The following is a 282,135-nucleotide window of genomic DNA, read 5'->3' as shown; positions in this document are numbered from 1 at the left end:
AGGAGTGATGGAGCCTCTGACGTTGCCACAGGCAACCCATGAGGTCTGATACAGCTCCAGATTAAACTGGACTAAGACTAATGGAAACTGCTCTGGCCTAGAAACAGGACACTTAAGGACCTGCCGGATGTCTGGACCTCCCGGAGGCCGGTCCATTTTGGTGGCTGTGCTCCCTCAGGTCCATGGCAGGATTCCCAGAGAATCCCAGTGCAGCCCGTGGGAGCCACCCTGTGCTGCCTCTGTCTGCAGCATCACTGTATTAGGCCATCTTGCACAAAGAAACACCACAGCTGCTCCGGAGTCAAAGACCAATGCAAAACAGCCTCAGGGATGCTGGGAGCTGAGGCTGACTATAGGCCACATCCATGGCCTAATCAAGGTTGGCTTCTGTGTGTTAGGCCTAGCCACCAGAAAGGAAGTAAAGACAGCCACTGTGAAAGGGTTCCTCGTGGTCAGTCAGCCTTGCCTAGGCCATGGCCACAGGTAGCTCCCAGCCACCCTTAAATTTCCCTCCAGGTCCCTGCTTCCCTGGCTGCCTTCAGTGTCACCCCTGCAGAAGCCAGCTTCACTTGGAACCTACTTTCCAAAGCAGAAGTGATGTAGGATAATGCTCTTGTGCACTGTAAAGATTTGTTACTCATATTGGTTTAATAAAATGCTGATTGGCCAAGTAGCCAGGCAGGAAGTATAAGTGGGGCTACCGGACTAGGAGAATTCTAGGAAAAGGAAAGGCAGAGACACAGTCACCAGCCAGACACAGAGGAAGCAAGATGAGAATGCCTTACTGAGAAAAGGTACCTGCCACATGGCTAAACATAGGTAAGAATTATGGGTTAATTTAAGTTGTAAGAGTGTTAGTAATAAGCCTGAGCAATAGGCCAAACAGTTTATAATTAATATAAGCCTTTGTGTGTTTATTTGGAACTGAACTGCAGGACCGGGCAGGACAGAAACTTCCACCTACACAGAAGTGTCACAGGCCAGCCCAGACCTCAGTCCCCAAGTTTCCAGAAGGCACTCTCACAGGGTCACAGGAGAAGGCACCCCCTGCTATGCACACCTGCTCTGTTGGCTCTTGGCCAATGCCATTAAGACCACAACAGTAAAGCCTTGTGTACCTGGGAGTAGGAGGGCAGTCAGGCACTCCTCTGGTAAGCAGCCTGAGAAGACAGCAGGGAGGCCAAAGAGCACTAGTCCCTGTAGTCCCAACCCCATCTTCATTGCGGAGATCAGAGCCTTAATGTGGCCCAGTATAGTGAGAGATGCTGTGGGACCATCATGGAGACCTGAAGCTGGGAGCTGCACCAGCTTAGATAACTCTGCAGAGTAAAGAATGGCATCAACATAGCCACAGATCTGTGCCTTCATGCATTTATCACACACACACACACACACACACACACACACACACACACACACACACCAGTCTCTCTTGCTCTCTGCATGGTGCCTTCAAGGCCACTGCAGACTGGCTGTTTTCTAGAGATGGTGTCTCTGGCCAGAGTGGGAAGCATCCACTGTCATGCTCATCACAGTACTATGGGGCAGAGCTGGTGGCTCATGGCCCTTGTAGAACCTCCCAACACCCAAGAAGCCTCACTTCTCCAATATCTGGGACCCAGGCCCTGATGCTGGCTCCTGTCATTTCCCCATTGTGGCCATCTCCTCCTGCCCTAGTAGAGCTGAGTGTCCTTGCTAACATCCACCATGTGGTCAATTTAGCTCAGCAAACAGATCGATATCAAATTATCCCAGTTCACCTTCATAACTCTTAAGGCAGCAAGAGTGGAAGGGGAGACAGGGTCACTGGGAATAAATAGCCATGACGGCCCTTTGTGATCTATCACCTGAAGACAGTGGCAGCGTCCAGCGCCAGCTGCCGACAGGGTCATTAATAAAGCCCAGGAAAGCGCTGTCAGCTACAGTGAAGGATAGCCACAGGTCAGGCACGGGACCCGGCTCATAATGGCAGGGTACACGACGCACCACCTGTGACCTGAGCCCTTCTCAGAGGCGGGCAGTGAGTACTATGCAAGCAGACTTGCTAGATGCCCTGTGTGGGGGCGCTTTTACACACTGGCAGGAGCACCTCCAGCCTCTTCTGCGAGTGAAACATCTGAAAGTTGGAGAGTGATTGTCATAGCCTGGGAGAGAGGACTACGGTGTAGACTGCTCAGGTCCAGAGCTCTTGGTCATCTGCCTTCATGTATCTGGCCACCTCCCTGGAGCCCCCACACTTTCCTGCCTGCCTAGGGCATTGGTGTATGTGCAGAGGTCACAGGTGAACACATCTGGATCTGGTGTGTGCATATGTGGTCCACATGGACACCATCCCTGTAAAACCGAGCGTGTGTAGGTGAGGCTGGTGCCTCTGCACACTCACAAGTAACCATGTTTGTGTTCGGGCTTCTAACAGGAGCTGAGGACTGTGGGTGTCACATGGGGCGCTCAGGTATAGGCCCAGATCATACTCACCTGGGTCAGGCACATCTGCATGTCACATCTTTGGTGGCCCTACCCCTGCTTGCCGGATCCGCTCTGAAGCACAAAGACGTCATTGACTTGCACGGTGTAGCCCCAGCAGCCCCTTACAGGCTGATCGTCTGTAAGGATGATAGACCATTAAGCCCTAGTCTGTCAGGACTCTCCTCCACCCCCAGTTAAAAAAAATAAAAACAAAGAATAGCCAGCAGCTACATGTCGGAGCCTCAACCGTGTTCCCACAGCACCTGCTTTAATAGGAAAGAGATACATGTTAGAAAAGGACAGTGAGCCAGGCAGCAGTGGCACACGCCTTTAATCCCAGCACTCGAGAGGCAGAGGCAGGCAGATCTCTGTGAGTTCGAGACCAGCCTGGTCTACAGAGTGAGTTCCAGGACAGCCTCCAAAGCCACAGAGAAACCCTGTCTCAAAAAAAAAAAACCAAAAAAACAAAAACAAATAGAAATGAAAGGACAGTGCTCCACCAGACTGGCTGGATTATACACACATGCCAACAGGCACAGATGTACACTGAATATACATAAAACGTGTACACATGGGTGTCCACAGCAATGTCCTGATCTCAACAATGTCTCCCTGAATGAAACAGCTGCTTCAAAACCTGCAGCTGCCAATGTCAGCCAGCAAGAACAGGGCCAGAAGATGTCTGGAAGAAGGACAGGTCATGGGGTCCACGGGCATCACCAGTTCTGCACTGACCCTGCATGTAGACACCTGCTCCTGGCCCAGGACAGCAAATCCAACCAAACAGAGGAAATTCACTCTTTAAAAGGCATTTTAAACATCGTGGAAGGACAGGAGAAAAGAATGGCTGACTTCGCCGGGTGTTGGTGGTGCACATCCTTTAGTCCCAGTACTCAGGAGGCAGAGGCAGGCGGATCTCTGTGAGTTTGAAGCCAGCCTGGTCTACAGAGTGAGTTCCAGGAATGGCTGACCTCGAATGTCACACACACACACACACACACATAGCAGTTTATTGAGTAGGAGGTTCATGCTGTGTTTCCTTTGATCATCTTCAAGAGGTGAAACCCCTAAAACTGGAGAGGTAGATGGCTCAGTGGTTGAGAGCACTGGCGGCTTTCCAGAGAATCCAGGTTCAATTCCCAGTACCCATATGACAGCTCACAACTGTTTGTAATTCCAATTCTAGAGGATATAGTGCCCTCTTCAGACTTCTTTGGGCACCAGGCATGCACATATGTTGTGCACAGACATACATGCAGTTTAAACACTCATTAAAAATATGTAAAATGGCCGGGCGTTGGTGGTGCACGCCTTTAATCCCAGCACTTGGGAGGCAGAGGCAGGCGGATCTCTGTGAGTTTGAGGCCAGCCTGGTCTACAAAGTGAGTTCCAGGACAGCCTCCAAAGGCACAGAGAAACCCTGTCTCGAAAAACCAAAAAAAAAAAAAATATGTAAAATGAAGGTGAAACCAGACTTCACTGGTGATATGGAGGCCCAGCTGGGTCTGTGGCTGGAGCATTCTTGAATTCAGTTTCCCCCTGCCTGGGAAAAGATGTCTTTAGTGCTCACAGAATGTGATCCCACTACTGAGCACTCTCTACTGTTCCTGAGATGAGTCTGGTGCACCCGAGAAGGAGTTCATTCATACATGATGGGTCCAGCATGTCTTTGTAAAAGCAGGGATTTTCTGTGGCCTCCAGGAGAAAGTAGAGGAATTAGTGGACCAAAATGATGTCTAACTGAAAATATTGGATATAGAACACTTAAATATGAAAGACAATGGCATTCAATGTCTTATTAACTAGCCTTAAAGGGTTTGGGGAATGTTGTAGGAAAGATCACTGGAGTATTTGTGCAGATGAAAGCTCATGAAAAAGGCTGAGAGTGTAGCTGAGTTGGCGGAATACATGTCTATCATGCAAAAGTCTTTGGTTTGATCCACTGTGGCACAGCATAAAATAGACAGGCCTGGTGGCATATGCGTGTCTGTAGTTCCAACACTTGGGAGGTGGAGGCAGGAGCATTGCCCTGAGTTCAAGGCCAGCAAACACTATCTCAAATAAAGGAGGGGGAAGCAAGAAAGAGAAAAATAGTCCTAACTGATTGTAGCAGGTCGTTCTTTGGATAGCCAGCTCCCAAATAATGACATGGAAACCTCTTACTATGAAAGCTTGTCCTTAGCTTAGTCTTGTTCCCAACTAGCTCTTAAAACTTAAATTAACCCATTTATGTTAATCTATGTTTTGCCACATGGCTTGCTACCTCTCCTCAATACTGTCTGACTGACTTGCTCTCAGCCTTGCTGGTAAATCCCACCTCTCTTCTTCCCAGCATTCTTATCTCTTCCCGGAAGTACCACCTATCCTCTCCTACCTAGCTATTGGCTGTTCAGCTCTCTGTTAAACCAATCAGAAGATACCTTGGCAGAGACACATCTTCACAGTATACAAAAACAATTATCCCACAACAACTGATTTTTTATTAATTTATCTTTTTTCCTTTCAATCCCAGTTCCCCCCTTTCCTCCTAATAACTGATTTTATTGTACCTTAAAATTAAAAATATGAAAACAAAGCTGGGTAGTGTGACACTCACCTTTAATCCCAGCACTCCAGAAACAGAAGCAAGCAGATCTCTAAGTTCAAGTTCTACAGAGCAAGTTCTAGCTGAGCCATCTCCATGGCCTCTCCAGTATATTCTTCATGTATTAAGTTGGTATTTAAAAACCCTGTCTCAGCCGGGCGGTGATGGCGCACGCCTTTAATCCCAGCACTCGGGAGGCAGAGGCAGGTGGATCTCTGTGAGTTCGAGGCCAGCCTGGTCTACAGAGCGAGTTCCAGGACAGCCTCCAAAACAATACAGAGAAATCCTGTCTCGAAAGACCAAAAAAAACAAAACAAAAACAAAAACAAAAAAAACCCTGTCTCAAAAAATTAAAAAGATACAACTGTAACTGTCTCTCTCCTGTTTTTAAATACCAACTTAATACATGAAGAATATACTGAAGAGGCCATGGAGATGACTCAGCAGGTAAAGGTCCTCCATCCAGCCAGAGAACCTGAGTTCAACCCCAGAGTCTTTATGGTGGATGGAGAGAAATTACTTCCTCTTATCACACATGGCCCATTTCATATGCACATACACACATTCACATACACAATAAATAAATATTTGAACTGTTTTAAAATATACATGATGAAAGACTGGAACAGTGACACACGCCTTTAAACCCAGCACTTGGGGGGCAGAGGAAGGTGAATCTCTGTGAGTTCAAGGCCATCCTGGTCTATAAAACTACACAGAGAAACCCTATCTCAAACAAAAAAAAGTGTCTTTCAGCCATATGAGTTTCCTCTGTTGAGAGTTCCCTGTTTAGAGCTGTACTCCATTTTTTATTGGATAAATTGGTCTTCTGATATTTAGTTTCTTGAGTTCTTTGTATATTTTTGAGGTCAATCCTCTGTCGGATGTGTGATTGGTAAATATCTTTTCCCATTCTGTAGGCTACCGTTTTGTCTTGTTGACTATGTTCTTGGCTTTACAGAAGCTTCTCAGTTTCAGGAGGTCCCATTTATTAATTGTTGTTCTCAGTGTCTGTGCTACTGGTGTTGTATTTAGGAAGTGGTCCCCTGTGCCAATGTGTTCAAGGCTATGGCAATTAAAATAGAAATTAGAAGTACTACTTCTACTTTCCCACTTTCTCTTCTATGAGGCTCAGTGTGGATGGATTTATATTGAGGTCTTTGATCCATTTGGACTTGAGTTTTGTGCATGGTGACAGATATGAATCTATTTGAATTCTTCTACATGTTGACAGCCACTTATACCAGCACTATTTATTGAAGATGATTTCTTTTTTCCATTTTATAATTTCTTTGTCAAAAATGAGGTGTTCATAGGTGTGTGGATTTACATCAGGATCTTTGATTCAATTCCATTGATCCACCTGTCTGTTTGTATTACTGTAGCTTTATAGTAGAGCTTGAAGTTAGGTATGGTGATGCCTCCAGGAGTTCCTTTATTATACAGGATTGTTTTGACTATCCTGGGTTTTTTGTTTTTTCTATATGAAGTTGAGCATTGTATTTTCAAGGTCTGTGAAAATTTTGGGTATTGCATTGAATCTGTAGATTGTTTTAGTAAGATTGGCATTTCACTATGTTAATCCCATCTATCCAAAAGCATGGGAGATCTTTCAATTTTCTAATGTCTTCGTCAACTTCTTTCTTTAAGGACTTAAAGTTCTTGTCATACAGGTCTTTCACTTGTTCAGTTAGAGTTGGCTATTATAAAGGAAATTGTTTCTCTGATTTCTTTCTCAGCCTGTTTATCATCTGTATATAGGAGGGCTACTGATTTTTTTTAGTTAATCTTGTATCCTGCAACATTACTGAAGGTGTTTGTCAGTTGTAGTAGTTCCCTGGTAGAATTTTTGGGGTCACTTATGTCTACTATCATATCATCAGCAAAAAGCAAACATTTGACTTCTTTTTTTCCAATTTGAATCCCCTTGATCTCCTTTTGTTGTCTTATTGCTATAGCTAGAACTTCAAGTACTATATTGAATAGATTTGAAAAGAGTGGATAGCCACCTCTTATTCATGTTTTCAGTGGGATTGCTTTGAGTTTCTCTCCATTTAGTTTAATGTTGGCTGCTGGCTTGCTGTATATTATCTTTATTGTTTAGGTATGTTCCTTGTATCCCTGATCTCTTCAAGACCTTTATCATGAAGGGGTGTTGAATTTTGTCAAAGGATTTTCAGCATTTTTTTTCTTTCAGTTTGCTTATATGGTAGATTACATTGACATATTTTTGTATGTTGAACCATTCCTGCATCTCTGGGATGAAGCCTACTTGGTCATGATAGATGATTTTTTTATGTGTTCTTGGATTTGCATCATTGTTCATTAGGGAGATTGATATGTAATTCTCTTTCTTAGTTGTGTCTTGGTGTGGTTTGCATATCAGGGTAACTGTAGCCTAGTAAAAAGAGTTTGTCAATGTTCCATTTGTTTCTATTGTGTAGAACAGTTTGAGGAGTATTGATATTATCTCCTCTTTGAAGTTCTGTTAGAATTCTGTGCTGAAACCATCTGGTTCTGGACCTTGTTTTGGTTGGTAAACTTTTGATAACTGTTTCTATTTCCATAGGGGTTACAGGTCTATTTAATATGCTTACCTGGTCTTGATTTAATTTTGGTATGTGGTACTTATTCAGAATATTGTTCATTACCTTTAGATTTTTCAATTTTGTGGAGTACAGGTTTTTGAAATATGACCTGATGATTCTCTGAATTTTCTCTGTGTCTGTTGTTATGTCCCCCTTTTCATTTTTGATTTTGTTAATTTGGATATTTTCTCAGTCTTTTGGTTAGTTTGGATAAAGGTTTGTCTATCTTGTTGATTTTCTCGAAGAACCAACTCTTTGTCTCGTTGATTCTTTGAATTATTTTCTTTGTTTCTACTTTATTGATTTCAGCCCTCAGTTTGATTATTTCCAGTCATGTACTCCTCCTGGGTGAGTTTGCTTCTTTTTGTTCCAGAGCTTTCAGTTGTTCTGTTAATTCACTAGTGTGGGATTTCTCTAGCTTCTTCATGTAGGCACTTAGTGCCATGAACTTTCCTCTTATCACTGCTTTCATTGTGTCCCATTAGTTTGGGTATGTTGTGATGTCATTCTCATTGACTTTAAATCTTTAAGTCTTTAAATTCATTCTTTTCTTCCTTGACCCAGTGGTGATTCAGTTAAGCATTGTTCAATTTCAATGAGTTTTATAGGCTTCCTGTAATTAGTGTTGTTACATTCTAGTTTTAAGCATGGTGATCCAGTAAGATACAGGGGATTATATCAAATTTTTGTATCTATTGAGGTTTGCTTTGTTACCAAGTATGTGGTCAATTTTTTAAGATGGTTCCATGGGGTGCTGAGAAGAAAGTATGTTCTTTTGTGTTTGGGTGGAATGTTCTATAGATGTCTGTTAGGCCTATTTTAGTCATAACACCTGTTAGTTTCTTTATTTCTGTTAAGTTTCTGTCTGGCAGACCTGTGCAGTGGTAAGAATAGGGTGTTGAAGTCTCCCACTATCAGTGTGTGGGACTTGATGTGTGATCTAAGCTTTAGTAATGTTTCTTTTACAAATGTTGGTGCCCTTGTATTTGGGGCATAGATGTTTAGGATTGAGACCTCATCTTAAAGGACTTTTCCTGTGACAATATGTCTTTCTTCATCTCTTTTGACTAATTTTAGTTTGAAATCTGTTTTTGTTAGATATTAGGATAGCTACACCAACTTGCTTCTTAGGTCAGTTTCATTGGAAAATCTATTCCCAACCCTTTACTCTGAGGTAATGTTCATCTTTGTAGTTGAGGTGTGTTTCTTGTATGCAGCAAAAGGACAGATTCTATTTTTGTATCCATTTGTTAGCCTGTGTCTTCTTTTGGGCAAATTGAGTCCATTGATATTAAAGGATAATAGTGACCAGTGATTGCTAGTTCCTGTTATTTTTGTTTTTGTTGTTAGTGGTGACATTTTGTGTGTGTGTGTGTGTGTGTGTGTGTGTGTGTGTGTGTGTGTGTGTGTGTTCCTCTTCTTAAGGATTTGCTGGTATGGGATTATCTATTGCTTGTTTTTGTGGATGTAGCTAACTTCATTGGGTTGAAGTTTTCCTTCTAATATTTTCTGTAAGACTGGATTTGTGGATAGGTATTATTTAAATCTTGTTTTGTCTTGGAATATTGTGTTATCTCCATCCACAGTTATTGAAAGCTTTGCTGGGTATAGAGGTCTGGACTGGCATCTGTGGTCTCTTAGTGTCTGCATAATGCCTGACCAGGACCTTATGGCTTTCATTGTTTCTATTGAGAAGTCAGGTGTAATTCTGATAGGTTTGCCTTTATATGTTACTTGGCCTTTTTCCTTTGCAGCTCTTAATATTCTTTCTTTATTCTGTACGTTTAGTGTTTTGACTATTATGTGGAGAGGGAAACTTTTCTTTTGGTCCAGTCTATTTGGTGTTCTGTAAGCTTCTTGTACCTTCATAGATATGTCTTTCTTTAGGCTGTGAAAGATTTCTTCTATGATGTTGTTGAATATATTTTCTGTACCTTTGAGTTGGACTTCTTCTATCCCTCTTATTCTCAGGTTTGGTCTTTTCATGGTTTCCCAGATTTCCTGGATATTTTATGTTAAGAATTTGTTGGATTTAACATTTTCTTTGACCCATGAATCTATTTCCTCTATTGTATCTTCAATGCCTGATATTCTCTCTTCCATCTCGTGTATTCTGTTGTTTATGCTTGCATCTGTAGTTCCTGATTGTTTATCCAGATTTTCCTTTTCCAGTGTTCCCTCTGTTTATGTTGTCTTCATTGCTCTATTTCAGTTTTCAGGTCTTGAACGGTTCCCTTCATCTGTTTGATTTCCTCTTCTTGATTCTCTTCAAAGGATTTGTTGATCTCTTCCAATTTTTTGTTTGTCTGTTCCTCCACTTCTTTAAGGGAATTTTTCATTTCCTCTTTAAGGGCCTCAATCATCTTCATAAAGTTATTTTATCGTTGTTTTCCTCTGCTTCGTCTGTGTTGGGATATTCAGGTCTTGCTGTTGTGACACCACTGGTTTCTGATGGTGCTGTATATGCTCTTTGTGTTGTTGGTGTCTTCTTGTTGTCTGCCCATCTCTTCTTCCAGTCATCAGTACAGGTGGTACCTGTGCTGCCTATGGTCCCTCTTCCTCCAGCTGGTGAGGCTGGGGGCTGTGGTTCCTTTGAATGCTCCTTCAGGTGCAGTCTGGCTGAGACTCTGGTGATCGTTCCTCCAGGTGTAGATGGACCCAAGGCTCAGATAGTCATTCCTTTCACTGCAGGCAAATCCAAGGCTCCGGTGTTCACTTCTCTAGGTGTTGGTGGTGGTGCTGCTCTGGTGATTGCTCTTCTAGGTACAGTCATAATGAGGGTAGGGTTCAGTTCCGGTAGTTGGATAGCTGTCTCCACTGTCTCCCAGTGTGGGTGGGCATCTAGGGCCTGTGGCATGGCTGGCTTCTGCTGTCTCCCGGCGCATGTGAACATCTCTTGTTCCTATTTATAATTGTAGGTTCTTATAGTATGAATATGGTTGAATTTGTTCCAATTAGAAACTTCACCGATTTATTGTTTAAATAAATATGGCAGTGAAAATGGCCTTATATAACCCCGTATCAGTAATTTTTAAAAGTTCCCTTATGGAAACCCACTGCTTTGTAAGCTAGTGTAAATACATGATTTGGGGCTGGAGAGATGACTCCACAGTTAAGCACTTGTTCTTGCAGAGGACCCAGCTTCAGTTCCTAGCACCCACATGGTGGCTCACAACCTTCCATAACTAGTTCCAGGATACTGGATGCCCTCTTCCGACCTCTGTGGGCACCAGACATGTAATACACATATCTACATGCAGGCAAAAAAAACCCATACACATAAAAATAATAAAATGGTTCTTTTAATTAAGACTAGCCAGTTGAATAAGCCTGTGAGGTCAGACCCCAGCCAATGTGGAAACGACATGGTCAGTTCCTGTCCTAACATTCACCCTTTCTAGCATGTCCTCTTGATGAAGAGTAAAGTTTGCTCTGTCGAAACAATCCATTGGGTAGTGGTCTCTTTTCTTTGTGGCCCTTGACTTATTTCTAACAAAGCTTCTCCAAACAAGAAAAAAAACCTCCCCTAGGCTTCTGATTGGAGTTGCAGAATCTGACCCTGAAAGACCACACCTTGGAACTCACACCTTCCCACTCTCCTCTGGGTAGTCCTGCCTTCAGAGTGGCCTGGGGTGTCAGCAGCCTTCGGTGGCCCAGGGTGAGGTGGTTTGTCTTTCATTTTTAAATTGGTTGCTGTGCTCTGGGATGGTTTGTGTTGCCATCCAGCCTGGGTCCTTGGCTGGCTTCTTCTCCGAGCTGTCCAGGGTCTTCTTCTCCCTTTTCACTTTCTTTCCTCATCTCACGGCACTGCTGAAATAAAGCCCAAGGCTCCTTCCTCCTCCTGCTCACCTTCCTCCTCAGGGCAGCACCACAGGACCCTGGTGCCAGCTAATGCATGGCTGCTCTCAGAGCTGCTGTGTTCACTGAGCAAGCAGTAAATTCTCTTCAGGTTGAAACCATTAAGGTGATTGGACCTAGAGGTCCAGTCTCTTCTGGGGACTTCCTGTTGCAGATCCTCCTTCTCCTGGAACAACCATACACGGTCGCAGGTATGTGGGTGTATGAGGGCAGAACTACCCTGTTGGATCCGATTGTGACTCTGCAGGATCCCATTTCTAATTCTGAGACCCAGAAGGCCCTGAAAAGCATCATTGTTTGGGTTTTGTTTTAGTGTTTTTGTTTCCTGCAAACTCATTTCCAAAGAAAGCTGAGCTGAACGCCTGAGGCTCCATCTGGTCCTGGACCTCACTTGGTGAGAATCTTTGCAAGTCATGCTGGGAGCTACAGTATGTTGGCTCTGGAAGCCACCCCAGACCCTGCTGGGTGTCACATACCAGGTGGCAAATGTGCCTCTGAGACACCCGAAAGTTTAGAATCTGACACATACTTCTTGCCGTGGGGTTTGGATGCAGGATGTAGGATGCAGGACTACTTTTAATCTGAAGTTTTGCAGAGTAGTTAGCTGGCCTCTGAAACTTCATGGCCTCTGTTTGAGCTTGGAGGAAGGATGGGGTGTCTGACCCCAGATTCCATTTCCTAAGGGCTAATGACTCAATTAGAATTCCACAAGAGCATGTTTGGGTTTCATGCAAGTTCCCGAATTGTGGGCCTCTGTGTCTGTCTGTATGTCCTGTGTACCTTCCTCAGTCTTGCAGGAAGTGTTCTGGTTGCTAATCTGTGGGCCATCTTCCTGGACATGCTCAGTGGTCCTCCTGAGAGCCCAAGATGAGCTTGTATTAGCCTCAGTTCCCAAGAGCATGCTCCAGACCTCAGGCACCACCCATTGTCACCGAGTCTCTCTCTCTCCTCTCTGTCTCTCTCTCTGTCTCTGTCTCTGTCTCTCTCTCTCTCTCACACACACACACACACACTGTTGTGAGTTGTTTGGGAACACACTTTCCTTCTTAGCATTATAAATTTATCTCTGGATTCCAGGTCTTTGAGAGAAACTCTTCTGCCCTAAGAGAGCATGTTCTGTCTGGTTGGCAGTGGATCTACAGGACCAGCAGTGCCAATATCTGATCTGACCCCACATAGTGGCCACCGTAGAGTCGCCAGACTTTTTCTCGGCTGTTTGGCAGCACTGAGTTCCTGGCCTTCTTGTCAATCGCTGCATGTCTGAGCAGATGTTACTAACTTCTCCAACCATCGCATTGCTGGTCTACCATCCAGGTTGGCACTTAAATAGTCCATCTTTGTGATTCTCTCCACCATCTCCTGCAAGGCATTGTTCAATGGGTAACAGTATTTGTGGTTTTAATCTGATCTGCTAAACTGTGTCTTAGTAAGATTAACCCATTTGCTGTGATTGCCAATGAATTTAGATCACCTGCTCTGGCTGTCACATTACAGCTTCCTTGTTCCTTCCCTTGTATTAACCTCTGCATTTTTTTCTCTCCACTTATTTGGAAACTATAAATTAAACTTGTGTTCTTTTAGCAAGAGCCTTTATTTTCCAAATACAGGCCATGATTTCTCTTCTCCGAGCTGTTCACTGGATGGACCCTCATGGTCATGATGAGGCCTGACCTCTATGGGCTGCCCCTCTGCCTTCTTGGGGCATTTCTTAAAGTGTCAGTTTTGTATTTGTCTTTTTATTTGCTTGTTTCTTGAGACGGGTTCTCACTCTGTAGCCCAGGCCGGATTTGAACTCTGAGTCCTCTTGCCTCTGCCTCCCAAGTGTCCATTTGTTTTGTTTGACACAAAAGTAAAGGTGTCATTTTCAAGTCCACAGTTAGGAACACAGTGTTTCGCTACCTCCTGGCTCAAGGGTCACACTTGTACGCTTACCTCAGTCTCCCACTAAGCATCAATTGGTGCATGACCTACACCCGAATCTATGCCTTTGTTCCCCTCGATCTTGAGTAGCAATGTGAGGCGTGGAGCGCCAGCTTCTGCCATCTGCGACTGTCACTGCCTTTGGCCCTTTCAACACCCAAGTGTGACAAACTTTTTTTCCAGTGGTGCATTTAAGACACCCTTGTCCTTGTTACAGCAGTGACCCAGACACAAGTGGAGACCATCCCCCAGTGTCTGCCCTTCCCCCACGGCTGAACAGTCCTGAGGATGTCTCTGTCACCCCTGCACTCTTGTAGAGTTAGAGACTGAAGCTCGGGCCCTCTGTGACCAGTCTGGGAGGCCATCTTTCCCTCCAATTGTGACTTTGTGGAATAGGCCCAACAAGACCCCACCACGACCATTTTAATGAAGGCCTTCATTTTGCACACTCAGATTGCATCATCAGGACAGGGAGGAGCTCTGGGAAGAATTTTGACCTGTAGAGCCCCGACCACCTTCTGTGACTTTTCCACATACTATGGGAACACAGACCACCAAGTCAGGCCCCACTAGTTCCTGTCACCAAGCTGCAGCTGCCAGCAAGACCATTCCAACCAAAGGTCCCCCTACCTTGTAGGCCTGAAGGACTGTGGAAGATGGCAGATGCCTGCCTGAAACCCTAACTGGTGTGCTTGTGGGAAGACCCTGTGTGGAGCACAGCTATGAGCCAATCCTACACAAAACCACTCCTTGGAGTCTTCCCCAAGATCCTCAGGGCAGGCTCCCTTTCTGTGTGAGAGTCCCCTTCTTGAGACCCCCGACTCTGCAGCCCATCCCCTTGGGACCCCCACACTGCAGCCCATCCCTTTGGGACCCCCACACTCTGCAGCACATCCACCCACTTACCTGGAGCACAAGTCCACCGGATGCTGACAACCATCAGACAAGTTGCCGTGAAGTCTGACGTGATGACACAAGGAACTGACATAGAGATTAGGGAGGTGATAACAGGGCCAAGGCACAGGCACTTGGGAGAGGGTGTGGCCACAGAAGATGGAGGTGTTCAGCCCAGCAGTGGTGGCACACACCTTTAATCCTGGCACTCAGGAGGCAGAGTGAGTTTGAGGCCAGCAAAGGCTACACAGTAAGTTCCAGCACAGCCAGAGCTACACAGAGAAACCCTGTCTCAACAAACAAACAAGCAGACAAACAAAAAACCAGAAGAGAGAGGTGTCAAGGCTGGGGCCTGTATGGGTACACACCCTACTAATGAGCCAATGCCCCACCCTTGTCCCCAGGATGACTTTGGCTAACACTGAGCGAGTCTTGTGGTGAGACTGTGGTCTGGCGCTATTCATAGCAGCAATGAGAGGCAGGAATGGGAGGACCCTGCAGTGACGTAGCCAGTGTCCCCTTGGGAAAGGAGAGACAAGTGCTTTGGGAAATTAGATGAACACAGCCAGGTATGGTAAAGCCAACTCCACAGGAGCGCAAGAGGCAGACAATGACCAAGGAGAGGAGCTTGGCGGTGGTAGCCAAAGGGCAGGTTCCCAAGGTGTATAGGGGGAGTCTAGAACATTCTATCTGTATGGAGGATCTGGATACAGGGCCACTGAAGGAAAGTGAGCCGATGGCGGGAAGTGACCTGCAGGTGGGTGCTGTGTGTCTAACAGCCTGGGCAAGGCGGCATAGCGAGGGGTGTGCAGCCCAGGTGGGTGAACAAGCCCAGGTGGGTGAGCATACCCGGGATAGCAGCCGAGGAGCAGTACAGGCCCAGATGAGGTCCAGAAACCAGCTCCAGCCCCATCCTTACCCTGTCTCTGTGACCTCATGGCCACACCCATCTCAGCCTGGACTCTGCACCTGGCAGGAGGCTCCCACATTGCCCTGCATGCTCCTTCCTTCCTGGCTTCTGTCAGTCCAGGTCTGTGTGGAAAGTTGGGAAGGGGCATGGCCCTTGAGGACCAGTTTACCCCATCTTCCTCGTGGATTCAGTCTTCCTCCTGGACTCTGAGGCTAAAAGGGACACACAGGTGGGTCACATTTGTGAGGCAATCCTATGAATCCTCAGAGAAGGGCAGCTGGAAAGCATCCAGATAGGGCGGGGTGCCACAGCAGTGTGTCAGCTAAATGGGTTCTAGTCCAGGGGCCGAGTCTATCTGGGTGGTCATTAATATGACTTACGTGGCTGTTCCAGATTCCTTGCTCCCAGATTTGTCACCAGTCCTCTTGGTATTGACTGAAAGACAACAGTGCCAGTTCCGAGTGGAGAAGGTTGGGAACAGGGCTGCCTAGCTTAGTTCAGTCCCCCCTCATACCTAGCCCTTGCTCGTTGCTCTCAGAGCAGCAGGGCTGGAAAAGGCGGTGAGACAGAAAGGGATGCAGGGATAGTGCCCAGCCTCTGGCCTTTCTACCCCACTCCTGCTTTGGCAGATGAGTTCCCTCCTTCCTCAACCCCAATGGTGCCCTGCTCTCCCCAGGGGAGGCCTGTGTGAGATGACCTCAGCCAACACTGGGCTTTCCTAACAACAAGAACAATTCCTGTGGCCATTGGTGGTCATTCCAACGTCCTGGCTTTAGAGACTCAGGATGCCAAGTTTTCAGCTGGTGTTCCAGTGCCAAGCCCGCCTGCCTAGTGCCACACTCCCTGCCATGATGGTGATGGACTCCTATCCCTCGTGAACCATAAGCCCCAAGTGAATCCTTCTATAGGAGAAGGGGGAGGGGAAGAGGGAGAGGGTGAAGAAGGAGGAGGAGGAGGAGATGATGACGACGACTGTGACACCTTTAATCCCAGCACTTGGGAGACAGAAGCAGGTGGATCTCTGAGTTCTGAGTTTGGGATCAGCTTGGTCTACAGAGAATGTCCAGGACACAGAGAAACCCTGTCTTTAAAAAACAAAACAAAACAGACAAGCACTCAGGCTACTGGCTGCCAGCATTTGCAGCAGCTCCCCAGCCAGGGTCTAGCTGCCTCCGGCTCTCGACCATGCAGCTCTCTTACCACACAGATCCAACAGCCATAGCCCGTGGCCTGTGCTCACAGCCCTTGGTCTGGTCAACAGGCTAGATTGGGAGGTAATGCCACGAGAGCAATAGCCCAGCCATTGAGCTCCCCATGGTGTCCCCAGCTCTTGGTTACTCTTGCTTCTCTTTGACCACTTACCTCATCAGGACTGACTCAAGGTCCACTGCACCCTGTCTTCTCCCTGGAAGTCAGCAGAAGCAATTCCAGCTGAGATAGGGGCGTGGGTAAGTACCTGCCCTCTGCACCCTGCCCTCTGCACCCTCACCCTCTGTACCCCTGCCTTCTGCACCCTCATCCTCTGCACCTCTGCACCCCTGCCCTCTGCACCCTCACCCTCTGTACCCCTGCCTTCTGCACCCTCATCCTCTGCACCTCTGCACCCCTGCCCTCTGCACCCTCACCCTCTGTACCCCTGCCTTCTGCACCCTCACCCTCTGCACCTCTGCACCCCTGCCCTCTGCACCCTGCCCTCTGCACCCTCACCATCTGTACCCCTGCCCTCTGCACCCTCACCCTCTGCACCCCTGCCTCTGCACCCCTGCCCTCTGCACCCCTGCCTCTGCACCCCTGCCCTCCGCACCTCTGCCTCTGCACCCTCACTCTCTGCACCCCTGCCCTCTGCACCCCTGCCCTCTGCACCCTCACCTTCTGCACCCCTGCCCTCTGCACCCTCACCCCCTGCACTCTCACCCTCTGCACCCTCGCCCTCTGCACCTCTGCACCCCTGCCCTCTGCACCCCTGCCCTCTGCACCCTGCCATCTGCACCCTCACCCTCTGCACCCCTGCCCTCTGAACCCTCACCTTCTGCACCCCTGCCCTCTGCACCCCTGCCCTCTGCACCCTCACCCTCTGCACCCCTGCCCTCTGCACCCCTGCTGGCAGGCACCCCAAGCTGAGTAGAAATGGCCCCACCACTACACATAGCTGTGTATCATCAAGACCTGCAGCTTGTGAGGAGGGGTCTTCAGTGAGCAAGGCAGACCCATTCTGCCATGGGCTAGACTCCAGCCCCCGAGTCTACCTGCTGGAAGAAGCCACCCAACTCCCACCTGCCTTTCTGGATTTGGCCAAACATGACCCACCTGTCCCCAGGGAGGGCAGCCTGGTTTCGCCCATGCCCAGCTCCCATGGGCCACAGATGGAAGGGGTTTAGGGGAATGAAGAGGCAGTGGCCTTTCTTGATGGTCACTTTTGCTGGAGTGGGTTTTCCCATCAAGCACAGCCTGGAGGCAGCTAGCTGGTCCAGTGTTTTTTAAAACTGTTCCTTTGGAAACCATCCCCACCCAGTGGACACCTCTGACCTGAAATACTGTTCGCTTGCTTCGACTGGCTTCCCGGTCCCCATCCACACACACATCCCCTGTTGCCACATCACATTTAAGTCATAGTAAGACGGGGACCTGACCTACATGCCAGGTTACCTGTGGTGGGAGAAAACACTCTGACCCGAGCTGGTGGAGCACAAACACCAATTTGGACAGGTCCATATGCAGGGCCACAGAGCAGATGTGGGACCTCCACGCCTGAGAGTTAGAGGGGACAGGTGTGACCCAGGTGGAGACAGCAGCATTAAAGAGCCCATCCCCAACCCCCACCCTTGTCTAAAGACTGGGAAGCTACAGGACCAGGTCCTTCCCTTCCTCTGCTGCGTCTCTAGAGCCACACTGCCCCCTGCTGCTGCTGAGTGGGCATGGCAGGACTCTCTAAGCTGGATCTGTTGCCTGACTCGTTCTGATGGAACACAGCCCCCAAGTACTTCAGCAAATTCTGAGTGTAGGAGCCAGTTGTAATTTGTAGACATTTCTGGTCTGGGCCAGGGCACTCAGGAAGCCAAGTGAGCTCAAGGCTGAGCCTCTGCCTGCATAGGTATCCTGCCAAGTACCTAAAATGCTCCATGCTTTTTTTTCCTTCCTGTTGGTGAAAATTGAATCCAGGGTGTCACGCATGCTGGGCAAGCCTTCCTTCTACTGCTGACACGGCCCCAGCCCTTTGTTACTTGAATGTGACACAGTCTCACTAGGTTGCCCAGGCTGGTCTTAAACCCGCAATCCACCTGTCTCCGCCTCTTGAGTAGCTTCATAGGCCCCACTTCAGGCCCCGTGCCTTTTTCACTGATTGATTGATTGATTGATTATACTGGGGAGGGGGTCTGTAGCTCAGGCTGACCTCCTCCAGGAGGGCCCTTGTGGCTATCCTGTTCTCCACCCGCCCCCTTCCCATGCTTGTCCCAGTACCTCCCTGCTTTTGCAGGGACATGGAATTATATAGATTTAAAAAGAAGTAACTCAAATGAGATCTGTTTGTGGTACAGGTCATACGGAATGTAAAATTGGACCAGGTTGATAGGGACAATGAGTCAGAAGCCATCCGGGGGGACCTCACACTGATGCTGGCCACCCACAGCTGTCAGTGTTCCTGAAAGCAGATGCTGGACTCATCACTCTGAAAACCCGCCTTGGAGGCCAAAGGAAAAATGAGGAGGAGCCAGAAGACGGAGGCTCTTGTGAGTCCATCAAGAAATTTGGTTTGGACATTTTTCAAGTATTCTCTGTTCTGGCTTCTCCTGGTTCCCTGCCTGGGACTTGTAATGCTAATAACCTTTGCCTTTACTTCCCTTTACATATCTTTCCCGGTGACTTCCTGACTCTCTACACCTGGCTGTTATACAGTGGAGCAGCTGGTGCACTTTGGGGGTCTTTTAAAGAAGTTCACTGGGGGCTGGAGAGACGGCTCATAGTGTTTTCCCAGAAGACCCAGGTTTAATTCTCAGACCCACAACCATCTGAAGTTCCGGTCTCAGGGGACCTAACCGTCTTCTGATTTCCATGCATACCAGGCAGGCACAAGGTGCACATGCAGACAAAATACTCACATGCATACAATAAATAAATAGAATTTTAAAGTTTATATTGTCCCACTGCAAGGGGTACTCCAACTGCTGTACCTGATGCTCCCATTCAGCTGGAAGAAACCAGAGTGTTTGTTCCCCAATGCTATCTGGCAGTTCTGACTACCTCCATAGAGGTAGGGGGTGGCGAAAGCAGGAGGTAAGATTTAGATAGGCAGTCTAGGGTTAAAAGACTCCAAAGGAAAATAACCAGCTTACCTCTTAGCCAGAAATATCCTTGGGCCTCTTGACAGCCTCATTCTTGCCAGAAGCAGAGTTGCCAAAAGCATTTGAAGGGCTCTGATCTGGTTCCTAAATGGCTCTACAATTGCCTCTTTAGAGGGAGTAAATACTAATACAGCAGTGGGAGCCTATAGAGAGAGGATTTTCTGGTCAAGAGAATAGAATTTCTGGCCTGGATGGAGACATAACATTCCAGTTGGGCCAGGTCAGCCAGCTGGTCCAGCCTCATGATGCACACTTTTTATAAAAAGAAATTATCTTGTCAGGTTTTAAAAAAACATAAACACAAAATTGTGTCCCTCTGCTTTTTCATGAAACAATAGCACTTTGAGTTAGGGCATCAATATTGTCAAACAGCAAAAACCAATCAATCCAAAGAACAACAGGATGAAAATAGTCTCATGCATCTGGCAAGACATTTCTGTGGAAGGAATCTTATATTTGTCGTAGCCAATACGAAATCTACAAGTCATGCACATACTTGAAGTGTGGCTGAATTGAGGGTATGAATTTTTCATAACCAAAGCAGTCATGCATGGCTATTGGCTACTAAGCCAAGAGATTACCTGGGATATTGCCCTAATACTTGTCAAGAAGTTAAAGATTGGCTAGGGGAAGAGGGACACTTTCAGTAAATAGATCTGAAACTTCTAGCTGGTTTTGGAGATGGGTTTGGCACACCTACTGTGGGCAGGACTCCTAGGGGAGAATTCATATGCTCTTCCAGCTTTCGGAGTAAAGGCCTGGATGTTGGTCACTCTGGAAGATGCCTATAGTCACAAAAAGAGCTTGAGGTTGGGGCACCATCTGTGTGCTGATGTCACTGTTGAGGGTTACTTGTTTTAGATCAGGTTTCCAGAACCAGAGTGGGGCTTGGACAGTTGAAAGCCTGGGCCCCTTCTGGCCATCTGCATGTTGCACCAGGCTTTTCCTTTGTAGAGGTTTAAGAATGTGTTCTTGCTCTCAAACCCTTTGCCAGGATCCAGCCTGTTCACAAAGGACTGGTCTCCTCTGTGAGCAGACTTGTGTTGTAGGTAATGATGGTTTACAATACTAAACCATTGCTTGCCCTGTGGTTTAATGCCTTAGCTGGTCTAGTGCCAGAGGGTTGAGCCCAGGTGAGTGATGAGCGGGCGAAAATAGGCAATACGGTGTCTGTGAGAAAATGCCAGTATAACACTGTCCAGGAACCAGATCTCAGTTTCATGAACTAATCCCGATTTCCTGTTTTTGTAAACGAAGGTAACATTCCCACACTCAGTGCACAGATTCAGCTCAAATATCCCAAGCTTCAAAGTAATGCTGGTCCTCATTGGTTTCATGCGCTGAGAAATGGGGCATCTTTGTCAAGCTAACACCAACCAGAGTCATCTGGGAGGAGGGAACCTTGCCTGAGGAACTGCTTCCATCAGAGTTGCCAGTGGACATGCCTGTAAGCCATTTTCTTAATTCTCATTGATGTAGGAGGGCCCAGTCCACTGTGGGCAGAGCCATCCCTAGCCCAGGTGGGCTTGGGCTATGTAAGAAAAGTGGCTGCGTAAGCAGAGGGAGCGAGAGCCGGTACACAATGCTCTTCTGTGCTTCAGTTCCTGGCTCCAAGTTCCTGACTTTAGCTCCTACCCTGGCATCTCTCAATGACAGACCGTAACTGGTAAGATAAATAAATCCTTTCCTCCCCAAGTCTCACTGTTGTTTATAAGGTAACATGGAGAAAACTACTACGCTGAGTGAGTTTTGAGGTGCTGTTGAATCAGTGCTTCCCAATAGACAAGATCTGTGTCATTAGGTGTCTTTTGTCCCCACTCAGCACACAGCAGCCACAGTGCGAGGCAACTCCATCTTTTAACTATACTTCGTAAATGACTGTTCTTTTTGTGTGGTTTACAAGAGCTTGTAAACAAAGGTCTCCCACTAGGATCCAGAAGGTTCTGGGGGCATCCTGTGTGTACTACATCCTGTGGCCAACAGAGGGCAGAGACCTGGATGCTGGACAGGGCTTCCCAGTCCAGCTGTGGATAGATCCCTTTTCTCCTTCCTCCCTTAAAGGGCAGGAAAACCCTGTACAAGTCCCACTCCTCCAGGCCACTGTGCCAAGCCAGGCTCATAGGCCTTCCTGATCGGCCCCCTGTACTCATTTCCATCTTGGGTCTAGCCCTATTGTGTGACAAGACTTTTCTTATACTACACACGTCCACTCACCCCAGATAGGGAACCTATGACAGACCAAAGTGCAGATACCACCAGAGTCCAATTTGGTGAACCAATGAGTTTTATTGGGGTTGCCTACAGGAGAAGAAATATGTCAAAGAAAGCTGCATCACCAAAGCCCACCCCAGCACGGGTGACAACTCACAAAGACTGGACACCTGGAGCGCACTGCACAGCCTGCAGCAGCTCAGCAGTTGGGAGAGTATCCTTTCCAAGTGACTCGGTTGATCTAAACCTCTTCTAGGCAGCGGTTCTGTTTTTAGAGTCTCCATTGCAGCTTGGCTTCCATCTGAAGGGACTCTGGGCTTTTCCTGCTTACTCTGGCAGAAAGGGGCCTGGTGAAGTGTGGGGACACCAGACCTTGTTCAGAAACCCACCCCTCCATCAGCCTGGGAGCAGGCAGCTGCAAGATAATGTTTACTGAAAACAATTCAGTGCCATAAAGCTCTTGATAGGGCTCCGATAAGGGCTCGCATCACTGAAACACCATGACTTTGATCCCCCCTACAGCTAGCTGTTTCTTCCTGCTCCCTGCTGTTTCTCCCGGATTCTGGTGCCAGAGATTTAACCACCAGCCAGGAGGGCGAGAAGTCTGGGAGAGCTGGGAGAGGTGTGTGAGAGCTCGGTTGGAGAATTGTGTGTGTATGGATGGCAGAAGTCTTTAAAAAGGGAAGCGTTTTTTCTTGGGGAGTTCTCCTAAACCGACTTGGGGAGCATAAAGTTTTCTTAACGCAACCGACCGGTCCCTGTGTCATCAATCCTCGCCACATTCTTGGATACAGGCTGCTCAGCAGGTGCGACAGTGAAGCTGGTCAATTTCCGGAACTTCCTGAAGCTCTTTTGAGTATCTACCTCCCTGTTTAAAGAGCTTCCCTGCAAGATGGAATGTTTTAACCTGGGAGGAAACTGTTATACAACACTCCCTCCCTCGGACTAACTTCCCATCTACCACACACCTACAAATGAACCCCAGGGCCACAGTGTACTGGGAACCACAGCACTGATCCTTTAAGGGGCCACCATCAGCTCACCTTGCCAACACAGGATCAAGGGATAGCACTTGGCCATTCGTGGGTGCTGATGTGTGTTTGTTTGTGCCACTTTCTGTAAACCCACGTTGACTTAACCATCACACCAGTGTCACCCTGACATAGTGGCATTGCCTCTCTGAAAGCCTCATTTGATCTTGAGAAAGCTGAAAATTATTCCTTTCAATTTTTTGTTTTTTTTGGTTCTCCGAGACAGGGTTTCCCTGTACTGTTTTGGAAGCTATCCTGGAACTCGCTCTATAGACCAGGCTGGCCTTGAACTCACAGAGATCCGCCTGCATCTGCCTCCCGAGTGCTGGGACTTAAAGGTGTGCACCACCAACGCCCAGCTCCTTTCAATGTTTTGGAGACAGTCTCACTGTGTAGCCTTGGCTGGCCTGAAACTTACTATGTAGACCAGGCTGTCCTCAAACTTACAGAGATCTGCCTGTCTTTGCCTCCCGAGTACTGGGATTAAAGGTCTGTTTCACAATGCCTGGCCTTCAAAATTCTTTAAACAAAGATAATCCCCAGGCTGCTATCAACTACCTTCCAAGGGACAAGCCGGGCTTCTCCTACCAGCTTCCCTCCTCATGAATGGATGCGAAGCATGAATTATAATTGGTTTTAATAATAAAAACCCGGAGTCAGATATAGGGGTTAATGCTGAAAGATCAGGGAAGCAGAGCAGCCGGCCACTAGTTCTTATCTCTCCTGAATCCTCAGACCAAAGGGGAAATCCTGTAAGAATCCTCAGACTGAGCCGGGCGTTGGTGGTGCACGCCTTTAATCCCAGCACTTTGGAGGCAGAGGCAGGCAGATCTTTGTAAGTTCAAGGCCAGCTTGGTCTACAAGAGCTAGTTCCAGGACAGCCTCCAAAGCCACAGAGAAATCCTGTCTCGAAAAAACAAACAAACAAAAAAGAATCCTCAGACTGAATGCACTGAGCTCCTGTCTCCTCCCATTTTATATTCCTCTCTCTGCCTAGCCATATCCCTTCCTGTCTCCACCTCCTTAGTGCTAGGATTAAAGGTGTGAGCCACCACCACTAAGCTCTGTTTCTCTTTGAGGCTGGATCAATCTAGTGTAGCCAAGGTGGCCTTTAACTCACACAGATCCATCTGCCTCTGCCTCCCAAGTGCTGGGATTAAAGGTGTGCGCCACCACTGCCTGGCCTCTATGGCTAACTAGTGACTTAACTCCATACTCTGATCTTCAGGCAAGCTTTATTTGTTAGATCACAAACTAAATATCATCAAATGGATGCATCTCTTTATTGTTATTGTCAGGGGTTTGTTTGTTGAGACAGGGTTTCTCCATGTAGTCCTGGCTGTCCCGAAACTCTCTCTGTTGACCAGGCTGATCTTGAACTCACTCTGTAGACCGGGCTGGCTTCCTGTATGCTTGGATGCATCTGTTAACAGTGAATAGAGGCCTCATTGGCCTCATGTGGCCTTTGGGGGAGACAGAGGCAGGAGAAGAGACACCCAGGTGAGCCTGAGAGGGCTAGACTCTCATCAGGATTTGGGACACACTGGGTGCTGGTAGGTGTGCTCAGTCTGGGAACATCTGAGGAGGAGTCAGGGCTTGCCCTCATGGGCCTTAGAGACCTCAAAGAAGGGTTTGGCCTGTGTCTGAGTATGAGGCAATGTGATGTGGGATGCCCCTCTGCATGCTGTGAATATGTTTTATTACCATTGGTTAATAAAGAAGCTGATTTGGCCAATAGCCAGACAGAATATAGGTAGGTGGGAAATCCAAAGATACAGAGAGAAAGATGCCATGTAGTTGCCAGAGGAATAAGATGCCAGAGCATTATCTGTAAGTCATGGCCATGTGGTAATACGCAGATTAATAAAAATGGGTTAATTTAAATGTGAGAGCTAGTTAGTAATATGCCTGAGTCATTGGCCCAACAATTATAATATTAAGTCTCATGGTGATTGTTTTATAAGCAGCTATGGGACCAGACCGGACACATAAAAGCTTCCAGCTACAGCAAGGCTGGGAAGCAGAGGCAGGTCTCCCCAAGTGTCTTCCCAGGTAGGGGGTAGGCCAGAAGCATGAGGCAGAAGCCCACAGCATCCAGAGAACTTTGCTCTCGGAGCCCACAAGGGCTGCCTTCCTGAAGGGCCCCTTCCCTCATCCCCTCACCCTTCCATCTCCATGTGTGGGAGAGATGAATACCAGGACTGCTGGGTCTCATCCCCAGGCAGTCTGGACACCCTCCAGGCAGTCCAGGCACAGATGATGTCACACCTGCTCCCCTAGTTACTGTTCTCATCACCGTGACAAAACACCTGACAACAACTTAGGGAAAAAAGAGTTTGTTTGTCTCACAGTCTGAGTCCATCCTAATGAAGAGGTCATTTTGCATCTGCAGTCAAACGGCAGAGTGCTGGATGCTAGTGATAGGCTGGTCCAGGAAGCTAGCGGTGACCTTGGCTTTGTGCTGCTATTGTTTTATCAAGCTATAGTCATCTGGGAGAAGGGAGCCTCAAATGAGAAAATGCCTCTAGATCAGGTGGCAGCCAAGATGTAGGATGTTTCCTTATTAGTGACTGAAGGGGGAGAGCCCAGCCCAAGGTGGGTGGGGCCATCCCTGGGTTGGTGATCTTGGGTTCTATAAGAAAACAATCTGAGCAAGTGTGAACAAGCCAGTAAGCAGCTCACTTCCATGGCCTCTGCATCAGCTCCTGCCTCCAGGTTCCTGCCCTGTTTGAGTTCCTGCCCTGACTTCCCTCAGTGATGGACTGGAGTGTGAGCTGAAATACGCTCTTTCCTCCTGCAAGATGCTTAATCATGGAGTTTCCTCACAGCCATAGTAACCCCAACTAGGACAACTGCTCAGCTTCTTTCTCATTTTTACTCAGCCCAGAACTCCAGTCCATGGGATGGGTCTTCTCTGGGCTATCAGAGCTTTCTGGAAATGCTCAGTACATCAGAGGTGTGTTCTCATTGGGCTGAGAACAGCATTTCGCTGGTGTGCAGGATCCTGTGTGGGAACCCCTCCCCCTCCCTTCCTGTCCTTCTCCCAGGTCCAAAGGACAGCATATAGCAGAAAGAAGATGTGTCCCAGGCAGTGCAGATCAGGGAACAAAGTGACACTGGAGGGAGCGGGTGAACCAGGGGCACGCGGGGGCTGGACCAACAGTTGTATGTGAGAGAGGCTGGTGGGACAGAACGGTGGGAGGGGTATTGCGTGGATCAAGAGCCACCTGGACTGAGAATGTGGGCATAGATCTGTGTGGACTGGATGGCCATAGGGTCAGATGGTGAGCGCTGGGAGTCTTTAGCTTGTGAGCTGTGTTTAAAGCTGTGGGACCAAGAGGCAGACGGATCTCTGTGAGTTTGAGACCAGCCTGGTCTACAAGAGCTAGTTCCAGGACAGCCTCCAAAGCCACAGAGAAACCCTGTCTCGAAAAAGCAAGAAAAAAAAGCTGTGGGACCATTGGGAGAGCCCTAGGGAAGAGAACTGAGCAGGCTGAAGTCTCTGGCCACTGGAGCACTCCCCAGGGATGGGGCTCAGAACCCTGGCTGAGCAGATGGGTTTCAGGTAGTACATAGATATCCTGGGCACACAGCTGGAGCTCCTTTAGCCTGGTTCAGCCCTCATTCCTTCTATCCAGGGTCTGGGACGTCAATAATGTATGAACATCAACCAAGTACCTCCCGATCCACCCTGGGTCCGCCTGGCCCAGTACAGCGGAGTAAAGTGGCTGGCAGGGACCAGACACCCTCCCTTCCTGCCCCTCTTGAGCCATGGATCCAATAGCTTCTCCTGCTTCCTTCATTGCAAGCTACCTTAGTCTGCCTGGCAACACTGGATTGCTCTACCCCTTTCCCTCAAGGCCTGGAGACCCCATCATGGCTACAAGGATTACAACCAGGCCCAACGGAGGTTAGAGAGGACCATTGGGAAGTGATGCTATCATCAGAGAAGGTATCCCACAAGGTCACCGTGACTGCCACATCACTTGGTATGCAGGCAGATTGAGGGAGTGGGAGAGGAGCTCTGGCCAGAACCTAGGGCAGTGACCAATCAGGTGAGACCTGGGCCTGAACCTCCCAATAATGAACCACACTCCAGGCCTGCTCCTGTCTTCTTTCGCCCAAACCTCCCATGGGCCAGTGACATTCCACAGCTATGACAGAACTCCTTTCAGGTGGTAGCACAAAGGTCACCTTCCAAGGGTGCCCCAGTGGTGGTGGGGTGCTATCATACAGAACCCTACAGGCAGGCAAAAAGCAAGCCCTGAGCACTGTCAGGGAAGACCTCTCCTGTGCAAAGAAAGACCTTGAGGCAGGAGCCACTGGTGAGTTCTGGAAGAGCAAACCGAATGGATGATCCAAACTTGGTCCCGAGCCCTACTGCCCCTTCCCTCCCAACAGCTGTCTTCTCCCTTCACTTCTTTTAGTTTTGCTTGTGTTCTGGTTTTTGAGACAGAGTTCTTCTATGTAGTCTTTTTTGTTTGGTTGGTTTTGTTTTTCGAGACAGAGTTTGTCTGTAGCTTTGAAGCCTGTCCTGGAACTAGCTCTGTAGACCAGGCTGGCCTCGAACTCACAGAGATCCTCCTGTTTTTGCCTCTGCTGGGATTAAAGGCGTGTGCCACCACTGCCCAGCTCTATGTAGTCTTGACTGGGGACTGGAACTCACTATGTAGACCAATCTGGCCTTGAACTCAGAGATCTTCCCCCCTCTGGCTCCCAGGTGCTAGGATTAAAGGAATGGGCTACAATGCCTGGTTCCCTCCATTCTTGACTTCTACAACCCCAGGCCCCTCTGGACAGCTGCCAGAGCCCCAGCCCCAACAGCCTACCGCATGTCGAGTACTGACCCCTGTGTCCACTCTGAGTTCTACCACATGCTGTCACTCAGTCCAGGACCACCCCAGTACACACATGCTGACCTCAACACTTACAGGCACTGACCACATACGCTGTCACTTAGACCCTCAGCCTTGTACTGCTGCACATGTGCTGCTGTCTGTCGCTTTGCTCTGACTCTGCCCTAGCACCTTCGTATCATTCTCTAGCTGCTATCCAGGCCCACCTACGTGTTCTGCCATTCATCTCTAGCCACGCCCACAAGTCAGCCCCCCCATGCTGTCACTCAGCCCTAGCCCTGCCCTGACCCCGCCCTGGCCCCGCCCCACCACACGTGCAGTTTCCCGGACCGCTGCCTCCAAACACTTGTGCTGTCACTCAGCCCAGTGGCTCTCTGCATGGGGGTAGAGGCACAGTCCTACTGGCCGCCCAGTCACCACTTGCCCTCAGCTCTTCGACCGCTGTCCCAATGGGTTCTGCTCTGCTCTTCACCCTCGGGCTGCTCGCCCAGGTAAGCTTCTGAGCCCTGTGGCATCCCTGCCTCTAGTTTTAGAATAGCTGTCCCCGGGCCCACTGGCCTGGAGTGTCTCTGGGGGAACTGAGAACTGCGGCCTGCAGTGTCCCTGGGTGGGCCACGCTCTCTGGTGCATTGTGGGAAGCGGTGTCCTGTGCTTAGGGGCTTCTAGAGAGAGGGTCACCCACCTCTCCTGTGCACAAGTAAGCAAAATGGTTTCAGACTGGGAGCACTGCTGAGGCACAGAGAACACCCATTGAGCTGTCCTTCAGTTTGGAAGTATACCACAAGTGCCTCCCGGAACCCCCCAGAGCCCGGCAGAACCTCCAAGAGTCTCTCAGAACCTCCCTAAGGCTCCCCCGAGCCTCCCAGAGTCTGGGGTGGTCAATTTTGCTAGATTGTTGTATTCCAGAGCATGGGGCAGGAAGCCCACAGTATCTGTGAAACTCCCAGCTGTGACATGAGGGGTCTCTGTCCCTGGTTGGTCTTGGTGGTATCTGTTGCTGCCCCAACTCTGCCCTCCAGGACCTAGGGTTCTGAAGAAAGTAAGTCCAGGCCAGAGTAGCCCAACACTGTAGTTTACACTGGCTGTGGCCTAACCAGGACAGCCATTGTGTCTCTGTGTCTCCCTGGAGATGTAGTGGCCTGTGGTCCCCCGATCTTCCCATCCCTAATACTCTGTCTTCCTAGCATGACACAGGGAAGGGTGGAAAAAACCCAGGTCCCCAATACCTCCTGCTGTTGGCACTCCCCAGACAAGTTGCCAGGACAGGGGTATGTGGATTCTGTGTTCCCCTGCCAGGGTCCACTGCCACAGAGATAGCAATATGGTTGTGGACCGCCCTGCAACTCAGAGGCAACAGGTGGTGAGCACAGAGAATTGCTGTGGCTCAAGAGTGGGCAGCCAGAACTGCACTGTGTGTCTGGGGGGGCATCCATCCCCTCCAGGAACCCTCTTCAGGACTTTTGTGGTCCCCTCAAATTCCCAGAAGTCTTGCGCGTCTGCTCAGGTTTCAGTCCCTGGCAGCTGATGGGCGCCTGGCCAGAAAGACCCTCTAGCAGCTGGCCCGGGGGCATCAGCCCTGCATCTCCCACCACCTCCACCCCTGGCCTTGGGGCCCTCATTCCCTCCCTTGGGCACAGCTGCTAGGCTGCCCTCCTAGACCCTACCTAGAAGCCCGCCAGAGGCTCCCCACAGGCTATGGCAACAACATTCTTTTCCAGCACCCCCAATGCTGGGAGCTGGCTAAGATCCCCCTGCAAGCCCCAGAGTTTCTTGCCCACCACTGCAGGCTGGGTAGTGTTGGATAGCTTTCTTCTTCCCCTCCCTCCCAAGCCCCCCTCTCTCTGTTGCACAAGGGCAGCTGCAGAGCACCCCTGCTCCAGGCATCTGGAGTCCCCAGGAATCAGGTGGGGGCAGGGACCAGCCCCTGAGGCCTGGCCTCCTGAACTTGCTTCAGGACAGCACTCAAATTACCTCCTGTGCAAGAGGAACTTGTCCTGCCCACCCCCATAGATGTGCCCTCCCCTACACTGCTCAGTGTCCACACTTTTGTCCACTCTTACCCACATGCACAGGTCCTGGGTCTGCTGTCTGTTCATTCCTGCTCCCCTATTCCTGGGGTTTTCCTTGGTAGCTTGGCCCAGTAGCTCTGTCTTGGGCTCCTCAGGTTGGGGGTGGGTAGCTGGGTTCTACATGGATTCGCACCTTGCTCCATGCATTGCCTCCCCACCCAGGCTCTCCCCCAAACCTGAACTTCCTGAACTGCAGGGCAGCACCAGGGGGTTGGACTGTGTTGAGAACTGGTCCCCACCAGGCCTGTAATTCTGGCTGCTCAGGAAGCTGAAGCAGGAAGATTCACAAATTCACAGCCAGCCTGGGCCATGCATTGATTCCTTGCCTCAAAAGGAAAACAAACGCATCCTGGGATGTAACCACTGGTAGAATATCGGCCTAGCGTGCTTGAAACCTGGGGTCTAATCCCGGTATCTCACATACACAGTTCTCCTCCTCATAAAGTTGACCCCCACAGTCCCGCACTTGGGGTTCAATCCCTCTAGTTGCTAGTCCTGAGCTGAATTGAGAAGGAGTATGGATGGTCCAGAGGCCTCCATCCATTGAGTGGGCCTATCCACCTTTGTCTAGGAACCAAGGAAGCCACATAGCTTTTGGAGGAAAGATGGGCTTCAGCAGCCCTTCTGGGAACCGTTCACTGGGGCTGGGAAAGGGCCCCATCTCCAGCGGCTCCAGCCGCAGCCTGCAGTGATTTAGGCTAGAGGGAGGCTGCTTGTGGTTCTGAGTACTGTACCTAGTCTGTGCTGTCAGACACACAGGCTAGCCTGATGGGAGGGAACAGCTGCCTGTCTGCCCCCTCCTCATTCTCTGATGGCTGCAGCAGCTGGACAGGGTGGTCCCACAGCGGGAATGTGGGGCCACCCTAGGCCACGCCAACAGCTGGGTCATTCCTGGCATGCTGGTTGTCCAGGAATGAAGTGGCCATGGATTCCAGCCTGAGGGAGGTGTACAGGCCTGAGAAGCCCATGGAGAATCAGGGTAGGGGTTTTCTGTGCCCCCACCCGTATCCCAGGCCACTAGCTCTGCCAAGATGGAGCAGATACCTTGTTCTCATGGATAGGGCACTTGGGACTTTCCAGTCAATCCCGTCTCTGTCACCAGAACCTCTGCCCAGGATCAGTGCAGGAGAATGCAGGAGGGTTGGACACTGGCAATGGCTGATGCTGTTCCCAGTGGTAGTGTTGGTAAGCCTCTTGTCTGGCCATGTATGGCAAGACCCTTGCCACCCTGCAGCTCCTTGGGGTTAGGATTAGGAAAGACCCCAGAGGGTAGTTGACCTAGGAGTGTAGGTTCAGAATAGTGGCCCCAGATGGCTCAAGGAGTTTCTAGACTGTTGTCTGGGTTGGTTCTTAGTCAAGAGCAGGGCTGGGATGAGGTGGGGCACATTGGATATCTACTGTGAGAAAGGATTCTGTTTCCTATCTGTGTGTGGGGGTGGGGTACAGAGGAGTGTAGGTGAGAGTGTAGGAGCACCTGTCTACAGAGTCACTGCCCAGGTGCCCCTGTTCTTGTCCTCTGTCCTGGAAGTGGGTAGCCTGTGAGCCAGCTGGGACCATGTGACTTTGTCCAAGCACTGGATGTCCTAGCTTCCCAAGGCAGCCCCCCACCGACCCCCCCCCCCCCCCGCCTCCATCCTGCCACATCTTCTGGGAAGGGAGTAGAGTGAGAGGACACAGGATGGATGGGCCACACAAATGCTTCACCAGAGCCGGAAGTTGGCTGTGGCCTGCCCATTGGTCGCCCACTCATACCATTGCAGCCTCTGATCTGGGCACAGGGCCCTGCCAAGGCATTGTGGTTCTGTGACCTCATGAACTTGGGCTGTGGACCGGCCAGGAACCCAAGGTTCCCAGGCTCTGCCTTGACTACACCCAGTCAGTGCCAAGCCCATGGATGCCTGCTGGAGCAGCTGGTGGAGGGAGCAGGACTAGGAGGAGCGTGTAAATCTTTCCCAGGCCACAGGGGCTTCAGAGGGCCTGGGAACTCCCATTCTCAACAGCCCTGCCCAAGGCAGGGCAGGCACTACAGATGGCATTTGCCTGGCATGCCCTATGGTGCCAACTCTGCCTGTGTGACTTTGGGCAAATGACTCAGCCTCTCTGACCCTGAGCTATGGATTAAGGTGCTTCTACTCTCCCATCCTTGGGTGTCATGAAGAGTCCCCCCCATCCCAACCCACACACCATCCTGAGGGGAGGAATATGGAGACAGGCTTCCCCAAGGCAGCCCACAGGCACATTTCAGGGTCTGCCATCAAGCTCTGGCTAAAAGCCCCTGTGTCCATAAAGGCTGTAGCCCCAGGTTCCCCTGCCAAGCAGGCAGGTGCGTGCCTGGTAGGAACACCGCTCTGACCTAGAAGTGGCTATGTGTGCTGCAGGTTCTAAGGCCAAGTCGCCATCTGTGAGAGCAGAGCTGCCCAGGCAGGACTCTGGCCCCTCCAGACTCATCCTCCCATCTTGAGCAGGGTCCTCTGCTCTCTTGACTCTAAGTGGATGATGGGACTTTATGTAGGCAGCCTCCACTGCAGTTAGGGGCTGTGGAGTAGGTAGCTGGGGCCCCACTGGTAGGATGGAAGCCAGTGCTTCCAGCATGGCTGGCAAACAGGACAAGAGAGCAGAAACTGAGCCAGAGCCTTTTGTCTCAAAGCAGGCCATGGGGGACTGGAAAGATGGCTCAGAGGTTAAGAGCACTGACTGTTCTTCCAGGGGTCCTGAATTCAATTCCCAGCACCCACATGGTGACTCACAACCATCTGTAATGAGATCTGGTACCCTCTTCTGCATACAGGCAGAACACTGTATATTAAAAAAAGAGTAAGTAAGCTCAAAGCAGGCTATGTGCAGGAGCCCACAGAGCAGCACCTTTCAGGGTCTTGGACATCCTTGTGTGCTGCAGGAAGAGACGTGGAGAGGCTGGAATTCAAGTGGCCTCCTAGTTAGCTGGCTGCTCCGTCCCTGCTGCCCTCAGAGCACCCCCACCACCAGCCAGCCACAGTTTTTTTTAAATCTCCACTAACCATGGATACAGCTGAAGGGAGACTAAGCTTAGAAGCTGGGTGGGGTGGTTGGGGCTGCACAGAGTGGTCAGGCAGCCATGGGAGCTGCTGGACTCTGAGGGAGGAGGTGGTCCCGGTACGGCCCCGCCCTGCCAGCAGGACTCTCTGTGAGTGAGTGCTGTTCATAAAACCTTCTTATAACTTTTTAACTGTATTTTTGTGTGATTTGCCTGCTGTATGTGTGTACCACATGCAGTGTCTGAGGAGGCCAGAAGAACACATCAGACCCCCCTCCCCACACTGGGCCCGGAGTTCCAGATGGCTGTTAGCCACCATGTGAGTTCTAGAAATTGAACCCTGGTCCTCTATAAAAGCAGTAAGTGCTTTTAAACATTGAGCCATCTCTCCAGCCTCCACGTGACCTTCTTACAGAGAGAAACTGGCTTCCTGCTTTCTGTTCCCTACCAGGGTCTCTCAACTCCCTTGCTCAAGCTCCTTGCAAGTGAAGCTTCCCTAGGTGTGGGTATAAGAGTAAAAGCTGTGAGTTAGATAGCCTTGGAGCACCTGATACCAGTCCACCTGTCGTTCCGAGGGAGAGAGGGAGGGGGGAGGGGGGAGGGGGAGGGAAGGGAAGGGACGGAGGGGCCAGGAAAGGAGCTCTGACTATGTGGGATCCATGCTGAGGACGGGGCCAGCATGGTCAATGGAGCATCTGTGTGTGGTGGCCCTGCCCTCCACACTGCCAGCCTGTCCTGAGGACCATCCACACCCTACTTACACAGGGGAAGTCCCAGGATCTGTCCCAGGTACGGATGGGGTGGCCCCAAAGAGGGAGGCCTTTATGTAGACAGTACACATATACTCAGGCACACACTCAGTTGGGAAATGGAGGCCGGAATGCGTTTGAGGCCAGCCTGGGCTATATAAGACAAAACCAAATAACAAAATAGAGCAGACTGAGCTGAGGGCAGTTGGGAGTCTGAGCCTCTCCACTCAGCAACCCTTGCTGACTGTGAGCTCTCATACAGGGACCCTTGGGTCTCACCCTTGCTAAAGCTGGGCGTAGTTCTAATGGCTGGCATCTGGTACTGAATACAGCAAAGGCAGTTGCTGGCCCTAATCAGTTACTTACATTAACTAGAATGAGACAGAATGGAAAGCACAGCTCTACTTTTGCATTGTATCCTCTGAGACTGCACCTGTGGACAGGACAGATTCAGAACATGACAGTGTCTGTCAGGAGGGAAGTCACCCAAGAGAAGGCATGTCACGGGCAGCAAGACAGCTCAGCGGGTTAAGGATTTGCCATCTAAAATCCAAGTGTGTCCCCAGAACCTGTGGTGGAAGGAGAGAACTGACTCCTGGAGGTTGTCCTCTGACCTCCACATATGTACCATGGCATGTGTCCCTCTGCTCCCAAAATAAATGTAAAGAGAAGGCATGTGACCCGCCTTGAGGTGGAGACTGAAATCTCCCAAGCGCTGGCTCAAGAAGGCCGGCTAGCAAGGAGTCTGAAGGATTGGGCCCTGCTGGCCCTGGGCCTCCTGTGGACCTGGGGGAGGGCAGCCATGGACAAGTATAAATACTGAGAACGTTTCTAGACCCTGCAGTCCCCGTGTGCCAGAGCACCCTGCATCCATCACTCCCACAAATCCCGTCAGGCTGTGGTCCACCCAGCGTTGGCCTGACAGCCTTGCAGCACCCGAAAGCACGAGGTTGCTCTAGGCTTTGTTCCTAGCCAACCCATGCTGTGGAAGGTGAGGCCAGCATGTAGCCAACATCCACACCCAACATGGCAGCCCCTAGTGGGCTGTGCTTTGGGGTGAGGGGGTCTTTCAGAAATACCAGTGGAGCCAATGTTCACAAGGGTGTTTCCAAAGTCCTCAGATGACTGGTTCTCATCATCCCTCCAAATTAAGGAGTGGAACAAGCAGCAGTTGGAGGACAGGGCACTCAGGGTCAGATCCATCTAGAAACCAGGGATGGAAACTGCTGGTGAGAACCGGGTTAGGGAGCTGCTGTGCATTCTGTCATGTGTTTGATAGATGAGTCTTCTATGCAGTCTGTTGTCCCGTACCCCCCCGCCCCCGCTCCCCCCCACGCTCCGGGGGCGGGGCTCTCTGTGGTGCTCTCTCTGTGCCTGGTGACTTGACTTCACCTCCTGTCTGCAGCCCCACAATCCCAGACACTGCCCTTTTCCTTTAAATTACATTTACTTTTTGTGGTGGGAACATACACATACCATGTGACAGCTAGAGTACAACTTGTGGAAGCCCGTTTCTCTTTTTACCACGTGACTTCCAAAGATCAAACTCAGGTTATCAAACTTGGCCCTGCACCATATCCCTCATCCTTGTCACAGACTGGTCTGGCCAGCAGACGAAGCCCACAGACATTAGGATTCCACTTACAACACAGTTTAAATAAGCTCCTTGTCGCCCTCGATGTTGGGGGTTGGTATTGTGGACATTGCTTCTGCAAAGCAATATTGAGAAGTTAGATGAGGTGTCCTGAGCAGGGTCCCTCTCTGTTCACATTGCAGACCATAGAAGACCACTCTCCAGCTCCCTGACCCGACTTCTGGAAGTGTCTGAAATCAAGTCCCAGGCCTGGTGGCAGAGAAAGGTTTCAGACACTGGGTCTGGCTGCCCTGGGTGGCTAGGATAAGCTGTTTGGGGGAGGGTTGGACACAGATTCTTAGGAGCCCCTCCCTCCCCTCACTTGGCCTCTTCTAATAAAAGCAGGCACTGTTACCGTTAACTTGTGACATTTAAGCTGTGAGGCTGAGGAAGGACGAATGTCATCTCTCACCCTAAGTCAGTGGCCCTACTTCTGACTGAGTCCCTGGCCCCACCAGCTGCTGTTCATCCTCCCAGCCCTCACTCCGAAGAAGCAAGAGTTGCCCCTGGGGGTACTTCTTGGGATGTTGTCACCTGACCTCTCAGGGACCTCTAGAAAAGTGCAGACCCTCACATTACCTCCAACCAGCCAATAAACTCTCTCTACTTAAATGGTCTCTGATGACCCTGTGGACACAGCCTATTTTCTGGGCTCTAGTCAAGAAGGAGACAGGTATAGAACACCCATATGGGAACTCAGAGAGTTAAACACCCCAGGATGTGGCTGCAAAGGCCACATAGCCTGTACTGTCTGTGGTGACACCACCTGGTGGTGTAGGACCCAACCACAGCCCTAAAAATGATGTCATCCTGATGCTCCTGTGTCCTATATAACTGTGTCCCATCTGTGTTTCAGAGTCTTGACCTGCCACGGGCGGTCCCTGAGCCAGAGCCCAGCACCCTGTACCTCTGGCGCCGGGCACCAGCCCGAGGTCGTGTGCGGAGAGCATGGGTCATCCCACCTATCAGTGTGTCTGAAAACCACAAACGCCTCCCCTACCCACTGGTACAGGTGAGAGAAGGCTGGGAGGAGGGAATGGGGTATCTCTATAGATTCTCTCACTTCTTAAAAATCCTCTTGAATCTGGAGGAGGCCCATCTGCTAACGGGAGCTAGGCGTACAGCCTAGAAAGGACTCTCCCACTTTGTCACTCTGAGTTTCTGGAACAAAAGCAGGGCTCCTATAGCCCTGGTCCACATGAACCCTGAGCTGCTCCAGTGGATATGCTCCAGGCTATATGGCCCTGGAAGACATATGCTTTGTTTATTCACCAGTACAAGTCGACCTGTGGCATGGACAGTCAACCTCTACATACTCAGAATGTAACTGGCTACCAGGTCCCAAGGAACCCTGGAGCAGAGCTTCAGTTTAGGAGGAAGCATGTTGGGCTTCAGAGCCTTGGACCTTTGCGCACCTACCTGGGGAAGAGCATGAAGATGTCGGAGTGCCCTCTGGCCCTCACTAAGCCCTATTCCTGCTCCACAGATCAAGTCTGATAAGCAACAGCTGGGCAGTGTCATCTACAGCATCCAAGGGCCCGGTGTGGATGAGGAACCCCGAAATGTCTTCTCCATTGACAAGTTCACTGGGAGGGTGTACCTCAATGCCACACTGGACCGTGAGAAGACGGACCGCTTCAGGGTAGGGCCTGGTCCTTCCTCCTGCTCAGACCTCTGCTCCCCACCTGACAGGCTCTAGGTCAGATGCTTCTGAAGCAAGATCTGGTTCCCATAGGACTCACACCTGAGGATTCCACGTTAGGGATCATGTTCCCACTTAACATAGAGGCATCTTGAGGCCATGAAGTAGGCCTCATTTGGAGGAGAGAGCATCTTTGCAATTGCTGAGCTGACATGAAAGCCAGTTCTCCCTGGATCCAGGTTCTGATGGTGAAAATTCCCAGACAGTGTTATCATTGCAGCAGGTAATGGTCTCTGAGGTAGCCAACAAGGGGCCCTCACTACCATTCCAGTGTTGGGATTCAGAAGGGAGCTAGGAGTCACACCTCAGTCCATTCCAGTGTTGGGATTCAGAAGGGAGCTAGGAGTCACACTGAGGTGTGCACAGGGTCTAGAGATGAGCACAGGACCTCCTTTGGGTTCTCTGCAAATAGCCATCTGCCAGGCTGACATGTAGTGTGCTTGCCTAACATGTAAAGGCCCTGGATCCCATCCCCAACATGACTAAATACATAAATAATAAATAGAGCTTTGCATAGTGTCACAGGCCTATGATCCTTAAGAGGCTAAGGTAGGAAGGTCATGAGTTTGAAGCCAGCCTGGGCTACACAGCAGAAACCTGTTACAAAATAAAACCACTAGGAACCCACGTACCATAGCCAGGATCCTGTGGACTGTGTCCTATCTGGCTAGAGGCAGGGTAGCTCTCTACCTCCATTTTTCCAGAAATCATGATTTCTTTTTTCTTTTCTCTTGTGTAGCCTTGGCTATCCTGGAACTCACTCTGTAGACCAGGCTGGCCTCAGATTCACAGAGATCCTTCTGCCTTTGCCTCTCCAAGTGCTGGGATTAAAGGTGTGCACCACCACACCTGGCTCCAAGATTTCTTTGACATCCTTGAGAGATTCTGCCTGTCTCTGCCTCCTGAGTGTTAGGAAATTATGTCATACCATTCTCCAAAAAGAAACAGCTTAAAATATTGTAAACTCGTGCTGGATGGTGGTAGTGCCCATGGGTACTTGCTGTTCCTTCTGCAAGGCTTTAGGAGTCATGAGCCTGCCCTTGCCCTCTGTTTGGACAGCTTAGGGCCTTTGCCCTGGACTTGGGTGGCTCTACCCTAGAGGAGCCCACGGACCTGGAGATCGTTGTGGTGGATCAAAATGACAACCGGCCAGTCTTCCTACAGGATGTTTTCCGAGGTCACATCCTGGAGGGTGCCATCCCAGGTGAGGTGGGAGCCCAGACCCTACCCAGGGGGTGAGATTTCAGAAGGTCCAAGTCCAGAACTCCCCACAACCAAGGGTTTAAGGACTAAGTCACCCCTTTGCCCCCTTGGCCAGCATGTCGGATTCATCCCTAGCACTGTAGAATTGGCAATATAAAGGGCATCCAAAAGGCTGAGTGTAAGGAAGCAGTCTCCTTCATACTTCCCATGTCAATATGAATTTGACCTTCAAATCCTGTCTTGGAACCCACCACCACAAAAAGGAAAACTGACCTGCAAAGAAAGGCTTCTGGGTGGCCATGTTCCAGTCGTTTCTCCCCCTTTCGCGGTGGTGGATTTTGCATAACAGGAAGCTGAGCATTTCAGTGAGCTGTGCAGTCCTATTTAGTGAATCCTCAGAGCCCGAGCTCCCCCAAGTGCGCTTTTTATCCTCCAGAGGAAAGCCCTCAACCTGGAGTAGCGCCTCCTCTGGCTGATTCTTCGGGTGCAGTTTGGCCTCATGTGGTAGCACATGTCTAGCACTGGGAAATGGAGCCTGAGTTTAGGATCGTTCTCAATTATCTAACCAATCTGAGGCCAGCCTTGGCTACATGAGACTCTGCCCTTGCCCCAAATACCCCTTCAAAATCATATCGCAGTCCGGTCCTTCCTCAGGCAGTCTGGCTGGCCAGGGCCAGGCGGAGCACTGTACCCCTACCCCGCCTCCCACTGACTGTTCCCAGTGTGCTCAAACTGGGGCTGGGCAAGGGTTTTAGGGATCTCAGAGCACACGAGCAGCCAAGTTGCCCCTCTTTGCCACTCAGGTTCATTCTCCTCCATCTCACTTGCTCATTCTGCAAGATTTAAAGTAACAGTGTCCATTTACTTATAATCTTTATTCTGACCTGATTACAGAAAAGCCTAAAACAAGTCCTGAGTGCCCATTTGCAGGGACCTGGTTATCAGTTTATTTTATTTATTTTTTTGTCTTCTCACTCAGCTGTTTGGCTGTGGACTGGATACTGAACATTCTTACGTCAGTGTGTTCGGACAGCTCTCTGTAATTACCAAAGTCAGGAAATACGTGTGCACATCACCCCAGTGTGGTGTCTACGGACCTTATCCAGTTGTGGTTTCTGTAATAATGAATTCGTAAGGAAAGAGAACAGCTGGGTCAGGTGTTCTAATTCCGCAGTCTTTACTTCTCTTTCCCAGGCTCCTTTCTTTCTGTCTCTCTTATGATTTTGCCATCACTCCCTGTGTGCCTTCTCCCTCCACCAAGTCCAAACAGTATTTAGCCATTGCAGTCCCCTGGAGCGGAGTGGCCTGCCTGCCCTGGGGCTTGGCCCCTGTGGCAGGGAGGGACTGGTGTCTTCAAGAGCAAGCCTGCTGGGAAGAGCAGGAAGGCAGAAAACCTGTGGGCATGCTGGCCAGGCAAAGAGAGATGGAAACACCACCCATAAAAAAGCCACTTGCGGCTAACCATGACTGGGATGGAACTGGGGTCAGCCCAGCCCCACCGGAAGTGGCCTTGGCTCTGCTCCAGCCCTTTTTGGAGAGCAGGAGAGGCCTGGCACCAGGGCACAGATAGTCTCTCACAGTCCCAGTCCAGACTGCACGTCTCTCATTATGCCTCAAGCTTCCCCTGCCAGCTTCAACTCCTTACAGGGTCCTTGTGACACTTGTTAGGGCCACAGTAATGAGCTAAAATTGTTTGCCCACTCCCCAGGCAGCTTTTCAATGTCCTTTGTGGCCTTTCCCCCCAGTGCGTACGTGAAATGCTTCGTCTCTTCTGGGTAGACTTGTAGTGTTCATTTCTTTCTTTTTACTATTATATGTGTATGAGTGTTTTGTCTGTATGCCATGTGTGTTCAGGGTGCATAGATACCAGAAGAAGGCATTAGATTTCTTGGGATTGAAGTTATGATGGTTATAAATTGCCAGGTAGGTGCTAGAGATTAAACCTGGGTCCTCTGGAAGAATAGCTAGTGTTCTTAATCTCTGAGCCATTGCTCTAGGCTCTGAAGTTATGATTCTTGCTGTCATAGTCTGATGCTTCATGCATCTGGGAAATGTGTTTATATCTGAATATACACATATCCAGACATGTGCACATGTGAACACTACATGTAAACGCAGTTATAACTACATGAGTCACAGCACATTGGTTCTAGCTCCCAGTGATACTTCTGCTTCCAAGTCAGCTCAGGGTCCCTTCCTCCTAGCACACTCAGCCCCTTCTCTGATGGGAGAACTGGCCCCTCGAGCCTATATTTCCTTTCCTGCTTGCCAGAGAACACTCCCAGAGCATGGTAACTCGGTTACCAATCCCATGATTAAGATGCCTGCTGGAAGCATTGTCCTTGGCCTCAGCCTGGGGCCAGTACTGTGTAGAAATCACCCAGCCAGTAGCTCCTGTGCAAGGTAGGCCTGAAGCAGTAGCTGTAGTACATTCAATAAATGATATCACAGGTGAGCAAGCCAAACTTGAGACACAGGGTGTCCAGAAGCTTGTCTTCCCACCCCGACCCAATCCATTGCCTCAACTTTCTTACATCTGTTCTGGAGGGAGGGTCAGAGGGAGAAGTGGGTGACGTCCTTGTGCTGGGACCTCAACCTGTAGCACCTTCCCAATAGCCACAGCTTCCCCACAGGCTGCACCTTGGAGGATGCTGGGTCCCTCGCTCTGTACCCATGTATGTATATCCTTTACCTGGGCGGGCGCCATCACTTTATAGCAGAGCTCAAGGCTGTCAGAGGATCCCAGTGGCCTTACCACTCTGACCCAGTACATTAGCTCCACTTGCTGCCCTGGCATCTGGTAGAAGATACATTGGCTCTCCACTGAAATGTCCCTGCAGTGGGCAGAGGGAGAGCCCTGGACTTGAGACTGCTATACACTGTCAGCCCCAGTGACACAAACAGTAGCAGAAGCAGGCTACCATTCTGTGCTTAGTGTCAGACCTAGGGAGTCTGTGCGCACTGGGAGCACTCCACACCAGCTGGGTGCCCCACCACACCTGCCCCCATGGGTTGACTACATTTTCCCATCGTCCCCAGGCACCTTCGTAACAAGGGCTGAGGCCACAGATGCCGATGATCCAGAGACAGACAATGCAGCCCTCAGGTTCTCCATCCTGGAGCAGGGCAGCCCTGAGTTCTTCAGCATTGATGAGCATACTGGAGAGATCCGCACAGTGCAAGTGGGCCTGGACCGTGAGGTGAGGCGGGCCCATGGGCAGCTGAGGGCCCAGTTCTCCACATCTGGCCTCCTCCTCCTCAGGGCTCCTCACAGGGCAGGGCCTCCCCACCTCTCACCTACACCATGACCCTCACTCGCACCCTGGTCCTCCCTTTGCTCATGCTGTAGCCCCTGAGCCAGTCACGCCTGAAGATACCTCTGCGGTTCGCCTGTGCGGCTGCCACTAATGTTACTCCCTCAGCCAGCAATCTCCTTACTGCTGCCCCTAACATCTGACATTCCTGGTACCACAACTGACCTCTTGACCTCTTGCTCACTCACAGGCTGAGGCAGGCCGACCCTGTAAGAGGTGAAGCTGTAGGTGGCTCTGCTGCCTTCCTAAAATGGTTGTCTCTAGGTGTCACATCTGAGTTCATGTCACATTGTCCCCAGGTGGTTGCTGTGTATAACCTGACCCTGCAGGTGGCTGACATGTCGGGAGATGGTCTCACTGCCACAGCCTCGGCCATCATCTCCATAGATGACATCAACGACAATGCCCCTGAGTTCACCAAGGATGAGGTACTGCCTCTGCCCACCCCCACACTTAGAGTTGGCTTCCCCTTGTAGGTTCCAGTCGGGGACTCCGTGAAAATGGGTGGTCTCAAGGCTTGGGGAGGAGCAGTGCATGAGTAGGGAGCCTGAAATAGAGGGGCCCCAGGAACACAGATTGCATGTAAGGTTCCTTAGAGAGAAGCAGCTACACATTACCCTCAGTATCCTGAACCTAGAGTAAGTCTCTTGGATGCTTGCTGTGTGAGGAGCATAGTTGGTCCAGTATCCAGGAACAGCTGCAGCAGGTGGGATCAGTAGCTCAGGAAAAGACAAACCTGTGAAATATCTGCTGTGGTGAGCAGCATAGTTAGGCCAGAAGCAAGAAAGGCACCCTGGGTCATAGGACCAGGCGTTCAGACGATTCCCACTCCCACCCTGCCAATCTGGTGAGTAACGGGGGCGGGGTCTCCCAGTTCTTCATGGAGGCTGCAGAGGCTGTCGGTGGAGTAGACGTGGGACGCCTGGAGGTGGAGGACAGAGACATGCCTGGTTCCCCTAACTGGGTGGCCAGGTTCACCATCCTGGAAGGTGATCCTGATGGGCAGTTCAAGATCTACACAGACCCCAAGACCAACGAAGGTGTGCTGGCTGTGGTCAAGGTGAGGTGTGTCCCTGTCACATGCATGCCCTCAGCTAGAATCTGCCATGGGCATCGTCCTGCAGATTAAGTTGTCCTGCGTTTCTTACTGATAGAGCTGTGCTAGGTGCCCTTCTGGAGTAGGGGCACAGGATGCCCTGGGTGTGGACTATGGTCTTCAGCAGAACTGGGCAGGAGACACCCACAGAATGCCGTTACTACAGTCTTCTCCTTCCTTATTACTGCAGTCCGCATTTTCTTTTCCTTTTCTTTTCTTTTCTTTTGTGTTTCCAGACAGGGTTTCTCTGTGGCTTTGGAGGCTGTCCTGGAACTCACTCTGTAGACCAGGCTGGCCTCAAACTCACAGAAATCCACCTGACTCTGCCTCCCAAGTGCTGGGATTAAAGGTGTGGGCCACCAATGCCTGGCGCAGTCCACATTTTCAAGTAAAACTGCACCAGCACGAGTCCCAGTCCTACCAGAGAAGCAGGCATAATACAAGTGTAGGCAACCACATACACAGACCTAGATGCATTTGGATATTGGTGCATTTAAAGACTTATTGCAAGAAACTGATCAGACGATTTGAGACAGACCGGAACTCTCGAGGCAGAATTTCTTGCACACTGCTCTCAAATCCTGCATAGTGGAGGACCACTGTGAACTTGGATGGCCCCTCTGCTTAGCATCAACAAACACATCCACCAGCCAACTACATACAAAAACTGTAGTCATTGAATGACACATGAAACTGCCATATTACACTCAACACATTCATTTGGAGTGACAGAAATTCATCTTGTTGCCTATTACTATTTGAGCCTTGCATACTTTTTATTGTGCTAAGGTTTAAAGGGGGAAGAAAGAAACGTGGGTTCTCCGAACAGGCCCGGGAAAAAGCTCTCCAGGTAAGACATCTTAGTACTTGGATTTCAGCTGTCTCTGCTATCCTCCTACAGCCCCTGGATTATGAAAGCCGTGAGCAATATGAGCTCAAGGTGTCTGTGCAGAATGAGGCCCCACTGCAGGCAGCTGCCCCCCGGGCCCGGCGGGGTCAGACCAGGGTCAGTGTATGGGTTCAGGACATCAACGAGGCTCCAGTGTTTCCAGAGAACCCACTAAGGACAAGCATAGCCGAAGGAGCTCCCCCGGGCACCTCCGTGGCCACCTTCTCTGCCAGAGACCCTGATACACAACAGCTACAGAGAATCAGGTGGGGTGTCCTGGAGTCTTGAGGATCAGGCAGAGGGATCAGTGGCCCCATTTCTATGAAGAGTATCTCTGGATTGAGGATGAAAGAGAAAGGCCATCGGTGTACATCTCTGGAGGATGGTCTATGGGGCACTGAGTGCCTTGGATACCTATGTTTGTATGTGGATTGACTACACCACACAGGGAAGTTCAAGACTGTTCTTCTTAGCCAGCCTCTGACTGTGGACCTGTCCATTTTCATGAGCCCTTGTTTCTGTGGAGAGCTACTAACGCCTTAAGCTCACCACCTGTCTCAAGCCTGGCACAGTGTTCCCATCTGTCCCATGTTGCCAGCTCTGAGCAAGGTGGAATGCAGACTGCCAGTTGCCGAGGGGCACCGGACAGCAGCATGTCTCCTCTCCAGTTGGGCCAGATAACCAGTTTTGGGGATGGTGACTGGCAAGATGGCTCAGTGGTTTAAGGTGCTTGCTACCAAGCCTGGCCATGGAAGTTCATTCCCTAGAACCTACCTGGTCAGAAGAGAGAACCAGTCCCTTTTACCTCTTGCAGGTCATGGTGCTCGTGCATGTGTACACACATGCAAATAAATAAATGTAAAAGTATTTAAAATATGAAATAAAAAGGAAAATAGTTAAGTTGGGTCTGGGAGGCCTTAAAGGGTGAATGCTGGGTAACCACAGCTCTTGTCAGACATGTTTGGGTGTATATGTGATAATGTGTCTGTACATATATGTGACTCTGTGTCTGGGTGTGGTGGGCCAGCCTCATCCCACTTCTCCCCTCCCCACCGACAGCTACTCCAAGGACTACGACCCAGAAGACTGGCTGCAAGTGGACGGGGCCACAGGCAGGATTCAGACCCAGCGAGTGCTGAGCCCTGCTTCACCCTTTTTGAAGGATGGCTGGTACAGGGCCATCATCTTGGCCCTGGACAATGGTGAGGGGAAACGCCTGCCCTTGGTGGAGTCCTTGTCCCACAGTCCAGCACTTTTCTAAGTAGACTGACAGGGTAGACGGTGGGTTGGTCTTGAGCTTATCAGCGTTTCCCTGCTTCCAGCCATGCCACCCAGCACAGCCACAGGCACCCTGTCCATTGAGATCTTAGAAGTCAATGACCATGCCCCTGCGCTGGCCCCTCCTCCATCTGGCAGCCTCTGCAGTGAACCAGACCAGGGCCCTGGCCTCCTCTTGGGTGCCACGGATGAGGACCTGCCTCCGCACGGGGCTCCCTTCCACTTCCAGCTGAACCCCAGGGTCCCAGATCTTGGCCGGAACTGGAGTCTCAGCCAGATTAACGGTATGCTGCCCCCACAACCCTGGGTCCTAGGAGATAGGCCAACAGAATGTATAGCCATGACTTCATCCTTGGGCAGGGCCGGGGTTACTTTCCGCAGTACAGTGGGTAGTGGGGAAACTGGCACCCAGTGGCTCTGGTACCCTCTGGGCGAGAGCGGGGTTATCCTGGAGCTTCTGCTGACTGTGTGCCTTCTGCAGTGAGTCATGCACGCCTGAGGCTCCGGCACCAGGTCACCGAGGGCCTGCATCATCTGAGCCTGCTGCTCCAGGACTCTGGGGAGCCACCCCAGCAGCGAGAGCAAATGCTGAATGTTACTGTGTGTCGCTGTGGGACTGATGGCACTTGCCTGCCTGGGGCTGCTGCACTGCGATCAGGAGGTGTGGGTGTCAGCCTGGGCGCACTGGTCATTGTGCTGGCCAGCACTGTGGTCCTGCTCGGTGAGTGCGGGTCCTCCGTCCAGCCCTCTGTCTTGGATCCCTTCCCTACCCTATGTGCTTCGAGTGCCCACGCTTCAGCCAGTCTCTTGTGCTTCCACAGTACTTGTCCTGCTTGCTGCGCTCCGCACACGGTTCCGGGGGCAGCCACGGGACAAGAGTCTGTTGCATGGGCTACAAGATGACCTTCGGGACAACATCCTTAACTACGATGAGCAGGGAGGTGGGGAGGAGGACCAGGTAAGGAGACAGGAGTGATGGCTTAGACACACTGAGCCTGGGAAGGGGTCCCTAGGATGCCCACCAGCCTAGAAGGCCTGACAACCAAGTGATTTCTGCTCTCAACTGCTTATTTGGCTCACAGGATGCTTATGACATAAACCAGCTGCGCCACCCAGTGGAACCAAGGGCCACCAGCCGCTCTCTGGGCAGGCCACCCCTGCGCCGGGATGCACCCTTCAGCTATGTGCCACAGCCACATCGAGCGCTTCCCACCAGCCCATCTGACATTGCCAACTTCATCAGTGATGTAGGTGCCCTGGGGTTGATTACAGAATGGGCACATGTATGCCTGTATGCATACATGGGCACAAACACACCCATGTCCAGACCTTGCTTCCAGTCCTCATGCTACAGGATATCAGGGGGTAAGCTCACCAGCAGGAGCCTTAGGGGAACACCAGAGGGTGAGTGAACAGGTTGGCCAGGCCCTTTTCAAACACTGTGGGTTGGAGTGGACCATAAGCAGCTACCTGGCCACAGAAGGCCAGGCAGCACGGGTCTTCACAGTTGTTTTCTGTCCCTCTGTGACGCATGCCCTTGCATGTTTCTGAGTTCTTTCTTTGTGTTTACTATGATGATGTGTGGGCAGCACATGCACTGGACAAAGCATCAGTTTGAACAGTGCATGAATGATTACTTTCTACACAAAAGATGATCAGAATGTGGGGTGGATGGCTAGGTTGGGTCATGCAGGGAATGTCCTATTAACAGCTGGCCCACATAGCCCAGAGAAGGTTCTCATCAAATCAGGGTATCCTTGGAAGTGCTAAGCCTAGTGCAGGTACTGGTTACAAGAAGGCAGGGTGGCAGGGGATACTGCCTCTGGAGGAGGCCAGGTACTTATGGAAGGGTTCCTGAGAGGTGGGGGCAGGGATGGAGGAGCACCCGTGACAATGAGACACCTTCTCTCCACGCTGATGGGAAAAGGCTGGAGGTAGCAGAACCTTCTTCGCTAGCCCATTATGTACTAGGAGATGTTCTGCACCCCATTCCTCTTAAGAGATGTTCCCCTATGGTGCTATGCCCAAGGCAAACTTAGCCTTGGCTGAGCAAAGAAGGCTCCTGGCTTGTCTCTGAGTGGTCCTGAGGTCTATGGGACTTTTCAACAGGGCTTGGAGGCTGCAGACAGTGACCCCAGCGTGCCTCCCTACGACACAGCTCTCATCTATGACTACGAGGGAGATGGCTCTGTGGCAGGGACACTGAGCTCCATCCTGTCCAGCCTGGGAGATGAGGACCAGGACTATGACTACCTTCGGGACTGGGGCCCCCGCTTTGCCCGGCTGGCAGACATGTATGGGCATCAATGAGAAGCAGAGCCAGGCGCAGATGTGCTGTCTGGACATGGCCACTTGGCCCAGCCAAAGGGGCTTTCTCCTGGGGATACACATTCAGGAATACTATGAGGCTCAACAGGACATCCCATCCTTGGCTCCATGACAGATAATCTCACTGAGGCTGTCTCTGTGAGCTTCAGGGGAGGACTGAGTCGGGGGGTGGTGGTAGGAGAACCTGGATCACGGAGTGGACAGCCAGAGGGAACACTCTCTTGCTGGGGTGGGGTAACCAGCTTCAGCTGTCCTGCTAGGGATGCACATCCCATTTCTGTCTCCCATTTATGACTCTCCTCTGTATAAAAGCAGAAGTCCAAGGAGTGGGTTGTAATTAAAAACACTATTCGGTGATCATAGATGACCAGTGCTACTCTCACCACAGAGCGTGCAGTGTCCCTTGCCTCAAGCCTAGCCTCGGAAGGGACCTCGGGCTTTCTCAGCACAGTTGGTCGGAGTGGAGGGCAGTAGGCACAGGACGCTGAGTTCAGAGTGAGTGTATATGTGTAGACACATGGGGGGGCAGAGGGGCATGAGCAAGGTACCCTTCAACCCCCAGATTCCAACAAAAAGAAGATGAGTTCCACAGCTGTCCTTATCCTACTGGGTCTGGCCATGGTGGAGACCAAGCACTGCTCACTTTCCCTGGGGTGTGTGTGTGTGTGTGTGTGTGTGTGTGTGTGTGTGTGTGTGTGTGTGTGTGTGTGTGTGAGAGAGAGAGTGATGTCTTCCCTGTTGTTAGTTACTCCTGCTCTAGGCATTTGAAGTACTCAGCCATGTCCTTTGTCCGAGTTTATAGGGGCTGCTGGGTGGGATTGTGCTACTGGGAATGTGGCCAGATAGGGGAGTGATGGAAGAAGTGGGTGTCCTTCAGCAACTGGGGTGGGCCCTAGCTGTGACTCTGCAGCCGCAGGAGGATTCAGTGAAGGAGGATAGCCAGGGAAGCAAAGACCATGTGTTTTTGTGAGAGGTATCCCCTTGGGAAAGGGCACTAGAGTACAGCTGGTGGGTTAGATGACACACTACAATCTGAATGTCACTGGGTAATCCCAGGGACAGGACCTCAACAGACCCCACAGCAGTATTGAAGGAAAACAAGTGAAAAAATTGGGGTACGTGTACCTCCTGTCCTAGAAAACATTCTGCTCTTTTCACCAGAGCCCTGCCATCCGTGGGCCTCCCGTACACCGTCAGTCTCCTGTGCTGCTTTCCTGGGTCCCAAGCCTTCTGTCCAGGTGTTCCTGAGGGCTGTCTCTGCTCACACAGCAGGGCAGTGCTGATGACCAGTTGGGGGGGGGGAGGAACGGAAGAACCACAGACTTTGAGTGAGGGAAGGGACAGTATCCTGCTTGCTCCAGACTGCTAGGCAGTCTGTGACGACTCTTTAGCCACAAGAGGTCACTGAGCATAGATACAGACTGGAAAGCCAGGAGCTGGGCAGTGTGGTCCAGCCCAGCATGCCTAGGAACAAAGGAGATTCCAGACTCTTGCCAAACATTTCACCCTGGTTATTCAGAGCCCTCTCACCCTGGGGTAGTCACCCCTATCTGGGTACATTCCTTCCAAGCCCCCACCATTTCCATGTGAGTCTAGCATGAGGATACTCTGTAGCCTGATGCCAGCTCAGTATAGACTCTAGAGTGCTTCCTATCTCAAGCTATGACAATATCCATTTCTCACTGTGCTCCACTGATTTCCCTTGTGCCATTCTACAGCAAGTCCCACCCCTATGAAAAGATGCAGCTTCTGTCTACTCCAGTCTCTGCTAACCTCTGACCCTTCATCTCTGCACTACACCTGTGCCTAGGAGCAAGCATTCTAGGCCTAAACTAGATCCTTATATTCAACACTGTCACAGAAGACCCTCTGGACCCTCAACTCTCTGGGCCTCAGTTTACATGTGTTAGTTACTGTGCAAATTACTGTGAGGAGACACATGACCAAGGAAGCTTATTAAAAAAAAACCAAATAAGCAAACGTGTCTTAATTGGGTGCTTTCTTGGCTGGGTAGTAGTGGCACACACCTTTAATCTCAGCCCTTGGGAAGCAGAGGCAAGCAGATCTCTGTGAGTTTGAGACCAGCCTGGTCTACAGAGCTAATTCTAGGATAGCCAGGATTACACAGAGAAACCCCATCTTGAAGGAAAACAAAACAAAAAACCCTCAAAGCCCACCCCACTGACACACCTTCAACAAAGTCAGACCTCTTTTTTTATTTTGTTTTTTTTTTTTTTTTTGGAGACAGGGTTTCTCTGTGGCTTTGGAGGTTATCCTGGAACTAACTCTTGGAGACTAGGGTAGTCTCGAACTCCTCTGCCTCCTGAGTACTGGGATTAAAGGCGTGCACCACCAACGCCCAACTAAAGCCACACCTCTTAATCCTTTCTAAATAACCCACCATCTGGGCATCAAACATAATGAGCTATGGCGGTCACCCGCATTCAAACCAGCGCATTCCCAGCAGTATATAAATTGTATGTGGGAGTGTTTGCTTGTTTTTCGAGACAGGGTTTCTCTGTGTAACAGTTCTGGTTGTCCTGGAACTCTCTGTAGACCAGGCTGGCCTCGAACTCACAGGTGCTGGGATTACAGGCGTGCTCCACCACCACTTGGGTCTGTTTTTTAAAACTTGTGTGCTATAGTTTTGGTTGTGAGCCTAGCCTTTAAAGGCTGAGCCATCTCTCCAGGCTGATACTTATATACTATTTCAAGAGCAACCCCAGAAGCCAGATGGGGCTGGACTCAGAGCTTTTCTGTTCTGAATGCCAAGGCCCTTGAGCTGGGTTTTCTGTCTCTCTGGGGGTCACTGCTTCTTCCAGCCTAAAATACTGTTTGGGTAATGTTAGGCCAGTGTTTACTCCAATGCCATCATTTGTGAAGGCAGACAGTGCATGAATGATTCTGTACAGAAGGGTAGGGCCAACTAGGGGCAGGTTTCAGCACCCTCTGTCAGGTCTTAGAGATGTGGCCACTTCCCAATTTCCACTTACCCAAGGGAAGGGCATGGCTGAGAGATCAAGCCTGCAAAGGGGACAATAGGTGGTGATGCAGGTAGGTATTAGCCCAAGGGTAGGAAGGAATGAGGGTGGCTTGAAAGGCCAAGCTATCTCTTCCCATTCTCTCACCCGGACCACTGAGCCTGTCTCTGGAACACTGCTTACAGCCCAGGGCCTGTATAACCTCATGGACAAGAGCCTTCTGGTTTGCCCCTTCACCTGAACTGACCAGGTCATTCCATCAGTCAAAGCCATCTCCCGTCATGGAATTCTAGTTTTAGCAGCACCAGCCCAAAATACAGATTGTCCAAAAACTGCACACAGTATGGCGTCCAGTGCCTTACTAATCTCACCTACCTGCTGTCAACACGTGGTTTAAATCTTCCTTTCCAGGCCCACCAACCTGCCATCCCTAGGCCTGATGGGAGAGCCAGTCTGTCACTGAGTACCCAGGGGCAGCATGAACAAAAGAGGGCCCCATGAGAAGCCTAGCATGACACCCCAGCAGACAGAGGGCTGAGATCCAGAGGGACTATGGGGAAGATAGCAGGCCGGCTGACTGTTCTAGGACAGGTGTCCTGGGTTGATCAAGTTGTGCAACAGGGCAGGGTGGCACCGGGGGGGGAAGGCAACAGAGGCTCAGCTTTCCGCCAGTCCCAGAGCGATCATCAGAAGCTCCACAAGGCTGAAGCCAGAAGAGTCAACTCGCAAAAGATGTCAAATTCCTGCGCACAATGCCTAACAGTGGGCGGGCCCCACAAAGAGTAAACCTGTTGAGGGTGGGGCTAGTATCCAGGAAGCTCAGAGGTCACAAAGGGCGGGGCCCGTCCTGGCGAACATATCCAGGTGTCTGCGGGTTAAACTCCCTCGTGATCCTTGCTGGGCTTGAGTCTAGATGTGACTGCCAGGCCAGAACGTCTTGCCAAGGAGATCCAGCAGCTGAGCACGTGCGGCTCTGGGTAGACGGTACTGTCCTGCAGGTCTTGAGGTCTTCAGGCCTCTGACGCTGCTGGCAGCGTCACTGTGCTGGGGCGGCGCCAGGTTTGCTCTGCGTGGTACACACTGGCAGGTAGGTGGCTTCAGTCTTAAGCTCCTGCTCTTCGCTTGCAGCACTTCCGAGGTTAGCATTCTATGAGTTTCCCATTGACGTGTTATTTTTGCGCTACGGATGGGCTTTGCGTTTTCATAAACATATTTGACAACTTTGTATCAAAAATTTATTTTTTGTTTAGCCCTTGCTGTCTTGGAACTCACTGTGCAGACCAGACTGACCTCAAACTCAGAGATCCGCCTGCCTCTGCTTCCCGAGTGCTGGGATCAAAGGCATGGGCCACCGCCTCACGGCCTTTAATTTTGAAGTAGGATCACAACTCTAAGCTGTAGCTCAGTGCTGGGAGGCTTTGCCTAATGTGAGTTATAACCTAACCCTAGATCCCCAGCCTTTTGACAAAGGAAAAAACGAGGGTGTACATTCGCAATGGATACGACTGTTATAAAAGTCCAACATAAACCTTGTCCCAGGTAGCTTCAATACCTGCCTCCTTGCGCCAGCAACCAGCTGTTTCTGATTTGGATGCTCCAAACAAGGGACTCTTAGATTTTTCAGGGCTTGTGCATTAGGAGTCTTTTACATAAAAACTACGTCAACTTCGCTTTAACGCTGTTAGCACGGCATGTCTGTAGGACTGAGCAATGTTCATGGTCTCCTGCGGGTGGACATTTGGGTCGTTCCCACCTAGTAGGTTGTAACCAGCTGTGATGGTTAGTGCTAATTATCAACTTGAGAACCTAGAATCACCAGGAAGGCTAACCTCTGAATAAGCCTGTGGGAGATTATCTTGATTATGTTAAGCGAGGTGGAAAGCTCCCATTGGGAGTGGCACTATTCTCCAGGCAGGGGATCCTAGACTGCATTAAGAGTGGAGGAAGTCTGCATGTAGCATTTATCCATTGCTCATTGCTGTCTTGGATGTATTGCTTCAAGTTCATTCCTGTCACTGTGATGTCCCTGCCATCATAACCTGGAAGCTAGAACTGTGGACCAAAAAAGCACACTTTCCCTTAAGTTGCTCTTACCAGTCTATGTTACTACAACAGAAAAACCTAAGAAACCCCCAGGCGGTGGTGGCACACGCCCTTAATCCCCAGCACTTGGGAGGCAGACTGATCTCTGTGAGTTCAAGGCCAGCCTGGTCTACAGAGTCCAGGACAGTCAGTATTGTTTCACAGAGAAACCCTGTCTTGAAAAATAAAGAAAGGAGGTGGGGAAAGGGAGAGAGGAGAAGAGAGCGAGCAGAAAGAGGAGAGAGAGAAAGACCTAAGAAACCAGCTTTGCCATGAACCTCTGAGTACAGGTATTTGAGGCAGTGGTTTCCATTTATTCTGGGTATCATCTGAGTAGCTGCTGCAAATATGCGATTGTGTTCAGGTCTTTATGAAACATTTTCCTTTTGGTGGGAGCAGAATCTCTGTAGCCCAGGCTGCCCTGTGGAGTCAAGGATAACCTTGACCTTCTGATCCCTCTGCTTTCATCCACAACCCCCAAGATAGTGCTGGGATTTCAGGTGTGTATTACCACACCCTGTTTGTGCACACTGGTTCTACCGACTGAACTATATTCCCAGTCCCCCCCCTCTTTTTTTTTGAGTAACTTTGGTCTCTTTAAACTGATGACTTTTTTGGGGGGGTTTCGAGACAAGGTTTCTCTGTATTGTTTTGGAGGCTATCCTGGAACTAGCTCTGTAGACCAGGCTGGCCTCGAACTCACAGAGATCCACCTGTCTCTGCCTCCCGAGTGCTGGGATTAAAGGCGTGTGCCACCAACGCCCAGCTTTAAACTGATGACTAAGTATGTGTTCCATAAAACTATCATTTTAAACTAGCTTTTCTGTGTCACTTGTTGAATTTATCTACTTTGTATGGGAAGGTATGTGCGTGTGCCTCGGCACAGATGTAGGGGTCAGAGGGCAACTTGCAGGAATTGGCTATGTCCTTCTAAGATAGTGAGTTCCGAGGAATTAAATTCAGATCTTTGGGCTTGGTCGCAAGCACCTATACTGGCTGAGCTGTCTTCCATCTAGTTCTTGTTTGTGTCCTGTCTCCGTCTCTCCGCCTCTCTCTCTCCGCCTCTCTCTCTCCGCCTCTCTCTCTCCGCCTCTCCGCCTCTGTCTCTCTCTGTCTCTGTCTGTCTCTGTCTCTCTGTCTCTTTGTCTCTCTATGTGTGTCTGTCTCTGTCTCTGTCTCTGTCTCTCTCTCTGTAGCCCTGACTATGCCCACCTTCTTTCTTGATTCCTATGGACTCCCTCTCTTGCCCCTCTCTGAATTTGTCCCATCTTTGTTACCTTGAGTTTTCTGATGGAAAGAGTCATTTGGAGACTTCTAGCTCAACACATTCCAGTCCTTGTCTTTGAATGGAGAGTTTAATCTTCTTAGTTACTGCTAAGAAAGGATTTCTGTCATTATGCTATTTTCTGTACAGTATGTTTTGTTGTTTCATTTCCTGAATTAGTCTTTTTGCTACACATTTTTTGTCATCAAACAAGAAACATTTGCATTCTTTTTTCATTTCTTTCTGTGTACAACCTATCACACTCTTCTTTAAGGTTACCATGAAGAGCCAGGCGGTGGTGGCGCACACCTTTAATCCCAGCACTCGGGAGGCAGAGGCAGGCGGATCTCTGTGAGTTCGAGGCCAGCCTGGTCTACAAAGTGAGTTCCAGGACAGCCTCCAAAGCTACAGATAAACCCTGTCTCGAAAAACCAAAAAAAAAAAAAGGTTACCATGAAGATTGTTTTCTTTCCTTTTTTCTTTGAGACAGTGTCTGTTCACATGATGCCAGGCTGGCATCTAACAGATCCTCCGCTTCTTGAGTGCTGGGATTACAGGTGTGTCTGTGTGGGGGCTGGAGTTTAGGGTTAATTAAAATAAAACACTCTAATTTGGATATAAACCAGTTGGACTTCACTAACATGGAAACTTCTGCTCCAAAGAGCTTCTTCCCCATCTGTTTTAGTTACTGAGATCACAAAATTATATCTTTATCCATTGTGTGCTCCCAAATATAAATCAACTAAGTGCATTAGTCTCTTGAGTTATGTAGGAAACAAAATTTGGAGTAACAAAATAAGTTACATTGTGACTAGCTTTAAATGAATACTTGTTTTTGTTTTGAAAAGTATTATTTTCCTAAATCGCGAGAGTAACATAACATGGGACCACCAGCCTTCTCTTGAGCCTTGCAAGCTATAGGTAGATGGGGAACCCCTCAGATTCAGTTGTCTACTTGGGGAAATGGATTCTTGGAGTCTTCCACTCTGCCATTTCCAAGAACCCCTCTTCCTTTATTTAGGTGGTTACCATGATGGACTTGGTATCTGTCTCCAGCTTATCAGTTTGCTCAAGGATTGGACCATGGTGCTGTAGCTACAAGTCATTGTCAAATCCAGGGTCAGGTCATCTGTAGGTTATCCTGGGTTATCATCTGTGCGATATGTTTTGGTTTATTTATAAATTTTATTTTACTAGTTTTTCAAGGTTTTTTTTAAAAACATTCCTTTTAGATTTTATGGGCATGAATGTTTGCCTGCATGTATGTCTATGTACCATACAAGTGCCTGGTATCCAGGGAGGTCTGAAAAATTCATTAGATCCCCTGGCTGCACACACCTTTAGTCCCAGCACTCAGGAGGCAGAGGCAGGTGGATCTCTGTGAGTTCAAGGCCATCCTGGTCTAACAGAGCAAGTTCTAGGACAGTCAGGGCCACACAGGAAGGAAGGAAGGAAGGAAGGGAGGGAGGGAGGGAGGGAGGGAGGGAGGGAGGGAGGAGGGAGGGAGGGAGGGAGGGAGGGAGGGAGGGAGGGAGGGAGGGAGGGAGGGAGGGAGGGAAAGAAAGAAGGAAAGAGAATGAAAGAAAGAAGGAAGGAAGGAAGGAAAAGAAAGAGAGAGAAAGAAAGAAAAGCCAGGCCGTTGGTGGTGCACACCTTTAGTTCCAGTGCTGGGGAGGTAGAAGCAAGCTAATATGAGTTCAAGACCATCCTGGTCTACAGAGTGAGTGAGGTCTAGGACAACCAGGGCTACACAGAAACATCCTGTCTTGAAAAAAACAAACAAAAAACTCAGCTCATAATTTATTGTTTTATATTTATATCTGTGACATTGAGTTCATTTTTAGGATAGATGTGTCTATATTATTCATTTTCCCAGGTTTTTTGAAAAGACCGTCTTCTCCATTGACCTGCCTTAGATCTTTTGGCAAAGATCGGCTGCCTATATTTATGTGGGTCTATTTCTGTGCTATGAATTCTATTTTACAGATCCTATTTGTCTATTCTCTCACCAACACCAAGATGTCTAGATGATTACATGTTAATCTTCTGACTTTGTTCTTTAAAACTGTGTTGGCTACTTTTGGTTTTTCATTTCTCTATAGTGTGTGTGTGTGTGTGTGTATATGTATGTGTGTGGGGGTACTCATTGTATAGCTCTCGCTGGCCTGGAACTATGCAGACCAGACTGGCCTTGAACTACAAAAATCCATTTTCCTCTGCCTATAGGATTAAGCCTTATCAATTGGTTTTTTGGGGGGTAGGCGACAGTTTCATGTAGACTGAGATGGCCTTGACCTTGACTCCTGTCTCTACTTCCTGTGTGCTGGGATTATGCAGGTGAGTACCGCCATACCTGGCTTTGTGTGGTGCTGGGGACCAAACCCAGAGCTTCATGCATGCCAGGCAAATTCTGTCAACTGAGCCATACCCCCATAATCAATTTCAAAATTTCAGAATCTTGATCTTCACATCAGATTGGAAAGATGACATAGTGACAATATTGGATTTGACTCTCTCCTTCTTACCTCTCCACATATTTACTTCTGATTTATTTATTGGTTGACTGAATTTTTTGAGACAGATCCTCACTTTGTAACCCAGTCTGGCATTGAGCTTTGGTTTCTCATCTCTTGCCTCTGTCATGTTTTGCTTTATTTTGTGTATATGGATTCTTTTGCCTGCATGTGTGTCTGGGTAGTGTATGCATGCCTGGTGCCTAAGGAAGGGGGTGTCAAATCACCCTGGAACTGTTGTAAGCTTCTGTGTGGGTGCTGGAAATGAAATCCCAGTCCCCTAGAAGAGGAGCCATCTCTCTAGATATCATTATTCTTTTTAAAAATTAGTCTTGTAGTTTTTCCTTCTTTCTTTTTCCAGACAGGGTTTTTCTGTGTAGCTCTGGTTGTCTTGGACTAGCTCTATAGACCAGGCTGGCCTTGAACTCACAGAGATCTGCCTGTCTCTGCCTCCCAAGTGCTGGGAGTGAAGATGTACGCCACCACCACCTGGCTCTCTCTTATTCCTAAATCTTGTCTCAATTCTCCTATATAAGCCAATGAATGGTTTTTAGAAAAAGTACGCTTGAGTTGTCTTTTCAAAGAGCCAGGTTTGGTTCTGATGTTTTTTTCCCACTGATAACCTGTGTAGTTTCGCTGATTTCTGGTCCAGCCTTTAATACAGTCTTTTCTGCTGACTTTGGGTCAGTTCACTCTTCTTTTCCTAGTTTCCTAGGTTGGAAAGTCAGGTGATTGATTTATATTCATTTGCTCTGCATATTTGAGGCTATAAATTCCCCTCTTGGCATGACTTTTGCTGCATCCTGCAAATTCTGATGTTTTTACAAACAGATTGACTATTTTTAAATATTTATTTTATTACACATTATTTATTTTTGTTTTTTGAGACAGGGTGTCTCTATGTAGCTTTGGAGCCTATCTTGGTACTTGCTCTGGAGACCAGGCTAAACTCAAAGTCACAGAGATTCACCTGCCTCGCCTCTGCCTCCCAAATGATGGGATTAAAAGCATATGCAACTACCGCCTAGTTTATTATTTTTATTTACAAATACAGAGCTGAAGTTACAGGTGGTTATGAGATATCTGATATGGGTGCTAGATTCCAAACTCAGGTCATCTAGTCTACAAGGAAATCAAGCTTCCTTAACTGTCTAGCCCTTGACAATTGTGGGTTTTTTTGTTTGTTTGTTTGTTTGTTTTTCTTTGGTTTTTGAGACAGGGTTTCTCTATTGTTTTGGAGGTTGTCCTGGAACTCACTCTGTAGACCAGGCTGGCCTCGAACTCACAGAGATCGCCTGCCTCTGCCTCCCGAGTGCTGGGATTAAAGGCGTGCGCCACCAACGCCCGGCGATAATTGTTTTTTTAAAAAATCTTTTTAAATTAGAAACAAGCTTGCTTCACATGTCAATCCCAGCTCCTTCTCCCTCCCCTCCTTCCCTGCCCCCCCATATGCCCCATCCCCCTATCCCCCCTCTGCTCCCTAGGGAGGATGAAGCCCTCCATGGGAGTTCTCCAAAATCTGTCATATCATCAGGGCAGGGCCTAGGCCCTCCCCCATGTGTCCAAACTGAGAGCATCCCTCCATGTGGAATGGGCTCCCTAAGTCCATTCGTATGCCAGGGATACATATTGATCTAGACCTGAGGCCCTTATAGATTGACAATTGTTTCATTCTCAATAAATTAACATTATTTAGAGGGTTGGTGAGATGACTCAGCAGGTAAAGATGCTTGCCACTAAGACTGATGACCTGAGTTTTGATCCCCAGGGCACATATGGTAGAAGGAGAGAAGTGACCCTCAAAAGCTGTCTTCTGCTCTCCATATATGAGCTGTGACACACACACACACACAAATGAATAAAAATACATGTAATTTAAAAAAGTTTTAACTTAAATCTTTTAAGCCTGGCAGTGATGGTGTACACCTTTAATCTCAGCACTCAGGAGGCAGAGGCAGGTGGATCTCTGTGAGTTTCAGGCCAGCCTGGTCTACAGAGCGAGCTCCAGGACAGCCAGAGCTACACAGAGAAACTCTGAAGAAACAAAACAAAACTTTTAGGGGCTGGAGAGATGGCTCAGTGTTTAAGAGTACTGGCTGTTCTTCCAGAGGGCTTGGGTTCAATTCCCAGCACCACAACTGTCTGTCACTCCAGTGTCAGGTGTTCTAACACTGTCACAGAAATATGCAGACAAAACACCAATGCATATAAGTTAAAAAATAAATTAAAAATCTCTTAGCTAGTGTGGTAGCATACATCTTTTAATCCCAGCATGAGAGAGGCAGGTAGATCTCTGTGAATGTATAGCCAGATCAACCTGGTATGCATAGTGAGTTTCAGGCTAGCCAGGGCTATTTCAGAAGATCCTGCCTCAAAAAAAAAAAAAAATCAAATGTTTCATCTTTGACCCTTGTGTTATTTAGAGTTTTGGGACTTTTCATCTATCTTTCTGTTATTTCTACTTTAATCCCATTGGAGTATAAGAACAGACCTGGTATGATTTCCTTGAAATTTGTTACAGTCAGAATATGCTTTTCTCTATGTTCCATGTACGCCTGAGAAGTTGTGTTCTGCTGTTGAAGCCATCTGTAAAGTCAACTGCATCCAGATGTGGGTGCTACTCACATCCTGATGTCATTACTGTGTCATTCCTCCCCCTTTTTCTCCTCTCTAGCTTCAGATTCACTATGTAGCTGAGGATCACCTGAATTCCTGATCTTTCTGCTTCTACCTACCTCCAAAAGACTGGGATTACAAAGGAGCACCACCACACCCAGTGGGACTATTTCTGATGGTGCTGAAGTCTCTGTGATGCTAGGCCTGTCTGTTCCTTCTCTAGTGTCCTTTTAGTCAGAGGTTTCTGTCTCTCCTGGTCCCACAGCCATTTTGTCCCAAATAAACACACAGAGACTTATAGTAATTATAAATTGTTTGGCTGATGGCTCAGGCTTCTTATTGGCTAGTTCTCTCTTTAACTCATTTCTTTTAAACTGTGCATGAGGCTGTGGCTTACCCTTAATGCTTCTGCATGTTACTCCTTTGGCGGCTATCTGGCATCTTCCTATAGATTCTTTCTGTTTCTCTTCCCAGAATCATCCTAGTCTGGTAGCCCTCCCTATACTTCCTGTCTGGCCACTGGCTAATCAGCATTTATTCATCAACCAATAAGAGAAACATATTCACAGCATACAGCACAGTATATTCACACCCCCCATCAGTGCGCGCTCTCTCTCAATATTGGTATATTTTATTTATCTTCAGACAGTGTCTGATACTATAGCCTAGGTTGCCTCAAAGTTGTAGCAGTCCTACTGCCTCTGCCTTCAGTGTTGAGATTACAGATGTGAGCCACCATTCTTGGATTTATTTAGATAATGACTAGACTGATCCTAAACTTGAAGCAATCCCCAGCCTCCTGAGTACTAGGATTACAGGCTGTACCACAAAGCCTAGATCAGTTGCAGTTTTATGGCATTTATGTGCTTGGTGTCCTTTATGCCTCCCTATGTCTGGTTCAGTATCTTAATCTGACTGCAAAGGAAAGGCAATAACTTCCAAGCAAGGAGGCCTGACTAGCAGTTGTGACCTCCATGCTCCAAAAAAAGTCCCTAGTAACCAGGTACCTGACCCCAAGAACTCCATGAAATATGCCAAGACTCATGTCCTTATAATGGGACTCTACCAAAGTCTACCAGGCATTAACCAGCGTGCTGTGTGCATGCCTTTGAGGTGGAGGGCACAGGGAAAAAAGAGAATGGGAGAAGACTGGAGAATAAGAACACAAGGCTAAACAAAAACTTTGCTATATTCTTTTTAATGTTTTTCTTGGAGTGGGGGTTGAGACAGAATCTTGCTATGAAGCCCTGGCTGGCCTTAGAATTCACAAGCAATCCCCTGCTTCAGTCTCCTGCATGCTGGGACTGTGTGTGTTCTTCCTTCATGTACACCTGTGCTGCTTTTTTCCTAAACCTTAAAAATTTCTTTATCTTTTGTCTGTTTGTTTTGAGACAGGGATTCATGGTGTAGCCCTGACTGTCATGGAACTATGTAGACAAGGCTGGCCTTGAACTCAAGAGATCTGCCTTAACACACACATACAAATGATTAAACACAAAATAAATCCTAAAAATAAACAAGGTATATGATTCCTCAGATAGAACATCTAAGGTCTAAACACACATACACACCCACCATGCTTAGGTATAATTTTACTTCTTTATTTTTTCCCTTAAGGTGGTAGTTGAATTTCACTCTGTAGCTCAGGCTGACCTCTGTAGCTCAGGCTGACCTCAGACATGTGATTACAAGTGTGAGCAACCATTCCTGGCACTTGTCCTCCTCAGTGTCCTCTGTGTTTCAGCAGTTTGGTGTCTGATGTGAATTGGAGTCATTACTCCTTTTAGATACCTCCAGTGTTGGCTCCTTGTCCTGGGCATTCTGTCTGTTCAGTTTGTTTGTCTGGAGGTTTCTCTGTGTTCTCAGTTCAAGTTTCCTCCCTTAGTGGAGCTCAGTCTGCCAGTCAGTTCTGCAGGGAAGCAGCAGCCTCCATTTCCCCAGGTTGGTCATCTCTAGCCCATCTCTGTCTTTTTTCTCTCTCCTGTGCAGGAGACAGTTTTATGTCAACTTGATACAGCTAGTCATCTGAGAGGAGGAACCTCAATTGAGAAAATGCCTCTTTAAGATCCAGCTGTAAGGCATTTTTTAAATTAGTGATTAATGGGGAAGGGCCCAGCCCACTGAGTGGTGCCATCCTGGTTCCTGTGTTCTCTAAGAAAGCAGGTTGAGCAAACCATGGGGATCAAGCCAGTAAGCAGTGCCCTTCCATGGCCTCTGCATCAGCTCCTGCCTCTAGATCCACGACCTGCCTGAGTCCTGCCCTCCCTGCTTCTGATGATGCTATATGGAACTGTCAGTGAAATAAATCCTTTCTTTCCCAGTTTGGTCATGGTTTTCATCAGGACAACAGTATAATCTTAAGATGACACCTTACCTCTTTTGAGACAGGGTCTCATTGTGTTGCACCAGCTGGCCTCAAGCAAAGTGGTCCTCCTGCCTCAGTCTCCCCAGTGTTAGGATGTCAGATGTGCAGTACCACTCCTGTCTTTCTAGCATCTTTCTGGTTTTTCTTATGAGCTCCATTCTCCCCCTTCCTCAGCCGTCCTTACATGCTAGCTGCTTTGCTCCTTAGAACCCTTAACAATGTTAGCTACATTTAGTTTAGGTGTTGGCTTCTTGCCCTTTCACCAGAGCAGCAGAAGGGAGATGAGGAGATGTGTCCTGTATGTAGCCTCACCTGTCTACATTGTTATCACTGTCACCCCATGAGCCTCTCTGCTGTCAAAATTACATGATGTAATTTATTTGTCTACTTCCTCCAACTTTCTCCAAGGTTACTTCTCCTACATCCTTCTCTAGGGCCTTTGGCTCTGCATGGTTCCATCCTTAGTTGCGGGATCTGGAGTTTCATAAGATGTGGTGTGATGTTCCACTTCTGCAGCTTCCACTCCCAGATTTGTAGATGCTGCTCACCAAGGCCCAGTCAATGGCATGCCTGCTGGCCTTGGCATCTGGTATTTGAGTAATGGTCTACATCTTGATGGCAGGTGAATGGATGAAACGGGGCTAGCTGTCTTAGTGTCCTTTGTATCTCCTACTTGGAGGTGGCTCACATCTCCCCTCTTCCCACAAGGGTAGAATCCCAGGCAGACTGAAGGATGGTGAGTATGGTATCCTCCTCCAGAGCTCCACACTGAAGGTCCCTAGCCCGACCCCACCCTGCTGGCACTGAGGGACTAGAATGCAGAGATTCCCTGGCCTCAGGGAAACCAAATGTGGCTTGGTTGTACTTCCATTATCACCTCGCTTTGTACTTCAGATAAAAATTCTGTTCGCCATCTGACACAGCCAACTCTGCCTGTCTGCAAGTCTAGGCAGGTGCGTGCGTGCATGCGTGCGTGCGTGTAGTCCTCTGCTTGCATGCCAGCGGAGGGCACCAGATCTCATTCAAGGTGGTTGTGAGCCACCATGTGGTTGCAGGGAATTGAACTCAGGACCTCTGGAAGAACAGTCAGTGCTCTTAACCACTGATGGTTGTACTTTGCATTTTAAAAATCTCATTTGTATTTTAGACATGTAGACAGAACTGGCCTCAAACTGACTCAAACCTCCCAAATGTTGGTTGGCATTACAGGTGCACCACTCTGCCTGGTGCCTGTGGTGCCAAAGATTGAACCCAGGGCCTGCAGCACTCTACCAACTGGGCTACATTCCCAGCCTGGCCCATTTTTTGAGACAGGGTCTTGCTCCTTTGAACTCACTACAAAGCCCAGGGTGGCCTCAAACTTGTAGCCATCTTCTGGCCTCAGTCTCCCAAGTGTAGAGATCACATCTGTGAACTACACTCCCGACACACACACACACACACACACACACACACACACACACACACACACACACACACACACACACACTCACTCACTCACTCAGCTATTTGGGTATTATTTATTTCTTCTATTTCTTTCACTAGATGTACATTTCAAATGGCCTAAAGAATGTTAGATTGTGGGGCTGGAGAGATGGCTCAGAGGTTAAGAGCACTGACTGTTCTTCCAGAGGTCCTGAGTTCAATTCCCAGCAACCACATGGTGGCTCACAACCACCTTGAATGAGATCTGGTGCCCTCTGCTGGCATGCAGGCAGAAGACTGTATACACAATACATAAAAAGAATGTTAGATTGCTTCTGTGGATGTTTGTAAATGGCTACTTCAATATACTGTTATTGAGGCACAGGCATCTGTAGGGTCTTCCCAGGTAAATGAACGTTTGTATGCTTAGTAACTTACTTATATCCAGGATTATAAGACTCTAGGTCTTGCTTAAAAGCTGTGAAGACTGTTACTTTGCTTCATCAGGACTAGTTAGAATCAGGCTATGGTCTCGCCAGTTCCCATTGTCCTTTGCCCTCTTTCCTCCACCCACAGTGTCAAGGTCAGTTTGGCTTTCAGACTATTGTTTTTGTTCTTGCTTGGCAGTGGGGATGGAAACCAGGGTCTCAAGCATACCAGGCAAGTGGTACACTGCCAAGCCACATTTCCAGACTTCAGTTTAGTTCTCATACTCATGCTCAGTCTGGATTAGAGGCCATAACTGGTTATTTTCATGGTGCTGGTGCAGGTTGGGTCCTCTTAAAGCTCAAGTGAGCTGTGACAACTTTGACTCTTCTTATCCTCTCCTGGGACTCCCTTTTTGGTCCTCTAGGTGGAACACAGGTCTGTAATGTTGTATGGGGTTGTGAATGCTGCTGATACCTGTCTTTTAGACCCCAGAGCAAAATGCATGGTGGAGTTATCTTGGATCTTGGTCTTGAGTACTTCTGAAGGGCCATTCTCCCTCAGAATGTTCCCTTGTGATTTCCTTGCTAAGCTACTGGGCTGCTTAGGAGGATGGTACATATTCATGTTCCTAAAACACCTAGATTCCCTTCATTCCAGAGTCACTGGAGTACAGTATTTTGTCATTTCAATCCTTTTACACTTGGCTGAGACTGACTTTTAGCCTAGTATCTATTCTTGAATAACCCACACACAATGAACAGTAGGCAGTTTGCTACTGCTGGATGTACACTGTATGGATACCAAAGAGATATATACATGATTGATCTGTGATGGCTTCCTGCCTGTCTGATCCATTATGGAGGGTGTGGATGCTAACATCTCCCCAAAGAGAACCGATCTTTTAGCAGTTAAGGCGGTTTTTTAATTTCTCAATTTCAGGGGGATCGTTTTCTAGTTGTGCTTCCCACACTTTGGGAGGCCAGCCAGCTTCATGGCTCTGCTGTGTGGTTCTGGCAGATCTGGAGGTCCTCATTGGCTGCAGTGGTCTCTTCTGCTGCTCTTTATGCTTTGACACTGTACCTATTTAAATGCATTTTAATTTTTTTTAAATCAAATCTGGGCAACTTCTGACCACTCTTTATTATTTCTCCCTCCTTCCAGAACCCCCCTCAGGCATTGCACACTGGCTTGGTAGCTGCATAATCGAGGCTTAATTTTCCTTCAGTCTTTTTTCTCTTTCAAATTTGATTGTTATCAACAAGCTACTTCTCAGTGCACTGACTTCCAACTCAAAGTCAACCACCTCACTGTTTATCAGAATGTCCATTTGGTTCTTTAAAACAACTTCTTGTGGCTAGTGAAACACAATTTTGTATCACCAGCCATGTTATAATTTAGACATGTTTTCTTTTGTTCTTTAACACACACTTCTAAGTTGGTTTTTAGTCTTTGTCTGGTAAGATCAGTTTCTCATCCCCAGGGCTTTTTTTTTTGTTTTGTTTTTTGTTTTTTGTTTTTTTCGAGACAGGGTTTCTCTGTATTGTTTTGGAGGCTGTCTGTCGGTCCAGCCTGGCCTCAAACTCACAGGGATCCGCCTGCCTCTGCCTCCCGAGTGCTGGGATCAAAGGCGTGTGCCACCACCGCCCGGCCGGGCTTTTCTTCTGTGGCTCTGAAAGGTCACAACACTTCTTTAGACATCCTTTGCTATTTGTGTAAGCACTTTGCATAAGATCCATCTCAGCTGGAGCTAAGAAAATGTTCTCAGATGCTTCCTGGGTATGTACCTATTGCAGCTTTCTCTCCCTCAGGAATGTGTGTGTTAAAGCTTTCAGGATGCCAATGGCAGACTTTTTGATGTTATTGGCTCATGTATCCTCAGGTCACTGTGGTGTTTCTGACCAATGCTGTGGGAAGAAGAGGGAATTCCTTTTTAAGTACAGGCCAACTCATGTAATGACAAACTGGTAACAGTTGCTTTTCCAGGGAGCTGTCAGGTAGGCCAGAGGGTTAGAGGCTCCATGCAGGGACCCCTCCTGGCTGGCTGCAGGCTGACAAAATAGATGACACAGACCTCATTATTCTCACTTCATAGTTGCTTTCTTGTGTGAACAGACCATGGATTTCATAAGCCTGTGTAGTAACTTTTGAAGTATTAGAATGGTAAATCTCAACAGTTTGTTTTTGTTGACTATCTGAAGGAATAGAATTTTGGAGGTACTTTGCTGCTTTCAAATCTTACCACTTTCTATCAAAGTAATATTTCCTATGTTATCTCCTCAGAGGTTATGATCTATAAACTACTGCTTTGTTCTTTCATGTCTTGGAACTTTGGAAAGTAAATTGCATTGACAGTTATTTTGGTAGGGTGTTTGTGACTGTCATCTTTGGTGCCTTGTGAAAATGGAGAAATGTCTCCTATTTACAATTTCCCCCCAATTTTATTTGAAATTAGAGGTGCCTAAAACATGATCATGGCACAGAGACCCAGTCAATCCCAGTCTGAAGACCAGAACATCACCAGCCCCGGGGCACAAAGCTCACTTCTGCTTTGAATTTCACACAAATCCAATACAGTTTTTTTGGATGCAAGTGTTGTTTTGTAGTCTTCAACTGTTCTATTATCAAAAGTTGCCAACTGGAGTCAGATGAGACCTTGCTGATTGTAATGCTGTGTGTGGAGGGACAAGTGGCATTTCCCACATGTGGGCCAAGCATTAGTTGGCAGTTAAGTACTCAGGCCTGCCTCCACCAAATCAGAACCTTCGGCAGCACTGAGGTTGGGGAACCCTGCTGTGTGACAGCTCTGAGGTAGGGAACTCCCAATATCTGGAGTAAGATATAGTTACTATGCCTGTTGCTGTCCATCTGCAACTGTCAACTCCTACTATCCCTCTGGTTTAAGATTTTCATTCTCCCCTCCATTCTGCTTTGTGCCTTCCCTATTTCCAGGACAAGACAGCAATTAGCTTCTTTATGGAAAATGGAAATCACTTATAGGGAGGGAGCTACTCTGATTCTCCAGGGTAAACCCCTCACCAGGCTCTAGGTGCTACCTGGATAGGAAACCCCTAGATGAAGCTCTGTCCTTAGGCCAGCCTAGGACCTAGCAGACCTAACCCTCCTTCGAGACCTGCTCCTGAGTTTTCTCTGAAAACTGGCACCTATTTACAGGTTGAAGAAGAGTCACCATCTGTGTTCCACCTCTTCTTTCCCATCCTGGTACTCCTTTTATCCTAAATGGCACCCTTAGCTAGCCATCAGTCCTGTGTGTGCACTGGGGGTTAGAGGGGTGTTGAAAAATGCTAACTCTGTGTCTACAGGCCTGAACATGTTCTCCAGGCACCTATGTTTCAGATGTGGCTTTAATGTGCATGAGGTTTGTGGCTTTCTGGTAGCAGATATCTGGAAGTTCAGCTAAACAAAGCCTGTCAGGTTGACAGGCCACTGATATATGGGTAGTCTTGTGTTTCAGAGATACTAGGTTTACAGAAAGTTCATATGGATTCAGATCTCACTGATAGGTAAGATATGTGTCTGTAAATATTCTCTATGCATTTATATCAACTATTTATGGCAGGCCCTGGCAGCAATACACCAGACTCTCTCTGCGGAGTTGTGAGGAAGCCTTATGCACAGGGTTATAGAGTTGTAATTTGTCACCGTGGGCTGAAACTGATGGTTCCTGGGATGCTTGGAGAAAATGGGATAATGCAATTTATTTTTTAAGACTTACAAAGATGGCATTGCAAGGTGTTGCACGATGAAGTCCTGTGGTTTAGGGATAAACAGTGAACTAAGGGCCAAAAAAGTACAGGAGAACTTTGTTTATAAAGCAGGTTCGCCTAGCTACAGCACCACTAGAATACTGCCAGGCCATGCCCAAGGTCAAGGGTCTTCAGCAAAAACAAATGTTGATAGATCTGTTGGTGGTAGAAGTTCAGTATCCATAGCCAGTTGGACAAGGGAGGTGTGTCTTCAAAGATGATTCTGGGTGTCTATCCTTTTCTCACGGGCTAACATTAGCAAAGTTGGCCTTGTCCCTCTACCTAGAATACAGGATGAACTATGTAGTTGCAGCACAGGATCCTACTTTCAAACTGTGCTGCAACCCAAGTACTTTCATATGTTAATTAACATTCTGGCACCTCCTAGAAAGGAACCTACTACCTGAAGAGACATTGCATGTACAAAGAGCATTTTAATTAATTTATTTATTTCTTTACACATAACTGAAAGTGATGTTACAGTACATAAGTTATTTACAACTGTGCAGTAATGTGTTGCAAAATAAATTATCTAGAAGGCAGCAAAAGTACATTGTGAATGTATATAAAACTGTACAGGTTTGCGGATACACTCTATAGGATTATTGGCTCTGTAGTGTTTCAAGTTACGTTCTCAGAAAGAGAAACAAAATGCCCAAGATTAAAGGAAAAATATACAAACCACGTGGATTTGACTCCATTAAAAACACTATTGGAGAGTCCTGGCTGTGTCCCTGTGTCCAGGCAGGCGGCAGCCGGACCCTTGCCGGCACCAGTGTCCAAGCCTGTCCCGGGGACCATAGCGGGACAGCACTTTCCTGCCTCTTTGACCTGAAGGTCACTGCTTATGCGAGGTGGACGCCTTAGTCTATTTTCCATTAGTTGATCAGAATGGAACGAGGAATTAAAAAACACACTCTGTTCTGCGACTCCTCAAGTGCCCTGTCGTTGGCTGGAAGAAAACCCAGAGGGCATGGCTAAGACAGAGCTACCCTATCTGCGGTCATGGTCTCCTTGTCTCAAGACTGGCAAAGCTCTGCAGTGTCTGGGCCTCGTGCTCCCCACAGCAACTGGTAAAAAGAGATGCATTCTGCCTCACTGGCAGGAGACGAGTGGCCAGGTGCAGTCTCTGGGCTCCTCCCACTTGATGGACGCGGTGCTCCCTCCTCCGCTGCCAGGACTCATCAGCAGCACTGGGCGACCCATGTGGCCCTTGTTTGTGTCCTGTGGCCTTCCTCTGAATGTCATGCTGGCAAGAGTACGAAGTCGTCATTGACATCAACCATGGGCACGTAGAAGGATGGCACCTCATTTACACACAAGGACTTGTGCCCAGCGGGGTCCAGTTCCTGGGCCTTCAGCTGCCACTCCATCCTTTGCACAGCATTGAGGGCTGCAGCCTCATGCTGCTGCCGCATCAGCAAACATGTCTGTGGGACACACAAGATGAGAGGAATGGCCAGGCCCTAGTTTTCACCATTGCCTCTAGGTTAGCACAGAAGTGCAAGCCCACCCTAGTTTTAGCAACAGAACCTAGATTATCTTCTGGTGAGGCCCAGGTCCTCTTGGAGTCAGACGCATCAGGCAGACAGTCCCCAATTCTGTACATTAGACCCTTAACTGCTCTGCGCACTACACCATCTCTACCAGCAGTTGTTAGCACAACCAACTCAACTGACCTCTAGGAGTTACAGCATTTTACCAGAACCTTAACAGCTGTCCTTTCATTTTTTGTTTTGTATACTCTGTGAGTGTGTGGGTGTGAGAGAGAGAGAGAAGGGGGGAGAGAGTTTGTGTTTACAGTACATTTAAAGGTAATAAGGGACCTGGATGGAGTAGGACATGTTTTTTGGGGGGGGGGGGGGGACAAAATAAGTAATTGTAAACATGGCCCAGGGAGTTTCACCCCTGCTCAGACAGCTTGACACTGTTATGTGGCTGACTGGTTAATGAAGGACAGCTTTTGGTGTCCCGTTGACTGGATTATCTCAAAGTCATTTAAGTTTTGAGTTTAGGTGCATGACTTACTCAATAAAAACTAGCAGCTGGCATGTCTCCAACACTACAGGGAACAGACAGCCTCTAAACCATCCTTGCACAATCTTACAAATGAAGAATCCCATTCACCTTTTGGTTCTAAAAGAAATTAGCACCAAGATTTGGCCATTACCTCCTTTCATGATTGTCCCTTCAAAAAATCTTTTAGAACTGTTTTTGTTATTATCAATTAAGAAACGAAAATGTGGTATTTTAAATGTATGTGGTCAAATTTTAAAGTGTTATGTTAAAAGCCCATTACTCTTCTCATAGTCCCTCCTGGGTCTTCTGGGCAATCTTACACATTATCTCACCTGGGATGAGGTGTCTAGGGAACTAAAAGTGACTCTAGAGAGAGATGGGAGAAGATGTTCATGGGCAAAATGCCTCAGACCCACACTCTATAAACCCATGTGCCTGATACTCTCAGGATCTCCTCAGCACCTCTGAATGAACTACTATGATATGTTAACTGTCCACCGTCCACCACCCAGCTAACCCCGACTCTGAACTGCTCTTCTTTTCTGCATAAGAGCAGCATTTATGGGGAAACCACATCAGAGAGAGGTATCAACTTCTTTTCTTATTTTGTGACTGGTATGCTGAAGTCTCATAGTACCCTATGTTTTTTTCCAGCAGCTACAGGTGGGATTTGATTCTTCTTCGATGATCTACCCTTTACCCATTCTCTTGTCTACTGCACTACCCAGTACAAGTGTAGAAGGCTATGTTATGACCCCTTAGGGAGGGTTCAGATTAGATCCTGTCACACTGAGGAGATCCTTGCTCCCTGAAGGCAGCAACAGTTCTAGAACACGCAAAAACATCACTTGTGATCACGCCTGATAGTGGTATGGCCTCCCTTGCTTAGAGCAATCTGATACTAGAAGAACTCACCTTCATGCGGTCATACTTGTCATCTACATCCTGCAGCCATGAGATGAACTGTCGGGCATTGAAGCGATCTCGCACAGACTTGTTTTCATCACCCTGTAGAAACCAAACAGGGATGTTCATAATAGCTCTTAGAGGTCATGAGTGGGTAAAATCTTTGATGGTTCAGTTCTTTTTCCATCAGAGAACATGTTTAACCATTTGCTCTTGCCCTGAGGCACTGGTGGTCACAGACTCAGCCTTTGATCCACTGAGTGATAGGTAGTCAACACTTGGCAGGTTTGGATAGGGTAGGGCTGAGTAGAACCAGTTTCCTATGCAGGAGCCTAGTATTCTATTAGGAGAGACAGGTGAAGGCTTCATATAAACTGTGTCCTCCTTTATTTGGGTCACATAAAGCTAGCAATGGCATATTTTAACTTATTCCTTTTTTAGAAGCTGAAAGTAATTTTTCTGCTTTGAAAAGGATAGCTGAGAAGCCTGAGGTAGGAACTGAGGGTCTTCTGTATACTGGAATCAGCTTCCTTACAGGCTTTCCCTTTGTAGATTCTTACGTTTTCATTACATATGAACTCTGCAAACAAGAACAACGTTTTATGTTGCCTCACAAAGGGAAGAGAACCTGGAGATTGAATGAGTGCAGCAAAACACACTGCTCTGATGTAGTTGGCGTATATTCCTGAATGTCAGGGGGCAAGGCAAGTTAAAAAGTTCTGAAACATTTAGCCCATGACCTCCTGTGGCCCAAGTGTTGTCAATATCCAATATGCATCAGCAAGAGAAATCAGGTAGAGATTGTCTCTTGCCTTTCACCTTCAAAAGCATGCTTGAAAAGTACATAAATTTTGTATTTAAACAAAATTCTCAGTTATCTGGATCAGTTTACTGACTATTGAAGAATATGTTTTCTGTTAGGCATGGTGGCACACACCTATAATCCCAGCACTTAGGACCTAGAGGCAGGACAGGAGTTCAAAGTCCAGGCTACAGGAGACTCTTGTCTCTAAAAAGAATATCTGCTGTTAATCTGTGCAAAATGGGGAAAGTGTGTGTGTTGCTTTTTCTCCAAGTATAAGAATGTTAATGGAGTGAAAAAAGATCTTCAAGTTCACTCAATCATGCTAAACATGGCAAGAAGCCTCACTCAATCATGCTAAACATGGCAAGAAGCCTCTAGAGCACCTGTTTTTAAAAGGACAGACACATCACCAAGGTCTCAACAGCAAGGAAGGAGCAGGGTATAGGCAGCTGCATGATGAGCAAGGGGACACAGCCAGGAATAAGTCTGCTATGAAACTGCCCACAGAGGACAGAGAGAACAGCCTGGCAGACTGAGCTTAGGACAGTTACCCATAGGAAACTTAGGGTCTGAAACGATGTGCAGCAGGAAGAGGTGACAGAAGAGCGAAAGAGCATGGGAGATCTGCTGAATCTGAGCCACAAACACAGATCATCAAAGGATCCCAGAGAGCCACTGAAATGGGTTAGTGGGTACAGGTGCTGCTATCAAGGTGGACAGCTGAGTTTAATCCCAACTTTTAAATGTTGTCTTCTGAACTCCATAATATGTACCCCCACACATACTCCCAACACAAAATACAAGACACTAAATAAATTTTAAAAAGTTAAGAATAAGTAAACAAAAATAAGGCCTGTGCTCAGTAACAGGTTAGGGCAGGAATGCACTTAAGGCACTGGAATGCTGCTCTGGTAGGTAGTGTTTCCAGGCCCTGTGGCTCCAAACTATCCCAGAAAATAACAGCTAAGAAGCTTACAGGAACTGCTGGCTGGAAGCCCCAATGTCTTGCTGCTGCAATTATCATTGAACCATCATGACCACTAACATAGTAGCTCTAGTCACCCCTTAGCTGTAGATGGGGCTGCAAATTTAAACAGACTGACATCCAACCCCCTGCAGCTTGTGAGAGGGAGGAGGGTGTTACTCAGCCGACTTGTGTACACAGGTGCCCCAGAGGAACTTAGAAACTCCCCTCACTCCCCTGTCTTCTGAGGCCACCTGGGGTTAGAAGCTTGGGTTCTAAAGCATGCCATGAGCAGGAAAGCTGTAGTCCAGATGCAGGGCACAGGCTTGGGTATGCAGAATGAGTCTGGATGTGGTGGTGGTGGTGAAAGCTGGCACCTACACCAGGTAGTGTTACTGACCTGGCTTTCCAGAGGCATGTTATAGACCTCAGAGTCTAGCAGCATTGTGCATGCACTGAATGGCACTGCCTGGTTGGCAATGGTCCTGGCTGCCCGGCAGTGAACTCGAAGGATCTCTTGCTCACAGGACACAATCAGCTTCTCCTGAGGAAAGAGAGGAACAGGTGAGCTTAAAGTCATTGTCATCAGGTCCCTTGCCCAATACTCCACTTACCCTTTCTATGCTGTGCTGCAGGCGCAGCTTACCCCGCACAGCCTCTTGCTGCTTGAACAGCTCCTTCAGGGGCTCTGCCAGGGAGGGAGGGGGTGCAATCTGCAGGTGTAAGTAGAGAGGAGTAAGCTACAAAGAGCATACTTAAAATTTGGACATGTTCTAATTCAGCACACAAACCAAGACTGCTTAGAGGTACTAGATGCTTACCTGGAAGCAACACCAAAGAGGTGGATTGTGAACCCTGTCCTATAAACAGTTACTGAAAAGGCAGGGCAGACAGTACCTAAGGTCTGTGGGTTCTTTGTACAAGGAAGAAGTCAGGTGTAACCACCCATGCTAAAGGAGCACAGTGGGAATGTGGGAGTTTTGAGAGTGAATAGAAGACTCAGCAGGGTGCATGAAATTGAGGTGCATATAAAATCCTGAACTGTCCCAGGGGTAGGGGTTGGCACTAGATAACCACACTAAAGCAGTGAGTTACAACTTGAGTAGAATCCACCATTATCCCTATGGCCCTATGGAAGAGGCTCTTGGGCTGTAAGCACTGTATCTCACAGGGTGAGCAAATAAACAACACCACAGATGATGAGGAGTACTGAGTAGAAGTTAGGTTAGTGTGGACCATCTGAGATTTGAGATTTGAATGTAGTCTCAGAGCCTTTCCACTAAGATAAGATGAGCTACAAAAGACAGGCAACAACTTCACAGTAGGGAGGACAACCTAGCAGTCTCTTGTGTCTCAGGCTCATCCCCATTGACTAAGGACATGACACAGACTCACGCCTATGTAGTAGGAATCTCACCAAATCATGCCAGGCAATGTGATCATGCCTTGTGAGTTCTCTTGGTAAGGGCCAGAGGCACCATCAAAGACCCACCCATGAATAAATCTGTGACTGGCTATATAATTTGTCTAGATTCTGTGCCCCTTTGAAGTTTAGACTTTTAGTTATAAACTAAATCTTAGGGGCCACCAAGATGGCTCAGAAGGTAATGGGACTTGGTGCCAACCCCAATAAATTGGGTTCAATCCCTGGGACCCACAGGGTAGAAAGGGAAAAACTCCTAGTAGCTGTTCTGACTTCCATGTGTGGTAGTGTGCACACACAAATACACAACAAAATTGGAGCAGGGAGTAACCTTAAAATTTCAGCTAAATTTCTGTAGGCCTCTCTTTTCATACCTCTCAAATAAGCCTAACCTCCAGTATTAGGTTCCCAATGGGGCAGAGATTACAAGTCATCTTCAAGGTGGACCAGGTAAGAAGCTTATTTAGCACAAGAAGGAATATTTAATTTCCCTCTGACCCTGTTCATTAGGAAAAGTACTATGGGGCAATGGTGGAACACGCCTTTAATCCCAGCACTAAGGAGGCAGAGGAAGGCGGGTCTCTGTGAGTTTGAGGCCAGCCTGGTCTACAGAGTAAGTTCCAGGATGGTGAGTACTACAGAGAAATTCTGCCTTGAAGAAAGGGGGGAAAATGTACTCTGCTGTGGGGCCAGCATGGTCCTTCCCTTAGGACTACAATTCCTTCCAGGCCTTGTGTTCATTTAGACAAATATTTATGTTGTAACACAATGGTGAGTGTGTCCAAGTTAGGGAGTCGCAAACGAGTGAAGAAAACTGTTTTTAGGGAAGTAGTGAAAAGGAGCCTTCCTTTGGCTTTTTATGAAGACAGCCCTAAAGTTAGGAAATCAGCATCTGCTGCTTGGGGCATGTGTGTAAAAGGTCAGTTCTGAGGTGCTGAGGTCAGACAAAGCTATATACATGGACAAGGGAAGACCCCTGAAAGGACACATGGAATGAGTTAGGATCAGGACAAAGATGGCCCTTTCAGGCAGAACAGCAGTCACAGATATGCCAATGAATAAAGGAGAGGCTTCAGTAAGCCCCAAGAAGCATGACAGGTGAAGGTGGGAATAGAGGGAGGTAAGTCTGCTGAGGTCTCTCATTGTGAAAGGGGTATAGAAAGGAGCCAGCAGGAAAAAGGAAGGCACCACTGACAGCACCGACACCAGGGCCTTGATCTCTGATCTGTTCAGTCATTGTACAGCTGGGTTGGAGGTGGATACGTATTATGCAGGGCTAGTGAGATAGAGGCACTGACACTCACAAATGACAACTACGAACGCCAGTGCTTCTCCTGGCTACAAACGTGCCAACACAGCCCCAAAGGCCTCTGCTTGTCAGTATCTTGCTGCCCTACTTACTGCCTGGTACACATACAGACCCGATGGCACTCACCACAGGGATGTGCAGCTTGCTGAGTGGCTTGCCATCCAAGAGGTAGGACCCCGTGTAGGTGACATACTCAGCATAACACTGGGGCGCCTGCGGAGTGATGCAGCAGAGGATCTTCCGTTTCTCTTCTATCTTCTTTCTGATCTGAAGGTACTCAAAGTATGGGTTGGACCTGTCACTGTGGTAGGGCTCAATGGCATCAAGTTTTATGGCATCCACAATGGCGGCCAGTGTCTGCTGAATGACCTCCCGAGTCTGCTGCGTGGATGTGTTCAGCTGCTGCTGCAGCTGCTGACTAGAACGTTGGAAGCGGCGCTTGCGGGGGTGTTGGGCCTGGGCATCTTCCTCCTCAGAGGCACGGCCCTTGGCTCTAGAGGTCGGGGCAGGCATTGGATCCTTCTCTGTTGGGGGTATGCTCTGCTTGCTCTGGCTTGCCAGCATCTGGGCACGGTTCCTGGTCATGCGCTGAGGAACTTCTTCTACCTTCGGGGCCTTGGGAACTTCAGCTGTAGGTTTGGACTCTGTGTCTGTAGCCTCTGGCTGAATGTTGCCTGGGGGCCCCTCAGCTGCAGCCACAGCACAGGTAGCTTCTGTACTGTTGTGTACCTGTGTCACGCTATCTGTGGTGGGGCCATCAGGTACACAGCAGGGAGCAGCAGAAGAGTCTTCAACTTCAGTCTCATCATCACCACCTCCCAGGGGATGCTGTTCAGGGGGACTTGGTGCTGGCACCAAATTGGAGACTGAAGCCTCAGGGGCACTGTCATCTGCCAGGACTTCTGCTTCTACTGTAGCTTCTAGAACTACATCCAGCTTTGGCTCCTCTGAGGGCTCAGGCTCACTGGAGCACTGAGGTGATGCTTCCTCAAGAGGTGGGGCTGGTTGTTCCTCTGTGGCTGAGGCAGTTACCTCCCCACTGCTGAGGACCCCAGTGGGGCCTGGAGAGCTCTCTACTGGAGGAACAGGACTGACCTCCACAGCTTCTGCCTCAACATCTGAAGTATCTTTGGCCTGGAGAGGGAGCTCTGGCAGTGAGAAAGGCCCCAGGTCAAGGTCATCCTCAGGGCTGGTAAAGGCTTCGTGCCATGACACTGGTTCTACCTGGCCGAGGGCAGATATACTATGATTGCTGTCTAGGAAGCTGCTCTCTAACGGTCCCAGAGCCTCAACCTGAGCCACAGTAGTAACACATGTAGGCTCAGGGGCTGTGTCCAGGGGTGCGTCTGGGAGTGATTTACAGTTGCTGAAGTAGGACTCCAGCCTGGTGGGAGCAGTATAAGGAGCAGCCCCATCTGCAGTAGAAATGGCCACTGGGACTGCTCCTGTCCCACCATCTTTGACTTCCTCTAAGCCTGACTCAGGGGCTGGCAAGGGGTAAGAGACTGGAGACACAGGATATGTGGGCTCTGCAGCACTGAAGGGCCCAGGGGTGGTGGAGTGGAGGGACTCTCCAGGACAGAAATGTTTTGGGGACTCTGCAAACCTCTGCGGGGACTTTAGCAGAAGTTCAGAGCCCACAGGCCAGCTGACAGGGTTTTCAGAGGCACTAGCAATGAGGGTAGAAGAAAGGGCCTGCTCAGCAGCAGTGTGTGTCCACTCAACAGGCTCCTCGGTAATGACTGTGTTGAAGGGGCCCTCATCCAGGGGCTCCAGATAGCTGGGCTCTGGAGGAAGGATGGCAGCTGTAGCTTGCTGGTCCTCTGTGGCATCCAGAGGTAGGCCTAGATCTGGGGGCAAGGTTCCTTCAATTGCTGGGGTTAACAGTTCACCTCTTGGGGAAGGGGAAGACTTTGCTGGTAGACTGGAGAAGACGCTGTCTGGAGGTGGTGTGGCACTGACCACAGCTGTTGGTGGACAGTGCAAAGTGTCCACCTTGGGCGAGGGGATACCATAGTCTGGGGAGTAGTAACCAGGTGACAGGCAGGCAAACTTCTCTGCAGGAACGGGTGGCAGAGGAGTCTTTTCTTCCAGTAAGTGCTGTACTGGGGAATCAAAACTAGAGGCTGCAGGAACACTCTGTTGCCTGAACAGCTTGTCCCCAACACTGAATTCCTCTTCAGGTGTCCTTCTGATATCCACAGAGATTGAGCGATACAGGTTTGTGGAGACAAGCCTTGTAGGTGTCTGGCCTGGGTTTTCTGAAACCACACTGGAAGCCACAGAGAATCTGTCAAAAAACGGTGGAGAGCAGGCGCTAGTGGATGTGGTAGAGACAGGCATTGAATGTTGGGAGTCAGTGCAGTCGAACACCAGGTCAGGGTAATCATCAGCACTGCAGGATGGGGTCCTAGGCGTGTGCATCACCTCCTCATAGCTGGGGCATGACACCACTGAGGTGGGGGTAGGCACTCCAGTGGGTCGGCCCTGTTCAGTCCTGGGTGAAGCAGATAGAACCTCCTTCAAGGGTTGCCCAGCTAGCCAGTCTTTGGACTCTGTACCCGGTCCAGAGTGTGGCTTGCTTTCACCAGTGGGTAGCGTGGGAGCTGACTCCTTGAGCTTTTTATCTTTAAAAGGAGGGTCTAAGCCCAGAGCTTTCTTAGAAGGAAGGTCCAGGCTCTTTTTGCGTCCATCATCAGTGGGCTTCTTCTCTTTGAGCTTAGGATCTCCAGACCTATGCCGCATCTTCTCCATCTGTTTCATGCGTTCCTTGTGCCGCTTGTGCCGCTCCTCAATCTCAAGATCTTTTTGGGACAGCATCCTTTCAAAACTTGTCATCATGAGATCACCATCTCCCAGGAGCTTCTCACGGGGCCTGATGTCTTTCTTGTTTGAGTCTCTGGATGGCAAGAGCTTGTCATTCCCATTGCTCATCTTCACGGGGTCACTCTTTTCTCGCTCTGTGTTCTCCTTGAATTTCTCCTTCAGCTTAGTCTCGCTGAGCTTCAGGCTTTCATCCCTGGACTTCTCCTTAAAGGAGTTGGGAGGGTTGTCCTTATCTTTGGCGGAAGGCTTTGGATCATCCTTGTGATGTCTTAGGAACCCGTCTGCATGCTTATCCCTGTGCTTCTCCTTCTCATCTCTCCACTTTTCCCTATGCTTCTCTCTTTTCTTCTTCTCTTTAAGGATGCTGATGGTACTTGACCCATATGGCTTTAGTTCCTTTTCTATTTTCTTTGTAGGTTCTCTTTCAGAATCATTTCTGTCTTTCTTTTCTGAAGAAAACAATTCAATAGCCTTATCTAGTTCCTCTTCAATGTCAGCTTTTGTGGTATAAGAAACCCCGTAAGCTTCTGTATCCAAAAAGTCCTTTTCATATTGGCTGGAGTCCTTCCTGATGCCACTGCTATTGTCCTTGTAGTCTTCATTCTTTTCTTTCTTCTCTGCCTTTTCCTTTTTGGCTCTTTCACGCTCATGGCTTTTCTTAGAGGATGATGAGGAATGCCTGTGCCTCTCCTTCTCCCTCAGTTTCTCTGAGAGGCAGGTGTTCTCCCTGGTCTTGTCCTCTGGTGGTGGCTCAGAAAAGGATACCTCCAGAAGTGTGCTCAGGCTGGGTTCCTGGCCATGGTCAGCAAAACTGTCAGAGGAGACTTCACTGATCTTGTCGTTTGAGTCTTCACGGTAGTCATGCAGAGCCTCCTCCTCCAGCTTCTCCAGGAGGCTCTTCTCCACTTCAGGGCCTCGGGAAGACTTTCTTTCTCGGGAGTGCTCCTTCTCTGGCTTCTCTTTGTGCTTACTCTTGGTCTTATCTTCAGCAAAGTGCTTCTTCTCCACCTTTTCAGGAACTTTCTGTTTATTTTTCTTTTCTTGGGCAGAGTCAATAGAAGTTCTATCTTTCCTGTCTTTGTATTTTTCTACACACTCTTTATCTTTCTTCTCTTTGTGCTTCTCAAAGATCTTTTCCTTCTTGTCCTTCCCTCCTTCTGCAACTCCTCTGTCTTTCTTTTTTTCTTTGGGCTCTTTGTCTCTTGGCTTCTCTGTGTGCTGCCTGTCAGAAGAGGACTTCCTATGTCTATCTGAGGGATGCTCTCTTCCATCTTCCTTCTCCTGGAGGCTATCCACTCTCTGTGTGTCGCTGGCCTCTCCAACCTTGAAGCTGCTGGCCATGTAATCATCTTTCTCGTCTTCACTTTCATCTGTGAATATGTCTGCGATATACCAGCTCTTCTCCTTTCCCTTTTTGTCATCTTTTTTTTCTGAGAAGTCTTCTGAGATGATGCTAGGGAACATCTTCTCCTTCTTTTCTCTCATTTGGTCAAGGGATGCTTTTCTGTCTTTGCTGTGTATGTCTTTATGCTTTTCTTTCCCATCTTTCTTCTCTTTAAAACATTTTTCAAATTCTTTGTCTTTCTGACACTTCTCGAGTATATACTTCTCGCTTCTGTCTCTCTCACTGGACTTGTCTTTGTACTTTTCTGCCCTGCCCTTCTCCTTCCTCTCCTTTTCTAGGACATCCTTTCTCTCTTTTTCCCTTGCTGCATGGGGCCGTTCCCAGGGCTCCAGGTTCTTAGTGAAGTCACAGTCTGACTTGTCCTTGAAGGTGCTCTCACAGCCACACTCCTTTAGATCATCCCTGTGTACCTCTTCAGATCGCATACGGCCATCCCTCCGCTCCCGAGAGCCCTCTAGGGTATCCCTCCTGTCCCGGACCAGGTCAGCAGACTCTCGCCTCTTCTTGTCTTTCTCAGAGAGATAGCTGGGGATGCTCTTATGCTTTTCTGTTTGGTCTCTCCTCTTCTCAGAGTTCTTGTCTAGATAGTCCCTGTCTTTCTTTCGGAAGAAAGAGTCTCTAAAGTCTCTCTTTTCCCGGGTTTTGTTGTCACGCTTCTTTTCCTTATTGTCTTCTTTAACTGTTTCCAGGATAAGTTTAGCCACCGAGTCACTCTTGATATCCCTATAGTCTGTCACTGGAGAGTCCCAGCTGTCCTCTCCTTTGAAATCAAAAGAGGAATCAGACAGGTCAGAAAACCACCTCTCTTGTTGGTCATCAGAAAGGCTGAACTTAGTGTCCTCATGCTCCAGAAACTGACTTTTGTTACAATATTCATCAAAGGTAGCATCTTCCCTATATACTTTTTCCTTTTTCAGTTTTTCTTTATCTTCTTTGAAGGCCTTGTCCTTCTCCTTGGAAACCTTGTCCTCTTTCATGTCACTTTTCTTCTCTAACTTGGAAGGTCGGTCTTTGGACCTTTTCTTCCTTTCCTCTTTGTACAGTCTCAGTTTTTCCTCCTTGGGAGACTTTTCCTTTGTTGACTTCTCCCTTTCTACCTTACTGGGACGGTCTTTTTCTTCCCGGAAAGATCTGTTGATTTCTTTGTTCATATCCTTTATTCTCTTTAGTGCCTTCTCATCCTTAAAGAGCCATTCTTTATCCTCCGATTTTATCTTACCAAGTTTATCTTCTTTCTTAAAATGGTCTCTGTCGTGTTTCAATACTTTCAACTTATTTTCAGTGGAAATGTCATTATCTAAGAGGATGGCCTTATCTGACTTTTGCTTGGAGTCCTCATATTCATATGTAAAGCTTTTCAATTTAAGTTCTTGGCTGACTGAACTCTGTCCTTTCTCCTTGTTTTTGTGTTTGTGTTTTGTTTTGTGTTTTTTGACTACTTTCCCTTCCTTGTCCAGCTTGGATACTGCTCCGTCTGTACAGGGGTGGAAGGTGCTTCTCTTGTCAGGTGGCATGCTCTGCAAGCCACCCCTTTTACGATGGTCCTGCTTCCTCCTTGTAGGCTTCAGAGATTCCACACTGGAGCCCTCAGAGGAGCAGTCAGACTCGCTGGTCAGTCCCGTCCTTGAGGAGTCTGACAAAGAGCTGACCTCAGACCAGGCTGGGGAAGAAATGGCTTTCCAATTGTCAGTGCGCCAGTGCTTAGTGTGCTGCTCCGTGTGGCCAGAGCTATGTTTCTGGGCCGCAGCACTACCATGAGACGAGGTGGAGGAGGCAGACAGTGAGCTGAACAGGGAAGGGTCCTTGAGCACCAGCGGGGACCCCTTGAGGCAGCTTGAGCTCCCCACAGAGTCTCCATCATCCTCATCACTCTCTGAGGACTCACTTTCTGACCCAGAAGAACAGAATTTGTCATTCCTCTTTCCAAACCGAACTTCTTTGCCTTTTGTTTCTTTCTTACGCTTCTTTTTCAATTTATTTTTTTCTTTCTGCTGCCTAGAACTAGAAGATTCTCGTGCTTTACTACTAGGAAGCATTGTGTGTGCTGACAACCTCAGTTTCTCTCCAGCCCCCATGGCAACACTCACATCCTCTTCATCTGATGTGTCTGACAAGATGCGATGGGCTGCCTTCTTTGGTGCAAGTGTGTTATTTTTTGAGTAACTCTTAACTTCCATTTTGGGTATTGAAATGAAACTGTTTGACTTAGTTTCTTTCCTATAATCTTTCTTCAGCAAGTGCTTGTCATCCACTGGAGGAACCCTGTCCTGTTCATCATCCTCATCAAACTCATACTCATCCTTGACAGGGGTCACAGTTTTCTGGGGCTCTGGATTCTTAGCCTTAAGCTTGAGGCCTTTCTCAAACTCAGAGTCTGTGTTATTACCATCGACGGAGCTAGAAGGTGCAAATGATGGGGCGTCCTCCTCTTCAGAGCTCTCTGTTGGAAACAGGAAGGGAGACATCAGGCAGGTCAGATCATTTTCCTAGCATCAGTTAAGAATGCTCTGTAGCTATGGAGGGAACAGGCCTCCCCAACGCATGGCTGGACAGAAGGGCAGGCTGGTTGGCTTTGCTTCTGAAGAAGCACTTTACTTTAGTCACATCTGAGGCCAACCTCAGGCAGAAGGAACCCACTGGGCTTTGTGAGAGACAAGGCTGGCATCTCAGCAGACAGAGTGCAGGCATCTTGGCAGTGAGGCACCCTGGCAGAACTCCTGTATCTGGAAGTTTCTGAAGGCACCAGCCACCTGAAGAGGCTTGTAGACCCTGTGTGACAATCTGCAGGGGAATACCATATGTAGACACCGCAAGGCATTTGCTGATTAGGGAGTACAGTGTCTCACCCACCCACTCACGTGATCTGTCTGCCTGGCTTACCAGTGGAGCTCTCCTCACTGGAAGTGTATGTGCCTTTGCCTAACAGGAGATTCACCATCGTTGGGGAATTGGCTACTTTCAACGGTGTCTCGCCTTTCCTGTTGCTTTGTTGAGGATTTCCACCATAGCGTAACAACAACTTCACCACCTACAAAACATTAATAATAGTATTAGCAGACTATCTGAAAAAAGTTACTCTATAGCCCATTCTAAACCCTGCTGTGGGAGTGCTATGTGCAGAGCCATTATGGCAAGGTCTCTAAAGGGCCCAGCAAGGCTTTCCTCTTTTGTCAGAGACTGCACAGGGTTCCCCTCCAAAAGCAGGTCACTTCCTCCGTGTTTTCTCCATCTCTCCTTGATGTGCTATCTTTTCCCCAAAATCTTCTCACATGCTCCCTTCCCACCAAGAGAGAGCTGGTCAGCAGTGCAGATCCGAAGGGTAGGTACATAGAGGAAGTTATCTTTGGAGGACTGGGGTGTGGAAAATAGAGAAAACAAAGACCACATTTCTGTAAGCTGGTTTATTTATTTTCATTTACATTAGAAAATAAGATAACTCCTCCTTGCTTGATTTTACATGCATAAAGATGGTTACATGGGTGACAGAAGCATTCAAGGTGACATTTCAATAGCTCTATTCAACCATTTATAATCAGCAACTCGGTGTTTCATATGCCTGAGACAGAAACCCACTTCAATGCAAACATCAAATTTCAATCTACCCTCAACTTCAGTTCAGGCTTTAATACATCCTCTTGTCACTCACAGTGTTTCAAGGTAATATTTTGCATTGGATCATCAGAATGGAGAGTTCTCAGTGCATAAGTTTTCTACTGCTGTTTTAACAAATCACCACAACCCGTCTTAGTCTGAAGGAATCAGTTTCAGTTGCTTGGCTTACATCAAGGTACCGATAAAGCTGGACCCTTCCTTCACTGTATAGGTTGTTGTCAGAAATTAGCCCTTGCCTCCAGTTTTATCACCTGCTAGCTCACAGCCAGCTTTACTCAAACTGCCCACTTCTCAGACATCTGATAAACTTTTCCAGCACATTTTTCTACAAGGGTCCTTAAAAACCAACAAGCAAATAAACCATCATGACATTATCTTACCTAAAATTTTAATAGATCCTTACATCAAATCAGTGTCAATTTTTCTGACTGTCTCACTGAACTGATCATTTCATTCAGAAGCCCCAACCCACAATGATTCACTGTGTACCACTGGGTTTACTTTTCTGGTACCTCTCAAAATAGCCACACAGGGGCTGCTTTTTAGTACTATTAACTTGAGCAGATGTTCACATCCTCACCATTCTTATTGTCCTGTCCCCTCAAAGGGAGTCTGGCTGGTAATGAAGTCACTTCTGCAACCCATTCTCTTGCAGGAAGGAGTATGTCCAACAGATTTTAGGTGTTTCCTGCTATAACCCTGCAGGAAGCCCTGTTCCTAAAACACGAGGTACTGACCATCCACAGTAATCTAATTTTGACTATATTCCCATGTGCTGACTCAAACTCTCAAGTGTTACTCTACCCAAGACCTCAGGATTGACCTTCTGGATGGGATCAGTATCCGTGGTAACAGGGATGCAACAGTAACTCATACTGTTATCTAGCCAGACCAACAGAGCCAATACTGTACATTTAATATAGTCCTATTAGTCATCAAAACTGAGAGCTAGGCCTTAGGGCTGGAAAGGGGATTGAGGGCAACAGGGGAAACTAGCTAAAACATGAAGCTGTAGAATGGTCCGGAAGTTAAGAATAGAGAAGCCACTGGAAGGCCACAGGGAGATGCCAACCTTGTAGTGTCCGTTGTTGGCAGCATCATGCAAAGGCGTGTCATCATCCAGGCCCTTAGTGTTCACTTCTGCACCAGCGGCCAATAGCTGCTTGGCAATGTCATAATAGCCCCGGTTACACGCCTCATGAAGTGCAGTCCAGCCTGAAAACAGAAATTTGGGGTATTTGTTATTAAATCCCTGAAAACTTAGCTCCTGCCTAAATTGTAGTGAATGACAAAAGGTAGGGCAGAGGTAGGATGCTGCTCTTCCCTAAGAAAGCCGATTATACCCAGAGAAGGTGTCTTTTTTTTTTTTTTGGCTTGTGGTGCTTTGCATAATGAATGTCTAGCCTACTAATACTCCAGATTTATAAGCTGTAGAAGTGACTGTACATGGACAGAAAATTTGTGCAGCATCAGCTGCAGTCACTCAGGAGGCCCCTGGGCTCTGGAGAGGGGTCTAAGGGCAGTGCTTACAGGCAGCTTCCACGTTCCCTAAGGGACACTTTTAAAATAACACACTAAATTAGGCATAATCAGACAATCATCAACTAGGCAGCAGAGAAATCCAAGGTTCCACACAAAGTTGATTTTGCCTCAACCCTCTACCACTGTCTTTTCTGAGATAGCCTTTTAAGAAAATCCTTCGAGAATTTCATACATGTATACCAGATCAGCCAGCTCAATTACCTCTAGCTATCACTGCATTGTGAACACATAGTTCTCTTACAGTGTTGTATCATGGTGTGGGGTAGGTAGCACATCTCAAAAAGGCAGCCCAGTGCTCTAATCACAAACACACACACACAAAGCCTTGGATTAGCACATCTGGGGAGGTGCCTCGATTTATGTCTAGTCCAACCTCTGTTGGAAACATCTTGAGTGCTCAATCTATAGCAGAGTGGCCTCTGTTAAACAACAGATCAAGACCCTCCAGGAACGCCTCTTGTAGTAGACCCATAGAAGGTAAATATTTAAAGTCCCTTGCTTGCTTAAAAATAGCAAAAATAAAATCTTGGAATACTTTTCTAGAGACTCAGCAGCAAATCATATTGTGTGGGCGTGAGGTCAGGCACAGAAACCAACCACATTCCACAAAAACACTTCCTTCCCATGTTCTGGTAACAAGGGCAGGAGGCCCACCCTCCAGGAAACAAGCTGCCCAAAAGCAGCAAGTACTGACCTGCAAAGTCCTTGACATTGACATCTGCGCCCTCGCTGATAAGCTCCTTGATGCGCCGGGCATCACCCCGGATAGCTGCTCTGTGCAGACGTGTCTCTCCTCGTTCGTTTCTCTTGTTTACCTTATCTTTGGTTTTTGAGGCAGAGTTGGGGGTCCCCTTCTGACACACTGTAGACTGGGAGGGATGCTTTGGTGTTGTATCTACTGCAGGCCAAGGAGGAAACAAGTAGGGCATTATAGAAGGCGGCTTTGTTTCATGGTTCCCAAGAACCAATCATTTTCACGAGGGAAAGGCGATTCACACAGGACCCATTGCCAAGTACAGCCACTCCCTCCCTATCCAAAGAACCACTCAGGTGCCTGGGGCTCACCTGGGCTATTTGCAGACTCCTCAGCAGTCATCTGCATGAGCAGAGCCACCTGCTGACGCTCAGAGAGAGGGTATCCAGCTCGGATCCCAGACAGCCCCATGCCGAATAGTAGCCCGGACTTTCGGGCAACAGGCTCCTTCTTGATCCTCTTCCGCTCAGGACCCTGCTTCTCTGTGTGGCAGGCGAGGGAGAAAGGGAGGGGAGACTTCATGCTCAATCCTCAGAGCTGGAATTTTTAAGTAATGTTACAGAGCCCCTTCATTCCACCCGATAGCTTACAGAGCAACAAGGAAGGTCTATTGGGGAAGTGACAGTGCTGAAGTACTGACATCACCCCACTCTGTGAGCAGTAGCTGTGAAAGACACAGTATAAATGCCCTGTTGTCAGCCCATCGGATCTAAGTCTCAGTCTCCACCAACCATTTGCTCCCTACAGGCGCTATACACGGAAGGCAGTAGAATGGTTCAACACCACTAACCTGGCCCACAGGGGACAGGTCTCTATTATTAACACGTGTCTGCAATTAAACTTCCCAGCCCTCCTCCAAACAAACAGTGCAGATATAAAACGGCAGACACAGTTTAATATATGTAAATAAATCAAGGCCAACTTGTCAGTACTGTACCTTTCTTCTTGCTTCTAGGAACCTCCATTTCATGCCATGGTGCTTCGAGGACCGTACCAGCCTTGCAGTACCACAACATGGACTGAGCTGGAGGCATCTAAAGGCATCAACACAGAGCACTAACAAGAACGATGTAACAGCTCAGCTGTTCCATCTTAACCGCCTCCTAACAAGCAGATCCTGGGTGCCTCTGACCAGTGACAAAATGCCCTGCCAACCTCTACTGGAAAGACTGCTGCTGCTCTTAAAAGAGGTGGGATGCAGAGAAAAGACACTCCGGAGTCCATGACTTGGGAACACAAAGGCTCTTGCTATGCTTCTTGCCTAGCAGCACTCCTCTTGTGGTGGTGGAGATCGGGGTAAGGCCTGATCAGAGCCAAACCAGTTCAGGGTTCTCTAGGTCACAGGGTACAAGCTACATAGCCTGGATTTGCCAAAAACCTCTGGCAAGGGGAGAATGCGGATGAGACTCTTACTGGCAGTAATCTTCTTCCCTTCCTATCCAGAAGACCCTCTGCTGGAATAAACTAGCTTCTGAACTAGCCTGACTTTAGAGGTAGGTGACAGCCTTTAAGAAAGTAAGCTCAGTAGATAACATGACTACCTGTCACTGAAGACTCATTCTGGTCTTCAGCTGGTTTGTAAGTATTTCAGACTGCCTTAAAAACTAAATTTGTGGCTTGCTGACTTAGAAGATTTTTAATGTGACAAGCCTGTAGGCAGTGGCATTCGCCTGATTAACAACTCATGGCAAAACTAACCTAAATACTTCAGGCCACTAGCTAATTTTATAAACAAGCCATGATATACAAATGTGAGAAAGGGAAAAAAATACATTAAGAATATGGCAAGAACAAAATGTCAGAAAACCATGCTGCTCTAAAAGGCTACACATACTCCCAGCTGTGGGTGACACTTGCTAATTACATTAAGAACTCCAAGTGGTCAACTCTGCTTTTATGCAGTATCTGATATAGTGCAGGTTAGTGTGTCTTCAGATCATAAAGCACACTTTTATGTTTGTTTTTTAAAGTTTGGCAACCCTATCAACTAAGTTATAGGTGGTATTTTGCTTTGTGTGTTTAAAATGGTCTCATATAGCCCAAGCTGCTCTCCACTCCCATAAGGGCTAGACTTATAGGCATGCACAGCCATACCTATAGAGTTTGTTTTGTTTGAGATAGGGTCTTACTATGTAGCCCTGACTGACCTTAAATTTACTATGTAGACCAAGCTGGCTTCGAATTCAAGAGATCAATCAGCCTGCCTCTACCTCCTTGGACTAAAGGTGGCCACATACCTGTTTATTGTAAAGATAAATGTACTAGGCTAGCAGCCTAAGACACATGTACTCTTTAGCAGGTCATTCATTCAAAGGCTCAGGCTGGGATCCCACCCTGGGCCTTTTCCTTGCAGGGAAGCTATGAACAAAAGACCCGTCTATCCTCTAAAACAGCTGCTGCCAACCAGGCAACACACAGACTGGGAAGGCTATCAGTCTTGGCTTTTAGGCAGCTCAGTGACTACCAGCTCTCATTCAGCAGGGGTGTTTCACTGTTCTTAAAGATGCTCAGGGACATGCATTACCACTGCTCTGCTCCCCTTCCCCTGAAGAACTTGGTTCCTGAGCATAGCTACTTCTCACATAGCCAAACATCTTAGAACTTCACCACTGATTTGTACAAATGGGAGTGGAAATGGTTCTGAAATGTGTTTTCCTCAAAGTCTGAACCACTTCACTGTAAATGCAGCTTTCTCTAAGCACATGCAACAACTGGTACCCGCAACTGTCCAGTTTCACTCCCCAGTCTCAAAGGCCAGCAAACCTGAGTGCCTGCCGATTAAACTGTATCAGACTTATGGGGTAAAAAGATGGACACCAAAGAAGCCCCTCAAAGGACACCGAAAGTTCTGTCATGTGCCTTGGTTCAGAGCGCACCCAGGCTTAGTGTGTCCAAAAAACGGCAGAGTTACCTGACAGGGACATGGGCTGTGTTGCAGATGCAGGGTATGCTACCTGTACTGACCACCACCACCAGATGCTGAATAGCCTGACAGTCTGTAGAGCTGACCTAAACTGTGGGCTCAGGTGACCCCAGCTCCACAGCCACTGTCACAGTTACTGGAGGTGAACAGAGCAGGAAGCAGGAGAAACTACTAGTTCCTGCAGACAACCAGAGTTCCTCTGGCATTTTACACTGATTTTTGTTTCTATTATTCAAATGGAAGCAAAGTAGACTTCATACGAATTCCAAATGGTGTCTAGTAAGTTGCTAAGTAGAACACTTGAATGAGTGGCAGGTAGGAGGATCACACGTATACCTGAGCCTACAGAAGGGCAGCAGGGGAGGACTGTATAATGGATCCAAGAGTCCCCTTTAAAACCGTGTTCCTTAGACTTTGCTTTGAGTAGAGCTCTAGGATAGAGGGTCTGAGAAACAGAGAATGGGAAATGGATGGACTCACAGACTGCCAACCCTCAAGAAGAGATCTTAGCTGTGGCAGTTCTCTTAGGCAGACAAGGAATGTGATAGTGCTCTGCTTTTCTGCAGTACCTTTCTTTGTACCCACGTCTCATGTCAGACCTTGGAGGTAAGATAGTTGTGTTTTATCACTCAGATGGAAAACGTAAGACACCAATAACCACTTCCTAGCTTGGAGTTGGATCACCCATTGACCCTTTCTCATTCGCAGCACTTGGCACTGCTGGTGTGGCTTTCAGGGAGACTAGATAAATGCACTGGCAGCCTGTTCTGAATGACTCCTTTTTGCCATTATGTCTATCAGAGGAAAGGCCTTCTAGATGCACAGTGGCTTTTCGCATCAAGGACAGAATGTGCTTTCTCGGGAACATTCCTTGAGTGAAAGGGCTCCTGGCTGCTGGGGTAGAAGAGGCCTATGACTCTGTCAGTGCTGTTCAACAATGTCTTCTCTGCTCTCAGGCCTAAGGAACCTAATCCTTATATTTATACTTACTCTCTTCTTGCTTATAGTTCATTATACTTTCTGAATGATTCTCCTTCACTATCCTTTAGAGAGGAATGCCTGCCTCCTCTCCCCTGTAGCTCTAACCAGATCCATTAACCCTTAGTCTTTTTTTCTCATGTCTTTCATATTTCCTATTTTAATCTGTCTCATTCAGGAAATTTCTTAAGCTACAATTAATTCACTGGTTATTCTGTGGGTGTTTGTGTGTGTGTATGTATATATGCAGGTCAGAGGGTTAACCTTGGGTTTCTTTTCACAGACATAGTACATCTATATCTTCTGTCTGTCTGTCTATTTATTGCAGTAGGGTCTCTTAATGGTCTGAAGTAGGCTAGGCTGGCTGGTCAGCAAGTTCCAGACACTTAATCTGTCTATATCTTTCCAGCTCTGGGATTACAAACACATGCCACTAAAACATAGCTTTTGTACATCTTCAATCTTGTACATTTTACTCCCACTAATTCTTTTTAATGTCATATCTAATAAATTAAAAATTCAGTGGCCAGACTATATAATTTTAGAGATAATTTTCATTTCCAGATGATTGTTTGATGCTTAGGGTAATTTATTTATTTATTTTTGGTTTGTTTGTTTGTTTTGGTATGAGCGCTCTATCTGCATGTATGCCTGCATGCCAGAGAAGGGCATCAGATCCCATTATAGATGGTTGTGAGCCACCATGTGGTTGCTGGGAATTGAACTCAGGACCTCTGGAGGAGCAGTCAGTGCTCTTAACCACTGAGCCATCTCTCCGGTCCCGGATACTTAATTTTTTTATTTCTTGCTCCCAGTCTTACATTATACTGGTTTTCATTTTGTCTATTCCAGGGTATTCTTCTAAAGCCAGCCCTTGCTGAGTTTTTTTGAAACAGCTTTCTTCCCTGTGGTCTGTAATTCTGCCAGGGAGTTCTGGCATCCAGGAACTTCCATGATGACTTTTTAAACCTATGGTCCTGCCAGTATGAATGGAAGCACAAATCCAACCCTTCTAGAGGAGAGACAGGTTTCAGAACAGAAGCTACTGGCCCTCTTCAGAACATACCAGCAGAGCCTGGGATCTTTAAATGGAGACTGCCTTCCTTTGACAGACATTCTGTGGTGTCTGAAGACTAATGTCAGGGTAGAGGCCCAATTCTAGGGCATGGAACTCTAATGAGGTATTATACTTAAGTTCATTTCAAAGTGTGGGAGTTGCTTTTGGCATTTCTAATTTTAGACCTTTACAATGAGATCATTTTTTAGGGTACATTTCATTACTGAACTATTATTTGTCACTTCAGAATTTGCCAGTATAGTCTTGATTGTACTCTGTAGGGGAAATTTTCATGGTGATATTTTGAAACAGCATTAAATTCCTCACAGGTGCCAATGAAACGCTTTCCATGGAAGAGTTTCCCACCATTACTAGATATGGGTAAGGTAGAGTGAACAGACATGTGGACAATATTGTAGGCTCACCCCTACACTGACATTCCTAACAACTCCTTTGTTTTTACATATTTTAAATATTTGGCCTGGTCTTAGAATCTACAGTAATTAAGTACAAAGTCCCAATTGTGGGCAAGACAAATACTAGGTCATCAGTTGCAAAAAGGACCTCCATCTACCTTACCTAAGCCCTAGGCTACAATTCTAGCGTAATCATGGGGGGGGAAGAAAGAAGAAAACTTGTGTTGTAATAAGTGACTCCTCTTACCTATATGCTGTGACACCCTCCATCCCCCCCCAGCAGACTCTTCTAGTCCTTGTTCCTCCTTCCGAGAAATGGACTAACCATCTGTAGCATGGTATTAAGGCCAGACACAAGTCAGATACTGTCTTTTCTTCTATGACCTCTGCAGATTGTTTCCCAAATTCTACACTGGCCCTCACTGCACACTATTCTCTCCCAGATTACCCAAGGCATATGACTGCAGGATACATGCTTGCTGTTGCACAGTTCAGCAGCAGACTGTTAGGAGACCCACAAACAAACAAGCAGGACAAGTTCACAACCAACCCCTTACTTTCACTACACAACCCATGTTGAAAATAAATAAAATGACAACTCCAGACATGTATTAAGGCCTGAATCACATCTGTCAATCTTGTCTGGATGAACCCTAGACATTGGCAGCTGTTACCAGTCAGATGGGAGCAGTAGCCCCTCCCAGTATTGAGGGGGGTTTGCATTTCACAAGTCAAGAGCCTAACAGATGGGAAGGCTTTGAGGCAGAGCAGCAAAGGCAATGCTCAAGGTCCCACAGTGCACAGCCAGGACTAAACTGCTTGGCTCCTGTACTTGCCTGCCACTTCTCCTTTTATCTACCCTAGCTGTGTTCTAACCCCAAATATATTTTACCTTGGCTTTCTTAGCTGTCTCATTGCTATAAATGCCAAACAAAAGTCCTGAGCCCCGGTATCAAGTGGATGCATTACATTATAGGTTTTCCCATCAGAACAACTGCCTCTGAATTTTGGAAAACTCAGAATTAGAACCAGAAAGAACTTTCTTTGCTACTCCATGATCTCCTTTGATGAAGGAAAAAATGGCTTCGGTCTGGGCAGGAAAAATAGCTGAGAAATACAGCAGACCAACCACAGACGTCCCAATTATGTGAAATACTTTTATTTGCATCTGTTTCTTCACAAGTAGCCACATGGCATGCTGGGCTGAGGCTGCTGATCTATAGGTCATAGTTGGGGTATATCAGCTATCACTAAGTTCTCACAGCATTTCCTCTGCCACAACCCCAGCCAGTGGCCTGACAGACAGGATGTTTGCCATGATCCAGCATCTGCCTATATGCAGCCCACGGTGATGCCCATCTAGTGAGCAAGGTGGTGGAGATGCCTGCTCATTAGCCCATACTCACTATCCAAACATCCTGAGTTTCATGAATTCCTGCACAGCCAATGACAAGAGATCTGGAAAACTAAGGTATCAAGACCTGAGGAATGAACACCTAACTGAATGTCTAAGAATTTATGAGTCAACATGCTGCACAAACCTTGAGGAGAATTTTCCTCAAAGGTGTAAGCAATATAAGAAAGCCTTAATCCCCTCCCTTGTTCCAAAAAAGCATTTGATATTGGGAACAGGAAATTGTTGGATCCAATATTTGAAATATGCACCGAGGCAGGTGGTTTCTGTGTAAAGCCTAGACAGGTTAGGTACGGGGTTAGTTACAGATTTCTAAATTAATGACAATTTTTCCAACATAAAATGGGGACAGAGTAGCATCATCAGAAGTAAATTCTAGACATTATATAACTCCATAATGAAAGCTTCTCTTTTTTCCCCCCAAGACACTATGTAGCCTTAGGTGGCCTGGAACTCACAGAATCCACCTACCTCCCAAGTACCAGGATCAATGTGCCTGTCACCACACCAAGCCATCATAAGTAATTTTAGTGCTGGAACTCTAAACTGAGACCAGACCAAGATGGTATATGTGGTCAATCCCAGTGATCTGGTTTAGAAAAGGCCCCAAAGAAGTGAGTATAGTCTTATATTCTAAGAAGACAGGGGCACTAACACTGGGCTGCCTTGTTTTCCAGATCTCTTTCCAGCCTTGCCAGTATGTCACAAGGGTCACTTGTCCCACTGCTAGCTGTCAGAAATGTACTTTCCCGGGATCTTCCCCACCAACCCTAACAGAGATACAACCTCTAGATACATGCTCATGTCCACAGCTTTCCGGGCATTGTGATGGCAAGTGTATTGTACCACCAAACTGATGCACAACCTTGGGAGTGCATGCTTTTGACCAGGCTGAGTCACAACAGACAAAATTGTATTGTTCTTGGCAGACTGCCCTCAGTCCTGACTAAGCACTGAAAGACCGCACCTCCAGTGGGCTGGGTTACATCCAGCAGGGTCTGGGAAACCGGAAACCAATTTGTATGGTTTGGTGGTTCTGACACTAGCCAGCATTTTGCCACTTGAGGGCACAGTAGAGGAAGCTCCTGATTGGGGTGGGGTGGGGGTGGGGAGTACTAAACTGAACATTATCAGCAGAGGGCGCTGGAGGGATAATGTAGGGTCAGGATTGGCTAAGCTGGTGGTCTGGGACTTGCTCACAACCTTTCAGAGTTAGAATGTGTTTAGTATGACTAAGTCACACACTTTGAGGAAGGTCTGAAAACCCTATCAAGATGACCAGAGAGGTCCTATCTCAGTCACTATTTTATCAAGTTAAAAATCTTGCAGATGCCAGCACTTTTCCAGCTTCCAGAATTCTGACTGGGGGGAAAATATCCACTATACAATTCTCACCTCACCCATTCTGTGTCTTCTCCATCCTGATGGGTGCCACTGTAGAGCACCCTGCAGATGAGAAGTGTGCCTCTTACTCCATCATACCCCATTTCTAAGCCAGCCCTGCTCCTTAGGTATCCAACTCACCACAAAATACAGAAAAGAAAGGTAGTTTAAAAAGAAAGCGGTGAGAGAGAGAGAGAGCAAGTGAACAGAACTCAACGGAGGAAGGCAAAGATTTGCTAACCTTCTAAAGCTGTACTGCACATCTGTAATTCTAGTGCTTAGGAGACTGAAGGCAGAAGGATCAGGAGTTTGATACCAGCCTGGGTAACATCCTCTCAAAATTTGGAGATGTCTAAGGCTGGGGGTGCAGATCAGTAGTAGAGTATTTACATACACACAAAGGCTCTAGGTTCTATTTCCAGTGCTACAAAAATGAGTGGAGGAATAAACTAGTAAAGGAGTTCAACCTTGCACACTAACATCAGCATTGTCTCACAGGAATGACTAGTGATATTTCACAACAAAGCAGATTTACAAATGTTATACTAAAGAATTAGCCCCCAAAATAATAGTAAACCTAGGGCAGAGCATGCACACATTTTGTATGTATGGCTATAGCTCAGTCTGGATTGAAAGTATGATTTCCAAAATGCCGGCCTCAGAAGGTTCTGGTGTGAACATGCACAGTTGGATAGTAGACCTCCAGCTCAGGTTAAAGAATAGATAATCTAGAGATCCACAGAGTGCAATGGAGGCAGAGCCTCACAGAGGATGATACACACAGTTCCAAGAGGCTTCCCTTAGTCCCTGAGGAAAATTTTCTCAATCATGACAACATGAATCACCTTCCACAAGTCACAGGGCTCTCCTAGGTAGCACAAGGACTTTTTAAATACTTTATCAATAATTTATTGCAAGACTTCCAGAGTGGCCATTTCAGAGGCTGTATTTCAAAGAACCCACTGGTAATACCACACTTTACAACAACCAAATCAAGAGAGAATACCCACATACAAAAAAAGACATACAGGTTTGATCTGGTTTTCTCTAGGCACATCCCTATGAGCTCCAGGGAACTATGATGTCCCCTCTACCCAACCCAGCCTCTTCATTATGGCAGAACAGAGGTGGAGGAAAGCTTGCCATCTGCATATGTATGTCCACCATAAATACCAGTATTTTTCCTTGGAAACATTTGTCAAAGAGAATGGAACATCCATCCCTGCCTCTTCTTCATCTAAGAGTCTCTACCAACCTACCACTCCCCAAAACACCAACAAATTGCAGGAGTCATGTGCACCAACCCACAGCACTTCCTTAAATCCTAGGCAAAAATAAGTCACTTAGCTAATATCATCATCTCTGTATAGTTCCTGTGGGCATGTTCAAATGTGTACTGTGCCTAAAAGGTAGCCTCATCTCAATGTCTTCAGAACCCTTGCCTCATGCCCAGGACATTACTGGAGTCTGAGATACCAGAGATGGAACTCAATGCTCTCAGATGGTTCACCCCAGGATTCTGCCATTTTGGTGTTCTGCTTGCCCTGTAAGCCATTAAAAAAAAAAAAAAAAGCTGAAGAAAAGTCAGATGACCAGTCGAGTGTAGTGCTGTCTGGGTGCAAGGATCATCAAATGCAGGAGGATACACAAGCCAGCAGCAGAGACTAGGGTTCTCCTTCCTTGAGCAGCCCAAGACAGAATCAGACTGGGAATATACACAATAAGGAGTAATAACCCCAACCTCTATACCTGCCCATGTATACTCCTGTTCTGAGTCTTAGACCTAGCCATTCTCAGGAACACTATGCCTCACTTTCAGGGTTCTCTCTGGGTTTTGCTACAAATAATAAAACTTAACCCATGTGCCCTGGTAGCCCTGTGGGAAACCATCTTTGCTCTGTATGAACTTCTAGGACCCTTACAAGTTTAACATCTTAAGATGAGGCTTTCATTGGAGGAGGCATCACTGCATAGGCCGGTGTTGCAGCTACAGGAAGACTGCTCCATGGACAATGTTAAACCCGGAGGGGCAAGGGATGGGAAGAGTGGCCTCTGTCTGGTACCTGTGTCCGAGTCTTTCTGCTCTCCATTGGCCCCCACGGTGAAGGGCAGCTTCCTCTTGGTGGCTCGTTCTCTCACCTCCTTCCCTCCATCACTGCGGTCCAGCTTTGGAGTCTTGGTTAGAGAAACTTTATCTTTATCCTAGAAAAAAAGAAAAGTGATGCTTTCACATTTTATTCCTAATTTAATTCCTTAAATCAGCTATGGCTTTACTTCATGTGCCCAGGAAAGCAAATCTCTTACTAGGGGTATTAACAGCCCCTCCTGTTCTAAGCCACACATGCAAAGCTAGGCAGGCCATGTTCACAGACTCACAGTAAATGCTGCTCGGCTCTCAGTAAATAACTACTGTATAACTGAAGGAGCAGGTTGTGATCTGCCCCAGAACTCTCCCTACAATGAGGAACCCAACTTTGTAGCATAACTCTCATAAGAAAGTGTTGGCAGGGGCAGCCCTAAGGCGAGTCCAACAACCTTGAAACCCTTTCTGTGCCCACCTAACAGCTTTGCTGTTCTGCTCCAGATTATGGGCCAATAGGCTGTTCCTGGGGTGACAGGTAGCAAATATTCAAGTCTACCTACCTAACTATAGCTACTATGCAAGGAGCTGGAAGGATGGTCCCTCTTACAAAGTAATAACCCAGGAGCTATACAATTCTGGACACTGATCCCTAATGCACACATGCATGTGCCATCATCTGGTTGTTCATGAGCATGTCTGGAATTTGTTTAGGTCAAAAACATCAGTATGAGCCTGGCCATGATGGTGTACACCTTTAAACCCAGCACTTGAGAGCAGAGGCAGGCAGCCAAGGCTACCCAGAGAAACCCTGTCTTTAATAGCAACAACAACAACAACAAAGCAAAAACAATCCAGCATATGGATTAGATACAATGTACCCCTCTAGAGGTAGGACCTAGACATACTGTACATGCACACCTAGGATATAGTTTCTGAAAATGTGCCATACAAGAGCAAGTCTCTATTTGAGGCTTAGGTCACATGATGTTTATACAAAAACAGAACACGGAGCCATAAAGGCAGGGCAAAGGAGAAGAACAGATAGACATCAAAAACCAGGTGGACACAGAACATGATGGTGGGAACAAGAGATCCCTTCACCAATGTTATAGGAGGTGCTATCCAACTACAAAGGGAAACTTGTCTGGCAGAGCAACAGTTAGCACTGTGACCACAAACCCAGGAAGAACTCTTAGCATCAGGCTGACCGGAGGGGTTCCATGAGTGAGGTTATCAATTCCCATCACCCCTTTGTACTGGACAAACAACCAGTTCTGATTCTTTGGACTCTCCAGCACTCATCACAGACAAGAGGCTCTGGCCCTGACTTCCCTCACAGATGATGCTATCTTTTACAGCAGCCAAGAACAGGGCCCCTCAGAAAAGATACCAACATATCAAGAGTATATGAACACTGAGATATGATAGAACCTGGAGACCATTCTGGAAACACTACACACTTAAGTCTGAATGGTAAATGCCATTCATATTTAAAGTGAAAGAGATAGCTCAGCAGTTAAGTATACTTATTGCTCTTGTAGAAGACTGGAGTTTGATTTCTAGCACAAATACCTATAACTCCAATTCCAGGATTCTGGTGCCCCTTTCTGACCGTTGCAGGCAGCAAGCATACACATGGTGCACAGACATACACGTAAGCAAAACACTCATTGATAAAATGAATAAATCTAATTTAAAATTAAAAACTAATTTTTTCAAAAGAAATAGAAGCTGTATTTGAATGTCACTAAAAAGTTTCACATTTAAAAAACAAATATAAAAACTCCCAACTCCTGTTCTCTGGGTTAAGTCTCCAGGAGCCTGAAACAATCACTGTCCATACCCACTTAACATTGGCAGGACAACACAAGTACAGTGTTACATTTGGATAAAATGTGTGAAAAGGCCCAGTTCCCAGCTGGTGGTGCTAGTGACAGGTGACTGGATCAAGACAGCACTAATCTGATCACCGATGAGTCCATAGTTGATAGATAAGTGGGAAATGGGACCTATTAGAAGAAATTAGTCAGTACACTTCTTGTCTTTCCTGCCTCCCTCTCCTTTCTTCCCACCAAGAGGTGAGCATTATGCCCTCTTGCCATCACGCTGTCTCTGCTTCATCCATGCCAACAGAGGCAAGGCAGAAGGGCTAGAGATTAAACCCTGTGAAAGTTTGAGCCTCTTCCATTACCCCAACACAAGCCACACAGACACACACACACAAAACCTTTCTTTAAAAAAACGGGAATGGGTCAAACTAACACACCTGGCACATTACCTAGAACACATTCAGAGCTCAACACAGAGTTGGATGAATGCTTTAAAAGGAGGTTCTTGAGAGTGAATCTGGACAGCATGGCCCAAACCCCTTTTAGCATTCCCCACTAAAAATGTTAAGTTTAGTCAAGTAGTTTTTCGACATCAGTTGATGCCATAAGCTTAGGAAATGAGCACGAGGAAAAGAGTTGTTTAATCATGAAGACTTGAGTTCCGATTCCTAGCACCTATGTAAATAGCTAGGTATAGTGGCGGCAGGGTGCATACCTTTAATCCCAGCATTGAGGAGGCAGGGGCAGAGGGAGTTACAGAACAGCCAAAGCTACACAAAGAAACTGTCACAAAAAACAAACAAAAAGCCAGGAATAGCAGTATGTATTTGTAATCCCAGCACTGGAGACTGTGAGACAGACACCACAGGCTTGTTGGCCATAAAGTCTAACAAATGAGTTCCAGGGTCAGTAAGAGATCCTTTCTCGAAAAATATAGATGAGATGGCTCAGTACCTGTTGACAAACCCAATGATCCAGGAACCCCCATGGTGGGAGAGAAGTGACTCTTAAAATTGTCCTTTGAACTCAACATACTTGAGGAGTAATGTATGTGGGCATGTCACTGAATCTATCAACATAAAGTGGAAAGCAATAGAGAAAGATACTTGACAGTATGTTTTGGACGGACACACAAATAAACTAATTTCAAAAAACAACTTACCCAATAGTTAAAGGAAACTTGAATATCCCAGTGTGATACCACAGTGAAGTTGTAGGACTCAACCTAACAGGAAGGCTTAGCATGTAGGGGCTCTCAGAGCCATTTTCTAAGTAGGAATATAGGGAATAAAAGCCAAATGGACTTATGTGCAGCATTCCTTTAGTTATGGCACATGTTGGAGAACTGGGGACTGAACAGGACAGGGTAGTTTCCTCAGAGCTAACTCTGTGAGGTTAAGAATGGACATCTAAGACAGTGCTTTCAGACACTGCTTGATGTGAATGGGATAAAAGGGATGAAGGTGGACTTCAATCACAGCAAACAGCTGTCACATTTATGCCAGGTTTGAGTTTTTGTTTGTTACAGAGCAATAGTGGGGCTCCACAAGGATACACTGATATTGCAAAGAACCACTGGATCTTATGGCATTCACGGTACTTACATCCATATATATATTTCTTAAGGGATGTACTACCCTTGAGGGGCCTAAGTAAGTAGAGATAGGTCCACATCCTTAGAGCCTCCTTATGTTCAAGTCTGCATAGGATAGATTCTCAGCTGAGAAGCTGGTCTGGAATACCCTTTGAGAGTCCCAGAAGAGGATACTATAGCAGAGTTCTAATAGGTCTTAATAATAAAATCTCAGAGTCAGATATAAGGGGAAATGCTGAAAGATAGAGGTGAAGGAACAAGCCACAGCCACCTTTACCTTGATAACTTCCAAGCTGAAAAGAGAGTGAGCTCCTGTCTTCTCCCACCTTATCACTTCTACCGCACAGTCATATCACTTCCTGTCTGTACAGACCTCACCTCTATGGTTAACTAGCGGCTAAATCTGCCCTCTGATCTTCAGGCAACCTTTATCTGTTAGAGCATACACAAGATATCACTACAGGCTGCTTTTGCATTCTCTTATCTGAGGGATTTTCTTGAGATTCAGATTACCATTTGTCACAGGAAATGAGACATTTTTGCTGAGTTGCCTTGGATAAAACAGCAGCCCTTTTGCTCTCAACATATAGCATAATCAACAGGGCAGGGAATTTTCTTGTTCCTATTTCAGCTTTGATGTTGCAAAAGTGTTTATCACCGTCTTCTCCACATGCCAGCCTGTGTCACTAATAGGTGTGTAGCAAAATATGTGACAGAACCACATGCTCTTTCCTTTCACTTGGGGGTAAAAATCAAAATAGGTTGCTTTTGATATGCAACTGTATCTGAGGAAATGAGTTCGTAGGGTAATAGCTGAAGCCAGTACAATGTCCTGTCACCAGCAGACCCTCCTTCATGATCCCAAGATTTGCCACCTGAGATCCTATGTACTCCCAGAGAAACAGACTCTATCATGGATTACTCTTACTAGATTCTATGGAGTGACCAGATAAGCTAGGAAAGGCCCACTAATGCAAACACCGCCAGCAGCAATACACAGCAATTTTAGTTACCATCAATCTCCAGAAAAGGTCTGGCTTTTTGCAGTATAGTATAAGCAAGCAATCAAACAAAAACAAGGTAAGGCATGGCTATCTCGTTGGGGGGGAGGGGGCACCTTAAATCAAATCCATGTACACTGCCCACAGTCAATGGAACTAACTCAGCTCAGCTCAATTCAACTTGTGTCTTCTTCTCAGTTAACAACAACCCAAGCCAACCTGAAACATCCTGGACCTCAAACAGCAAGAACAGACATTAGGCATTGGAGGCTGTGATAGCCTAATTTCTATAGCTTTCATAGAAGAGCACTGCAAGTTACTATTCTCTAGAGTAGCCTACTATTCTCCCTGATTAGCCTTCCTACACTTTTACACCTTCATGTCAAGCCATGCACATACACTTCTTTCATGACAACTTCTAAAAACCCACAATTATTCCAAGCAGAGCTTTTTCATCTTTGTCACTCTGGCCACTGACAGGGTCCAGCAGAGGTTTAATCTTTTGTTTGCCCCCATCTACACCTTTAATCTAACATTGGTCCCAGTCTCTTACAGACATCATGGGGGTTCTGTCACTCCTACTTACATCGTTTATGTGGGCAAAACATACTGCCAAGCAACACACCGATCACACAGACACAGCACACGTATGTACATGAGCGCACCAAGTGTACTCTCTAGGAGGCAGTAGGAGCTCTCTAAGAGAATTCTTTACCAGACAAAAGCATCAGTCAGACAAGATACAGGGCATCTAAACTGTAGCCTCTAGAGGCAGTAATGGAAAAACAGGGAAGTGGGAAAGACTTGGGATGTAACAGGTTTTGGTAGGTAAGTGCAAGGTGCTCCACACCATCACATAGTTGAGCTGTTATGTCCCTGGGGATGCAAGCTGGTTCAGAGGTCCAAGATGCCCCCAATGAAGTGAAGAGGAGGCCAAGGCAGTATCCAGTACTAAGACAGAAGGATAGGAAGTGTTTGAGTAAGAGGTCCATGCCTCCAAGGCTCAAATGCAGCCTATGGAAATATGGGATTGCTCTGATTTGAATGGTCAGAGATTTTGAGATGTATGTGTTGTTTCTGAAGCCAGCTAATGAGAAAGTTATTCAAAGAGAAGGCTATGAAAGGACAGTAAAACCGTTTCCCTGATTTCATCACATGGGAACTTCCAGGCATACACCTGAAAACCATGTCTTTGCATTCAGTGTGACTTTCTCAAAAGTAAGTTCACGCTACACAGATATTCAAGGGTCCCAGAGGCACATATACCTTTTCTGTCTCAACAACACCTAAATATGTCCTTGTTTACAAACCACTTCATGCTCAAACAAAATTCAAAGAGCAGACTATCCAGTTCACTAGTTTCTACATGTAGAATGCCTGCATGGAGAGTATTATCAAAGTCCAGAAAGAATCAATATGGGAGGAACGCTGAAAGACTGAAGGCACAGCAGAGTTGGGACCCTCTCACAGCCACGGGCTCTCAGGAGGAGCAAACAGGAACTGCATTAAGGTGAATTAGGACTAGAAAATCATGACCTGAATTCTGGGGGTGTGTCAGGATGTCTTCATCTCACTGGCTGGGAGAAGAAACACAGTCCCAGGACAGCTCATGTACTATGAAATATAAACAAGCAACTAAACACACAAAATATATATCTACATGGCAATTCTAACTTCTTGTTCATGGAGGAGTCTTCCTCTGATGCCAGGAAGTATGCACCCTGGAACCTGGTGCCAACAACACAATGACTAAAGCATGGCAATTTGGAGTTACATTCTAATTTCCTATTCTTGGATTTGTTTGTTTGAGATACGGTTTCTCTTTTTAGCCCTAGAACTCACTATATAGACTAGGTTGGCTTAGAACTCACAGAGATCTGCCTGTCTCTATCTCCTGAGTGCTAGGATTAAAGGTGTACACTATTACGACCTGGCTCTATTCTTGTTTTGAATTAACAAAATTTGAAAGCAAATGTCTCAGCAGAGTTTATAGCCAGTATAGCTGAGACACAATTAACTGTCTCACTGAAAACACAAGATATCGTAGGGTTCTGGAGACACAGATGGGCAATTTTTATATAAAAGTCTGTTAAGGACTTGACTATGATAAGCTTAAGCAGGGCCTCTTCAGTGAGTGAATGGATCCTTACAAGGCCTCACAAAACAGGCCAAAAACAGAAAATGGGCTGGCCTTGTCTGGGTCTTGATGATCCAGGAAGGGGGAGGGGAGGGCAAGCCAAGTGATACCTTTTTCCCAGTTTGTTTCTCCACCATGTCGTTGTTGAGAGAAAAGTCTTCTTGCTGTGGTGTTTTAGAACACCCACCCTTGGGCATCGTTCTCCTCCCCTTACTTGATCTTCATTTATGCTGCCATTGCTTCATCATCAACTGTCTGCTTAAAAAAAAAAAAGACACAGCACGTTAAAAAAAAAATCACTGAACCCAAAGCATAAAACCTGGCCAACTTCATAGGGGTAACAAACAGACTGCTCAAACAACATGTGCAATTGCCTTGACATGAGTAGCCAGTAGGCTCACTCTGGGTAGGGAGCTGAGCAGGGAGCACTATTTCTAGGGACAGCTCCCTGGACCATCATCAACAGGAACACTGACTATGCTGCATAATGGGGAGCAAAGTAGGTAAGGAACTCATGACAGGAGAAAGGAATGAACTGTTAGGATCCTGAAGTCTATTCTGGGGAGCAGTCATGAGTACCTGATACCTGGACCCCTTTAAAAGCCACTAGGATGGAGCCTAGTGATCCTAGGGACTCTGTGCTTACATGCATACTGTCTTTCGCACAAGCAAAGGTGAATAGACAGAGCAGTGAGTGCCCTGACTTTCAATTCCAACAGATTGTATCCCCCAGCTCAACTTTCAACATCTACTCATCAACTTCAAAGCTTTCTTGCTCTTCACACCCCTATGTAGAAGTTAGGAAGACAAATACTCTACTTTTCATAAAGCATCAAGGATACTTTTCTGTTATCTTGGCATCCTAAAAAAGCTTGTTGGCCATGAACCAAATTTTAGAGATAGCCAAAATCATATGCAAGCCAACTACCCTCCTCGTTCAACGGTCATGCACAAACCAACGGGGGAGGGAGGGAGGGAGGGAGGGAGGGAGGGAGGGAGGGAGGGAGGGAGAGAGGGAGAGAGGAGGGAGGGAGAGAGAGAGAGAGAGAGAGAGAGAGAGAGAGAGAGAGAGAGGAGATCAAAATAGAAACCTCATCAGTCAGCCAAGCCACATGCACTGTTTTGGACTATCTTCCCTTAGGAAAGCACTAAGTGCCATGCTAGACAAAGCACTTTCTGACTGATTCACCTGGGTCTACAGACAGCAGCCTCACTCCCTAACTCTTCCTGTCCTATTAAAGGATTGTTTCTAAATCTCAAGACCTTTGGGGCTGGAAAGATGGTTTAGTGGGTAAGAGCACTTGCCCTGCAAGTATGAAAGCCTGAGTTAGAATCCCCAGCACCCATGTAAAAAGTCAGGCATGGCTGTACATGCCTGTAACCCAGCATTAATGGAAGGAGAGGATGGAGGCATGAGACAGGTAGGCAGAGATCTCTCTGCCTACAAAAAGCCTAGCTAAAAATATTGAGCTTTCAGTTCAATGAATGACCCTGTCTAAAGGCTACAGGAAGATACTGGATGTCCTTCTCTAGCTTTCACACGGGTGCACAAGCATGCATCATGTACATCTGCACACTCATGCATGCAATACACACTCTCACACAAACACACACACAACATACACACAAAGACCCTTTTGTTACGATCTAAAGATCTTATTGTATTTTTCTGTGGTAACTGATAAAACGTCTGAAGTAGTTTCCTGATGTTTCATTGGTCTAAGAGCATTATCTATGGTTATTTGGGGCAGTCAGGTGAACATCATGGTACATGCCTAATATGCCAACACTTTGAAGGCTGAGGCAGGTAGAGGATCACTGGCCTAAGGCCAGCTCTGGCTACATAGCAAGGAGCCTGGGCTGAAGAAACTATTGTAGTTTGGTTTTTGTTGCTATGATAAAACACTCTAATCAAAAGCAGCCTGGGGAGGAAAGGAGCTTATTTCATCTCATTCTTTACAGTCCATCATCAAGGGCTGCTAAGGCAGGAACCAAAGAGTAGAAACCATGAAGGAACACTTCTTACTGGCTTCCTCCATTGCTTACTCAGCTTGATTTCTTATATAACCCAAGCATGCCTGTGCAGGGGTGGCACTACTCAAAGTGAGGTGAGCCCTTCCACATTAAGCATTAAGAACTGCCCCCACAGACAGGCCCACAAGCCAATCTGATGGAGGCAATTCCTCAATTAAGGGTCCCTCCCTCTTCCCAGATAACTAGTTTGTGTCAAGCTGGTAAAATTACCAACCAGCCCAGAAACTGTCTCAAACAACTTTGAAGTAAGGGACAAAGCTGGCCAGGACATCCATTGCATGACCCCTCCATCAGCAGAAGCAAGGTGCTCCCATCTATGGCATTTAAGTGGCTGGGGCCAGACATGCCATCTCTTTTTAAACATGTAGCTGTGATTTCTCCAATCTGCATTTTCTACTATAACAGTAAGATGTCTCAGGCCCGACTTGGTGGTACACACCTTTAATCCTAATGCTTGCGAAACAGAAGCAAGCAGAGATTGAGGCCAGCTAAGGCTAAATATCAAGACCCAGTTTTCTGGATGTTGGTTTTTATATGTTTGTTTTTAAAAGACAGGGTCTCACCAAGTAGCCTTTGTTAGGATCTTGAAGATCGCCTGCCTCCTCAGTGATGGGACTAAAGGTGTGTGCCACCATACCCAGCATTCATTTTGAGGTGGTACAGGACAAATCTGATCATAGCAAAGCTGGGCAAGTGCTCTACTGCTGAGATACGCATTTCAGTCCAAATGGTTTCACGGCAATAGCGTCAAAGAAGAGAGTAATGTCTCTAGCTCTGACCTTCCCTCTGACAAGATACAACACAGGGCATCTTTCACTACACCCGGTGAAAGACACAGAAGCCCTCTGCCTCTAGAGATTATATTACAGACACTAAGAGCTATCATTAGCCTTCTACCATCCCAGAATTCCTTTCCCCTAAAATAATGAACAACACAGAAATAACTAACCTATAGGCAGTTTTTTGACAGCGAAGGAAGACACCCCTCCCCTAACTAGAGGTATGTGACAAAGTGAAAAGGCCACAGCCTGTGGAAGTTATCAAGAGGGCTAAGAACCCCATGTTCACAATATGGGGGAAGACTCTGCCCAACCTCACTGATGCAGTCTAGGAAGGAAGTCCAGATGTAAATGGTATCATAGGTAGGCTCTAAGTCCAGTGCTTTATACTATATACATACACCACCAGCCAAGGAAGGTCTGTCAGCCATCGATATAAGATGTAGTCATAAAAAAGAATAGGGCTTACAAAAGGTGGTAGAAGGAAAACTCCAACACAAGGAAGTTAGCAACACCCATGAAAACACAGGCAATAGATAATCTCACACTAGCAAAACCCAAAGAAAGAAAACACACACACACACACACACACACACACACACACACACACACACACACACACACACAAAAAGAATAGGACTGTTAAGAGGAACACCAACATAATAAACATGGCACACAAAGCAAGGACAGAGTACAGAGATTTCAGGATTTCAAACTCCAAAATGAATCTGCTCATGCTTACAAAGCTATGGGGGCCATAAACATAAGAGAGCCATAAAAAAAAAAAAAAAAAGCAAGAATCAGAAATAACTCCAAGTGCCGGGCAGTGGTGGTGCACGCCTTTAATCCCAGCACTCGGGAGGCAGAGGTAGGCGGATCTCTGTGAGTTGGAGGCTGGGCTGGACCTATAGCCTCCAAAACAATACAGAGAAACCCTGTCTCGTCAAAAACCAAAAAAAAAAAAAAAAAAAAAAAAAAAAGAAAGAAAGAAAGAAAAACTCCAAGTGCTGGTGTAGTCTAGAATGTTCACTGAGAGGTTAAGAAATTCAGAAATTAATAAATGAGACAAATGGTGGCGTTGCATGCCTTTAATTCAAGCACTCTGGAAGCAAAAGCAGGTAGATCTCTGCGTTTGAGGTCAGTCTAGTCTACAGAGTGAGTTCCAGGACAGCTATGGCTACACAGAGGAGCCCTATCTCAAAAAACCAGGAAAAGAAAAAATAGACAGCAACAAATAAATTAACAAAAGAGAGGAAAAATACCTAAGTATTAGAAAGTCAATTTCTCATACAAACAGTGGCCCATCAGTCAAGTAGAAACCAGAGGACATAAATGAGCAGTCTGACTGGCCAAAACACTTGCAGGAGGGTAAGAGCCAGGTCCTCTGTACAGGGAGACCAAATCACATGGGAATTTTCACAGACACCAGCAATGATGGTCAATAAGTTACTGTTAAGAGTTTGGAAAATAAAACAAACAAACATTTCCAGACTGAAATGCTCAATTTTGCCACACCATCAACAAGAATCAATGAATAAGCACATTTTCATGAACACAAAAACTGTGTGCCCCTTGACCTCATTTTTCTGAATGGCGTGACTTAGGTTCCCAGATTATAGCCCCAGGTCAGATAGAGCCTGCGTTCTATGTGTACATGAGAAAGAAAATGGATTTTATGAGTTACTTTAATGCTTGAAGGGGTAAAGATCAAAAGGTTATTATTTGGGGACATTGGGCTGGAGGGGTAAAGATCAAAAGGTTATTATTTGGGGACATTGGGCTGGAGAGATAGTTAAGCAGTTAAGAGCACTTGTTGCTCTTGCAGAGGACCTGTGTTCAATTCTTGGCACCCATATGGTGGTTCACAACTATCTCTAACTCCTGCTCCAGGGGATCCAAAACCCTCTTCTGATGTCTGCAGGCACCAGGCACAAACATGGTACATACAAATACACGTAGGAAAAACATTAATACACTTAAAATTAAAAATTTTGAAACCTTAAAAATAGTTTGTCTGAGATGCAGCCAACATCACCATTTACTTTCTTGTTACAGGATGGAACTGAGGTTCTCTTGCATGCACCCATGACTTCTGTCAGGCTGTCTTAACTGCAAGTGCCACGAAGTCTATTATGCAGCCTCTCTGGCCCTTTATGAGTTTGTAACAACCTCTGCTGGTGTAGTGGTTCTTAAAGTTGTGGCAACAGATTACTTCATGATACTGTTAGGCCACTGTGTGCATTCAATGGTACTGACAGTGTAACAGAAAGTAACACTGAAATGGAGGTAAGGTTTTCACAATCACTGCTTGTTCTAGTTTGCTTTTCTGTTGCTGTGACAAATACTATGACCAAAGCAACCTAGGAGAAAAATAGAAAACCAATCACCAAGTCAGTCAGGACAGAAACTCAGGTAGGAGCCTGAAGCAAAAACCACAGAGCAGTGGTTCTCAACTGTCCTAATGCTGTGACCCTTTAATAAAGCTTTTTGTGTTCTGGTGTCCCTCACCCATAAAATTATTTTCAAGACTGTAATTTTGCTGTTATGAATCATAATGTAGGGGCTGGAGAGGTAGCAGTTAAGAGCATTAGCTGCTCTTTTAGAGGACCAGGGTTCAATTCCCAGTACCCACATGGCAGCTCAAGATTGTCTGTAACTCCACTTCCAGAAGCATAAAACAGGCCACTTTAATTGTAAAATAGGTACCTTTACACCCTTAATGAGATAGAAGTACAGCTCTGAAAAGATGAATATAAAGAGAACTGGGGGTAAAAGGAAGAGCATAAAGAATTCAGAAAAGACAGAAATATAGGCATGTGTATTAAAGGTGTGATCAACCACTAAAAATAGTAACTGCAGGAAAGCGTGAAAAACAGATCAAGGGCAGTGAGTCAACAGATATCTTCCAGGCTTAGCAACAGAGAAATAAGCACATGGAAATGAGCAGGGGAGGCAAAACTCAAATCCCGAGGCAGGCTGGAAGAAAGCAGTAGTTGCTAAAGTACTGCTACTGGGAGGCAAAAGGCTAGGCCCTCTGAGACATTACTTTACAACTACCCATTCATTCACTGTCTCCAAACACATGAACAAGGAAATCAAAGTTGTGTGTATGTAGGGGCAACTTAGAATTGAACACTTTCTAGGCACTAGGGAATTCTTGTGGCTAATGAACCATGGAGTGATGTCCATAATACCAAAGGAAGAAGCAAGTTCAGTCCAAAGTCTATTCAGAGATGTGGAAGATTGCTTACAATAAAAGAAATGTGAGCCTGGCAGTGGTAGCCCACACCTTTGATCCCCAGCACTCAGGGAGACAGAGGAAGGCAGGTCTTAGTGAGTTCAAGGCCAGCGTGTTCTACACAGCAAGTTCCAGGGCAGCATGAACCACAGAGAGAGACTCTGTCTCAAAAAAGAAAAAGTAGGAAATCTAGAGACATGAAAGGAAAGCTCAGTATAGCCAATCTCTGTTGTCTACAGAATAAAGGCCTCATAATAGTAACAATCCATACAGAAAAAACACTTGACAAAATTCAGTGTGTATGGCAAAAAACCTTAGCAAAAAAGGAATGAAAACTATCACAGACACTATGTGGAACATCTTCAAGAACAACTACACCCTAGCTTAATGGTGAGAGTTGACTGGTTTCTTACTACAGCTGGTGAGGCAGCAAAACATGGCATCATCATCCTTCATCTCCCTATTCCCTATCATCACCACTGCTGTTAATACTACATTGAAAGTATACACAAAGATCAAAATTTAAAAAGGAGACGTATCACTATTTACAAACACAACGGTCTATGTAGAAAAATCACAAGGAATCCATCAAAAACTCCTGGAAATAACAAGAGTTCAGAAGGACAGTAGAATACAAAACCAAGGCAGAAAATTCCCATCAATATGAAGCAAACAAACAAACAAACAAACAAAAAAAAGGCTCTAGCCAAAATGAAAACATAAGACTTAAGTATAGAAAGGGACTTTTTGTCAGATTGGTTGGTTTTCTGGGGCAAGGCTTTGTTATCCACCTTAGGCTAGCCTCAAACTTGCAATCTTTCTGCCTTGGTTTCCCAAGTGCTGGGATTAACACTTCCCTAAGAAGCTTGTAAAAAGAGAAAAATTCTTTTAGAACTAGAGATAGGAAGAATTTTTTAATTAGACATAACTCCCAAAGTGGCACCTAAAGAGCAAAAAAATTAAAATGCTGTCTTAACATTTAAAACTAGCCAGGTGTTGGTGGCACATGCCTTTAATCCCAGCACTCGGAAGGCAGAGGCAGGCAGATCTCTGTGGGTTCAAGGCCAGCCTGGTCCACAGAGTGAGTTCCAGGACAACTTCCAAAGCAATTCAGAGAAGCTCGGTGTTGAAATGCCCCCCCCCTTAAAACTATTGCTCTATGAAATACTTGCTGTAAAGGATGAAAAGACAAAGTGTGAAAAGGAAGACCTGTGTACACACCATAGGTCAGATAGCAGACTTGTATGCATAGTGAAAACAAACAGTAAAAAGCAATCCAACTGAAAATGGGGGAAAAGGAAGGAACATAGGTGTGCTGGATAATATAATGTCAACTAAACACAAATTAGAGTCAACTGAAAGCAGGGAACTTCAATTGAGTAAAAGCCTTCATAAGATCCAGCTGTAGACATTTCTTAATTAGAGACTGATGGGGGCGTGCCCAGGCCATTGTGTGTGGTGCCACTTCCGGGCTGGTGGTCCTGGGCTCCATAAGAAGGCAGGCTGATCAAGTCCTGAGGAACAAGCCAGTGGGTAGCACTCTTCCAGGGTCTGTGCATCAGCTGCCTTCAGGTTTCTGCATTGCTTGAGTTCCTGTCCTGACATTCTGTGATGTGGACTCGTAAACTGAATAAACCCTTTCCTCCCCAACTTGCTCTGAGTCACGGTGTTTCAAAGCAGCACTAGAAACCCAACTAAAACAATAGATATGTTATTAAATAGATGGGGGTGAACACACAGTGACTACCAGGAAAACGAAAATCAAAATCACTTATCTAGTGCAGAGAAGAAAGCTCAGTCAACAAAGTGCTTGTCTTCTAAGCAAAAGGACTTGGGTTTTATTCCCATGACCCATGTTCTTAAACGAACAAACAGGCATGCATTTGTAATCCCAGTACCAGGCAGGTTTCTAGGACTCTGCTGCCAGTCAGTCTAGTTTATTCATTCAGTTCCAGGTCAAAGAGACTAACTAATAACTTTAAAAACAACGAGAAAGACAAGGGTGGTAGTTTCTTAACTATCAATATTTTCTAAAACCTAATGAAGAAGTATGATTTAGTAGTGCTGATAAGAACTGACTAGTAAGGAATTTGTGCTTAACTGCCACTCCAGTGAGTAATTGTTCAATACAGTAACAAACCAGAAGAATCATTATCCTGAAACTTCTAACTGTGTCCTGTGACATGAACCAAACAAAACAAAACAAAACAAAAAACCCAACCTATAAAACCCCGATATGCTAAATTTAGGAGTGTGAGAAAGGAAGGACATAGAGAACAGCAGATAGGAACTGCCATCTGCCTCAGCTGGGGTTATCAGTCTTAAAACCTGATGTGTTCTCTTTAGGAATTCCTAAATCCTGGCATGTGAAGGTATGGAAACCAAGGGTAGACCCAGAAGCAGACGTCTTGAAACACTTTTGCAAAGTTGCTTGCCATCTTTTCCTTGTTTAGTAACATAAGATAGAATAGTTCTTAATATTGCTTAGTCTTTTTCCTGATTAAACCTGTTTCTAAACTTCCTACTGTGACAGTGCCCAGGAGAAATGAGAGCACTGTGCTTCTTGACCTAATGCATTTCCTACACATAATGGTCTCTCTTAATCTGACCCTGAAGAGGCTAGACAGCTCTCCAGCAGAGAACCAAGTTCCAGAGAACACCGAACTACCATCCACTCTGCTGTCCACATATGCAATTAAGGACCAACAGACACCCTGGGGTAAAAATGGCATGTGCACCTGAGGAGTGACCAAATTCACGGGCTTTCTGATTTCTAACTTCTACCAAGACATGATCATGTTCTTTTGGAGACAAACAGCATAAAAAGGTACTCCATAAACAATAAAGGGCTTGGGGTAAGGAAAGAATTAGAGGCAAAAGAAGAGAGCGCTAAGTCATAAGGCTGAGTCAGGTGTCCCTGGGTAGAGGTCTGAGCATAATGCTTCCAGAGTGACCTGACCTGGTTTTGCTCTACTCGCCTTACTGGTAGCTACTGGTGTTCACCTGAGACAAATAGTGTCCTCCTTGTTTGCTCATAAACAAAAGTAACTCCTGTAGAAGCTCCACTTTCTTTCTACTCATATTTTCTTTTCTGGTTTTTCAATCCAGAAAACAATCCAATCCTATCTGGAACTTGCTTTGTAGAGCAGGCTGGCCTCAAACTCAGAGATCTGCCTCCTGAGTGCAGGGATTAAAAGTGTGTCCCACCACCGCCCGGCTCTACTCTTATTTCTCCCACAGAACTCTAGTACTGTTTTGTTCTCACCACAACAGGTTCTGAAATTCTGAACATAACAACGTCCAAATTGCAGGCACTGCAACAGAATCAGCATTGCTAGAAGTCCTCTGAACTTATCTCACAGAGATACAGTACCATCCACCACAGTGAAGTTGTCAGAACTCTTTAGTTGTGGCTGTACTTCGTTTCAGTCCAAAATTATTTTAGCATGTTGACCAGCCATTACAGTAGCCCTAAGTTTCCACGAACATTGAGTACAAAAGACAGAATTACCACATACTTTATACCTCAAATGTAAACAACATCTACATATCAACATCCTGCACCAGAGTAGTCCACCTGTCACCATTAATCTCCAGAGTTCATAATTTACATAAGGGTTCACTTTGGATACTGTTCATTCTATAATTTTGACAAATATATAATCACTTATATCAACTATTAAAGCACACCATACAGACCAATTTCACTGCTCCAAACATCCTCTGTGCTCTGCCCAGGCAGTTTTGTTTCAAAACAGGTTTCTTTTAAAAAATTTTTTTCTTTTTAAATTAACTTACTTGTGTATGTGGAGGTGCACACACACATGTGGGGGTCAGAAGTCAGTTCTTTGCTTGTATATATAGTTACTGGAGACCCAATTTAGGTCAATCTTGGTGACAAGTGCACTTAGATGCAGAGTATTAATCTTTACTGATCCTAAAATGGGCTTCTTTCACTTTGTAACTGGCTGGTGTTGGTGGTGTATGGCTTTAATCCCAGGACTCAGGAGGCAGAGACAGGCGGATCTCTGTGAGTTTGAGGCCAGCTTGGTCTACACAGCAGAGTGCCAGGATAGGCTCCAAAAACAATACAGAGAAACCCTGTCTCGAAAAACAAACAAAAACAACAACAATAAAAAAAAACCCCACAAATAATTCTATTGTCTGGCTGTATCCTTATTTATCCATTCACTTACTGAATCTTGGCTGCTTCCAATTATGAAGAAAGGCACTTTCTCAAAAGTCAATTATTAGAACAGAAAACACTGAAAGGCATAAACCCACCATCACATGAAGAATGTCATTCTGTTATCATGTTGCCTTGTGTGAATGTATGCATGTGTGCAGTATGTTGCAAACAGACATTATTTTTCTCATTATGAGATGCAGGTTTTCAGAAACAATGGCTAATTTGTAGTCAGAAATGTGTAGCTCCATCTATAAAATATAGAAATGAAGTGGATCAGGGGCCATTATCTTCATCCTTTGTAGTTCTGATCAGTCAGCCTTACAGTCTGTTACTCAGGCTGGAATATGGGTAAGAATTGACCTTTACATACCTAGTACGTGAGTAATGCTGCTGGATTTCTGCCCTCACCTTCACTGAAGCTCCTAGGCAGAATGAAGTTTATATTGTTTGTCTTGAAACAATTTTTACTTCCTAGTCCACATAGCAGCCTTGTCTATACTACTATGATGATCCAGTCTCCTCATTCACCACTTCTAACATGCTGAAGAATGGATCAACTATGGCAGGGGCTCACCACAACGCATTCAATTCCAAAAACAAGACAATGGATTCTGTGGGCTCTCAGGTAAACCAAAATCCTGTAATGAAGTCATATACACATGACTGGTTGAGAGTTCTCTTTTTTTTTTATTTTTGTCTGTTTTTCAGAGATGGGGTTTCTCTGTGATGCCCAGTCTGTCAGGTTGGCCTTAATATCACAGAAATCTTCCTGACTCTACCTGCCAAGTGCTTTAATGCACATTGCCACTACCTACTGGGGAGTCTCTCTTCTCCAGTCTCTGTCCCTCCCTTCTTCCCTCCCCCTCCTCCATGAGTAATCACACTTCAAAGAGAGCTTGTCACCTAGTGTCATTTATCCTAACACTTGGAGGCAGAGGCAGGTGATCTGAGTTCGAGTTCAGCCTGGTCTACAGAGAGATTTCCAGGACAGCCAAAGTTACACAGAAAAATCTTTTCTCGAAAATTGTGGGTGTGGTGGGGTGGGGTTGTTCCCCCACACACGATGACATGGAGCAAGTTTGTCTTTGGAAAGAAGCAGTAATACTAAGATGGGATTGAATGCTGACCTAAGAATATAACTTATAGAAATTCATGCTTATTTGCATTTCTGTACTTGCACTAAGCATTAGTTCACATGACCTGATATGATTACAGAAAATAAGTATTATAATTTTAAATGCATTAACTATACCTTGCTTGCACAGCATTTTGTTTACCAATCATTTTTTTACTCAGATGATGTAGGCAGACACATTTCATAGAGGACAAATTAGGTTTGCACAGGAAAAGTGGTATACCCACAGCCAGCAACTGGAACCAGGGCTGGAAGTCACAAATCTCCATAAAAACAGTCCATTGCTGCCTATTTACTGGAAGGTCCTTCACAATCCACAGTCCAGTGTCATAGTAAAAACAACCTTAAGGCAAACAAATTCCAAAGTTCTAAAGTCCAAGGCAAACTATTCTACACCAAACCACATGATAACATTAAATTTAAAAGCATTGATTTAAAAAAAAATATTTCAGAAATCTAGAGGGTACCTGAATGGGTTATATCTTGAGATGTCCACAAAAGAATTATGTGGATGTTCCTGTTTGTGAACTTGACTACATCTGAAATTAACTAAAAACCCATGTCTAGGCATATCTGTGGGGGATTTTTTTTCCTTAATTAAATCATTTGAAGTGGGAAGTCTCACTTTTAATCCAGATCTTTGAGGTGGGAAAGCTGTATCTCTACTTTGGGTCATATATTCTGCTGGCAGCCTAAATAAAGGACAAGGAAGAAAGTTTGCTCTCTCTTTGCCTGCCTGCTCTTGATCTCACTAGCAGGTCCATTCCTTCATAGGCATTGCAGCCTACTTCTTCAGGATTCTGGCTTATACTGAAAACTAGCTGAGCTATCCAGCCTCGATGGGCTGAACAACTACTGGATTCTGTTGACAGACAGCTATTGTTGGACTAGCTGGACCACAATCTATATGTGAGTCAGTCTAATAAATTCTCTTGGAGGGGGTGCCCCGAGAGGAGAAGAGTACTAAAAGAGACTAAAAGAAAGGGCGGGAGCATTTTGGGGTCAGGAAAATCCAGCACAAGAGAATCTTCCAGGAATCTATAAGGAAAACTCTAGCTTAGACTCCTAGCAAAAGCAGACCTGGCCATCTCCTGTGGCCAGTTTGGTGCCTAGCCCAACTGTGAGAGAGGTGTCATTCAGCAACTGATGGAAACAGATACAAACCCACAGCCAAACACTTGACAGAGTTTGGGGAATCCTGCAGAAGAAGAGAAAGGATTGCAGGAGCCAGTGCCAACAGAAAACTCACAGAATCAACTAACTTGGGATCACAGGGGCTCAAAGTACCTGACAACCAGGGAGCCTGCAAGGGACTGACCTAGGCATTCTACATATATGTTACACTTGTGTAGTAGTTTGGTCCTCTTATGGGACTCCTAACAGCAGGAACAGGGGCTGTCTCTGATTCTTTTACTGGCCTTTGAGACACTATTTCTGATATTGGGTCGCCTTGCCCAGCATTAATACAAGGGGAGGTACTTAGTCTAACTACAACTTGATTTGCTAGGTTTTATTGATACTCATAGGAGACTTTCCCTGAACAGGGAGGGAGTAGGGAGTGGGGGTCTTAGAGGGGAAACTGCAGCTGGGATGTAAAATAAATTTAAGAGAGCAAGTCTTCTGTGCATGCACAAATTCGTGCTCATGATTGCTCAGGCAGGCAATTTTCCCAGTACATCTATGTACTTCTTTAAATATATAGTTTAAAATCAAATTTAAATAAACTGTATAAGCTTTCAACTCTCATAAGGTCGTTAGGTGGGTACATTGGGAGACTGCTTATAGAGCAAGACAAAGCCCTGGATTTGATCGCTAGCACATTAAAAGTGAGTATGGTGGCTACATAACAAGTTCAAGTCTAGTGTGGGCTACATGAAACCACATCTCAGAAAAATTATATTCTGCACCACCATTCACAAACAACTTCTTTTCCATTTCAGCCTATATGGTGAGTTCCAGGACAGCCAAGGTTACAGAGAGATCCTGATGATACCCCTCCCACATACCCATAGATACAAAGCCTTCCAGGATGGACCCACAGTTTTTACCCAATTTTCAGGAGTTTACAACCAAAAAAGTTTTTAAAACTCATTCAGTCTTTCTTAAAGTGTGTAGCCAAGTGGGAAAAATTATGACAACCAAATGAAGTACAGAAAGAACAATTTACTTTTCATATCCATTTTCATGTAGATTTTAATTTTTATTAATGTACAGATGGAGATAGATATAATAAATGACTTGAACTTCTTTGATACATAACCAGGAACCTATAACTCATAACCAAGTAACTTGAAGAAAATGTTGTTTATATGAAATATTGCTTCCAAAATTGGAGGTTTCCATGGTAAAGGGCTGGAATCCAGTTTTTCACTGATGACTGGATGACACAAACTAACGAATAACACTGATTCTGCTGCAACTGTGGAAAGCAGAGAAGCAAAAACAGCCTCATCCTCTCACTGAACTAAATCCTCAGCAAGGCATCTTGACTAGGTGAAATAACCAGGCAATCAAATCAAAAGAAAGCAGATGCTTTAAGATGAAACACAGCAATTGGCAGACCCTCACAGGTCAGGGGCATGTGTGTCCTCCTGCGAACAGATGCCACAAGCAGCACCCAGGCCTTACAGAAGGACTGTGTGGGCTGCCAGGCTTGTTGTTATAGCAACAGTTCTAAGCATATGTGCAGTGACACCAGCTGATTTCTGAATACTGCAAGTAGAGGATAATGGTATTAAAAAATAAAATAAAATAAAATACGATTTCCAGAGTAAAGATCACCACCAATTCCCTCCTCTCTCCAGCCCACACTATCTCTAGACATCATTGTTCAGCAAAGCAATAGGATGAAGACAAATGCAGTCTCAAGTCCCACATGTCAGATCATCTGCATAATGACACACCTACAAAATGGTAAAATGGCCTTTAGATTCATAACCCTGTGCTAAAATGTTACAAGAAATAAAAGGCCAAGAGATGGCAAAGTCTGGCATGGGTAGTCTACCTGGGGGGACTCCTAACCCCAAGTTTGTTCTACACTGGTCTCCCCACATTTCATGTTAAAGGACTGCAAAAACAGAATTGTGCTGGCTATTTTTATAATCCTGACATAACAAATAATCTCCTTTGAAGGTAGTATTAACAAGGAATTGTCTAGATTAGTTTAGCCAGTGGGTATACATGTAAGCTATTTCTCTTTAGATGTGTCTGTGTCTCTCTGTGTACATATGTGCGGATACCCCAAAGTAGACAATAGAGGGTATTGAATGCCATTGAGCTGAAGTTACAAACGATTGTGAGCTGCCAGATATGGGAACTACATTCATATCCTTTGCCAAGAGGAGCAGTTTCTTTAACCTGAGTCATGTCTCCACATTTCAGGAAGAAGAGAATAAGCTGAACCAACAGCAGGTATGCTGATATTACTCTTTTGACTACAAATGTATGTAATATAGCCAGTTCTCTGATTTTCTCTACCATGATGGACTATTACCTGGAATTGTATACCAAATAAACCTTTTCTCCTTAAATTCCTTTTATTGGCTACTTTACCATAGCAACAGAAACAAAACTAAGCCAAGAATAACCAAGATTTTGTTTACTCATAGTGTCTTTATGCAGTGATTTATCCCCAAATGGGAAGTGAGAGAAGAAGAAAAAAGAAACTGGGCTCCTCTCAAATGCCAGAAAGGTTTAATATATATATACATATATACACATATATATATATATTTTTTCATTCTAAGATTCCCCTTAAAAAAAAAAACTAGAAAATTCAACATTTTACCGTAAGCTTCAACAGTGTTTATCAAAGAGCTAGCTATTTACATTGAACTTCTGGTAAATTCTTCCAGAGGGAGGAAAAAATATCTCAGATTCTTTTTTCTTGCTTCTTGAGCAGAATGTTCATTTGTCATCAGTAGCAAGCATACATTTTTAATAACCGTAAGGAGCTAAAAGATGGAAGGTGGATACTGCCACATAGAGAAATCACATTACCTTTATATTTTTACTCTGTAATGTTGATCTTAGCTCGGGATCACCAGAAAAAAAATTTGATATGAATAGAAATGAACTCAATGATAATGAATTCTGACTAATACAAACCACAGTTATAACCTGTGTTCAGATGGGGGGGTACCTTTTTAAAAGTTCCTTCTTCTCTCATATGTTAAAGCTTGACTTCAGTTTCCCCTCCCTCCTCTCCTTCCAGTCCCTACCTCCTACCTCCCTCTCTTCCTGATCCACTCCTCCTCCACTTCCCTTCAGAAAAGGGCAGGCATCCCAGCGATATCAACCCAACACAGCACATCATGTTGCAGTAAGACTAGGCACATCACCTTGTATAAAGGCTGGACAAGGTAACCCAATAGGAGGAAAAGGGTCCGAAGAGCAGGCAAAGAGTCAGAGGCAACCCCACCCCACCCCGCTCCCACTGTTAGGTGTCCCATAAGAACATCAAGCTACACAACCGTAACATATGCAGAGAACCTATGCCAGACCCACACAGGTTCAATGATTATTGGTTTCTGTGAGCCCCTGTGAACCCTGGTTAGTTGATTCTGTGAGCAGAAGTGAATGAAACAGAGATTATGGTTAGTTGGAGATAAAAAGTAAATGCAGTCGGGTGATGATTTCAGCAGGGCACGTCTTTAATCCTAGCACCCGGGAAGAGGCAGAAGGATCTCTGTGATTTGGAGGACAGCCTTGTCTACAGAGTGAATTCCAGGGCAGGCTCCAAAGTGACAGAGAAAACCCTGTCTCAAACGAACAAAACAAAAAGTGAATACAAATCCTGTGTCTCTACTTAGACTGACAATTTGTGTTCAGAGTGTCACCCTAGTCACAAAAGACAGGGCAGCATAGCATCTGAAATTTTTGATCAGTCAGTGCTAGAGAAGTATTCCTAACCAAGAGCTTCCGTCACAAACAAAGGTCAATGTGCAATCTGAAGGATTCATAGTTTCCAGTTTTCTAGGGTGTACCTCATGCTGAGAAAGAAACCTAAAGTGACATGTCTCCATTGTCATCTCTGCATTTAGTCTGGCTTGGCCTATGCTTCACTAGCAAGCAATACAGAAGTGCCTTCCTTTTAATTAGCTATGGTAAGCTAACAAAAAGGAAGGCATCTCCAAGTCTGCAACATATGGAATTCATGGACATAAATTTAAGCTCCGATGGCCCTTCACAGGTTGGCACAAACAATCCACCATTCGATGGCTAAAAATGGTGAGCAAGACAATTAATGTGAATAAAAACAAACAAAAAAGAAAATTAATGTGTCTGTCATTCTATCTACAAACTTGGGGTGGGAGGAGAGATACACTGGAGGGAGGAGGAACACAGATCACTATGTTCCAAACCTTTAGGAGGGTTATGGGATCTGTGCTCCATGGAAAGCAAGCAGCACACACCAAGTGCAAAGCACACTATAATTAATGACAGCTTCCCAACCCCTTCAGGTCAATGACTGAGGTTTAACGATCCATTTCAAATTACATTTACATGGTGCTTTATTTTGTATGCTATTTTATTCAGATCATCTAACTAGCCTGGGCTGAACAGATGGCATTATTTCCTTATTGCAAATGAAAACCCTTTAGCTGAGATAATCCACATATCCCCTCACTTCCCGGCAATAGCATCCGCTGGAGGCCACTGCCGTCAGCATTACCTTGTTGTCTAAACTGTCTGTCTCCTAGAGGTTGAAAGCATTTCATCTGCTAAGACAGAATCCTTTTCTTCCCTTCTCCAAAGGGTGCCTGAGCATCTTAAGGAATAGCTCCTGGAATCAGCATCATCACTGAGGTCAGACAGGGCAGATGAAGGCTAGGGTCATTTACATCATACGTGAAGCTACCTGGGGCTTACAGATTGAGTAAGACATAGAGGGCATTACACAGACTTAAAATGAAGAGAGCTGTCATGGTAAGTAAGTAGACAGCCTCAGAAGCAGCAGCTTTGAAAGTTTTTATCTTCATCATTAAGAACTCCAAGCATTTCTTGGATTTCACTAGGAAGCTCAGTGAAAGTAAAAGTGAAAAGCAACTGCTAGCAGAACTAGAAATCACAGAAAAACACAACAGAAAGGAAACAAAAAGTGTTCAGTTATATCTGAAGGGATTACTATAACATTATCGACAGCCCATGCTAAAATCTGCTTCAGTGTTTTAACATCACTGAACAGAAAACTCTAGCTAAATCCCAAGACTACTAAAACATACAATTTCCAAACTTACATGCAGAAAAATACCCCCCCAAAAAGAGAAAGAGAGAGAAGACCTCAATGAGTTTCAGGTAAGATGAGCTACATAGCAAGAGCTTGTTTTCAAATAAATGCAAACATATGAATAAACAAACAAAACACGCAAAAAGTCTTGTCTAAGTGTGTCTTATAAAATTCCTGGTAGCCACCTAGCGGGTTCTTGTCCCTAATCCAGTGCTAGGAAATGAGGTTTACTAAAAGACGTCTCACCCTTCTACCCTGAATAGACAGGTGGAAGCAGAGAACTTGACTGGGCTCCAATGACTAGGACTTCCTAATTTCTGGAAACATAAAAAATAAATTTCTATTCTTTCTAAATTATCTAGCTCCCGGAAGCTTCTTACCACAAAAAGACTAAGATAAGGGTAAACTGACTAAGAAATCTAGTTTGAGTGAGTAAATGTAAAATACTGGGAGTTAGGGAAGCAGGGTGGAGGTTGTAACTGATGCTGAGTATGTTTTAATACCAAAACATCTCAAAGGATAAAAGGACCTCTAGAATGTCACATAAGATTCCTTTCATGGGCCGAGTGGTGGTGGCTCACGCCTTTGATCCCGGCACTCGGGGAGGCAGAGGCAGGCGGATCTCTGTGAGTTCAAGGCTGGGCTGGTCCGACAGCATCCAAAACAATACAGAGAAATTCTGTCTCGTTTAAAAAAAAAAAAAGATTCCTTTCATGGGAAATAAGACATTTATACAAATTTATGCATACAATGAGAACCCAAGAGCTACAGCCATGCAACTTTTAGCCTTTCTACAACAAGGAGGCTAAAGTAGGAAGAATACAGGTTAGAAGTCAGCCCCCGCTACAGGTGAATTCAAATACAACAGTATACCCTAAATATCCAACAGAATGGATAAAAATCACAAAGTGGATAAACTCAAAATGGCATGCAGGGTGCTGAATCTGACCCTAGGCCCCTAAAATCAAATCTAGAACAGGGAACATAATTTTCAGAGGAATGACATCCAAACCCTTTGGGAGACAGGCCAAACTTCACAAGGGCAGGCAGAGGATGTCCTGGGTGCTGAGGCAACCTTACTGCACATTTCTCAGTATCACTTCAAGGCATTCTGAGTCTTCATTACCTAATAAAGGATTGATTCCTATCTCAACTACACAGATCCAACCTCATTTAAATGGAACCCTTTCAAATTTTTTAAAAAGAAAAATGTGTCAGTAAATAATAGACATGAGAGCTAATTCTGTATTTAGCTATTATACAGAGTCTTGCAACAGCTAGTTCTTGACCCATCCTCCTTGATCACATGCAGTGATGATTCCAAGACAGAAAATGTTTACAAGTGCAAAAGATACAGGAAATGCCCCCAATAGAAAGTGATAGTTAATAGTGTAAATTTCTTTCTGATAAAAAACAGTGGTGACTACACATACATGTGAACATGCTAACAAGCTAACAACTGCTGCACTAAATAGCTTTAATTGAAAACATCAGGATGTCAACTATATCTAAATAAGCCACTATTTCCTGTAAAGAGGATGAAGCAAGCTCTCCTAGGAGTGGTATGATGGTTTATAGTGATTGTCAATTTGACATGATCTAATTCATGCAGACATGTCTGGAAGGGATCTTCTAGATTTAGGTTAAAGTAAGCATACCCACTCTAACTGCATAACAGAACAGAAAAAGAGGAAACAACACAAAAATCTTTTTTTTTTCTATTTTACCACCAAAAACCCTATACCGATATTCCCTAAACTTCATTCTCCTGAAGAAAGAGCTGTCTGCTCCAAGTCTCACTGGTGAAGGCCCGTAGCAGAAGATCAACCCCATGAAGACAAAGCTGAACATCAGAAGTTATGTTCTAAAGCCACACGAGGCTTTAACAGAAGGGGGAAAAAAAATGCTTTCCTTTAATGATCACTCAGATTTCAATTATGGTGACCCAGGTACTCCATGCATGAATGAAACAAACTGTAACAACAACTTGGAAGGTGCTGTGCTCAGGATTGAAGACACTAAACATCCTTTATGTTACTCAGCTCCACATGTGACATGGCAATAACTTTATCTGTTTTTTTTAAAGCCTAAAATCTTGAAACACAGCGCTTTTTAATTTAGTAAAAAGGAGAGACAACCCAATTCAATGAAAATATACAAACATTAAGCCAAGTGGAATGGCACATGCCTGTAGTTCTGGCTACTTGGCAGGCTGAGGCAGGAAATCACTTGTGACCAGGAAATAAAGGATAGCATAGGGAACCTTGCACGACCATTTCTCATAAAAGAAAAACAAGTAAATAAAATTATGCAGGTATTTATTCATATTTTGGTGTTTCTTCAGAAACTGCTTCAGAAATACTACAGAGAATCAAATACAACATTCCAGTTAATACTGTTTAAAGTAGTACATCTTTATAAGCAAAGGAGACACCTTTCTATTGTTAAAGCATTTATATCCTAGCCTGTTAATTTCACAGGCAACCACCAATCATCACTTTCAGTGTTTCACTCATTAGCAATGAGCTCAATATAAAGAAAGAACTGGTCATCAATAATCCAAATGCTTTACTTAATGTAAATTCCTTATGCATCTATACCAATAGTGTAATACGGTGTATGTAAGCAAGTACCACAAAACTATAAACTGTTCATCTGGGTCACTGGCCATTTCTTCATACCTCAACTTTGTAATTGAGGGCTTGTGGTAATGTTGTTTTAAGTTCTACAGTTACATCTTACAAACAGGAACAAGTTTTGCTTTTCTTTGGTTATTTAAAAAAAATAAAGCATGCAGCATAATACATAGTATTGGATACACTCTCCTGTAGAATAAAAAGACTGCTCCAGGGAAGACACTGGCACACCTATTGCCCACCAATCATTACTTAGAAACAACGCTTCCAAATTCAGGATCACAGACTGTCAAGCCAGGTAACCAAGGGTTACAAAGAAGAAGTAAATACACAACTAAGGGGGATGGCCACATGAATTAAAAAATAGCTTAGTTTAGAAAGTACCTTCAAAACTGCATGCCTCTTCAAATGGACAAACAGCTTATACTTCCCAGAGAAAAGATGGACATTCACATAGAGAAAATAGCAAGACCTTCACCTCTGACTTTTGTGAAAGCCAATAGACAGTCAGAAGAAATCCTAAGACTCTCAATAACTTGTTTCATTAAGTGTACCAAAAGTTTTGTTAAAAGATGTAAATTTCAAGCTAGGTGGTGGTGGCTCACGCCTTTAATCACAGCGCTCTGGAGGCAGAGGCAGGTGGATCTCTGAGCTCCAGGCTAACCTAGTCTAAAGAGTAAGTTCCAGGACATCTAGAGAGACACAGAGAAACTGTCTCAAAACACCTAAATAAGTTTCAACACAAGGCCAAATTCTTTACCCAAATTTACATATAAATTAAAAAATGAGAGCTGAGGAATTTCTGCTATAAGATTCTGAAATGCCCAATTCCTTGATTTTCCCTTACTGTAATAACCACAAAGAAGAGGAATGCATACCTGTTTTTCCCATAGGGGGAAGTCAATTTGCTTGTTCATGTGAACCTGGGTGTCCTGCATGGCCAGTCTAGCCTGGCTGCCTAGAAACAAACCAAAAGGCTGAGCTAGGGAAAATACACCAAGTTCCTTTTGGAATGTGGCCTAAAATATAGTTTCATAATGAAGTAAACAAGCTGAAGCATGAACAAAACATAATACTTGATGAATGCAGCCCAAATTCAGTAAGAAAATAGGACTACAAGTTTTTCTTTAAAATCCTACGGGAATTTAAGGTATGGCTCAGTGATATAGAGAACTTGCCTAGTATGGTGAAGAACTGAGTTCAGTGGTCCAGCATTGTAAAACAAAATGAATAGTATCTTTCAGAGGAAAAGTAGTGTGCATGAAAATGTTTTTCTCATATGGCCTAAAGAATTCTCTAAATTAGGGGGTGGGAGGGGTGGTAAAATGGCTTAGCGGTTAAGGGCTCTTGCAGAAGACCTGAATTCACATTTCTAGCACCCACATAGTAACTCACAGCCACCTCTAACTCCATGGGGGACATAAAGTCCTCTTTCTGACCTCTGTGGGCTCTTGCATGCACGTAGTGCACATAAATACACTCACTCACTTACTCACACACACACACACACACACCCCACACCCAAAATATTGTTTTATTTTAATTCATCCTGAACCTTAAATTTGCTGATTGTGCTTAAATCTCAGGCAAAGATTAAGATGTATTGTTGCAAAGTTTGGAATACCAATAGGAAACACATTACTAGTGGACAAATTTGTTCAGAATTTAGAGAGAGCAGTCCACATTTTCTTAGTGGTCTATTAAATACAGGTACAACCTCTATGTAGAGTCTAAGTCATATTTATTTATGTGCATCCTGTGGGCTAAGGAGATGGTTTGGTGTATAAAATACTTGCTGTCAATCTCTGTTCAGATCCCTAGCACCCATATAAAAAACTAGGGACAGTGGCATGTTCCTGTAATCCCAGCACGAGGTAAACAGTGACACAAAAATTCCCAGGGCTTTCTAAACAATCAGTCTAGCTGCATGAACCAGCTCCAGGTTCAGTGAAAGATCCTGTCTGAAAAAAATAAGGTATGAAGGGCTACAGTGATGGCTTTATGGCTAAGAACGATTGCTATGCAATCATGAGGACTTCTATTTAGAGTTCTCATTTAAAAGACAGAAAGGCAGGCCGGCAGGCAGAAAGGCAAAGGGGAAGTCAAGTCTGTAGACATGGCTCAGTGGTTAAGACTGCATACTGCTCTTACAGAGGTGGAGCTTTGCCCCCAACACCAACCATACAGCAGCTTACAACTAACTTTAACACCAGTTCCTGAGATCCAAAAACCTCTTCTATTCTCCATAGGCACCTAAGTTCGCATAAACCCTCTTCCTCTTACACACACAATTTTTAAAAAGGCATGTGTATGGTTGCTTGTGACTATAAATTAGAGTGCTTGGGGACACACAGCTCCATGTGGGAGCTTCTTGGCTGTCAGGCCTAGCTTCTGACTCAATGAAAGGCCCTGTCTCAAGAAACTAAAAGTCAAGAGTAATAAAGCAGAACACTCAGTATCTTCCTCAGGCCTCTGCAGGTGCATGTATGGGCACAAGCATGTGCACAGACAACTGGGAAAAGTACCTGATATTAACCTCTGACCTCTATGTGTGGCGTGTGTGCCCATACACATGAAGTAATTTTAAAAAGAACTTCCTGAAAAACAGAACATACCTAAGATGCTACTTAAACACTTATTTAGAACATCAAATACCACAAGGAAGGCAGGGAGCTATCTTTGTAAATTATTCTGTGTTCCCTATATAAGACTATGAACTAACCAGGTGGTGGCACGCACCTTTAATCACAACTTGAGAGGGAGAGGCAGGTGGATCTCTGAGTTCGAGGCCAGCTAGATCTATAGAGCGTGTTCCAAGACAGCCAGGATACAAAAAGAAACCCTATGGGGGAGGAGGGTAAGATAGACAGATGATGGTGGGCAACACCACCATGAATTATTTGAAGTCAAAGGTCCCTTTTGGGCTCCAGGGAATTGAGTACTAGCCTGGTACCACAATAACTAACCTGTCTATTCAGACTGGCAGGTGGACACCAAGGACAGGTGAAGTACACTTTCGACATCAGAATCAAAACAAACACTGTTAGGTCTCAAGTTTCAGCACTGAAAATATTCTAAGATGCTCCCCCAACTTATCAGAAGTTATTGTAATGGGGGAGGGAGGGGAAGGGGAACCTTCCTACCGTCTGAAAGTCTAAACATCTCTAAAGTCAAATTTAATAAAATGACCTCAATGATGAGAAGAATTAGAGACTGCTGAAAGCCTTTCCTCATTTCAACAACTCCACACCAAAGATGATAGATAACCTGCTGGCTAGTTGGAGAGGTAATTTCTTTAAGTGGCTGAAAGAAAGGGAGGTCCCAGAGCAGACAACTGTTTTCTGGAGAAAAACAAACAAACAACATATAAATGAATTTTAAAATCTACTCACTTCCTTTTAATTGAATGTAAATGTCCTAACTGGGCTTGACATCAACTCTGGATTCACTTTTCATTCTCCAAAAACTGGGATTAAAGAACTATACTACCCCACATGACTCTCCCCTACCATTTCATGGAACACACACTTATGATACTTAGTACTCTGATACTTGGGACCCTTATAACCACACACCCAAATATACCTGGCACTACCTACTTAATACTTTCATATAAACACAGAAGATTCATGAAGGATTGATGGCAGGTTTCAGATGTTACCATATGAATTATTTATCGGGGATGGGGTGGGATGGAGAAATACAAAACACAAAATACACAGCTAGCTCTGAAATCAGAAACCTTTAGGGGGTTCCCAGGGTGCTACAGAGTGGGAAGCCCCAGAGGCCCTGCTCTTAAGTCCTTCCAGAACTATCTCAACTTGCTTTCATTTCTTGCCTTTGTATGCCTCTATCTACAACTATGTAGTAGATATACTAGACTGAACTAGCTGATCACATATCCTGCCCCAGTGCCCATGCTAACAGGACACAGAGAGAGGATGAGAACAAATAGAAACCCTTTTGCATGCATATTAGAAGCACTGTCTGAAACCAGCAAGTGCTTATTAGGAACTAGAGAACCTCTCCCTTACCCAATCCAAGTTATTATTTATGATGCTACATTTGTGCTGAAATCTGCTCCCACTGAGAGCATAGCAGTACACAGGACATAATCAATGAGCTTTAACAGAACTCTGCAGCACTGGCTCCCAAGGTGCCTAAGGCAGGGGTGTTGGCCATCATTTTCTTGAGAGGGTTCTCAAATCGTGGATGGATCATCTTAGCTGCTGCTATGAACAGCCCTTAAAGAATGGGGAAACTAGCCTCAGCAATCTCATTATGCAAACTGGGATTACAGATTGTATTTAGTCAGGTTATGATATGCTAACTTCTGGCTTCAGGTCTCCATTATGACAAAGGCCAATGTGCCACTGGAGGATCCTGTCTCAACTTCTCATCTTCCCTGCTGCTCTTGAATAAGATGGTATAGAGCCAGGACAATGAGATTCATATAAACCTTTGTATTCATCTATCCAAATAGCTCATTCACACTGAAACCTGACATAGGCTGGGTAATATATTCTTGAAAGTGTAGAGACTCTAGAAACCAGAATAACTGTTCCAAGACACTACTAACATCTAGACCAGTGCAGTCAGTGCCAAGAGCTCCTCTGTGAAGCAAGGTAATAATGCCCAGAACTATCAATTTTGCTGATACATCCTTTGAGCATTCTGAAGACTATCTGTGGAACCAGCCTATAATTTCCAAATGATCCTTTTCAACAATGTGCCATAATAACCAATACCTGTCAGGCCACATCACAGCCTAGTCCTGATCCCACTCCATTCAATCCTTGATTCAGCCCCTTTTCAGACTGGTATGTCTGTTTGGAGGCCTCCAAACATCTTCCATGAATTAAAACCTTTCTTCACTAAGAAAGTTCTCAAAGGAGATTGTATCTAGCAACAGCTATGGATTTCTTATACACTGGCATGTCAAACCCAAAGAACCATCTCATTATATCAGTATACATATACCAGTCCTCTACAACACAGGGTAGGGTCAATGTAAAAAATGCCTAAGCTGCGTTGGTGGCATGCGCCTTTAATCCCAGCACTCGGGAGGCAGAAGCAGGTGGATCTCTGTGAGTTCGAGGCCAGCCTGGTCTACAGAGGGAGTTCCAGTGCAGCCTCCAAAACAATACAGAAAAACCCTGTCTCGAAAAAGATGGGTGGGTGGATATAGATAGATAAAATTAATTAATTAATTAATTATATGCATTCTAGGCACTTCATATATTGTTTCTTACCTCCTCTTTTGGATTAAAGCCTGTTTTATTCCAGAAAAGTTACACGTTTTACATTTTAAATTTCCTCTTTTTTTTTTTTTTTTTTGGTCTTACCAAACCTAAAAGGAAATGAATTTACTATGTTCTTGTTAATCTTCCCTTTGTTTGCTACTATTGTTCCTCTTTGGGATCCTGTTGGAGACATTGTACTTACAACAAACTATTGCATTAATCTAAGAGATTCCACTTATCTGTTTCTAGTTTTGGCCAGAATGCTCAAATTGTTCAGTGGTTTGAACATTAGGTCCTAAACCAAAATGGATTCCAAACTAAGTATGTTCTCAAAGCATTGGGGGGGCGCGTGTGCAACATGTTCTGCTCTCAATATAATTTCTTTTCTTTTTAAAAAAATTATGAGCCGGGCGGTGGTGTCCCACGCCTTTAATCCCAGCACTCAGGAGGCAGAGGCAGGCCGATCTCTGTGAGTTCGAGGCTGGGCTGGACCGACAGCCTCGAAAACAATACAGAAAAACCCTGTCTCGTTAGAAAAAAAAAATATGTTTTTTTGTGCCAGAAGGTGCATGCCTTTAATACTCGGGAAGCAGAGGCAGGCATATTTCTCTGAGTTCGAGACCAGCCTGGTCTACAAGAGCTAGTTCCAGGACAGACTCCAAAGCCACAGAGAAACCCTGTCGGGGGGGGGGGGCGGGGGGCGGGGTAATTTTTGTTTTTGTGTGCATTGGTGTTTTGTCTACATGTATAACTGTGAAATGTTAAGATGTCCTGGGAATTGAACCCAAGTCCTCCAGACAAGCAGATGCTACTCTTAACCACTGAACCCTCTCTCCAGCCTTATAATTTCTTACACTAAAGGAAAATACAAGGTAATAAGGGTGACCTGACAAGAGGAAGTAGTACAGTGCCTATAGAGTAAGGGACAGATAGGAACAATCTATAGGGCAACTACTGTTCCTCAAAAACAGATTTGTTACTAATCAGCTCTGACAATCAACTCTAAGAAGCATCAAACCTAGTAAAAGCTAGGGGTTCCCAACTTCAAGAGGTTCTCATGAAACAAACAAGATTTTCTCATCTCCAAACTGGCTTCTATTGAAACTTGGGACAGTAAAGCAACCCACACTTAGGTATAAACCCAAGGGAAAAGGAAACTTCTACACCAAGTCTCCTGTGTTCATACACAGAGATGCATCATTCAAATTAGCCACCAGCCTCCCCACCCAAAAAAGAAGAGTATGACTGCATGAGCACATGAGTACAGGTACCCATAAAGGTCACAGAAGCTTCACATCCTGTTGAACTAGAGTTACAGGCAGTTGTGAACAACCACCTGGGTGCTCCAGCTCAGTGCCTGCTCTTCTCTTACAACCACATGTGCTTCCCCTCCTAGCACTTAACAATTGCTGTTCTACTTTCCAGCTCTATACATTTGTCTATTATTGGTCTTTTATGTAAATGAAATAGGATGTGGTGTTCTGTATCTGGCATATTTTTCTGAGCACAATGTATTGTTCAAGGTTCACTTTCCTTTCCTGTTACGATTACATTGTATGGCAATGTCACATTTTATTTGTCCATACATCATTTTGGTTTGTATGAGTTGTTTTTTGGGGGGTGGGCACTTTAATAATGGAACTGACCAACAAAACAGATTTCTAAAATAAATAATGTGGCCACAGGAAAAAAAACACTATCAACCAAATCAACATTGGCAGCTGGACTAGTTTATCACTCATAGAAGGTCAATTCCTGGGGCTGGAGAGATAGATGGTTCAGTGGTTAAAAACACTGAATACTCTTCCAGAGGACCTGGGTTCAATTCCCAGCACCCACATGGCAGGTCACAATTGTCTGTTAACTCCAGTTCCAGGGAACCTGACACCCATGGCAAAACACCAATGCACATAAGAAAGTAATTTTTAAGAAGGCCAATTCCAACGACAGTGTTTTCAACAGGTAAAAGAACCTGTAATATAAGCATTGTCATGACCATCCAGCTATGCTGTCTGACCCAGCACTCACAGCAACAGTGAGACGCTCAGGCATCATGGTGTATGCCTCTGATCCCACCACTCAGGATGACTGTTGATTTTTTAGTCCAACCTGGGCTGCATTAGACTACCCTGGCGACAGGGGAGGGGAGAGAAGGGTGGAAGTTCTAAAGAGCAGATGTTTAAGAGATAAAGTTAACTACAGCTTCAGGGTTACTAGAAACCAACTATTTTGAGAGAAAAAAACATGAGCAAGTGACTAGATGGAAATCAAGTTATTTTTTCCATGCCTGTCAGCTGTTTTGCTTCACAAAAATCAAGCCTGTGGGACATTAACACTACATAGCCAAGACCATGGGAGTGTCAATGAGAACACAGCCTCGTTATGAGCACATACACCTTTTGTACCCACCCAATACACCATAGTACCCATGTAACATGTATGGCATGTGCAGATTGTAAGGCTGGCCTGAGTGACTGTTAAATGTCACTTGTAATAAGGGTTGTTGTAGCTAAAGCTGTCTCAAAAACTAATCTCCAAGACACAAAAGTAGGTCTGAGTCTAGACAAATAATACATGCTACACAGTATCAGAATAGGACTGTCATACAGGATAAGTCAGCTTCATTTCCTTTTTTAAATTCATCAGTAAAAGAAGTACCGATCTTTTAGCTAAGACTCCATCTCCTCATCCTATGGCAGAAAAGTGTCAAGACAGAGCCTATTCCTGATTGTCTCTTCTAGGACCCAAGATATATGGCCTTATTTCTTCACCAGACTTCCTATCAACACTGCTACTTTCTCAGCCTTTCTGTCACCATCCCTCAAAACACCTACTTCCTGTCTCCACAAACTCTGTCCTACCTACTAGGCCTGCATGCCCTCCTTCACTGTCAACATTCTCTGAGTTCTCTGTGCTTTGGAAACTGTCAGGTTGTTAGAAGATTTTACCCACATTTCTCCAAGTAAGAATTGGGGAAACATTTACGTGTAAATGAATGTCAAGAAAAAGAGTTGCTGCCAAAGAAAAAAATTCCAAATAACATATTCATGAAAATTATTTTAAACAAACAAAAACTACATTAATAATGGAATGCTTTCACAGAAATCCCCTAAGTTTTCTGCTTACTGATCTTTGCAGTTCTCTTCACAGATGAGAAGGGGTCAAAGAGGTCAGCAATCTATATCCTTTTTGTTGTTGTTTGTTTTTTGGTTTTCAAGACAGGGCTTCTCTGTGGCTTTGGAGGCTGTCCTGGGACTAGCTCTTGTAGATCAGGCTGGTCTCAAACTCGCAGGGATCTGCCGCCTGCCTCTACCTCCCCAGTGATGGGATTAAAGGCGTGTGCCACCACAGCCGGGCTCTATGTCATTTTTTTATCAATTTACTTATCTTTATGTGTACATAAAATAACAGTTTATGCTTTGCCTGCATGTATGTGTATGCACCACATGGGGCCTGATGCCAGAGGTAGGAAAGCAGCATTGGATCTCCTAAAGCTGAACTCACAGATGGTTATGAACTACACCATGTTGGGTGCTGGAAACAAGTAAATGCTCTTAACCACTGAGCCATCACTCCAAACCCACCATCTGGTTTTGTAAATGAAGATTTACATAACTGCATTCCTTTGTTTGCATATCATATTTTACTACTTTTACTCAAGATGTCAGAGAATCTATGTATTGTTAATAAAACTGGACTGTGTCCAACTGAGTAACTGACACTCAAACTATACTCAACTTGAGGAAACTCAATAAAAGTTCACACTAATCCATCTAGCAGCACACATCTAATTCATGTACAGGTGCTATACTAGAGGTTATTAGAGTCTGGATGGATATGAGAAACACAAGCTGCATCTTTAATGTTCTATTTCTTATAAGGAGAATACACTCAGTAATTTCCCAAGAATTATGATTAATCTAAAATTTTAAATAGTGAACTCTTAGAAACAACATTCTGTAGAAATCTGCCATTTGCATAACACTATTTTCTGTGTCTCCAAACTAGTAATGTTTCAATTCAAACCCAAATGAGTATATGTAAAGCTCCTGCCTCTAATAAGAAATTCACTGTGGAAAGCTATTATTTCTTACACATACTCTCTTGCAAAACAATGATGTCATTTTTAACTCCTTTTATCCTTAGTACTCATGAGGCATCAATTGTTCTGGATGGAAACAAGAGCTATTCTAGAACATGACTCCAAGAAGCACACCTACAACAGTAACAGAATGTCAACATGTCCCCCATAAGAAGCTGTGGGCATCATAGCACAACAGAGGGAGGTGCATGGCCTGTAAAGAATCTACATCTTTGCAATAAGATCAAACAAATCTTTGATGAAAGACAAAACCCAAGGGGAGATATGTAATTTGCAGGATATCTAGGAATTGTGGAGCCTGACAAATGCTTACTTTCCTAGAAGGAAAAGCAACATAAGGAGAACAAGTCTCAATAAGCTAACATAGGCTATATGACTATCACTAAGGCTAGGATTTGCACAAGGTATAGACTCAAAGATGGTGAGACCTACACACCTAACATTGCCTTCCTGAGGCTAAATAAATAGGGACAACTGAAGTCACAGAACAGAACAGGCACACCTGCTTCCCAGGAGATTTTTAACAGCTTCTGGTGCTCAAGACTTAAAAGGGGGTGTGGCAGTTGGATGATGACTCAGTGATAGAGTACTTGCCTAACCTGGCTTCATATCTAGCACTGTATAACAAGTCCAACCTAATTCAACAATTAAAAAAAAAAAAAAAGCTAAGTCAAGGCCAGGCACAGCAGAACAAACCTTTTCCCCAAACTTGGGAGACAGAAAAGCAGGCATCTCTGAGTTTGAGGTCAGTCTATTTCTCCCTACTTGCAGAGGGAACACATGAAGAAATAACTTGCACAGTCCTCACAAACTCCGGTAGAAGATGAATCCTAACTACCATTCAGAGGGGCTAACTCTGTGTGTCACCATCTGTTCAATATATGTATCTATAGAGAAAGAAGGTGAATTCAACAGGTCAGAAAGAACAGAACACAGCCAGGAGAGTCAGGGAGGCTTGAGACTACAGTAAAGTATAAAGTCCAGGCACAAGAGGTAGGAAGCACCATGTACAAAAGTCAAGAACCTGAGCCATGGGGCTGGAGAAATGACTCAGTGGTTAACAGCAGTGACTGCTCTTCCAGAGGACCCTGGTTCAATTTCCAGCACCCACATGGCAGCTCACACCTATCTGTAATTCCAGTTCCAGGGAACCCAAGATCCACGGCAAAACAACAATGCACATAAAATAAAAAATACAAGAACCTAAGCCAAATTCTAATAGTACGAAGTGGACAACAGGTGTGGGTCCTAGAGAACAGCCTCCATTCTCCGTTCCTCAAGCAACTTCTACTGAGAGAGGTCAAAACAAACATCTGTCTCAACACACTACATTCACTAGAGTCCTCAGAGACTCTTCATACTTGTCTACTCAGCACTCCTGAAGGCAACCTCACAAGAGAATAAATAGCAAGATACAGAAATCTAAAATATCCTCTTTCCAAGACCTCCTTCATTTTCACCCTCAATTTCCCTCAGAAAAGAAACTGTTCTCTTAGGCTTGCCCTAGACTTCAAACTCCTATCATAAGAGGAAAGCACACATTGGAAAGGCAACCATTCCAGCAGATACTCCCACAAACCTCATTCTGGGGTCAACAAAACCCAGACTGTCTGTGAGGTCTAAGGTGTCACTCACAAAAAGACTACAGAGCTCAAGGCTGTTCCTGTTTATGGGGAACACAGGTCCAAACAACACTTGAAAAGAAGCTAGACTTGCAAGGAACATATTTTCCTCCTCTTGCAAGCAGCCACTCGCCATGAGGTTATTCTGAGCCAATAAAATGAAGATATGAGTCAAATAGTCACCTAGGTATCAAAACAGAACTGAAATCAGAATACACCCACCTCCACACCCTACTAAGATACAAAAATTGAATTGGTCCATAGTAAAGAGGGAAGAGGGAGTATTGCAGGAGAAATAAATGTGATGAGGAATACCATATATGGTACTGTGGCAGCAAGGGGACATTAGGTAAAGCCTGAGATATTCTAAAAAGTTATAGGTAACACTAATGTGTCAATACTGGCTTCCTAGTTCAGACAAGGTTAGCATTTAAGATGATGGTAATTATGGAAAGGCAGGTGAGAATCATGTAAGAATTCATGCAATTTATATATATATATATATTTATGCTATTTATGCAGTTTTTCAGAAACAGAAAGTTATTTTTATGAATTACCAGGCATGTAAATAAAAGAAAAAAGCTATCTAAGGAGGGTGGGGAGAGAAACCAAGTGAGAACAGTCCAGAGATGACACAAATGTCAAAATTAGTAGATGTGGTCTTGAACAGTATAATTCTATACTTCCATATTCAAAACATAACTAGAAACATAGAGGATATGAAGAAAACAGACTAATAACACTTTGTGAGATGAACAAAACATTGGTTGTGAGTCAGTCAGAGATGAACACTCAAGAAGGATCACTGGGCTCAAAACAACAGCATGTCACCCCTCTGAACTGTACACTGAGGAGATCGCTGCAGCAGCAAACAAGAGGCACTACGGAGCTGGGGGATCGCTCTAGCATTGCAATGTACATGGAGCCTGAAGGCAGGAAAAAAGAAAACAGTGAAAATAAAAAGCCAGGTCGTTTTCATAATGAAAACTATAAACTGAGTGTGTCAAGGATATAGAACATGAAAAAAAGCACATTGAAGTACACAGCTTGGGTGGGGGGGAGGGTTGTGCTGCCACACACCTTAAAAGAATCTAGAGTAATGAAGCCAGGCAGAGGGGAACAGGGATTAGAGACAGGTCACCTTGGGAAACAGTGTAAGCACAAAGCTCGAGGAACAGAATGTGTGAAGTCCTGAGGAAAAATAGCCACAGAGTATCTTCCAAATGCAAAAGCAATGGGAAAGTTTGCATGGTACAATGAATACAACCAAAACCACTGTGTTTACTTTAAATACAAGACATAGATATACCAATTACCTCAGTAAAAGGGAGACAGGCACACACGCGCGTGCATGTATGTATAGACATGCTTATTCAAAGGGGGGAGAATATCAGAGGGGAGTCTTTTATAATTTATTTATCATGCACTGTTGTTTTGCCTATGTAAAGATGTCAGGTCCCCTGGAACTGTAGTTACAGATAATTGTGAGCTGCTGTGCAAGTGCTGGAAATGGAACCCCGGGGAGGGTTTTGTTTTCTTTTGTTTTTAAGATTTGTTTATTTATTACATATACAGTGTTCTGTCTACATGCCAGAAGAGGGCACCAGACTGAATTGTAGATGGCTGTGAGCCACCATGTGGTTGCGGGGAATTGAACTCAGGACCTCTGGAAGAGCAGTCAGTGCTCTTAACCTCTGAGCCATCTCTCCAGCCCCCAGAGGGGAGAGTTTTTATGTTAACTCACTAAATAAAGAAGACAACAAAAGAAAATCAGTAAAGATGGACCTCTGTGAGTTCAAGGCCAGTCTGATCTACAGAGTTCCAGGACAGAGAAACACTGGCTCAAAAAACAAAAACAAAAAGTGGAAGTATGATTGTCATCATCCTCCATGACACTCCACGAAGAAGTTTAGAAGCACTTACCATGGGCAGGAACTATGGGCACAACTATGGGTCAGAACCATACCGGCCCTACCAGAAGCTGGAGGTCTTAGCTGCTAATGCAACAAATGTAACAGAGTCGGTCCAACAGAGAGCAATCTCAGAGATACCCTACCATAGGTCATCCACAAACCCAGCAAATGTAAGTCCTATCCACACACAAAACCACACACCAAGGAAGGAGAAGGACAAAGATTTTAACCTATTACATAATCTAGGCAAGAAAACGCTCTTTAACTGCCATCCATGTGACCGAATCTGTATCTGAAGCAATACAGTCAACTACCTTCGGTCAGTCCTCTACCGGTCTCCTTAATTCAAAATTCCCTTTCTAATATATGGCTATTTCTTCAAACTTCATCTATAATAAACAATACAAAAATCCACCCAGGTGCTACTCATTGCTGGAGCCTTCCACCAGCCAGATCTGTTCCTCATCCCACACTTCCTCCTATGAGAATCTTGACTGACTCAGGGAAGTTTATGTATTCTTGCTATATCTACATATCTGGAGGGTAGAACATCTATCTTCCTGACTCTGAGACATTCTCTATTGAACTTGCCATTTTCTCTTCCTTATGTAGCATGGTGATGCTTACCTCAGAGGATCTCTAAGGATTAAAAGAGAGGCATGATACAAATTAGGAGGCATTCTAATAAATAGATCTCTCATCCTTCATTGAAGATACCTAACAGGGGTATGCAACACTCTATACTTCATGGATAACAAAACAGGAGGAAATAAATCAAAAAAGGAGAAAAACTTTTTAATCTAACTTTTTTTTCTTTTGTTATTCTGAGACAGGGTCTAATGTAGTCCTAGTATACCTCAAATTGACTGAGGTTAAGGATTAAAATTAAAGCTGAACCTCCATTTTTCCACCTCTAGAATGCCCATGATTATATTATGGCTCTATGCCTCTGTCACCCCATTTTCAGGCAGTGCTATGAATTAAACCCAGGCCCTCTGGTATGCCAGGCTGGTGGTCTTCCTGCTAAGCTATATTCATGGAAAGAATCACCAGCCAGGCGGTGGCATACACCTTTATCCCATGGGGGGTGGGGGAGTGCCACTCAGAGGCAAGTGAATCTCTGAGTTCAAGGCCAGACTGGTCTATAGAGTGAGTTCCAGGACAGCCAGGGCTACACAGAAAAACCCTGTCTCAGAAAAAAACAAAAACAAAAATTATGATAGGATACGTGAACTTCAAAAGGTATAGCCCCAAAAACTTCACAAAGAATGCTCTTATAGCAGAGATTAATTAATCCTGAGAGATACAAAAACCATTAAAATGTATTCCTATAGTTATGCCTGTGATCTGGGTTGAGCTGGAAAATTCTGAATTTGAAGTAAGCCTGGGCTACATAGAATCTGTCTTGGGAAACAAAACAAGAAAGAGGGTTCCTGAACCACAGCTTTTGATGGATTAGCACCCAGCCACATTAACAATGCACAAGGACACTACATGGCACCTTCCTAAGAGATTTCACCAAACAGTAATCTTCAAGCAAAGTAAGACTAGAGGAAGGCTACTTTGTAACTACAGTACCATTTAATCAAAGTAAATCAAAGGGTCAGCTTTTAGGTAAAGTGCTGGGTGTTGAATGCACACAACAGGGTCTATTCCTGTGGGTGCTGTTCTCTGTTCTTTAATGACACAGCTTTATCTTAAACCTGTAATGTCAGAACTCAGAAGGCAGGGGTAAGCAGATCTCTGTAAGTTCAAGGTCAGCCTAGAATACAGGGCAAGTTACAGGACAGCCAGGGCTACACAGAGAAACCCTGTCTCAAAAACAAAAACAAAACAAAAAGACTACAATCCCACACTGAGGTAACTGTCACTGGAAAATAAATCCTTGGTATCCTCTAAGTCTGACAGCACTCTCACAAATCCTAACATATTAAAAGCCAACTCTTAGACAAGAATTAAATGTTTTCTCCTTATTTTCACATTAAGCCTGAAAAGACTAAGTTCATATATGGCAGCTATATTTGACAATAAAACACTTATAAATGCAATAACCTTAAATAACAGTATACATTATTTTACACAATACATGGCCAAAAGAGTTTCCTGTGCTATTTTTTAAGATTCATTTATTTTACTTTATGTCATGAACATTTTTGTCTCCATGTATGTATATGCACCACAGGTGTGTCATAGGTGCCAAGGTGTTCAGAAGAGGGTGTTGGATCCCCTGGAACTGGAGTTACAGACAGTTCTGAGCCATCGTGTGGGTGCTAGGAATCCAAACTGGTTCCTGTGCAAAAGCACAGAAAAATGACACAAGCAAGGAGACCGGCCTGAGAATGTTGTACAGAACATCCACATATATTACTCTGCTAGCTGTGCATCCAGATTCAGGGCCCTGCAGCAGGTAACTTCACATTCTATCTGGACCAGAGAAACCATCTTGACTTTGGTCTCTTCCAACAACAAACGTACCGTGTTTTAAAAAATGTCAAGAAGTCAAATGCTCTGTGAACAAAGAGACCTATAGTAGGTTGGTAGTATATCTACATAGTGGAATATCATTGTTAAAAGGAAATGAGCTCAGAGACCACATAATTCTTAAATGCTTATTAGTCCATCAAAAAAGGTAACAAGGTCAGGCACGGTAGTACATGCCTTTAATTCCAGGACTCTAGATGCAGAAGCAAGTCAGTCTCTAAGAGTTCTAGCCCAACCTGGTCTACATAGTCAGCTCCAGGTCGGGCAGGGCTGTATGAAGAGACCCTGTCTCTAACAGAAAAAATAGGGAGGCAGGATGGGGGTGGGGGGAGACATGACATAGGATTCTAATTCAAGACACACTGCAAGGTAAAATAGGTCCACAGCTGTCCAGGCAGGGGTCAGGGAGAGAATGTCAGAATGTGGGTGACATTTATAGCAGTAAAACTGGTATTATACTATAAAGCAGTGGTTCTCAATCTTCCTAATGCTGCAACCTTTTAATATAGTACCTCATGTTGTGATGGCCCCAACTACAAAATTATTTTCATTGCTACTTCATAACTGTAATTTTGCTGTTATGAACCATAATGTAATATCTGTGTTTTCTGATGGTCTTAGGTGACGCTGTGAACGATTCAACAATCCCATAGGGGTTTCAACCCATAGGACCACTACTGTAAAGATAGATGTGTATGTCATATGTTTTGTCAAATCCATAGAAAACACAGAGCCCAGAGTTAAGTGTTAAGTAAAACCTGAATTCTGTTACAATCATGTGTCAGTGAGCATTCCTTGGTGGGCTACTAAACTATTCTGGTGCACAACACTGATATGTGGAAGCTATGTGTGTAACTCTGTCCTTTATGCTCACTTCTCCTGGAACACTAAAGTCTTTTTTTTTGTAATATATACTTTTCTTTTTTAAGTAATACGGTTCAGACACAGTGCCTAACACATGGTGAAAATTGCTATCACAGGGCTACATCTCCAGGCATAGTATAGGTTTTAAAAAGTGACTGTCCTGAGGGCTAAAGAGATAGCTCAGCAGTTAAAAAGCACTTGTTCTCACCGAGGCCCCAGGTTTGGTCCCCAGCATCCACATGGTGGGGCTCACAAGCATCTGTAACTCCCAGTTCCAACACCCTCTTCTGAACTCTACAGGCACCTGGTATACACATGTGTGCATACATGTATACAGGCAAAAACACTCATACACATAAAATAAATGTAATATCTTTAAAAGCCTAAGTGGCCATTCTGTCACAATACAAAGTGTATTCTAGGGCAGCAATTTGAATTAACAAGAATCACAACTTTTGGTCAACACCTAGAGGCAATGAAAAACAGCTCCTTTGTTCTTATACATAACAAAACAGCATCTGGTTCAGAAATTAAAAGGCCTTGACATTTTTGCAAAGAACTCAACTTAGGTTCCCAGTGCCTATATAGTGGCTCACCACTGTCAATACCTCCAATTCCAGATGATCAAATGGGTATGCACACGGTGAAAACACATACACATGGAATGTTCATATACATAAAAATAAAGATAAATAAAAGAATTGGGGGGCTGGGGAAAGGAACTAGGAATGGAGATATACATATATTTTTATAGTTATGCAATCTTCATACAAGATATATATTAATTCATCATTAATTCATTCTGTAAGCTCTCTTCCTCGAGACAATCCTGGTGCCAGAAGTAGTTCTAGAGCAACATATGTATAAGGATGAATTTTTCAATTATCTGGAATAGGCTTTCCAATTTGCCAACATCTACAGTTACTAAAGTCTCTCCTGGAAACTCAGAAAATACTGAAAGCCCATGGTGTGAACAATTTTATACATTTAAGGAGGCAAATGCATCTAATTATCCTGATTCACTAATTGTGAGAGGCAATGGATTTGGTGACTCTGTGTATAAAACTTTTGTGGAAAAATGGTTGGTTGCTCCTAGAATGTGCTCCATGATAAAATTAACCAACTTCTAGCATCTCAGAATATGGGGAAAGGCAACAATGAAATCAAGATATGACTGGCTTCAGGTACACATAAATGGTTGAAACTTTGATTCTGAAGCCACAGAGCTCAAGTTTGTGGAAAATCAAATAGAAGCCCTCATTGTAAGATTGGCTAAATTACCTAGACATTTCAAGTCCTAGATTCAAAGGGTGGTAGTAGTTAAAGGGCATTAATTAGCAAAGAATGGGATTCTGTAACATGAAAACGGGGATATGTGGGAGGACCCTAAAGATTCTCAAGAGTCCATCCTCAGCATAAGATGTATTAGTATATTTTCCTCCTTTGACTAAGGAGATTAATCCATCATTATGTGCTAAACAAGCAATGAATTTCACTAAAGGAATGCCAGGTAAGACAACCCTGTTGTCCCTCAGGATCCACCAATAGTTGCTTCTAGACTCATAATCAGACTTAAGGCTATAAGCAGACTCCTATTGGGAGGTAGAAAGTGTAGTCCCTGAAGAGGTGTGCTATACTACTAATGAGCTTAATGAGTTTGGTAATTTCATTCAAGCGGTCTGGGGAATATGTGTAGGAATGTACTTAAAGGGTGTGGGATAATGGCAGAAGGAACATAAAATTAGATCAGGCTGAATTTATTGATATGGGCTCACTAAATGAAGATTCTAGGTTCAATACGGACACTTGTACAATTAAAAAGTTGTCAAAAGTTTGTTTGAATGGTTGGCTAATGGCATTTGTCAAGGGATGACCTACTGAAAAGGAGTTGGGGATGCCTGCCTGATATCCCTTGGTTAGTGTTAATGAAGGGATTTTAAGGCTCAAAAACTTGCAATGTTAGAGTAGGTACGCTGTATAGGACCTAATCCTGCACGATGGGAGGGCCCCAAAGACATGCCCTTCACTAATCCAATAAGATGCAAAATTGTGAGGGGGTACCAAAAGAAAAGTTGTTGACCCCCTTTTCTTGTGTTAGACCTTAAGGGTGGAGATGCTGGTGCTCAACTTGATGAATTAAATACAATGGGTTTAACTGGGCCCTAAAGTAGCAGCACTTAAATTGCTAGAGGCAAGGAGATCATAATTATTGTAATGGGCAACATAGATGAAGCAACTTCGATAATGGGAAGCACAGGAAATGTGATTTTTATGGTAGCAGCTAATCAGCCAGAATGTTTCCAGGCATTAAACGGATAAGAAGCCTATTACATTTTTTGTTTGATTTGTATAATGGGAGGGGACATCAAACAAATGAAAGGCTACATTGGATCGTGAACCATTCTGCAGACCTGAATCAGTTTATAGACCCAGAATTCCTCATATGAAATGATGGCAAGGTTCCCCTGAGGAAGGACCTTGATAAAACTCCTAAGAATTTTACTGTTAATCGTTCTTTACAGTCCTTCCCCCAGAGAGAATGTGGTATGAATAAGTATGGTCCCCCAGAGACTCATGTGTTTGAATACTTGGCCTACAGAGAGTGGCACTATTAGGAGATGTGGTTTTGTTGGAGGAAGTGCCACTGTGGGGGTGGGCTTTGAGGTCTCATATATACTCAAGCTATACCCAGTGTGGGACTGTTCACTTCCTATTGCCTGTGGATCACAAAATAGAACTCTCAGCTACTTTCCCAGCACCATGTCTGCCTGCATGTTGCCATGCTTCTTGCCATGAAGATAATGGACTAAACCTATGAAACTGTAAGCCACCCCAATTAAAATGTTTTCCTTTTAAGAGTTGTTGTGGTCACGCCGGGCGTTGGTGGTGCATGCCTTTAATCCCAGCACTCGGGAGGCAGAGGCAGGCGGATCTCTGTGAGTTCGAGGCCAGGCTGGACTGACAGCCTCCAAAACAATATGGAGAAACCCTGTCTCGGTTAAAAAAAAAAAAAAACAACAACAACAACAAACAAAGGTAACTGTACACTGGAGGGAAGGGGGGGGGAATCAGATGTTTGGAGATCTACAGAAAACAGGTTCTGGATTGATGCAGATTCTGAGAGAACCCAAGAAACATTGTGGCCCTCCAGGTAAATAAAAAGGGAGCTTTTGGAGGCTATGTGGTTAATGCAGTTATGGCTAAAAATCTAACTCACAATAGATCCAGTGGGTCCCAGAATTCATCCTGTACTTATTTTTCCAGATCTAGAATGTATGATTGGGGTAGATAAACTTACATCCTGGCAGAATTCTCACATTGATTCCCTGATTGGGGGAATAAGGGCTGTTATAGTTGGAAAGGCTGAATAGAAGCCTTTTGAATTGTCTCTGCTGAGGGAAAATAGTCAATCAAAAAAGCACAGCCTCATTCCTGGAGGGACTGCAGAAATTAGTGCTACCATCGAAGGATTGAAAGATACAGGGAGTGGTGGTTCCCACCACATCTCTCTCTAACTTATCTGGCCAGTGCAGAAGACAGATGGATTGCAGAGAGTAACCGTAAACTATCAAAATCTCAATCGAGTAATTACTCCGATTGCAGCTGCTGTACCAGATGTGGTATGGTGTCTTAAGCAGATTAACACATCTTCCAGTACATGATATGCAGCTGTCAATAAAGAACACTAGAAGTAATTTGTTTTCAGTTGGCAAGTGCAGCTGTATACTTTTACAGTTTTACATCAAGAATATATTAACTCTCCAACCCTGTGGCATAACTTAGTTTGAAAGGATCTTGATCATCTGTATCTTCAAAATTTCACATTGGTCTACTAGTTAGTGATGGCATTATTCTGACTAGACCAAGTAAACAAGAGGGAGCAATCGCATTGGACTTTATTGGTTACACATATGTACATCAGAGGATGAAAAATAAATCCAACCAAAGTTCAAGAGCTTTCTACCTCAGTGAAATTCTTAGGTTACCAGTGGTGTGAGGCATACAGAGATATTCCTTTTAAGGAATATCTGGCCCCTCTTACCACCAAAAAATAAGCATAATGTTTAGTGGGCCTATTTAGACTCTGGAGACAGCACATTCCTCACTTGGGTGTGTTATTCTGGCCCATATACCAAGTGACTAAAAAGCTGCTGGCTTTCTGTGGGGCTTGGAACAGGAAAAGGCTGTTCAACAGGTTTAGGTTGCTGTCCAAATTTTCTACTGCTTGGATCATATGATCCAGCAGACCTGATGGCACTGGAGGTATCAATGGCAACCAGGGATGCTGTTTGGAGCCTTTGGCAGATGTACAGATGAATCAAAAGGGGGAACTTTAGGATGTTGGAGCAAGGCTCTACCATCATCTGCCGACAACTATTCTCTCTTTTAGAGACAGCTCTTGGGCTGCTACTGGGTCATACTACAAATTGAATGTTTGACAATGGACCAATCAAGTTACCATGCAACATGAGCTAGCTGGTCCTTGTCAACAGGGTAGGACATACATAGCAGCAATTCATTATCAAATGGAAGTGGTATATATGACATCTGGTCCAAGCAAGTTACATGAAAAAGTCGCCCCAAAACTTAGGTTTCTACTCCTGTTATATAATGCTGCCTGCTACCAGGCATGAACTATAGCTTCCTGGAATGTGCTCTATGATTGGTTGACTGAGAAAGGTAAAATTAAGGCCTGAATTACTTACTGATGGTTCTGCATGTTATTCAGACACCACCCTGATGGGGGATATCCTTCTGTATGCTGTGAATATATGTTTCTCTTATTGGTTGATGAATAAAGCTGTTTCGGCCAATGGATAGGCAGTATGTAGCCAGGTGGATCTACTAAAATAGGAGAATGCTGGGAAGAATGAGTCTAGAGAGAGATGCCACATAGCTGCCAAGGAAGAAAGAGGACAGGGCATCCCTGGTAAGCCAAGACCACATGGAGATACACAAACAGAAATGAGTTAATAATTAAGAGAGAACTAGTCAATAAGAAGCCTGAATCATAGGTCAAACAGTTTATAACTAACATAAGCCTCTGTGTGTTTATTTGGGACTAAACGACTTTCCAGACCAGGCAGGACAGAAACTTCCACCTACACCACACAGAAATGGACAGGTGCAACATTATATCCCTTTCTACAACAGTCCTGAAAGACACAACAGCAAAGGAATATCTTCGCAATGAACAGAAATTCAGGCAGAACACACGGTCATACATTTTGTGTGGAAGGAAAAATGATCGTATGTGCAACTGTTCACTGATTCATGGGCTGTTGCCAATAGATTGGCTGAATGGTCAGAGACTTGGAAAGAGCATAACTAGAAATTTGGTTGAGAAAGACATCTTCAGCACAGGCTGGAACACTACTTGCTCTTCTGAACACCTACTACTATAGGCCCTCCATGCATGCTCTGGATCATATACCCAGCGTTTGAAGAAGTCACTAGTCCCAAAAAAAAGTGTGGAAGCGTTACCATGAACTGTGAGAAGGCAACACTTTTATCTACATGGAAACCACCTTCATTTAGTACACACAGCAAGAGGAAGATAAAATGGTGCTTATAATTTAAGGGACAGGAAGCAGACTGCACAAGGACAGCACAAGTGGCCAGAGTACACTAGAACTCAGTGGCCAGCATCTAACTGGATAAAAGAGTAAAACAAATACTCCTTTAGAGAAAAGAAGCCCATGTGACCTTCGAGCTGACATTTAACCATAGCACAAGCCAAAGTCCACAAACAGACTTTATCTACAACACAGGTGTCTGTCCTCCTGAAGGCAAAAGGAAGAGCACAGCAAAGGAAAACGTAAGGTACTTAAAGTAATGCAGACTAGGAGAAGCTCTAATAAGTTGAATGAAAAATGTCCCCAATAGTTAAGCGATGATGGAGCATGCCTGTAATCCCAGCACTCAGGAAGCAGAGGCAGGAAGATCTCTTCAAATTCAAGGCCAACCTGGTCAACAGAGTGAGTTCCAGGAAAGCCAGAGCTGTTACACAGAGAAACCTTGTTGGGAGGTTGGGGTGAGGGTTGAGGGGCTCCAAAAAGCTCAAGTCTTTAAATACTCAGTCCCCAATTAGTTACATTATTTGGAGAGGTGCTTATTGAAGAACTGTATCACTGGGGACAAGTTGGAGAGCTCATAGCTTCATTCTACTTCTAGTTCCACTGTAGTTTACGATGTAATCTCACAGCTGGGCATTGGTGGCGCATGCCTTTAATAGAAGCACTCAGGAGGCAGAGGCAAGTGGATCTCTGTGAGTTTGAGGCCAGCCTGGTCTACAGAGAGAGTTCCAGGACAGCCTCCAAAACAATACAGAGAAACCCTGTCTTGAAAAAAACAAAAAACAAAACAAAACAAAACAAAAAAACAGATGTAATCTCTCAGCTTCCTGCTTTGACACCATGTCTACCATGACTCCACATAGCAATGACAGATTCTTACCCTCTGAAACTCAAAGTCAAAATAAACTCTTCCAAAAACTGCTTTTGGTTATGGTGTTTTAGCAGAAAACAGAAAAATAAGTAATACAGAGGCTAAGAAGAAATCATAAGAAACTCTAAACTTAAGACAAAGTTTAAAAAATGACAGGAATGCCAGGCATGGATGGAATACACCTTTAATGCCAGCACTTGGGAGGCAGAAACAGACAGATCTGAGTTCAAGGTCAGCCTGGTCTACAGACGGAGTTTCAGGATAGCCAGGGATACACAGAAACTGCCCCCCCAAAAGGGAGGGTGACAAGAAAACACTAAGAAGAAATGATATTATCAAGGCTCTATAGATGTAGAGATAACATTCAGGAAGCCCAAGAACACTGAACAGCCTTTCCCAGTCATCTTTCTGCAGTCCCCATCCGAATTCCAGGGTAAGATAGTAGTCACATGACAGCTAGAAAATTAACTCCTTTATTTAGCAAACAGTCAAACTGATAAATTACCAGGTAAAGAAGCCAGGCATGGTGACAGCATGCCTGTAATTCTAGCATTAAGGAGACTGAGACAAGATGATTGTCATAAATTCAAGGCCAGTACAGCCTAAAGAAACATTAAGAGAAAATAAACAAATAACCTCAATAAATACGGGTATAGTTAAGTATGCCTGTTTGGTGCAGTGCACTTAGTTAGAAGCCAGAGAGGCTATCAGATGCCCTGGAACAGGAGTAACAAATAATTGAGATATCATGTGTGTGCTGAGAATTGAGCTCAGGTCTTCTAGAAGAGTAGTCAACCCAACACTTTTAATTGCTGGGTCAACTTTACAGCCTTGATATGCATATTATTTAATGAAATGAAGTGTGCTTTGCTACCTTCAATGTAGCAGAAGTCCTGCTACACCAGCGCTCCTAGTCATCCTAGGTGTAAGGTGTATGGTTCTCTGGGACAGTGTTCCTGGTTCCCTACATCCAGCCATGCTGCTCTAGCAGATACTGCCAATATATCTAGAACATTATCCCAGGCAAAGTACCTATTTTTGCTGTTCTTGAAGATGGAGGACTATGCATTAGCAAGTAAATGTGATATTCTCATAGATTGTACTTTCAAGGATACTAAGACAAGAAAGCATGCCCCATATGCTCTTTCATATGACATAATATTAACACTATAGCAAATGACTAATTTTGCTGAGTACAATGATGTGTTTCTGTAGTCCTATCCTAGCACCCAGAAATCGAAAGTGGGAGGATCTCTTCAACCTTAAAGTTCAGAGATAACCTGGGGAACATGGTATCACAGTCTGCAGATTGGAGGTGGTTAGCTTAAGATTTCATACATGTGAAGCACTCATCCTTTATCATTGGGCTGTGTTCCTAATCTCATATTTATTCGTTTTAATTTAAATTTTATTTATCTAGACAAAGTCTCACTATGTTATCTAGGCTGGCCTCCAATTTCTGATCTTCCTGTTTCAACTTTTCTATTTTGAATATACATATTAAAATAAAAGTATAAAACATGAGAGGCTGGAGAGATGTTTCAGCAATTAAGAGCACTGGTTACTTTCCTAGCATCTACATGGCAGTTGACAACTGTGTGTATCTCCAGTTCCAGAGAATTCAACACCCTCTTCTAGTCTCTGCAGGAAAAACAGTCAAATGATACACAGACATCCACACAGGCTAAACACCCATACACAAAGTAAAATAATGGTATGTACACACACAAATGAAACCCAAGGTTTCTTTCATGTAAGTAACACTGCCTTTATTATCATGCCATACCACTTTTTCAGAAACCAAAGTACTGCTGATGTGGCGACTCATGCCTGTAATCATAGAAAAGGAGCCACTAAAGTAGGACGATAATGAACGAACGATAGTAGGCCAATCTGAGCTACATTATCAAGACTCTTTAAAAAAAAACAGAAGACAGGTGGTTCCTGCACACAACTTTAATTCAAGCACTCAGGAGGCAAAGGCAGGTGACTAAAGGAGTAAGAAAATTCCCTAAAGAGGTATCAGGGAGATCTGTTAAAATAACATAAAAAGATAACATATTTTGGGGTTACTCACTTGGAAACATTAATAGCTGGGCAAGAAATGAAAACCTAAAATATACCAAGAATTTTTCTTGCCAATTATTGATTCTTCCATTAGAGACGAGAAACAATATGCCAGCCATAATGAATATATTCAGGAAAAACTTATCCCATGGTAGGACCCAAGGCCAAATGGGCCATTATGGAGACAGATGTTCCTATTCTCAGACACATGCCAGTCATTCTCAAGAGGTTTGGAACCTATCAGCCAAAGATCCCATTCCTCCCAACTAACCACACAACCCTGGCCTGAAGCCAGGAAAACCATGAAAGTTACAGCTCTCCCCTATAACAGTTCTCAAACCAGCAGTACAAGATGCCAAGTCATAAGCACCAGACCTGTCCTGATCATTTCCAAAGCTATACTAAACAAATACAGCAACTTCTGGATCTACAAACAAACGTAGAGGTGGTAAAAAAAAAAAAAATCAAGTTTATTTTTTAAACAAGACCATCAACCTAGTATTTTTCAACAAAATCAATCTCACAAGAACCAAACTCTATCAGGGCCAAGAGCAAACACAGAAGCAATACTCACAGATTCCATGGTGGGGGAAAAAAAAAATCAGTGTTGCTCAGGACTGGGTATGAACTCCAGCAGGGCAGTATGTTCTGAAAGGAGACAGAAAGAACAAATTAGTCAACATTAATATTAATCTCTTCTTAGCTCCTTTTACAGTTCTAGTAACTTTCTACCTGGACCAACTATAATATAACAAGATGTTGCTAAGTTACAGCTTTAGTTGGTCTGGAGTTATGAAGGGCTAACATCTGATGGTTTGCTTTACAGCAGTGTTTACTCTCAACACTAAAAAATAAGGTCCCACAGGACAGGGTGAAGGAAAGACCCACCATGATTATTTGATGGCCTGGGTTAGTTTGTCTTCCTTCCTTCCCCTAGGCGAAAACTCTGAACTCAGCTTGCTTCATCTTCAGATAAAGGTTATCACAAACTTTTATCAATAAGCTAAGATAGAGCTTAACAGAAACCCAAATCCATAATCATCAAATCTTTATTGAAGTCTTACATTTTTGTGTCCTCTATGAAATTTTTTAAAAAATCTCTACAGAGTATCATACCCCCACCTCATTCCTGAGCATTCTCCCTACCTCCACTGCCCCCTTGACAGCCCCCTAACCCTGTCTTTCTCTAAGACTATGCTTGAGGTCCAGTACAAAATATTCCTGGTTACTCATTGATTAGTTATCAGTCAGCATAGCGCAACCCATTGCCTTCATTCATGCTTCACATCCTTAATCTGCTTTCATACTCATTATCTAGAGAGGGATCCATTTCCAAAGACACAGAATGTAATTCAAAGGCCAAGTACTACATCTCCAGTACTTGGGATATGGAGCCAAAAAAACAAGAATTCAAAGTCATCCTTGACTAGATGATAAGCTCAAGACTCATGTGGACTACATGATGTCCTTCTTTTGAAATAAAAAATCAGAAATGGTGACTCCAAATAATGAATGGATCAGGTGTTAAGAGCACTGGTCACTCTTCCAGGAGCTGAGTTTGATTGCTAGCACCCACATGGTAGTTTTCAGTCTATAACTCTAGTTTCATGGAATCTAACACCCTCTTCTGGCCTCTGTAGGCACCAGACATGCACATGGTATGCAGACATACATGTAAGTAAAACGCCCATATGCCGAAAGAGAAGGAAGGCAGGAAGGGGGACAAGTACAGCAACCTATCAAAGTAGATGTTCTTCCCAAAAAAATTGCGGGGGGGGGGGGGATTGAGTGCCTGAATACCTTATATGGAACTAAAACTGGCTGGGGTGTTTTCGAATATGGATGTAGATGTGTCCTCTTTAAGGTACACCCATGGCGGTATGCCAAGTAGTTCAGCAAAGCTAAACACATGGCAAATTCTTCCACAAGTTACCCAGCAGCCAGTGCCATATCCACACATAAGACAGGTTCCCTCTCTATTTTTTTAAAAAGCATTTATTAATATTTTATTTGCCTTCATTATATGTATGTGCACCATGTACATGTTTGGTACCTCTGAAGATGAAAAGGGCATCCAAGTCATTGGAACTGGAATTACAAATACTTGTGATCCAATCATCATGTGAGTGCTAAGAACTAGTTTGGGTCCTCTGCAAGAGCAGCAAGCACTCTTAACTCCTGAATTATTTATCTATCACCAATTCCAATTTAACAGGTCTCAAAGGAATGTATTGAGTATAGCCATCCTTAGGAATCTGTGGGAGATTTGATTCGAGGATCCCATAATAGAAACACCAAACTTTGGAATGTTCCTGTCCCTTATATAAAATAAAGAATTTTACATAGAACCCAAGAACAGCCTTCCTCAAACACTTAAAACATTTCTGTGACTACTACATAAACAACTGTATACAATACTGTTTAGGCTACATGACAAGATAAAGTTTGTATGTGTGCAATTTTTTTCTATTTTCAATTCAATAAGTTAATTACAAAGAATATAAATCTCAGACAATGAATCTGCCAGAACCTTGATCTTGGATTTCCTAGCTTCCAAACTTTTGAGAATTTCTGTTTTTAATTAATTTAAAAAAGAATAAATCTGTGGAAGCAGTGAGCTATCTATAGCTGTAACTTTCAAATCCACATGAAATTTATAATGCTGAATTTACTTTGTATATAGTAAGAGCTCAAAAAGAAGCAAAATATTACAAGATTCAAAACAAGGGTTCCTGTGGTATGTGGGAAGAAAGCCCAGAATCCTCACTGGCAAAGGAGCTGGTGGGGCTAAGTTTGCACACACCCATCACAGCAGTCTCAGCAGCTTGAAGTACCTCAGTGGACAGCACCTGGTACTTTCTTCTCCCTCCTGATAACCAGAGGGGGAGGGTGGGGGGACAGCCTAAAGCCAACAGCCTACTGATCTCTCCACCCTTTAATTCCATTTTGTGATTAAACTAAAATAGTGTACTTCTGTAAGTCACAACTAGGACTTTAATTAAAGGTACAAAGAGAATTTCATCCAGCAAATGTATTTATATCAAAAACAGCGAATACTACTGTGTCCAAACTTGCAAAGTCACTTTAAAAAACAGATGACAAAGGGCTCGTGTTTTCTGTATAAGAAACCAAGTAAAGTAAGTTAGCACTGTAGACATGTATTGTGAATACAGTGAGACTACCAATACAATTATTTTAAAGGTAATTTCCAACAATAAGTTTTACACATAGAAGCATAGGAAAATAGTGATGTTTAAAAAGTAAAGATTATAATGAAGCATCATTAAAAAATGAAGTAATAAAAAAATCACATAAAACAGCATAAACAGGAAAAACTCATCTACCCATAAGCCACGATCCCATTCAAAGGTGGGACTCTTAGCTCCAATCACATGAGAAATGCAGAAGCAGTACAACATCAAAGTCCCAAAGCAGGAGAGGCTCTGAGACCAAGCATACTGTCCTCAAGCAGAATCTCCAACTTGTACTTCCTGATACAAAATAAGAGTCCCAGCATAGCTTCCCTACACCAAGATGTTCTGTGCGCATGTGGCAAAGATGAAATGAGCTTTCTTGGTCTGTCCTTAAAATTCTCTATAGAGCCTTTCAAAGCTACTGAATAAAAACTTAAAAGACTATGAAAAACAAGTGTGAATAAGCTGGAGAAAGAGTACTTGCTGCTCATCCAGAAGATTAATGTTCAATTCCTACCACCACATGGTGACTCACAAATTATCTTAACTACACTTTCCACAGGACATGACACCCTTTTCTAGAGACTGAAGGCACAGGACATATGGTACACATATATGAACGGAGGTAAAATACCTATACCCATTAAAATATTTTCAAGTTTAACAAAGAAAAGCAAAACTCATGTGAGTAAAAGAGTTTCCCACTCAGCATACACCCTGTTTAAATTTTCCAGTTCTATAAAAGCAGAGATAGAGCAATACAAAGTATAAGTTTAATGTCTTCACCAGGAACTCAGTAAACAATATCATCTACTGCTAGAATTCTGGAATAAACTCAGTGTGTCTTCATGTTTTTTAAACCTGGAACCCTAGTATCTCGCCAGAGCCTGGAGCCTAAAGCATTTTGAGTCAGATCTTTGGCCTCACCTCCAGGATATTTCTAGAGCCCCCTACCAAGTTCTGACTCTGACAACCAAAGCTGTGACCACCAAGGCTACTATAGGTCATCTGAGGAAACCAGGTCCAAACCGGGCACTAGAGTAAGATTTTGATCTTCATCAGGGAACAGAATGCAAGTCTTACAGAGCCTAAAGACTTCCATTCTAATGAAGGGATGTCTTTAACAGGTTCCATTATTTCTAGCAAACAAGTTAAATCAAAAGCCTCTCAAATATTTGAAATAAACACTGATGAAATATTCTACGATAGGAAAAAGCTCAAAGTAAGGAATGAAAGTAGAAGAACAGGAGTTCAGGGAGAACCTCAGAAACTTAGTGAGGCCAGACAGTGGTGGTACACGCTTTTAATCCCAGCACTCAGGAGGCAAAGGCAGCAGATCTCTGTGAGTTCAAGTCCAGCCTGATCTACAAAGTTGAGTTCTAGGACAGCCAGATCTGTTACAGAGAAAAATCCCTGTCTGAAAAAAGGAAAGGGAAAGGGGGGAAGAGGGAGGAAAGGGGAGAATGGAAAGGGGGAGAGGGGGAGGGGGAAAAGGGAAGGGGAAGGGGAAGGGGAAGGGGAAGGGGAAGGGGAAGGAAGGAAGGAAGGAAGGAAGGAAGGAAGGAAGGAAGGAAGGAAGGAAGGAAGGAAGGAAGGAAGGAAGGAAGGAAGGAAGGAAGGCCAGTTTGAGCTACATGAGATCCTGCAAGGGAAACTAAGACTAGGGGCAGGGATGGGCCCACAACTATCCACAAACTTTTTTTTTCCAATTGGAAATAAACCAAAGTACACCTTTTTTTTTACTGGCAAGTACATTTTTTCCTATTAATTACCTTTTTAATGTCCGCTTATAGTAGTTGTGGATTCCAGCTCAGAAGTTCATAGATCTTGAGGAATCCAAGAGAAATCAATGAGCTATAATAAAAAAAAAATTCAGTGTACAATGCCTGAAAATTAGTGACAGAGAGACTGCCTGTCTACACCTGGGCAGGTAAGGACACACTGTCCTCCTTCTATATACAACCTCACCAAAATCCTATTAAAGCAATAGAAAAATAGGTTCACCCATGAATCTGAGAATCTGGACAAGATGATAACCCCAAATGCCAACAAAGAATGGCACACAAGACCTGTATAAGAAAAAAGTACAGTGTTGCAGGGCAGTGGTGGCACACGCCTTTAATCTCGGAACTCAGGAGGCAGAGGCAGGAGGATCTCTGTGAGTTCAAGACCAGCCTGGTCTACAAAAGCTAGTTCCAGGACAACCTCCAAAGCCACAGAGAAACCTGTCTCAAAAACAAAAGGGGAGGGGCACCCAGTGGGAGGATGCAAGCCTATAATCACAAGGCTGATGCAGCAGTATGGCAAGTTCCAAGTTACCCTAGGTTACATAAAGAGACCCTGATAAGTGGATTGGGGGTCTCTCTGTGATTACAGCTCAGTTGGTAGAGTGCTTGTATAGCATGTGCCAACAACTCAAAAGAAAGAGGGGAATGGAGACAGGGAGTTAGAAAGAGTCCATCCAGTAGATTTACTGATAATTGCACCCAAAGCCTACATGTCCTTCTTTAAGTAAATGGTTAACCTATTCTGATGGAAGCTCCACCTCAATCCCCCTCCCCCATCTCTCTCTCCCCAAACCCTGCCTCATCTCAGAAAGTTATAATCAGTGTCTCCTCCCCCAGAGATGTCCTGTACCATGCCTACAGGCTATTTAAGGCCTAGCCCATAGATCTGCCAGGTATGGCTTCATGTTCTGTCCCCTAACTTCGTGAGGGCCACCCAGGAGTGCTCTGCTGTGCATTGTCCTGTTTATTAAAGCTGAATTTATTAATTCTATGTAATTGGCATACAGCATTGACAGTGGAGGAATCCCACAACTGGGAATCCAATCCTTAACAATTGGTGACTTGGGGGCTGGAGAGATGGCTCAGAGGTTACGAGCATTGGTTGTTCTTACAGAGGACCTGAGTTCAACACCCAGCAACCATATGGTGGCTCAAAACCATCTATAATGAGATCTGGTGCCCTCTTCTGGCCTGCGGGCATACAGACAGACACTGTACACATGATAAATAAAGGAAACTAAAAAATGTGTTTAAAAAATTTTGGTGACTTGGTTTCATGGAATCCTACTTAACAATAAAGACAGAACTACTGACACAGGCAACAACTGCAGCAGATGTCTGTGGGTTTGAGACCAGCCTGGTCTACACAAGAGCTAGTTCCAGGATAGCCTTCAAAGCCACAGAGAAACCCTGTCTCAAAAAACCAAAACAAAAAAACCTCCTCACCTACTTTTCAATGTTTCTTTCACTAAGGGGAAAGGGGGAGGAAAACTAGTGCTTCAACACAATTCTTTGTACCCCTAAGCAGGAGAAAGATCAAAGGGTGTGACCTAACCCAATAGCCCTCCCCTCCATCAGCCTGCACAAGGACTCTGGTCCTCCCACTACAACCTTCCCATACTTGCTAAGCCACAGTTGTGAAGGTGAAATCCAGAAAAGGAATGTGCTCATTAGAGACTGACATATACCTGAAAACAAACTCAAGCTTAAGAAAGTGACAGCCAATGAGAACATCACAAACACCACACAGGGAAGAGCCTTGGCAAGGCAGTAAAGCTGCAGGACAACCTAGACCCTAAGGTACACATACATGGATCCACCTAGGAAGGGGAAAAAGACAAATCTTCTGAGTAAATTGGGAGCATTGTAGGGGGCAAGGGGAAGGGTGAAAGGAGAGAAGAGGAGGGAAGGGGAGTTGGGAAAAATGTTTTAAAAAAAAGGAAAAAGATAATAAAAACTAATTGGGAAAAATGTGAAAACTAAAAATTGGGAGAGCACACACCTGACATTGCACAGAACCTAGATATAACTAACAAAAGTAATAAAAGATTCCAGTTGTCCCAGCAGTGGTGGTGCACACCTTTAATCCCAGCATTTGGGAGGCAGAGGCAGGCAGATCTCTGTGAATTCGAGGTCAGCCTGGTCTACACAGCGAGTGCCAGGAAAGGTTACAAAGCAATACAGAGAAACCTGTCTCAAAAACAAAATAACAAACAAACAAAAAAAATTACTCTAGTCAACTTGTAAGACACAAAATTGATATGTAAAATCCAGAATCGTTGCCACATGATAGCAATTCAAAGAGATTTTTTTTAAATTCATATCAGTCATAAATAATAAAATAACAGTAAAATGGACGAAAAGCATATGACACTATTAAAAGAAATTAATATCTAAACAAACAATGAAACAAAGACGTATACACAACACCACACACACAAATCCTAATGTTCATGGTTGAAAGATGTACTATCATTACAACAGCACCATTACCCAAGATAGGGTCTCCTGATTAACAAAATACCTACTGAAACCCCAGCCATCAGTTTCAAAACTAGACAGATGAAATTTTCTCTTTAACACGTTATGCTCTACAGTTTAAAGAACTGTAAGTTTCTTTAAATTTTCTTGAATAGAGAAGGAAGCGAACCATACATCTGATTACTCCTATGATCCCATAATTACATACATTTTTGTGTTATTAGAGGGGGAAATTGTGGAGTTCTAATTTTTAAAACCCCAGCTAAGCCTAAAACAATTTTTAAAACTTTAGATTTTCTTATAACTAACATAACAATTTTTCCTTTTAAAAATAAGATCCCTTAAGGGATGAAGCTGTGGCTCAGCAGTTAAGAACACATACTACTCTTGAAGAGTTCACTTCCTAGCATACACATCAGGCAGCTCACAATGCCTGTGAATTACTTTACCACAGAAGGAGGGGAATAAAGCATAAGCGTGGAGTGGTGTGGAACGCACCTTTAATCCTAGCACTCCAGAAGAAAAGGCAGGCAGATCTGAGTTTGGGGCTAACCTGGTCTACTGAATGAGTTCAATCAACAAAGCCAAGACTACAGAAGAAACCCTATGAGGGGCTGGGGGAGACAGGAAATACCAAAAGAAAGAAAAGAGAACAACAACAGATACCTTGAAGGGTACACATCTCTATGAGTTCAAAACCAGTCTGGTCTATATATCATGCTCCAGGCTATCCAAAGCTACATGGTAAAACCCTCTCAAGGCGGGAGGAGGGGGTATACCACATCAAAAATAGATACCCTGGGCTGAATGTGATAATCCAGCATTTGGGAGGCGGAAGCAATAGGAACACACCTGAGCTACACAGAAGGAAAATTTAGCCTCAAAATTTTAAATACGTGGATCCCAAATGTGGAACCTCATTTAAATTGTGAACCCACAGCAATAATTGGTACCATCTAACATCTGATACAAGACCCAAAAAAAAAAAAGAATCTCTGGGGATGGGGGTGTGCAACCTGACCCTGTGGCATAGAGCTGAAAAAGGGTAGTCTGAGTTCTAACTGAACAGTTACTCTATAAACAATTCCTTCTACAGTGGACTACTAAATCTATCTCAGTTTCCTTTACTATTTCTACTTCATCTCATTTCCTACATGATCTTCTTCCACTTGCTTCTTAAATATTTTCCACCACCTCCATTCTGCTTAGCAATCTCACAACCTAATGTGGCTTTAACCAAGCTATTTAATTCCCAATCTGCAACTCTGAATTAACCATGTCAATGTCCAACTGGAGATACTGTCAATCCTTTTCACTCAGCTCACCCTTCTCATGTATACAACACACAGAGCGCATATTAGTCTATCCAATTACTATTTCTCCTGAACTTCCTGCCCTACATTACAAGCTCCTGTCTTTGGAAACCAGGCTGTGGCTTCTTACTATCAAAAGCAAGCCTGTAAATCCTGTCAATTTCATGGGGAGGGGGGCTTCCTATTTCTACTGCCATTATACTAATTTCTAAATCACAGCATATATCAATATTTATTCATCTACATTATCATAACTTAGTTATCCCTGCTTCCAATCACATACCCAATCCCATTTATTCCCCACACTAAGAAGTGAGCCTACCACATCTGACACACCTCTATCATCTGTACATCTGTCTTGCCTACAAAATTAGTCACTGAACTAACAACGAATATATTTTATTTTTCAAATATCAAGCCCACAATGAGAAGAGTACTTTATATTATGATGGGATATGCACACACCCAGGAGAACAATGCCATGGTGGCACACCCTATAAATCCCAGCAATTGGGAGACTGGGCCCAGAAAAATCCAGAATGCAACATTAGCCTACATTATACATCAAGATCCTAATACTCAACCAGAGGAAGCCCAGAAAAATCCAGAATGCAACATTCGCCTACATTATACATCAAGATCCTAATACTCAACCAGAGGAAGAGCCAGAGAAAGGGTAAAGAGGGGGAAGAGAGTGAAGAAGATCTAAGCACATACACTGTGAAAATGTCACAATGACGAAGGGGGAAGGGAGGTAGGAGAAAGAGGAGAGAAGGAGGAGAGGGGAAAAAAAGAAAATGCCACAATGAAACCCATTATTTTATTTAAAAAAAAAGACACACTAATAAAAAAAAAAACATGCCTTTTATCATAGCACTCTGAAAGCAGAAGCTGTTGGATCTCTGAGTTGGAAGCCAGCCTGGCCTGCACATCCAGCTCCAGAGCAACCAGCACTACATAGAAAGACCTTATCTTAGAAAATAAAATAAAAAGCTGGGTGGTGGTGGTGCACGTCTTTAGTCCCAGCCCTCAGGAGGCAGAGGCAGATGGATCTCTGTGAGTTCAAGACCAGCCTGGTCTACAAGAACTAATTCTAGGACAGGCTCCAAAGGTACACAGGGAAACCATATCTTGAATAACCAACAAAAACAAAAAGCCCACACAGGGCTCTTTTCTACTCTGTTCACCTGGCAAACTCTTTATTAACCCTTAAAACTCAAATCCAAGTCTTTCATATTTTTTGAATTCTCTAAATAGTTATGTGTAGCATTTTATAGTTTTACCTTCCATCACCACCAGAGCCAGGAGCATTGCTCAGCAGCCCACACACTCATATTATGTAATCACCCCCAACATTCTAGCTAGCTGTCTCATGGACACTGGTGATGATCACTATAACCTCAGAGTTGAAGCATTGTAACTTGACCAGGTGAAACACGAGTCAGAACATGAAAATAAACGTATCAAAGGACTGAAAAGAATATAGTCAGCTTACAGATTAATAAGTAAACATAAAGCCAATTTACATAAGCATTACTACAGAAATTACAGTCTCAGCTTAATTACAAAATTAAGAAACGAAGAACCCCTCCAAACCATATCTTAGTAGCCTCTAAAAGAGTGGCTGTGGCTCCAGAATGCTGGCCCTGAGGGTGTTGCAACCTGCCTTCCTCTTATATGCATGTCCTAGCACACAACATACTTACCACCTCCCAACAACACAGCAACCTCTCTAACCATGATAGGCTTAAAAACGATTCCCTCCTACCATGTTACTACTCTCAAAGCATTCAAAGTATGTTACTTCAAAACAGAAATACATATTGATCTCTAGTCCCAACTCAAGCAAAGACCAAACTTTCTACCAGGTGTGGTGACGCATGTCTTTAATATCAACACTTGAGAAGTAAAGGAAGGTGAATCTGAGTTTGAGGACATCCCCACCTAGTGAGTTCTAGGTCAGCTAGGACTACAAAGTGAGACCTTAGCTCAATAATTAAAAAAATAAATAAAAATAAAAAGACTTCCTAAGGGACCAATGTAAAAATGAGAACAGAACCATTACCACCACCTCACAACTTGCCATATGCTTTGACAAGAAGCCGGCTTAGAAAAGACAGGCCTACTTTGCTTGAAAAATAGCTAGATTACTATCTATGCTAGACTAGTAACATTTAGTTTTTTCCTTTAAACAGACATACAATTTGAGAATGGACTTGGTGCATCATCTACATATAATTCAAGACCCACTACTTAAAGAGACAAGGAAGTCCACAGAATAAGCACTAAACTACTTTCAAAGTCTGTTTACCACAGCTTCCCTCAACATGTCTCCTAGCAATTTCACCTCCTGAAGACAATGCATTTTTCTATCTATGGAACTGTGAAGTAAACATGGTACTGTTCCTTATCAATGTGACCAACAGTCCTTTCATACATATTTCAAAACAGATGTCTCCTCCAACCCAAACTTGCTCTGGAATGAAATCAAGCCTGTGGCAACACCAGTCTCTTACAGACACACTACACTCAGATTTCAAACTTGTATGAAAACCTTTTTAAGTCAGGAATAGTGGCTCATGTCTGTAATCCCTGTACTCAGTAGGCTAAAAGAGAATGACCTGAAGGTTTAGGCCAGTTTGGGCTAAAAAGTGAGATCTTTTCTCAAACAAACAAAACCCTTTTTGATGTCATTAGCTTAACACCTCATGAGATCAAATGACAAGAGCATTAAAATACAAGTTGGAGAATCTGCTGAGATCCTGAGAGCTGAGTATACTGGTATTCTAATGAATATATGCTGACTTCTAAGATTGAATAATAGGGCAAAACCAACATCACCCTGTGAAACACAGATCCATTTATCACCCAACAGATGGGGTGATAAATATTCAAGACATGCAGCCTGGTTGGAAGCCTGGAATATAACCTATTGATACATACTCAGTGTCTCTTTACTCACAAACTTGATTCTAATTGGTCAGCTCAAGGAATAAAAGAGGAGGAAAGGTGTCACATTCCTTGAAGCTGGTGTTATAGGCAGTTATGAGTTGTCCAATATGGGTGGCTAGAACAACAGGAAGGGCTAAATAAGTGAGTAAGTGATAAGCCCATCTCTGTGAACGAAAATGTCTCTTTTTTAAAACTTCTATTATTAGCCAGGTGGTGGTGGTGCACGCCTTTAATCCCAGCACTCAGGAGGCAGAGGCAGGAGGATTGCTGTGAGTTCGAAGCCAGGCTGGACTGACAGCCTCCAAAACAATACAGAGAAACCCTGTCTCGTAAAAACCAAAAAAAAAAAAAAAAAAAAAAAACACTTCAATTATTTAATTCAATATGCTGCCAGTGCTCTTCATCTCTAAACTGCCAAAAATTTCCAGAAGGACGGTTAGTATTGGTACAGTGATGTGCTAAACCATCCATTAGCCTGGAAGGCAATACTATGAGCAGAAGGTTTTATGCCTATACACACATATTCTCCCAGCGATCCTGGCATCCCCAGCAAAGACAGGTTCTTCATCCTTAAAATGAAGCAAAAACTTCTTGCTGCAGCATGATAAAGCAAGGTTCTCTTTTAGTAGATGGAACTCAAGGAAATCAAAACAACAAATACCTAGTAAGTAACACACAAGAGATTCCAAGAGCTACCACGTTATGAAGACAGCAAAAGGCAATTATTCTACAAAACTGAAGAAGGATTCAGATTCAAAATGTGTAAACACTAAGAGCTTAACCCACCTTTCTGGACACGCCATAAGGTCTTCTGTTCCGGCTATTTATTCGTTCCGGCTATTTATTCATATAGAAATATAAAGTAAGAAATAAACATTCTGGGTTTCGGAAAATAGCTAAGTGAGTAAAGTGCTTATTGTACAAGCAATGATCTTGGGAGCCCATTGGCCAATCAGTCTAGCCTACTGGTAAACTCCCGTTTCAGTGAAATCTCTGTCTGTCTGTCTCTGTGTCTCTGTTTCTCCACACATGCACGCACACACACACACACACCAATTTGTATGCTATAATTTTGAAAGGAGAATTTTTTTTTAGGATATTACCAAAACTGAAAACAGAGTGCTATACTGTAGTTCCAGCACTCCAGCACTCAGGAGGCCGAGGTTAAGATCATTGGGCCTTGAAGTAGGCCAACATAAGCAACATAATAACAAAATCCAGTGAAGGAAAGATAAGCTGAATATATCTTTTCATCATTGAATGAAATGAAAATAAAGTCCATCTAGCAATGGCAGAAGGTATGTCTCCTTCCAAGAAAAAAAGATGACACAAATCCTATGATAACAAATCTGAGAGTCCACCCTCCCAAAATTGTCTGCACCTTTCCAATGTATACAACAGAAGAAATATTTCATGCTCATCTTCTTCAATCTCGTGTTCCTAAGCAGTAGAACAATCTGCCAACTCCCTCCTCTCGCTTCACTTTGAGTATTTTCTCTGCCCTCACCTCTTCCTTCCTCATTTGCCTGGTAGTCAAGTCACCCCCAAATCTTGCATCCCAAATCTAACCTCTTTCCTGAGATTCCCACTGGTGATACCTTTATTAACCTATGTCCAAAGGAGCAGTCAAGCAAGATGATTACTCACTGCCCTCGAAGCAGTCTCTCCTCTGAGTAACCTTCCTAGGAATAAGGTCGCAGTGTGCAGCTCCTCTGATGTCTCATCTTTGCACCTTCAGTTTTTTATGACTCAAGTGTTATCATGAATCCCAGCTTCTAGTGACTATACCATCAGTACACCTTTACATTGTAATCTACTTAATTTCCATACAGATCAATGTTGGGTACTGAAGTCTGTGGAGGATGGAGCATTCCTAGTATTCTCATAGGTAGAAAGAAAAGTTCCCAAGATACAAACATAAAGACATGTAAGTCCATTGTATTTTTATATACTAGTGACAATCAACACATCTACAGATAAATGACAGTGTCGAAGGACAGACAGGCTAACCAACTACTGAGGCATAGAATAAATAAGTTAACACACATGTGGAAGGGACTTGTAGTAGACCAGCAAGCACACAAAACCCTTATTATAGATAAGGTTAGGACAAATGGTACCTACATAGACAAACAATGAACAATTGCACAAAAAAAGTTTTTAAATAGGAATCAAAAACATTGAGACAAGACTTTCTCTTCAAACATGCCTTGCCTGTGCATTATGTCACCCCACCACAGGAATCAATATTTACAGATGGTTGGCTAGATCAAGCAGTACACAAGATGTTAGAGGATGAATGAGGAGGCTAGGCTACCTCTGGACCTCCATGAAAACTATAAGATATCTAGAATCTTGGGCCTAACCTTTAATGATTGCTGAGCCCAAGCTTTGAAAGGAGGAGGATGGATTCAGGAGTAGAAAAGGATTAGCACTTCTGAGTACAGCTGGGCCTTAAATATCAGCCCTATTTTCTGCTGAACCACATCCCACAAATGAGGCGTTTATGGACTTGGCCCAAGGACTATACAGAATCCAAAAGATTGGCCATACTGAAAACCTGAAGGGTTCTTTTTCTAGGCTAGGGAGTGTAAGTATAGCATGTGAGGCCAAGTTCAAATATCAACCCCAATACTACAAAAACACAAAAAAGAAAGAATTTCTGCCTTTAGAGAGAGAGAGAGAGAGAGAGAGAGAGAGAGAGAGAGAGAGAGAGAGAGAGAGAGAGAGAGAGAGAGAGAGAGAGAGAGAGAGAGAGAGAGAGAGAGAGAGCGGCGCTTGGTAAGATTACTAAAAATTTAAATGCAAATGGTAAAAACCAACAAACTATACAAAGGTCTAAGAAGTCATCTTATGATCTTAATTTATCTTAATTTGAAAAGAAATTTTTCTTTTTTAATTCCTTTCTGGGATAGGAAGGGGACGGTGGACAGGGTCTTACTCTGGAGACCAGGCTGGCCTCAAATGCTCGTTGATCTGTCTGCCTCTGCCTCTGCCTCCCAAGTGCTGAGATTAAAAGTCAAGCACCACCAACAAGGCATGAGGAAATTTTTCTTAAGGCATAATGGCTTATGATTCACACTCTGAAAGACTGTGCAAGAACCTGGATAATCTAAATAAAGGGTCCAATCACAAGTTATCAAAGTTAACTGCTTCCTGCACTCTGCCCCCTTAAGAATTAAAGTTTTACTTTGGTTCACAGCTTTAAGAGGGTTATAGTCCACCACAGCAGGAAGACATAGCAGATCTGCTCAGTACAGGATAAGAGTAATGTGTCAGAGGTTGCCCGTTCCAGGAAGCAGAGCTAAACCATTTTTCTTATTTATCTCAAAGATAATTAGCACAATAGAAAAGTATGATTATCACAGTGTATATATGATACATGGTGTTCAAAAACCACATATAAGCCAGGCATACATCATACATCAGTCATCTGAGCAATCAGGAGAAAGGCAGGAGGACTAAAATTTCCAGGCTAGCCTAGGCTGCCTACCAAAATTGAGGAGGTAGCAGTAGTGCCTTAAAAGTAATTATATGTGCAATCGAGATGGGGGATGTCCTTCTGAATAGGTTTCTCTTATTGGCTGATAAATAAAACAGTTTGGCCAATAGAGGCAGGAAGATAGATGGGACTAGAAAATGAGGAGAATTCTGGGAAAGGTAGACTGAGACAACAAAGAGACACCACGTATCAGAGTAAGGAATAACAGGTCCAGACCCTTCTAGGGTAAGGTAAGACCACATGGAAATACTTAAGATTAATAGAAATAGGTTACTAATTAAGACAGAGCTAGCCAATAAGAAGCTCTAGCCATCGGCCAACATTTTAATAATACAGTTTTTGTGTTATTATTTGGTGCTGAATCAGCAGCAGGACCAGGCTGGAAAGAAAAACTAGAGCAACACAATCATAATACAGTTTTTTTCCTACTAATACCATGAGAGTTCTAATAGATTACATCATTGTTAATAAACATAAAAGTTTTGGTGGGAGATACAGGATTGATTTGGAGTACTGCAGTTTTGTTTTCTTAGGCGGGCACAGTCTCAGTATGTAGCCCATACTAGCCTCAAAACTCATGATGGTCATCTCATGTCTTAGGTTCCCAAATGTTAGCATCCACATAAAACAGTACGCAAGTGATGAAAGTGAGAAGGCCATCTGAAACACACTACCAGAGACAATAATACTGAAATGTATACTTTGAGTCTCAGGCACAAGACTGGGCAAAACCACACCACAAACAAGGAACAGCACTTGTACACAACAGTAAAGCTGTTCTAGATTGATCTCTACAACTCTCAAAATCATTGAAAATGTTTCCATTCCAAATTGCCACGTAATTCCAACTAAAAACTGAATTCAACACAGACTGGGCTCTTAGGGTCCAGACAAGACACACCACAGCATGAACAGCCACCACTGTACAAACTTCAAGAGTGACCATATCTCAAATTATACTCTATTGTTTAATCCCACAAAGACAAAGAAACACAGCAGAGTATGACATTTTAGTGTTATGTCTAAAACAGAAAATCCACAATTGCCTCACATCCTGTCTCCCTGGTTTCTTTTACTGTCTGGAAATTAGGAAGACAATGGGATGAGTCATGTCAACAGTGGATTCTCCAAAGGAATTCACTGTGCTGTTATTAAACAATAAGCATCTTACAAATATTAGTATGAAGTGAAAAATGTTACCACTTGCCAGAGACAAGGAACAAACAGTGTAACTTAAAAAAAAATGCTTCCAAACAATTATTTGGAAAAAGTAAAAAGTAAACTCACCTTCCTCCAGCTTTGTCAGAACAATGGAAAACTCAGATAGTACCCATGAAGGGCCTGTGTGTGCTTGAATGCCTGTGCTAAAATATGGAAAGAGTCTGTTTAAAAAATATATTAAATCTGGAATAAAGTCCTACTAAGATACTTAAAATTATTTTCATTTTGTTCTGAAGGAGCTGCAGAAAATCACAAAGCAGACTTTACTACAGAGATAACACACATACACAGACACCCCTACCTACCTTGAAAATAGTAGCTGGCCTAAAACGCATAATCCTGTCACCAAAGTACTAGACATGAGCCACAACACCTAACTCACACATATTTCTTTTGTTGTTGTTGTTGTTGTTGTTGTTGTTTTTTCCCGAGACAGGGTTTCTCTGTGGCTTTGGAGGCTGTCCTGGAACTCGCTCTGTAGACCAGGCTGGTCTCGAACTCACAGAGATCCGCCTGCCTCTGCCTCCCGAGTGCTGGGATTAAAGGCGTGCACCACCAACGCCCGGCTCATATTTCTGTTTTAAGATCTCAAAATTCCAGTATTCAGGAGGCAGAAGCTAGTAGATCTGAGTTCAAGGACAACCTGGTCTACAAAACAAGCTCTGGGACAGCTAGCACTGTTACAGAAAGAAACCTTGTCTTGGATCTGGAGAGTTGGCTCAGAGGTTAAGAGCACTGGCTGCTCTTCCAGAGGTCCTAAGTTCAATTCCCAGAACCCACATGGCAGCTTATAACCATCTATAATGAGATCTGGTGCCCTCTTCTGGCCTGCAGGCATACATGAAGAGAGAATACTGTATACATAATAAATAAATCTAGAAAGAAAGAAAAAGTCCTGTGTTGATCCTCCAAAAGATCTTGAAAATACAATAGCAGAATATATTCTACCACCCAATAATTAATGCAACATCACTGAAAAAGTATTTAAAATATACAAACCTAAGTCTAAGAAAATTAAATGAGCCTATTCCAAACAAGGTATAAAGATGAAGAAGGTCGCCAGGCGGTGGTGGCGCACACCTTTAATCCCAGCACTCAGGAGGCAGAAGCAGGCAGAGATCTCTGTGAGTTCAAGACGAGCCTGGTCTACAAGAGCTAGTTCCAGAACAGCCTCCAAAGCCACAGAGAAACCCGGGGGGGGAGATGGGATGGGATTAAGGACACTAAAAGTATCCTCTTAACTTCCACATGAGTGCCATGGCAGGAACACAAATAGAATAAATATGGATCACCAATATAAAGGGTTAGATAGGTCTCATACCACAGGGAATACAACTGACAGCATAAACAGCATAGGAACTGTGAAAAAACAAGAGGAAGAAATGAGCAGAGGCAGCAGCATGGCAAGGTGGCAATCCAAAAACGTTGTTGATGCCTTGAAAAAGATCCCAATTAATGTCTGTGTTTTCTCACCAAGGATTTAGTTCCAATAGTCTAGCTATATTCTGAGAGGTATACAAACATATATACCTTCAAGCACAAATCCCTTCAGACTCCTTTTTACAGCCTCTCTCAGAGGTTTCTTAAACCACTTTCTTGAAGCAGTGAATAGTCAAGAGCACTAAATGAGAAGGCTGTACAAAGCTTCCATAATATACAATCTACTTGTCTGTCCTTAGCATCTACAGCTGAATTTTCATGGACTTCTGGTTCACAAAGTCTCAGCTATTTATACACATTAACTGTGCCACACAATAAAAGAGCATACAATTTTTTACTTTGTTTAAAAAAAAAAACTGACAGGAGACCCTTTCGCATTTTTCCCCAAATCTGATCCTGAGAAAATGTTTCTGTAACCAGTTTTCTCCAGACATAGCTTTTGCCTGTCACTGTCTCTGTCAATGCTTTTAAGTTTTAAGCCAAAGCAATTATTTTTCACAAACTAAACGATGTAGTATAGAAATTATTTTACATATCCAAGGTTCATTTCCAAAAGAAGTGGAATAAGGACTGGAGAGATGGTTAAGGGCAGACTGGCTGCTCCTCCAGAGGACCTGAATTCAGCGCCTACGAACAGGTTATAAAAATCTCTAACTCCAATTCCAGGGAATCTCACATCTTTTCTGGCTCCCTAAAGGTACCAGGAACACCCCCTTTCCCTTTCCCCCCCTCCCTCCTCCCCACCCACAATACTTATGAACAAAAACTAATGTAAAAAATTAAAAAGTTCTAAGAGACTCATAAAGGATACCTTGACCCAACAAAGAGTAGATAATACTTTAACCCTCTTAGACCACCATTCATCCACCAGGAATTCCAGAGAATTAGAAACTACCACAGAAAGGATCTGGGGCTTCCTTGGCACCTTGCTCCCTGCTCCAATACTGCACTCAGGTCCTGCAAATCCAAACCTTGCAGAACTCCCCTTGGTGTACAGATAAGAATAAATATTTCACTATAATACTGCTTCTACCTCCTCCATTATAAATATATGTATAAATGTTTCTTCTAAACAGGAAGAAAAATTAATGTGAAATATCTCAAATTAAACTTGTTCAGAATCAATACAAAGACACACGTGTTCCAGAGTACCCAGTGTCCTCCAATCAATCAGCACCACACAGGCAAAGAATGCCACTTCACACCTGCCTGTCTGCCACACATGGAAAAAATTTTTTTCTTCAAATCAGGGTTTCTCTGGAACTCTCTATGTAGACAGACTGACCTCAAACTCAAGAGACCCACCTGTCTCTGCCTCCCGAGTACTGGGATTGAAAGTGCATGCCACCACTGCCTGGCACATGGAAAATTCTTTAAGCAATGCTTTAAAATTCTTTAACCAGACTTGTTCAGCCCTTTCAGCCAAATTTTACAGGCAGTGAACATGGTAAGGATACTTTTTTCACATAAAATACACAAATAGATTAATTAAATGTGTAAAAGGCAAAGCCTATGATAGCAAGGAACATTAAAAAGCATGACTGTATGGGAAAGGTAGAGCAAAAAGTAAACAGCTACAGAGTAATATCACTGTGAAATCAGAGATTGGCCAAGGAGTATATTCATTGTGAAGATAACAATGCAAACTGGAAGCTCAGGAGTCAAATACTTGCTGATCACATCCAAAGACCCTGGGTTCAATTCCCAGCATGGGGGGAGGGAGTTCCTTTATCTTGTATTGTGTCATTTTTTACTGTCATCACTACCATGGAAACATTTAGTGTATTCCCAGAAAATTTTAACTGAGGAAAGACCCACCCTGAATATGAGAAGCAGCATACGCCATGCCTTTGGGACCCTGAATGAACAAAAAGAAAGCAAAGTGAGCCATCAGCATTCATTCCACTCTGCTCCCTAACTGTGGACCCAAAATGATCAACTACCTCATTGGATGGATGGATGGATGGATGGATGGATGGATGGATGGATGGATGGATGGATGGAGACAGAGATAGACAGATTTTAGATATATCCCTTCTTAAGTCATGAGCCAAAATAGACTCTTCCTTTTTAAGCTGCCAAAGACAAATATGTAAAAACAAGACATCACATCTGGTCAGAGAGGATCACCCAAGCTAAGGATCAAGCATTTGGCTTCCAGGGCACTCAAATTCACCACAGTTAAACAAGAATTGGTAAGAACTTGGTTCTTTGTGTTTTGTTTTGTTTTGTTTTGTTTTTCAAGGCAGGGTTTCTCTCTGTATTGTTTTGGTAGATCAGACTGGTCTCAAACTCGCAGAGATCCACCTGCCTCTGACTCCTGAGTGCTGGGATTAAAGGCGTGCACCACCAATGTCTGGTTCTTTTGCCGAGGAATATGGTTATATAAGTTTTGTGCTTCTGCAAAAAATAGCAACAATACCCAAACAGTTAAGTGCTTATGTGTAATTTTTCAGTTACAAGCATAATAAATAAAATTCTGTATTAAAAGCTTCTACATCAAAAAACAATAAACAAAAGATTTTATTCTGAAGTAAGCAAACTTCCATATTTACATTATGGACTGATAATTTCTCCCTAAATGAATACTTTCAACAGACTGAAAACACTCTAAGTTGCTGCTCACCCATATTTCTTTTTCTGAGAAGAGAGAACAACCTAAATTCTTTGTGTTCTATAAGGTGCCATTTAAATTATCTGGGGGGAATGATGAAAGGTGAGGTTAGTTGGCTGTATTATTAGCAGCTTAGTATCCACTGAGCTGGACTTCACCATCAAAACCCATTCAGAAACCTATCAATTTCCATATTTTTCCACTATTCCTTCTCCAACATCAAGGAATGTACAATTATCCAGAATCATTTTAGGGCTGGTCAGTATGCAGAGCTACCTCTGGAACCTCTAACAAATAGAAATCAGTTTCAGAAAGTGCATTAGGGGACTGATCGCAAACAACCAAACACTACAGAAAGAAACAACCAGGCTGGGGATATAGCTTGGTTACTACAATGCTTGTCTCAAATGAAATACAAGTCATATGGTCTCTGTTCAGTGTCTTACTCACAGACAAAATACCTACTTTGGGGCTGGAGAGATGGCTCAGAGGTTAAGAGCATTGACTGCTCTTCCAGAGGTCATGAGTTCAATTCCCAGCAACCACATGGTGGCTCACAGCCATCTGTAATGAGATCTGATGCCCTCTTCTGATGTGTAGGCATACATGGGGGCAGGGTGTTGTGTTCATAATAAATAAATCTTTAAAAAATATATATATATATATATTATTAAAAAATACCTACTTTGAGGCCAAATCCTAAAGGAATCCTTCCAAACATTTTCTGACATCAATTCAGTTTCAATTAACATAATTCAAATGAAGCAATGCTAGTATGAATGGCAATGACTTTAAATTCAGCCAAATACAGGAATGAGAACATTAACAATGCCTGTTCATGGGACATTAACAATCAATGGAGCACGATGCCACACAATAGTAATCTCAGAAATCAAAAAGAAAAGACAAGTGGATTTCTGTGAGTTCAAGACCAATCTGGTCTATATGGCAAGTTATAAGTCGTGCAAGGTGTAGCAGTTTGAATAAAATGGCCCCAAAATGTCTGGCAATGGTAGCACAAGCCTTTAATTCAAGCACTTGGGAAGCAGAGACAGTCAGATCCATGAGTTCAAGGCCAGTTTAGTTTCAGGACAACCAGAGCTGTTACACAGAAAAACTGTCTTGAAAAGCAAGAGCAAAGCAAAAGAATGGTCCCTATAGAGTCATATTTTTGAGTACTTCATTGAATAGTCATCAGGGAGTGAGTGGCACTATTTAGGGTTAGGAGGTGCAGCAATGTTGAAGTGGGTGTGACCTTGTTGCAGAATGTGTCACTGGAGGTGGGCTTTGAAGTTTTAGAAGCCCATGCCAAACTCAGTCTCTCTCTTGTTCCCGTGTGTAAGTGTTGTTTGCTTTTCATTAATACAGCACTAGTGCAACATGTGTAAGAAAGTTGACCTATAGGCAGGCATTGGTAGCATATGCCTTTAATACCAGCACCTGAAAGGCAGAGGCGGGTGAATCTCTGAGTTCGAGGCTAACCTGATCTACAGAGTGAGTGCCAGGACAGGCTCCAAAGCAATACAGAGAAACCCTGTCTCAAAAACAAGCAAACAAACAAAGAGAAGAAAAGAAAGGAAATAAATAAATAAATAAAGTTAACCTATTTAATGACACATGTACACAGGTAATCAATGGAAGATTATGGAAGATTTAAGAAAGCGGTACATAAGTGAATTTACAAGCAGCACTTACACATGGGCACAATCCTTACACAAATCATATCTATCCCCCCACACACACACACACACTTACCATTTACAAGGCCTACAATTCAACCCTACAAAGACAGGGAGAGCTCGTATACCCTTCCCCAGAACAATCTTTGTGATCTCAGAAGAATTCAAAGCATATTCCAAAACTGAAGGAAGAACAAAGAGCTGACATTGTCTTGCTCCTTATTTTATACTACACCAAGAACAGACTCCTATGCTAATCCACTCTAATCCCAGCACCACTGTCTGTGCCAGTGTAGAGCAGACATAGCAAGGTACCCAGCCCACTAAAAGAAATCTTTTTTTTTTTTTTTTTTTTTTTTTTGGTTTTTACGAGACAGGGTTTCTCTGTATTGTTTCGGAGGCTATCGGTCCAGCCGGGCCTCGAACTCACAGAGATCTGCCTGCCTCTGCCTCCCGAGTACTGGGATTAAAGGCGTGTGCCACCACCGCCCGGCCCACTAAAAGAAATCTTAACAATCCCACACCACTCTGCATAACTCCTTCCAACTTCCAAACTCTTCTGACAATCTTACTTCCTGGGAAACCAGTACAGTAGTGTCATACACTGCCCATTGTTGCAGTAAGAACTCAAGACATACGTTCTCTTACATTAGTTAGTGTACCCTGTATAGGAAACATTTGTCAAAAACACCTTATAAATAACAGGTACAGAATATACTAAACTGAATGGGCTACAGTTTTACTAAGGAAGATAAGATAAACATTTATACAAAAAAAAAACAAAAGCCTCAACCAACAGACTGGCATATACAATCCAAGAGTGAGGTCAACTGCTCTCTTCAAAACCTGAACTGGAAGGACAAGTCAAACCATATTCATGCAAGTATACCAGAAGGGTTCCCTTATAGTTGCTGAAGTTCCTGTCATGTTGACAGATTTAATATCTTGGTGTACTGGGCATGGTATCATGTATCTGTACTGTCAGTATCAAGAAAACATGTCATTGCACTGGAGAGATGCTCAATGGTTAAAGCACCTGGTGTTCTGTAAAGACCTGCATTCAATTCCCAGCACTCATATGGTGTCTTCCAACCATCAGGAACTTCAATGTCAGAAGTTTCATTGTCCTCTCCTGACCACCACAGGCACTGCATACATGTGGTACACATATATACATACATAAAAATGATAGAAAAAATTTAAAGGGTAAAAAAAAAAGAAACAGAATCATGAGAATTAATTGAGTACAGAAATTTAAGACCAGCCTAGAAAACAACATACCAAGACATTATCATAAAAAATTATCTTACTCAGCACTTGGGAGGCAGAGGCAGGTAGATCTCTGAGTTCCAAGCTGGCCTGGTCTACAGAGCGGAGTTCCAGGACAGGCTCCAAAGCTACAGAGAAACCCTGTTTTGAAAAAAAACAAAAACAAAAACAAACAACAACAACAAAATATCTTAGACACACTACAGTATTTGAACACAAGACTCCATATTTTTTTCTTTTTTAAACAAAACCTCCCTATTAGTCCAGACTAGTTTCAAGCTGTCAATCCTCTGAGCTGTTCCATTATCTGCTTTTTAACTTAACCCTATTTGCTACATGTTATTAAAACTCTCAATGTCCCCCCCCCCTTTTTTTTTAATCTAAGCTGGGCTCAGAATGTGGCTTAGTGACCTGGCCGTGGTGGTGCACACCTGTAGTCCCAGCACTCGGGAGGCAGAAGCAGGAAGATCTCTGTGAGTTCGAGACCAGCCTGCTCTACAAGAGCTAGTTCCAGGACAGCCTCCAAAAGTCACAGAGAAACCCTTTCTCAAAAAAACAAAAAAGAATGTGGCTTAGTGGTAGAATGTCTGTCCAGCAAGCACAAGATCCTGAGCTCCATCTGAGAAAGGGTAGAAGAAGAAAGGAAGAAACGAGGAAATCTTTTTTGCTTTGTTTTGTTTTGTTTTTTGGTTTTTTCGAGACAGGGTTTCTCTGTGTAGTTTTGGAGGCTGTCCTGGCACTCGCTCTGTAGACCAGGCTGGCCTCGAACTCACAGAGATCCGCCTGCCTCTGCCTCCCGGGTGCTGGGATTAAAGGCGTGCGCCACCAACGCCCGGCGAAAGGAGGAAATCTTACATAAACCGTCTTCTAAATACTCTTCAAGTGGGCTTCATTAAAATTTGGCATATAAATGTACATACATTTATGTAACATTTAAACCCAAAGCTAAATCATTTATGAAAATTTACACACACCAAGAAATAATTTTGGAAGCAGGCATGATTACAGCTAAGGCTAGAGTAAAAGGCCTCTGCCTTCCTTTGAGCACACAGCAAAACTGCATACCCCAGACCTAAGATACCCTCATTTGCCCATTCCTTATTTGTCTATCACCATCTTATTTAAGTCTCATTAGCAGTTATCAATCAAAAGCTAACTTACTCTTTGCTACTGTAAAACGAAAAAGAAAACTGATGTAGTAATAACAAAACCACAGCAAAAAAGCTAGTAAAAACAAAGATCTCTTAAATTTTATTAAATGTTAACTATATACATTTAGATTACACAAGTTATCACATACAGGTAATAGACACATAAACATTAACTCATCCATGTATATTATATATACTCAAGTTTATTACACATGCACAAATTTACATATATAACAGACACATTCATTATTTATATACATGTTTACATATTATCCATGTAAATACAAATACACCGTTCACATTCTTCTACAGTTAGGGTTAGGGTTACACTCTAACTCTAACTCTATCACTGCAGACTGAATGCATAAATCTGATCCTCAGAGTAGACCTATGGTCTTATCTAACCATGAAATTCAAATAGAGGGCAAATGGCATGTTCAAAGGTAGAGAGGGAAAGGCCACATTTCAGAAGGCAGACCTCCCGGCTCAAAGCTCTGATTCTCCCATTGTCTTGTACTCTCTATAGGGTCCCTGCTCAAGCGTGGTCACATGATTTTTGTTTGTTTTGTTTTTTAAGACTGTGTTTCTCTGTGTAACTCCCCAATCAGTCCTGGGACTCAACTTTGTAGACAGGCTGGCTGAGAACTTAGAGAAACCAGCCTGCTTCTGCCTCACAAACTGGAACTAAAGGTGTGCACCACCACCACCCAGTTGCCACATGATTATTTTTTAACTAATGTGGGACATCTCACAGACAGATGTTTCACTGAGGAGTATCCTGAGATTTTAAATATCCACTTATTTGCAAAATGTGTAATAAATCCCTCCAAACAATAAAATGGAATATTTCTCATTTTATCCTTTGCATCCTCTTCACCTCTACACCCAGGTTGAGACTCTGAAACAGCAATGGATGGCCCATTCCAATTCAGCCACCTAACTAACTTGATAACTCAGGAAATCACACCATCCACTTACAAGATATGTCACAAATAACTTTGTTTTTTTGTGGGGTTGGTTTTTGTTTGTTTGTTTGTTTGTTTGTTTTTGGGAGATAGGGTTTCTCTGTGTAACTACCCTGCTTGTTCTGGAACTTGTTATGTAGACCAGGCTAGCCTTGAATTCAGAGATCTCCCAGTCTCTACCTTCTGAATGCTGGGATTAAAAGTATGTAAACACTGCAAGACAGGGGAGATACCATGATCACAATCACTTTTAACTATTTAAAAATCCAAATACCTAAGAAACTCGTCCAGAAGCCAATTACATTATCGCTTTCAAGACTAAACATTTATAAATATTATAGAGTAATATCACCATAATATCAGCATATCAGCATTTATGAAGTTATTTTTAATTAAATAAATAACTTTTGCCCAGCAGTGGTACACACCTTTAATTCCAGTACTCACCACAAAAGGTAGAGGCAAGCAGAGTTTAAAGTCAGCCTGGTCTACATAGCAAGTTCCAGGACAGCTAGGGCTGTTACAGAAAGAAACCAGTTCAAGGTCATCCTCAGCAATATAGCCATGTTTGAGTTCAATTTGGGACATGCAAGACCTAATCAACAATAAAAACAAAAACCAAAACAAAAAAAATTTAAAACACCTAAACAAAGGGGAAGTACAAAAGTAAAGGAGACAAGCAAGCAGCTTTACTGCGCTTTGTGACAATTTATGCCATCTCATACATGTTTTAACATTTTATGTTTATATATCTATGTACATGATGTGGGTAGTGCACATAGAGGTCAGAAAAGGTGTTGGGTCTCCTGGAACTAAAGTTCCAGTCACCATGTAGGAGGCTGGTTACTGAACCAAAGGTAGTACATGGCTTTAATCCCAGCACTTGGGGTCTGCAGAGGCAATCTCTGTGAGTTCAAGGCCAGCCTGATCTATGACTCACATTTCAGGACAGCCAGAGCTGGAGGAGGGAAAGGGGGGAGATTGAAAGCCAGAGAGAAGAGCAAGTACCCTTAAACAAGAATCATCTTTCCAGCCCCCATACAAATTATTAGACACAGTCTACAAAAGAGAAAGGTCAGAAAAATTATTTTAATATACAATGGCATCCAGACCTGACAGCACAGGCCTATACTCCAACTACTTATATGGCGGAGTAGTCAGAGGACACTTGCAAATTCAAGGTCTTCTGGAACTACAGAGTAAATTCTAGGCCAGTTTACAGACGAGACCCTGCCTTAAAATGACAACTTGCAAAAACACAAAAGATGTACATAGATAGGCACTTTGCCTACAAGGGCCCTAGGATTAATCCCCACAAAGAAAATCAAAGTGGGAGGAGAAAAATAGGTAGGGAGAGAAAGGGAATTAAGGAGCCTATTTTTAAATGATAATAACCATTTATCTTATAGAGGAATAACTTTCTATAATACTGAAGTTCAGGGGGAAATGTTGTAACCACATGAGGAAGAGAATAGAATTGAAAAGTGCAAAGACTGATTAAACCAAGGAAGTTAAATTTATTATGACATTTTCATTAAAGCTTTCACTCAAAAGAAGTCAGCAAGATGGCTCAGTAAGCAAAACGTTGTGACCCTATAACTCTGGTGTCCTGACTGATGCCACAAGCCCAGAACTCTGGTATGTTGCCTCCCTTCTGTGATCCCATCACAACTACTTCAAGATGAGTGGTGGAACTAGTATCAGCAGAAGCCTGGAAGCTCAACCAGCCCATTCACAGAAATAACAAAATTTGTCTTAATGTGTTAGAAGAATCAACCTAAGAATTGGCAGTTGTTCTCTGATCTCCACACAAAGCATAGCACTCGTGTCCCACAGAAGCATGTAAGGCTGCACTCACACACACAAAAAGAAAGTATAAATAAATCTCCAGAGAGGGCAAAAGGATAGCTCGGCTAGCTAAAGTGGTTGGGATATTAGCCTAAACCCCAAAACCCACAAATAATGGTGGGAGTAGAAAAATCAACTCCTCTGACCTCTACATATTTGAGAGCATATACAAACACTAAAAATAATAAATAAATTTTAATTAAAAATTAAAAAGCAGGACTGGAAAAAGAGCTCAGTCATTAATAAGTACTTTCCACACAGGAATGAATTCCTGAATTCAATCCCCTTATAAAAAGGCCAGGTGTGGCTGAAAGAGCAAAACCACAAGAAATGTAGGCACTTGCTAGCAGAGTAGTCTTCAATAAGAGACCTTTGTCTCATCTGGGAGGTGGTGGCACACCTTTAATTGCAGGCAGAGGCAGGTGGATCTCTGTGAGATAGAAACCAATCAACAAAGTTAGTTCCGGACAGCTATGGCTGTTACAGAGAAAGCCTGTCCCAAAAAACAAAAAACAAAAAACAAAAAAGAAAGGAAGAGGGGAGGGGGGAGGAGAAGGGAGCAGGAAAGGGAGGGGGAGAGGGAAAGGAGGAGAAAAGGGAGGAGAGAGGGAGAGAGGGAGGGGAAGAGGGGGCGGGAGCGCTTGTCTCAAAAACTAAGAATAGAGTATCTCTAGCCTCCATATACACACACATGTCCAAAATGAACACACACATATACCACAAACACATGCAAGGTTTTTTTGAAGCAGAGAGAAGCAAACACATTCTGAAACAAACAAAAGCGGAAGGCATTTATCACTGAAGTGTACTTGAGAAATAGTAAAGGAAGGGGCTTGCATGATGGCTAACCAGGTAAAGGTGCTTGCTGCCAAGTCTGATGGTTCATGGAAAGACCAAACCAATTCCCTCAAATTGTCCTCTAACCTCCACACATAGGGCATGACACAAACCTACGCATATACACTAAGAGACATACACAAAAATAAATGTAATAAAAATATAAGTTAAGAGAGACTTTAGCCAATCTGTTCTACAGGGAGAGTTCCAGCACATCTAGGGCAACACAGAGAAATCCTATCTCGGGAAAAAAAGGGGAGAGAAAGAGGAGAGAGGAGAGGAGAAAGAAACAGACAGAGACTCTTTAAAGGAAGCTGTCAGGCTGCAGAGATGGATTGGTGGTTAAGAGCACTGACTGTTCTTGCAGAGGAACCGGGTTCATCCAACTAACAACTGTCTATAACTCTTAAGATTTGACACACTCACACAGACGTACATGTGTAGCCTATGGGCTGAAGATAGATGCCCTAACATTACAGAAAAACTTCAGGTGGCTGCCCAGGCAGCAAGATATCTCTGTCAGTACTAGTGCTTATATATTATCCTTCCGTAGTCTTTGATGGAGTTGAAGACAGATAGTTATAGTTTTCCTTAGTTATGATAAAAGATAAGCTACATATATAACTTTGGATTCACAAAGATGGGGTGGATTATATTTTCTTTAAATCTTGCTAAATATTAATAGACAAAATGTTGTAACTGTGTTCTTACTTGATAACTGTTCTGGCATACATAATTTGACTATGTTAAAGTTAAGACTTTCCTTTTTGTTTAAACAGAAAAGAGGAGAAGTCCTGTGTATATGTCAATAAAGCACTGTTGGCCAATAGGGAAGCAACATAGGTCGGACTAGGAATCCAGGAAGACTCTGGGTAGGAGAAACACAGGGAAGTCAAGATGTAGCCGCCATGGGGTAGGAAGCCCGGAAAATTCTCCGGTCAGAGAAATACTTAGATTAACAATTAATCTAGCCAGTAAGAAACAAGCAAGGCCAGCAGCTTCATAATTAATACAGCGTCCTGTGAGTTTATTTGGGACTGATGTGGCTCTGGAACCAGGCTGGTGAGAAGGCTTCTCTTTACATACATGCAAATAAAAATAATTTTTTTTAAAAAGCTGTCAACCAGAAGGAAAATGAAAGCAGGCTGAAATCTGGATGTATAAAAGGGAATGAAGAACACCAAATAAATGGCAACAGTCCAGCCTTGTTGCAATTTTATCCCCAAACTACATACATTAACTACTATCTGATCAGTTTATCTAACTTCAACTCTAGGCTTTAAAATAAATTAATTTAGCAGGGCATGGTGGTTTACACCTTTAATCCCAGCACTCAGGAGACAGAGGCAGGCAGATCTGTGAGTTTGAGACCAACCTGGTCACAGAGTAAGTTCAAGGAAAGCCAGGGCTGTTACACAGAGAAACCCTGACTGGGGGGGGAAAAAAAAAAGAAAAGAAAGGAAAATCCTAACTAGAATTTCTAAGGCCCTAGGTTCACTTTCCAACACTATCCCCCCCCCCAAAAAAAAAACCTCTCTTTCAAGCCTGAGAAATAGAACCTGCCTGTGATCTCAACTACTCAAGAGGCCCAATAAGAAGAACTCCAAGTGTGAATAACCTGGGCAATCTTCAAGTACGAGTCTAAAGCAAAAATAATAAAGTATGTGTGGTGAAGCATACCTATAATCTCAATTCAAGACTGAACAAGGGTGACAAGGTGAAACATTAAAAAATAAGATAAAATAAAAAAGCAGATAAGCATCTTCTAGAACCAAGTGCTATGGCCATTTCCACTAAGAAACAAAGTTTCAAAATCTAGGACTTTCATTTGAGCCTTATTACCTTTCTTTCTGATTTGTTTTGGTTTTTGTTTGTTTGTTTGTTTGTTTGTTTGTCTGTCTGTTTTTCCAGACAGGATTTCTCTGTGACTTTGGAGGCTGTCCTGGAACTAGCTCTTGTAGACCAAGCTGGTCTCATAGAGATTGGCCTGCCTCTGCCTCCCAGTGCTGAGATTAAAGGCATGCACCACCACCATCCAACATGAAATCAAAAAAAAAATTTTAAGGACTTTCCACAAGATTTGGATTCAACTCCCAGTAGCTGCGTGGAAGGAAGCTCATAACTGTCTATACCTCCAATTCCACACCCTCTTCTGACTTCCAAGGGCATCAGGCAAGCATGTGGCACATACCTGTGAGCAAAACACTATACAGATTAAAGAATTTTTAAATTAATAAAACAAAATACTTTGTAGTTGGGCATGGTGGCACATGCCTTTATCTAGGAGGCAGAGGCAGGTGGATTAATCTGTGAGCCTAGTCTATAGTCTACAGAGAATATTCTAGAATAGCTAGAACCCCCCACACACACACACAGTCTCAGAAAAAAAAGTAAAAACAAAGTGCTTTGTGGAAGGTAAAAATTACACTAAATCCCAACCCATCCCCCCACACACACACATGCGCGCGCGAGCTCAAGCTCTCTTGTAGCCACGCTAGTCTCAAACTCAATATGTAAATAAGGGCGCCCTTGAACTGCTGATTCCCCTGCCTCTACCTTCCAAGGACTAGGATTACAGGTGCACACTACCACGTCCAGTTTATGTGATGTTAGAAATCAAACCCAGGATTTCATATATGATACACAACTAAATACTAAGCCTTATCCCCAGCTCCAAAATTATAATTTCAGTGTCAACAAAATTTGGCTAACAGGTATCAAGCTCATTTAGCATATCTGTGCTCATTTCCTTCAACAAGAACAGAGCTGAAGAGCTTCTGCAAAACCTAAACAACACACTCTCTGGTCCTTTGCAGAAAATTTGAGAATGAGGAAGGGGGAAAACTCTTAAGTTAGGAAATTTCAGACAGACAGAAAACTCTGAGTTTCCATAAAACCCTAAAAAGTGTATCAATAAATGATGATGAATCAAACTGGTAAGAAGTCTCTCATCTCAATACCAAATGCCACGTGAAACAGAACATAAGTCAATAAACATTTGTTAATGACAAGACAGTAAATCTGTGACTACTCAGACATACCTCCTGTCCACACAAGTCCTGGGCCTGCTTCCAACCACAGAAGACCTCTGTCCTAACCTGTAGGCAAAACCTGCTCTGCTAGTACTCCACCACTGAAAGAAAAAAAAAATCCCTCTTCTCAATGTCCTAAGAGCACATAGCTCAGACCTAATACATCAGATATTCCAGGGAAAGACGACTCTTTAATAGTCATTATTCACTGTTTAAGATAGCAATATGGCAATCACAAAAGGGGCCAAGAGAATAAGTACAGAATACATTGGCAAAAATTCAGTGGGATAAAAGAAAAAGAGAGTCGGGTATGGCACTTCTAGTCTCAGCACCCAGGAGGTCGAGGTAGAAAGACCATGAATTCCAGCTTCAGTTGCACATGAGTTCCAGACCAGAGAGGGAGGGGGCGGGGGGGGGGGCGGGGGCGAGGAAGGGGGGACACTTTGCCTTTTTTTTTTTTTCCAAGACAGGGTTTCTCTGTGACTTTGAAGGCTGTCCTGGAACTAACTCTTGTAGACCAGGTTGGTCTCAAACTCACAAAGATCTGCCTACCTCTGCCTCCTGAGTGCTGGGACTAAAGGTGAGCACCACCACCATCCGGTAAGACTTTGCCTTTAAAAAAAAATTTAAAGCTGCTTGTGATGGTCCACACCTTTCTTTGTCACCAGTACTCAGAGGAGGGGGGAAGGCAGACAAATCTGAGTTCAAGGCCAGACTGCTCCAGAGTTAGTTCCAGGACAGCCAAAGCTACACAGAGAAACCCTGCCTAGGAAAAGGAAAAAGAAAAAGAAAAAACAAAAACACTTTGCTCATATCTATTCAGGTCTTAAGGTCCTATCTTCCCAGGAATAAATACCCTCCACTTTGTAATCATGCTTTACTTATGTCAGACTTTTGGCAACATCTACATTTCAAGGAAGAAACACAGAGTAAAACTAGAACCAAAATATTCAGTAGGATTATTGAGAACTAGCCAAAATCATCCTTCCTGTACAATAAAGGAACTTCTGGAGGCATCACCATACCTGACTTCAAACTCTACTATAGAGCTACAGTAATGAAAACAGCCTGGTATTGGCATAAAAAGAGGTAGACCAATGGAATGGAAATGAAGACCACACACCTATGAATACCTGATTTTTGACAAAGAAACTAAAATTTTAAAATGGAAATAAGAAAGCATCTTCAACAATTGGTGCGGGCGTAACTAGATGTCAGAATGCAAATAGATCCATATTTATTGCCATGCACAAAACTTAAGTTCAAATGTACCAAAGACCTCAACAAAAACCAACCAGACGGAAACTCCAAGAAGAGAAAGTGGGAAGTAGCCTTGAATTCACTGACACAGGAGACCACTTCCTGAACATAAAACCAGTAGACATTGAGAGCAACAATTAATAAGTGGGACCTCCTGAAACTGACAAGCTTCTGTAAAGCAAAGGGCATGGTCAACAAGACAAAATGGCAGCCTAAAAAATGGCTTAAAAAAAAAATTGCCAGCCCCACATCTGACAGGACTAATCTCCAAAATATACAAAGAACGCAAGAAACTAGAGATCAAAAGACCAAATAATCCAATAAAAATTTTAAAAAATGGGAATACAGATCTAAACAGAGAACTCTCAAAAGAAGAATCTCAAATGGCTGAAAGACACCTAGAAAGTCAAATACAACATATACTCACTCATAGGTGGATATTAGACATAAAACAAAGGAAAACTAGCCTACAAAATCACGACCCCGAAGATCCTAGGTAACAAAGAGGACCCTAAAGAGAGACATACATGTATTGGCCTAGGAAAGGGAAAAAGACAAGATCTCCTGAGTAAATTGGGAACGTGGGGTGAGAGGGGAAATTGGAAAGGAGTGGGGACGAGGGAAAAAATGTATAGCTCAGTTAAAAATAAATTAATTAATTTTAAAATATTATTGAGAACTCAGAATTGCAACTGCAACTACTTCCATCAAACCAGACACAATAACTTAGCAAATACTAGTTTTGGGTTGCTCTCTCTTACTTTTATAATATTTTTTAAATCAAATCTTATTACCTGATACTTTCTTTTTTAATTTTAAGGATTTATTTTTATGAGCTGGACAAATGGCTCAGCGGTTAAGAGCACTAGCTGCTCTTCCAGAGGATCCTGACTTCGTTCCCAACACCCACGTGGTAGTTCACAACCATCTGTAACTCCAGTCCTGGGGAATCCTCTTCTGGCCTCCCTGGGCATTAAGCACAAAAGTACACATACATACATGCAGACAAAACACTCATAAAGCCAATAAATCATTTTTTATTTTTACTATTTTGATTATGTATAGGTGTGTATATCTGCTTGTGACTATGTACACAATGAGTGAGGTGCCCAAAGAGGCCAGAGACATCTAACACCCATAGCCTGGAGTTTGATGGCTGTGAGCCAACTGAGGTGAGTGCTGGGAACCAAAACTAGGGTCATCTAGAAGAATAGCAAGTGTTTTTAATTGCCCAGCCATCTCCCAGCCCCCAATTTCCTTATTTGTATGTATACAGGTATTTTGCCATGTAGAAGGAGGCCATTCAAGTTTATCAGATGCCCTAAAACTGGAGTTATAGATGGTTGTGAACAGCCATGTGACTGCTGGGAACTGAACCCAGATCATCTAAAAGAGCAATTAGTGCTCTTAACCACTGAGTCATCTCTCCAGTCCATACTCATTTTCTTTATGACTATTATTGGAAGCTGCTCAATTATATTCAAATGACTTTTCTAACAGGGCATCACATAATTATGATTATTGTGAGGCATGTTTTTGCTTATCTGTAGTAGCATATATCACAAAAATTAAACAGACCTCGTTTTTTGTCCATCAGCCTTTATTGATGCTTATATATTTTTGTATGGCATAATCCAAAAAGTCTTCATTCCAAGTGGTCCAGAGAAGCAAGAATGTAGAACACTCCTACTCTAAATGGACAGGAACTAAACTGAAAAGGAGAGGGGTGAGGGAGAGGGAGGGAGGGAGACGGAGGGAGAGGGAGGGAGGGAGGGAGGGAGGGAGGGAGGGAGGGAGGGAGAGAGAGAGAGAGAGAGAGAGGGAGAGAGAGAGAGAGAGAGAGAGAGAGAGAGAGAGAGAGAGAGAGAGAGAACTAGTTCATTTGAACTAAGTAACGACTAAATTAGAGTACACTTGGGGTGTATCTATGAGAATGTTTCCAGAACAAAAAAATAATAATAATAATAATACTTAGAAGAGAAATCCCACCCTGGATATGTGCAGCACCATCTGCTGGGGGTTTGTGTGGAATAGAAAGGAAAAGGTAGGCCGGGCGTTGGTGGCGCACGCCTTTAATCCCAGCACTTGGGAGGCAGAGGCAGTCGGATCTCTGTGAGTTCGAGGCCAGCCTGGTCTACAAGAGCTAGTTCCAGGACAGCCTCCAAAGCCACAGAGAAACCCTGTCTCGGGGGGGAGGAAAAGGTAGAATGCCAGACTAGAGCAGACATCAGGCAGAGAAATTCTTGTTCCCTCTTCCTCCTTCCTCATTTTCTACTTCCTGGCCACCATAAAATAGGCTACTCTGCTCTGCCATACCCCACCCCTACCATGACAGACTGAAACTGAGAGACAAAATGTCTACTGTCTCAAGGTATTTCACTGAGGTATTTTGTGACAACAACCCAAAAAAGAAAAAGATAAAAACGAAACAAAACAAAACAAAAAAGCCTGTAAGATGGAAAGCAATGATTATGAAGGGACTGGAGGAAAATCTAGGAGGGGGGAATACTATTCAATCTTTTTTATTTGTTTTTTGATATGGGGTCTCTCTACGTGGCCATGGGTACCCTGGAACTCATACAGGCAAGGCTGGTCTTGAACTCACAGAGATCAGAACCACCTAACTCTGCCTCCCAAGTGCTAGGATTAAAGCTATCATACCCAGCTAGTATTCACTCTTTATTGTAAATTATAAAAAAGACAAAATTTTAAAAACCATTTATGTCAATAAGTACAGCTTCAATAATACTGGTACTAAAAGAAAAACATGCTGAGGAAAAAAACAGCAGTAACCAGACATCAAAACTGTCAACAAAATAGATAGGAATACCACTAGAGTGGTATATAAGTGCTAAATGGTAATGTTTATGAACGAGAGTGGGGGAGGGAGGAAGAGGGAGAGAGACGAGAGACAGAGAGACAGAGAGACAGAGAGAGAGAGAGAGAGAGAGAGAGAGAGAGAGAGAGAGAGGGAGGGAGGGAGGGAGGGAGGGAGGGAGGGAGGGAGGGAGGGAGGGAGGGAGGGAGGGAGGGAGGGAGGGAGGGAGGGAGGGAGGGAGGGAACAATTCAAGTAGTAGATGTAGATGTAAAGAACTAAATACCTGGCCATGTAATTCAGCTGTTAAGGAGTATTTGCCTGGCTGTGTGGTAGTGGTTCACACCCTTATTCCCAGCGTTTGAGGGGGGAGAATGCCTAACATGCACAAAAACTTGGTCCAAACCAGAGCAATACATAATCTAGGTATGGTAGAACACACCTGTAGGAGAGATAGAGACATGGTCATCCTCAGCTTCATAGCTCGTTTGAGCCAATCTCTGACACATTAAAATTCAGTCTCAAAAGAAAAACACAATATAGCAAATGTAACCTCCATTCTCATAAATTAATGATGATCATATCTTGTAGCTAAGATTAAAATCCTATCAATAGATCCTGCCTGTAGAAAAGGGGGGCTGAAGGGTATTTAGACCCTCAAAACATAATTAAGAAAGCAAATCCATGTGTGTTAGAATAAATACATGTTAGTCTAAGGAAAGAATGAAGTACCCCACTTAAGGACAGTCACAGATACCATATGTCCAGACAAAATCGAAGTGGAAAAACAGGCTAACCTAAGAAGACTCCACAAGAGAATAGCAAAATATTCACCTCTAAAAATTTCTTGAGAGCACAAAAACCAATGTCCTCTTTCCTTTCTTTCCATATTCTCAACATAAAAGCACTATTCAATCTCCAAACTAGTGTCACTATCTGGAAATTCTAACAACTTCCTTTGAACAGCTGTATGCAAAATTTAAAAGCAGGCTAACAGGAGGTCTTACATCACAAAATGATCTCACACCCTTAAGGAATTCAAAATTGAAAAAGATGAGCTGAGTTTCATAGGACAGTAAGAATTACACACTTCCTGAAGGAGTCTAATAAGAGATGACTTTGCCAAGTACTTGCCTTGAGAAAAAGCTTCAGCTCACAAAAAGTGCAAAGGTTGAAGGTGGATTTGATTTACTATGCAATTCAGGAGATTACCTCAGTTCACATGTAACACCTAAGTAAGGGGGTGGAGATAACACACAATTGGTTAGGAGCACTTGCTGCTCATTTTTTTCTTTTTCTTTTTGTTTGTTTTGGTTGGGGTTTTGGAGACAGGATTTCTCTGTGAAACAGCCCTTTGTAGACCAGGTAGGTCTCTAAGTCACACAGATCTGCCTGCCTCTGCGGACACGTACCACCATGCCTGGTTTCAATTCTCTCTCTCTCTCTTTCAATCTCTCTCTCTCTCTCTCTCTCTCTCTCTCTCTCTCTTTCAATTCTCTCTCTCTCTCTCTCTCTCTCTCTCTCTCTCTCTCTCTCTCTCTCTCTCTCTCTCTCTCTCTCTCTCACACACACACACACACACACACACACCAAGCTTTTTTTTTAAGAAGAAAAAGGAGCGGAGTGATGGTCAGTGCGTGCTTTATAGTCCCAGCACTAGGGAGGGAGGGAGAGGGAGGAGAATGGGAGGGGGGAGAGGGAAGCCAACCTAGTCTATAAAGTTTCAGGACAGCCAGGAATACAACACAGAGGAAAAAGAGAGAAGGGAGACATTTCTATAGCCACACACTTCAAGTACTTCTACCTCTAGTTACCAGATTCTACCCTATGTGCAGAGCAGCCCATGATGCAACCTACCACAGCTCAGGAATGTAATGACAAGCTCATTTTATTTATTTGTTTGTTGGTTGGTTGGTTGGTTTGTTAACTGTAGTCACTTTCTGCCAAATGTACCTGAGTTAAAAAAAAAAAAAAAAAGATTAGTGTAATTAGCAGTGTCTCCCACTCCCCAGACACAGTATGACTCACACTGAACACAGACCAAGTTCTGGGATACAGAAGCTGGCAAAAAACAGCTGATCCAGCTTCCAGCCCTGTCGTTCAAGTGTCTCTCTTACAAAGTTCCTCCAGAATAGAGAAACTGGGATTGGACATAAATGTAATATGATACCACAATTTGGGGTTCTAAATACAAAAGCAAATCATCCTTTTTCCGAGGCTCAAGTGTCTATGGATGCTGACAGATCAAAGTAACCAAAACAACAAAAGACCACCAAGGATGCTTAATTTGCATCTTCATGAGATTGTACCTTTGCTTCTGGTACTACATGGAAATGAGAGTTAAACTCTGAGCCTCTCTTAAATAGAAAAGCTGCCCCCAACCATAGGAAACATGGAAAGGAAAGTATCCCTGCTGAGAGCGCCAAATCGAGGATGCCTGTCCTGTCAGCTTCCCACAAACCACATTTTAATGCTGAAATATTTCTAAGCAAACCTAGAGGACTTGAGGATTATAAAATTGTTTTTTATAGAAAAGCTTGGCCTCTCAGACTCACACAATAAAGCCAGCAATGACACAAGGCTCCTGAAACTTAAAGCAATAGATGCAGTAAACAGACATTCTAGGTCCAGTAAAGGGCTGGGTTGTGCATATTTTTAAATATTTATCAAGAAGGTGACACATTTATCAGTATACACAAAGAGCATGTAAGCCCTGTTGTCTGGTGTTTGAGGATACCAGAATATCATGCAGAACCAAGCACAGTAAATAATACATGCTTCTATTCCCAGCACTTGAAAGGCAGAAGTAGGATCACCATTAGTTTAAGGCCAACCTGGGACACATTCGACAAACTATCTCAAAGGGGAGCAGAGAGCCAGAATATCAAAATGAGAAAGACATTAAATAAAGTAGAAGGCACAGAACATCAATTATTATCAGGAGACAAAGGGTACTGTAAGGCAGAGAGGATAATCTATCCAACTGGGGCCAGAAGTCACAAGCAAACAGAACTAAGTAAGCATGAGCGCAGAAAGACTCATGGACAGTTGAGACCTGAAGGACAGTAAGTGCTGGCTAATAAACAGTAGCTGAAAAGAAGGCCTAGAAAACCATAGCCTTCACTAAGAAAGAGAATGATGAAATAAGAATGAGATCTTATATTTAAGAAAAACCAGCTGGGTAACCATTTGGACCAGTGTCAAGGACAGTTAAGGGGGGAGGGAGTCAGGCATAAACCTGCACCCTCAGATGCAAAAGACAAGGGAATGGGAATGCCAAATTTGGAGGTCAACTTAACTTTACATAGAGTCCTAGACTAACTTGAGATACATAAGGAGATACTGTCAAGAAATACAAGAAGGAGGGAGGGGGAAGGAGAAGAAGAGAGATAGGTAGTTAGGCAAACAGAAAAACAGACAGACAGACAGACAGACATGGGGTAAGAGGTGAATAAATGAAGGAACTCAAGCGGTGGGGGGGGGTGGACCTCAACAAACCACAGCAAACTGACAATCCTGTATCTGCTTGCAGAGAAAGCCAATCTACTTTCCAGAGGGTGATAGATGAGAAGTGTGGCAGCTTGAAAGAAAATAACCCCCAAAGGGAGTGGTACTATTAGGAGGTGTGATCTTGTTGGAGTAGGTGTAGTCTTGTTAGAGAAAGTGTATCATTGTTGGAGAAGTGTATCGCTGTGGAGGTGGGCTTTGAGGTCTCATATATAATCAAGCCACGCCCAGTGAGACAGTCTACTTCCTGTTGCCTGAAAGTCAAAATATAAGGCTACTTCTCCAGTACCAAGTCTACCTTCATGGTGCCTTGCTTCCCGCCATGACAGTAACGGACTAAACCTCTGAACTGTAAACCACCACAATTACATGTTTTCCTTTATAAGAGTTGTGAGCTGGGAGATCGTGGCTCGTGCCTTTAATCCCAGCACTCGGGAGGCAGAGGCAGGTGGATCTCCGTGAGTTCCGTGGTAAACAAGAGCTAGTTCCAGAACAGCCTCCAAAGCCACAGAGAAACCCTGTAAGGGGGGGGGGGGTTACTGTGGGCCAGGCAGTGGTAGCGCAAGCCTTTGATCCCAGCACTTGGGAGGCAGAAACAAGCAGATCTTTGTGAGTTTGAAGCAAGTTCCAGGACAGATCCCAAAGCTACAGAGAAACCCTGGGGGTGGGTAGGGGTGCTGTAGTCATGGCGTCTCTTCACAGCAACAGAAACCCTAAGACACAAGCGCAGGACTAGATTTCCTTAAGCCCTAGATCCTGATTTCACTGATGACATCCATCACTTCTTATCCACCAACAACAACAAAGGAAGCAAACAGCACAATTCAGAATGTAAAGTGTAAGGGAAACATCACAAAGGCAATAAAAGAGTGTAGCCAGAGGCATCTTTCCACCCAATGTTGTGATCTTTCTCTCCCATCCATTCAAGTGGGCAACAGAAGGAAAAAGAAAAATACTCAAGATGAAGATATGAGAGTTCAGATTTTAAAAAGTTTTATGTCAGCAGACCCCCACAAGACAAACAGATGCTGGGCAACTCCAACAATTCTGCCACAAAATGCTTCGCTCACCGACTTCCTTCAAGTGCAGGACAACAGGACCATTAAAACAAGGAACAGGCAATGGAATGTTTCTCCCATGATTAGGTTACACAGAACAGCAAAGTGATTGCAATGTCACTCCCAAGACTGAATTATGTGATTTAAGACTCATTCTTAGCAAACAGAACAAAAGATTTTGCTGTGGGCTTGGAAGAAGTAAATTGCCATGTTGAAAGCATACTAGTGGCAAGAAATACAGGAGGCCTATAAGAGTCAAAAAGTTACCCACAGGAACAACCAGTAAGAAAACAGCAACTTCAGTTCTACAACCAAGGAGTAAATTATGTCAGCAACCTGACAGAGCTTCAGTGTAACCACTCCTCATGTAAGCCTCTGGGTTGTGACCTGGACAGACCTAGGCAGAGAATGAGGATGGATCCAGACTCTTACCCACACAACTCTGTGCTCCTTTAAACTACTGCATTTGTGATTGGCCACACAGCAGCTAAAAACAAACACACCCCCACACAAAACATCCAAAGAAGTCTTGGCACTCTTTCCTGATGCTGCCTTCCATACACAAATGACACTAGGATAGAGGGCCAAAGGGGCAGCACCTTCCAGGCATTGATTCTAGAGAAAAACATTAGAACTACGTATGTGCTTCACTACCTACTGCTAGTACACATTCTACCAATGAAACTGAGTTCAACTTCTTCATAAATTACCTCATAGCTTCCAACATTTACTACAGTCCAAGGATTTTTTCAAAAAAATAAATTTAATACAATGCTGATTTACAAATTACAATATGCAGCTAGGTAATGGTGGTGCATGACTTTAATCCCAGCATTCAGTAGGTAGAATTAAGCGGATCTCTGTGAATTCGAGTCCAGCCTGTTCTACAAAGTGAACAGCTAAGGCTTTAACTCACAAACAATACATAATGACCCAAAATTTACAAACTAAAACTCAAAAAAATTCTTAAAATGTAAAGTAGGGCAAGATGGCTGTCAAGTAAAAACTGCTTGACCACCTGAGTTCAATCTCAAGAGAACTGACTCCCCAAAGTTGTCCCAACCTCCATATGTGCTCCACACACGCACGCAAACACACACGCATGCACGCACGAATAAAACTGAACAAGAATTCATATAGATGAACTCAATTTTCCTCTCTTCTTTCTTAAGTGGAGGCTGGACATGTGTGTACAAGGCTTCCCTGCCTTCTCTTCCGATCCTGGGTAGTGCAGAGAGCTGAATGGGTTAGATTGGGAAATTTCACAACTGAGGACGAATTTTAACATGTTACTCACAAGGTCATTTTTTTAACAGATTCTCCTGACTGCATTTTCTGCAAAATGATTGTAGAGAACAGAGAAAACCTACAAAATTCTTGAATAGCCACTGAAGCTAAAGAGACAGACTAGCACCCAGGTAAAAATAAAGCCATGAGCATTCAACTGGAGGACAAAAGCTGATAGATAACACTTAGGTAAGGAGAGAAAAACCACACCTAACTAAACAGGTTCCGAAGCTCTTGTGACCAAACGGGTAAAAAAGAGGATAACTCAGAACACTTCACACTCCCTTAAATCCTGCTGTTGCAGTGGACTCCAAGAGATCCATTTGGGGGAGGAGGGTGGAGAAAGGGTTTTTTTGTTGTTATTGTTGTTTTTTGTTTTTTGTTTTTTTGTGTAGACAGTCTTCTGCCTGCAGGCCAGCGGAGGGCACCAGATCTCATTACAGATGGTTGTGAGTCACCATGTGGTTGCTGGGAATTGAACTCAGGACCTCTGGAAGATCAGTCAGTGCTCTTAACCACTGAGCCACCATCTCTCCAGCCCCCAGGGTTTCTCTATAGTTTTTGGAGACGATCCTGGAACTCTCTTTGAAAACCAGGCTGGCCTCGAACTCACAGAGATAGGCTTGCCTCTGCCTTCTGAGTGCTGGGATTAAAGGTGTGAGCCACCATCGCCCAGCAAGAACTCCATTTTAAAAGTACATAACCTAATGCTGAGTGGTGGTAGTGCACATTTAATCCCAGCACGAGGCAGGCAGATCTCTGTGAGTTCGAGACCAGCCTGGTCTACAAGAGCTAGTTCCAGGACAGCCTACAAAGCCACAGAGAAACCCTGTCTTGATAGATGAATGAATGAATGAATGAATGAATATAGTACATAGCCTAGCACTGCATTAGCAATCACTAACACACTACACGGTTTCTATAGCAACCAAAAAGAAAATATAAAGCACACAGTTTTACATAAACTGTTCTCTATTACAATGAAATAGTGAAGTTGGACAAAGGATTTTGATAAAGAACCAGGTAGACAGCATCTACAACATTAATGCTAATTATTTATAGCCCACATAAAACTGAATTTACCTTCAGTTCTAGAGTAAGTCATTATTGACAACAGAAATATGAAAATTAGTATCAACAATAAACACTTCTATGTAGAAAAATCTAGAAGCCAGGCTTGGTAACACACACCCATCATTCCAACATGTGGGATGTGGTGGTAGAAGGACCAGTAGAAGGACAAAGCCAGTTTCCATGACACAGAGACTCTGAGGGCTACATTCGACTTTTGGGTTTTTTGTTTGTTTTTGTTTTTAAATCTGGGAATGGTGTCCCACCATGGGCTTTCATTAATCCAAGCACAGGAGAGGCAAAAGCAGGTGGATGGATCTGGGAGTTTGAGGCCAGCCTGGTCTATATAAGGAGTTCCAGGACAGCCAGTAACATGATTAGACCCTGTCTCAAGAACAAAAAAGTAAACAATAAAAAACAAAAATAAATCCAACTCAAGTACTTCAGCTAATTACACAAGCACGTACAAAGAGGCTAGCAAGATGGCTCAGCAAGTAAGGACATTTGTCCCCAAACCTGATGTCAATCCCCTGAGCACACTTTCTGAAAGAAGAGAACTCTCCCAAGTTGTCCCCTGACCTCCATACACAGGTTTTGGCTTATGCATACTCATATTCACAGTTAATTTTTCTGTCAATAAAAATGTACAAAATAATCAAGTAAAAATACTGTATCTTCAACATCCCTAAATTCTTGGCATGGTCTTAGAATTATACACAAGCAAGATGGTCATTCTCCTTACAGAGAGAATCAGAACTCTTACTAGACTAATGTTAACAGTTCATAGTATCCTCTGGTTTTAGGCTATTTATAGAACAGAAAAGTGACTGCTATGTAACAAGGTAATTCACATGCCAACAGGAAAAAGAAATATAAACCAAAACCTGGCCACATCAGGAGAGGCAACTGAACCAGACAGGCAAATCCAACCACCACACCTGCCTCCAACCAGTTGGGGCAGGCAGGTTGCAACACTCTCCTGACTCAGCTAGGTGTGGCTCCCCAGCCCAGCACTTACCAAAGCACAGACATAAAGCCTTTAGGGACAGATCTCCCTAAAAGGTCTTTTCACCTGACCAACTGTTGTTTAGTTCCTAAGTTAAGAGGCCCCACCTAGTACCATATTTCTACCACTGCCCATGTGGCCAGCCAGGCAATGCACAGTCAGTACCAGTACCCCACCAAAACACAAAGCTGCCATTCTCTCTTCCCAATCTGTTTGGTCGTCTCTGGAAACTCAGAGAAGACTGTCCAAGAAACCACTTTTCCATTTCATCCAGACCTTCATATGATCTTGAATCAAAGCATGTTTACTGGTGGTTCAGGAGGGGGGTCCCATCAACACTCATGCAATGCTTTTATATTCATTTGTTCTTTGTCAAGTACTATTCTGTACAGTGGCAAACTCAACTGTTTAGCCAGAAACTTGTCAGCATTTTCTAGACAAAGACAGAGGAACTGCTATGAAATCTACATATCCAACACACAACCTTGCAAAGCCTTTCACTTTCAGGAGGGTTACCAGTTAATCACACATTTCAAACATCATGTTACTGCTTTTGACCCAAAGTGAAATCAAGACAGGCAGAACATAGAAAAGACACAGAAAGAGTCTTTAAAATTAGATACGATCAGAATGCATCATATACGTTAAATTGTCAAAGAATATATATTCTTTTCTTTTTTTAAGAACAAGGTCTCTCTATGTAGCCCTAGTTGTCCTGTCACTCTCTATGTAGACCAGACTGGCCTCAAATTCAAAAGATCTGCTTGTCTCTGCCTCCGGAGTTCTGGGATTAAAGGCATGTACCACTACATGCAGCTTTTTTTTTTTTTTAAGAATCCAGGGGCTGTCAAGTTGGCTCAGCAATGGACCCAAGTTTGTTTCCCAGCATCCACATGAGACAACTCCTCGACGAAACTGCCTATTATTCTAGTTACACACACAACTTTTAAAAATTTAAAAATAAGTCGGGTGGTAGTAATGTATGTCTTTAATTTTAGCACTCAGGAGACAAAGGCAGATCAGCCTGATCTACAAAGTTAGTCCCAGGACAGCCTGAGCTGTTACACAGAGAAAATGTGTCTCAAAAAACAAAAATAAAAAATTGTAAAATAAAGATATTTTGAAAGAAATAATAATTGGCTGGGGTGGCTTAGCTGTTAAGAGCACTTAATGAAGCCGATCGTTGGTGGCGCACACCTTTAATCCCAGCACTTGGGAGGCAGAGGCAGGCAGATCTCTGTGAGTTCAAGGCCAGCCTGGTCTACAGAGCAAGTTCTAGGACAGCCTCCAAACAATAAAGAGAAACCCTGTCTCGAAAAACCAAAAGGAAAAAAAAAAAAGAGCACTGAATGAACTACTGTGATTACCAGTGTTCAAAACCCAGCACTTCAAAGCAACAAGCCAAAAGTCCAGCCAACACCTACAATTCAAGGTCCAAAGGGTTTTATGATGTCTTCTGGCCTACGCATGCATACATACATAAACACACACAAGAACATATACTTGAATACATATGCACAAACACTCAGGGAAGAGGGAGGATCAGCTAGGTGAGTCAGAAACGTATGTTAAATTTAAAAAAAGAAAGAAACCTTTATATACTGTTGAGCAAAAGTCAGTATACTCTTGACCCAAAGTGATCTGGTAAAGTCACAACCTTAAATACTTACAATCCTTGACCCAGCAATTCTAGGAACCTAACTCATAAAGATAACACTTAAGACAAATACAAGAATATGCACAAAGTATTACTGTTACAGTAAAACACTGGAAACAAGTCCATCAGCAACAGACAAATTATGTCAAATGGTAGCACACACTGATGTTACAGTAGGCTCCATGTTAACAGAACAAAATCCAAGACCGGGTTTTAAGAAGCAATTACTGCACATGTGCCACTTGTGTCAACAACTTTAACATACATATATAGTACTTCATGCAAAAAAAGTTCCTTCCATCTCTCTATAATTGCAGTAAATGTAATAAAATATGGAAACCAGAAACAAATCCCTTAGAATTTACAGTGAGTGGAATTTTTGCTTTTAGTGTTATTATATTTTGTGGTATTGGAAACTGAATCTAGAATCTTGAATATGCTACACAAGTACTCTATCACTGAGCCACATCCCCAGCCCTAACATGTTTTTACCTCAGTCTGGAATTCCCTACAGTGCCTACAGGTGCTCTCCTTGCTACCCTCTAATCTGTCTCTGAGTCACAACAGAAGGTAAGGTGTAGAAGTCATCCTCTTGGCTTCAAAATCATTCTGGCACTCACCTCACAATATTACAAAAATTTATTGGCATGTACAGACTAGAATACAAGATGTAACTTGCTGAAATACATGAAGCTTGAAGAGGAGTAGGGTGTCCTGGAAAGCCCTATCCCATGAGTGAACATCTACAAAGAAAGTGCTTAGAAAACAGTATAAGCCACGGTGTGGTAGCGCATGCCTTTAGCCTCACCACCTGTAGGTGGATCATTTTGTGAGTGCTACATAGTGAGACCCTGTTTCAAAAAAGAAAAAGGAAGGAAGGAAGGAAGGGAGGGAGGGAGGGAGGGAGGGAGGGAGGGAGGGAGGGAGGGAGGGAGGGAGGAGTAAAAAGAAAAAGAGGAAAGGGGAAGATGTAAGAAGGGGGAAGAAAGAAAAACAACCAGAGAACTGGGTTGTAATTCAATAGTTGAGCACTTAGCATATTCAAGGCCCCAGGATTCAATCCTTAGTCCTACAAAAAGGAAGAAAAGTGGGAAAAAAAAAAAAGAGAAGCAACAGCAACATGATCTTCTTTGGTCTCACTATGGTCTTATCTAACATGAACTTTCAAAGGAACCAACATTAAGTATAAAAGCACCACAAAGCGTTTCTCCAATATTTTTATTGCTAAAATACATAAGTGAGTGTGAAGAACGTGCAGCTTGACTCAATTATTTGCACTATGTGCATGTCTATCTTTTTTTTTTTTTTGCTCATGTCTATCTTGCTACAGCATCTAAAATTATGTGGTTGTCATCAAAACATCTTTCTCACTTCAGAGTCAGAGATGGCTCAACAAATAAAAGCAACTGCAGCTAAGTCTGACAACCTAAAGTCAAAACTCAGGATCCACATGATGCAAACAAAACTCCCGAAAGTTGGTTTCTGACTCCACACATACAAGTTGTTTTAAAACAAAATACACAACAACTAGCTGGGTAGTGGTGACTCACACCTTTAATCCAGCACTCAGGAGGCAAAAGCAAGTATATCTCTGAGTTCAAGGCCAGACTATCTACAGAGTGAGTTCCAGGACAGCTAGAGCTATACAGAGAAACCGTGCCTTCAAAAAAAAAAAAAAAAAGTGTTGTTAAAGAGAACAAAGAGTAGTTGTAGGGGACCTTCTAGTTGTCTGAGAAACAATCCTATTGTGGGAATTCATTTAGCCAGTGTTTTTAGAGTACTGGACCTTTTGGGTGTGGTCTGAAGTGCTATGTGTGGACTGATGAACGAGAGGTGTACATGTTAGCTCTCTCTTGGATGATGGTCAGATATCTGGTCACAGCTCCCAGTGCTCCTGGGCAGAAAACCGAGGCAGCTCTCAACCTTATTAATATTTGTGAGTGTTCCCCAAATAATCCATAGCCCCTTATTTTGGGCTCTCATGGACTCTTTTACCATTCATTCACATCTGGCAAGCACATGAAAAGAACTCAACCACCCTTACTAGGACAAACTTCCACACACAGGCTAACTTAAAGGAAAGGCCCTCTGGGATTGGGAGAAAAAAAAGACTTACTATATCTAAAGAAGTCATCTCACTGAAAGAAAGACAAGTCTGTGTTTTGGGAATGAGCATTCTTCACAAAGCCACCATCATGCACTCTTCACTTAAAATGTGACCCTCCTGGAATGTCAGAGTGGTGAAGAAATTATGGAGCAATATAACCAAGTCATCAATTTCTGACCTCAAAATACATGTTTTGTTTTTTCAAGTTTTCAGAGTACTGGTGACGGACCTGTCTGGATATGATAGAAAGTAGATTATACAGTAAGAGTTCTTAAAACATTAAAGAGCACTGACAAATATTAAAATTAAACCTAATAGTTTATTGATATGTATTCTTCATTTACTAAGGCTTTAAAAGAAAAGTTTTTAAAATCAAATAAAAAGAAAACTTTTTGTGAAAATTATTAATAAACTGATTTTGTACTTCATATTTACAAGGTGAATTCCTAAACAGAATCTTTGTAAAACAAAGACTAGCTGGGCATTGGTGGCACACACCTTTAATCCCAGCACTCGGAAGGCAGAGGCAGGTGGATTCTAGGAGTTTGAGGCTAGCCTGGTTTACAGAGTGAGTTCCGGGACAGGCTCCAAAGCAATACAGAGAAACCGTGTCTGGAAAAAGCAAACCAACCAAACCAAACCAAACCAAAAAAAAAAAAAAATCTAAATAAAGCAAACCATCAGCCAAGCAGTGATGTTGCTTGCCTTTAATCCCAGCACTTGGGAGGCAGAGGCAGGGGGATCTCTGTGAGTTCAAGGTCAGCGTGGTCTACAGAGTGAGTTCCAAGACAGCCAGAGCTGTTACACAAAGAAACCATGGGGGGGGGGGCACTATTAGACACAAGGACCAAACCAGGTGTAGTGGGACATAACCTATAAACATAGCACTGGGAGGCAGAAGGGTCCATCAACTCAAGTTCAGTCCAATTAGAAAACAAGGAGGAAGGAAAGAGGTGGGGGATGGAGAGTCAAGAGGGAGAGGGCAGAAGTGGGAGGAGAGAATCAGGAGAGGATAAGAGGGAAGCAGGACACAGCATATAGGCACCTCTTTGCGATCCCAGCACTTGGGAGGTTCCAGGCCAACCTCTACTTCATAACAAGTTCCAAATTAGTCTGGGCTACATGAAAACCCGCCCCCCCCGCAAAAAAATTACAGAAGCGGCGGGGGTGGGGGGACACAAAGGCTAGGACACAACAGCTACTGGACTTGAAAAGCGGCAGCACAAGCAGGTCCTTCAGGGACAGCCAGAGCAGACCACAACATCATGGTTTGGGTTTTGGGGCTGTGTGTGTGGCAGGTTTCACTTTATAATCAGAATGGCCTGGAACTTGGTATATATACTGGGCTGGTCTCCAACTCTGCCTCCCTAAACTGGGATTACAGGGCCATCACCTCCCTGTGGTCTTCAAGATCAAGATTCAACCAAGATCTCAGAAACAGGAAGGAATGCACATATAAACTATATAATCCTAGCACACACAGTGAATGTAATAATAAAAAGGAATGATAGATGAAAACTAGAAGGTAACTAAAACCATATTCTTGGAGATGGGGTGAGGGCAGGAGGGCAGAGGGGGAAGCAGAAAGGGAGGCAGGCAGAAAGGGAGGCAGGCATTTAAGAATGACATCCTATTCCAAAGAAAGGAAATCCCTACTTTGCTAATGACCCTCAAGTTTCCATTACCACACTTGGATATTCTCCCCCAGCCCAAAATCCCAGAAGGAAGATCACACAGAAGAAATATTCCCAAAAGACCTGAATGTACTACTCACACACACACAAAAAAAGGATACAAAAGTGTCCCCTGATGGCCACATCCAGAATGAAACTGCCCTTCACTTCACTCTCTCCTTCCAGCTTTCCCTAGTAGTAAACAGCTCTCTGCCACACGTGGCATCAGTTATAACTGCAATCTCTCCCTGTGGCAGTCACATTAAACTTTCCCATAAACAATTCTTTGGGCTTATTACCATAACTCTAATGTCAAAGAAGCATATCTCAACAATGAGATGCTGTTTGGGGTTATTTGTTTTTAACAGAAAGGGTCTCAGCTGAGTATGATGAATGATAGCTGTAATGTCAGCAATTGGGGACTGTGTCAGGGAGGCAAGTTTGAAGTCTGGGATGTGGGGTGACTTCATAAGGCCAGCCTAAGCTTCCAAGTGAAACTCCCATCTCAAAAAAGGGGAAAGGGGCCAGAGAGATGTATCTCAGCAGTGAAGAGCACTGGCTGCTCTTCCAGAGCTTCTGAGTTTAATTCCCAACAACCACATGGCGGCTCAAAAACATCTAGAGTGGGATCCAAGGCCCTCAGCTGGCAAGTGGAGAAACATGTAGACAGAGTACTCATACATGCATGAATAAATTTTTTAAAAAAGGACTGGGAGTGTAGCTCAGCTGGTAGAATTCTTACCTAGCATGCATGAAACCCTAGATTCAATTCCCAGCACTGAATAAAACCAGGCATACTGATATACTCCTACAGTTCAAGCACTTGGGAAAATCAGAAATTCAAGGTCACCATTGGCTACACATGGAGACTGAGGCCAGTCTGATACATTAAGACTCTGTTTCAAAATGTAAGTAATTAAAATAAAGGAGCCAGAGAGAGAGCTCAGTGATTAAGAGTGCTTGTTGCTTTTGCAGAGGGTTCTGTTGCCTGTGCCCACGTGGTGATTCACAATCATCTGCTCCAGGGAATCTGACATCCTCTTCTGACTTCCTAGAGCACCAGGTCACATGTGACACACATACATAAATTCAGACAAAACACTTATTCTCATAAAGTAAATAAATCTAAAATAATTAATTTCCCTAAACTATTCAAATAAATAAATTCAAATAAAACAAACCAGAGTCTCACTCTGTTCAGCCCAGCTAGCCTAGAATTCCCAATTTTAACTTGGTCTTCCAAGTGCTGGGATTAGAGGTATGTGCCACCAAACCTGGCATTAAAAAGAATGAAATCTTAAACATTCTAAAGGTTTTCAAGAATGAGACCATACAAAAGTTCTATGAGCCTATGAGCTGTTTGAACATTAAATGGTCACACAACCTTTGTTAATTGCATATACAGTGGGGCCCAGTGGAGCCCCCTTGTTCCCAAAGCAGCAGTCACATCGCTGGCAAGTCCCTTGAAAACCAGTCCTGAAGTGGCAGGCAATTGGCTCAGAAAAGAGTAACATCACTAAAAGAAAATTAATGCAGGGATGTTTATCTTCTGCACATAATGAGGTCAGATATAAAACATCTAAAGCTTACTTAGGGACAACCTACAATAAAACTGAAGGCTACTTAGAGATCTAAAAAGTTACTTCCCTACATTAATTGGCCCTGTATGCTTTTTGTACAAATTCTGTTGGTCAATAGAAAACAGATAAAATCTACTCAGAAATGGGAATTAGTATCAGGCTAGCACATTAGTGCATGCCTATGGCTAAGAAGTTCAAGGTCTCCCTGAGCATTTAGTAGGTAAGATAAGGCTGAGGATGTAACTCAGTACTAAAGCATAAACACCTAGAAGAGATGGAAAGTGGGGAGAGAGAAGGAATTAACACCAGTATCAACTATTCGTAGTGAAACTACTTCTTTGAGTCATATGGTAGGCCTGAGTCAATTTGTGAATTTATAACCTGATGATTTTCTCTATTTCTTTTTCGCTAAACATATTGGGGGAGGGGGATCACTTCTGGCTGTCAGGACAAACCTATGGCAGCTCTCTCCTTCAGCCCTGTGGCTCTCAATGGTTGAACTCAGGTCATCAGGCTTGATGGTAAATGCCCCTACTCACTAGCTCATGTTCTGTGATTTCTCTATCACCTCTACATCTTATTAGGTGACAGTTGCATTCACAGAAGTACAAGAGAACTTAGCCACTAATGACAAATATCTACAGAGGAAATCTAAAAAAAAAAATCCTGTTGATAAAGGACATGAGTTCCAGTTCTAGTTCTCCAGCTACTCATTGAACACTTCTGCACCTGTTTCTTTTATTTGATGGGAGGGGGGACATTTGGGGAGTGAATTTTCTTTTTTTTTTTTTTTTGTTTTTGTTTTTGTTTTTTGAGACGGGGTTTCTCTGTAGCTTTGGAGGCTGTCCTGGAACTAGCTCTTGTAGACCAGGCTGGCCTCGAACTCACAGAGATCCGCCTGCCTCTGCCTCCCAAGTGCTGGGATTGCAGGCATAAACCATTATATCCAGTTTGGACAAGTCACTTTTAAAATAAATGTGAGCTGCAAGTAACACCCACATGATAGGCTACACACAAAGGAAACATATTACCGATAAATTATCCCATTTGCTACAAATCTCACCACTCCCATTTCATACCCACAACCTACCTTGTTTTCCCCAGGAAGTAAGAGGCTCCATTTTCAAAAGTAAAGCTTAGTGTCACAATATTACATATATAATTCCCTGAATCTATTATTTAATAATGTCCCATTATTATTTTAGGTCTTTTTTTTTTTTTTTTTTTTTTTTTTGGTTTTTCAAGACAGGGTTTCTCTGTATTGCTTTGGAGGCTGTCCTGGAACTCGCTCTTGTAGACCAGGCTAGCCTCGAACTCACAGAGATCCGCCTGCCTCTGCCTCCCGAGTGCTGGGATTAAAGTCGTGAACCACCAACACCCGGCTTGTTTTACTTTTTAAAGACAGGGTTTCTCTGTATAGACCTGACTGGCCTTGAACTCACAGAGATCTGCCTCTTCAAGAGCATCTAGCACCCTTCAGCAATGTCAAGCTGCCACATTTACAGTAGTACCCTCATAGTTAGTAAGCATTGCATGGAATACTCCAGGAAAAAAAAAAACTAAATTTTAAAAATGTCTACAGTTTCAATGGCTCAGTAGTTAACACTTGCTACTCTTACAGATGGCCTGGACTTGGCTTTCAGCACCCAAGGGGGTTCACAACCACTCCTAACTCTAGTATCATGCCCTCTTCTGACCTCCTTGAACACCAGGTGCACATTCATACTTGCAGGATAAGCATTCATATGCATAAGATAAAGTCAATGTTCTTTAATTTTTTATTTTATTTATTTATTATGAATACAACATTCTGCCTCCATGTATGTCTGCATGCCAGAAGAGGGCACCAGATCTCATTATGGATGGTTGTGAGCCACCATGTGATTGCTGAGAATTGAACTCATGACCTCTGGAAGAGCAGACAGTGCTCTTAACCTCTAAGCCATCTCTCCAGCCCTGTTCATTATAATTTTTTAAATAAAATGTATATTGCTAGCCAGGCATAGTTACACACACCTTAATCCCAGCACTCCAGAGGCAGAAGCAGACAGAGCTTCCAGGCTAGCCTAGTCTACATATTGAGTTCCAAGATAGCCAGAGCTACAGAGTAAGACCTTGTCCTTAGATAAGATTAGATTAGATTAACAGAGAGACAGATGGACAGATTTTGAAAGACAAAATAAAATTGTATACTATTTCTGACTGCCTGCCTGCCTAAACAGGAACTAAATCATTCTGCGTCCATCAGTCACTCAACTGTCAACACCATAAAGCTTGTTTCAAAACTCTTTCTTGGCTGGGTGTGGCCATGACACATGCCTTTAATTCAAGCTCTCAGAAGGCAGAGAAAGGTGGATACCTATGTGTTTGAGAACAGTTTGTTCTACATAGCAAATTCCAGGCCAGCTAAGGCTACGTAGTGAAAATGTGTCTAAAAGATGAATAACAAATTGGGTGTGGTGGTGGTCCATGTCTTTGATCCCAACACTTGGGAGGCAGAGTCAGAAGGATCTCTGTGAGTTTGAAGCCAATCTGGTCTACAAGGTGAGTCCCAAGGCAGTGCTACTCAGAGAAAGAAACCCTGTCTTGAAAAACGAAAACAAAAAGCACTCTTAATTAGCAATGAATGTCCAATCACTCAAAAGTGACTCTAGCTATCCAGACATACCAGAGAGCCATAAAGTGCAGCCTTTCAGTGAAAAGGAGAAATCAGAAAGCACATAGCAAATATAGGGTTCAGTACTGCCTAATGTTTCAATACTGTTAAGGCATCTTAGACTATCTCCTTCACTGTACTTTCGTTCTCCTTTATTTCCTCACCTGCAATTATGTTAAGCAAGACTCAGAGCACTGACAGAAACAGACCTACTATGAGAGCCACCCACAAAACCAAAGACTCCAAAGCTACTTAGATCTGAACAAAGACACCAGACCAAAGTTCACAATCAGGGAAAGAACTACCCCCTACTGACTTGAGGTAAATCAAGAATGCTCACTATATGTAAGTAGTGGCACAGGCTTTTAATCCCAGCACTAGGGAGGCAGAGGCAAACAGATGCCTGTGAGTTCAAGGCCAGCCTGGTCAGTTCCAGGACAACCAGGACTCTGTTACACAGAGAAGTCCTGTCTCAAAAAAGACAAAAAAAATAAAACAATAAACTGTCCACTCTTATTTAGTCTTGACTAAATGGATTAAATATTTCTAACATAAAATATTATGTCCTATCAGGTATTACCATTTTCAAGACTTATATAAGCAGACCTTTCAAGACCAATTCTTTTCAAGCAAAAATTAACTACCTATGTTCTGACATGAATAGAGAAAGAAACTACAGGCAGAAAAGAAAAACCAAACCCAAGGTAAATTTACCTATATCTGAACACATGGATCTCCACTCTTCCCCCAGCTCCTGCAACTACCAAAATCTCTAACTCCCTCTCTACTGCCTTGTAAAACTCTCTGGGGGCAAATACAGAAAGTCTCTGACTCCCTTTTATTGTCTTAGACATAAATAAAAGCTGCTAACATTAAAATTTCTGCTAAAATATGTGAGGCCCGAATTGCCCACTTTGAGGCTCTCTGATCTCCACCTGTCACTTTCTGAACAATCTTGTTTCCTCTTCTGAAGTGAACTACCCAGTTCTCCCTCCAGAATGTAAACCCCAAGAGACCAGAGCTATCCAAACCAAATGCTAAGCATCTACAAGCAGAGTGAAGTGTGACATACAGTAGGCACAAAACAAATAGCATCTAGATCTTGCTCTATTCTCTTTAGCTTGTGTTGAATGAGAAATTAAGGTTACTCATCAATTGTAGAATAACATGGAGTATCCAGCTAGATCTTTTTTTTTTTTTTTTCGAGACAGGGTTTCTCTGTATTGTTTTGGAGCCTTGTCCTGGAACTCACTCACCAGGCTGGTCTGGAACTCACAGTGATCCGCCTGTCTCTGCCTCCCGAGTGCTGGGATTAAAGGCATGCACCACCAACGCCCGGCTATCCAGGTAGATCTAATCACAAGTGTTGATAAGAGGCTCACACTTTTAAAGAGGGTTTGCCACACAAGTTTGATGACCTTAGCTGATTCCCCAGAAACTATAGCAGGAGACAAGTGTTGTAGCATATCTGTACTCTGGCAGTGCCAGACAGAGAAAGACTAGATACAGGAGAGAACTCCCAAAATTTGTACTCTGACCTTACCACACACAGTGGCACACATGCACCTCACACATATGCATATCATATACACATAATAATAAAGTGAAAGGGGACAGAGATAAGTGCTACAGCCAGCTTTTAGGATAGAAGACTATAAGTCACATGGCAGAAATGAATATATTCTAAGGAGACATTTTCACTATCAGACTATTTAACATGGCCCCTATGGTGGTTTAAATGAGAAATGTCTTTCATAGGCCCATGAATTTGAACACTTGGCTCCCAGGTGATCATGCTGTTTGGGGAGGTTATGGAACCTTTAGGAGGTTTAACCTTGCTGGAGAAAGTGTGTCACTAGAAATAGACTTGGAGAGCCTGTAACCTCTCCCACCCCACTTCCTGTTTATTTTTCTCTCTCTTCTTACATCCTGTGAACAATCTCTTTGCTTCCGACTCCTGCCATTATGTCATGCCTTAACTACCATTATGAACTCTCTGCCTTTCTGGAACCATAAGCTAAAATAAACTTTTTTTCTTAAAAAATGAAAATATCTGTGAATTCAAGACCAGCCTGGTCTACACAGTGAGTTCCTGGACAGCCAGGATTACACAGAAGAGACTGTCTCCAAAAAAAAAAAAAAGTATCAATAGGACTTAAATGTAGCATAATTGGTCAGTGAATAGAGTGCTTTCCTAGGATGCATGAGGCCTTGGTTTAATTCCCAGTACTACAGAAGCCAGGCATAGCATTGAATGCCTATAAACCCAGCACTCCCGAAGTGGAGGTAGGCAGAAGAATCAGAAATTCAAAGTCATCTACAATTGAAATTTGAACCCAGTCTGGGATACACAGATAATGCTTAAAAACTAAGGGGGAAGGGACAAACATAGAGGGCTAGAGGATGTAGATCAGCCCTGAGTTCAATAAGAAAAAACAAAAACATAAACATCTTTTTAAAGCCAAGCACCTCAACCAAGTGTGATGATATACCTTTAGTCCCAGCACTCTGGGAAACAAGAGAGACAGTATGAGTTTGAGGTCACCCTGGTCTACATAGTTTCAGGACTACATAGAAAGGCCCTGTCTCAAAAAACAAACAGAAAAGGTAGTCACCTCAGCTAAGGAAGTAGCTCAAAAGCAAAGTTCAAAGGCCTCCATTATTGAAAAGGGAGAAGAATAATGCAAGTTTACCAGAACCAGGAGTAACTGCATTGTATATAAAGACATGCTACATCTAATGTTACTTCTGCTTAAATTAATTACGCTTTAAGGGAAGGCACAGACCAATTACCAAGTTTCAAACTGTGGGCTATTGAGATGGCTCAAGTGGATAAGTGTTTGCCACCAAGATTGAGTATCTCAGTTCAACCGCTCCTGCAAGTTGTCCTCTGAAGTTCACACATATGCTGTGGTATACATGCACTCACACATACATAAAACACACACCCAGAAATAAATGCAATTAAAAAAAATTTGCCGGGTACTGATGGTGCACACCTTGAATCCCACCACTTGAGAGGCAGAAGCAGGTGAATCTGAGTTTGAGGACAGCCAGGGCTACACAGAGAAACCCTATCTTGAAAAAAAAACAAACAAAAAAATATTAAGTTTCACATAAAAAGATATAATTAAAGATGTCTACTGTGCAAAAACTTCTATAAGAAAATGCTGACTGGAGCCTAGTGGTGCATGCCTGTAATCCCATAACTCAGGACACTAGGAAAAAAGGACTGCAAAATTCAAGCACTGCCTCAGCAACTTGCCCAGACTTTGTCTTAAAAAAAAAGAGCCGGGCGTTGATGGCACACGCCTTTAATCCCAGCACTCGGGAGGCAGAGGCAGGCGGATCTCTGTGAGTTCGAGACCAGCCTGGACTACCAAGTGAGTTCTAGGACAGCCTCCAAAGCCACAGAGAAACCCTGTCTCGAAAAACCAAAAAAAAAAAGAAAAAAGAAAAGAAAAGAAAAAGAAAAACAACCTAATGTCCTAATTTTTGAAAAGGGGCTGGAGAGATGATCCAGCACAGCAAAACCACATACTGTTCTTCCAGAGAACCTGAGTTCAATCTCAGCACCCACGTAAAGCGGCTCACAACCACTATTACCTGAACGCACATACACAGAATTAAAACTTAGTGGCCCAGAACCACCAAAAAAAAAAAAAAAACCACATCACTGGCACTTTTAATAAGCTCTGGAAGGGCAGGCAGGTCTGTGACTTCCAGGCCAACCTGGTCTACATAACAAGTTCCAGGCCAGTCAGACAGACATTGTCTCCAACCACTGTCCAAAACACACACACACACACACACACACACACACTCTCTCTCTCTCTCTCCCTCTCTCCCTCTCTCCCTCTCTCCCTCTCTCCCTCTCTCCCTCTCTCTCTCTCTCTCTCTCTCTCTCTCTCTCTCTCTCTCTCTCTCTCTCTCTCTCTCTCTCTCTCTCTCTCACTTCCTGGGCAAGAAAACACAAAAACCTTGAAGATAATCACAAAGGCTAAGTCCTTAAAATCAATATCAACCTCGAGGTTATGAAATAATAACAAAGCAAGTTGTCAATATTATTTTTCAGGACTCTAAAAGTTCAAGTTTCATCTATGTAACCAATCAACAGAAAGGTGTTTTACTTGCTCTGCATATCCTTTAACTAGTCAGCCATCTTAGTGACTTCTCATACATTAAGAGCACTTGGCTGTTGCCGGGCATTGGTGGCGCACCCCTTTAATCCCAGCACTTGGGAGGCAGAGGCAGGCGGATCTCTGTGAGTTTGAGGCCAACCTGGTCTACAAGAGCTAGTTCCAGGACAGCCTCCAAAGCCACAGAGAAACCCTGTCTCGAAAAACCAAAAAAAAAAAAAAAAAAAAAAAAAAAAAGAGCACTTGGCTGTTCTTCCAGGGGTCCCGAGTTCAATTCCCAGTATCCACATAGTGACTCACAACTGTCTACAACTTGTTCTATGGGATCTGATACCTACTCTCTTCTGGTGTGCAAGTATATATGCAGACAGAAGACCCACATACATAAATAAATAGTGTGTGTGTGTGTGTGTGTGTGTGTGTTTTGCCTGCATGTAAGTCTGTGCACTAAATGTGTGCCTAGTGCCTAGACACACATCTGTGGAGAAACAAATGAGCAACTGGAATTATAGACATTTTTGAGCTACTATATAGGAGCTCAAACATGGGCCCTCTGCAAGAGAAGCTAGTGTTCTTATTCCCACTAATGATTTTTTCAGTTAATTCTTTCAAAAGTGTTGCTTTGGGGTTTTGTAGGTCTTTTATTTCCTGTTCTACAAGGATGTAAAAACCACATTTAGAAACATGGTCAAGTGAGCTGGGGGTGTAACTCAGTGGTAGAGCACTTGCATAGAATGCACAAGGCCCTAGGCTACTAAGGAAAGCAATGGAAAACTAACTTTTTTAAATCAAGTCCTCTGTAAGAATAGTCAATGCTCTTAACTCCTGGGCCATCTCTCCAGCCCCAATATTAATAAAAGTGTTAAGAATAAGAAATAGTTTTTCAGGCAGGGCGTTGGTGGTGCACGCCTTTAATCCCAGCACTAGGGAGGCAAGAGTCAAGCAGATCTCTGTGAGTTCTAAGCCAGCCTGGTCTACAGAACAAGTTCCAAAGCAATACAGAGAAACCCTGCCTTGAAAAACTAAAAAAAAAGAAAAAGAGAAAGATCAGGCAAGCTACAACTAAGCTATACTCCCCAATCCAAGGTCACTTTTCAAATTTCAGTGTAACAAGCAGAAATATTTTGTGCAATCTTAATCTTGAAATAAAAAAATTATCTAAATAATCAAAATGTTTTTGTTTTCTTAATAAAAAGTCAACTGCTGGGCAGTGGTAGCATATGTCTTTAACCCAGCACCTGGGGGGGCAAAGGCAGGAAGATCTCTATTGAGTTCGAAGCCAGTCTGGTCTACAGTGAGTTTCAGGACAGCCAGGGGTACACAGAGAAACCTTGTCTGGAAAAACCCAAATAAGTAAATATTTAGCCGACGTTTTCTGATAATAAACTGATGCACATGATTGCTTTACAAGTAGAAAAAGAGTATCTACAGATTTTCAAGATAATAACTTACCACAATGTTGCCAGGACAAGACAGAAGCTTAAAGCTTGGCCTTAGGCAGCCAGTAAAGACAATGCCTTTGAAACAGTGCTTGTGCCCAACCAGATCCTTCTACAGCACCACAGCCTGGGGCTTAATGGGAAGTAGTCACCCAAGCACCCTTGATTATCCACAAGACTTTCAGCTTCTGAACAATCTTGTAGATTTGTGTTCTTGCTATAAATCCACTTAATTCTTTACTCACAGAACTAGCTATAGAACCGTGGGATTTCTCAAATCTAGAATTGTGTCTAATTGGTTCAAACCAGAGCCAACTGTTCCATCCTTCTATATCACCCAAATGATTAAATCAAACAAACTCAGCCCACTTAACCAAAACCAAGAACTAAGCCTCCATCTCCCAAACATAATTTTCTTTTCAAAGGCAAACTTCTATCCTGATGTCTTAGTACATATCTGTAATTCAACCATTCAGAAAGCTAAGGGAAGACAATTACAAGTTTTGAGATCAGCCTAATTACACAGAGACAATTACAAGTTTTGAGATCAGCCTAATTACACAGAAACAAAAATATTAAAAAATAAAAAGTTTGCTGCTGGGCAGTGGTGGCACCTGCCTTTAATCCCAGTAACTGCAAGGCAGAGGCTAGTGGATCTCAGTTCAAGGCCTGCCTGGTCTACAGAGGGAATTCCAGGAAAGCCAAGGATACGCAAAGAAACCCTTTCTCAACTGATAGACAGACAGATAGATGCCATTTGCCAGCTACATAAATATTCTCCTGTTATGGTGCTCAGAGGAACCAATGCCTAGAGCATGATGGGCAGGTGCTGTACAAAGCTACAACCCAATCACCAGATTCCTATTTTAAAATTTAGAAGGACTATTAGCCTAGAGCTAGAACAATGACTCAGGAGTTTAAAAAGTACTTGATACTCTTACAGGACCCAAGTTCAATTCCCAACACCCATGTAGTGACTTACAACTAACTGTACATAACTTTAGTTCCAGAAGATATGACATAACAAATTCTTCTGACCTCTACAGGCCCCAGGCATGGCATGAAGTGCACTACATATATGCAGAAAAAATAAAAACAGATCGTTTAGCTGGGCAGTGGCAGAACACACCTTTGATCCCAGCACACTCAGGAGGTAGAGAGGCAGATCTCTGAGTTCAAAGACAGCCAGGGCTACATAGAGAACTCTGTCTCAAAATAAAAATTCATTTGCTGGGCGTTGGTGAAAAAAATTTACTTAATTATGTGGGGGGGAGACAGACAGACAGACACACACACACACACACACACACACACACAGAGTACACTGTAATCCCAACATTCCAGAACTAGAGGATTAGGAGCTAGCAGCCTGGACTACATGAGAGATACTCAAAAAAAAAAAAAAAAAAGAAGAAGAAGAAGAAGAAAAGAAAACCTAGGCCTACAAGGGAAAACAAAAGTATGTAGCTCCACTTTGGCATATTTCCCCCCAAAAACGTTTGGAGAGAGAGCTGTTTACTTGCTTTTACGTGCTTGCTCTGAAATAGAATCTGTGTAGCTCTGGGTGGACTGAACTCTGTAGACCAGGCTGGCCTGGAACTCAAAGATTCCCCTGCAGATATTAAAGGTGTTCACTACCACACAAGGCCAACAGCTGAAGTTTCCATAGGACCCCACTATGGCAGTAAACCACTGTTCATGTTGCCTTTAGGTAGAAGGTGCTCACCACAGGTAAAACACTTCTTCCCCATGAGTAGCAACAGCAGACTTCATACACACAGCCTAGCCTTAGTCTCCACCAAACCACAACCCTGGGACCTTACAGGAAGGGTGTGGACATCAGAATAGAAACTGCTTGTAGACTTTTCCTTTGACCTGAAAAAGTCCCACTGAAATTTCTTTCACAGAAAGCAATTTTCTTCCCACAAAAAATTAAATAAATAAATAAATAAGCAAACTTCTACCTTTTTCTTATTCTGTATCAATTGTGAAAGCTATGTCCCACAACTTCAGCTAAACTACAAAGGCAAATTTGTAATGAAGACTAATGGGGAAGCAAAGCAGCACAAAGAAGAATTTCTAGCCAATATCAATTTCCCCAATCAAAAGTATTCATATACTTCCATATACAAGCTTTAAACCAATCTTCCCTTTAATACAGTTCCTAACCCTGAAGTTATTTTCATTGCTACTTCATAACTGTAACTTTACTACTATTATGAATTGTAATGTAAATACCTGTTTTCCAATTGTCTTAGGCAACCCCAGTGAGAGGGTCACTGGACCCCCAAAGGGGTCTCAACCCACAGCTTGAGAACTTCTGCTCTAAACAATTCCACAAATATTTGTTAAAACAATTCTGACTCTCCTGTAACACTCAGGGCTGGGCCAGTTACCAATGAGATCATCTTTATTTTCATTAAAGCACACAACATTATCTTTGCAGTAGGAAAAAAGACAGGGATAACATATCAAACCAAGTATTAAATAGTTGATAAATTTTGCGTTAAGTTCTTTGTGGCTGTAACAAAGTAGGGGGGCACTTTCCTTGAGAGTGCTGATTAAGAAGTTTCAATAACAACATGACCTCAGTTACAGTTCAAAACTAGCCCAAGCTTTATAAGGCACAGTCAAGTTACAGGGGAGAGGTGGACAACTTTAATCTCAGTATTTGGGAGGCAGAGGCAGTCATATCTCTGAGTTCAAGGCCAGTCTGATCTACACAGAGGGAATTCCAGGACAGCCTGGACTTACACAGAGAAACCGTGTCTCAAAGGTTTAAAAGGAAAAAAAAAAAAGGACCCTGTCTAAAAAAGAAGGGGACATTGTGCGATGGTGGCACGAACCTTTAATCCCTGTGAGTTCCAGGACAACAGCCAGACAGCCAGAGCTACACAGAGAAACCCTGGGGGGGTGAAGGATCTAGAGTGGGAGGGCCTAGAAATATAGTTCAATCAGGAAACTGTTTCTATAGCTTGCAAGCAGCCCTGAGCTGAATCCCAAGCATGGATTAAACAGAGTATGACAGTGTATACCAGTTACTCTAGTATACTAGGTATAGAAAGATCAGAAATTCAAGGTCATTCTCAACCACACAGAGCTAATATGGATATATATGAGACCTTGTCTTAAACAAAGAAAGGGAGGGAGGGGAAAGGAAGAAATTGTATTAAGAGGAAGTAATACTGAACTAAAACCCAAAGGAAGAGGAAGGAGTATGAGAAGCCAGGAGGACACTCAGCAGACAAGCAGTATGTCAAACCCCAAGTATAAAGTATGAGATCCAATCTAGAAAACAAAAGGCCATGGTACTCATTCTTCTTGTTTTTTTCAAGACAGGGTTTTCTGTGTAGCTTTGTAGACCAGGTTGCCCTTGAACTCACAGAGATATCTGCCTGCCTCTGCCTCGAGTCCTGATGATTAAAGGCATGAGCGACCAACTACCTGGGTACTCATTCTTTTAAAGAGTGACAGGACCAAGAATCTCAGCAGAATCAAAGTTAGGTTGTATCTTCTTTGTTATTGCTGTTTTGTGTTTGGTTTGGGTTGTTTTGCTTTTTGGGGGGGGGTCCTGTGCCACTGGATACATGCAAAACTCATAGGACAACTTGAAGGAATCAGTTCTCTCTACCATGTAGAATCTGGGTATCAAAGTCTGGTCATCAGACTTGGCAGCAAGCACAGACCCAACTTCAATCATATTTAAAATACACACATGGGGGCCGGACGTTGGTGGCGCACGCCTTTAATCCCAGCACTCGGGAGGCAGAGGCAGGTGGATCTCTGTGAGTTCGAGGCCAGCCTGGTCTTCAGAACAAGTTCCAGGACAGCCTCCAAAACAATACAGAGAAACCTTGTCTCGAAAAACCAAAAAAAAAAAAAAAAAAAAAAAAATACACACATGGGGGCTGGAGAGATGGCTCAGCAGTTAAGAGCACTGACAGCCCTTCAGAGGACCCAGGTTCAATTCCCAGCACCCACATGGCAGCTCACAGCTGTCTGTGACTCCAGTTCCAGGGGATCTGACAGACTCACACAGTCATACATGAAGGCAAAACACCAATGCATTTATACATATATATGTGTATATATAATAAATTTAAGAGATAAATAAAATTCTCTGTCTCTGTTTCTGTCGTTGTTTGAGGGATCAGATATGTAACTCAATTGGTACAACTCTTGCCTAGTATTCAAGAAGCCTTGGGTGGTACCACATGCTTATACTATCCTAGCACTGGGTGGTAGTTAAGAGGAGACTCAGAATTCCAAGGTTGTCTTCTACTACATAAGGAGTTCAATGATAGCATGGACTACTTGAAACTATAAAAAAAATTGAATTGTGTTTGTGTTTAAAAATTAACTACAAGGAAAATTTATTGGACAGGATAATTAAATGATATTTTAAAAATACAGAATAACAAAAACAGCCACTCAAACACAAAGCTAAATTCTACTTTAAGAGATACCACAAATATCCATCAAACAAACAAGTCACTTAAGAATAAAAATATCTATAGGAATTAATGAAGTAGTCATTAAAGCAGATTATTTCCTAAGCCTAAAAAGGCTTTCCATGCCAATTATCCAACTGCCTGAGTTCTGGAGCTGATGACTGACACCCTCTTTCATATAGCTTTAAGACAAAACTGAGAAAGCTGAATTGGATAGAAATTCCATTTGAAATTCAAATGAGAACACATACTCTAAACATTTCAAGACAATAACTCCTAGTTATTTGAGTTCATTCGATTTTTGTTTAAAGTTACCACAAGAGCCATGTTCAGTCTCAGAGCACTGCCTAAACAGCAGTAATAAACTGTCACAGCATGCGGTCAGACATGCAATGCATCATCATTTTCACCTATTAACTAGCAAATATCTTGCTATTAAGAGAAGCTCATCCATTACACTTACCATTTGAGGGATGAAGGGACTTACATGGGGTAATGGACAGATCAAAACACTTATTTTGGCAACAAATGCAGATTATGCTCTGAACCAGCATTTACTGATGCTTTCTAATTATGTTATTTAATTGATGATGGGCTCACTGCCAATATGCAAAAATAACCCTCCTCTTATATTTGATGAACATAATTTTACCATGTCAAACTCACTTAGGTATCCACACACAAAGGTTCTAGAAAAATATTCTTAAACTCAAACAGCATAGTTTCTTTAGCTCTATTTGTAGAAAATTCTTGTCACTAAATCAACATTGTAATTATAGCTAACATGACAGCCACTAGTCATCAGTAGCCCATCTGGTTTAGTGAGATGAAAAACTCTGATAGCCCTGCATGATTAACAAGGCTAGTTTACAGAAAAGCATCTAACAGAAAAATGCAAGTTGGCTGGTAGAAAGTTAGAACTGTAAATGAGGAATTCAAAACTAGGTGATACTTTAGAATGTCTGGTAAATTGTGTTGTACATTGTTTACCACACAAAAAGAAAAAGAGAGGAAAATAAAAATAAATACTCCTAAAGAATCAAGCTGAGGTCAAATTTAGCAATATCTTTTAGGTTGCTTTTCAAGGAAAAGCAAGAGGCAAGCACAAAGAAGAGAAAAATGTCATAGCAACTTGGCCTTTGTTCCCCCCATCCCATTCCATTCAGGATGGCCAGCCTATCACATGAGATCCTGCTCTTAAGCGTGAAACTACAGAAAAGAGAACAACAGCTGAATGGAGTGTGGGGGAGGAAACATCAGCTATATGGAGATCCAATCCAAGGGTCACAATCAAAGTTAAGCAAGGCATTTTTCCGTTTATGTATAGCTGCAAAGTGACATCAGAGTATTTGTGTAATCATTTCAAAATACATAAACAGAACTCTAGATCTTCAAGGCAACCAATGTACAAGAGTAAGGTTTCGGGGCAAGCAAGTAACACTCTTGGAGACTGCCGTGGAACTATCCAAGTTATACCAAACTGGGATCCCACACACCTAACACAGTTAACTATTTCGATAGCTTTTTCCACAACCCGGGTCACCTACGTTTTGCTGAATAAGTCTCCTCATCCCCTAAGGACCCAATAACCTAAGTAAGTTTTTACGTTCACAATTGTGTACTTTTATTCAGTTTACTGGAATGTTAGGGATGTGTCCAAAAGACCACAGAACCTGATTTTTCTATCAGAAAATTTGTAAAATTACACTGTTCTCAAGTGGATGTAAATCTTCCATGACTGCAGTAACTACTATGAAACACTAGACACATAAAACACACATATAACCAGGAGATTTCAGCGCATAGAGCCTTACTAAGGACCAGATTAACCTTCACAAGACTTCCAAAACCCCTGTAAGCAGTTATGCTAGACAAGCTTTCCAGAAACACAACAAAAAGAAAACCCTACTGGAACACCAGGTCAAGACAAGGCCTCAGTAAAAAATCAGACTACACACCAAGCCACATACATAGGAACTGAACCGCACATCCGTCTGTGAGGGGACTGGATCCATGTGGCAAGGCCAACCCTGCACACACGTACACACGCGCGCGCGCGCGCACATACACACCCGCACTCACACTCACAGCTACCGCCTTGCCAGGGGATGATGAAATGAGGAACGGAAATTAACATTTCAAGCAACGTCTCACATTGTTCCTTGAGGCCAAGGGCTGCTGCTGCAGCCGTCGCCTACACAGCTTTCCTCCCACTCGCCCCCAGTCCCGCCTTCCCCTCCCCCAGACGCCCCCCGCCACCCCGCATTCCTGCCCCCACTCGGGCCTGCGCGCCTCCGCACCCCGCAGCTCCAGGTCCCCGGCTCGCCCGCCCCCTCCGGCTCGGCTCGCAGCCCGAGGGCCGCCTGCTCCCATTTCAAAACACGATAATAATAGGGACGCTGGGAATAACAACTACCACCAGCCCAGCGACGGGGCCCCTCCCGAGGGTCAGAGGTCGGCGCCCCACACCACTGCAGACCCCAGGGACCCCCGGGAACCCGCCGTCGTCCTCACAGAGACTCAAGACCCACTGACCCACCATCGCCCCTCAACCGAGGCCCGCCCTCGAGCTTCACAGCCACCCCGGCCCGCCGCGGAGCCCTCCCTCAGTACCCTCACGGCCGACCGACCCCTGGGACGCCCGAAGCTCGCTTCGGAGCCCGCCCTCAGCCCCTCATGGCCGTTCTCAGGACCCCCGCGGCCCACCGACCAGCCTCTCCCGGAGCCCGGCCCGCCCAGGAGCACCCGCGGAGTCGGGCAGTGGAGGAGGCCTGCAGGCCGCAAGGCCGCGGGAACGCCCGGCGCCCGCCCCGACCACTAGTCCCAGGTTTGCGGCGCGTCTCACCCGGCTTCGAGGGCGACGCGGCTCCGCGGCGGAACGGCGGCGGGGCGCGGGCGCTGCCCATGCAGCCCGCGGCCGCGTTTCCCGGGCCGCGCGGCCCGGGCGGGAAGGCGACGGTGGCTCACGGGCTGTGGGCTGCGGTGAGTGCCGGACCGACGGGATGCAAGCCCGCCCTCAGTGCGCAAAAGCTCACGCGGGACACCGGCGTTCGAGCGGACGCTACTGTGGGTGAGTCTGGCCGCGGACTCCGCCGCGGCGCCTCCCCGGCTGAGGCCCTCGGTCCATAGCGCTCTGTCGCGGGCGGCCTCTGGCTCCAGGACCCAGCGGCGGCTGCGGCGGGCGCCGGCCGCATGAGAGGCTCCCGCCCATTGGCTCGCCGTATCCGCCACCGCCATTGGCCCGCCCAGCAGAGCAGCAGGGGCCGCTCACGTCACGTCGAGGAGGAAATGCGATCCCGGGGTGAAAGGGCGCCGGCGGCCTGACGGCTTCCGTAACAGATCTGAGGTGGGACTAGGAAGACGTCCCGGGAATGATTGGACAAAATTGTGCAGTATGTATACGAGACACCGGCGGAAAAGGTAACTAGATTGGCTGCCGTACCATCCCAGACGGTGGGTCTTGCGCTACGAGGTACGACGATTGGCCTTATTCTGTGCCGGAAGTGATGAGAACGCGGTCCAGAAACAAGGTTGTTGTCGAAGGAGTCGGAAGGTTAGATGTGTGCGGTACTGACGGGACTTGTGTTGCAGCACGCGGTCACGTGTCGCCTGTAAGTCTGTGTGGGCTTCGAGAAATCGTGGCTCCTGCCAACCGGGGCTCTTGAAGTAGCAAAATCAGGTTGGTGGCCACGAAGATCAAGCCCCCACCCGCGTTTCGGCTCTTTCCAGGAGGTGTTCTTGGACAGCGCTTCGCTCTGAGCACCGAGAGCCACGTTAGCAACCGGGATGTGGGGAGCTCCAGACGCTACCCGTCGGTTTTCCTTAGACCTCTGCGCTTCGACTGCCTCCCTCCCCCAGCTCAAGAAACTTCACCTCGAACTTCATAGAACCAAGGAAAGAAGACGAATCTCAGGCTGCAAAGTCTCAAAGTCACATGCCTTACTGTTTACAGAACGCGAAAATGTTTAATAATGGTTTGTGTAGTAGATTTGGTTTGCAAACGAGCTAAAAATCCAAAGCACAGGATATTATCCCAGCGCTGCAGTGACTGAAGCAGTAGGATCCGGAGTGCATTGTTGGGTACATTTCGAGTTCAAGAGCAGTCTGGTGGTGTATGCCTTTTAATCCCAGCACTCAGGAGACAGAGGCAGGCAAACTAGGGCTACACAGTGAGACCCTGTTTCAGAAAATAAAATATCAGGTAGTCAAAGATGGAGGGGATTCACACATACAAAATACACATCGAATAAATCCTTTGGAGACTGGAGAGATGACTCATCAGTTAAGAGCACTGGCTACTTTTCCAGAGCATTGGGTTCTATTCCCAGAATTCATAACTCCAGTTCTGGAGAATCCAACACCCTCTTGTAGGGTCTCGACAGATACGCACTGGTATACACACATATATATAGGCACAACAAGCATCTATACACATAAAAAATAAAATCTACCAATAAAAAAACCTCCCTGTCCTACTTAAGTGCATTTATGTACTCTTAAACCAGAAAAGCTAAGTAACCAAAATCAATATTTATGCTTGTTTGTTTGGGGGCTTTAGGTTTTGGGGGGTTGTTTGTTTTTAAGACAAGGTTTCTCTGTGTAGCCCTGGCTATCTTGGAAATAGCTCTGTAGACGATTTGGTTTGGTTTTTCTTTTTTTCCTGTATCTTCCTGAACTCTTAAAACAATTTGTAAACAAAGTCTTTACAGAGCACAAATTAGGAAATCATAGAATTGCAAATTCCAAAGTGGATGGGTCTTCGGAGATGACCTTTCCCCTTTTTCTGAATATGTAGTTTAGAGGACATGCTGATAAAATCACCCAGCTTTGTGATAAGTAGCTGTAATCGTAACCATGTCCTCTTTGTTTCTCAAACCTTCATTTATTTTCCTGGGTAAAATAGGAACAACAGCTGGGCGGTGGTGGCACATGCCTTTAATCCCAGCACTCGGGAGGCAGAGGCAGGCGGATCTCTTGTGAGTTCGAGGCCAGGCTGGACTAACAGCCTCCAAAACAATACAGAGAAACCCTGTCTCGTAAAACCAAAAAAAAAAAAAAAATAGGAACAACAAATGGAACCAATTTGATAAGCACATGGGAAAAGGATGTAAAACCTGTGAAGTACATGAGCACCTACACAAATAAATATCGTATTGGAGTGTATATATTATGTGGGAGGGGAAGTTTAGATGACCACTTCGTGGACTTAGTTCTCCTTTGACATTTATGTGGTTGCAAGGGCTCATAGACTTAATCTTGACCTGCTAAGCCACCTTCCCAGCCCATAATTTTTTTTCAAGAAAGAGGGCTAAAGAGATGGCTCATAGGGCAGGAGTATTTAATCTGCTCTTCCAGAGGATCCAGGTTTAGTTGCCAGTACCCACATGGTGGTTCACAACTGTCTGTAACTCCAGATCTAACACCTACTTGAGCCTCGTTGGGCACCAGGTATGTATATGGTACACAAACATATATACAGACAAAACACCCATACACATCAAACTTTTTTGAAATTTTAAGAAAGTGGCTCTAGAGTCAGGCATTGTGCACACCTGTGATCCTAGCACTTGAAGACAGAAGAATCAGGAGCTCAAAACCAGCCTTAGCTACCTGAAACATTGTCTCTCAAAAGTGAGAGGAGATACAGCTCATTTGATAATATGCTTGCCTTAGATGCACAAAACCCATGTGTTCATGTGTAGATAATCTGTTTTTCACGGGCAACCCCTGTGAAAGAGTTGTTCTACGCCCCATCCCACCCCCGGGGTCATGGTCCTCAGGTTGAGAAACACTGCTCTAGACAGTCCAAATTCATACTGAGTCTCCTTGATTATAGGCTGATTGTGATCAAATCTCTTTTAAATAGAATTAGTGTCCTTAAAAAAAGGAAGTCTGAAGCTGGGTGGTGGTGTATTAATCCCAGCACTCAGGAGGCAGAGACTGGAGGTTCTCTGTGAGTTCAAGGCCACTCTACCACAGGCTACACAGAGAAACCCTGTCTGGGGAAAAAAAAAATGAAAAAGAAAGGAAGCCATTGGAGTTGGAGACCCTACTAAAAAGAATGTATTGAAAAAGCCTACGGACGCTTACACAGCACTTGTGCCAGGTAGGAACCAACGAACCTACAGTCCATCACACTCAAAGTCAAGAGTCATCTGTAAGATGGCTCTGCAGAAAAGGCACTTGCTACCCAGTCTGACAACTGATGCTTGTCCCTGCATCGCATCCCACAAGCTGAAAGATGACTCACCTCACACAGGTTGTCCTCTAACCTCCACACACATGCCCTGGCACTCACGCATATATACAATGAATAAATGTAATTTAAAAATTACTTATAAGCCGGGCAGTGGTGGCTCATGCCTTTGGTCCCAGCACTCGGGAGGCAGAGGCAGGCGGATCTCTGTGAGTTCGAGGCAGGGCTGGACCGACAGCCTCCAAAACAATACAGAGAAACCCTGTCTCATAAAAACCAAAAAAAAAAATATATATATATATATATATTTATAAACCAAAAGGAGCCAGGCAGGCATGATGGTGTGCACCTTTAAGCCCACTACTTGAGAAACAGAGGCAGGTAAACCTCTGTGAGGTCAGCCTGGTCTTCATAGGGAGTTGCATAACAGCTGTGGTAACATAGTGAGGCCCTGTTGATTTAAAAAAAAAAAGTGGGGGAAAAGACACAGGAAAACACAATCCAGGGTCAGCTTTTACAAACTCATCTGGCTGCTTGGCCTGCTCCTTGTGCTGCTTCAGTAGCTTCTTGTAGCCTGACATAGCACCTGCAGCCCCTCCTCCAGGCCCTAATCCTAAACCCCAAATTCCCATTCTTTTTTTTTTTTCCGAGACAGGGTTTCTCTGTGGCTTTGGGGGCTGTCCTGGAACTCGCTTGGTAGTCCTGGAACTCACAGAGATGCGCCTGCCTCTGCCTCCCGAGTGCTGGGATTAAAGGTGTGCGACACCAACGCCCGGCCCAAATTCCCATTCTTTTGAAACCAAGTGAAGGTGAGAAGTTTGGAGGAGGCCAAGTGGGAAAATGCTGCTGTTACCTGGGAGAAGAGAGAATAAACTGAGAATGAAGTTGGAGAAGGGTCATGTTAAACAGCTCCAAGGTATCTATCTGTTCCCTGGAACCAAAAAACAATTGTTCATTAAATTGATTGTAGCTGCAGAGAGCAGAGTTTGTGAAGGCAGGAGATGACAGACCACCCTTCCCAGGGAAGAAAGCATATGTATGTTTAGTTCTATCCCTAGGCAGAGACCCCTTCCCTAAGCCCCATATCCACAACCATTTAGATTGGGGGAGATTCCCTCTTGGCCCATCTTGAAATTCTGAAAACTGTGCCTCCTCTTTCACACAGGTGGCAAAGTGCAAGGAACAATCCATGTTCTAGTACTTTCCCTCCCTGCTACTTCCACTATGGCCATGTGGTAATCTAACAGCCTCAGCCCTAGGGAGCCCCAGCTCACCAGCATTCTTAGCATTAGAGTCAGGAATTAAAGCTTATTCTACGGTAAATGATTACAGGTTTTGCTCCCAAGTTCCCACAATACTGTGACACATCGCCTTCCCATACCACAAAAGGAAGAGTTGAAGAATAAAAAGCAAGACTCATCTTAGGCCAAGCCTACTAGTTCCAAATCATGCCCCAGCACTTAAAACTGTCCCCCATGTTTTTTCTATATTCCTATTAGTTTAAGGGGACTCCCAATGCTACTTTGTGTTACTCTTAAGACTATGTGCGGCTTTCTGTGGTGACACATGCCTCTAATTCCAGCTCTCGAGGTAAAGGCAGGCAGATCTCTGGGTTGGAGTACAGCCTGATTTACAGAGCAAGTTCCAGGACAGCCAAGTTTATACAGAGAAACCTCATCTCAAAAAAAACAAAAAAGACTATGTGGTGGCTGGGTATTGTGGTGCACATCTTTAATCCCACTAGGTAAGTAGAGACAGGCAGATTTCTGTGAGTTCCAGGCCAGCCTAATCTACACAGTGACTTCCAAGTTATCGGGACAACATAGACACTGTCTCAGAGTCTCAGAGTTAGGACTGGGGAGACTGGAGAGATGGCTCAATGCTCTTCCAGAGGACTCAGTTTTGTTTCCAGCATCTACACTGTGGCTTATAACTGTAACTCCAGTCCCAAGGCATCTAAAGTCCTCTTCTGGCCTCTGAGGATACACATGATGCATAGGCATGCATGCAAACAAAACCTCCATATACATATTGTGCAGGGTGTACTTGAACTATTAGGCTCAAGCAATCCTCCTGCCTCAGTCACCAAGTAGCTAGAACTACAGGCATGAGCAAATGTGCCAAACTTTAATAATAGTTTGTTTCCCAATTTTTTTGTTTTGTTTTACTTTTTTTTGTTGTTTTTGTTTTTCCAAGATAGGGTTTCTCTGTGTAGTGGTGGTGCATGCCTTTAACCCCAGCTCTGTGGAGGCAGAGGCAGGTGGATCTCTGTGAGTTTGAAGCCAGCCTGGAGCAAGCTCAAGGATTGTCAAAGTTACACAGAGAAACCCTGTCTCCCAAAAAACAAAACAACAGCAATAACAAAAATTAAAATCACAAAGAACTGGAAGCCACTGCACAATTGTTGCCCTTCTACACCAGCCCCCATTGAATACTTGTCCCAAAGCCTAGCCTGGTGCTCACCCTCATCTCACACAGCCCTTAATTCAGCTGGCCGTGTTGTTTACTAAGATTGCAGACTGGAAAAAAGCAGCCCAGCAACAGAATAAACAGAGACACCAATCTCCCTGAGCCTGTGGAAAGCTAGCTCTTTCCCCTGCATACTTTTCTTAGCCTAGGTGGCAACTTCCCCTCACTCACTGTTACAACATCCTTTTGTTTACTGGTCCACCATTGGCCCTAACTTCAGTCTATTCATGAAGCTGCCAACATAACACATTTAAAACAGACTTTGATAAGTCTTTAAGGGTAGCAAATAAGTAATCATACATTGAGTCTCAAAAACAAAGTAAGTCTTTAAAGCAGACTTTGTTGCCCAGCTTAGTGACTCTTGCCTGTAATTTCATCACTTGGGAAGCTGAAGTAGGATGACTGCTTGAGTTGCCAAGACCAGCTTGAGCTACATAGCAAATTCCAGGCTAGACTGGTCTATATACCAAGACCCTATGTGGAAAAAAAACTAAAATAAAATATTAGGGGCTACAGGGCAGTGGTGGAGCACACCTATAATCATCAGGACTACAGGAGGCAGAGGCAGATAGATTTCTGTGAGTTCGAGACCAGCCTGGTCTACAAGAGCTAGTTCAAGGACAACCTCCAAAGCCACAGAGAAACCCTGTCTCGGAAAAAAAAAAATTAGGGGCTGTAGAGATGGCATTTGCTGAGCATCTAAAATCAGTCCCCAGCACCCACATCAGCCAGCTCACAACATCTATAACTCCAGCTGCCAGGGGCTCTGACATCTGTAGCCTCCACAGACAACTGCATTCTCCTGCACACACATACATACAGAGACACAAACATCTACATAATTTAAAATAATAAAAGTGCCGGGCGGTGGTGGTGCACGCCTTTGATCCCAGCACTCGGGAGGCAGAGGCAGGCGGATCTCTGTGAGTTCGAGGCCAGGCTGGTCTACCGAGCGAGTTCCAGGACAGCCTCCAAAACAATACAGAGAAACCCTGTCTCGTAAAACCAAAAAATAAAAAAATAAAAGTAAATATAAAAATTAAATAAATAAATAATAATAATAAGTTTTGGGCTGACACTGTAGCATACACAAAGCACTGCATAAACTGGGCATGGCCGAACACTCCTGTAATCACAGTACTTGGGAGGCAGAGGCATAAGGATCACAAGTTCAAGGTCATCCTTGGCTACACAGCCAGTTCAAAAGAAACCTAGAATACATGATTCCATCTCAAAAAAAAAAGGAAGCTTACATTATATATAGTTTACAGCATATTACCGACCCCATGTATGTGTGTGTGCCTGCACATCTAACAGCACACAGGAGTTCATGAACACTAAGTACTTGCTGTACAACTAAGGTTTACCACGCCCTGCCACATTTTTAAATTATGTATGCATATATATGTATACCATGTACCCTAGTGGAGATCACTTTCCACTGGACAACTTTCACTTGACAGCAAGTTATTTACACGATGAGCCATCGAATTTTGTTGGTCTCACTTAGAGACAGGGTCTCATGTATCCCTTGCTGGTCTATGTAGTAGATGACCTTGAACTTCTGACCCTGCTGCCTTCAGGTCCTCAGTATTGGGATCACATGTGTGGGCCACCACTACGAATGACATGGGATATGGAGTGCTAAAGATTGAGCCAGGGTATTATGCACATTAAGCAAGCGCTCTATAAACTGAGCTAAATCCCCTGCCTGCCCACACATTTTAATTTCCTTCTCTCTAAAGACTTTTCTGACACCCAGGTCTTGGCCTTCATCTTTGGAGTCACTTGCCATTTTCCAAGTAACTAAGCTTTACATACTCAGCTTATTTTTGTTTCTTCTCTCAGGAGTATGGAGGTTGCTAAGGATAGGAATTGCCATTTTGTTTTTGCAGTATCCCTAGAAGTGTACTATCAGAGGGTAGTCCTTAGTAAATCTCTCTTAATCACCATGTTGTCTCGAAGCCTCCTTTTCTCTCCAGCTCCTTCATTCCCTGTAATCAATTTGAGGCCTGTCACCAAGTCCCCTACAGTCACCCTCAGAATCTACAACTACTGTTTCCTCCTTTATTGGGGGACTAGCAGAAATTCTGGGTATCTCCCTTCCCTCCACATCTTAAGCCCTTGCTTTTGGCCTGGTCTTTTTGTTCTGCATTCCTAAGCACCAGAAGGGACCAGTGGTCTCCTGAAAACAGACTCTGGAAATCCCCAGCAGACAGAAGGGACAAAGGCGAACCTACTAGCAGACAGGGTTAGGGTGTGGCATACATACTCACTAATCATAATCCAAAGTTCAAGTGTGGCTTATAGGAAACCCTACAACAGCAGGGTTTATTTGTCCTTGATTTGTTGAAAACCTGTAGTGACCAAAACAAGGGGGGTATTGGACAAGCTGACCAGTAACATGCTATGACATTTATTACAAGGCCCAAAGTCTTAGGACCTTCACTCTTGTTGCTGTTCCCCAAGCATACAACAGTAGTATGTATGACTGGATATGAGTTATATAGTAATAGCTCTACATTGGACACAAAGTCCTGCTTCACCAAAAACTACCTGAAAGGCCATACACAGACAAACATATCATTTCCTGCTTCAAATACCTTATTCCCCTATCAAGTGTTCCTGGACTAACAAGATATCAAAACACATACTCAGACTCACAGGCTGTGCATTGGACATTCAGAGCTGATCCTTCTTTGCCATCTCCAGCAGCACTGGGAAGGATACAAGGCATGTGGCCAATGTTGACCTCTCAATGGGCAGTGAGCTCAGACAGGGAAGTTCCAGTTTGAATAAACAGCAAACAAATTAGGTACACCCCTGTAATCCTAGCACCCAGGAAGCTGAAACAGGAGGACCAACAGTTTGAGACCAACCTGGGCTACCCAATGAGACCTAGTTTCAAAACAAAACAATAAACTATCAGGCATGGTGGTGCTTACCTGTAATCCCAGCACTACTAATGCAGAAAGATTGCAACAACTATATAGGAGAAATCCTGTCTCCTCAGAGAAAGGGAGGGGCAGAAATAAAGAGGCTTTTGTTTTTTTTTTGTTTTTTGGAGGGTGGGGTTGAGACAGAGTTTCTCTATGTAACTACTCTGGTTGTCCTGGAACTTGCTCTGTAGACCAGATTAGCCTCAAACTCACGAATCCACCTGTCTCTGCCATCAGAGTACTGAGATGAAAGGCATGAACCGCCACTGCCTAGTTTAAACTCCTCATCATACTGCCTCTACCTCCCAAATACTGGAATTATAGATGCACATCACCAAGCCCAAAGAAATCTAGATTGGAAAACCAAAAAGATTCAAAGTTCATCTTTTGTTTCCAGAGGGTTAAAGCTATTCCTGGTTTTGCAGATAAGGCAATGGAGGATTCAAAAGTAGCTTGTCTGATGCCCCTAGTGATCTGTGATGGGAGGGACCAGAGACCAGGAGCCCTGTGTGAACTTGGAATAAGAGCAGAGTGGAGGCCAGGCGGTGGTGGTGTATGCCTTTAATACCAGAGGCAGAGGTAGGCTATCTCTGTGAGTTCAAGGCCAGCCTGGTCTACAAAGTTACACAGAGAAACCCTATCTTGAAAAACAAAACAAACAAACAAAAAAGAATAGAGTGGAGATGGACTTGCTCCCTCCTCAGGTGAGTACCTAGAGCTGATGGTATCTGGTGTCAGGGTAAAGGCCCCTAAGACATACTTGACTCAAGCAGGAGTTCACCATGACACTGCCTCTCTCAGACACTGAAGAACAAAACAGTAAAGAGAAGCCATGCCAAAGTGTCCTTGTGTACAGGATTTGACAGGCTCAGGCAGGTCATGGGAAGTTCAAATGAATAAACAGAAGTTAAGAAACACAGATAAAATAAAGATGAAGGAAATGGTCTTAGATGGTAAAGCCAACATTCTTGTAGGAGGTGGACTGGTCTGAAGTACAGCTTGAGAATGGAGGAAAGTGTGGGGGGGAGACACTGTCAAAGGAGAGAATCAACTCCTAAACCTTGTCCTCTGAGCGCTCTCTCTCTCTCTCTCTCTCTCTCTCTCTCTCTCTAATAAGCAAAACATATTTTTAAAAAGGAGAGTCAATAATCTTTTTTTCCCAGGCACTTATTTCTCACAACATCTTAGTAATAACTACTGGTGTAAATGGCTTTCTGGTTCACAAGTTGCTTTCACATGCATTTATTGCATTTTATCTTTATAACTACTGTGTGGGAAAACCAAGGTTGGCATTAGCTTTGCAGATAATTATTATGTCCATTTACTGATGAGAAAATTGAGGCTTAGAAGTTAAATACTTGCTCAGGGCTATTGACTGACAGGTTCCAGAGGCTGCTTTCTTGCCATCTTTTGGTGGGGGTTATGACTCAATAGTCAGGCAGAGGCCAAGCAGCAACCTGGATCCTCTACAAGAACAGCAAGTGATCTTAACTGCTGAGCCATCTCTCCAGGTCCTCCATCCGGTATTTTAACAACAAGGCAGCTCAGCTGGTGAAAACTGTTTACTTAAGTTTGGTCCTTGGGACCACATAGTGAAAGGAGAGAACTGACTTTCAAGAGTTGTTCCCCAACCTCTTCACAGACACTGTGGCACATGCACAAAGTAAAATGTAATAGAACCATATATTTCTGAGTGTGGTGTTGCACACCTTTAATCCTAGCACTTAGGAGGCAGAGGTAGATGGGCCTCTGGTCTACAGAGCAAGTTCCAGGACAGCCACAGCCACACAGAGAAACTCTGTCTTGCAAAAACAAAATAAGCCAGGTGATGGTGGTGCACACCTTTAGTCCCAGCACTCAGGAGGCAGAGGCAGGCAGATCTCTGTGACTTTGAGACCAGCCTAGTCTACAAAGTGAGTTCCAGGACAGCCTCCAAAGCCACAGAGAAACCCTGTCTCGAAAAACCAAGAAAAAAAATCATATATATAGTGGAGGAAGAAAAACAGGAAGGAAGAATGATTGTGAAGGAAGATTGTTTAAGAACAAGAGAAACAACAGGAAAAGCAATCAGTAGTAAAAATAAGTGATAGTTTTTAGCCTAAGGGCTACTGTGCACAACCAATAGCACATCTCTCCAACTTAAGAAATGCTGCTGATAAGCACTAGCTACTACAGAGCTGCAGGCTAGTTTAATTCTTCCCCAGGAGTGAAGAAAGGGACATGAAATTACCCCTTTGACCTTGTAGATTGTACTGCACAGATTGGAATGCACGCCAGGCAGTCAGTGACTTATGTACCTATGTATTTCTTTTATTGTTGTTCTTTTCTTAAATTATTTTAAGAGTGCAGGTTCTTTCCCTGTGTGTGTGTGTGTGTGTGTGTGTGTGTGTGTGTGTGTGTGTGTGTGTGTGTGTATGGGTGTATGTGTGTGTGTATGCCTGGGCATTATATGCCTTGGAACTGAAGTTACAGTTAAGATCAGCCATATGAGTGCTGACAATTGAACCCTAGATATCTGGAAGAACAGCAGTGCTCTTAATCTGTGAGCCATCTCTCCAGTCCCATCTCTTCCACCTAGTTTTTGAGGCAGGATCTCTCGTTTCTGCCTGCCACTGAGATGCTTACTCCAGGCTAGCTGGTCCACAAACATCTGGGCATCTAGACTTCCAGGAAGCCTTTATTTCCAGGTGATCCTCCTGTCTCCACCTTCTATCTTGGGGTGGAGTGCTAGGATGACAGACGTGTACCACTGAATGTGGATTTTACAATGTGGAGACTGCCCAGCAAGCAGTTTACTCACCAAGCCATCCCCTAATCTGTGATTGCTTTTAAATTGTTTTAAAATATTTTAATTTTTTTTTTTGGTTTTTCGAGACAAGGTTTCTCTGTGGCTTTGGAGGCTGTCCTGGAACTCACCCTGTAGACCAGGCTGGCCTCAAACTCACAGAGATCTGCCTGCCTCTGCCTCCCGAGTGCTGGGATTAAAGGCGTGCACCACCAACACCCGGCAATATTTTAGTTTTTAACTTGAGATAAGTTCTCACCAAGTAGCCCAAGCCAGCCTGGCTCACCTTAAACTTTTGGCGTAGGATTTGTGATATAGGACTTGTGACTCCTGTATCAACCTCCAGAGTGCTGGGATTACAAGTGTGAGCCATTAAACTTGCCTTAACAGTGATCTTGGGGAATGTACTTTTTTTTTGTGGTTTTTCGAGACAGGGTTTCTCTGTGGCTTTGGAGGCTATCCTGGAACTAGCTCTTGTAGACCAGGCTGGTCTCCAACTCACAAGAGATCCGCCTGTCTCTGCCTCCCGAGTGCTGACTATAAAGGCCTGTGCCATCACCGCCCAACTTGGGCAGTGTATTTTTAAGTTTTCTAAACCTTTAAATTAAAGACAGTCTTTACTTCAAAGACTGGAGAGATCATTGAGTAGCTAAGAGCACATGGGTTTAGTTGCCAGAACCCACATGGCAGTTCACAACCATTTACAACTCCATTCCTGGGGGATCTGATGCCCTCTTCTAGCCTCCTAAGGCACCAGGCACACACTTGTTGCACATGCAGGCAAAATATCTATCCATATAAGATAAATTAGTGAAAATATTTATAGTGTTTGAGAGATGGCTCTACTATCATACTTGTTACCTTTGGAAAGGACCCAGGTTTGATTCCCAGCACCAACATAATGGTTCACAGTCATCTATAACTCTAGTTCCAGGGAATCCAATGCCATTTTCTGACCTCTGAAGGCACCAGACATGCATGTGTGTGCTACACTTACATACATGCAGGTAAAATTCATACACATAATATAAAATTAATTGATTTTAATTCACTTCAGGGTACAATGGTGGGTGCCTTGGGGTTTTGTTGTTGTTGTTTTATTTTGTTTTTTGCTTTGATTTTTGAGACAGGTCTTCTCTGTTTAGTCCTATTGCTGGCTGTCCTAGGAGTCACTTTGTAGAGTTCCAGGCTGGCCTGGACTCAGACATCTATCTGACTCTGCCTCCCAAGTGCTGGAATTAAAGGTGTCCACCACCAGTACCACCCAGCTCGTACATGCCTTTAATCCCAGCACTCAGGAGGCAGAAGCAGGCAGATCTCTGTGAGTTTGAGACCAGCCTGGTCTACAGAGTAAGATTTTTTTTTCATTTTTTAATTTACTTCAGAGAGTTGTGAACATTAATTAAGTCTGAGTATTTAAGATGGAACCAGGCACTAGACAGCATTAAGAAATGTTATTGTTGAGTTCGAGGCCAGCCTGGTCTACAGAGTGAGTTCCAGGACAGCCTCCAAAACAATACAGAGAAACCCTGTCTCGAAACCAAAAAAAAAAAAAAAAAAGAAATGTTATTGTTTTAAATATTTAGTATTATAGACCTAGAAAGCACAGAAAAACAGAGAATGGAACAAAGGTAACTGTAAGTTCACTTCTGCGGCATGTGCATTTAGTCTGCTTTCAGACTAATTAAACTAACAGGCACTAGACTAGGGCAGCCTCACAGTTCCACCCTCCCTCTGCTGTATAGAGTGGATAGTAATGACCTGTCCAGGCCTAGAAATACAGCTGTCCATGGGCGGGACAGCAAGTCCTCCCTTCTGTCTCTGCATGAATGAACTCTGAAAGCCCAATGGTATGAAGCCTGGGACCAGGGGTATTACCTCAGTATAGTAAGTATAATTAATAAGGCCCTACATTTGATCACACAGTCCACAGAAACAAAACATATTAATAGTTGCCTACTGCTAAGGGATTTGGGGATATGGGGAGTGGACTATTAATGAATATAAATGAGGGAGAAAAGTGGAAAAATATTTGGGAGAATTATGAAAGACATTCTAAAATTATGTCTCTCCCCCTCGTGTGTGTGTGTGTGTGTGTGTGTGTGTGTGTGTGTGTGTGTGTGTGCTCACAGACCAAAAAAGGTCATCATATCCCCCAAGGAACTGGTTGTGAGCTGCCTGACATGGATGATAGGAACCAAAACTTAGGTCCTTTGAAAGAACAGTACTGCTCTTAAACACTGAACCATATCTGCAATCTCCAATTTCTTTCTCTCTCTCTCTCTCTCTCTCTCTCTCTCTCTCTCTCTCTCTCTCTCTCTCTCTCTCTCTCTCTCTCTTCCTCCCTCTTCCTCCTCCCCTCCCCTCTATTTTGAGATAGGTTTTCAAGTAGGTGGCTCAGGCTGGTCTCAAATTCACAACACAGAAAATGAAATTAAACTCTTGAATTCCTGGTTCTCCTGCCTCTACCTCCTAAACCAGAGTTTAGGGTTACACATCTAGTTTCACGTTTAATACACTCTCATTTCCCATGAGTAGCAATATGGACTTCTGGGTCACCTGGTCTTATATAAGCCTGGCTGAGAGCCATGGTCAATCACTAGGGTTGGAAATTACTTCCAGAAGTGAGTCAGCCTTCCTCCAGGAGAAAACAAGCTATTTATGAGGAGATAGTTATCTACATACGTTTATCATCTTAAAAATTCTTTTTAAATGCGGATGGATATTTTGTCTGCATGTATGTCTATGTACCACATGGGTACCTGGTACTTAGTGAGACCAGAAAAAAGGTTCTCCAAGGACTGGAGTTTCAGACAGTTATGTGCCAGCCACCATGTGGGTGCTGGGAATCCATCTGGAGCCCTCTGGAGAACCAGTGCTCTTAGTTGCTGAGCTAACTTTCCAGTCCCATCTCTATTAATTTAAAGACGTATATAGAATAGATATTCCACGCTGCTTGAGCCACGAAGCGCTTAGTACTTTCCTTTAAAAGCATCTTCCTTCTCCTCTGCCCTTCCTACTGCAGTTTGAATTAGTTCTTAGGTTCCTGAGATGAAAGAAAACAACAATCATTTCCCCGTGGCCATTAACCCTTTGTGGTCTTGAGCCTGTTCTTTAGCTCACATGCTAGTGACCGACTATTCTGCATTTGTTAGTCCACTTTTGACTTTAAGAGCGCCTCTTCTTCCTTAAGATGGGGAGCACAGTTTTCCTACCGCTGCACTATGGCCTCACACACCGTGGACCTCAGGACCTCTGGTGTTTAGAAAAACTGGATCTAGTGGCTCACGCTTGTCAGGCCAGCACCCAGGAGACTGAGCCTGAGGGGATGTGGAATTTGAGGCCAGACTGTGTTGCACAGTGAATATTGTATTTCAAATATAAATATGGACAGAAAGTGGCCAACAGGAACCAAATAACACACCCAAGAGAGACGACGTGAAAAGCGAATCCTGTATTCACTTGACAAGCACTGGAAACAGCAGCTTGAACTGTAAATAAAACAGAGAAGAGAAAAATACCAGTAGCTCGTCTCCTCCAGAACCCGCAGGCTCCAGGTTGCTAGCGTACATGTTGCGCTCCCTGCTGACACTGTAGATTTAGCAGCTAACCTTGCGGAGACCAGAAGGTTCTGACAGCGCAGGCGCTGGAGTTCACAAGTTTTGCCACGGCGCAAGCGCTGGAGGTGGCCTCCTCCAAGACCTGACCGTTGGGGCTCGTCGGAGCTCCACTGCGCAGGCGCCGCTCTCGGCACCATGGCGGCCGCATTAATCCTATTGCGCGCACTCCGCCAAATCCCGGAGCCTGGGCCCAGGCGCTTATGGGACCTGCTCTCGATCAGGCACCCAGGCTTCTCGTCTGGGTCTTGGAGCAGGCGGCCATACATGGTCCGTGGGACTCCGGTTGGCCTCGCTGCGGCTGGAGGCCAAGCGCCGCAGGTAACCCGATCCGAACCTAGCGGTGGCGGCGGCTGTCGCGGGTCTCTGCGGACCGGATGTGCGCCTTGCACCTTCCTCTTTGGCTAGGCCTACCCGGCTGCGTGGTGCGGGAGGAGGGCAGATGTAGGCTCCCCGGGGCGTGAGGCATTGATTTTTCTAGCCCTAGTGTGTTTGTGATGTACCTCAGTCCTTGGCGGTTTAACATTGAGTCCTATTTACCTGTTTCTTTCCTTTTCTTTTTGTTTTTGAGGCAGAATTTCATATAGCCTGGGACTCAGTGTGTAGTCAAAGCAACTCTTGAATTCATGAACTTTTCCCCGCACCTTCGGAAGCGCTGGGGTTGTAGGTGTGGGCCACCATACCAGAATGATTTCACCAGTGTCTGACGTTAGTGGTACATTTGGCTCAACTGGACCAATTCCATTAGGATGCATTTCAGCGCTTTCGGAAAAGTAATTGCTTAGAGCAGTAGGAAGCTTCTTGCATGAACGAAAACCAGGTAGCTACAGAGTAGTTTGTTATTGATAGGATTCCTTGAGTTCCTAGTGGGAAGGCTGTGCTTCATTCAGGCCCCTCATCTCAGCCAGGTGAAGTTTTTTTTTTTTTTTTTTTTTTTTTTTTTTCGAGACAGGGTTTCTCTGTGGCTTTTGGAGGCCGTCCTGGAACTCCCTCTGTAGACCAGGCTGGCCTCGAACTCACAGAGATCTGCCTGCCTCTGCCTCCAGAGTGCTGGGATTAAAAGCGTGCGCCACCAACGCCCGGCTGAAGTTTTGATATTATCTTAAAACTTCCAAATGGTCACATTTCAGGGCAATATAAATATTACAGGTAAATATGCACTTGAACTTTGTTTTTTAAAGCAGAACAAGGTGGTGCAAACCTGCAATTTCAGCGTTTCCTGGGAGGTTGAGGCCAGGAAGATTGTGATTTGGAGACTAAAACAAGTCATGTGATCCTCCTCAGTCTATGGTTGAAAGTTATTGGTTGTTGTTTCTTTTTTGTTTTTGTTTTGTTGCTGAATGTGGTGACATTTATTGATGGAATTGACAGTAGAGCTCCCTAGGACCCTCCTTTGGAGGCAGGTCTAGGATGGAAACTCTGAGAAGGGGGAGAGTCTCAGCATGTTAATGGGGCACCTGACTCCTCAACACTGGAGGGCCTCCCTTTTCCTTTTGTGCTTTTGCTGGGATGGGTGGTCTAGGGTTCTCACTCCCTGAACCCAACGTAGACTGTGAGATCCACCACCTTGTTGCTGTAGTCAAATTCACTGTACCAGTATATGAGTTTGTACCAGTAAATGAGTTGAGTGTAATGACAGCCCCAACATTGACGGTGGAAGAGTGGGTGTCACTGTTAAGGTCTCAGAAGACAACTGGATCCTCAGTGTAGCCTAGGATGCCCTGTAGGGGTCCCTCTGATACCAGCTTCACCACCTTCTTGATGCCAATATGTTTGCCAGCTTTTTTCAGGTGGTAGGTCAGATCTAAAGCAGACATTGGGAATGGATGGACATTCAGGAGGCCATGCCCGTAAGCTTCCTTCCTGTTCAGCTCTGGGATGACTTCATCTACAGTTTTGACAGTGCCAGTGGATACTCCATTGCTATCCTGCTGGTTTTCCAGAGAGGGCATGTAGATGGCATGGATTGTGGTTGAGTTGTTCAGGACATCAACGTGGACAAATGGTCCTAGCCATCAGGACTAGGAAGTTGGTGATGCAGGAGGCATTGTTGATGCTCCTTTTGGTTTTGTTTGTTTATTTTTTTGAGATAGGGTTTCTCTATGTAGCCCTGGCTGTCCTGGAACTCAATCTGTAGTCCTGGCTGGGCTCAAACTCAGATATCCACTTGGCTCTGCCTTCCAAGTGCTAGGAGTAAAGACATGTGCCACCACCACCTAGCTTGTTGATGCTCTTGAGTAAGTTGTAGTTAACCATTACAAAGATGGTTCAGTACAAGGGGCTTCCCATGTCCAGTGAGCCCCAGCCTTCTCCATAGTAGTGAAGAAATGAGTGAACTTCACAATATACTCACCAGTGTGACCCCATGTGGTGTTGGTGGGAATGTTACTACTAGAAGATGGAGATAGTCTTTCCATTGGTAACAAGTTCCAAGTCTTAGCCTTCACTGTACCGTGAATCAGAAAAACATTAAATTTAATTATTGATCTTAACATTTAAACGTCGGTGGATCATGGTGGTGTACACCTTTCATCACAGCACTCAGAAGCAGAAGCAGGTAGATATCTGTGTGTTCAAGGCCAGCTTGATCTACATATTCTATTCTAGGCCAGCCAGGGCTACATGTAAGACCCCATCTTGTGGGGGAAAAGAGCATAAAAGGTTAAGCCAATTGTAGAGCATGCCTGTAATGCTATATTTGGGAGGTAGAAGTGGAAGATGAGGATTTCAAAGCCATTCTCAGCTAAATAGTAAATTTGGGGCCAGCTTGAACTACATGAGGGCAGGTCCAAACAACAAAACCAAAATCAAAACAAGCTCGCTGGATTGGTATGGTAGCATAGGCTTGTAGTCCCAGCACTTGGGAGGCTGATGCAAGAGGGTCTCTGTGTTTGAGGCCAGACTCTGTGTCACAGTGCTGGAATTATAGGCATCTACCACTATATCTAGTTTTGTGGGGTACTGAAGATCAAACTCATGGTTTCCTGCACGCTAGGCAAAGACTCTACCAACTAATCCATATCCCCACCCCTGTGTTGCTTTTGGTGTGTGATCTTAGTATTACCTCAGTCTTTTTCTTTTTTGCAGAACTTGCTATTTCGAATACTGACCCCTAGCTTTGGAGGTATTAGCGGATTGTTACTGAAACAACATATAGTTCCAAATGCAATCAGACTGTGGCAGCTTTCAGGTGTGTATCTATGCATTACATGTTCCTGAAGTGATGGACGCAGATTTTACTGTAGTCCTATAAGAGTGTAATGGAAGAGGAGCATGGTCTAGTATGCATGTAATCCCAGCACTGAAACAGGGGTCTACCGGTTGGAGACCAGCTAGAATTAGCTAATGAAACCTTGTCTCCAAAAAAGAAAAAGAAAAAAAAAAAGAGTTCAGGTTGCCTGAAAACACAGTACTTATTGTAGTGAGAGTAGAGTAGCCTAGGAGCAGAAGGCTACTTACTCTAGGGCTGGAGAGATGGCCCAGCCATTAAACAGTAGGCTCACAACTAGGCAGGGCAGCGGTGGTGCACGCCTTTAATCCCAGCACTCGGGAGGCAGAGGCAGGTGGATTTCTGTGAGTTTGAGACCAACCTGGTCTACAAGAGCTAGTTCTAGGACAAGCTTCAAAACCACACAGTTAGAAACCCTGTCTCAGGAAAAAAAACTGGAAGAAAAAAAAAGTAAGCTATTCTCCTGGCCTAGGTGTGCCCCAAAATCTGCCATTTCATCCATACACTGTATACATATACTGTGATCGATTCAAAGAATGCAGTGTCCTTGGCAAATGTCAAGTGACCATTAGAATGTTGCTAGTTTGACATTGACCAGAAAACTAAGAACAGCCACCATAGAAACCCTGAACTTGGTGGCGCACGCCTTTAGTCCCAGCACTCGGGAGGCAGAGGCAGGTGGATCTCTGTGAGTTCGAGGCCAGCCTGGTCTACAGAGCGAGTTCCAGGACAGCCTCCAAAACAATACAGAGGAAAAAAAAAAGAAACCCTGAACTTCTGACCTCTTTAGTGCTGAGATTATAGGTATAATGTGCCATTAGTTTTCTATGATGATAGGGATTAGACTCAGAACTTTTAGCGTGCAAGCAAATATTCCAACTAAGCTATATTTTCATTCCAAGCTTTAGTTCTTTCTGTTGTAAGCCTGTTGGTCTTTGGATTATCTGAAATGATGTTTATAGATAGGGAGTCTAAATACTTCTCAATCATCCTGCCTTTACCTTCCCAGTGGTAGAATGTGGGAATATGCCACTACTCTCCTGCTGTTTTTTTGTTGTTGTTGTTGTTGGGGTTTTTTTTTGTTTTGGTTGGGTTTTTTTTTTGTTTTTGCTTTTGTTTTTGTCTTTTTGAAACAAGGTATTAATTTATAATCCAAACTGGCTTTGAACTCATAATCCTCCTGTCTTCACCTTTCAAGTGTTGGGATTACAGGTCTGCACTACCAGGCTTAGACTTATTTTTGTTCATGTTAAGTGTTTTGTTTAGCAGCTCTGTGTGTGTGTGTGTGTGTGTGTGTGTGTGTGTGTGTGTGTGTGTGTGTGTGTGTGTGTGTGTACAGGGGTACCCCTGTGGATCTCTCCTTCTACCATGTGGGTCCTAGGAATCAAATTTAGCAGCACATATCTTTACCTATTAGCCATCTTTTTTTGTTTGTTTTGTTTTTCGAGAACAGGTTTCTCTGTAGCTTTGGAGGCTGTCCTGGAACTCTCTCAGTCGACCAGGCTGGCCTCAAACTCACAGAGATCCACCTGCCTCTGCCTCCCCAGTGCTTGAATTAAAGGTGTGCGCCACCACCACCCGGCACCTACTGAGCCATCTTAACCCTCATTTAAAAAATTCAAGTGGCGAGGACTGGCTCAGGACTGTGATGGCTCAGTAGTTAAGAACATTAGCTACTTTTTCAGAGGACCTAGGTTTGGTTCCCAGAACCCACAGAGCAACTAACAGCCATCTGTAATCCTTATTCTATAGTATCCAACCCCTTCTGGCTTTCACTAAGCACAGCACAAATGGTGCACAGATATGTAGGCAAAACACCCACACATATAAAATAAAAATGGATCTTTAAAAAATGAAGTGCCAGGTGGTGGTGGCATATACCTTAAATCCCAGCATTCAGGAGGCAGAGGCAAATAGATCTCTGTGAGTTCAAGGCCAGCCTGGTCTATAGGGTGAGTTCCAGTACAGGCTCCAAAGCTACACAGAGAAACCCTGTCTCAGAAAACAAAACAAAATAAAAAACAAACAAAAACTAAATAAATAAATGAATCATGAAGTTGTATATTGTTGTTGTTCTTTTTATTTATTTATATTTTTTGAGGCAGGGTTTCTCTGTTGTAACTATGACTGTCCTAGAACTCACTTTGTAAAATAGATTGTGGTCAAACTCAGATCCTACCTCTGCCTCTCAAGTGCTCAGTTAAAATTCTATCATGCCATAATTTTATTCCTTTTTTGCCTAGTTGGAATAGGGAACAGTGGAATGCTTGCATCCTAATTAGAAGGAAACAACCTGTGTTGGCACTGGGCTCATCTGCTCTGAGTTTCATTTGAATTTTTTTCCCTTGTTCAGTGACTCTGAGATATTCATGAATATACTCAGCCATCCAAAAACTCAATGTTGAGTTCTAATGGAAATAAAGATAGTTTTGCTTTTTCAGTCTGTTAATGTTTTTATAAAGTTAGATTTGGAGCTGGAGCTGTGGCTCATAGGTTGAAACTACCACTCTTCCAGAGGACTTGAGTTCAGTTCCCAACATCCACATGAGGCAGCTCACAACCATCTGTAACTTGGTATTCTAAGTTCCATAGGGTCTGGCACCTGGTTTCCTCAGGCATGCACCTGGTGCACATAGAAACAGGTAGGCAAAATACTCATGTAGATAAAAAATACTTGTTTTTTAATTTTTTCTTGTTCTTTTATTTATTTTGAAATAGGGTTTCTCTGTACATCCCTGGCTTTCCTGGAACTGGCTTTGTAGACCAGGCTGGCCTGAAACTCCCAGATCTGCCTGCCTCTGGCTCCTGAGTGCTGCAGGTGCGTGCCACACACCTGGTTACATATGTATGTAAAGATGAATGTCGTGGTGATTGTCTCCCCCATCTGTTGAGACTTTGAGGAAGACCAAGCTTTTTCTGTGCAGCCTTATGCCAGCCTGTCCCTGGCATGGGCAGCGGGGTTGCTGCTGTTACCACAGGTGCCAACCATTTGAGTCATTTATCAGTTAAGCTTGTGTCATTTTCAAACTTATGCCTGTAACACTTTTTTTGTGTATGAATTTAGGTATTAAACCTAACATTTGTTGTACTGCTGAGCTATATCCTCTAATTCTGTATTCTCTCACATTAGCCAATTAATTTTTTGTAGATAGTCTCATATAGTTCAGGCTGATGTACAACACTTTGTAGCCCAGTTGGCACTGAATTCAAGGTGATCCTTCTGCCTTCTGAGTGCTAGTATTACAGGCATGAGCTACTGTACCTGGCTAGCCAATTTGTTGCTTTATTTAGAAATAATTTTTAGATTTGTTTATTTTATGTGTATGAGTGTTTTGCCTGAATGTTCGTGTGTGCCACAGGTGTGCCTGCTACCTGAGCAGTCAGAAGAGGGTGCTGGATCCCCTGAAACTGAAATCATGGATAATTGTGAACTGCTGTGAGTGCTGGGAACTGAACCCAGGTCTTCTGCAAGAGCAGCCAGTGCTCTTAACTCCTGAGCTCTCTCCAACTCCATTTTACTTTTTTAGAAATGAAAAAAATGTTTTCAGTGTGTGTGTACATGAGTCCAGATGCCCACAGAGACCAGAAGAGGGTGTTGGTGTTGGTTTCTCTGGAGCTGAAGTTATAGGTGGTTGTGAACTGCCACACTTGGGATCCTCTTGCAATAGAAGTATGTTCCAGCCACTAGTTATCCTGTTTAGATAGCATGATTTGTCTTTCTACATTAATAGTTTATTATTATTATTATTATTTTGGTTTTTCAAGGCAGGGTTTCTCTGTGTAGCTTTGGAGCCTGTCCTGGAACTCACCCTGTAGACCAGGCTGGCCTCGAACTCACAGAGATCCACCTGCCTCTGCCTTCCCAGTGCTGGGATTAAAGGCATGCGCCATCACTGCCAGGCTGTAGTTCATTATTCTGTCACCAGCAGATACTGTAGTAGTATGCATAAAAGGAAATGCTGTAATGCCTCCAATGCAGCAATTCTCAGGGCATAGGTTCCAGATGGTTTCTGTTGTGATGTGGTTATTTGTGGACATACTGCTTTTTTGTATGTGTCTTATAGCTGCAAACTTAATTCTTTTCTTATTTATTATAGGTAGTACTTACTATTTTAATACCTCACGGATGAAGCAGAAGAATAAAGACAATGATAAACCCAAAGGCAAGGCCCCTGAAGATGATGAAGGTACACCTGCTTAATGTTTTGAAGTGCCTGCCCCTCTTGTGCCTCATTGTGTACTCTCCTTTTAATAGGGTGAGGCTATTAAGAAGGACACAGAGCCGGGCGGTGGTGGTGCACGCCTTTAATCCCAGCACTCAGGAGGCAGAGGCAGGCGGATCACTGTGAGTTCGAGGCCGGGCTGGACCGACAGCCTCCAAAACCTGTCTCGTAAAAAAAAAAAAACAAAAAAAAAAAAAAAAAAAAGAAAGACACAGTTGGTTGCCTGTCCCTGTGTGAACTGCCCTACTTCTATGATTGCTGAGTCCTTTGTTCTGTCAGAGATGCCTCTATGGACACCTATGTCCCTCAGTCACATTCAGGAATGTCTGAAGGTGGACAGAGTTTCTGTGTTTCTGCACAGAAAGAGTAAATCCTAAATCCTGGGAGTGGGAACTGTGGTGAACCCACATTCCTGAGTGTGTGAAGTCAGCTAGCAGGAGATCATTGAGGAGAGGGCAAATGAGTGGGACAGGTTTGCAGTGGAAGAATCACCACCATTTACGGGCTAATACTGCCCTATTCCAGTTTACAGCCATACTTGGGGAAACTAAGAATGCCCTCATATCTTAGGTTTCACCTTGCTGGAATTAGGACTCATTCAAGAGTGCAAAGCATGTAGGGAATTAAAGTTTGAACTGAACTTTTAGAGCAGCAGCTGCTGCTGCTTCTACTTCTTCTCTTTCTTCTCCTCCTCCTTCTTCTTTCTCTTCTTCTTCCCCTTCTTCTTCTTCTTCTTCCTCCTCCTTCTCCTTTTTTTCCCTCCCCTAGACAGGGTTTCTCAGTGTTGCTTTAGAGCCTTGAAGGCTGGCCTTGAACTCATAGGGATCCACCTGCCTCTGCCTCCGAGTGCTGGGATTAAAGGCGTGTGCCACCAATGCCCGGCCAGGCAGTTTTCTAAGGAAAATGCCTCCATTGTTTCTGCAAGATGAGACTTGTCCTTACCTTCCAGGTTTCTCTACAGGTCATCAGTAGTCAAAATGAATGGTATGGGTCTAGAACTATCTACACGGTGCTCAGAGCAGAAAGGATTTCTGAGCCTGAAAACCTGGGGACTCTTCCCTTGAAATTCAGTAACATCATTTTGTCTTTATTGCCTCCATCCCCCCAGAAGAATTTTGGCAACAAAATTTGCTATTAGTCTTTATGTTGCTGACTGGTGGATGTATCATATGTGAGCTTTGAGGGAGGTTCATTGCTGTAAGCACTTTGAAGATAGTGTGATATCAGAAAAACAAAACTGCTTTGAACTTGAGCTGGTACATTATTAAGCCCAAAGATATGCAAGATATATGTGGGAAGAGATCTTTAGGGGGCTAGAGATATGGCTCAGTGGTTGAAAAGTGTTTACTACTCTTGCAGAGGATATGAGTTCAATTCCTAGCACAAATTATCTGAAATTCTAGTTCCAGGGGATCTATTACCATTTTTTGACTCTGCAGACACTGTACTTAAAGATATCAACCCACACTTAAACATATACATAATTAAAAGCATTTAAGAAAAATCTGAAGTTTTGAGATTATAGACACAAATAAACATGGCACAGATCAATGAGGAACAGGCAAGGTTGGACATCTTGGGAGAGTCTTAGAGGAAGGAGTTGAGCACTGGGCATGGAATGCCAGTTTCTAGTCAATCCCAGGGTCAGGGTTCATTCACTGTCTCTTGTGACGGGATCATGGGAATAGAAGTAAGAGACAATATGATATAGTCTTAAGGCGTAGCATGTGAATTATATTTATTCATTTTTTGACTTTTTGAAATTGAGAGAATAGTCTCAATTTTGTAGCCCAGGCTGAACTTGAACATTCAACTCTCTTGCCCCAGCCTCCCAAGTTCTGGGATTACAGTTATACAACATCATGCTTGCCCCACCCCCACACCTAACAAGACAAGGGTTGTATGTGCTCAGGGTATTTTTGTGTATGGATGTTTTGTCTACATGTGTGTCTATGCATCACATGTGTGCCTACTGCTCTAGGACTGGAGTTCTAGACAGTTGTGCGTCACCAGTGAGTGTTAGGAATTGAACCCAGGCTCTCTGGAAGAGTAGTCAGTGCTCTTTTTTTTAAATATTTATTTATTTATTATATATATAGTGTCGTGCATATCTGCCTGCAGGCCAGATCTCTTTATTGATGATTGTGGGCTACCATGTGGTTGCAAGGAATTGAACTCAGGACCTCTCGAAGATAACCACTGACTCATCTCTCTGACCAAGTCAATGCTCTTAACAGTTGGGCTATCAGCCGGGTGGTGGCGCACGCCTTTGATCCCTGCACTCAGGAGGCAGAGGCAGGCGGATCTCTGAGATTGAGGCCGGGCTAGTCTGACAGCCTCCAAAACAATACAGAGAAACCCTGTCTCGTAAAAAAACAAAAACAAAAACAAAACAAAACAAAAAAAACAGTTGGGCTATCTTTCCAGCCAGTCCTAGGCACTTTTTGAACTCTATTATGTAGCAGAGGATAACCTTGAACATCTGAGCCTTCTATTTCTACCTCCTAAGTGCTAGGCTTGCAGGTATGTGCAACCATACCCAGCTTTTATTTATTTAGTTTAGTTTTGTTTTTCTTCTTTTTCTTTTTTTCTTTTTTTTTTTTTGGTTTTTCCTTTTTTTAGATTTATTTATTTATGATGCATACAGTATTCTGCCTGCATGTATGTCTTTGGGCCAGAAGAGGGCACCAGATCTCATTACAGGTGGTTGTGAGCCACCATGTGGTTGCTGGGAACTGAACTCAGGACCTTTGGAAGAGAAGTCAGTGCTCTTAACCTCTGAGCCATCTCTCCAGCCCTTTTTTTGGTTTTTTGAGACAGGGTTTCTCTGTGGCTTTGGAGGCTGTCCTGGAACTCGCTTGGTAGTCCAGGCTGGTCTCGAACTCACAGAGATCCGCCTGCCTCTGCCTCCCGAGTGCTGGGATTAAAGGCATGTGCCACCAATGCCCGGCTTGTTTTTTTATTTTTTTTTTCGATTCAGTGTTTCTCTGTGGCTTTGGAGGCTGTCCTGGAACTAGCTCTTGTAGACCAGGCTAGTCTCGAACTCACAGAGATCCACCTACCTCTGCCTCCCGAGTGCTGGGATTAAAGGCATGCACTACCAATGCCTGGCAGTTTATATGTATATATATATTTTAATCTTTTATTATTGTTGTGTAAGACAGGGTTTCACTGTGTATTTCTGGTTGTTCTGGAACTCATCTTGTAGATCAGGCTGACCTCAAACTTGTAGAGATCCCCCTGCATCAGCACTCCAGAGAACTGGGATTAAAGATGTGTACTATTTTGGTTTTTTTTCTTTTTTCTTTTTCTTTTTAGTTATGAAGCTGTTGGCTGTTTGCTTGTTTCTTACTGGCTAACTCTGACTTAACCCATAATTGTTAATCTAAGTATTTCTCTTACTGGAGAAAAGGGTCTGGACCTCTTACTCTGGCGGTCTACATCATGTCTGACTCTGCCTCTCTTTCCCAGAATCCTCCTTGACTCCCACTCCCACCTATCTTGCTTCCCTATTGGTCAACAGTGCTTTATTCAACAACCAATAAGAGTCAGATTTACAGAATGACATCTCCCATCATCTCCTCTTTTCTGTCTAAATAAAAAGAAAGGTTTTAATTTTAACATAGTCAAATTATATATAACAGAACAGTTATCAAGTAAGAACTATAATTACAATATTTTGTCCATTAGCATGTAGTAAGATTTAAAGAAAGTATTTTATCATCTATCCTATCTCATATGTAGCTTATCTTTTATCATAACTAAGGAAAACTATAATTATAACTATCTGTCTTCAACTCCACATCAAAGACCACAGAAGGATAATACATAAACACTAGAATTGACAGAGACATCTTGCTACCTGGACAGTCATCCAAAGTTCCTCTGTAATGTTGGGGCATCCTGCCGGGCGTTGGTGGCGCACGCCTTTAATCCCAGCACTCGGGAGGCAGAGGCAGGCGGATCTCTGTGAGTTCGAGGCCAGCCTGGTCTACAAAGTGAATTCCAGGACAGCCTCCAAAACCACAGAGAAACCCTGTCTCGAAAACCAAAAAAAAAAAAAAAAGTAGGAGAAATATACATATCACAAAATTGACCTTGAATTTGTCTCAATAATGAAAATCCATACCAATACAAAGTACTCATTTCTATATCGTAATCCCCTTTTTCCTTTAAAAAGAGACTGGTTGTGATCATTAACCAATTATAAGCAACCCCATTCAAATGAAAACAAAGATTGATAAACAAGCCAGGCATTGGTGGTGCACGCCTTTAATCTTAGTAATAGGGAGGCAGAGGCAGGCGGATCTCTGTGAGTTCGAGGCCAGCCTGGTCTACAGAGAGAGTTCCAGGACAGCCTCCAAAACAATACAGAGAAACCCTGTCTTGAAAAACCACAAAAAAAAAAAAAAAAAAAAAAGGATGTTGCTCATTCCAAACTGCTGCCTGCTGATAAGGGTGGTGCTGTCCATACCATGGGGCTCATGACAAAACTCAGAAACCTGGCTAAGTCATTGTTTTTGTAAGGTTGTATCATCTTAGCTGTTTTAGATGTTGAATCACTTGGGCCACTGCTTCCGGGGGTCTTGGTTCATCAAACCACAGAAGCCTGGAAGGAATCCACAGCTTTCCTTTTTCGGAGAAAAGGGTCCAGACCTCTTACTCTGGTGGTCTACATTGTGTCTCAGGTTTTTTTGTTTTTGCTTTTTTTTTTTTTCTATTTCGGTATTTTTAAGACAGAGTGTCAGGGCCTGGAGACATGGCTCAACAGTTAAGAGCACTGGCTGCTCTTCCAGGAAACCTGACTTCAATTCCCAGCACCCACATATCAGTTCACAATTGTCTGTAACTATAGATCCAGGAGATCTGGCATCATCACACAGACATATATGCAGGCAAAACACAATGCACATAAAATAAAAATAAATAAATTATTGGGAAAAAAAAGACAGAGTGTCATGTATTCCCAGGCTAGCCTTAAACTTGCTATGTAACTAAAGATGACTTTGAACTCTTAATTTTCCTGCCACTACCTCCTAATTACTTGCATTACAGCCAGGTATTACTATTATATATATTTTTAATTATTGTGCATGTCTGTGTACCATATGCATGCCAGAAGTAGATATGGAACTAGAACTGGAGTTACACATGGTTGTGAGCTGCCATTTGGTTATGGTGTCCTTTGGAAAAGTAGCCAGTATGCTACAACCCTATGTTTTAATTTTTATTGTATCTATTTATTTGTGTATTGTGGAGAAGGGGCATGTATACACAGTGTGCTTGTGGAAATTGGGAAACAAATTATAGAAATCAGTTCTGTCTGTTCACCATGTGGGTCCAGTTCATGAAGCCTGGTAGCAAGTGCCTTTACTCTCTGAGCTATTTTGCCAACCTTGGAGTCTTCTGTATGTATGTGCGAGTGTGCTCGTAAACATTTGTGATTGTGATTTTTAGAGACAGGATCTCATTGTGTAGCCCTGGTTGTGCTGTAACTCACAGAGATACACTAGTCTCTTTTTTGTTTGTTTGTTTTTCAAGACAAGGTTTCTCTGTGTAGCCCTGGCTGTCCTGGAACTCGATTTGTAGACCAGGCTGGCCTTGGACTCACAGAGATCCACCTCCCAAATGCTGGTATTAAAGACCTGCACCACTGCACTTGGTATCAACTTGTTTTTTAAATATTACATTTCAATAAATAAGTTTGGGTAACGGGAGAATTCAGCTCTTCCATAGATGAGGAAAATGTTATCTTTTGGGGCAGGAAATTTCAAACTGTCCATCTGCGTTGGCAGTCTGTCAGTCATTTTTCTGTGTCCTGCAGAAAGTCTCGTAGACTCTTTCATGAAGCAGGAACCCTGAAGGACTATTTGAGTTCAGCAGTCACTTTCCTGTGGGTCCTGCATATCCAGATTATACAGCAACAGTCAAGCAGTCCAGGCAAAAGCAGTTTCTTGCCCAAATGGCTAACCTTGCCATGTTGAAAGCAAACTCCATAACAAGTTTCTTCGATGCCCATCTTCCTCTCAGACATAATTGGTGCTGCCAAGAGCAGATATTTCTCATTGTCAAGAAAAACCCTAGGCCGGGCGTTGGTGGCGCACGCCTTTAATCCCAGCACTCGGGAGGCAGAGGCAGGTGGATCTCTGTGAGTTCGAGACCAGCCTGGACTACCAAGTGAGTTCCAGAACAGCCTCCAAAGCTACAGAGAAACCCTGTCTCGAAAAACCAAAAAAAGAAAAAAAAGAAAAAAAGGAAAAAAGAAAAACCCTAAACCATTTTAAATGCCATTTTCTGAAGTCTTTGAAAGGTTTGAAGACTGTTTATCTCAAATATATTTCTGTATATCTAGAAAATCTAACTTACCTAACTATAAATTCTATTATAAGTAACTATCTATAGTCTGTATTCAATTATGCATTACGTTTTAAAAGATCAGTATAAGCACAATACTTAATCAAGAGGAGAAATATACACATCACAAAATTGACCTTGAATTTGTCTCAATAAATGAAAAACAATACCCATACCATAATTCCCCTTTTTACCATTAAAAAGAGATTGGTTGTAATCATTAACTAATTATAAACAATCCCATTTAAATGAAAACAAAGATTTATAAACAAGATGGGAATTAGGACGTCGCTCATTCCAAACTGCTTCATGCTGGAAGGGGGCACTGTTTATACCATGGGGATCATGACAAAACTCAGAAACCTGTATAAGTCCATATTTTCGGGGTCTGTAAGACTGCATCATCTTAGCTGTTTCAGTTGTTGGAACACCTGGTCCACTGCTTCCGGGGGTCTTGGTTCGTCAAACCACAGAAGCCTGGAAAGTCCTGGCTGTCCTGGAGCTCTCTGTGTAGACCAGGATGTCCTTGAACTTACAAAGATCCTCCTGCCTTTGCCTCCCAAGTGCTGGAATACATGAGGAGGTGCTTAGTGTTACTTCAACTTTTTTTTTTAATTTACTGCAACTTGATATGCCTTGCTTTATTGATACTCATGGGAGATTGCCCTTTCCTGGATGGAGACAGGAATGGATTGGGGAGTGTGGTGGGGGAACAGGGAGAGAGACTGGGAGTAGAGAATGCGGCAGGGGAGGGGAGGCTGCAGCCAGATGTAAAATAAATAGATTAAAGGCATGTGCCATCGCTGCCTAGCTTGGGCTTACTCTTGATGTGCCTGATTCTCTCTATGTTCTGTTCAGAAGAGAGGAGACGAAAAGAGCGGGAAGACCAGATGTATCGTGAAAGGCTACGCACTTTGTTCATCATTGCTGTTGTAATGAGCCTGCTGAATTCCCTCAGTACCAGTGGGGGCAGTATTTCTTGGAGCGACTTTGTCAATGAGATGCTGGCTAAAGGCGAGGTGCAGCGTGTGCAGGTGGTTCCCGAAAGTGATGTGGTGGAAGTCTATCTGCATCCTGGAGCCGTGGTGTTTGGCCGGCCTGTGAGTTGGGGTGAAGGCCCTGGGGAGACTGGGGAAGTTGGGACTATCTCTTTTTCAATCAGCCTTTTGATCCTGGGTTTGTCTGGTTGCCTTTGACAAGATGTGTATAGAATAGGGTTTGCTTCAGGGTTCGAGCAGTGCTTCTTAAGGTGGAACTTAAGAAAGGTAGTCAGAGAAACGCTTGACAGGAAAGACAACTCTGATGGGATGTAGAGTGGAAGAGGTGAAAATAAGTGATAGTTGATTCTAAATAGTATCTTCTGGTATGAGAAGATAAGGAGATGAGACCCAGAAGTTGTGCTGAGCCAATCTGGGTCTCAGCAGGGATGGTTGTGAAGTCAGAGGGAGGGGCTTTGTCTCAGGTAATAAAGGTGTGGGAAAGCAAAGGTAACAAGCAGTTACTGGAAACAGTTTACAACCTAGCCCTTAAGTGGATGCTTGGCAGGGATGGATATAGACATAGATTACGAGTCTGCCCTTGAGGGATGTTAAGTAAATACAAGTCAGTGAAGGACTGGAACTCAGAGAGGACAATGAGGGATCGTGCTCACACCAAGATCCCAGCTTGGGAGTCTTGGAAGAATACACATGATGGGTCAAGGGATGGGGATTCAGATCAGGTAGGAAGCTCACTGTCAGACAGCAGGGATATGCCCCACCCTCAGGGTAAGAGTACTTAGCACCTAACAATTGAAGCTGAGATCAGACTCAGAGGAAAACCAATATGAGGTTAAGTGCCATCCTGGTTTGCTTCAGTTCTTAGAGTCTCTCTTATTTCTCCCAAAGTATCCTGAAAGCATTCTGGCAAGATATTGTCAAGAACATAACTCTCCTGTCCATCTTTCCAGATTGTTTCTATGTGAGCCTTAATTAATTAGGTCTCTGATTTTTTTCCAAGTTAAGAGTTTCTCTATGTAGCTTTAGACCAGGCTAGCCTCGAACTCACAGAGATCCACCTGCCTCTGCCACATTCAGCCAACAGACTCTGAATTTTTTCTTTCATCTCCTTCTCATTTTTTATTTGAAGTTGGGTGGCAGGAGTGTAACTGTGAGAGGCCACCTCACTGCTGTCCCCTGCTTCAAGCAGCTATGCCAGGCTGTAGGCACAGTCTGTATTTGCAGGCTCTACTGACTGGAATGAGCCTATTCTTCCATACAGTATGTTTTCTTTCAACAGACCTGTTCTGCACCCCAAAAGGACTCCTTGAGATTCCTCTTTCCTGGCTGTGGGTGGCGGGAGTGTCATCTGGTCCAGCAAGTTCTATTAGATCAGCTCTGTGCTGATAATTTGTAAGAACTAAGACCATGGAACCAACACCCGCTGTTAAACAACAAAAGCCATGTCCACCTAACCAACCTGCATTATATAACAAGATTACTATCTCACAAAAGAACAGCAAAAATAATAAAACCTGAAACTGGTGACCCAGACTTACCATGGGGATAATTGATTTCCTGCAAGTGATTGTTCCTGTAGTGAGTCCCACATGCCAAGGTAAAATTTTACTTATTGCAAAGAATTTCCGTCAGAAAGGGTATCTCCTGAGACCATCTCTCTAGGTTGGACTTGAGAAAACTAGGCCTTTTTAGGCATGGAAATGCTCTCTACAGTGTCCTCTTTGCAGCCCTCGTGTAATCTAGTCATGTAGCCAGCTCTGTGGGCTGGCCTTTCACTCTGTCTTTGCCCACTCTACATTTTGCCCTCAGCGCCTGGCCTTGATGTACCGGATGCAGGTTGCAAATATAGACAAATTTGAAGAAAAGCTTCGAGCAGCTGAAGATGAACTGAACATCGAGAGCAAGGACAGGATTCCCGTTTCCTACAAGCGGACAGGATTCTTTGGAAAGTATGTTAGTTGTCTGTGGCCTTGACCTAATCCAGCTCGGCTTTGTAATATACAACACAGAACAGACAACAAATCTTGAGGGTGCAGATTTGGAAGTACAAATCCCTAGAGCTTTCACTTTCTTTAGTTGTCTGTGCTAGTCTTGCTTTGTTTGTTTTTGATGTTACCAGATAGGGCTTCTCTGTGGCTTTGAGAGCATGTCCTGGAACTTGCTCTGTAGACTAGGATGGCCTCAAACTCACAGAGATTCGCCTGCCTCTGCCTCCCAAGTGCTGAGATCAAAGGCGTGTGCCACCACTGCCGGGCCCCTGTGGTAGTTCTTTTTTTTTTTTTTGGTTTTTCGAGACAGGGTTTCTCTGTGGCTTTGGAGGCTGTCCTGGAACTAGCTCTTGTAGACCAGGCTGGCCTCGAACTCACAGAGATCCGCCTGCCTCTGCCTCCCAAATGCTGGTATTAAAGGCGTGCGCCACCAACGCCCGGCCCTGTGGTAGCTCTTAATTAAATACACCAGGGTTGCTGTTTTCTATAAAAGAAAATGGAACAGATGGAATAGAAAGGGTTGTATTAAGTAGCAATTCTTTCCGAGGCCTGATAGTACTGTTTAGTATATTGGAAGGGACCTTGGAACCCACAGGCATTGCTAGGCTGACAGTCATAGAAGCCAGTGTCTAAAGAGTGGTTTACTGTGAGTTTGTGACCTGAGATGCAGCAAGCCAGTAGCTAGCTTTGAAAATGACTTGTAATCTGCATAGCCCAGATGCTGAAACCTCCTAACCTGAGGCTGAGCTGATTTTATTGTTAAGTGACAAGGAGGTATGGATGGGGTAGGTGGTCCTCTTCTTCCTTCTCATATTGAGAGCCTAATCCCTAATCACAGTTTGATTTTGTTGAGTCTTTTTTTTTTTTTGGTTTACTAATTGAAAATGACAAAATATAACATGTTAGCCTTAGAAGAACCTGCTTTTGGTGAGCGTTGTCACATAGCAGGGTAGGTAAGCCTTTGTTCACTAGTCTAAACACTTGAAAACCTGTGTGGAAGAGGAAATTTGGTAGCATGGGACAAAGAACATGTCTGCACAACCGTTTGCTTTCTGTCTTGGCCTCATATTTAGAGGTCCCAGCTCCTAAGGTTTACTCATCAGTTGCCTTGACAGTGACTTCCACCCCAATAACTGTCTCTGTCTTTCCTTTTTACCCAGTGCCCTCTACGCCCTGGGGATGACAGCAGTGGGCTTGGCCATCCTGTGGTATGTTTTCAGACTGACTGGGATGACAGGAAGGGAAGGTGGATTCAGTGCTTTCGTAAGTTGGACTGCTGGATGTTTGTGTCTAAGAACGTGAACCCTCTATAGCCTATAGGAAAGTCCTCAGGGAATAGGACTTTTTACAGTGTCTGTGATCATCAGCCTGCTTGCCTGCTTGAGGAGTGTGGGATAGCCGGTATTTCCTGACTGGGGGTCCAGTGACCCCACTGTGTATAGGGAACTATGTTCTGTGTGTCCTTTTTTTTTTTTTTTTTTTTTTTTGCAAAATCCTGTATCAGCTGGGAATGGTGCTCTTACTTTTTTTTCCCTCTTATTGGCTAATAGAGAAACATTAAAAATACTTTAAATACTTTAAAGATGCCAGGCAGTGGTGGTGCACGTCTTTAATCTCAGCACTCGGGAGACAGGCGGATCTCTGTGAGTTGGAGACCAGCCTGGTCTACAAGAGCTAGTTCCAGGACAGCCTCCAAAGCCACAGAGAAACCCTGTCTGGAAAAAAAAACAAACAGGAACAGGCATGATATAGGAAAACTCCCCTTCTACTCTTGGAGTATACCTTAGAAAGTATTCTCTCCCTTCTATGGCTTCTCCATCCCTCAGGCTTAGGCAGGGGTTGTAGGCAGTTCCTTTTCTACCCCTAGTAGTGCCTCTCTGTTTTCACTAAGAATGCAAGTCTATTTCTGACCCCTTAGCTAAAGGAGACTTTTTCATCTGGTGTGCTGTTGGTGATTAACCCGGGCCTTGTTCATGCTAGGTGAACTCTCTACCATTGAACTATGCTCGTTACCCTAAGGAGTTCATGTTTGTCTTTTCCTTCCCTCCTTCTTTCCTTCCCTCCCTCCCTCCTCCCCTTCCTCCCTTCCTTCCTTTTTCTTTCTTTTTTCTGAGATGGGTTTTCACTATGCAGTCCTGATACTCTGTGTAGACCAGGCTAGCATGTAATTTACAGAGGTCTACCTGCCTCTGCCCTGAAAGCTGGAATACAGGATATGAGTCACCAGGCCCAAAAAGTGTTGTTTTGGTTTTTGTTTTTCAAGACAGGGTTTCTCTGTGTAACCATTGCTGTCCTGAAACTTGCTCTATAGACCAGGTTGACCTCAAACTCAGAGATCCATCTGCCTCTGCCTCCGTGGTGCTGGGATTAAAGGTTTACCAGGTCACCACCCAGCTCCAAAGAGTTTTTTTGTTTTTTGTTTGTTTATTATTATTATTATTTTGGGTTTTTCAAGACAGGGTTTTGTTTTGGAGGCTGTCCTGGAATTCACTCTGTAGACCAGGCTGGCCTCAAACTCACAGAGCTCCCCCTGTCTCTGCCTCCTGAGTTCTGGGATTAAAGGTGTGCACCACCAACGCCTGGCTTGTTTTATTTTTTAAGACACGGTTTCTGTTATGGCTCTGGATGTCCTGGAACACACTCTGTATATCAGAGTGGCCTCTAACTCACAGAGATCTGCCTACCTCTGCCTCTGCCTCCCAAGTGCTGGGATTAAAGGCATGACCCATCACCACCCAGCTACATATTTAACTTTTTAAATTTTATTTTTACTTTATGTATATGAGTGTTTTGCCTGCATGTATTTGCATCCTGTACATGCAGTGCATACAGAGACCAGAAGAGAGTGCTGAATCTCCTGAATCTCAAGTTATCAAAGGTTGTCTCTATGTGGGTGCTAGTAATTGAACCTCTGTAGGAAAAAGTGATCTTAACCAGTGAACCATCTCTCCGGTTCTGTTTTTTTAAAAGGCAAATTGTTAGATTACTTCTTTCTAATATAAACATTACAAACCAAAGATTCCCCTTGTGTATTTGAAGTGGTCTGTGATCTCCATTGTAATGGAGGGAATAGGCTGATGGGACACTGCTCCTAGGCTGTAAGAGGAAGCGGCTCCACTGCAGATGGACATATAGGTTTGTGTTAGGTCAGTCAGATAGCAACTACTGCTTTCCTATTTTGCTAGGGATGCTCAGCTTTCTCCCCTGACTCTTTCTGTACAGAATCAGCTGAAAATGGCACGTTTCACTATTGTGGATGGGAAGACAGGGAAAGGAGTCAGCTTCCAAGATGTGGCAGGAATGCATGAAGCCAAATTGGAAGTCCGAGAGTTTGTGGATTATCTGAAGGTGAGACTCATGTCTTAATCCCATGAGAGATGTGAGTAGGTGGTGACACATCTTCTCTCTAAGAAAGAAGGCTATGGGGAGCAGAAACTTTGAGACTGCAATTTGTTCCATGAGTTAGATGTTACATGCTAAAGGTGACATTATCATCTCATAGGTACAATAAAATGTGTCTGTACCATTGGGAGGCAGAGGCAGTCAGATCTCTATGAATTCAAGGTCAGTCTGATCTACAGAACAAGTGCCAGACAGGCTCCAAAGCTACACAGAGAAACCCTACCTAGAAAAACCAAAAAAAGGATGTATCTGTACCTGGTAAACCAACAATGCCCAGTATACAATTGGCCATCAAAAGAGAAGAGTGTAATAGTCTACTTCAACTACACATCTCTTCTTTTGGAGTTGAGACCCTAGGAAGCTCTTTGCTTTTCCTGGAACCATTGAAACTATAGCCGATTCTTAACTATTCTTCTTACGAGTCACTTAAATGTTCTCTGTGAAATGCTGAGTACTTAGTGTCACATTTCTGTTCCTGCCTAGAGCCCAGAGCGTTTCCTTCAGCTTGGTGCCAAGGTTCCAAAGGGTGCCCTGTTACTGGGACCCCCTGGTTGTGGGAAGACACTGTTGGCCAAGGCAGTAGCCACAGAGGCTCAGGTGCCCTTTTTAGCAATGGCTGGCCCGGAGTTTGTCGAGGTAATTGGAGGTAGGTATGAGCTAGAAGTATGGGCAAGTTTATTGGCCTAGTACCTGAGATGACTTTTCACATAACCCTCCCTAACATGGATGGGGAGCTGAGTGGAACAGAGAAGGACAGACATAACCCAAGTTAAAATAAGCTTTGGTCCAAGCTAAGCAGAAGTGGTGGTATACGCCTGTAATTTTCAGCATTTGGGAGGCAGAGGCAGGTGGATCTCTTGAATTTGAGGCCAGCATTGGTCTACACAGTGAGTTCCAGGATATCCAGAGCCACACAAAGAAAACCTGTCTCAAACAAACAAACAAAAAAAAAACCAAAAGCTTTGGTCCACATCCACTTGGCAATTATGTTCTTTTGTTTCTGTTTTGATTTGTGGCTTGGGAAGTCCAGATGGCAAGATTCTCGGCAGAAATTGGCCCGTTAGATATAGGCATCTTTGGTGGAAGATTTTGCTTGGCTGTGACCCGAAAACAGGATTTGATTTCCTTTATCTGCCTATGTTCTGACACTCTGTGTCCCCTCAGGACTGGGAGCTGCCCGTGTGCGAAGCCTCTTCAAGGAAGCCCGAGCGCGAGCCCCTTGCATAGTGTACATTGATGAGATTGATGCTGTGGGAAAGAAGCGTTCTACCTCCATGTCCGGCTTTTCCAACACAGAGGAAGAACAGACCCTCAACCAGCTGCTGGTTGAGATGGACGGTCAGTGCCCAGCTTGCCTCATCATACACTGTGTGCTAGGAGGGGACTGATTCAGAGCAGATGAATCTGGTCACATTTTCATGAGTAGGGGTATTTTCTTTTCTTTAGCCACTGGGGTGTGTGTGTGTGTGTGTGTGTGTGTGTGTGTGTGTGTAAACTTTTGTGTGTGTGTATGTGTGTGTGTTTTTTGTTTTTTTTTTTTTTTTTTGAGATAGGGTTTCTCTGTATTGCTTTGGAGCCTGTCCTGGAACTCACTATGTAGATCAGGCTGGCTTCGAACTCACAGACAGAGATCCACCTGCCTCTGCCTCCTGAGTGCTGGGATTAAAGGCGTGCACCACCGGCGTCACTGTTGTATATTGCTGTCCTCTCTTGCCCTAGTGAGAACATTATACAGATAATATTCTAGATGTTGACATCTAAAAGCAAGTCAGCTTAAGAGTTGTCCATCCATTTTCTACCTTTAAGAAACTTAACTTTGGGGACTGGAGAGAGGACCTCGTGGTTAAAAGTACTTGTTGTTATTACAGAGGATCTGGGTTTGGTTTCCAGCATCCACATGGAGGCTTTCAACCATCTGTAAGTCCAGTTCCTTGGCATCCAGTGCCCTTCTAATCTGCAGGCATCAGGCACACATATGGTGCATATAACATACTTGCAAGCAGAACATTCATAGAGGTAAAATTAGTAAATATAAGGGAAATAAACCTTTTCTTTTTCATTTCTTTCATACTGGTGAGTAAATCCAGGGCTTCACACATGTTAGGTGATCACTGAAATTCAGTAGTCAAATTTGGTCAAAGGGAAGCCAGGACTGTGAGTGGTGACAACTCATAGTGAGGCCTCTAAGCTGCTGAGTCCCCCTCAATTTCTCGGTTGTGTGTCTCTGTGCTCCTGGAGTGAGAGGGTTGAGCGGGGTCTTGCGATTCTTGTGTTACAACAAAGGGTACCCATATGTGACTGTGAAGGAGATTTTTGGACTAACCTCAGTGGCATTGCTTTTCTTTGTAATGAAGAAACCCAGTGAGGGAGATGTGGACTTTATTTTCTTTTGAACTATTTCTAGAAGACTCATCCCTTAAAAGATTTTCTGATAATTACATGAATAAAGTTTATTTGTGTGTGGAAAGGGGTACATTCCATGGCAGGTATATAATCAGAAGATGAATTTTAATGAGTTGGTTCTCTCTTTCCATTGTATGGGTCTTGGGGATCAAACTTAAATCATCAGGCTTGGCAATAAGACCATTTATCAGCTGAGTCATCTCACTGTTCTACTCTCTCTCTCTGTCTGTCTGTCTGTCTGTCTGTCTGCTCTCTCTCTCTCTCTCTCTCTGTCTGTCTCTCTCTCTCTATCTCTCACTCTCTTTCTCTCTCTGTGGGTGTGTGTGGGTATGTGGTAGTGGTATGTTTGGTTTTATTTGATGTAAATGTTTTTATAGTTAAAACATAAAATTGACAATTTTAACCTCATGGTTTTTGTTTTTGTTTTGAGACACGTCTCACTATATAATCCCAGCTGGCCTAGAACTTCTTATGCAGACTAGTCTAATCTGAAATTCACAGGGATTCAATTGCCTCTGCCTCCTAAATGCTAGGATTAAAGTTGTGTACCATCATGACTGGTTTGTTTATTTTTGTTTTATTTTATGAATATGCATGAACATGAAAAGTTCAGAAGAAGTTTTGGTTCCTTGGAGCTGGAGTTAGGGTGCTTGTGAGCTGCTGACAAGAGTTCTGGTACTGAATCATGTCCTCTGGAAGAGCGGCAAGTGCTCTTGCTCTGAACCAACCCTTCAGCCCTTTGGTTTTTGTGTTTGAGATAAGATTTCAATATGTGACTCTACGGCTGGCCTCAAACTCCTGATCCTCCTGCCTCAGCCTCCTGAGGCCTGGGATTACTAGTATGTGACTCCATACCCAGCTTGAGGTTGATCTTTGCGTATTCTTCAATTATAGGTTTTAGGTTTATATCTTATAGAGACACTCTTCCCAAGCCATTTTTTATATTGATGAGAGGCATTTCTTTGGTTTGGTTTTTCAAGTTAGGATTTCTTGTATAACAGCTCTAAGAAGAAAACTTAGCATTGATATGAAAGAGTTTAAACCGAACAAAACCTTTTCAGTCTCTTCAAAGTTTCTTGCTCCTTATGGTCGGTGCCAGCTCCACTGCCCTTATCCAGGTCCAGTGCAGTCTCATGTGGCCCAGAGTGGTCTTGGCTCTGCGTTTCTTCCAGTCTTTTGACGTGGATAGTAACACTCTTTGCAGGACAGTTGTGTTAAAGACATCTTTGGGGGGACTGTGATGTTGAGGTTTTTTTGTGTTGTTTTGTTTTGGAGGGGTTGTTTTGTTTGGGTTTGGTGTTTTTTTTTTCCCCCCCCCCAGACAGGGTTTCTCTGTATAACAGCCCTAGCTATCCTGGAACTAGCTCTGTAGATCAGGCTGGCCTTGAACTCATAGAGATTCACTGAGTGCTGGGATTAAAGGCATGTATCACCACTGATCAGCTGTGTGATGTGTTTTTAAGGCCAGGTGAAACATTTATTTTGATAGGAACAGTTCAATAATATGATGACCCTCAGCGCAGTAAACACTAACACATCCTTGGTGGGGGACTATAAAGTGGAGAGTGATAGGAGAGGACGCATGATATCTTCATACACTGATACATACTTGCACCTACATACATACACATGCATGTGTTTGCACTGCTACCCACACATGCACATGAGAATTCAACTTCTAGCTATTGTGATTCAGATGGGTTGGTGCACATTGGAAGTTATTTCATGAACTGTAAAGTTGCTACAGGTTTAAAAAATCAAAGTACAGACTGGGCAGTGTTAATGCCAGCAGAGGCAGGCAGGTCTCTGTGAGTTCAAGGCCAGCCTGGTTTACAGAGCAAGTTCTAGGACAGCTAGGGCTATACAGAGAAATCCTGTCTCAAAAAACTCAAAATAAATAGTAAATGACCAAAGGGTTATTCTAACAATGAAGAGGAAAAGTTATATTGTTGAGAAGATATGAGAATGGTTACATATAGAGCTGCTGCACAGCCCTCCTATTTCCTGTCCCTTTTGTTGTCCAGTTGTCTGTCCACATATAAGTTCAGAGCTGGTGGCAGGAGCAACAAAGACCTAACAGCTGCTTTGCACACCAACAGCAGGTGCTCAGTGTCAAGTTTACAGAGCACTAAATGCTTTGGGAGATACGGGTGGAGTAGTTCCCTGTGGAGAACAGCGTGCTGCTAGAAACTCATGGAAACTGTCAGACCAGGCCCAGGAACCTGGCATGAAGGTCTTTCCTGTCTCAGCTATGGCTCTGTGATTTGTGCAGTGAGGCTGAACACATATCCCTCATCCTTCTGAACCAGGCATCCTTGATCATGAAGAACACTCCAATGAACCCTTCTCCTGTGGCTCTTTTCCTCCTCAAAGATATATTTTATTAAACAGGGGCTTAAATGAATTTCATAACATTACTACTGAACTAGAAAATTAAATCTGTTAGCCAGTTTGTTGCTTCAGACAGCTTTACAAGGATAGAGACCCATCTTTCTCAAGAACTTTGAGTCTACTAGAAAGCATGACATTTTTCTGAGCTGAATTTCTCTGAACTACCATAAAAATAGCTATTTGTCCCCCAGGGTTGGCTGAGGAACTGGTTTCTTGTCAAGTTGGCCCAGCACTAACAAGTCTCTTTGTGCTCTCACAGCTGTGTACACTGGTTCCTTCAGATGCTCTGAGACTAGTCTTTGTTGTCTTCTCAGGAAGAGCAATTTCTGTTCATTGAAGTGCAGAGGAGGGAGCTGAGCGGATGTTGTGCTGGTCGTGGGAAAAACTCAAGGGAATGAGAAATCCCAGTCATAGAGGCCTAAGCACAGGTGCTATGGGCATTTCTGGGACTGTAAAGTTTATACAAGAGAGCCTAAGGCAAGAGCACCAGCTTCCCACTTGGTTACCACAAGTAACCATAGCTGTACTTTTAGAGGAAGGGTGTTTTAACATGGAGTGTTCTGCTGTAGTATATATATATCTTGTACAAGTTTTTGTTTGGGGAAACACAAATACAGAGTGTGAATGCTGATTCCACATGGGAATCATTTGAAAATCCTAACAGGGACAAGCATGATGGTTCACACTCTTAATCCTTAGTCCTAGTTCCTGGGTGGCAGAGACAGGTAGATCTCTGTGAGTTTGGGGGTAGCCTGGTAATAGCAAGCTCCAGGCTAGTCAGAACTACATAGTGAGACCCTGTTTCAAGGGAAAAGAAAAATCTTAATAGGGCTTGGGGAGTGGCTCAGTGACAGAGCTCTTGCCTTGTATGCATGAGATACTGGTTTATATTTTAAAAACTGCGAGCTGGTCAGGTGGTGGTGGTGCATGCTTTTAATTCCAGCACTTGGGAGGCAGAGGTAGGTGGATCTCTGTAAGTTCCAGACCAGCTTGATCTACAAAGCAAGTTCCAGGACAGGCCCCAAATCTACACAGAGAAACCCTGTCTCGAAAAACAAACAAAACAAAACAAAACAAAACAAAACAAAAACCGAAAGGAAGGAAACAGGCTGGAAATATGACTCCACAGTTAAGAGCACTTGTTCTAACCAGTCATGGTGGAGTGCATGCCTTTAATCCCAACACTCAGGAGGCAGAAGTGGTCAGATCTCTGTGAGTTCAAGGCTACCTCATCTACAGAGGAAATTCTAGTGTCACATGGTGAGACCCTGTCTCAACAACTACAACAAACAAAAAGAATACGTGTTGCCCTTGCAGAGCAACCATCTGCAACTCCAGTTCCAGAGGCTGGGACACCCTCTTCTACATTGACCAGGCACACACATTGTGCACATACATGCATATAGGCGAAACACTCATACACATAAACAACAGAAAGGGAATCTAATTAAAATTTTAAAATAGTAATTAGAAAGGAAGGAAGAAGACAGATGAAGTGGTACATACTTGCATTTCAGCATTCAGGAGGCTGAGGCAGAAAGATCTGTAATCTGAAGTCAGCCTGGGCTCTATAGTGAGGTCTTACCTAAAAAACAAACATTCCAGCACTTGGGAGGATGAGAAAGGTGAATTTCTGTGAGTGCAAGGTCAGTCTGGTCTACATAGATAGTACCAGGATAGCCAGAGCTTCATAGAGAAACACTGTCTCAGCCCCCCTTCCCACCCCCTCCCCACCCCACTCCCCAAAAACATTAAGAAAGCATTATCACAGCCATGTTTACTTATTGTTTATTTTTACCTACACCTGAGTTTGTGGGTTGACTTTTGTTTTTTGTTTTATATTTTATTTATTTATTGTGTATACAGCCTTCTGCCTGCATGCCAGCAGAGGGTACCAGATCTCATTCAAGGTGGTTGTAAGCCACCATGTGGTTGCCGGGAATTGAACTCAGGACCTCTGGAAGAACAGTCATTGCTCTTAACCGCTGAGCCATCTCTCCAGCCCAAAATAGACTAGTCAGGTGCAGTAGTGAGAAGGGGGGTAAGTATAGAACATAAGTTCAATCTGTAACTGACTGTGAACAATCAATTGAGATAACTCACTACCTTCGGACCAGCCTGATTTTTGTTTTTGTTTTTGTTTGTTTGTTTGTTTTTTGGTTTTTTGAGACAGGGTTTCTCTGTGGCTTTGGAGGCTGTCCTGAAACTAGCTCTTGTAGACCAGGCTGGCCTCGAACTCACAGAGATCCGCCTGCCTCTGCCTCCCAAGTGCTGGGATTAAAGGCGTGCACCACCACTGCCTGGCCGGGGTTTTTTTTTTTTTTTTTTTTTTTGGAGACATATTTTCTCTGTGTAGCCTTGGCTACCCTAGAACTTACTCTGTAGACCAGGCTGGCCTCAAACTCACAGATCTGCCTGCCTCTGCCTCTCAAGTCCTGGGATCAAAGGCGTGTGACACCATCGCCTAGCCTGACCTTGTAATTTTTTAAAAATTATATTTTATTTACATTCAAGGGTAGAGAATATGCATATATTCCACAATATACATGTAGAAGAAAGAGGACAAATTGTCTGTTCTCTTCACTTGGGATCTTGGATGTTGAACTCAAATTGTCAGAAAACTCTCTTACCCACTGAACCATCTTGCTGACCTTGCCATAGCTTTTAGGCATCTAGGTAGCCCAATCCTTACAGTAGAAGTGAGTGTATTTTGCACAGTTTGCAGGATACATATCCTCATAACTATGTCAGGTGAGTGAGTAACAGAACAGACACAGCCTGGGATTCAATTGTTATATCATACCCTACTGGTAAATACCTATTCTTCTAATCACTCAGACTGCTTATTACCCTTCAATGGAGTCATTAACATTTCAGGTCAGACTATGGCCCAGGAGTTCAGTTTGGTTTTTAGCTGTGGGTCCTCTGCTTCTGTCAGCCACTGGATGAGGGTTCTAGGATGGCATATAAGGTAATCATCAGGGAGGGCTTTTAAGGTAGCCTTAATGCCAGTTGGTATCATTTTTGTAGATCTGTGAAGATGTCACTAGTGCCAGATCTCTCCTCCAACTTATAATGGCTCCCTCTATTATGGTATCTCTCATCCTTCTCTCCTCTATTCTTGCCCTGGCTCAACCTTCCTGCTCCCCCCCTCACCCAACCCCTGTGTCCTCTTCTCCCCTCCTCTTCTCCCCCTCTCTTTCTCCCATCTCCCTCTTCCCTCCCCCCTGCTCCCAATGACTTTTTAAATTTTTTTTATTTAAATGAAAAACAATCCTATTTTACATACCAATCCCAGTTCCCTCTCCCTCCCATCTTCCCACTCCCCCACCATCTCCCATCCCATCCCCCCATCCACTCCTCAGAGAGGGTGAGGCCTCCCTTGGGGGATCATCAAAGTCTGTCACATCATTTAGGGCAGGACTGAGGCCCTCCTCCCTGTATCTAGGCTGAGAGAGTATCCCTCCATAGGGAATGGGCTCCAGTCCTGAAATTCACAGGCAAATGGATGTAATTAAAGAAACCATCCTGAGTGAGGTAACCCAGACACAGAAACACAAACATGGTATGTACTCACTAATAAGTTGGTATTAGACATAGAACAAAGGACAACCAGCCTACAACCCACAACCACAGGGAAGCTAGGAAACAAGGAGGACCATAAGAGAGACATTCATGGGCCCCCAAGAAGGGGTAATGGACAAGGTCTCCTGAGCATCTGGCTTTTACATGAGTCCTGAAAATTTAAACATCAAGTCCTTATGCTTGCATAGCAAATGTTTTTTTCTGAATGAACCATCTCTCCAGCATGTTGTAATTTTTTTGTTTAGTTTTTGTTTGTTTTTTTTGGGGGGGTGAGGAGAACAAGGTCTTACTGTGCAGCTTTGGCTGGCCTGGAACTTACAGAGTTCCATTTGCCTCTGCCTCCAAAGGCAGGGATTAAAGAAATATGTTATCATTCTCAGCTCGTTGTGTTTTGATACAGGGTCTCTTGTAGTCTAGGCTGGCTTTGAACCTCCCTTGTAACTCAGGGTGATTTTGATTCTCTTACGTCACTCTCTAAAGTGATGGGGATGCAGATGTGTGCTATCAGTTCTGGCTCCTTAATTTATTTTTTTATTTTGAGATAAACTCTCACTAGTTTTCTAATATGGCCTTGCACTTGCCATCCTCCTGTCTCATCCTTCCAAATATCTGGGTACAGGCCTGGTACACTTTTGTATATAATCTGTGTAATTTTAGATTTCCAGGGCACCTGGACAGAAGACATTTAAGAAGCATGAGTATGCTGGGTGTAATGGAATATACCCTTAATCCCATACTCAGAAAACAAAGGCAGGCAGAGGCCAGTTTGATCTGTATAGCAGGCTTCAAGCCAACCAGGGCTACTGAGATTGATAGTATCTCATTAAAACAACCAAAAGAACCAGAGCATGAAACCAGGAAGGTCTTTGGGCAGAATGTTTTGTGTGGATCTCCCTTAGCTACCCTATCTCTAGCCTCTCATCTTCTTGCCTTCTGTGTTATTATCACTCTAACAATGGCTCAGGTGTCCAGAGGAACCTTGGAGCTATGGCAGAAGGTAGTTTCTGTGGTGCCTATTTGAGTCTGATATCATTTTAAACAATGAGCACTGTTTCTAGGCATCTGCTTGGCTTTGGCAAGGTGACCTTCTGCCTTGCTCTGCCCTTGAAGGCTCAGTGGATATTGTCACTATTATGATTTGTCAAGTTTAAAGTGTGAAAAGGAGGATGATTTTCCTCCCTCCCTCCCTCCTTCCCTCCCTCTCTTCTGAGACTCTCATGTATCCTAGACCTAGAATGCAGTATGTGGCTGAGGGTTACCTTGAACTTCAGATCATCCTGCCTCCAGAGAGCTAGTGTTTACAGGTATGTGCCACCATGCCTGGTTTATGTGATTCTGAGGATTGAACCCAGGGCTTCCTGCATAGTAGACAAACACTCTAGCAGTTGACCTACATTCTCAGCCTCCTTCCCAACTTCTTTAGAAAGAAAGTTCTTAAAGTTGTTGTTGTTGCTGCTGTTTTGTTTGTTTTGGGAGGAGGTCTCTATGTCTTGGCTCTCCTGGAACTTGCCAGGTAGTCCAGGCTGACCTAAAACTCACAGATACTCTCTTGCCTCTGCCTCCCAAATGATGGGAGTAAAGTGGTATGCAACACCACACCTGGCTATAAACCTTTTTGTGTAGTTGATTTTTTTTTCCCCAGTCAAATCTAGTCAAGCATCTGGGGTGGTTTCTGAACCATTTTTCAAAAAACGATAGGTGTACAAATATTTTGCCTGTGTTTATATATGTGTACTACATGTGTGCCTTGTGCCTATGGATGTCAAAAGAAGACAGACCTCCTGGAACTAGACTTAGAGATAATTGTGAGCCACCTGATGTAGGTGCTGGGAACAAAACCTGGGTCCTCTGCAAGAGTAGCACTGTTTTTAACCGCTAAGTCATCTCTCCAGCCCCACTTTTAATATCTTGCACAAGAAACCTCATGCCTAAACCCAGGTATTAAACTGTTTAGATATCATGGTAAAAATGGCTGCAGCTCAGCAAGAACAATAGCTCCTTGGGATGAACCTTTACTACTCCCTTGCCAGGGATGCCACCTGCGTCTCCTGGAGGTTTTGAGCAGTTCTGCCTCCACATATGACCAAGGGAAACTGCTGTTGTTGGAAAACAAACAAACACCTTCATACTTGGGCATGACTTTGGAAGCCATTGGAAAGGTGCCTCCACCTCATCATCCTGTTCAGAAGGAATCTGGAGTTCTTTTTTTTTCCCTGAACCTTTAGTTTTCCCCTGGTATGTCCTGAATTGGGTAGTCATTGGGAAAAGTCATTTTGTTGAAATTTCCCACCTCAAAGGCCACTGTCTGCTATGTTCTCTCAGGAATGGGTACCACAGACCATGTCATCGTCTTGGCATCCACGAATCGAGCTGATGTTTTGGACAATGCTCTGATGAGGCCAGGTCGACTCGATAGGCATGTCTTCATTGATCTTCCCACTCTTCAGGTCAGAACTGCTGGGAAGGATGGGGCAACCAGTTTTCCATAGCACATTTCTTGTGGCCTAGGCCACAACCTTCCTTCCCTGCCTGAGACAACAAGTTCTAGTTTTATAGTTGTCATAGTTATTTTCTCTAGGTCCTAGGCTTGGTGTGATACTACTATGATTCTTGGTGCCCAAGTAAGTGTTGATGACCCCTCTGGGCACCATGATACCCAATGTCATTTTGTAGTTGTTTTGGTTTGGTTTTTGAAATAGAGTCTTACTATGTAGCCCAGGCTGGCCTTGAACTTATGATTTTCCAGCTTCTACTTATTTCACTGCTGGGATTACAGGGTCCTGATAATGGGGCTTGCTCAGTATTTACTCACTGCTTTTTCTTAGTTTCACAGTGAGCTCATTTGCCCAGTGTGTTGTATCTTACTTGAGTGTGTGGAGTTGACTGCACTGGTCTAGGTTGAGGTGGCTTTTTATTTTTTGTTTTGTTTTGTTTTTTGAGACAAGGTTTCTCTGTGTAGCCCTGGCTATCCTGGAGCTCTTCTGCAAACCAAGCTGGCCTCAATCTCAGAGATCCATTTGCCTCTGCCTCCCAAGTGCTAGGAATAAAGGTGTGAGCCACCACTGCCTGGCTTAGTTGAGTTTTGTAGTAAATTCTTTTGAAATAAAAATGAAGGCATCTCTCCTTTCCATCTTGAATTTTGTGAGAAGTCTTGAAATTTTTCATCCCTCCCTCTTAGATTTATTTATTTATGCATTTCTATGTATATGAGAGTTTGTCTGTATGAATGCATCTATACCATGTGTGTGCCTAGTACCAGAGGAGGACAAAAGAGAGTATCAGATCCCTTGGGTCCTCTATAACTAGAGTTACAGATAATTGTGAAACTACCATGTGGATACTAGGAACCGATCCCAGGTCCTCAGAAAGAGCAACATGCTCCTAAGCCTCTAATCATCTTGTCTCTCGTAATTACACTTGACTTTGTCTTGGAGTGGTATCCAACGAAAGTCCAAGAAACCAGGGTTTTCTGCCCTGGTAGCCTCTTTCTCACAAGCTTCTGTTTGGTCCTCTACATAGTCAAAGAAGCTACATTACAGCCTTGAGAGAGCAGGAATTGGGTAGATAGAGGGTCTGTGTAGAAGGAAGGAGAGCAAACCTAAGTACTGGGTAATTGGTTAATGCCCCTGGACAGAGATGTGTGGGGTAGCCCCAGTAATCCCCACTTTACATAAGAGGAACCGGGTGTCTCCTGACAATGTCAGAAATTTTATGTCAGGATCCAGAATGTGTAACTTGCAGAATTTTTATGGACTAAATCTTTGCTATGTGTGATATGCTTTACTTATATTCTGTTACATTTATTTTCTTTTCATCTTTAAATTAATGTTTGGAGTTTTCTAAATTGGTTTTCACAACCATGGATAAGAATGCAGAAGCCAGTGTTTCCTGTAATCTTCACAAGTTTCATTCATGGAGTTTATGAGAGAAGGGTTTGACTTGTTAGCCAAGTGTTAATTCAGCTTTGTCTTCCTTATTTGTGACAGGAGAGACGGGAGATTTTCGAGCAGCACCTGAAAGGCCTGAAGTTGACCCAGCCTAGCAGTTTTTACTCCCAGCGGCTGGCAGAGCTGACACCAGGATTCAGTGGTATGACCTCAACCTGGGACATGTATTCATGATGGAGAGCCTCTGTCTTCCCATGCGAGTGCTGTCCCTGTTCTGAGTCATTAATCAGCCCACATCTGGATGAGATCAAGTTCAAATGCAAGCAGCAAAGGGACAGAAAAGAGAAACTTTCTTCCTTCCAGATGTTGGAAGCAATAGCAAGAAGTATTATAGCTCACCTACTTCACAGGTAGCAGCTGTGATGTCTCTACCAAAGAATCAGGCAGCAGCATCATGGTCCTAGAGCTTCTGTCATAGGGGGACTGTGAGACAGTCTGGCAGTGTCTCCTGTGTTGTGTTTGCATAGAGAACACCTTCCAGTTTAGACTACTCCACCAGGCTTCCTACACACAGTCCCCATGTGATTTCCAGTGAAGTAGAAATCACAATTAGGTGCTTGCAATGGTGGTTCACACCTTTAATCTCAGCTCTCAGGAAGCAGGGACAGGTGATCTCTGTGAGTTCCCAGACAGGCAGGGCTACACAGAGAAACCCTACCTCAAAAAACAAAAAACAAAAACAAAAAAGAAATCACAGTTAGTTTCCTTTCTGCATAGCTCTCATTTTAAAGGTTAATGTGCGTTTGAAAGTACCTTGAGCTGGTCGGTGGTGCATGCCTTTAATCCCAGCACTTGGGAGGCTCACTGTAAGTTTGAGACCAGCCTGGTCTACAGCGTAAGTTCCAGGACAGGCGCCAAAGCAATACAGAGAAACCCTGTCTTGAAAAAAAAATGCCCTGAAAACCAGGCTGGTGTTTTTTTTGTTTGTTTGTTTGTTTATTTTCTATTTCATGTGCATTGGCATGTATGCCTGTAATCTTAATCACTTGAGAGGCTGAGACATAAGGACTGCTGTGAGTTTAAGGGCAGGCTAGGCTATAGCATGAGACCCCGTCTCTAAAATTTAAAAAAAAATTGCTCTTGGACTACTTTCTTCCTTTTTGATTGCCCTTCAGTCTTTAATAGAATTTGTATACGTGAGAGCCCTTTGTTCTTGCTCTTTTGTACACATAAGAAGTGTCAGGTGACATAAAACAGTGCAGAAAAGACAGGCAAGGGACTGTAAGATCCAGAATCGCATAGCATGGCAGTGCTTCAGCCAGCTGCCCTGGAGAGGACTTCTGGGATAGCACAATTGTCTGCCACCTGCCTCCTCCTACAGTTCACCACTGGCAACTTTTCGTTTCCTTCCTCTCCCCTCCCTCCTTCCCTCCCTCTTCCCTTCCTTCCCCCTCCCTTCTTCCTTCCTTTCCTTTCCTTTTTGGTCCTTTGTTATTTTGAGACAAAGTTCCTTTATGCAGGCTATGCTTGCCTAGATTGCCTAGAACTTGTAGTCCTCTTGCCTCAGCCTCCCCAGTAATGGAATCATAGGCCTGTGCCCCTATGGCTGGCTCTTTTGCCTTTTTGTTTTTCGTCATTAAAAGCTGAGTCTCCTTCCTTCTCTCTCCTTTTCCTAAATGCTGACAGGGAAGAGCCAGCACCATTCCCCATCCCTGCCTGTGGTTTGTGTTGACAGGCGCTGACATCGCCAACATCTGCAATGAGGCCGCACTGCATGCTGCACGGGAGGGGCACACATCTGTCCACACGCTCAACTTTGAGTATGCCGTGGAGCGTGTCATTGCTGGTATGAGGACCACATCCCTTGTTAAGGCCTTGTTGGGGTTGAAGCTTTCAGACAACCAGTCAGAAGTTGTCTATGCCAGACAAGCTAGGCGTGGGGTAGGTGGAACTTGACCCAGGTTCTATTGTTCTGTCATAAGTAGCAAGGAATTATTACTTTTCCTCCACATGAGATATTGTAAACTTACCTCAGAACAGACCTACTCCTCAAGCAAATATAAAAACATCTTTGGGCTGGAGAGGTGGCTCAGAGGTTAAGAGTGCTAACTGTTCTTCCAGGAGTCCTGAGTTCAATTCCCAGCAACCACATGGTGGCTCACAGCCATCTACAATTCAGTCTGGTGCCCTCTTCTGGTATATAGGCAGAACACTGTATATGTGATAAATAAATAAATCTTTAAAAAAAAATCTTCAAAAGCCAGGTGGTGGTGGCACATGCCTTTAGTCCCAGCACTCAGGAGGCAGAGGCAGGCGGATCTCTGTGAGTTCAAGACCAGTCTGGTCTACAAGAGCTAGTTCCAGGACAGCCTCCAGAGCCACAGAGAAACCCTGTCTCAGAAACTGCCCCCCCAAAAAAATATTTTGATGGTTCCCAAGAAGCCTTCCATTTCTTCCCTAGAACTCCCTTGAGATTGTGTGTTAAGAGTCTGTGTTAAGCCCGACATTGGTGGCACACGCCTTTAGTTCCAGCACTCGGGAGGCAGAGGCAGGCGTATCTCTGTGAGTTTGAAGCCAGCCTGGTCTACAGAACAAGTTCCAGGACAGGCTCCAAAGGTACACAGAGAAACCCTGTCTCAAGACAAACAAACAAACAAAAAAAACGAGTCTGTGTGAAAAGTCAGCAGAGCCACAGAAGTGCCAAGCAAGAAGAGAGCGCCCGGGAGGTACCAGAGCACACTGTTCCTGAACTTGGTTCTTGACTTCTTTCAGGAACTGCTAAAAAGAGTAAGATCCTTTCCAAGGAGGAGCAGAGAGTGGTTGCCTTCCATGAATCTGGCCATGCCTTGGTCGGTTGGCTGCTAGAACATACAGAAGCTGTAATGAAGGTGGGTTGTGATGAAAATGGTGGTAGGCATTGTGATTATAGACCTTTACCCATCTGGTCTAGGAAATACCACATGCGTTTGTTATGTAAGAGAAATTGTATCACCAACGTTGCATGACTCTGACTATAGCCCCTAGCAAGAACTAGGAAGAGAAGCAGGAGTGGGTCCTAAGCCTCAATTACCAGGCACGAATGGAAAGTTTCCTATGTCCAAGGCCTGTTCGTGCCCATTTGAGCCTCGTGGCAAAGAGCTGAAATTGTTTCTGCTCAGATGGCAAATGGTTATTTGAGATAGTTTCCAGAAATCATGTAGACTGTGCATAGAGACTCTTGAGGAACCCAGGGATATGGGACAAGAAATGTGTCATCTGGTTTATCCTCTAGGGAGGTCTGAGTAGCTCTAACAAGTTGCAAGGGTCCCATAAGGGCTTTGTGACTCTACTGTTCCCACCACAGCCATGCAGGACAAGACGGTGCAGCAGGCAGCCAACTGCCTGTATGCACTCTCTCGCTCAGTTTCGGCTGCTGTTTTCAGAGCTAACAACATATTGGTCTCTTTGAAGCAGAGTGCAGCAGTCCCTTCTGTGTTCCTGGGGTTGACAGGAGGTTAATCTCAGCACTCAGGTGGCACAGGCAGGCATATCTCTGTGAGCTTGAGTCCACCCTGGTCTATAGAAGTAGTTCCAGAATAGCCAAGGGCAACACAGAGAATCTCTGTCTGAAAAACAAAAAAAAAACTTCTTTTTGCTGGGTGGTGGTAGCCCATACCATTAAATCCTGACTCAAAAAACAAAACAAAAATCCTAAACTTTTTCCTTTTTATTATTTTGTTATGTGTGGGTATTTTGACTACATGTATGTCAGTGTACCACATATGTGCCGAGTGCATTGGATCCTCTTGAACCAGAGTTACAGATGGTTGTAAACACCGTGTAGTTGCTTGGAATCAACCTCAGAATCCTGTGGAAGAGAAGCCAGTACTATTGAACCATCTCTCCAGCCCCCATCTTTTTTTCTTTCTGGCAGTTCTGGGGATCCAGCCTAGAGCCTTGCACATGCTAAGTAAGCTCTTTACCACTGAATTGAGTCATGCTCTGACTTTGAGTATTAATACTAGCTTCTTTCTGGGGCTCACAGGCAGCTGGGCCTGCATAGACCTGCCCCAGCCACTTTTCTTTGTAATATAGCAGCTTCTTCTTGGCCTGTTGGAGCAGTAGTCCTGCCTTTCTCAAATGTCTGGCATTGGCCTGCTCTTCTGGGGATGGTGCTTAGAGGCACTCAGAATGGTCCAGCGTCTGACATACCGACGTAGGATTTCCTACAATACAGCCTCTAACAAAACTAGGTTGTCTCGAACCCCTGGCAACAGGATTGTTTACCTTTATACCAAGAAGGTTGGGAAAGCACCTAAATCCGAATGCAGTGTGTGCCCAGGAAGACTTTGAGAAGTTCATGCTGTCAGACTGAAAGTTCTTATGAGACTGTCAAAGACAAAGAAGCGTGTCAGCAGGGCCTACGGTGGCTCTATGTGTGCCAAGTGTGTCTATGACAGGATCAAGCAGGCTTTCCTTATGGAGGAGCAGGAAATTGTTGTGAAAGTGTTGAAGACACCAGCACAGAGTCAGAAAATGAAATAAATATGCAGCTTTTAAAATTAAGGTCAAGACTTGGTCTGTGAAAAAAAAATGTCTGGCATTGGATGGTAGGGGGGATAAGGAGAGCTGGTGGCCTCCCTTCCTTGGGTACATTCTGGAGTTTCCCATGGGTCAGTGCCAACTGGCATGTGAGGTGATTGCTTCTAAGAGCCCTGTCATTCTGACTTCCTATGCTACTGAGGAACATACCATACAGAAACTCCTGCTTCCCTGAGCTGCCTTTTGCAGTGTGCGGATTCTCTAAGAATGGGATATATAGATCAACCTGACTACGTGGCAACCTGTGGTGATGGTTTTAGGAGGCTCCTGTCTCACTCTGAGGTCACTTGCTTCCCGCTCTGTTGTTCTTCCTTAGGTCTCCATAGCACCTCGAACAAACGCTGCCCTGGGCTTCGCTCAGATGCTCCCTCGGGACCAGTACCTCTTCACCAAGGAGCAGCTGTTTGAGCGGATGTGCATGGCCCTAGGCGGTCGCGCAGCTGAGGCCATCTTTTTCAATAGAGTTACCTCTGGTGAGGAGACAGCCCTTGGGGTGTGGCTTTGCCAAAGTACTCTGATGCCTATTTCCTTCTGCTCAGTGCACCTGATAGGGTGAGACTGGTAGATGTGTGCAGTGCAGATATAGTTGTAGCCAGAGGAGTCTTGGAATTAAGCAAAAGCTTTACTTTTTTGTTTGTTTGTTTTTGGTTTGGTTTGGTTTTTCGAGACAGGGTTTCTCTGTATTGTTTTGGAGGCTATCCTAGAACTCGCTCTGTAGACCAGGCTGGCCACGAACTCACAGAGATCCACCTGCCTCTGCCTCCCGAGTGCTAGAATTAAAGGCGTGCGCCACCAACGCCCGACTGTTTGGTTTTTGTTTTTGTTTCCCACTGGTTATCATTGTTTTTTATTGAGGTATTTTCTCTTGTTGCTTCTTAACTAACTGGGTACTCCATTACACCACTGTTGATGTCATCAATGATGTCATGAAGGTGGCGGCCATCCACATTGCAGCCCACAGACTGTGCAGTACCCAGGATCTGTTTAATAGTTCCAGAAAGTTCTCTGGCTAAAGATCGGTGTAGCATCTGCCGGGCAATGCTGAAAATTCATTGAAAGTGATGTTTCCACTGTGTTCAATGCTCTTCTGCTTCTTTCTGTCTCTTGGCTCCTTGAGGGTTTTAATATCAGGGCTGAGGCAGAGGGCACCACCTGGGCCTGTCTGTTCTAGATGGTCAGTTTCACTGTGATCCTCAGGCCTTTCCAGTCACCCGTAGCCTTCACAATGGTCACTAGCTTTCCTTGGGTATAGACCCAGGGAACCGATCTTGGGGGCCAAGGCAGCTGGATTTGGATGAACCCGCTGGATTTGAGACTACCGACGAAAGTTGCACAGTAGCCTCCTCCAAGCTGAAAGCCGAAAAGGCGGCCGTCAGCTTGCCCACACCGGATATAGGCTTGTTTTTGTTTTTTGGTTTTTTTTAGAGACAGGGTTTCTCTGTAGCTTTGGAGGCTGTCCTGGAACTCACTCTGTAGACTAGGCTGACCTCGAACTCACAGAGAGCCACCTGCTCCACTTCCCGAGTGCTGGGATTAAATGCATGTGCCACCATTGCCTAGCCGCAGAAGCTTTAGTTTAAGGTAACTTATTTTGCTGGGTGGTGGTGGCGCACGCCTTTAGTCCCAGCATTTGGGAGGCAGAGGCAGGCAGATCTCTGTGAGTTTGAGACCTGCCTGGTCTACAAGAGCTAGTTCAAGACAGCCTCCAAAGCCACAGAGAAACCCTGTCTCGAAAAACCAAATGAATAAAGGTAATAAAAAAAGAATATTGGGACTGGCAAGATGTCTCATCAGTTAAGAGCACTGATTGCTCTTTCAGAGGACTTGGGTTCAATTCCCAGCACCCACATGGCAGCTCACAACTGTCTGTAACACCAGTTCTAGATGACCCAACACCCTCATATAGACATACATGCAGAAAAAAACACTAATGTACATAAAAATCAATTATATTTTTTTAAAAATCAATTATATTTTTTTAAAAACAGAGAATAACAAGGTTCTCTGTCACAGTCAGTGTCTTGCTATGGAAGTTGTAAGCATAATAATCTGGGATGTTGGGTGCGGCTTGCTTTGTGACAGCCTGAGGTCTGGTGCTCTTGTATGCATGTGCTCTTCAGAATACCTCCTTTTCTTGGTTCCAGGGGCCCAGGATGACTTGAGGAAGGTTACCCGCATTGCCTACTCCATGGTGAAACAGTTTGGGATGGCACCTAGCATTGGGCCTGTCTCCTTCCCCGAGGCACAAGAGGGCCTCATAGGCATTGGACGACGTCCCTTTAGCCAGGGCCTCCAGCAGCTGATGGACCATGTGAGTGGTCACAGGCCTTACTGCCCATGGAGAAGAAGCATCCGGGCCTCCTGCAGGAGCCTACTAGCACAGTCAGATGAGCATGTATTGAGGCCTAATGTGGCTGGTGTTTTGTTCTGGACTCTGACCTGTTAAGTGTGTTCTCTTGGGAGATGACCTAGATGCTCCCAAATAAAGCTAGATATGGAACTGGGAATAATGTCAAATAAGGATACCAAGTGGTAGAGCAGTGTACATGATCCCTGTAGCCCACAAGCTGGGCCAGCATGGCCCCTGGGTCTGTTCAGGACCAGCTGCAATTGCTTGTGCAATGTAGCAGCTGTGGGTTGCCCAGTTGCTCTCTCTAGGGTGAGGGTGGCTGGTGGGTGTGCATTCCTTAGACAGAATGAGAGCAGGAGACACTGCTGCTGTGTATTGTGAAGATGGGCCTGCTCCTTAACTGAGTTTTACGCACCTTAGTTTTAGAGCTGGCTGTCAGTGAGTCTGTGGACAGTGTTTCATACCTTTCTCATGACAGACTTATCTCTTCCTTTACAGGAAGCAAAACTGCTGGTGGCTAAAGCCTATAGGCACACTGAGAGGGTGCTGCTTGACAACCTGGACAAGCTGCAGGCGGTAAGGCATGTGGGGCCCAAGCATCCCCAGTGCATCTCAGGAGCCCTAGAAGTGTAGGGGCAGCATGGTCAACACTGACACCCCCATTCAGCTAGAATGTGTTTCTTGTCTTCTTACTGTAATCATAGCAAGCTTGTTCATTCAGAGGAAAGTTTTCTCTACCCTCATGCACATGTTATGTAGTACTAGCAGCAATCAATACTGAATTTTAGGGCTTTTCCAACACTTAAACTTTTTCTCTTGGAAAAAAAATTTTGTGATATGTATATTTCTCCTCTTGTTTAAGTATTGTTCTTATACTGATCTTTTAAAGGTAACACATAAATACAAGACTATAGATAGTTATTTATAATAGTCAGAACTTATAGTTAGGTAAGTTAGGTTTTCTAAATATACAGAGATATATTTGAGATAGATAGATAGTCTTCAAACCTTTCAAAGATATTCAGAAAATGGCATTTAAATGGTTTAGCGTTTTTCTTGACAATGAGAAATGTCTGCTCCTGGCAGCACCAATTACGTCTGAGAGGAAGATGGGCATCGAACTCACAGAGATCTTCCCACCTCTGCCTCTCAAGTGCTGGGATTATTAAAAGCATGAGCCACCAATGCCTGGCTTAAATTTTATTCTTAATTACATGTATCTGCACTTGAGTGCAAGTGACCACAGAGGCCAGAAGAAGGCATTGGTCCTTTGGAGCTGGGATTCAAGTGTTGTGAGCCACTGACCAGAGTACTGAGAAAGGAATTTGATTCCTCTGCAAAAGTAAAATATGCTTTTCTTCTCTTTCACCACCTTCTTCTTTTGTGGGTTCTTTGTTTGTTTTTTGAGACAGGGTCTCTATACATCTTCCTGACTGTCCTAACTCACTTTGTAAACCATGTTGGCCTCAAACTCACAGAGATTGCCATGCCTCTGCCTCCCAAGTGCTAGAATTAAGGTGTGTTCCACTCTACTCAGTAAGTATATGCTCTTAACCACAGAGACGTCTCTCCAGCCCTCCCTCAGACTTTTTCAAAAATCTTTTTTCATTTTACAATAGTTTTAGATTGAGAAAAGCTACACCTGCTCACCTTCCCAGTGGCCTGATCCCACAGGACATGCAGTCAGTCATTCCATCTCCTTATACTCCTCTTGCCTTTGACCATATCTCAGACTTCCTGGGGTTCAGTAACCACAGGATCCTAAACATAGCACAAACCTGCAGGATGTCCTGTGGGTTTGTCTGGTATGTTAGTGTGGGTAGTCATTTTTTGGAGGACAGCTCCAGAGTCCAGAAGTGAGGACACTGTGTCCCTAGGTTATGATGGCTTCTACCTAGAAGGCAATGGAAGTGATAGTTCTTGGTCCCACATGAAGACAGACAAGAGTTGATGTGGGTAGTTATTTCTAGCCTTTTTATTTCTTAGAATGAGGCAACTGAGCCAAGCATTGTTGGAACAGGCCTGTCATCCCAGCTCTCTGGAGGCAGAAGCTCAAGGATAGTTGAGTTCATGGCCAGCTTAGCCTACAGAGTAAATCTTGCTTCCAAAACAAAATCTTAAATTTAAATTAAAAAACCAAAAAAGCCAAGTATGGTGACACATACCTTTAATTCCAGCACTCAGGAGGCAGAGGCAAGCAGATCTCTCTGAATTCGAGTTCAGCCTGGTATACAAAGCAAGTTCCAGGACAGCTAAGGCTGTTGCACAGAGAAAAGAGGCAGCTGCTATGTTAGTTTGGAATCCTGTTTCAGGCCCTTAGAGTATTGGTCCTGGAGCAGATCTACCTCGCTAGATCCTATGGCAGTGCAGTCTCTGCTGAAGTAACCTCTGCCTAGTAAGGAGCCAGTGTTACTGTGGAGAACTTCAGCTGACTGTATTGGGAGGAGGATGGGGGTTGGCAAGACCACCCATGGGTATCACACTGACTGCAGAACAGAGCTGCCTCTGTTTGGGCTGAACTACAATAGGTTTTAGTCTAGTGACAGATTAGAGCAAAGGGGGAACTGTACCTCTTCAGTATGGCTATAGACATCACCCCCATGCCTAGCATGTTAAGGTCCAGCATCACCAAAAAAAAAAAAGAGAGAGAGAGAGAGAGAGAAAACGTGGAAGAGTTTTCTTTTAAATATTGTGTTTAGATTTATTTATTAATGTCTATGCATGTACTTGAGTGTTCAGGAACCTTCAGTGGTCAGAAGAGGATGTATTCCCTTGGCATTGGAGTTATAGACAATTGAAAGCTGCCATGTAGATGCTGGGAACCAAACCCAGGTCCTCTGTATGAGCAACTCTGAGTTGGAAGAGTTTTGTTTTGTTTGTGTTGTTTTGAAATAGGGTCTCACTATGTAGCCCTAGCTGGCCTGGAACTAGGGTGACCTCAAACTTACAAGCCTGCCTTTCTCTCTGTCTCTGCTGTGCTGGTGTTAAAGATGTGTTCCACCATACCCAGCTCTTAAAAGAGTTTTCTTAGCCAGCAAGACCTAGCAGGATGTGGCTACAGACACAGGACCTTTAGGATAAAAATATTTTCTGGGCCAGGCTTGATAGCATATGCTTGTAATCCTGGCACTCAAGAAGTTGAGACAGGCCGGGTGGTGGTGGCTCACGCCTTTAATCCCAGCACTCGGGAGGCAGAGGCAGGTGGATCTCTGTTAGTTCGAGACCATCCTGGTCTACAAGAGCTAGTTCCAGGACAGCCTCCAAAGACACAGAGAAACCCTGTCTCAAAAACACCAGGAGGGAGAGAGAGAGGGAGAGGGAGAGGGAGAGGGAGAGGGAGAGGGAGAGGGAGAGAGAGAGAGAGAGAGAGAGAGAGAGAGAGAGAGAGAGAGAGAGAGAGAGAGAGAGAGAGAGAGAGAGAGAGAGAGTTGAGACAGGAACATAGAAAGCTTGAAGTCAGCCTAATATTACACACACACAACACACATATTCCTGTCTGGGAGTACAGTAATAGTTATGAAGATGACGATGATGTTAATGTTCAGAGCTGTATCTAGAGTAGCAGAGATCCCTCCCCAGTTGTGTCGGTCAGTGCCTATTTCCACAGATTCCAAGCACGAGGCTCTGGATTTAGCGCCCCTGCCTGCCTCTCCCAGACACACACACCTTGTTTGGCGAAGGAAATTGCAGTTGCCAGAAATAAGCAGAGGTTTTGAAAGGAAATAGAAAAATGAATGAGGCTGGCAGCTGACAGATCACTTTTAGGGTAAAGACAGGGAGCAATTCTTTGCCTGAACTGCCTTTGCGCCTGTGTCTCTCTGGGAAGGTGGCCTTTCCGAGGCATCCTGCTCACAGATGAGCCCTCCTACTTTACTGGGACACAGAGACATTCTGTGGGATGGGTTTCCATCTCTGATGCTCTGCTCTCCAAGGCACTCACACACTGCCGTGTTTGTTCTTTCTAGCTGGCGAATGCCCTTCTGGAAAAGGAAGTGATAAACTATGAGGACATTGAGGCCCTCATTGGCCCTCCGCCCCATGGTCCAAAGAAAATGATTGCACCACAGAAATGGATTGATGCTGAAAAGGAGAAACAAGCCTCAGCGGAGGAGGATGCTCCGGCTCCCTAGCCCCACTCGGCTCGGCTCACTGCTTTCCTCGGCTGCACCTGCAGTTAGTGCAGAACTTACTTGTTGGCAAGCTGCCACCAGCCTCCCAGAGTCTTTTCACCTGAAACTTGAACCTCAGCTTCTGTTAGCTCTCTCTGGTTTTTGCCGAAGACTTTGGATATCTATTGGTTCAAGATTATTAAATCGAATGCAGAGACAACTGACCTTTCCATATGTATTGCTTTCCTTGTGGACTAGACTCAATGGAATAGTCTAGTCCCTGGGGCTTCAGATGCAGTCTCCATGTGTGACTCTGTAGGTAGCCCACCAGTTGGACTAAAGAATCCCCTGTTTATGTCTTGGACTCCCTCAGAATGCTAATAGGATCCAAGATGAAAGACCCTCTGAACTGACTGTCCTCATCACTGTGCTCACTCATTAAGGGGGCCAAAGTTGGGAACAGGCACTGTTGGAAGATGCAAATACTGCCACCTACTGCTGTGTGCAAGTGGAGAATTTCCCCTGTCTTGTTCTTATGTATAGAGTGTCTTGGCTTCCACCACCATTGATTCCTCACACATTTTGTGATAGAGAATCCACATTTGAGCTGTGTGGCCATGGGTCTTGTTTTCACTTTACACCTTGAGCCCTTTGTGTAAGTATCTGAACTCAAACCATGCAGAGTGAGCCACAGACACTTGCTGGTTCATAGTTCCTGCCTGCGGTGTCTCCACCCTTCCTGTGCAGTGGCATTTGGAGCATGGGTTACAGTGACTTCCTGTTAGAGCAAATTGTTGTTATTGCCCAGCACTCTGCATCTGAGGAAATTCTGGGCAGTAGGAAGCAGTAGCAAGGACCAGCAAGAGCAGCTGGGGTGATTTAAGGGTTTAAGAACATTTTACGCCGGGTGGTGGTGGCGCACGCCTTTAATCCCAGCACTCGGGAGGCAGAGGCAGGCGGATCTCTGTGAGTTCGAGGCCGGGCTGGACCGATATATCAGCCTCCAAAACAATACAGAGAAACCCTGTCTTGTAAAAACCAAAAAAAAAAAAAAAAAAAAGAACATTTTACATTTGATCTGAGTTCTAGTTCTTAACAAAGATTAGCATATAGTTAGGTTTTACATTTCTCCAATGCGTTGTCTTAAACAAGCATGATGACTCTGCAAACCTGTTAACCCGAGTTCAATTGCTGGATTCCTATAGTTGTCCTTTGACCAGTTCATGCCAGGACACAAATATACCCAGATCCATACACACAAAAAAAGTGTGCCAGGCTTGGTCACACAACCCTTTAGTTCCAGCACTTAGAATGCAGAAACAGGCAGACACTGATGAGTTTTGAGCCCACTCTAGTTGATTTACAGAGTTCCACACCAGCCAGAGCTACATAGTGAGACCCTATCTCTAAAATAAAGTGAATAATAATAAGCCAATATAAAACTCTCACCCACTGAAACAGTCCCATTTGCCTACCTTTTTGTTTTTTTAGATTAAAAATTTTTTTTTTCGAGACAGGGTTTCTCTGTGGTTTTGGAGGCTGTCCTGGAACTCGCTTGGTAGTCCAGGCTGGTCTCGAACTCACAGAGATCCGCCTGCCTCTGCCTCCAGAGTGGTGGGATTAAAGGCGTGCGCCACCAACGCCTGGCTAGATTTTAAATTTTTATGTGCATAAATATTTTGCCTGGCCGGGAGTTGGTGGCACATGCCTTTAATCTCAGCACTTGGAAGGCAGCGGCAGGCAGAACTCTGTGAGTCTAAGGCCAGCCTGGTCTACAAAGTGAGTTCCAGGACAGCCTCCAAAATAATACAGAAAAACCCTGTCTAGAAAAACCAAAAAAAATTTTTTTTGCCTGAATGTGTATACATGTATCACATGCAGTGCTACGCTAGATATCCTGGGACTACAGTTAAGAATAGTGTGACCACCGTGTGGGTGCTGGTAATCAAAACCAAGCCTCTGCCAGAACAAGTAAGTACCCTTAGCCACTAAACCATCTCTCCAACCCTAATTTTTTGTTTTTTGTTTGTTTTGTTTTGTTTTTGGTTTTTCGAGACAGGGTTTCTCTGTATTGTTTTGGAAGCTGTCCTGGAACTCATTCTGTAGACCAGGCTGGCCTCGAACTCACAGAGATCCGCCTGCCTCTGCCTCCCGAGTGCTGGGATTAAAGGCGTGCGCCACCAACGCCCGGCTTGGTTTTTTGAGACCAGGTCTCGATTAAGTAGCCCTGGCCAGCATCAAAATGTTTCTGTCTTCTGATTGCTGGGATTATGGGTGTGTACCACCAAGTCCAGTCAGAAACACTATGCGATTCTGATAAAAAAATTTTTAAACAATCAGAATTGGGGGCTGGAGAGGACTGGCTCAATGGTTAAGAGTTTACTGCTCTTTAATCCCAGCACTTGGGAGGCAGAGACAGGCGGATCTCTGAGACTTCGAGACCAGCCTGGTCTTCAAAAAGAGTTCTAGGACAGTCTCCAAACCTACATAGAAACCCTGTCTCTAAAAACAAAAAACAGACAAAAGTTTACTGCTCGCTCTTTTTGTTGTTTTCTATGTCCCCTTTTTTGTTTTTTTGTTTTTGAGACGAAGTTTCTCTGTGTAGCTTTGGAGCCTGTCCTGGAATTCACTCTGTAGACCTGGCTGCTCTTGAACTCACAGAGATCTGTCTGCCTCTGCCTCCTGAGTACTGGGACTAAAGGCATGCAACACCACTGCCCGGCTTGTTTTTTGTTTTTTTGAGATATGGTTTCTCTGTCTAGACCTGGCTATCTTGGAACCTGCTCTCTAGACCAGGCTGGCCTCAAACTCAGAGATCTACCTGCCTCTGCCTCCTGAGTGCTGGGACCAAAGGGGTGCACCACCACTGCTTGGCATGTTTACTGCTTTTGCAGAAGGACCCAGGATTTGATTCCTGACACCTCTGTGGCAGCTCACAACCACCTATATAACTCTAGTTCTGAGGGATCCAATACCCTCTTCTGGACCCTGGGCTCCTGAACATTGTGGTGCACATAACTCATATCAGCTCAAACACATAAATATTAAATTAATAATGAATACAACTCAAAAAAATTAAGGTTATTTGTCTAAAGGGGTCCCAGGTTATGAATGATAAGAAAGCTTATTATTGAATTAAGCTGGAATTTTCTGATGCTTCCAGACACCTATGTTTCAGTAAACACTGGAAGGGAAGGGAGGGACTACTTCAGGGGGAGCTTGCCTCGGAATGAACATATCATAGCCATGAGAAGCTGGGACTAATCATGCAAGAGATTACAATCCTGTGCAGAGCACGCCTCTCCTCAAGGGTGCCGTCCAACAAGATCTTGGGTATAACTGCTTCTGCAGAATTCTCTGCCCAGCAGAACAGGAACTGTACCTATAGCTAGAGTTTGAAAAACTGCATCAACCAAGTCTTTGCATAACTGTTCACTTCAATGTCCATCTTGGTTTTATGCAGCAGAGGAAACTTAAGATCACAGCTGCACTTCCTTTCAACTAACTTGACCCTAAACAGTGTTTCCGTTTCAGACCCCTAATGCCCACCCAGTGTTCCAGGCAGCACTGCAGCTAGAACTGGAAGTCAGGTGCAGATCTAGGTTAGTAGTAGGTAACCTGAGTCTGTGTATCCAGAAAGAAAAGTTGGTGGTGGAGATGGAAATATCTTTTAGATTAGAGAAAGCCAGGTACTTGGTGGGAACATAGAAACAAATCTGAGAAAACACACCTAGGTTGACTTTCATTCAAAGAAATTAATACCTTGGATGAAGGTATTCAACAAATATTTTCTCTGGGGTGGCAAGATGGCTCAGTCCGTAAGGACACTTGCTGCCAAGCTTGAAGGTCTCAGCATCCCCTGTTTATAACCCTGAGAAAGAGTGAGAGAGAGGGCAGACAGAATTTGATCTCTGGAGGTCACTGGCCAGCCACTCAATCTTGCCGAATTGATAAGTTTTAGGTTCAGTGAGAGGCCCTATCCAACAATAAGGTGGAAAGCAAGCTGGGCAGTGGTGGCTCACACCTTTAATCTCAGCACTCAGGAGGCAGAGGCAAGCAGATCTCTGTGAGTTCGAGGCCAGCCTGGTCTACAGAGAAACCCTATCTGAAAAAACAAAAATGCAGAGAACATCTCCAACATCAACTTCAGACCTCCACACCTCCTCTCACACACAAAAGAGTCTAATACAATAGGCAAGTTTTCTGCACTGACTTACATCCTCAGTCCTCTTTTCATTACATTTTTAGTGTGTGTAAGCATACCTTGGTACTCACAGGGACTGCAGACAACCTGGAGGTTCCAGTTCCCTCCTTCCACCATGTGGCTTCCAGGAATCAAATGGTCAAACTTGGCAGCAAGTACCTTTAACCCGATATCCTGCAAGACCTTTTTTACTTTGAAAGATGGTATCACTGAGTTGCCCAAGAAAGCATTAAAATTGCTGTTGTCCTGCCTCAGTTTCTAGAACCACTGGGATTGAGGTCTGTGAAACCAGGCCCAACTATAATGTGGGTTGTAGCCACACCTTGAAGATCTTTAAAAAAAAATGTATAGCTCTCTTAATTCCCAAGTCATTTTTACAGTTCTTATTGTTAATTATAGAACCAGGACCAGCACGATGGACAGAGCACAAGCCTTGGAGAGCATATTAATCATAGTTTATTATAGTGAAACTGAAAGGGGGAGACAGACATGGCAGAGAGGAAGATGAGAGAGAAGAGAGAATGAGATGGGAGAGAGCGAAAGTGGGCAGGGGTCTGTCCTTTAAAGGGGTCCTTTGCACCTGCATGCAGACTGGTTCTCATGGAACTCTGGGCTGGCCAGAGCGCTGCCTGAGTGAATCCTGCCAAGTAGGAGAGCAGGCCAGTGTAATGCCTGAACCTTTCACTTATAATGAAATTTTCATCAGGATGAAACCTGGTAATTAGGGGTGGAGTGAAAAAAGACAGGGTTATTGGCATACAGATGTAGAACAGGCATATGCTTTGGCTGCTTCATGGCTTGTTGTCGCTGCCATTGTGGGTAGGAATTCAATATATGTGTTTGGTGACACCCAAGTCTGGGACTAAAGGATTTATCTAAGTAAATGGGGAGTTTGGAACTGGAGAGATGGCTCAGTAGTTAGAAGCACTGGCTGTTTGCTCTTCCTCAATTCCCAGCAGCTCTCAACTGTCAATTCTCCAGCCTCAGGGAATCCGTTGCACTCTACCGGCCTCCATGAACACTGCATGCACATAGTGCAGACATGAGTCACATGAACTAAAAAATAAAACTCTAAACAACAACAAAATCGGGAATGGCGGTACATGCCTCTAATCTCAGCTGTGAGGAAGAGGAGCCTGAGTTTTAGGCAAGTCTGGGCAACAGAGAGACCACAGATCTTAAAAGAATAAAGAGCCGGGCGTTGATGGTGCAACGCCTTTAGTCCCAGCACTCGTGAGACAGAGGCAGGTGGATCTCTGTGAATTCGAGACCAGCCTGGTCTACAAGGGTGACTTCCAGAACAGCCTCCAAAGCCACAGAGAAACCCTGTCTCGAAGAAGCAAAATGTTCCTAAGTGGGTGGGGAAAAGAAAAAACACTGGACCCAGGAGGGAGAAGGATTTCTGGGGCTTTAATTCGCAAGTCTTGAGTTTTCCTATCTGTGCTCCTCCAACACAGCCGTCCCTACAAAGACCTTTTCATATGCAAGGTCGGGAACCAGCGAGAAACGAGCCGAACGGCTAGAGAGGCGATGTTCCGCCGGTGGGCGGGTTGGCATGACGTAATTTCCTCCTTTCCCTGTTTTTGATTGGCTAAAGGGCGCAGGTGTTTTGGATTGGCCAGACTCTCTACAACCCCAGGGGGCTTTGCGCCGCTCGGTCTTTTCCGCTCGGCCGTTCTCCTGCGCGGGAGGTGAGTGCCTACTGCCAGCCGCCACCATCGTGTTGCATCGGGCTCCATCGCGCTCCATCCGCTGCCATCGGCGAGGCGAGGCTTGCCTGCGCAGCTATGGAGAAGCCTAGGCGCCGACGGCACGGGGCCAGAGCCAGGGCAGGGCGGGAGGACTCGGGGCGGGAGCTCGGGACTCTGGCCTTCACCCGCCGCCCTCTCCCTCACGGCCTTAGGCAGCCATGGCGCCCAGCCGGAATGGCATGATCCTGAAGCCCCACTTCCACAAGGACTGGCAGCGGCGAGTGGACACTTGGTTCAACCAGCCGGCACGCAAGATCCGCAGGTGTGGCGCGCGGGCCCGGGGAGGTCCCAGGGCGGGGTGCTGCAGTGGGCGCCCGTGGTGACTCACTCGTGTTTGTCCCGCAGACGCAAGGCCCGGCAGGCGAAAGCGCGCCGCATCGCCCCTCGCCCCGCGTCCGGCCCCATCAGGCCTATCGTGAGGTGCCCGACGGTGAGATACCACACCAAGGTCCGAGCTGGCCGGGGCTTCAGCCTGGAAGAACTCAGGGTGAGTTCGCGGGGTCTCTGCGTTGAGTGCTCTTGGTCTCGGTGGAATGATGACAATTCTCCGGAATCGCTGTACTGTCTTGATGAAAGTACTTTTGAACCCTTTTCCATCTGATGTCACCGAGCGCTCTCGAGAGGCCGGGGCAGCAGGGGAGGGACTTGGAGGTGTTTCATCCATTTCTGTTTCTGGGCAGGTGGCCGGTATCCATAAGAAAGTGGCGCGCACCATCGGCATCTCAGTGGACCCAAGGAGGCGAAACAAATCCACAGAATCACTACAGGCCAATGTGCAGCGCCTGAAGGAGTACCGCTCCAAGCTCATCCTCTTCCCCAGGAAGCCGTCTGCTCCAAAGAAGGGAGATAGTTCTGTGAGTACAGCCCGTGTTCGGGGTGTGGGTTTGGTTCAGTGTAGATGAGTCTGTCTGGATCCAGCTGTGCTGAGATGACACTGGTGCAGCCTTATTCTCTGCAGCAGTGCAAGATGAGGGATTGACTCCTAATGGGAAAGTGAGCACTACAAGTCGTGTGAAATCCATGTGCTTTTCTGTCCTAATGGAAGTTATTGACTTGGGGGCTAACTTGCTATTTGAGAGTATGCCCCCTACAAGGTTATCTAGGAACATTTTTGGATATGGGGTATTTTAGTATTCAGAAATGTAGAGAACACAGGCATTGAACAAGTATTAGTTGGTGTGTGCCGGTGTGGGATTAGAATAAGGTGGGTTTGTTCTGTTCCCTCAATCGAAAAGGACCCTCCCCTATACTTAGTAAGCCAGCACATGGGGGCTGTGAAATGTTGAGTGCTTCAGGCCCCCAAGCAGCCTGTACCTTCTTAGTAAGCCAGCACATGGGGGCTGTGAAATGTTGAGTGCTTCAGGCCCCCAAGCAGCCTGTACCTTAGGAACAAAGCACACCCAAGGGAGTCAGCTGGACTCAACTTTTCTTCTTAAAAACAGGCTGAAGAGCTTAAACTGGCCACCCAGCTAACGGGACCTGTGATGCCCATCCGGAATGTAAGTAGAGGCTGTTAATGCTTTGGATAAGATTGGGAGGTGGAAAGTGTTGTGATGGACATTGGAGGCTGCTTGGGAACAACTTGGCCAATTTTTTAAATTTTGGAATTTTAGGGAATTTTAGGGTTGGTTTCTCTATCCTTAGCTGTGCTGTGGACCAGATAAATTCACAGAAATTTGCCTGCCTCTTCCTCTGGAGTCCTGGGGTTAAGGCGTATGCCATGCCACTGCCTGGCTGACCATCTTTTTAAGGGGGCTCACATTGTCTTCCTTTCAGAAATCTGCATGGCCCTAATCTATCATCCATTATTTGGAATGCTGTGGGTTTTTTTTTTTTTTTTTTTTGGTTTTTCGAGACAGGGTTTCTCTGGCTTTGAAGGCTGTCCTGGAACTAGCTCTTGTAGACCAGGCTGGCCTCGAACTCACAGAGATCCGCCTGCCTCTGCCTCCCAAGTGCTGGGATTAAAGGCATGCGCCACCAATGCCCGGCCCTGTGGAGGGTTTCTTGCATGAGTCTGTTGCTGTGATAATATGCTGTGGTCAAAACCAAGTTCACACCTTGACACTAAGGTCCATCATTGGAGAAAGTCAAGGCACGAACCTGTAGGCAGAGCTGTTGCAGAGGCCATGGAGAGGAGTGCTGCTATAGATCTCAGGACTACCATCTACAATGACCTGGGTCCTCCTCACTGTAGACCAGACTCAGAAATCCTGTTTTTTTTTTTACTACTTTTCATAGAATTAGCCAACACATGTTTTTTGTTGAACTCATGGCTCTAGTTTCTGAGACGGCCTCCGTATGTAAGCCACAGCTGTCGTAGAACTTACTTTGTAGTCTAGTCAGCATCCTCCTGCCTCAACCTTCCAAGCACTGGTAGCTTATGATCCTAGAGGGTGATTCTGTATGCCCGAAAGCTTCTTGCTCCTGAGAGTTGAGGAATGCAAATCACCTTGACTTGTGTCTTTTTCCAGGTCTACAAAAAGGAGAAAGCCAGAGTTATCACAGAAGAAGAGAAGAACTTCAAGGCTTTTGCCAGTCTTCGCATGGCCCGGGCCAATGCCCGGCTCTTTGGCATCCGAGCAAAAAGAGCAAAGGAAGCTGCAGAGCAGGATGTTGAAAAGAAAAAGTGATGTGCTATTGGGGTATTGCAATAAAGTTTTCCATATCAATAGGTGTAGTATGCTCATCTACATTAACCTTGTGAAAGACTGGCATTTGGATATTGTACAAATTTGACCTTTTTCTAGTTTGAGACGCGCTTGCCCATCCTGGCATTGGCTTGGAGCCTTGACCTGTTCTGCCCTGCTTTGTGTAGGCACTCTATACAAACACCAGAGACAGGTTTGGAGGCCTGGGGTAGTTTGGGTTTTGTGCTCAAAACATTGGCTTAGTGAAGCTGTTAGCCAAATGCTGGTAGCAGCCCATGTGAATAGGCCTTCAGTCCACATTTGAGGGTAGAGGTGGTCTGGAAGGGTGCCAGGCAGCACAGATTTATCTTTCAGCCCACCTTGTGGGTGACACTAAACATTAGATTTGGTCACTTGTGAACCCTACATGGAAGTAGCATGATCCCTACTAACTCAGACTGGAGACTGGTAGTTGGCAGTGTTACTAATGCCGGTGGCAGGTTCCAATATTGAGTGGCCACAAGGGGGAATAAGTCCTCTGTATGGAAAACTTTGAAATTTTTGTGTTAGGCCTTCATGAGAGTACATTGTACAAATCTAGGGTCCACAGAGGCTAGAAGAGAATGGTAAGCTATCATGTGGGTATAGAGAATCAAACTTGGGTGATCTCTCTTTTTTTTCCGAGACAGGGTTTCTCTGGCTTTGGAGGCTGTCCTGGAACTAGCTCTTGTAGACCAGGCTGGTCTCGAACTCACAGAGATCCTCCTGCCTCTGCCTCCCGAGTGCTGGGATTAAAGGCGTGCGCCACCAACGCCCGGCTTGGGTTCTCTTAAGAGCAAGCCATCCATCCAGCCTCTGGTGTGGAAAACAATTTGATAGTTTATGAATACAGTTGAGCATCCTTAGAATTTTAGCTCCATGGTCATTTTTATTGATCGGCTTTGGTACCATGAAAGTTATGAGCCATTTTAAAATGATCAACTATTTAAAAACCATGCAATTCGACAGGCACACCTTTAATCCCAGCACTCAAGAGGGAGAGACAGGCAGATCTCTGAGTTTGAAACCAGCTTGGTCTACCCGATCAAGTTCTAGGACAAACTCCAAAACAATACAGAGAAACCCTTTCTCAAAAAACCAAAAATTTTTTTGCACAGTTCACTGTGTAGCCTAGCTATCCTGGAACTTGATATGAAGATTAGGCTAGCCTCAAACTCAGGTCCATCTACCTCTGGCTTCCGTTGGTTTTAAAAATGTCTTTAATCCCGCCAGTCTGTGATGGTACATACCTCTAATTCCTTTAGGCGGCAAGAGGATATCCGAGTTATGTAGGTAGCCCTGGAAAGCTGGAAACCCAGGCTAGCCTTCCAAGTTCTGGAATAGGTATGCCACAGCTCCTAGCACTCTCTTACATGTATGTACCTTCGTGAGTTTATGTGCACTATTATGTGCGGGTGCTGGCTTTAAGCTACCACATGGGCACTGGGGACTTTTGATTTTCTGTAAGATGGTCCTTTTGAATGGGGAGGCCTGTTGAGGGGTATAATCTGCAAGCTGTCATGGAGGTGCATCAGATCCTGCTGGAACTTCAGGTAAGGGCTCTTGTGAAGGTGCTGGAGAGACTGGCTTAGTGGTTGAGAGCGCTAGCTGACAGGACCAGGGTTAAATTTTAGCACCCACATAGTAGTTCATGACAATCAGTAATTAGTTCCAGGGCTTATGAAGTTGCCTTCTGGCCTATGCAAGCAGGATGATCTAATGTGCACAGATAGTAGGTGGGCCATTCCTCTACCCCCTTTTCCTTGTTTTGATACAAGGTTTTATCATGTAACCCATGAAGTCTGGTCTGAAGTTCATTGTGTAGTCCAAATCGGCTTTGAACCCAGCTGCCCCAGCCTCCTTAGTACTGGGAGTGCAGGCATGTACCCTTTGGCTCTTTTGCAGTAATTTCAAGCTTGGAGGAGGCTAGCGAGACCTGTTGGTAAAGGGCCTGTAAGAGTATCTGAAATAATTTCTAAGAGCCCACATAGAAAGCCAGAGGGTGGTGACACAGGCTTGTAACTGATGACTTAAGCTTTATGAAGTTGTCCCCACTCATACAAATAGGTGTGGTAGTGAATGCCATTAATTTTAGCACTCCAGAGATCTCAATTTGAGTTCACTGCCTCCCTGGTCTACATAGCAAGTCCCAGAGCAGCTAAGGCTAGTAAGACTCCTCACTCTGTCTCTCTCACACACAAAGTGATGGGCAATGGCAGCACACGCCTTTAATCCCAGCACTTGGGAGGCAGAGGTAGGTAGATCTCTGTGAGTTCGAGACCAGCCTGGTCTACAAGAGCTAGTTCCAGAACAGCCTCCAAAGCCAAAGAGACCCTGTCTCCAAAAACCAAAAAAAGAGAAGCAAGGCCTAGATGTGTCACAGGCTTGTTCAAAAGGAAGGAAATTAGTATTCCAAATTCCTTAGAACTGGTATAAAGGGATGGTCACAGGTTTAAATTCATCCTGGTGTGTAAAGTAGGTAGGTCCTATATGCAGAAGGTTGATTCTGAGCTTTTCTTTTGTGTGTGTCTCTACAGTTTACAAGTAGCATTTTTAAGCACTATTTTTAAGAAAATTTAACCAAAGTGACAGCAAAAGGAAGTTGGGTTGAGGTGTATGAAAGGTGACAGTGTGGTTAGATAGGGGTTAACACAGCAATGCCTGGATCTCTGGGCTCCCACTCCTCCAGGATCGCAGCAATACATAGATCTCTATAGAGAAGCCATCAAATGGTAACCTTTTCCCAAGTCCCAGAGATTAAGGGTTCTCTCCCTTATGGGTGTGGCCAGGGCATCTGAGGAGGAAGCCTAGTGCCCAGAAAGTATCTTCAACACTTCCCACTGCTTTGTTGGCTGCAGTCATTTGAACCTCAGGATTGGAAAAAATGTCAGCAGCAAGTTCTTGCTGGGCATTAATGCAGCAGTACAAGGAGTGGATATGCTGTAACACCTCAGTTCCAACACCATGATGCCAGCAATGAGCAGAGCACGTGGCAGCATGTGCGGCTGTTCCATGTTGGTCTTCGTGACAGCAGGAGTCCAGCAGGAGCCCCACCCTGCCAGAGGCCTGGAGGACAAAGAAGTAGTTCCTTTTCTGTTTTTTGGATTTCTTTTTTTTTCTTGGTTTTTGTTTGTTTGTTTGTTTTCTAAAATGACTTTTGGATATTAAGTCCTATTTCCTTTGTAACTTACAGAAAAGGACTAGGGATTTAGTTCAACGGTAGAGCAACCACCTAACATTTGCAAGAGCCTGGGTTTGAGCCCCAGCATCACACACATAAAAGGAA

General features: G+C 44.4%; 4 protein-coding genes, 3 long non-coding RNA genes, 1 other non-coding gene and 1 pseudogene across 18 annotated transcripts; 8 read left to right on the top strand and 1 right to left on the bottom strand.

Annotated features, from left to right (window-relative positions):
- Positions 1–15,310: 15,310 nt before the first annotated feature.
- Positions 15,311–22,215, top strand: LOC121135923. Of its 2 annotated transcripts, XR_005873042.1 has the most exons (5): positions 15,311–15,449; positions 16,591–16,668; positions 18,757–18,948; positions 21,040–21,226; positions 21,865–22,215. It is a non-coding gene; the product is annotated as an uncharacterized LOC121135923 (long non-coding RNA). The 2 variants fall into 2 exon arrangements; XR_005873040.1 differs by having other exon boundaries at positions 18,757–21,226.
- A 5,766-nt stretch (positions 22,216–27,981) lies between these two features.
- Positions 27,982–47,294, top strand: Cdh15 (cadherin 15). Its single transcript, XM_005073140.4, has 14 exons — positions 27,982–28,149; positions 35,979–36,134; positions 36,609–36,764; positions 37,884–38,028; positions 41,067–41,227; positions 41,641–41,769; positions 42,216–42,401; positions 43,339–43,592; positions 44,386–44,528; positions 44,649–44,888; positions 45,086–45,325; positions 45,426–45,562; positions 45,687–45,851; positions 46,714–47,294. Exons 1-14 carry the CDS (start codon positions 28,108–28,110, stop codon positions 46,912–46,914), a joined length of 2,355 nt encoding a protein of 784 aa, XP_005073197.1. The 5' UTR covers positions 27,982–28,107; the 3' UTR covers positions 46,915–47,294.
- Positions 47,295–50,630: 3,336 nt separating this feature from the next.
- Positions 50,631–85,415, top strand: LOC121135920. Its single transcript, XR_005873033.1, has 2 exons — positions 50,631–51,000; positions 84,892–85,415. It is a non-coding gene; the product is annotated as an uncharacterized LOC121135920 (long non-coding RNA).
- On the bottom strand, positions 66,801–211,650 carry Ankrd11 (ankyrin repeat domain 11). Of its 8 annotated transcripts, XM_040735300.1 has the most exons (16): positions 211,568–211,650; positions 182,949–183,044; positions 150,697–150,778; positions 146,305–146,378; positions 100,862–101,006; positions 94,171–94,309; positions 84,874–84,970; positions 84,248–84,418; positions 83,877–84,080; positions 82,713–82,855; positions 80,909–81,056; positions 73,924–80,468; positions 71,680–71,778; positions 71,466–71,609; positions 69,306–69,398; positions 66,801–67,801 (listed from the first exon to the last, which is right to left on the bottom strand). In XM_040735300.1, exons 6-16 carry the CDS (start codon positions 94,195–94,197, stop codon positions 67,616–67,618), a joined length of 7,857 nt encoding a protein of 2,618 aa, XP_040591234.1. In that variant the 5' UTR covers positions 94,198–94,309; positions 100,862–101,006; positions 146,305–146,378; positions 150,697–150,778; positions 182,949–183,044; positions 211,568–211,650; the 3' UTR covers positions 66,801–67,615. The 8 variants fall into 8 exon arrangements, with proteins under 8 accessions (XP_040591234.1, XP_040591222.1, XP_040591212.1 ...); XM_040735288.1 differs by lacking the exon at positions 84,874–84,970 and having other exon boundaries at positions 100,862–101,009; XM_040735278.1 differs by lacking the exon at positions 84,874–84,970.
- Positions 211,651–211,961: 311 nt separating this feature from the next.
- Positions 211,962–213,197, top strand: LOC121135915. The gene is made up of 2 exons (XR_005873028.1): positions 211,962–212,333; positions 212,452–213,197. It is a non-coding gene; the product is annotated as an uncharacterized LOC121135915 (long non-coding RNA).
- A 13,636-nt stretch (positions 213,198–226,833) lies between these two features.
- Spg7 (SPG7 matrix AAA peptidase subunit, paraplegin) lies at positions 226,834–270,834 on the top strand. 3 transcript variants are annotated; one of them, XM_021229020.2, is made up of 17 exons: positions 226,835–227,049; positions 229,816–229,918; positions 234,055–234,144; positions 241,396–241,634; positions 243,342–243,481; positions 244,681–244,783; positions 246,743–246,868; positions 247,406–247,568; positions 248,087–248,260; positions 257,624–257,748; positions 259,288–259,390; positions 260,924–261,034; positions 261,961–262,076; positions 264,086–264,242; positions 265,914–266,080; positions 266,618–266,695; positions 270,085–270,834. In XM_021229020.2, the coding sequence occupies exons 1-17, from the start codon at positions 226,867–226,869 to the stop codon at positions 270,247–270,249; spliced, it is 2,343 nt and encodes a 780-aa protein (XP_021084679.1). In that variant the 5' UTR covers positions 226,835–226,866; the 3' UTR covers positions 270,250–270,834. The 3 variants fall into 3 exon arrangements, with proteins under 3 accessions (XP_040591207.1, XP_021084679.1, XP_005073199.1); XM_005073142.4 differs by having other exon boundaries at positions 241,393–241,634; XM_040735273.1 differs by lacking the exon at positions 260,924–261,034 and having other exon boundaries at positions 226,834–227,049; positions 241,393–241,634.
- LOC106021392 lies at positions 262,835–264,078 on the top strand (annotated as a pseudogene).
- A 5,150-nt stretch (positions 270,835–275,984) lies between the features above and the next one.
- Positions 275,985–278,852, top strand: Rpl13 (ribosomal protein L13). The gene is made up of 6 exons (XM_040735265.1): positions 275,985–276,123; positions 276,336–276,445; positions 276,529–276,670; positions 276,864–277,037; positions 277,626–277,682; positions 278,655–278,852. Exons 2-6 carry the CDS (start codon positions 276,342–276,344, stop codon positions 278,811–278,813), a joined length of 636 nt encoding a protein of 211 aa, XP_040591199.1. The 5' UTR covers positions 275,985–276,123; positions 276,336–276,341; the 3' UTR covers positions 278,814–278,852.
- Positions 276,718–276,791, top strand: LOC121136669. The gene has a single exon (XR_005873724.1). It is a non-coding gene; the product is annotated as a small nucleolar RNA MBII-202 (small nucleolar RNA).
- Positions 278,853–282,135: the final 3,283 nt, after the last annotated feature.

The sequence above is a fragment of the Mesocricetus auratus genome, unplaced genomic scaffold (assembly GCF_017639785.1).
Source record: "Mesocricetus auratus isolate SY011 unplaced genomic scaffold, BCM_Maur_2.0 Super-Scaffold_6723, whole genome shotgun sequence".
NCBI lineage: Eukaryota > Metazoa > Chordata > Mammalia > Rodentia > Cricetidae > Mesocricetus > Mesocricetus auratus.
Note: the sequence above shows the minus strand (reverse complement) of the source record. Positions and strands in the feature narration are given on the sequence as shown.

What these genes read in the sequence shown, in the direction of transcription:
- Cdh15 (XM_005073140.4), top strand. Translation starts at nt 28,108, where the DNA reads ATGGGTTCTGCTCTGCTCTTCACCCTCGGGCTGCTCGCCCAG. An exon ending in TCCCCTACCCACTGGTACAG is followed by an intron (nt 36,135 to 36,608) that starts GTGAGAGAAGGC and finishes CCTGCTCCACAG; the next exon opens with ATCAAGTCTGATAAGCAACA. An exon ending in AAGTGGGCCTGGACCGTGAG is followed by an intron (nt 41,228 to 41,640) that starts GTGAGGCGGGCC and finishes CATTGTCCCCAG; the next exon opens with GTGGTTGCTGTGTATAACCT.
- Ankrd11 (XM_040735288.1), bottom strand. Translation starts at nt 100,948, where the DNA reads ATGCCCAAGGGTGGGTGTTCTAAAACACCACAGCAAGAAGACTTTTCT. An exon ending in GCAAGCTGCACATCCCTGTG is followed by an intron (nt 71,779 to 73,923) that starts GTGAGTGCCATC and finishes TTACACCTGCAG; the next exon opens with ATTGCACCCCCTCCCTCCCT. An exon ending in ACAAGTATGACCGCATGAAG is followed by an intron (nt 67,802 to 69,305) that starts GTGAGTTCTTCT and finishes TGTGTCCCACAG; the next exon opens with ACATGTTTGCTGATGCGGCA.
- Spg7 (XM_005073142.4), top strand. Translation starts at nt 226,867, where the DNA reads ATGGCGGCCGCATTAATCCTATTGCGCGCACTCCGCCAAATCCCGGAG. An exon ending in GGCCCCTGAAGATGATGAAG is followed by an intron (nt 234,145 to 241,392) that starts GTACACCTGCTT and finishes TGTTCTGTTCAG; the next exon opens with AAGAGAGGAGACGAAAAGAG. An exon ending in GCTGCTGGTTGAGATGGACG is followed by an intron (nt 248,261 to 257,623) that starts GTCAGTGCCCAG and finishes ATGTTCTCTCAG; the next exon opens with GAATGGGTACCACAGACCAT.
- Rpl13 (XM_040735265.1), top strand. Translation starts at nt 276,342, where the DNA reads ATGGCGCCCAGCCGGAATGGCATGATCCTGAAGCCCCACTTCCACAAG. An exon ending in CCGGCACGCAAGATCCGCAG is followed by an intron (nt 276,446 to 276,528) that starts GTGTGGCGCGCG and finishes TTTGTCCCGCAG; the next exon opens with ACGCAAGGCCCGGCAGGCGA. An exon ending in TCAGCCTGGAAGAACTCAGG is followed by an intron (nt 276,671 to 276,863) that starts GTGAGTTCGCGG and finishes GTTTCTGGGCAG; the next exon opens with GTGGCCGGTATCCATAAGAA.